Source organism: Ambystoma mexicanum, chromosome 2q (genome assembly GCF_040938575.1).
Source record: "Ambystoma mexicanum isolate Mex_15411 chromosome 2q, UKY_AmexF1_1, whole genome shotgun sequence".
In the NCBI taxonomy this organism is placed as follows: domain Eukaryota; kingdom Metazoa; phylum Chordata; class Amphibia; order Caudata; family Ambystomatidae; genus Ambystoma; species Ambystoma mexicanum.
In genome coordinates, this window is record NC_090924.1 from 1,264,358,476 (window position 1) to 1,264,646,833 (window position 288,358).

At 48.1% G+C, this 288,358-nt stretch overlaps 1 protein-coding gene across 3 annotated transcripts; it reads right to left on the minus strand.

Moving 5' to 3' along the window:
• Positions 1-36,016: 36,016 nt before the first annotated feature.
• CRADD (CASP2 and RIPK1 domain containing adaptor with death domain) lies at positions 36,017-158,366 on the minus strand. 3 transcript variants are annotated; one of them, XR_011303396.1, is made up of 3 exons: positions 158,039-158,366; positions 49,769-50,065; positions 36,017-37,858 (listed from the first exon to the last, which is right to left on the minus strand). XR_011303396.1 is itself a non-coding variant. In XM_069648651.1 (3 exons), exon 3 carries the CDS (start codon positions 37,854-37,856, stop codon positions 37,260-37,262), a length of 597 nt encoding a protein of 198 aa, XP_069504752.1. In that variant the 5' UTR covers positions 37,857-37,858; positions 49,769-50,065; positions 123,622-123,640; the 3' UTR covers positions 36,017-37,259. The 3 variants fall into 3 exon arrangements, 1 of the variants encoding a protein (XP_069504752.1); XR_011303397.1 differs by lacking the exon at positions 158,039-158,366 and adding an exon at positions 123,628-123,652; XM_069648651.1 differs by lacking the exon at positions 158,039-158,366 and adding an exon at positions 123,622-123,640.
• Between the last annotated feature and the right edge of the window lie 129,992 nt (positions 158,367-288,358).

Here is a 288,358-nt window from a genome sequence, read left to right on the forward strand (position 1 = left end):
GATCCTTTTTGTAACCTTGGCTTCCCTCAGTCGTGCTCACTACAGCCTTCCGTTCCAGATCTCAGCAACTGGTAACATTCAAGAGTCTTATTGTCTTTTCAAACAACTGTTCTTTTTGGACTTCCCTCAGCCGGGTTCATGCTTGCCGACAAAATGTTTATGGGGTATTACGGTTAGCTCTCATTCTCGGGGATACCTCCGCCAGGATCACACTTGCCAGTTTCACACAGTTCACTTCGTGATGCCTTGCGGGATTCACTTCCCGTAGCTTTCTAGCCCCCAGTCAGGCGTTTCACATTTATTGTTCATACAGCGTTTACGCGCACGCCTGTTTTACACTGTCACAACTTTGATAATGGGTTAAGGACTTTCGATTGTACAAGAGATTTTGGCTCGACCCTCGTATGACCACCATAACCCCGTATGTTAACCTTTTCTACGGCCTCCTGTTACTATGTTATTCACAGGAAAAGGGGAGCTGTCAGAGTCTTTCGAATGGATGCAGATGTGGTGCCGGACCACTCTGCAGCTGGTCTTTCCCTCGATTTAAAAAGTTCAGTAGTACACAAGTTCTTTATTCATAACAAGTTGCTGTTTGCCACAGTCCAGTTATCTATCGGTTCTCCCTCCGACTCACTGGCTGTGCTGGCTTCCTTGTTGTTTCTCGTCTCTGGAGTCAAGGACAGTACCACGGTAGCAATTATGTCTCCCCACCTAGGTTATCAGTGTGGGAGGTTCCTGTGCACCGTTGATATCTGTTAGACCACACGTCAGCTGTAGTTCCCGGTCTCATGATTCCTTTCACTGAGGCTTTGCGGGCTTGGGTCAATAAGGGCAAGAAAACTTCCCTCCTTGTTGTCCTTTCCGGTCCCTGCGCCTTTCTTCTCCGTTTGAACTGCCGTCCTGGAATAGCTGATTTCTTGTGCGTTTGTGTGCTATCCTGCTGAGCCTTTTGTCCCTGTGTGTGAAGGGAAAGGGTTGTCAGATGTGTGTAGTTTTTGTCAATTGTCTGACCCTGTCTGACCCATGTGTTGGGACATGTCAGGTAAACGGCTCTGGCATTAGTATGATGTCTTTTACAGCGTAAGAAAGCTTTCCTGTCGGAAAGAGGGGTAGAGCTTCTAAGTATCCTATGGGGTAGGATGGGGAAAAGGTGTTAGAAGGAAGGGGGTACTGCGTCTCACCCATCGGTGCCCCACTTCCACTCCCTGAAGAACCCCCATCCAGGTGATCCTCCCCCACTGGTCCACCCCCAGGAACTGGATCCAATAACGATGGCCGTGTCCTGGCCACCTAGATGACAGATCTCTGGGGACTAGCGGGTGAGACTTCAGGTTTATCACAGTTCCCCAGAGGCATGGTACTGTGGTCTAGCTGTGCAGGATGACTTGACGGAGCACCACATCGGAGCACTTCGGGTTCACGTGAGTGTAGTTTTGAGGGATAAAGCAAGAAGTGAAATAGGGGTTAAGGGAGTTGTTTCATTGATTTAAGGGGTTTGGTAAGGGTAGAACTGGAGTGCGTGCATAGAGTTAGCCAAGGTTACAGGGATTGAAAGAGTGAATGCTTTGAAGTAGTGCATGAACTCTCTTATGTTGTAAGTCTCTTGTATATATTTTTCATCGAGTTTTTTATTTTAGAGGTGTGAGGTGGTATCCTACCCAGCATGTCCAGAGTGAGATTTGTCTTGATACCCTATAGTTTGCTTGTCTAGTTGGCTTGAGCCCTCACCTAGCGGTGGGGTGGCATTTTATGGTAAATCGAACCATAGATACTTTCCTGAAATCGACCCTTGGCATTCTTCTGTATGACTGTGCTGGCAGAGCCCTCACCTCGATTTTCTTAGTTAGTCAAAGTAGCGAAGGGGAAACTTTCTGCAGTCAGGAAAAGACAGTTTTGTAGTAGAGAAGTCCGTACTAGTGATGAAGAGAGCGAGAGCAGCGGTGTTTTAGTGAAAAGCATTGCGCTCATTCTATGCTTGAGTGATGGAGATATATCTGAGAGATTGTCCGGCGTGTGTTTTTGAAAAGGTGCTGTTTTTATGTAAGAGTGAGGAGTATAATCTAAAGGAATAGCGAAGCAAGGTTATTGCGGTGTAAGTGGATACAGTGAGTGATTGCGGGGAACGATTAAGAAACTGGGAAGGGGTAAAAGTGGGTTTCCTTGGGTGGAAAAATTCTTTGTGCCGCAGGTTTGGCTTCTGTGCTATTTGTTGAGGAATTGTTTTGGGTAAATTGGGTTGGAGTATGCAGACTGTTGAATCATTTGTGTCAGGTACTTCCTGACTATCAGGTGAACATTTTAAAATACCATCGGTAATGGGTGCGGGAAACTAAGGGTAAAATGCTCCATTCTTGGCCTATCGAGGGGACTTAAGATACACAGATATTGGAGAACGTGCATACTTTTTTAACTACAAGGCACCAGGGTTCGAAACTAGAGAAACGGTTAAATATCTGGTCTTGGATCGCGCCGTTCTAAATAATAAAAACGCTTACCAATTACCAAAACCCACAAAAATACATCGACTACGTGAATCAACTAATGAAAGCCCATTGGAAAACATATCCATTATTTCGTGGAACACTAGGGGCTTCATTCACTTGACTAAAGAAAGTGACATAAATCTGGTGCAACATGACGTTATCATGCTACAGGAAATGTGGCTGTTAAACAAACCTTCTCTGGATGGCTTTGAACTTGATTTTTCCCCTGCATACAGAGGCACTAAAGGCCGTCCGATGTCTGGCCTGTTAACAGCTTTCCGTTCTAGTAGCGGATTCCATCTGATCTCATTGCTGCTTTCAACAAAATTCTTACAAGCCTCATTAGTACTATGGAATCATCATGCTTTAAACTCAGAAGTGGTAAAAAGGAAGATGCTTTTCATAAATATTTACTGGAACCCAAGTGCAATCACTGATAAAGATTTCCTGAATGACTTGGAAAACATCATGGAAACAACGTCCGAGAATCATGACATTGACCACGTCGTAATCGGCGGTGACTTAAACACAACCTGCGAAGGGGCCGGTGACCAAAAAGCGACTTACCTAAAACACGTGGATCCGTCAGGAAGGGCTCGATTATGGGAGTCACTCATGAAGATCAACGACCTGCACAATCTCCACCTGATGTTTGAAATGATAACTGAAAAGATTCCTACTTGGGAGAGAGAAAACCAAGCAGGAACGATAGATCACATCTACGTCTCACGCAATCTGCTCACGAAAATAAAATCTTTCAACGTAGTAAAAACAACTCGTAGTGATCATAATATGCTGCAGATGATCTGGATTTCAACTAAACCATCAACTGAGATGATCCCATACGAACTAGAGGCTGATTGTAGCGCAGTTAGACTCAAGATAACAGAAGCAGGAATCGCTCAACATACTAAACGATATCCTAACAATGGCACAGCCAGTAAAACAACAGACTATCGCCCACTCCTCACGGCCTTTAAGAAACTGGACGGAAAACCAACAATTTGTGCAAGATCTGAAACTCACACCTACGACCAGGAACTAGTCTTTAAAGCGCAAGTTAAAGAGGCAAGCAAAAAAAACAACATCAACCAACATAAGAGCAGAGGCTATCAAAGCAGAAAAAGAATACAAAGCCTGGGTGAGAAATCATAGAAAGAAAATGTACTAGACTGACTCTGAAAAAATGCTGATGGCCATCTCCGGGAGAAAAATAAGTACCTTTTGGACTTTAGTAAAATCGACCATGAGATCCTCTAACGAGGCATTACAGAACAGTGTGGGAGAAGCTAAGTGGATTAACCACTTTGAACAGCTGTATCAAGCAATAAACATCAACCCCGAACAAACGCAAGAAGAATCCTTAGAACCATGGATCATTCCGCACAACCCAGATCAAATATTAGCCAAAATAAGAAAACTAAATCACTCCAGAGCCCCGGGCCCAGGCCCAGACGGGGTGAACAATTTCGACTTGAGAAAACAAGCGGATGCTTGGTCGATATTCATTGGCAAAGTATTTGCAAAATGTCAGAGGACCAGATCAATCCCACTGTCATGGAAATGTGCATACATTGTCCCAATATTCAAGAAGGGAGCAAGGGATAACCCGAAACACTACTGCCCAATCGCATTACTTGACACAATAGGAAAGATTTATGCCTCCTTCACACTGGATCAATTTCAAATTTGGTCCAACAATAACAAAATCAACGACCCTTTGCAGTCTGGATCCGTCAAAGCTACAGGAACAAAAGCAAACATCCTTCTCCTGAGCATACTCAAGAACAAAGTCTTGGAAGGCAAACCAAGAGTCTTTATGGGGTTTATAGACCTCATACAGGCATCTGACCAAGTCAACTGGTCCAAAATATGGAAGAAACTCATCTCTTGGAAATGCCCATCGCAACTACTGGCTCAAATTATAGCACTATACTCTGATACAACAATCCAAGTATGTCTCAGCAGAGCGGGCCAACTAACGAAACCTATTAACACGGCTTGAGGCGTTAAGCAAGGCTGTCCCTTGGCCCCAGTGTTATACAACGCCTATATTGCTGATTTCAAGACCAGCGAACTTGAAATCTTAGCATTCCCCCCAACTTTTGGGGGTGAACCCCTACCGCGACTAATTTATGCAGACAACATTATCGTTATTGACCAGACTCAAATAGGCTTCCAGAGAAAATTGAACAATTTGGCCTCGTACATCAAAACGAACGACTTGGAAATAAACAACTCCAAAACCAAGATAATGAGCCTCATTACGAGTAGCGCAGTAAAAATGTAGTCATTACCAGCATGGCGGAACGAGCGGGTCCGTGCTCGTATGATGCCGCTAATAGCGGGTGATTATGAATTCGCGGCATGCCGCAAAAGGCCCTCCAACCCCCAGATAGCAGCATCACGGTATCCGCCGATACCGGCACCGCCTAGGAGGAACCCCTAAATACCGACCCGGTAATACCAACATGCTAATACCAGGCTCGTAAAACCAGACCTGGAAATAACGTCATTGCGTCGGAATGGGAAATTGGCTGGCGGCCATCTTTAAAAACACAATCCATTGCAATCCTCCAAAACCACCAGTCGATTCATGTTGTGCTGTGTTGAAAAACCCTGAGGATGTCCAAGGCCACCGGGAAGACGACACCCCGGCAGCGGAAACAGCATTTCTCTGACGCAGAGCTAAATATGCTGGCAGACACTCTCGCTGCCCATGCAGACACCATGAAAGCTAATGATATGAAGCGTGATGCCCAGATGAGGAAAAAGGAAATCTGGCAGGAGGTTGCCCGGACGGTATCAGCCGTGGGGACCACCCCACGTACTGTGCGTGACTGCCGCAAGCGGTGGGACGACCTCCGCTTGACGGTGAGAAACATCCTGTCAAGCAACAGGAGGGCGGCCATGGTGACAGGTGGGGGTCCCCACTCACCTGCAAAGCTGATGCCCTGGGAGGAGACTGCTAGCACATTCATCGATCCTGAGTCGATTGAGGGATTTGGAGAGATGGAGATGGGTGCGGCATCATCCCCAGAAGGAGGTGACTGACCCTGCACATCCCTGTAGGGAAAACCATGACGTAGCACAAGTGATGTGGAAGAGAGACTTGGCAAGGCAATGCATGTGCCTACACCCACATCAACATATCCAAGTCCAGATTGCGGCCCAAACCCTGCCACACAGAAATGCATGCTGAGTGCCAATCCCATAACCAACACACGGCCAACACACCAGGACCGTGCCCATGTAACACATCACACAAACCCCATATCAATGGCATGCCACCTGCCAGGCAGTGATTGCCAATATGCCCCCTCAGAGCATCAAGTGCCACAAACCTGTAAGACATGGATGCATGCATGTATGAATATCGAACAGCACAATTGTATGCCTCTGGCATGTGACACCATCACTGATGACCTGCATCTCTTCTACCCCCCAGGCACCGATGAGGAAGCTGACAGTCAGGAGAAGACTGCAAGGTCATCCACATCACACCATAGGAAAAAGGCCACCACCACCCCCCAGCCAGACAAGCAGGCCACACCCACAGGCAGTGTGCCTGACCGGGTGGAAAGACAGCCACCTACACCTGCTGCCAGTGTGCCGGACACTCATCAGGACCAGCAGCACACAACCACACCAGTTGGAGGGGGGTCCTTCCTGCGCCACCCACCACTGAGGATGTGCACTGGGGGTTTTTGGGGTTTGTTGGGTGGGTTTGGGAGTTCACTGGGGTTTGGGGGGGGAGTGCACACATTTATTCCTGTTTGTAAAAATACACCCGTTGTGTGCAAAACAATTAAATGGCTGGACATTGTTCATTTTGTGTATATCCATTTAATGTGTGACGGTGTTCAGTGGCCAACTCCCAACAATCCCAGTGTGCATGTCCACTGACACATGTCTGTCATGGTCCCTGTGGTCCAGAAGTATTTGTGATTCAGTGCTTGGCGTACTTCATGGCCATCCCGTGCATCACGTACTGGCAGGGGGGCTACTTCACCTCCGTCTCCATCCTCATCATCCTCACCCGGTGCATGCATGTCAATGTCAGGTGGCAGTAGTACATTTCTCCGGACGCACATGTTGTGCAGCATGACACAGGTCATGGTGATCTTTGGCACCTTCTCAGGACTATATAGGAGTGCCACACCAGACCTGCCTAGGAAGCGGAAACGTGCCTTCAACAGGCCAAAGGTCTCCTCAATGACAACATGGGTACGGGTGTGCACACGATTATACTCCTCTTCATGGCTGTTCTGCGGGTTCCGCACAGGGGTAAGTAGCCAAGGCCTCAAGGGATATCCTCCAACACCTGCAAGCAAATACAAATAGGCGTGTGTCACTCTGAGCTGCCACCTTCAGGAGGCACAGTCATGGCCACAGCTATTTGGTATGGACATGCACATGTCCCTGTACGTATGCAAGATTGTTTCCTAGATGCATACTATACTGCTATGAGGTGTGGTAGTCTGGATGGCGTTCAATAGATGAAGCAGGGTGTAATAATGCATGCTGAGGCGGATGTACTGTGGTTGTACAACAATGTTTAGCCTCCCATTTATGCTGTGTATTCTACACTGTGCATGGTCCCACTAGCCACATTGGCACAGTTGCAATCCTGTCCAGTCATGCATTGCTTGACATACCCATGGTGGCCTGGTCGTGCCTCTTACTTGTTGTCTTCAATATGCATGCATGGTAAAATGTGTGACAGTGATGTGTCATGTTCGGTTTGGGAGGTTCAGGTCAGGAGTGTTTAGTTCTGCATGCATTCTCCAATCACCGACAAATGCCACCCAGGTGGAGTATGCATACGCCCCCTTTCCCACCCAGGTGGAGTATGCATCTCCCCCCTCTTTCCCACACAGGTGGAGTATGCATCTCTACACATCAGTACCCCGAAGCACTGCCATGGGCCAGTTGGGCAACTCACCCAGCAGCCAGGCACGTGGTCCAGCATGTTGATCCATGTGACGGGGTAGCGTGGAGTTGCGCAGCACCATGGCATCATGTGTTGATCCGGGAAATCTGGCGCAGCAATGTGTGATGATCTTGCTGGAGTCACATGCCATTTGCACATTGATGAAGTGGTATTGCTTGCGATTGCGGTACACCGCCTCTATGGCATGGGGGACTACCAATTCCACATGGGTGCAGTCCAGGGCACCAACAAAATTGGGCATGCCTGCCAGTGCATGGAAGCCTACTTTGGTGTCGGCTATCTCCTGGGCAGTCTGTGGTGGGGATATGTGGGTGCTTGCGTGCTTCACGAGGGCATCCAGAACTTGGTTCAACATGCGTGACAATTGTGGTTGTGAAATGCCATGCAGCTGCCCCACTGTGTGTTGATAAGTGCCTGTAGCCAGGAAGTGGAGCACAGACACCCCCTTTAGTAGTGGGGGGTGGCAGTGCATATTTCTATGAGGCTGGCAATGTCGTTGTGTATCCTGTCCACTATGGTTGTGATGGTGTCCCGGTCCAACCAGTGCAGGGTGTGGATCTGCTCAGGGGTTAGGTAGAATGGCCTGGGTCTGATGCGAGGGAATGGTGGCTGCCTACGAGGCACTGCTGGCTGCGCTGGTGGTAATTGCTGGGCCTGTCTCACCCTCCTTCTCCTCCTGCGTCTCCTCTGTGCTGCCTGTTGTTGCTGCTGTAGTTGTTGTTGTAGTTGGTGTTGTTGATGTAGTTGTAGCAGTATGAGCATGTCCTCCAGCGCCATGGTTGCAACAGCTAGTGGTAGCATTTTGGTGTAGGAAGGGGTGTGGTGTGTGAGTGTACTCATTTTATACTGGCCCAGCCTCCATTGACTCCACCTGTGGTGATTGTGTGAACCTGTGGCAGTTGGCTTGATTGCTGATTGCTGTTTGTGGGTGGTCCGCGATGCCTGTATGGCCGGCATCGTGCAGCCCATGATTACTGGCTTCTGGATGCCGGTATTTGCATGTCTGCGTGGGTTGTGATGTCCTTCTATTACCGGCATGCCGGTATTTGCTCCCCGAAGGGGAGCGTGTATGCGCCCATGCAGCTATTAGAGGCACCGTTATTTAGGGTGCCGCTTATAGCGGGTTGTCGCGTCATAATACACCGGAGCGGTAAACGGTAATCCTTTACCGCCATCGTTTTTCCATTACCTCCAACCTCGTAATGGGGCCAATGTCTTTTGAACTTGTAAAAAAGAAAAACAAAAACTCAAAGTGGTACATCGAGGGGGAAAAGCTAGACACAGTCGCTAGTTTTAAATATTCAGGCGTGAGCCTTAGCTCAAACAGAAAGGACTTACCTATGCAAGAAGCCCTCCAAGGAAAACTGAAATCCCTGATCGTGCAGACTAAAGCTGTAAATAAGAAATACGGAAGATTTTCCTTTACACCGGTCCTGAACTTCTACAAGGCCAAGATTATACCAAGCTTAACATATGGTGTAGAATGCCAAATCTTCCTGAAACTTTATGGGACAAGTTAGAAGGAATGTTTTGGCGAAGGGTCTTGTCACTCCCAAAATCAACACCAATAGCATTGATTCGAAGGGAGCTAAGTCTTCAATCTATTTCATTGATAGTGACTTGCAAAAGAATCATGCTATACAGGAAGATAATTGACCCTGCAAGTCCTCACATATTTGGCCTAATTAACAAGGAAGTTCAGGAAAACAGCACAAAGATCATGTCAAGATGGGTCAAGGATATTCAAATGAGACTTGGTCAAATCAACTGCACAGAGGAGGACCTTCTATAAAACCAGACTAAAATTAAAAAAAAGCTACTACTTCAGAATTGGATACTAACACAAGATCAGGCTAACCGAAATAAACTGACAAGAATACACCTCTCATAATAAACAAAATCAACCAACCTCCAATCTACATGCAACAATTCCCTAACAAACACCTAAGGGAAAACTTAATGAGAATAAGATTGAACTTATTAATGACCAAAGAGGTAGTAGCTATAAGGAGCAAACAAAGCAAAACATTTTGCCGTTTCTGTCAAAGCAAAGAGTCAATCGAAAACTTACGGCACCTACTATTAAACTGTCGAGCCCTCGAACAGCAACGAAAGACTTACTTTAGCCATATTCTCTTTGATCTCCACTCTTATGACGAAAAGGAATGGTGGTCACGCCTCCTGACTGGCGAAAGAACTACGTGGGTGATCGATGTCACAAAGTTTTTTAAGAGTTTGAAATTATAGCTCCTAAGAACAGATTGAAAGGCAAGATGAAAGACTGCACAAGAGACAGGGGGGGAGGAGTTCCTTAAATTGCCCAGCAGAACCCGCATTTGAAAAAAGAAAGGAGAATTACGTGGGGTTTTGAGCACCTGAAATAACTAATCAGTCTGTGGAGTACTACACGCTTCAATCAGTCTGTGGAGTACTACACGCTTTCATCATTATCTCCATTCAACCCTCCGCCCCCTTCTTAGGACCTTGAGTTTCTTCTAAATGTTTTATCAGATTACAGAAATGAGAAACTGTCAACTCTTGTAAAAATTGATTTTCAATCGAAACAAGTAATAATAAAAATATATATATATATCTTAGAGCTATGGAGAATATATGAAAAGGGCAGGAAGGGCAATTGTGTAAATATTGTGGAAGAAGGGCAAAAAAGGAGGGTGCTGGAATTCCTTCTGCACAGCCCCCATATGGGTGCTATCAGAGGACAATAGATCTGGATAGTGGGTGAGTAGAAAAGCCAGCACACATGCTCTGCAAAGCACAAGCCCAAATAGGTGGTGGAGATGCAAATAACTACATAATGGATGGTGTGAGAAGCGAATGCGAAATGCGTACTTGACCATCTCCCGCACCAACGTCACAGTACAGGGAGCATGCACATGTTGGACTTACCTGCATGGAGATGCTGATGTACACATACAGTAGCAACTATAAACACCAACTTGACTACAGGTACCACAATGCAACATGCACTTACTCAAACAATGCTGACAAATGGCCACATTGGCTCACACAACAACAACCCTTCCAGTACCACAGCATTCACCCATGTGTGCCTAGCCCACAATGGTGACGCGCCCACCCTAGGTGCTCAGGAAGGGCCCACAGGGAACCCAGCATGCCACATGCATAGTGGAGATACACTGACACATGACATCCACCATGTCAGCTGCACATGTCCCCGACATACACCTTATGTAACATGCAGCAAGGGAACAGGGTGCGTGTGAAGCAGAAACAATGCATGATACCAGTGTCACAGCATGCACAGACATAGAACCGACACATGACTTGAAATGAAGGCCCATTTGCATGCACAAGTTGTCCATTGCCCTGATATTGTGTAAACCCACCTCTGCACCTTATACTGTGACTAATGCCTGTGCCTCCCCCATTCAGGTGACTCTGGATACCCACAGCTGCCTTGGCTAATGACCCCTGAGCGTGATCCGCAAACAGTGCAAGATAAGGCCTATAACCACGCTCACAGCAAGACCCGTATATGCATCGAGCGTACCTTTGGCCTCCTAAAGGCACGTTTCTGCTGCCTCGACAGCATCGGTGGAGCCCTGATGTATGCCCCAGAGTGAAATTCTGCTTGTGTGTGCTATGCTGAACGATATCTGCCTGAAGAGGAATGTTCTGCTAACCCCTGACGTGAACATGCCACCCTCAGACGATGAGGATGCAGTGCCTGTGGCAGAGGCACATGCACACATTGCCAGAGATGATGTGAGGGATGGGAGAGTAGCCCGCGAGGGACTGATAGACAATTTCTTCCTTCACATGGTACAAGCCATGAACGACTGTGTGGCAACACCTCAATCAATAAACACGACAATGGCACAATCAGGAATGTCCTCGCATTGATGTAGTTCAATGGCTTTAATGGATTGAAGTGCCACAATTATCCCCCTGCCCCCTCCCACCACCAACTCCCCATCGCACTATCCCCCTCCACCCTACCCCCACTAACTTCCCATCACACTATCCCCCTCCCACCACCAACTGCCCATCACACTATGCCCCCTCCCCCACCAACCCCATCACACTATCCCCCGCCCCCCTCCTACTACCAAATCCCCATCATACTATCCCCCTTCCCCCTCCCACCACCAAATCCCCATCACATTTCTCCCCCTCCCGCCACCAACTCCCCAGCATGGCCAATCATGGCAATCAGTGTCTCAGAGGCCGTCACAACTGTGGCCTCTTCCCCCCTAACAGCCCCCAGTGATTTAGGGTGCAGAAGGTGCTGTGACTGATGTCTCTTTGTGCCCTGCTGTGACCCCTCTGTTGGTGTGGTTGAAGTGAAAGGGATGGAGCCTGTGCCCAAATTTTGTTGGCGTTGCACCTCTGTGCTCTGCCGGATGGCCCCTTCCAGTGCAGAGATGCCTTCAATCATCTCCCTGACCCTCTGGGCATACAGTATCAGGGCGGCCGTGCTGGCAGTTGTCTTTGCCCTGTTATGCGTGATGGCCCGCACAATCCTGCGGATGGCACCTTGAATGCTGTCCCTAATGGCCTGCAGGTGTTCAGAGTACATGTGGCTTATTGCCTCCATTTCCTGCGTTGTGCGCTCCATGTCCTTAAGCCTCTGCAACAGCATGCTGCTTGTCGGTGTGCGCTGTGTGGGAGTGCGGGCTCTGCACTGGCCCTGGGCTGTACTCAGGGGAGCCATATGAGGGAGTGTCAACATCCGGATCAGGTGACTGTGCATGCTGGCAGCAGCCAGGGCTGCCTTGGGCCTGTGGATGCTTGCAGCGTGGAGGGCTATCCGGGGTGTGTGGCCCTTTGGCAAGTGGTGAAACCGGCTGGTATCCCCCTGAGACTCCTCAGTCACCCTGCCAGCAGGTGTGGCCTCAGTCACTGTGCCTCCAGCTGCAGGTGTGGGTGCAGTGGGCCTTGCACTGCTCCTGGTGCCCTGTGGTGTGGGCATTGGCTTGGCCTTGGTGTGTTGTGGTGTTACAAGGTAGGACATCCGCCTCAGTGTAGCCTGAGTGGTCCTTTGTGGGGTAGTGGTGGTGGCAGTCCTTGAGGGCCTGGAGGTGCCAAGCCCAGAAAGGCCTGCAACCTCGTCCTCCTCCTCTGAAGCCTCTGGTGAGGCAAGAGAGCCTGTAGGGGACAAAGGAAATGTTATCATGTATGGTTTCCCTACGTGTGTTGGCATGTAAGACACATTTGCTATGGTACAGAGTGGGACCCCACACAAATGGGCATGGTATGTCAGAGGGTATTGCATGTGGGCCCAGCATCATGGGGTTGCTTGTAGCGATGAGTGTGTGATACATGGCCAGTTGGTGTTTGGTCTGTGTGTGTGGAGGGCAGGGGGCCCATGCATGCTGGGACAGCTGACGTCTGGCATGCATGCTTGTGGTTCTTCATGGCCACATATCTCCTCCCGGGTGGCACTCACATGGTGGGGGTGGTGGCTTAGTCCATGGCACTGTCATGGCTCTATGGGGCACTACTGTGCAGCCAGCAAGGCTGCACTGTGGTGCACAGTGATTGGTAGACTGAGCACATGTCGGTGTGGGAGATGTGTACTTCCTGTGGCTTGTCTGCCATTATCAACATGGAGCAGGCCAACTAGGCCTGCAACATGCTGGTGTGACTGCTGCATTGTGTCATGGTTACTCACGCACCTCAATCCCGCTGGCACAGGGTGTGCCAGTAGGGGTGTAGTGTGCATAGCATTTGTTTGGGTCACTTGCCACCCCTTACTGCTGCTGCGACACTCAGGGTTGCCCTTGGTGCCCCGCCCCATGGCTGCTGTGGAGGCTGGCTGATGCGCCACGCCCTCACTCAACCCATTTGGCATGACCATCTTTTGGGTCTGCTGACATGTGTCCCTGTACACCCATCACTTTTTTTTGTTGTAGTTTGTCTCACAATGTGAGAGAGGGTATGCCCAGACGTGGGTCCCTTGCTCACTGCGCCATAGGGAACCAAGCTGCACCTCACTGAGGAGGCCCAACAAGGCCGAAACATGTCTGGGGTTGCTTGTGTTTCCGTGCAGAGGGGACCTGGCCTAGCCGTTCGGGATGGTCTGCTACCACTGGTGACAGTGTCTGACTGATTTGCATATATCTGGACCCCTATTGCAATGGCGCAGACAGGCTGAAAAATGGCAGTGTGGAAGGTTTCCCAGAGCAGTGCCAGTGGTTCAGATTCATTCAAAACCTTCCACCCATCACTTTTTTGGTTGCACTGGGGTATTTTATGCAGGGCTGTCATTTGTGCATGCACATGTGTTGGGGTGTGGTCACTTACCTCCTGTCTCCTGGTACCCACTTCTGCACTGCCGACTCCCTCTATCCCTTCGATGTCCAGCACCGTACTGCATTTCTCCTCCCAGGCGGTGAGGACCAGTGGCTCCATAATGCCTCCACAGTGCCTCCTCCATGCGCCAGGGACAGCAGTCTCCCACACCCTGACGCTCAGGTCATTCCACTGCTTGTGAAAATCCTCTCCATCCCGGGGTACTTGCCACTTTATAAATAATAAACAAATACAGAAAAATAAAAAAATACTGCTGTCACCTTCTGGTAGATGGCATTCCAGATGGCTGTCCTGTGCTGCCCAGTGGTCATCTGCTGCCAACTGCCATATAGTTCCGCACAGTGGACAATTACCTCATCTGTGAGGACCACCAGCTCCCCCTCACTAGATTTGGGTTTGTGCAGGCACTGTCCTGCCACCTTGCCTCTTTCCTCTCCTGGCACATTGATGATTTTTTACTGGACTGGATGGCTGCAGGAAGTGGAGATAATTAACGGATTATGTTTTTACAAATGGGCGCCGCAATGCTTCCCGTTCCGGTGATGACGCAATTTCTGCTGGTGCTAATAGCGTCGGGATGGCAGGCGGTAGTGCTATTAGCGCTGGTTTCTCAGCGGTAACCATTATTTTGGTGCAGTTTCTACCGGGTGCTAATAGCGTTGCCACCGAAGTGGGGGTGCATTAATACCAAGTTGTGATGCAGCGCTAATACGGCCGCATGACCCGGCAGTAACGCTATTTTCACTCTGCGGAACTTGTGCTGATTTACCACCCAACTTGTGATGAGGCCTTAACTGGATTCTGTTTTTACAAATGTCCACCACAATGCTTCCCGTTCCAGCGATGATGCAATTTCCGCTGGCGCTCTTAGCGCAGGGATGGCAGGCGGTAGCGATAGCGCTGGTTTCTCGCGGTAACCCTTAATTTGGCATAGTTTCCGCGCTGGGCACCAATAGCGCTACCGCCGGAGTCAGTGGCGCGTTCATGGCATTTTGTGATGCGCCGCTAATACCACTGCACGACCCGTCTTTTTGAGTAGACTTTAGAGATGCCAGGGGATGAGAGTAATTTCCCCTGGCCCTATTGTGAACTATATTAGAGATTACAGACCAATACCAGAAGATAATTGTACCAGACTGGTTGGAACTACAAGCCTGGGGAAGGAGGCATCCCCATGGCGTACCTTTGCAAGAGAACATTTGGGAACAACGTCTATATATCAGGAGAAGGGAGTCATTTTCCTGAAGAAAGAACTTTCTGTTGAATTATCTTTTTCTTTAGTTGTAGTATAATGGACAGAGCTAGGTTGTGACACAGGACAGTGGAGTTTGATTTTGACGGACATTCTGACAGATCCTTTAGTATTAGTTTGAGGCAGGGAAATCCTAACAGAGACAGGGAGGATTTCTTATTCTATAAATAAATGTTTATAGCAACCAATATGTCACCCTTGTGTTAGCTTCCTTCTTTGAAACCCTTACACCTCCATCATGGCGTTGATATAGAGGCTCGCCTCTGCGTAGCGGCTGTTCTCCTCTCTGTTCCTCCATTCACAGTTTGCTCTCTCTTTATGCACATCATTGTAACAACAAGAATGGTGTCAGTCTTCGTTGACTATGGTATTCAGGTGGTGTTCAGCATTACATGAAGCCAATAGAGACAAAGAAGGATCTGTGCTGAATATAGTCCTTACAGTAGAAGCCAAAGTCGTTTCAAAATACATAAAAGCAGACAAGGAGGTTTGGACTGGGAGTACCCAGCATGGAATGGGAGTTCTTGTCCCTAAAGAGGGGAGTCACTCTCAGCGAGGTCCTACTTGCCCAGACCCCTAGGGAGGGTCTTGCTTAGTGGGCTCACCTCCCTAGCCTCAAAGGGGGTGGCTCTCCTCTGGGGAGAAGGGATGCTGAATAGCTGTGTTTTCACCACAAAAACATCACACTGTTGTAGCCACAGGCCAATGATAGGGTGAAGCGATTCTTGGCTAACATTAAAGGACACTAAGTATGCCACATCACAAAAACAATTTACTAAGCGAGTACCGAAACACCCCTCCCAGCACTACGGGTGTCTTCCCATCTGAATTAATGTTCAATCGTGATGTTCGTACAAGAATACCTCCTGTAGTACGTGAACGAAGGGATGATGAGGTGACAAAAATGGTATAACAATCAAAAATGAAAGAATACGCAGATCGACGAAGAAGGGCGAAATAATCAGATATATACATTGGTGATTGCATCATCGTGCGTCAAACACCTTTGCACAAGTACATGCCTGCATTCAATCACAGCGACAAGCGTGAAGGGATAAATGGTTTCTGCTGAATGACAGGGACACTCTATCATAAGGAATTCATCCTTCTTCAAGAGACAAACATCTAATATTCCAGTCACTGATGAAGAGTCAGCATATCACGAGTCAGATGAAAGTGCTGTGGTGTCAGTATATTGAATTACCTCCACATCCCTCCTCCTTTTCACCGTACTCACCTATGAGGCTCTGCCTCCCATACAGGAACTTTTTGTTTTCCTTCTGTGGCGGTATAAACCGCCTATTTACCCATAATCCCCAGTTCTTTTTCTCCTGTGTCTGACAGGGACTGGTTCTTCCGAGAGCAGGGTGCTGGGGATTCTTCCTGGTGGTGTCTCCAGCAGGGCGGTGACGTAGTCCTGGTAAAATGTGGCTCCCGGGCTCCCTGGGATCTATGTGATCACTGCGCCACCCGTAATTCCACCGACGAAAATGTCGACGACCATTACAGCGCAGTGATCAGAAAGACCACTGTGGCGGCCCGCTTCCCCCTACCCCACCCTGGCCACTTACCTTAATGGTGGCACATACGGAAGTGTGTCACCGACTTCCCTCGATCCCTGCAGCATCAGTTGCCACCCAATTACGTGGGTCGGTGCCGGCCCTGCAGAGTCCTCCGTTTTTTTTGTTCTCTTTACCCTTTTGTGTCCCCCGCTATCATGTAATGGATGCGAGGGACACCCCTGCAACCCCCTGCCCCCATCACCCGACTAAGGGGAACGGGGACACACACTCCTGTTTCCATTAGTCGGAGTAATGGGGATCGGGATATTAGTACGGCGCAAAGGCGCTGTACTGACTATAAGCAACATTTTGGAGTTGCAGTATTTGTATGATTCCGCTCCCTGCAGGGCTTGGGGGTTCTGGTTGAGGTGGATGCATTCTTCGGCTATCCTGTGGGGCTTCTGGATCCAGTGGCACAGGGTTTTTCTTGCCTTTTGGCTCGTAGCCCCCTGCAGGGCTTGCAGCTCATGCTGTCGTTGGAGGCGGGTGTTACACCCGCCCTGCGGTCACGACGCGGTGGTTTGTAGCGTGGGTTCCCGAGCATGGGTTTCCGTCATGCCGGGTCCCTCCCTCCTGTGTGGGTGCCGTTGATGCTGCCTGGTTGGGGAGCAGGCCCCTACTTGTTTTTCTTGTGGCCGTCTGCAGTGGTTTGGTGTGAGGCGCACCTGGGCCCGTTTCCTCTTCTGGTGCCTGGCTATGGCGGGTGGCCGACCTGCATATATTTGCAGATAGGTTTTCTCTCTCTCTGGTTCCTGTTCACTTAGGTTGCTGTGAGACACATTTAATGCCAGCAGGCTGCAGGCTATGTGTGTTTTCCTGCTTGGACAGCCCGGATGGGGAAAAGGTCGGCGAAGATCAAGCATGTGTGTGCTTGGGGAGTCTGCCAGTCCTGACCATCGCCAACCAGAAAGAAACAAAAGAAGGCTTTGGAGTTGAAGTTTTCTTAATCTCAGAGGGAGATTATGTGGCAGGCCATTGAGGAGTATGAGGGGGCCAGGCGGAAATGCAGTACACAGTCCAGCCTTTTCTCTTCTGTTTCGTCTTCCTCTTCCCCCCTCCACTCCTCTGGGTCAGTCCATTCATCTGTGGAGTCGGATTCTAAAGAGGCGGCTGAGGGAAAGTCCCTGTCCAGAGATGAAGTGGATGCTGTCATTTCCCAGGTTTGGGACGCCATAGGTTTAAGGACCCTGTGGAGGGGGAGTGCTCTACTGACCCTAAGATCAAGCAATATAGGACCATGAGCGAATCTCCATACCCACCTCTATCCGCTGAAGGGGGCGGAGGACTTTCTTCCAGAGGTGGTGTCTGTGAACAATATTTTGGCCAGTTTGGTGGGGCGTTCGTCCATGGCTGCGGAGGAAGCAGCTCTTCAGGACCCAGTGGACTATAGGGCGAATGATGCACGAAAGAAAACTCATGTGGGGTCCCACACTGGCATTGTAAGCTAATATCTATGGCTCCTATACGGCAGAAATGGTTTGGGGGATGTTTCAAGCTTCTCCATAAGGCAATGCAGGATGGCGCAGATTGTGCCCCAGTGCTTGCGGACACGCAGCAGCAAGTTCATCACCTTTCAGTTGTTTTCTTCGATGGTGTCAGGGGTACCACCATTGCCATGGGGGCTTGCATTTCGGCCTGACATAATCTTCATTTGCGGGACTAGAAATGGGCCACCACACTTAAATTTCCTTTTGTGGGTGGCAAGCCTTTCGGAGACTCACTGGAAGACAAGATCCACCAGGTGTTCTGTGCAGAAAAACATGCGGACTGGTTGCGGCGTAGGCCTGCGCCCCATAGTCAACGGTCTTCAGGGGCTATACCTTGGAGCCGGGGCACTGGTGGCAGGTCAGGTTCTTTTCATCGTTCCCAGGGATTCAGTCCCCGCCCTGGGGGTTCGAAGACGACAGACACCCATCAGAAGCCGTGACAATTAGGCTGGTGGGGGGTCAGCTTCAGCAGTTTTTGCCTGTGTGGGAAAAGTGGTCCTCCGATGGTTTGGCCCTGCAGACTGTCTGGGACGGTTACCCAATCGACTTTCTGTCCCCTCCTCTTCCATCCTCTTTGACCATGACTACTCTGCCCAGGGACCCAGTCAGGAGGGCTGCTATGTCTTCAGCCGTTGCCGAGCTCCTGTTCAAGTGGGCCATTGTGCGCATGCGCGTGCCCAGGGCCCAGTGGGATCTCGGGTTCTCCTCACAGGTCTTCTTGGTTCCGAAGCCCCTGGGAATGTTCTGTCTGATTTTGGACTTGAAGGCCCTCAGTACGTTTATAAGGGGGGGTTGATTCCAGATGACGACGCTGCAGAAGATCATTCCCCTGATCCAGCAGGGGGACTGGTTCGTCTCCTACTATCATGTTCGCATAAACCCGGCCCATCTCCAGTTCCTCCGTTTCCCTGTGGGGGTGGGGGGTCCATCAGTTCAGAGTCCTACCCTTTGGATTGAAATATGCACCAAGGGTTTTTAAGGAGTTGGTCTCGCTGTTTGTGCCTCTTTTGCATCTGCTGGGGATACAGCTGTTCCCCTACCTGGATGACTGGCTGGTCAAGGCAGATCTCCGCTGTACTGTTCAAGCTCATCTTCTCTGAGTCTGTCAGTCGCTCCAGGAGTGGGACTTCCTGATCAACTGGGGGAAATCTCATCTGATCCCATCCCAAGACCCGGTTCATAGGGGCTCAGTTTTGCACCAGCGGTGGGAAGATCCTCCTCCCCCTGGACAGGGTGCTCTGTCTCCAGGCGATACTTTCCAAGGTCCTTCAATGTCCCTGGGCCTCGGCAAGGGATCTCCTGGTGGTGCAGGGACACATGGCCTTTTGTGTCTTTCAGGTCCTTTGGGCCCACCTCCATCTGCACCCCATGGTGGTACATCTCCTAAGGCACTGGCCCCCCTCCTCCCAGTCTCTCGTGTTCTGGGTCCCGATTTCATTGAGTCTGCGGGTGGCTCTGGGTTGGTGGTTGCACATGTCCTTCAATCGGAGGGGGGTAGAGTTGGATTGTCCCCCTCGTGTCATTCTTACCACTGAGGCATCGGGCGGGGGGCCTCCCTGGGGTCTTTGGTACAGTGAGACCTAGAGGGGCACCGTCGGTCCTCGAATTGGAGGGTATTGGTGGCCATTCACTTGGGTCTCCTGTGTTTTGCTCCCGTCCTGTGCGGGTGGGTGGTGTTGGTCTGGACCGACAATTACTCTGCCATGACCTATGTCAACCTCCAGGTTGGTTCTTGGTCAAAGGCTCTGAATTCTCTGAAGGGGTACATCGGGCATGGACAGAACGGTTCTTGCTGTCTCTCGAGGCGGTTCACATTCGGAGGGTGGAGAATGTGGTGGCAGATCGTCTCAGCAGTGTTATTCTCGATTCACAGGAGCTAGTGTTGTCCGCCTGGATGTTTGCAGGATTCATCATCGGTTTGGTACTCCAGTTTTGGATCCGTTTGTGTCCCCCTCCTCGGCCAAGCTTCCCCGTTTGCGCTCCCGGTTTCCATCAAAAATGGTGTGGGGGTGGACGCCTTGAATGTCAAGTGGCCTCAGGGTCTCCTGTATTCGTTCCCTCCTATCGCACTCATTCCCAGGGTGGTGCAGAAGATCTGCCAGAGCTCTTCTCTGGTGATCTTGGTGGTTCCCTTTTGGCATTGCAGGTGGTGGTTCCTGTTCTGAGGGTGGAGAATGTGGTGGCAGAACGTCTTAGCAGGGTTATTCTTGATTCACAGGAGCTTGTGTTGTCTGCCTGGCTGTTTGCGGGATTCGTCCCCGGTTTGGTACTCCGGTGTTGGATTTGTTTGCTTCCCCCTGCTCGGCCAAGGTTTAGTTCTAATCTTGCTCACTGTTTGTATCTGGGTGAGATTTGCTTTCTAAAATTGCGCTATTTGTGCCGCAAATCAATAACTTTCCAGTTCTTGTAGAACTTGTAAGGTCCTTTTCATAGTCCCTACTAGGAAGGCCTGCAGGACATAACGCAGCCTGGGTGGTGGGAGGGTCATCTTTACTGCTATGATTCTTCCTAACCAAGAAATTGCAATTTTTGTCCAACGTTTTAGATCTTCTTTCAGAATGTTGTACATATCTGTAAATATCTGTGCTTTTATGCTGGTATGGTTGATTGTGTGCTGTTGTTAGGCAAACCCCCAAATAACAAATTATTTAGTGAGTCTTGGCTCCCCTGAAAAATCATACTTCACTTTCAAAGTATTTGCAACCTACACCAGTACTGAAACATTTATTATATGCGATTTAGTGTAGTTTATTTTAAAGCCGGAACACCTTATAAAACAGCTCCAGAAGGGCTTCTAAGTTGGGTAGGGTGGAAATTGAATTATGCATAAAAAACAAAAGATCATTGGCATACAGTGCTATTTTATGATGGCACTGGGCGTTTTATATTCCGCGTATGATTTTGCTGGCATGGATCTTCTGAGCCAATGGTTCCATCGATAGCGCAAATAATAATTGGGAAAAGGGACAATCATGTGTCATAGGGATTGGGGCAGATAAGTGGCCGTAAAATGTTTTTCTTGGGGAGGGGTGGACATAATTAGCTAGCATATATTTTATAAAGTTGGCGCCAAAGCTGAAATGATGTAGTACTTTCCAGAGGTAAACCCAACTGATAAGATCAAATGCCCTCTAGGCGTTGATTGATAATAGCGCCAGGGAAGTGCCATTTTTTCCCACCCAATCAATAACATCAATTAGTCTACGTATATTATCTTAGGCCTGCCTGGAATAAACCCTCTTTGGTCTATACGGATGATGCCAGCGAGAACTATTGCTACATGATTTGCCAATAACTTGTACGAGATCCGGTATCATAATGAAGTACTACAATTGGTCTGTATGATTTGCACTTTGTTGCATGTTTTCCGGATTTTACCAGCAATGATGAAATTGATTCTCCTATTGAAGGAGTTGTTGATTCCGTTATTAAAAAGTTAATGCAAATAGCTACTAGGAGTGGTGTTAATATGGAAGAGAATTGTTTGTAAAAGAAGGCAGATATTTCTTCTGGACCTGGAACCAGAAGCCGATTAATTGGTAAGTTCTTGATTACCTAAGCAACTTCCTCCGAGGACATTGGGGCTTCTAGAGCCTCCTTATCATGAACCGATAACCTTGGGTGATTCGCTGTCTGAATGAAGGAATCTTATATATTCTCCTCCATTTGATCAGCTAGGAACAGATAAGAGTAGAACTGCAAAGTATCTCTAACTTTGTTGGCTCTGTGCTGTGTAGCTGAACTTCCCTATCCTGAATTTTATCCATTGTATTTCTTGTTCTTTGGGCTTTCAACTTGTAGGCTAACTGCCGCAAGGTCTTATTTAAGGTATTCAAATAATATTGTTTAGCTTTTAATAGATTATAAAAGATGTCAGACGCCTTCATCCAACACTTTAGTAGTCTGTAGCCGTCTATAAGGTTTCCGTGAGCGACTGAGTTTATATTTGGCTTTTAAAGAATGCACCCACTTCTCAATTTCTACTTTTGAACTGGCAATATTTACTTTCTTGCTGATGCAGAATGAATAAGTTCCCCCCTGATTGTAGGTTTAAAGTCCTCTCATCTCTGTTTCCATTGAAGTTTAAGCGTCAGTATTAACAAGAAAATATTGAGAGATTTTCTTGTAATTGAGTGTCGGTAGATCGGGTCTCTGAGCAGGGAATCATTGATTTACCACTGGGTAGATCTAAAAGTTTGATGGCCATTTAAATGCAATTGCATCATTATAGGAATATCATCTGAGGCTGTAGCGAGTTCAATTGAGGCGTTGGAGATTGATGATAACAGCGGGGGCGTAATCAGAAAGTAGTCAGGGCTTTAATCACTGTGGTGAACATGTAAATAATGTTTATAGTCTTTCGCAGGGGATTAACTTGTCTCAAAACATCCATCAGGTGCAAAGTCTGAGATAGCCTGTTGAAGAGAGGTGTAGGCATGTTTTCCAAGGATTAGTGGGGCGGGATCTATCCAGTTAAGCATTTGGTACCACATTGAGGTCCCCCTAGGAGTAGCTCCCAAACCTGAAGCTGGGTTATGCGTACTAAGATTTAGGCCTAGAAGTTCTCCTGCTGCCAGTTAAGACCATAAATTGAAAACATAGATACATCTGCCCCACCACAGCACTACATCGATTCCTAAAATCTCCCCTGGTTATCTTTAATTTTAGCTAGTTTCATAAAATATTTTATTGATTACGGTTGGCATCCTGGCTTTTATATCTGGGGATGAAGCAATGACATGATCTGAGTCTAGGCCAAAGTGCTTTGAGGAGATGAGTCTACTGAAGCAGCACTATATTTGCACGCTATTCTGCCAATTTAGTAAGGATGTTCTTCCTCTTCACAGGGAAGCTTAGGCCCTGAATGTTCAGGGTAACTATCTTAAGGTCTGTCATTTATACCTCGACTAAAATACGTCTAGATCTAAATGTAAAACGATTACCCATAGCACGTGCATTGGGCTGCAGTGTCAATGAGCAATCCCGACAACTATAGATTTCTCCTTCACCACAAAATCCCACAGATGATTGCAAGTATAGTACATCTACAGACTGGGCCAGTCTTGTACATTCCTTCACTTCTAGGTGCCAAAATGATATCCTTGAAATGCATTGAAAATTCACAAGCCCTGTGACGGGGTACAACACCCAATTGCTTCTAGATATGAAAACTCTACTAAACCAGCCCTCAACAATACATCATGAACATTCTAACTATCTTTAACCATCCATGTTAGGGTGCTGACCACTAATTCCTATCAACATCAGGAAATAGCCGTAGAGTATGTGCTTCTCTCACATCGGTCCATCGCTGGCCTACGGAGGTTCCGATGTCTCGCCCTCCACTTAGCCTGTGTGTATTTTCTTTCTCAAGGCTCTGATTACTGGATCTCCATTTGGGGAATGTTAAGCGTTTGAACAGCCGTTTGTAGTTTGGAGAAAGGGTGCCGACTCCTTCATATGAAAATATTATTTTGAATGGGTATAATAATGGATAGGTGACCGCTTTCTGCTGTAGCCAGCTCAGAAGCGGTTTAATCAATCGGGTCAGCAGGTCTGGTATGAGGCCTTTACGCTGCTGGAAGTTTGTGAACATGCTATGGGAACAATTGAGAGTGAAGTCCACCCCTGACGAGTCACCAGTGATCACTGTGAATAGGGCTGCAATGTATTCCTCTAGATCCTGATTTCTTGGGGGCCTCTCCGAAGCCTGATATTATTCCTCCATAATCTGATCTCACTGTCTTCCAGTTTATCTTCCATGTGGCGATAAGGATTGAGAACTCTCTGCTCCAGAGTGGTGTGATTATAAGTATGTTCACAGAATACAATTTCTAGATGCTCTAGCTGCCATTACGCCACCTGAACATTTTGGTTAAGCTGACGGAAGGAAACTTTCAACTCCTGCATAGTTGCAGCTATATCTTGTTTCAGTGTTTGCAACAGATAAGCTATATACTCCTTAGTTGCTGGTTGTGAGTCCTGGTACAATGGTGTGGTCATGGAGGATGTAGAGGGTGCTGCATCTGCTGGGAAAACCATTGCAGACTGCAGCACGTCTTTAATAAAAGACAGTGCCTTGCTTTCCTCTGATTTAGTTGGAATCATTGTAGAGTATTACTGTGCACAGGAAATATAATCACAGAGGCTGTTGGTGCAGGAGAGAGCAGCCGTTCCCAAGGGCAATGAGGGGCAATTTCGTGACAGGCATCTCCTCCGGTGGCTCTTCTAGGGGGTGGGGAAACTCCTCTGGTGACTCTGCTAGGGGGCGGGGATCCAAACACTTTGTGTATTTGTATAGAAATTGTAGGATCCTCCCCTCCTTCTAAATTCAGAGATGCCGGAACTGGTAGCTCTCCAGTGCACACCAACTGTAAGTAGCCTACTTCTGGAGCTGCCCTTCACCTCTTGGTACCTGGATGGTTTGTGCTCAATTCAACAGCATTTTAAGGCAAAGATACATCTTCTTTCCCCACAGTGCGCCGGAGAACCACAACACTAGCGGGTTCCTGCTAGGCCATGCACCTTTTTTGTATATTTAATCAGAATGATCAGTCTCAATTTTTCACTTGTGTACATCTTGCCACTTGCCCAGTTTGTACTGGACGTGTTACAGCACTTTGTACCTTCTTTAAATTTAATGGTATTATTAGATGATTTCCTGCGGTAATAAAGATTATCGTCATGATAATGATGGAAGAATCGTTTCCGCAAAGATTTCTCTCTTTCTAACTTATTTATATCAATCACTAATGTTTATGATGTTACCACAGATTTAAGCAAACAAAAGGTGTGCTGGCTGGAAGGTTAAGAGTGATCTTAACCTCTGGCATTGCTCTGGCCATCCCTCCAGACCATTGTTCTTCAACTTGCAAAGACATTAAAAAAAGACAAAAGACCATATGCAAATCAGGCTTGGCTCCACCCCAAAAGGGGCAGTCCAGCCTCTGCTGACTGGTCACATCCCTTCTGCATACCACCACATGCAACCCCAAACATGTTTCTGCCTCATTGGGGAGTCATCAGCCAATACTCCTTTTGTTTTGCTTTACCCACCACAGATTTGTCATTAGTATGGGATTCTGTATCCCAAATTATCCTTGCGTTGGGTGGCATTGGAGGTGATTTTAACATTGGTGATAGATACACTCCTTGATAGATTGCCATGGAAACAGATTTATTTTCTCTGAAGCCTTTCAAAAAGGAACCTCACACTGCATCAAAAGAAACTGTTTATTTCAGTTCAGCTTCTGCCTTTGTTGTGGCATGGAGCAAATAGAAGCACTGTGCATATTATTTTCCTAACATTTTAGTATTGTATAATGAATAAGATGCAAAACTAAGTTGCAATTGAGAATTAATCTTGTGCAACAAATTAGACTTTTTTTCCCCCATTGAAAGCAAACCACTATTGCATAATTTAATTTTTCAGAGTTCCTCTGCTGTGTGCATAATCATGCAGAGACAAATCATTTTTACACATAATTTAATTTACACTCACATTATAAAAAGAGAGTGTAAAATGATGAGTATGCAGACTAGTTTACATCCCTTCGACCTTGCAGTCAATGGGGTACATTACAATAAATAGTCAGTGGTAACGGAGTCTGCTAAAGGGTGGGTGATTGTCATTACAACAATCACAGGTGTTGTAGCTTCTCAGATCTTAAAGACTATAATTAAAATCTCCAGAAGTGCAAGCGCTGTTAAAAAACAAATGAAAGTTACATTTGTAATTGAAATAGAAATTCAGCAAAGCCTGTCCCTGTGATAATCCAGATAGGTATTTAACTTTATGTAGCGCTTCATGCATGGTTCGTCCAACATCTAGACACTGTGATTATGATACTTCAGTCAGTTTACATGTTGGCTGGATGTCACATACATTTTACTCTCTTGCAAAGGAGATAACTCATTTTTACTCTCTTGAAATCACATTTACCCTCAAAGTTTAAAAATGGGGAGTAAAATACTTCCAGCTCAAAATCTTATCTGGAGCACTGATCGCTATTAACAAATCTGTAAAAAAAAAAAACACCTTGAAATGCATTAGAATCTTAAGGCATCCTGTACTAATGGAGGAGTGCAATTCCCAAATGTATGCCTTTATCATTGCTCTTTCCAAATCAGTCAAGGTGTTCTCTGGTTTCATAATATTCCGGATATTGCGACATCAAAGTGCTTATTAATCAAAAAGGAGCTTCTTGGTGTGAGAACATTTACTGATTTAGTAGCAGGCTTTAATCCAGAGAGTACATTTATTAATCCGGTTACCAAACCCACATTAGAGTCAATAAGTGTGTTGGACCCATTTTCAGATAGACAATGAACTTATCTTGTAATACTTTCCTTTGGAAGAATATAACAATCAAAACAGGATGGCATGTAATCACCTGGGGCCCTTGGAACTCAGAAGGAATTCTTACTATAGGTGATATCTGGAGTTCACATGAACCTTTGCTCTTTACACAATTACAATCTCTCTTACAACATTCCCCTGATTAGCTGGGCCAGTATATTCTGCTCACAGCTGTGCACTCTAAATGGATCAAAAAGCCCAACTGCAATCTTCGTCAACCGTCTATTGCTACTGTCACACATATACTCGCATTAGAACACCTGACACTAAAGCGTACAGTATCCTTAAAGATTAGTTTAAATCCCAAGATTCATTATGCAATTATTTTGTTGATGATTTACACTTAGGTGTAAAGGTCTCATGGAAAAACACCTAGAATGCAAATATTGGCCCCACATCTGTAAGACTCTTTTAAAACAGGTTAAATGACGCCCTATGTTCGCCTTGAAAAAAGTGCTATTGCAACTCATGTTCTGCGACCTAAAACAAACGTTATTTGAATGGTCAGTAATTTCTAATTTCTGGGAAGATAATTGGAAAATAATTGCTGATATTCTCCCAATAAAAGGAACTGTATCATTCTTAAATCAGCAGATACTTCTCACTCCCTAAACCCAAACCACAAGACATTGATGGATGTATGTTTATTGTTCACTGCAATTAAAACTATTAGGTCCAATAGGAAATGTGTTGATGTTATTTCTGTCAATAATTAGTGGGCGTGAGAAATCTTTATCGAAAGAGGCATTGACATATTTAAAGCTAAAAAGCTTAATTGGCATATGCTTCTTCCAATATTTGGAATCCTGTTAGCACTTGCTTAGACTGACACTGGGCACTTCTTGACATTTCATTGTTAATTCAAGTTTTTGCCTTTATCCATTTTTATTGATGTATTTTTTAAAATGTGTACATTTATTAATAATGTGTTACAGTTTATATATAAACTTTACACATATTTATTAAAAAAAGAAACATAACTTTAACAAGCTTAACAGAAACAAACAAGCAGAATTAATGATCACATATTACTCTAAAGTAAATTTGGAATATTAGTGAATATGTTTTTAACAATGAATGAACTAATTCACTTCATAAGGTTACTCTACAGCTTAAACAAACATTAGTAATAATTAATAATAACGTAAATAAATAACAATCAGAACATAAAATGAATAAAGATTAAAACAGAATAAGAAAAGAAAATAGGACCAAAGATTGAAAACAAGAGAGAACAAATAAATAAAAGCGCAGGTAAAAAACAGAATGTCACTGTGAAGAAATACTATTATCCTAGATTGTAATGCCCAGCAAACTTTAAATCCTAAGCCATATACTATACATTGCCATATGTACTTTTAGACTATGTGAATTAACACTGCAATACCAAAACATAGATTCCGCAACAAATTCCAGATCCTGGACACGTTTATCATAGTGCAGGTGATATAATTCTGACAAAGAAGAGCAAGCAGTCAGTAGATGTTTTGCTGTTTCGATGAGCTCAACATTTTTGCACGCCCGGCAATATCTTTCGGTAGAGGACAGATGGCTACAACTTCCTTTATTTGCTAAAAGCAGAAGATGGTCTATTCTCAAGAGGAGGACGAAGCGTCTGAGTCTGCTGGAAGGACACAAGTTCATGTAATTCTGTGGGTTCTTAAATGAGTACAGCATATAAAGTACTAACTGATATTTTTTGAGTTTGCCCAGATGCTCATAATTTTCCAGCCAGCCCCAAAGGCCAAACTGTTTGGACAAAGATATTTTCGTTGAGTCACCGGATCACATTCATCTACGAGTCCAGCATATCTCTTTGTAAAAGCTTTCTATTTTCTTTTTTAAGAGGTAATTAGTGGACTCACAGGATTGTTGCTCAGCTTTCGCTACATCTCGGCTCTCCTTTCAACATGATTGATTTTAGAGAGACAAGTCCTAGTTCTAGTCTGATAATCGCTAATGGTATGCACTGAGGGAGACCTAGCATCCTCCTCCAAAATGTACCCTCCACCACTTGAAGCTATTTCAGGTCGATAGACAGCAGCGCCTCCAAGCCATAGACGGCAATAGGGGCAAGGCCCTGTGTATTTAGCTGACAAACTCCCCTTATAGTATATCCACAGTTCTTGACGGTGAATTGGTGGATCAGACCAGTTAGTTGTGCGGCTCTGAGTACACGTGATTGTATACAGGAGGTGTGATCACCTATGGCGTCAAACTCCACTCCCAGGTATTTATATATGGAAGTATATTTTATTTCATGATCTTGTATGATCAATCTGGAGCGTGCAAACTTTCTTGCTGAAAATACCATGAGTTGTGTTTTAGCTAGGTTGATAATGAGGTCATTTTTATCTGCGTATCCCCACAGTGCGTTGGCCGACCTTTGTAGCCCACTAAATGTATGGTCCAAATTGTGAGATCGTCGGCGTAAGCAAGTACAGGGCAGTGCTCGGCTCCGATAGTGGGGGGGCAGTTGTGCACTGCAGATACCACTGTAGAGATGTTATGGGTAAACAAGTTGTACAGTGAAGGAGCCGTCACACAGCCCTGCTTCACTCTCCTATTCTGGATGATTAAATCAGTCATATTGCCTTGGGAATCCAGCTAAAAGCTGGCAGTGGTGTTATGGTGTAGAAGCCTCAAATAGTAGAGGAGTTCTTCTGGGCGGACTAATAGTTCCAATTTCAGCCATAGCTTATCTCTAGGCACTAGATCGGAGGCTGCTCAAAAGTTGAACAGGGCATAGAGCGGCGGGTTGCCATTTTTCTTAGCCCTGGAGCTAAGTAGATCTAAAAATATCAGATTTTGAGTAGTTGTATAACCTTTTCTAAAGCCACATTGGAACTGATTCAATATGCTTGCTTTGTCCACCCACATCTCCAGTTTCTCTAGCAGTCCGTCAGTCCGTCTTCCCTAAAGCTGGAGCTCATGCTGCTCCGTTCCGAGCTGCTGCAGGAGCAGCACCCTCACCCCACCGGGCCAGGGTAAGCTTTTAGGCATTTCTACTGAGCCCAACTTATTTTTGCGAATGAATCGCAGCCCGTGATATTTTAATTGCATAATTCGCAATTAAGTCAGCGCAGCAACAGAACACTGCTTATTGCAAAAGAAGTGCAGTTTTTCCGCTTTTTTGCCAAAATAGAGTGCCATCCGCCATCAAGCACCACGAGGATAGCAAGCTTCCAACATGGCCGCTCCATGTACTGCAACCCTCCCCACTTGGTGCCACTGACCCCTGAAGCATCTGGATTGGCTGCTAGAACTACATCTAGCCAATCACATCTCGCCAGCAGGCGAGCGCCAGCCCACGTAAGAAGGCACAGGAAAAAAGGCTCCTGACTGAGCTGACCGAGCGTGCCACTCTGCGGGCTGCCCCAGGTCTTAGCTCGTCTGACTATTCATCTCTCCCTGGACTGCTGCTAAATACGGTGAGACACACCGCTACCCACTTCAATCGCATAGATTCACAACACCAAACCAGGAACCCCCCAGCTTTACCTGCAATGCACTTTACAAAAATGCTGCTCTAGCCTACACTCCTTGTCCTATCACAGTTTTGTTAGTTTAATGTAGGCTACAGCCAAATCCATGCCATATATCAGTGCATTGCCACTTCATGCATTGCCACTGCTGACACTACCTGCACATAGGTGCCCAGTCGCTGCTAGACCTATGTGATATTTGAAAACTGCTATATGTCTAGCCATTGTTGTCTATGCCTAGCCATCGCTTCCTCTACCTAGCCATTGTTGCCTATGCCTAGCCATTGCTGCCTCTACCTAGCCATTGCTGCCTCTACCTAGCCATTGCTGCCTCTACCTAGCCATTTCTGCCTATGCCTAGCCATCGCTGCCTCCTCCTAGCCATCGTTGCCTATGCCTAGCCATTGTTGCCTCTACCTAGCCATTGCTGCCTCTACCTAGCCATCGTTGCCTATGCCTAGCCATTGCTGCCTCTACCTAGCCTCTGTTGCCTACGCCTAGCCATCGTTGCACATGCCTAGCCACTGTGCCATTGTGCTGCCCACTCCTAGTCTCTGTGTTGCATATGCCTAGCCATTGTACTAGTTACTAGCCCACCTTTCCATGCCCGTTTAGATATAATTGCATTTAGGTTGCCTGTATATGCCCACTAGTTACTAGCCAATGCTTACCTACTCTGGCTCACTTTAGCAAACCTGCATTTAGGTTGCTTACCTACTCTTGCCCACTTCAGCCAGCCTGCATCTAGGTTTCCTGCTATCAAACAGTGCTTACCTATCTTCGCCTGCACTATCAAAGCTGCATTTAGGTTGCTAGCTTTCCAAGCCACCTACACTAACTAGCTCATTATGTATCTGCCACTCTTCTACACAGTTCTACTCAGAACTATCTTCTATTTGACCATCCTTCACAACTTGAACTTATCCCAGCAACAGAATCAACTACCTCACGGGAGTGTACCCCAGGAGCAAGCTAACATGGCCACTAAACCCTGCAGCCTTCAACAGCGAAACCTTAAATTACGCGCCAGACTCACAAGAATTTAGGACCCTCTATCTAAAGCCCAACCCACTTCCAACCACAATAAGCACACTTCACATATCACCAACACTCCACTATTCACACATAACATAGGGCAACATAGACTACAACTCAACAGTCGAATCTTTAGAGAATCCACCTCCCCCCAAAATGCCAACACAAAGTCCAGCCGCGCTTTGCCCTACCCACCCACCTGCAATAAAAGGCGCCCTAATAAACACCCGTTCTATGGTAGCCCATGCAACTGAAATAGCTGACATAATGAGAACTTAGATCTCCTGGCCATCACAGAATCCTGGCTTCACCCTGCAGCAGGACCGGCCTTTATGGTAGCCATCCCCGACAAATACACACTTATACGCATGGATCGCACCACATCTAGAGGTGGCGGCCTTGCTATAATTGTCAAAAACAATCTAGCCCTAAGACTCTCCTCACCCCATAATACCAACTCCTGTGAAGCCCTCACAGCTAAACTCACCATTGCCAACAATCAATCTATCACTATCCACCTGATATATCGACCACCAGGCCCCATAGGCTCTTTCGAGGAAGACCTCATGAACCTATTATCTAACAACTTAAAAAACTCTACTCAATGTCTCATCCTAGGCGACTTCAACCTTGGATTCAATGACTCGCGTGACCCCAACGCCCTACAAATCATCAGCACTCTCGTGGAATTAGGATTCACCCAAAAGATCACAGATCCTACCCACATCAAAGGCAGGACCCTCGATTGGATTGCCGAACATAACTGCCCAATCACTATTACTTCTATAATGCCTCAGCTATCGACCGACCACCACTTGTTATCCTTCACCCTAGAAGCCACCACACCCATGAACAATAGTATCCTAGCTCCTACCGCACCGACCAGAAATAAAAAAAACATCACCCCTGAAAATCTTATCCCCCTCATTCTCCCCACCTTAAACTCCGATCAGTCCGACCCAGCCTCTATGGAAGAAAAGTACAATGAAGTGATGCTTGCCTCTCTGGACGCTATCGCACCACTGAAAATTAGGAAGAGCAAACCCCGCCAACACCTAAATACCTGGTTCACACCCCTATTGAAAGATATCAGACAAAAGAAACGCCTCAGTGAAAAAATTTGGAGATCAGACCCTTCAGTCATCAACAAAAATAACCTGAAGAAACTAGCCACCCTCTAAAAAAAAAAAATCCTCCTTGCGAAACAAACCTCCTACAACACCCATATCACCCAAGCCAAATCCAACACTAAAGAATTGTTCGCCATTTTAAAGGAAGTAGAAGCCCCTATCCAAGCACCCGACTCCTGCCTCAAGGATAAGAACTGGTGCATAGGCATACAGAATGCCCTTGCCAACAAGATAACAATGCTTCAAGCAAAGATCAACAACAAAAAAGCATCTATAATTGGCCCAAATATTGTCAACACAGGCACCCACTCCAAGGTTACCACGAACTCATTACCAACTCTGAAATCTACCTCTTCTCCACCTACACAAGACATCCCTACCTTCTACTTTCACAAAGTATCCACTAAAGAAGTTGAGAAAGTCATCCTCACTCTCAAACCCTCCAACTGCCAGGGCGACCCATGTCCAGCCCAAATCATAAAAGACGCTGCCCGTGAACTCTCACCCTTCATTACCAAACTTATAAATGCTTCTTTCACATCAGGTACCATACCTAGCAACCTGAAACAATCCTGGGTCCTCCCTCTCCTCAAAAAGCAATCCTTAGACCCCTCCATCCCAACGAACTACCGCCCCATAACCACCGTGCCGTTCCTACTGAAAATCCTAGACAAAGTAGCTTACTTACAAATTCAGCATCACCTGGAACTAAACCATCTCCTAGGAGTTCGACAGTCCGGCTTCAGACCACAGCATGGGACTGAGACTGCACTCCTAAACCTCAAGGCCCAAATAGACACACTAAGAGATAAAGGTACGACCTCACTCCTACTACTCCTCGACCTTTCTGCCGCATTTGACCTGGTAGACCATGCAATACTTTGCAATCATCTGGTAACGACAGCCTGCTTCTCCCATGAAGCAGTTGCATGGATCCAGTCCTTCTTAGATAACAGGACAATGCGAGTCTTCTCTCCTCTAGCAGCTGCAGACCCCGCACCTATTTCATGCGGCGTACCTCAAGGCTCATGTGTATCCCCTACCCTCTACAATATATTCACAAAGCCCCTTTTCGATGATTTAGACGATCTAGGTATCACCTACACTAACTATGCAGATGATACACAGATCCTCATCCCGTTGACGGGAGATTATGACAAGGATTTGGCCTTTGTGAACAGAATCTACCTCATCATCCAGGCATGGATGGCCTCCCACGGTCTATGCCTGAATGATGACAAAACTGAACTCCTCATCTAGGCACCTCCGCTAACATCAAAAAACTAAGTCCCAACTATGACTCCTTCATAATTGACAACATGATCATTACGGTGGCCAAAGTAGTTAAAACCCTCGGCTTCTACATTGACTCCACGCTCACCTTTGGTAAACAAGTGAGTGCCATGGCCTCAGCCACCTCCTTCACCTGCAAGTTAATCAGAGCAGCCAAGCCCTTCCTCTCTTCCAATAACTGCGTCACACTAGCAAGAGCATTAATCCTATCGAGACTCGATTACTGCAACGCCCTCTACGTAGGTAGCAACAAATACATCACTGCCAAAATACAGACTCTTCAAAATAATGCCCTTAGGGCCGCCCTAAACTACCCTAAAAACGCCCATATATCAGACCTCAGGAGATCTACCAATTGGCTCTTCACAAAAGACAAAATCCTCCTTAAAACATCATCCCTTACACAGAAATGCCTTAACCAAGCAGCCCCACAATACCTTATAGACAGATTCACCAGACAAACAGCCTCTCGCCCATTAAGAAAAGCCAACTCCAACCTTTTACTAGTACCTAGATTCAAACTCACTAAATCTGGTGGGAGCAGCTTTGCTGTTAATGCAGCACAATATTGGAACTCCCTTCTCTCTGCCCCAAGGGAAGATCTCCCCTACCGGCAATTCAGATCCAATCTGATTCAACGGCTAAAAGAACATGATGCCTAACTTTACCCTAATGCCATCTGTGATCTCATGTATATTGAGTGTGATCTCATGTATATTTTGTATATTTGACTTGCTTTATTTATGTTACACCTGTATTCTTGTAAACGTACTGCATATATTTCTGTGATTCCCTGACATCACATGTCTACAGCATTGTAACCGTAGCTGTATCAATATGTCCAATCTTCAACCTGTAACCTAAGCTGAACAACCCTTTTGCTGCCTTCGCGCCCGAATACCCCTGGGTCTGGTGCGCTATATAAATAATAAAACAAACAAAAAAACAAACAAACAAACAGAAACGACGCAAACAATTTGCTTGTGCAGTCAAGCATTGAGAGTATTCTGTAATTACTAGGTTCCATCCTGTGTCCTCTCTTGAATATTGGAATTAGGAAAGAGGTTTGCCAGGAGGCCGGAATTTGGCCGGTCGACAATATTTTATCGTACTGGATTTTTAGTAAACGTGCCCAGAATTCCAGGTTGCTCCTTAGAACTACATTTGCCAGGCCATTCGGGCCTGACGCTCTAGAAGATTTCAAACATTTGATCTTGGTAATTAGTAGGTCCATTGAGACCATAAACGGGAGTTCCGAAGGGACGGTGATTGCAACGCTCTGCTCCTTCTCTCCAGATGGAGTATTTCGGGTTAGGAGAAAGTCTGTCCACTGTTGAGCACTGATTGGATTGATCATGGAAGTTTTCCCGGTGCCCCTGCATTCCCCCAGCAGGCCCTAGATGCTTCTGGTATTCTTGGAGCACATAACTTGGACCATTTTCTGCCAGCGTTCGATCTTCTCCGCTCTTCTCTTTGACTTACATATTGATTTATAAGAGACATGAGATGTATGGGTAGCTTTGGCTTTCAGAATCGCAGCCCTGAGTTCTCGCTTTGCATCTCTTATGCTTTTGTCGAAGGGTTTGCTCCGTTTGTCATGTTTGGCTATCATGTTGGTTGAAGATGAGGCATGGAAAGATGCAAATGTGGCGATCCTCCTTTCGATCTCATTAATAGACAGTGTGGTAAAGTATTTTTTTTAATGTTTATGCACAATCTGTTCCTTGTCTATAATTTGACCTGTGATCTTTCCGATTGTGTGTCTGTGTTACATGCCTATTTCATTCTGTGATTGGTTTGTAAATTTCTAGATTTACAGTCCAAGCCTATTTTTGTACGTCTCTATATTCTAGATCTATTCAAAATGTTAAAAATAATATGTTAATTGGAAGAAAGGTCATGCTGCAGAACGGTGTGATGTTTTCCAGGCATGTGCTGCCACAAAACAAAATGTTTTTCTCACCAATCTTTTTTATTTTATTTTATTTGTTTACACTTATGGGTTTCTCTGGGATTGTATGGGGCCAGTTGTTTGAGCTATACAAATAACCTTATCCTGAGCTTTGTTACTTTTTAAAGAATTATATACCGATCAGCATTTTCCCTATTTGTTTTTTTACAATCCTTACTTACTGCAATTGTGCCATCACTGAAAAGAAAATTGCAACCATTTAGCAAAATGAAGATGTAATGATTTGGAAAGCCCAGAAGAAGATTTTTGTTGCAAAAAAGAAAATCCCTGGCCAATAGCATTCACAGGAAAATGAAATTTTGTACATACGTTCTACTTTAAAAAACAAAATCAATTTGGTCATTTTTTGGCAATCATCAAAAGCTTATTATGAGACTGGAGTGTCATCAAAACTGACATCTTGTGGAAAAATGGGAGACATTATTCTGGGATATCATTGAACACAAAAGCATTTTGAAGGTTTGAAAGTGCACATACATAAACAATAGGTGTATCCTACCCTTTTGTTGGACTAAATCTAAGTTTAAATGGTAACTTTGGGAGCAAGTACTTGACTATTTCTTTGCGAGAGTGCTGCAAGTATTATCAAACCACTAGTGTATTTGTCCACTTTCTAGTGAGGATGATATGGTTGGAGGGAGAAAAAACAAACAATCATGTATTTGCCACTAATCGTTAGCAGGTTGGAGACGGTAAATCAACGATTCCTTTTGGAAAAATAATTTAGTCCAAATCATTTGTGCATTTTCTTACAAAATTGTATTGATATTTGCAATGTCTGTAACATAAATTCTGTGCATAACATAAATTCAAAAGCAGACACAATCATTCGACTTCATGATTCATTAGCTACAGGAAGATGAGTGGGGAAATCATAGACATTTTTGAAACATATTAAACAACATGACAAACTGAAACAAAATGTCAGCAAAAGTTCTTCTACATATGATAAAGAAAAACCTTCTAGAAAAGAGGGGAAACTAAAAAAGTTGTTGTCCCTATGTTTGAGGGAAGTGCTTTTCTTTTTTATCAAGTTAATTCACTTTGAGACAGTTCATTCTGTCTTGATCTAAATTCAGGGCTTCAGTGTTGCCCAATTTACGGGTCTTTGTATAGTAAAAGAATTATTTGCCAACGTGATGCTTGGCAAACTTCTCAAGCAGTTCACGTTTCGGCGATCTAACGTGATGCTGAAAGTGCACATATACAAATGTCAAAAAGGCTTGACAAGCAAGGGGTAAGGGTGAGCAGGTAGGTGGTTACAAATAATATTTTCATAGTGGATTAAATAATGAGCATTGTGAGGTTTCCTTACATTATTGAGACACCACATCCAACTAAATTTGGATTTCATTCACATAATATTGATTACTTGAATTAATGATATCATTTCTTGTCAAAAGTTTTGAAATTCTTAAACAAGAAAATATCCCCCACCCTCCCTCAATCTACCAAATGAAGCACCGCTCTTACAGGCTCACACTTCAATACTTATGGTCTCAAACAACCAACCCGTACAGGCTAATAAGCAGGCACTAGCATTTGGCTTTGTGTAGATTCTAGTTCCATCATGATTGCAAAGAACCAATTGGCTTAACTTCTAGTAGTGGTTCCTACCACTATCTATTTGGCAGAGTAAATATGCTGGTTTGTGAGCTAAGAAGGGATGTGCCCCAGACAAATTATGAATCAACATTCACTGACCTGGCCACATAAACATAATTTTGCTTTCAGTCCTAAAATGTCTTCTTATAGTCCCAATCCTCAAAGATCTGTTGGGATGTCTTGTTCAATCTTGCAATTAGAACAAGGATGGATATTCTTTCAAGTGTCCTATAATTACTTTCTGGGTTTTGGGACAGTAAGAAAATTCAATTGAAAACCAAAGCATATGAACAACTCTGCCATGGCAATCTTGCTTCCACTTTATGGAACATTTTGATATCTTCATTGAAGCATGTGTTGGATTATGGAAGGGTCCACCTCTGCTGCCAGTAGGCTTTTGCACAGTGCTTCAGTAGTAGCCTTTTTTCCAAGCCTTTGCCGCCACATGATGAAAGCAGCCACCATCTGTGAATGTGCACTGCTAGGGTAATTCACTTTACACCTGTAAATGTCAGCTTGGGACAAACCCAAATGGATTACGATCTGCTCCCACTCAACTCCAAGTCTGCTAGCAAGCTGGCTAATTTGTTTGTCAGTAGGGGATTTGGCTAAAACATGTGGTGGTATTATATTAGTCGGTGTGCCTGAGCGTTCTTCTTGCATTTCCAGACATTGGGCTTTTAAGTGGTCTCTAACCCAGGGAAACTCTTGTAAGGAATCCAGGAAAGCTGCAAATGCCATTGGCCCTCTCGTTGGTAGGATATCAAGTAGCTTCATGGTCTTCCTTTGGTTGGTGACTTCAGCTGAGATTTCTTGAAGATGGTTTTCTGTTAAAATCCCTTCCTGGTATAAATACTGAACTACCAATCCATCAACCAGTAAATCTGCACAGAGCTGCAGGCGATGTGTTCTCAGGAGCTGCCTGTGATGGGCCTTCATTTCTGTTAAGTGGGAGATGAGAAAAAAAACATTATACATTAAGTAGGATCAATATAGAAAATTTGAATATTTTAATTAAAACGGCACTACTGGCATCTAGAATTACATTTTCAGAAGCATCGACAGATCAATGAATTTATTTTCATAGCATTCACTGGTATTCATTCGATAGTTCAACATTTTCAAATCACAATGTAAACAGGATGGCCTTGCATCCACTGTGCACAACATAGGACCCACCCCTTTTCTCTTGACTATGATGTTATTGGTCAGAAAGTGTTAATAAGTTGTTTAAGTTAAAAGATTATCAATCTAAAGTGCCTTCTGCTTAAATCAGTACATAATGTCCACCTAAAAGAAAGATGGATAGATATCATCCCACAAGAACGAACTGAAAGTGTCTTCTTCATAGCACCTCTAAACCTTGCAAACTCTGTACCTCAATTCGGATATACTTTGCTAAGAAAAGGTTGCAGCAGCTGTACTAGGAGAATGTGCCATATAAAAGCTACCCAAAAATTGAAATCTCTACCTTTGGAGATGGGGCTACCAGTGAGGTTGGTCTATCATTTGGAATTACATCATATCTGTATGTTATTAAGCACCAGTGGCTTGACGCAGATCAGGGCAGGGGGGTTCCTGACTCTTAATACTAGTTAAAAAACAAAAAAACAGCCCATGTCTGGGCAGAAATTATGCGCACACAGTTGTAAAAACAATATATTCTGATGCAGCCTAAAAATTGAAAGGAGATCAATAAAGTCAGTAAAACAGAAGAACAAATTAGTTACTTACCCCTGGTAACGTTCTTTTGACTGGATGTTCCTCCCACACATTCCTCATCTTTGATATCTCCAATACCCAGTTTCAGAAAAAGAATTAGAATGTGCGTTGATGGAGTCAACTCAGTGTCCCTCGAGTGCCTCCGTCTCGAGGATGCCATTGAAGGCATATATAGCATGCGCAGCCCCTGTTGGCTTCACTTCTGTTTTTTCATGTCATTCTCAAGTAGAACTACCGGCATAAAAGCGGATTTGACCATACTAGACTGAAGGCGCATAAGCTACAATAACATGGGCAATTCTACTGAGGAGTAGACTGGGAGGGGTGATGAGGAATACGTGGAAAGAACATCAGTCGAAAGAACATTACCAGGGGGTAAGTAACTTGTTCTTTGAATGGATTGTGTCCTCCCAAGTATTCCTCATCTTTGATAGACTCCCAAAGCAGTATTAGATTTGGAGGAAGAAGTACAAATTCTGTCATCAATGCTTTCCATGAACGGAATGAAGGACTGCCTTCCCAAAGCCTCCATCCTGATTTAAGGTGGTATCAAGGCAGTAATGCTTAGTAAAAGTGTGAATTGTAGACCAAGTGGCTGCCTCACAAATGCTTTTAATAGAAAAACCTCTTTGCAAATCAGAAGTAGCCATGCCCCCAGTGGAATGGGCTCTCAAGCCTTCTGGGGGATCCTTGCCGGCCAGCCTGTAGCATTCGGAAACAGCTAGAATAATCCACCTAGACAAGGTCAATTTTGGTACAGCCTGTCCCAGCCTATGACACGTATATCCTATGAATAGTTGGTCATCCAGACAAAATGTTGACAACCTTGAAATGTAGAAACTCAAAGCCCTTCGTGGGTCGAGCCTGTGTAATCTCTCCTCCTCCTTGCCAGGATGAAGTGGAGGGTAGAAAGTGGGTAACACTATCTTTTGTCCTAAATGAAAGTCTGATATGCCCTTAGTTAGGAATGCAGGTTTGACCCTCAGGACAAAATACTGTAAATGGTGGTTTAGAGGATATAGTGCTTGCAACTCACTCTACGGGCTGATGTTAGTGCCACCAACAAGATGGTCTTGAACATTAGTAGCCTCAAAGGACATGAATAGAAAGTTTAAAATGGTGCACACAAAAGAAACTGACAAGATTAAGGTCTGAAACGGCATCCTGAAAAGGAGATGGAGGGAACACATTAGTGAGTGCCTTCAGAAATTGTACCACCAAAGGTATCTTAAAATATGAAGTTTCCTCCGACGAGTGCTTGAAGATGGAAAGCGCTGCCAAATAACCTTTAATGGTCCCAACCTGGAGACCTAGATTAGCTAAGTACAGCGGAAAGGATAACATCTCTGGTGTCCTGCATAGCAAAGGGTCCACAATATGGTCTCTGCACCAGCCGACTCAAATTTGTTCCAACGGGAGCGGTACAAAGACTCTGTTGCTAGCCTTCTGGCCGAAAGCAAAATTACGTCATCCGGGTCGCACCTTACTACATGGCCTACCTTGATTGGAGTCTTCTGTCCCGTGCTCCCCTCTACCTCCAGGTGCGTTTGGGGGGTATGGAAGGAACCATCATTGGTTTCTTGTGGGTGGAACCCAAAAGAGTCCGACTTTCCTACCTTCAGGATGACTTTCCCCTATCTATTTCTCTGGTTGCAAATTGTACCCGGACATTCGAGGTGTAGCATGGTCCTCGAACAATGTGTTCATATCTGTAGAAGGTGAGAAGTCTGGTTGTTCAAAATCAGAGTTGGTATATTCTCTGTCACTGAAGGGTATGTACTGAAGAACGTATTCTTTTTCACAATCACTTACCCCCTCCTCTGCCTACTCATAGGGCAAGGGCACATGTTTCAGCTGTGCTGCATGTATCCAGTGTTTCTTCCCCTCAACTCGTACAGCTGTCTGAGCAGCCAATAAAACCTGGTGTGGCACCTTTCAGCGAGGTTCAAGGCTGGATTTTCGTTGGAAGTCTTTGACTAGGACAACATCTCTGGGTCGGATGGCATGACCCAGGCCCACATACTTATCGGGCAATGCTTCACGAACCTGTTGGTGAATCAAACGCAGGTCTTGAGTCAACTGTTTGCAATAATCGACCAATAATGGGTACTCAATTTCTGATAACTTTTTTGGTCTTGGCGCATTCCACACATTGGCAGGCCTACCCATTACAATTTCATACGGCGAGAGGCCAGTTCTAGTCTGTACTGTTGTTCTCATAGACAAGAGAGATAGGGGAAGTGTATCAGGCCATGTTAAGCCACTATGTGCACACACCTTAGCCAATTTATTCTTCTAAATACCATTCTGTCTCTCAAATAACCCAGCCGATGAAATATATTTTTTATCTGCAATCCATTGCACACATGCTGTATTAGTGTGGCTATGAAATTGGGTCCATTGTCGGACCAAATTACACGGGGTACCCCAAAACAGGAACACATTTCTTTCAACATAACCTTTGCAGTCAAAATGGCAGTGGTATCTTTCAAGGGAAACGCTTCAACCCATTTGCTAAATGAACAGATCACTACCAAGACATATTTATAACTCTGACATCTTTCCATCTCGATGAAATCGAAATGTATACCTTCAAATGGCATTATGGTGGCCCAAAACTGCCCTTTGGCACTGGTGTTCCCTTTCTAATGTGTTGCAAACAAACAGATACAATTCTTTACCAATCGTTCAGCTACTTTGGGAATGTTATCATTTCTCCATACAGGGTCTAAATATTTACGAATGCCTTTGGCATTAATGTGTGCTGAGCCATAGCGACCTCAGCCTGTGCATAAACATTTGGTAACATCCATCTCTGTTTATCATGGTCAACCCAACATCCTTCCTCATCCAATCAGGCTGGTCCCGATCCCCATGGTTTTATTTCTTCCGTTGTTGCATCAGCTTGAATAGCTTTTACACCCCTAATCCCTTCTTCCATCATCCCACTCTAATGTGCCCATCTAGCAGGCCCAAGAAATACATTCCAGATCATAGGTCTGCGGTAATTCTCTGGTGGGCCGCACATTTCATTATAGCCAGCTGTTTGGGCAAAGCTAGTGACGATAACAGTTGTACTTTCAAGGGACCATGCTGTATTTTATTTCCATGGGATGCTAGGAAACATCTCTCAGCCCACAGTTTTCAAATGTTGTGAGCTACACCAAAGGCGTACTGACTATCCATGTAAATATTCACCTTGAGTCCTGCATCTCACAAGCTCGGGTTACGGCAATCATCTCTGCTGCCTTTGCGGAATTGTGGAGGATTCTTCTAGTCTCAACTAGTGTATCTAGCCTGGTGATGGCATTGGCAGCAGTAGACGTGCTGTCTGAAAATTTAAAACAAGGACAGTCACAATAGATCTCCATCTGGGGATGGCAGGGGAGTGTCAATTAAATACATTCTTCCTTTTGTTTCTTGTTCAGTGATAAAGAGACAATCATGATGGATCTTATTAACATTATCCTTGCCTAGAGAAGGTAGCAGTATGGCTGGATTTAGAGAATTTCATCTTTACATTTTTATGTGGGGTGCAAACAAAATTAACTTTAATCTAGTGAGACGAGCAGATGTGAGAGGTTGAGTTTGCGTTTTGTTTAGTAATATATCAACTGAGTGAAGCACCATCACGGTTAACGAGTGATCCAAAACCGCGCCTTCACTTTGTTTTACTGAAGCAGAGGCAGCAGCCACACCTTTGGGACATTTTGGCAAAGCGCATGCAACAGGGTCCAACATGGAGGAAAAATATCTGCATGGGTTACTCCCCCGCCCCCGTGTTCTGTGTTAATACTGCCAAAGCACAACCATCCCGTTCATGCACAAATTCTTTTAGCATCATTTTGCGTGCCCAAGACGGGAGCAGAGCATAAACCCATTTTAAGCATTGTAAAGGCTTCCTGGCACGTCTCATCACATGATATGAGTAAAACTTTGTCCTTCTTTGTCAACTGTAATAAGGGCTTGATAATTAAAGACAAATTTGGAATCCATTGCTTGCAATATGATGCCATTCCAATAAAAGCCATAAATTCTGTTTGATTGTTTGGTACCGCCATATCAGATTTGTATCCTTTCCGGTGCGAGGCGCCTACCCTTCTTCGACAGGAGGTAATCCAAGTAAGCAACCTCCTGTCGACAATATTGAAACTTCTTTAGGGATGCTTTATGACCATTGTCGGCTAAATGTTTTAACAATAGTATAGTACCCTTTTGACACAAATCCTCAGAGTCTGCGGCAATAAGTAAGTCATCAATGTACTGTATTAATGTGCATTAAGAGGGAGGTAATTCCAGTGTATCCAATTGCTCCTTAAGAGCTCTACTATAAATGCTAGGACTTTCCATGTAACCTTGAGGTATTCTGGTGAAGTTGAATAACCTGCCCCTGATAGCAAATGCAAACAAATATCTGCTATCTGGGTGTATGGGTATGCGGAAAAATGCATTCTTTAAATCAATGACAGAGCAATGAGTAGCCTGGTCCTTAAATCGATGTTAAAATAGTTGTGACAACAGGAACGGTAGGAAACTGGGACGAGAATGTTATTGATAGCGCTCAAGTCAATAACGAAACGGTAAGGTAAAACATTGTCACCTTTTTTTGTAAGCAGGCAAAATGGGGCTATTGCAAGGGCTACCAGAAATCAGCTCGATAAACCCTTTGTGTACCAGGTCAGAAATGATGTATTTACGTGCCGCTTCCCCTTCGCGAGACAAATTATACTGGGGTACTCAGCGCAATGTAACGTTTGGTTTTAGCACAATACGAACTAGTTCAACATTAAGTATACCTAAATCATTGTCATTTAGAGAACATAAACACATAGGCACAGATTGTAATTTGCAGGGTAGTGGGAATGCAAGGAACTCAGAACTTGAACGTTGTTGAAGAGAAATATTCAAATAAACTCCCTCAGGTGAACAATAAATAACTGTGTGTAGTTTTTTCAGCAAGTTGAGACCTAATACGTTTTCACCACAATTTGAAGTCAGCAAAAAAGGGACACTGGACGGTAAAAGGCCCCAGTGAAATGGGCACCGGTTTGGAGACTGGACTAATTACTGGTGTACCTGAGAACCCTAGGGATACATTTTGTTGCCCTGACAGGGGAATGTCTGGAACCGTGCTCCAGTGTCCACTAGAAATGGGTGTGACCTATCCCCAACCTTCATTGTTATGTAGGCCCTGTAATGCTCACTTGGTATCCACGGGGACGTCACTCAGCCTTTTCTGACCTCTTACGACCTAAAACCCTTCCCTGGAGTCTACTCGACTGGAGACTGGGCCTGAAACAAAGGATTGGTAGATTTAACTCCCTATTGTCTCTGTGTGCTTGAACCCCTTTTTCCCCGTGGTCCAACCCTTCCCTTTGATCCACAGCTCACCTTGTTTTCTTGGAAAGTGTGCTCTCCGTCCTGCTTTCAGCGCAGGGGCGTGTTGATTGATGCGGGCTCGTTGCTGCCTAGTTACTTCACTGGCAAGAGTCCGACAGGTAAGTATAATGAGTCTTTTGAACAGTTCTCTAACTTCGTTCCTTTCCTTCCTTAGATGATGGCCGGCATCCGGGGATGGCGACGTGCTGCTGAGATGAGTAGCGCTGAAGGTGAGTGAGAGCGCGATGCGCAATGCGACCCTTTCGTATTTGTATTGAACTGAGTTCTTTTTCTGTGTCTTTTAGGTGCTGCGACGTTTTCAGCGTGGACGCCGGTTATGAAGAAGAAATGCGGTGAGTAAGCGCGGTATACGGCGCCTCTATATGTTTCCACGCTAACCTGGAGTGTCTTTTCCCTCTTGCAGATGGATGAGAAGTTCTGGAGACAGAGTTCCCCAGAGCGGCTGGGATTCAGGTAAGCGTTTGAAGGTCGCACAGTCTTTAAAAATAAGCGAAGATTTGCTGAATGCTTACTAATGCCTTTTTTCTGTTCTTTTCCCTTTTCCTTAGGAAGCGGCGTCCTGGGATGGGAATGACACCGCCGAAGATGCCCGCAGAACAGAAGAAGCGATGAATGATGGGCAGAAGCGCCGCAAGGTAAGGCTGTTCTTAACAGTGTTCTTGTTCTTGCAGAAGCTGAGCGCAGAAGAAATATGCAGGCCTACTGGAGACCGATCCGAACACGGTGAGTTTCACGCTGCAGGTGCAGAAAACACAAAGCATTTTTCTCAGCCTGGGCGTGGTTTAATTAGTCTCTGGGTATCCCAGGTGTCTCTGGGCTGAACCACACCCAAACAACTAGACTGCACATGCAGTTCTGAGAACCAAAATATGTGGGGGCACCCATCTTGTCCCCATCAAAGCACTACAATTCCAATCCCCAATGTTATCCTACGGGAGTGAGTGAGTCTGGTGCCACAAGCGCCAAGTCTGACTCCAAGTGGGTCTTAGGAGGGATGGAGAGGCCCTTCAGGGCCATGTTTGTGATTGTGGCCTGGCTCCAGCCTGACATCTTGGAGGGGTGGGGACATGAGGGGCAGGAATCAAGACAGCCCCTTTCTGGTTTACAGGGATAGGAGTAGGTTCCAGCTCCTGCTTTGGGATGTCCTAATAGGTCATCAGATGTATAATCCTCAGAATAATATCTCCGGGAACGGTTAACACCCCTTGCATCTGCTGGGCATCTCTATTCTCCGTATTATTGCCAAACTACTGATTCTGGGAAAACTGGCCCTGCATACTATCGTTACGTCCTCTAGACTTTCTAGTCGACATTCAATTATCCCTCTGCCGGAGAAGTGGACAATGCGCTCTCCAATGGTCATCTTCTTTACAATAGGCACATTGGTTTTGGTTTACACTCCCAGAAGTTGGAACAAACTGGCCCCTGGATTGTGCATATCCTCCTCTCTGTCCCCTAACCACTTGCTGCAAAAGCACCCGAGTTTTTAGGTCCACCTTTTTTCTTATCCACGATTTGAGACTGAATATCAGTTAATGGTGCATGTACAAACTTAACAAATAACATTTTACCTGGTTCAGTACTCAAATGTTGTCCACTATCATCAGAGAATGTTTGCTTGAATCTACTAAAATAAACTGTTGCCCCTTCAGTTTTCCCTTGTACGCAGGCTGTTAATTTATCCCAATTTATCCACTTTTCTGGCACTAATGTTCGAAGTTTGGTAAGGATAAGATTTGGCAGTGCTATTATTATTTGTTACGCTCGCCTGGTATCCATGGGGGCACCACACGATACTGAATGTGCAGGGGCGCGTGGTTGGTACGGGCGTTCCGTGGACCTAGTTGCTTCACTGGTCCGTGTGCCCTTATGTCGGGTCCAGACCGGCTGTGACTACGACTCTGCTTGCTGTTTTCCAGGTGAGTTATAATGTCTTTTCTGTCTTTATTCTGTCTCTTTCTTTCCCTCCGTTTTCTCTGTCTTCTCGGTGTCTTGCTCCACTACGCTGTTCCCTAACAATGTCTCTTTGTTTTCACAGGGATGGTTGCGATCTCGGATTTGCCACGCCGATGGTGAAGACCACGTTGAGTTATTGATGCACGGAGCGCTGCACTGTTTATTGGTGTTAATTGCTAACCTGTGTTCTCTTTTCTTCTTTGTACAGGTTGCAGTGATGTTCCGGATGGATGAGCGATCGAATCGCTGCTTGCCCAGGTAAGTGCTTTGTTAATGCTGACCTTGTTCCTTCTCCCTTGCAGGTTGCGGTGAAACCCGGAGATGGGCGAGGTAAGAGAAGTGCAGGGTGCTGCCAGGAGTCGCTGCTTGCCCAGGTAAGAAATGTTATTAATGCTGTCCTTGTTTCTTTACCTTTGCAGCTTGCGGCGAACTCCGGAGATGGGCAATGTAAGCGAAGCGCAGGATGGATTCAAGGCCGGTTTCTTCACAGGTAAGTGTTCTTGCTCGCTAATGCTGTTCTTATTCTTCCAGGTTATTAATGGAATCCGGATCTAGGGCTTCAGGATCGGGCCGCTGGAGAAGCAGATGAGCAGGAGCTGGACACGGTGAGCGTTACGCTGCAGGAGTGCAGAATAACGCGAAGCATGTTCTGCTGTTTGGGTGTGGTTTAAATAGCCCAGGTAAAGTAGTTCCAGGCCAAGTAGTTCCAGGCCCAGCCACACCCAAAACACTAGACCGCATGGCTTGGTTCTAAAGAACTGAGCTGTGTAATAGGCCTCCATGTTGGATTAAGGTCCAAAACTGGTATTGCTTTATTCCTGATAATGAACCTGGCGCCAGAGGCGCCAGGACTGACTCCATGTCAGGCCCTTGGAGTCAGTGTGAAAGGCTTTAGCCCCACTGCTGCCAGGGGGCTGTTCTACCTGAGGGGGTCAGTGGCATGGATTGTGATATTATTAACAGTGGTGATTTTTCGCTAGATCCTCTGGTTCCGCAGGCAGTCACTAGTTCGGCCCATGTACCTCCCAGTATGTTGAGGTCATTTGTATCTCTTATTTCCTTCCATAACTCTGGGGTCGGGGGGAAGAAGAGAACAGAAAACAACAGGTCTATGTTCTGTAGAATTTGCTTATAAAATCCTGCATGGTTTTTCCTAATGTCGGGGATAGTCTGTTTGAGAGAATTAAGCTCCTGTCGAGAAAAAGGGGTATATGTAATAATAAACATAGGTTGAGAGAGAGGGAAGCGGCTGGAGTGTCAGGGAGAAGACATTCTCTGTGCATCTTAATTATTTCAGCAGGGCAACAAAGGTCTTGGCGAAGGCATTCATCTTGCAGCCATTCAGCCATTAGTTGGATAACTCACTGTTGTATGGCGGTTGGGGATTGTATAAAGGTTTGGTGTATTGTCATGTGAGGGAGGGGTCGGAGATCCATCGTATTGCGTCCTTTGCAATAATTCTGTCTTCCCCGGACTCCTCAGATATACAGATACAGGGAAAAATCCCAAAGTTTTTGTTTTCGGGGAAGCAATTCTCAAAAAGGAACGTTAATCAGGGAACAGAAATGGTGCGTCAAGCACGGAGAATTGAAAACCCCTCACTACTAAAACCCGGGGGAAAGTAGAGATTGACCGATTGTCTTCACATACAACTTAACAACACCATACACATATCACAAAAATGCACATTGCGATGAAACTCATTGAAACTAGAGGGCAATTAGAACAATCCAAGTGAGAAAAATATATATAAATCTTACTTTATTAATAAATATTAAAAGCAGTATATATTCATACAGTAGTGCATCACGAAAAACACAAAAGACAACTGTCTATACAATAGGACATACAATAGGGAGAGGAGATTTTATCAGTCCTCCTTTCGCATTTGAAAAATTCAACTATAGCGGTTATGCTTAAACGCTATTAGAGAAAGAGAGTGTCGACATGTTTCGGCCAGAAATCAGATTGGGTACGTTCTCAGGTATCCATTCAGGAATAAGTAAAATGGCCATCTTCAGGACAACAAATTTCTTTATGATGAGGCTGATGTGTAGTTTAGATGAGACATCATGGATTTAATTCCACTGGGTCGAGTGTGCTGGAGTAGATGCAAAAATTCATCCGTCTCAGAATTATTTTACATACGTTTGGCGGCACAAATCATAGAAACTATGGCAAGGTTCACCACGTCAGATGGTTTAATCACCAGCGTCCTTTCCACTATGTTTTAACACCGCGTCTTTTGATTGTACAAAGAAGCTGCATAGGTGGATCAAGAATGAACGCAACCAAAGTTGGAGGTATGTACCCCTCTCAAAAAGCTGCCGTGAATGGCTCTTATATTAATCACACTGGGAGACCGGGCGTATGGGCGTCCGAAAAAGTGTTAGGCAAGATGTTAGTAGGGGTCTGGATCACAGAGATGCTGAGATCAATTGTTTGCTTCGGGTGCTTAGTTAGCTAACTAAGTTTTCAATTCTCTGTGCTTGACGCATCATTTCTGTTCCCCGGACTCCTCTACTTGTGGAGAACAGGAAGCTTTTTGGACATGAGAGGGGGGAGGGACAGTCAAGGCCTCCCAGTTAGTCCTAACCAACCGATTCATTTTGTCTTTTTATTTAAGCAATTCTTCAAGATGGAGACAAACAGCTTTAGGGGTACATAGAGTATGAACGTCTAGGTTTAATTGTTGTAAACGTGGTGGGACTGTAGTGTCAGTGATATCTTTCCATAATTGGTCAAGTGTTTTCCCCATGTATTCTAACAGATAGTGTTGTTCAGGAAGGGTATAGTCGTTTATCTCATGTTTTACTAACTGGTCATCCCCCAGGATAAGCTCAGTCCCTTTACCTGCTATTTTTCTCTTCTGGTCACTGTTCAGTGTACTTACTACGAGTGAGGGTGCCAATCCCAGAGATCGCAGATGAGGCAAATCGTGTGTTCAGAGTGGGTGATCCAATAAGTGACCGGGTAGGAGTAGTGGTTAGGGAAGTTAATGAGAGGGCATGTGGCACAGATCACATTCCTAGTGTAGATGCAACAGTCTGTGGAGACGGGTGAAGAACATCAAATTGTGTTGTGGTTAACGGCTGGAGTAACATATCTAGATGGGAAGTTGGGCTGGGAAAATAACTACTGGGGCAGAAGGCGGAGGTTGTGGTGCAGGTGTTGAAATATAGGGAGGTGGAGGTGCACTTAATAATTTCTCCATAAATTCATCAAGGGCATGCAAGTCCTTGGATGGGTAAGTTTTATATATATCTAACTGAAAGGCTCTGTCCACTGCCCTAATGCCCTCTTCCTGTTTCTGTAGATCATGTGTCAGACATTTCTCTGCCCGAGTCATATGTCTCCCAGCCTGCTTCTGTTCCTTTTGATGCATTGGGTGGCCTCTTTGCACCAATCCCGAACTACATAGCGGCCGGTCTGGCTTTCTTTTGTAGTTGTACTGATCGTAAATGTTGAATTTTTGTTAGATCAAAACACCATGTGCTGGCCTTTGCATTGCAGGTGTATGTCTGGTCTGGCGGTGCCAAAGGCTGTTAAAGACAATTGCTCCAAATCCATATTTTACATACATCTCATAAGCGGGGGAACCATCAGGTGGGGCAGGCTGACCAAATTCTAACCCATGTTTCTTACAACAGCACAGTCCTGCCCAACAGATGGGCATCTTTTACTAAAATCAGGCATCTTTCGAAACTCTAGTCTTACCTGGCAAAATATTTGCAAATATTATTTTTCATTCAACCAACATGAAGCAAACTCACCTGATTGAAGTCAAAATATCCCCAATGAAACGATAACCAATGTCCGTGTCTGGTGGTCTCCAAAGAAGGGAAATGAAGTTGCGGGTTTAACGGTTCAGGACCCTCGTCTAGATGATCACTGGCTGAAGAGCCCGATATAGAACGTGAGTTACAGCTGGGAGAAACTTAGTCTCCTTTAGGCAGGGATCCCAGATACTCGACGGTCTGAACAGTCGGTCACTCCATCCTCGAAATCCGATGGATCATTCCAAAAAGGGCCCCTGTTCAGGCGCCAGTTTGAAAGGCCAAAAGGTATCACTACGAAGTAAAAATGAGACCATAAGATACAGAGGAAAACAAGTACAAGGTTTTCATTATCACTCGAGTGGACCCAGGTTCAACCACATTCCGTGTAAAGGGAAGTGGTGAAGTGAGCAGTTGGCTAGAGAGGCAGTCCCGCTTTCATACAAAAATCCAAAGCGTCACGGCTACAAATGATTCATTACAACCTTCATTTTATTAACACCAAAAAGCCCCTAAAAGCCCTGCATTGCAGGTTTCCTGTTGTTGACACGAAACGTCCCTAACAACCTAAAACGATTTGCTCTCTGCCTGCTTAGTCCATATTCTGCAAAAGATTAACCATCTCAAACAGCAAGGTGGTTTCCACATCCTGTCTTTGTTTGCCACTACCAGGAGACAATGTTCCAACCGCAGCGGCAGAATTAGCAAAAACATTTGTTTGCCAATTCTGCACACATGCCTCGAGCACAGTTTTGCTTAACCATCTTCCCAAAATGGGGTTACTACAACAAAATGGCATTTTTGCTTTACTAAGGCCTAAGCTGAATTAGCTTAAAACTAAGCAAGAATATAATATTTTCACACACAGCGCGAGTGAGGCATCCGTCACAGCAGTTATCTCCGGCCATGGTTGCCAAAAAGGTTCTCCCTTCAGAATGTTGTCCTCGCAAGCCCACCACAGGAGATCCTGTGCGATCCTGCTTGGAACCTGAAGTAGGTATGACATGTTGCCCGAGAACTCAGACCATTGTGTCCCGAGAGCCATTGAAGGGATCTCATTCTCAGGCAAGCCTCTGCCACCAGAAAAATGCAGATGACGTGAGGCCGAGCAACCTCAAAATGTCGAAGGCCAGGAAATGCTGGGCACTCTGAAATTTGGTGGACCATCTGCAGAATGTCTTGAGCCCTCACCTAGGGTGGAGAGGTATGTCCCAAGGATGTATTCAGTACCGCCCCATTGAACTGGAGCTTTTGAGATGGTATCATGTGGGATTTCTTGTAATTTAGGGAGAAGCCCAGTCTGTGGAGGGAATGGCAGGTGAAGCTGAGATGATCCAGGACTTGTTCGGGAGAATGTACCCTAATCAGCTAATTGTCCAGGTAAGGGTAGATGTGACCCCCCCCCGAGCCTCGCTGCCACAAACGCCATCAGTTTGGGCAATACCCGCAGGGAGGAGGTAATCCTGAACAGCAGAACTCGAAACTGATAAGGAGAACTGCCAACAGCGAACCTCAGGTACTTTCCAAGGCATAAAATAAGCAGTATCGCATCACAATTTGCGATATAATACTGCTGTTTTGCTGTGTATTTAAACAATCATGTCGCACCAACTGTGAGATGATTTCCACAGTTAATAAAAAAAGATTGTGCCTATAAAGCCTGCCTCTGTGCACAGCGTACACTACAGGCGAGGCAGAAGCACCCGGCTGGGCTAAAAACATTCAGGGTAATTCATAGAATTTCGCACAAAAGTGGCGCAGGCGGCTGGCGCACAGTGTCCCCGTGCGATACACTGCGCCAGCCGCGTGCGATAAAATCCATTTCATCGCACAGCGTATTAATGGATTTTAGCCTCCAAAACCAGCCGTGGCGCAGAGTGGCGCAGCGACCCTGCAGCAGCGCCACTTACACCCCCAAGAACGCCCTCGCGCAAGGAAAAGCCATCAAAATTCCCAATTCATCGCAAATGTCTGCGCTAACCCTGGACCAGTTCCCAGGGCTGCCAAACAGCAAACGCCAAGCGGGGAACGTGTATTTCAGTGGTTCGCGGGAAGTTTCACACGCGAATGTCCTGGGTACGTGTACATCAGGGGTGAGCGTGAAGTAATACACGCAAATCCATCAGGGCATGTGTATTCCAGGGGTGCGCTGGAAGTATCACACGCAAATTCAGCAGGGTATGTGTATTTCCGGGGTGCACGGGAAGTATCACATGCGATTCCATCAGGGCACGTGTATTTCAGGGGTGCGCGGGGAGTACTACACGTGAATTGGCCGTGTGGGTCCTCCCAGGTGTTCCCTCTACACCCTCCACGGCCCCTGCAGGCAGCCAACACCACAGGGGACTACCCTGCACCCCTGCTCATGTCCCGCAGGCAGCCCATCCACCATGGGCATGCCCCCCAGCCAACCCACATGTCACCTTGCACCACTGATCAACAACGCATGTCTCCCAGCACCCTCACCCCCCAGCACTGTGGGGCACCTGCCAGCAGGCCCCCACACATGTCTCCCAGCACCCCCCACCCCCCACAGTGCAGGGCACCCTCCACCAGGCCCCACTCATGTCCAACTCATGTCCCCCTGCACCTCCACCCCCCTGCATCCAGGGCCACCCTCCACCAGGCCCCACACATGCCCAACACATGTCCCCCTGCACCCCCACCCCCCAGCATCCAGGGGCACCCTCCACCAGGCCCCCACTCCTGTCTACCACCCGCCCACCCCCCAGCAGTGCGATTCGCCTGGGTATGTGTATATCAGAGGTGCGCGTGTAGTCTGACATGCAAATTCATCAGGGTACGTGTATTATGGGTCCGCGTGAACTTCCACACGCGATATCAGCAGGGTACGTGTATTACGGGGTTGGTTCGCAGGAAGTTCCACACGCGATTGCCCTGGGTACGTGTATTCGGGGTGGCTTGGGAAGTTCCACACGCGATTGCCCTGGGTACGTGTATTTCGGGGTGCGTGGGAAGTTCCACACGCGATTGCCCTGGGTACGTGTATTTCGAGGTGCGCGGGAAGTTCCACACGCGATTGCCCTGTGTACGTGTATTTCGGGGTGCGCGGGAAGTTCCACACGCGATTTCAGCAGGGTACGTGTATTCCAAGGTGCGCAGGAAATTCCACACGCGAATCCAGCAGCCTACGTGTATTCCGGGGGTGCCGTGGAGTCCTACACATGAATTGGCCGTGTGGGTCCTCCCAGCTGTTCACTCTACACCCTCCACGGCCCCTGCAGGCGGCCCACACCACAGGGGACTACCCTGCACATGTCCCGCAGGCAGCCCATCCACCATGGCCCTGCCCCCCAGCCAACCCACGTCACCTTGCATCACTGCCCACCAACGCAAGTCTCCCAGCACCCCTACCCCCCAGCACTGTGGGGCACCCTCCACCAGGCCCCCACTCATGTCCAACTCATGTCCCCCTGCACCCCCATCCTCCCAGCACTGTGGGGCACCCTCCACCAGGCCCCCACTCATGTCCAACTCATGTCCCCCTGCACCCCACCCCCCAGCACTGTGGGGCACCCTCCACCAGGCCCCCACTCATGTCCAACGCATGTCTCCCAGCACTCCCACCCCCCAGCACTGTAGGGCACCCTCCACCAGGCCCCCACTCCTGTCCCCCTGCACCCCCACCCCCCCTGCAACCAGGGGCACCCTCCACCAGGCCCCCACTCCTGTCTCCCAGCACCCACACCCCCCAGCACTGTAGGGCACCCTCCACCAGGCCCCCACTCCTGTCCCCCTGCACCCCCACATCCCCAGCACTGTAGGGCACCCTCCACCAGGCCCACACTCCTGTCTCCCTGCACCCCCACCCCCCTGCATCCAGGGGCACCCTCCACCAGGCCCCCACTCCTGTCCCCCTGCACCCCCACCCCCCCCAGCACTGTAGGGCACCCTCCACCAGGCCCCCACTCCTGTCCCCCTGCACCCCCACCCCCCCAGCACTGTAGGGCACCCTCCACCAGGCCCCCACTCCTGTCTCCCAGCACCGCCACCACCCAGCAGTCAGGGCACCTGCCAGCAGGCCCCGACACATGTCCCCCAGCCAACACGTCATCACAATCTAGATCCCTGGCCCTTATGGGCAGCCTCCACATGCAAAACACCCACCCAAGTATTGCATCCACCCACTTAGAAATGACAATCACATGATACAACCCCAATGGCAAGTATGTAAATGAACACATGTCCCTCACATACACACAATGGGTGTCAGTGAATGTCAAAACCCATATCATGACATGCATGAAACCAATGAGATGCTACTACACATTGAAGTATGATGAAAAAATATGTATTAAAAGCAACATAAATGGAATCAAAAATAAACAAACGAAAATGTGAATTAAAAACAAAAAGCAGCATGTCCGTAAAATAATGTAAAACCACAAATCATAATCTAAAGGAAAGGTGTCCAAAGTCACAGTTCACAAAAGTAAATCCAATGGAAAATTAAAACCAAAAACCATTGCTCCATGGGTAAAATCAAAATTTTAAAAAAAAATCCCAACAGTCAACTATATACAGATAAACAATCCAGGGTCCATGATCCCAACAGAAGAAATGAAACCTATCTAATAACACTACCTAATAAAAAAAACTATATACAAAAATGTGGTCCATTGTCCAAAAGGTCCAAAAAATATAAAAAAGCAAAGGAAACCTAACACTAACTACAGAACTATTTACAAGGGCAGCGGGCCAGTTCGACGGCTCACTTCGGGATGTTCCGGGCCAGGGCATCATCGAACTCCTGCTCAATGCCCCGGAGGCGGTCCTCCTCCATGGCCCCGAGGGTCCGCAGGGCCGACAACATGTTCACCTCTAACTCCCTGCGGATTGCCTCGAGGCACTCGGCCCGCCTCAGGGCCCTCCGCATGGAGTTCTCCGCCCTGACCATAGTGAGCCGTGCATCTTCCGCCCGCTGTCGCTCCGCATCTATGGCATGGCCCAACCGCTGCCACACGGAAGACACTTCCCGTCCTGGGTCCTCCTGCCCTCCGGCCGATGCCTGCCCCTCCGATGTCGAAGGCCCCGAGCCATCATGGCTCCCACCTCGTTGCTGCTGCTGCTGTGCCTGTGCAAGTGCCCTGGCTCCTGCTGCCTGCACATCCTCCACCGGCTGGGGTGCAGTTGTTGATGTGGCCACCCCTGCTGGACGTCCGACTCCCGACTGTGGCAGGGATGACTCCTCCACCAGCCTGGCCACACCGTCAGAGGCAGCTCCACAGGGCACGCAGGTGACAAATGGGTGGGAAGATGGCACGGAGGACGACTGGCGCTTAGGGTGTTCAGTTGAGGAAGGGGTCGGAGCAAGCTGCAGCAAACGGAGGAATCCGGCCTGGGTGACCTGTCCCAGTAGGCCGACGCGGTCAACGAGCCATTCGAGATGACGTGCAGTCTCCTCATGAAAAGACTGCAGGTCACCTTGCATGGCCCGTTGAGGCAACGCCACACCAGTCAGGACAGGCTCAACCCGTACCTGGATAGCCACGTCCGCAGGCAGAGAAAGGCCAGTTGTTGTGAGCTCATCCCCTGACTGAAAACGGGTCTTGACGTAGGCATCCCTGCTGGTGCAAGATGATGCAGTGACAGGATCAGGGACAGGATTTCACACAGGCACCTCCGCGGCGGCCTGTGCTGCCTCCTGTCCCTGGTCCTGCACTGCACCACTCGCACCAATGGAATCCCCACCTCCAGACCCCGTCTCTGTCGCTTGCATGGCCTCCTCCTCCACCAAACCCCCCACCAACCTGGATGACTCTGTGCTATCTTCCCCCGTTGGGCCCTGTGGGGTCCCAGCTGCCCCTTCTGCTGCCGAGGAGTCCAACTCCGACCTCCGCTTCTTGGACCTCCCCCCGGCAGCTGCGGCCTGGGACGCGGCACCAGACTCCTCACTCTCCGACGAGATCACAACCTGGGAGGGGAGCCGGGCCTTGTGTCTCTGGCTGGCGGTGCGATCCCTGCCGCTGTGCTCCACAGCACCTTCTCCGCCCTCTTCATCAGTTGACGCTGCAGACAGGGAGAAATAAAACACAGGCATCAGGGCACTGGACAATGGACACATACACACATGACTGTTGTACATGAATGGCATTGGCAAACCTCAGACATGGCATCACAATCGCCAACACACATGTCATTTCAACTCGCACACATGAGCCACACCACAGCCATATCGCAACAGCCAGCACCATCCATACACATAAAACAGCATGAGCAGGCAAAGGTGAGCCAGACATCACATGCAACACAGGGAGTGCACTACACATGCACACACCCCACTACACTTGCATGCATGTGTACACCTCTGCCAACTGTCGCAGTGTTCAGATTGGCATCCATGTCACATCTGCCAATCAGGCTTCCACATCCCGCTGTCACATGCATCCATGTTGCATCACTTTTGCACCCTTGTCAAATACGCACACATGCACATGTACACAGTGCTGATACATGCAGCTGAAAACAACATCCATGTGTGACATCACGAACATGCCCACTTACATACACATTCATCCAAACATGTGTGCCCACACAACTGCATTTGGCATGCAAGCCTACACACACAAGCACCATCCATGTCTCACACATGACAGCCCTTGCATGTGTTAGCCTCACGGCCCTGTACACCCCCCCATACTTGGCCCCATAAAAACACATGTGCAACCTGCACACTACTGGCACATCACCACACGCACAGCACACAATCATGAGGCATGTACACTTACCGCTCGACTCCCGACGGGTCTGCCTCTCAAGGACCTGGACGTGGAGCGCTGGGGATATGCGTTCCAGGACCCTCATCTGATCGTCCGGCAAGTGGCCCCGGCGCCCCTTGGCATCCGCTGCCTTCAAGATGTGCCGGGCCTTGTTGAGGGTCCTGGACCTGAAGTCCTCCCAGCACTTCTTGACATGCTGGAATAGTCGGACTGCCACCCCCTCCGCGTTGATGGCAGTCACGATGTCCGTCCAGATCCGAGTCCGTCCTTCCTTGTCGGCGCGCAAACTTCCAAAGAGGGCATCATACTGCCCCAGGACTTGCTCCACCAGGACACCAACTTCGGTGGCAGTGAAGCTGGTGCCCCTCTGCCTCTCTGGCGGGGGTTGTCAGTGGTGCCAGATGTTGCAGTGCCCGACATGACAACCCCAGAGGCAGGAGTGGGTGGGCAACAGGGTCCTGGGGCTGGTCTGTGGAGCGATGGAATCCCAGTCGGGAGTCTTCGGTTCCAGCAGGGGTGGTCACAGCAACAGCACCCCTGGCTGATGTGCAGGCAGCAAATGGCAGGGCATGTGGGCAGCAGGCAATCAGGCAGCAGCAGATGGCAGGTGGGAGCGTGCTCGGAGCTCTGGGGGGCAGTAATTCGGCCTTCTGGGCAGGAGCGTGGTCTTTCGTGTGCTTACGCGTGGCCAGCTTGATACGGAGTGATTTGGCACGTGAAAATCCAGCACGTCTGCGTGTAAATCGAGGAAAGGGCCTTAGCGCGTAAGCGCGTCAGCACACATACGCGAATTCTTTGGCCCAAAGGCCACCAGCGCGTATGCGCGTCTGTGACGTGCGTGCAAGGGCGTTTCCCTGTACACGGGTGCATGTTACACGTCCAATGACTGCACGTCAGAGTGTCAGCTTGTGTAATTGGAGGATGGGGCCTTAGCGCGTACACGCAGAAGTGACGCTGGACGTGTGGGCATGTTTAAAAGGTACGTGTAGAACGCCATTTCCTTGTACATGCTTTTCGTGGAGAGCGAGTGGGTGAAATCTGTACTTCTTGTCGGTTCACACGCGATTTACTTCACGGCGTTCCAAGTTCGTACTCCCTGTTACCTCTCTCAGCTTTTTCTCTTCTTGTCTTTTTCCTGGGCCTGTTTCCTCAAACAGCATTCACTTCTCCTGTTGTCCTGTCTCCTCAGACAGCGTACAATTCTTCTTTTGGCGGGGGTGTTGCCAACGCGCACATGCGCGTATTTTTCACGGCAGACAGTGAGTCGCGCACGTATTTGACATCTGTGCTTGCCCGTGTGTTGCCTACCCCTCCAGAGGTCAGTCTAGGCTGCGTGTGACACGCATACGTTCATTTTTGTGTTTCTGGGTGCCACAGCGTAGTGCAGGTTTGTTTTTCCACGCACGTGGTCTAGGAGGGGTTGCGTGCACATTATCTCCCTTTTTCGGGGTGCCTGTGCATTGCGTGACCCGTCATCGTCCCCCAGGGGTCACATACAGCCTTGCTAGAGCACTAGGGTTCAAATTCCATCTAGTACCCTACCCCTTTGACCCCCAATTGCCCAGGACAATAGTTTACTGCAACTCCCATACGCACAACAACATCAGTGCCATGGTTGGGAGGTGAGCACGTGCTAAGGGTGGCAAAGGTGGGCGAGCCACAAGAGATGGCCGTGGTGCATACGGTAGGGGACGTGGCCAGTACTTGCAGGGTGCCCCTAGCCCCCCATGTGTGGGTGACCAGTCAGGGACACCCATGCCCCCCCCCGGTTGAGGGTAGCGTGGCTGACACCATCCCTGCTCAGCCCTTGTTGGACCAGCCCATTGTGGCACCAGACCTTGCACAGGGTGACTCCATGGCTGACTTCCAGGTCAGCAGGTCTAGGCCATGTGTGCCGGTGCACGTTGGCGTCACTAGCCCACGTGGATCAGGGGCTATGTCATCTGCTGCCCCGAGTAGGCAGGGTGGGGAGGCTGCAGGGGCAGCTGCGGCTCCATCCACCCCAGCTCTGAGTCTCCCAGCCAGGACCGTGTCGGTCCTAGTCCATCCTGCTGACGTTCCCCCTGACTACATCACACTTCAGCTAATGCCTGCACCAAGTCCCATGGTGAGTGTTCATTTCCACACTCCTAGTCCACAGTCCACCGGGGCTCCTGCCCCTAGTGTCCAGAGCGGTATAGGACACTCAGTATCACCACCACCTTCCAAGCGGAAGAGTAAGAGTGCTCGTCCAGTACAGGCTGATGCCCCAGACACGGCTACACAGTCCGGCCCACCAAGGAAGCCCAGCTTCAATCAGGCCGAACTTGATGCACTTGTGGAGTATGTGTCCGCACATGAGTGAAATGGTGATTACTGCAGGATGCAAGACCACACCTGCACAACGTCAGGCACACTGGCAGACCATTGCGGACCTTATAAGTGCCCTTGGATTCGTGAGGCGCACAGCTGATTGCTACAAGCGCTGGAATGACCTTAAGCGCAGGGCAAAGAAAAAGCTGGCCTCAAGTCATGCCGCCACTCTAGTGACTGGAGGTGGGTCTCCGGCAGAGGATATAGAACTCACTCCACATGAGTATGTTGCTGGGACCTACATCACGGAGGAACAGATCCAAGGCGTGGGAGACCTGCCAGATTACGAGGCATTGTCCGGTGAGTGCACATGCATGTGTGTGTCATCCATGTGCATGGTGTGTGTGTGAGTGCTTCTGATTGAGTGCCAGGTGAGGGGGTGTGTGCCTGAGTGGTTTGGGTCACCCATGTGCTTCATCCAATACATTATGCGCACCAGGATTTGGGTGTTGCAGTATCCCTTCTGGCAATAGTAGACATTCAGCCCAACCTCACGCCAGTTGCCCTTGAAGTGTCATCTTGCCACAACATAGTTGCATATTATTCTGTGTTCATTCAGGCTGATTGTCTGCATTCCACCACTTTCACTAGGCATTTCCCAGTCCTATTGTCACGTGTGACATGGCTAGGGTATATGCCATCTGTGTGATGGCATGTGTCATGTATGTGTATTGGACATGCCAATCACAGGCCAATGTGTGATGGCACTGCTAGGCAGCATGCAGCAAATTTGTTGGTCTTCCATCTTGGTGTCATCAATGTGTGCCATTTGCCTCCCCTTCATACGCAGTGACAGTGCATGCATGGGAGGGTTATAGTCATGTGGGACATGTGTCAATTAAGTACTGTTTCTGTTGCTTCTCAGCCCTAATTGTGTGCCATGGTGCTAATGCCTGTTCCCATTTCTTTTCTTTCATGTCTTTGCAGGGGATGACGCACTTGATACTGCTGGGTTTGTGGAGATGGTTCAGACCCAGGAGGGGTCTCAGGCCCGACCGGGCACCAGTGAGGGACGTGGTGTGGTGGTGGGTGAGAACCCACACTTGCTGCAGACCGTCATCTCAAGGGCTATCTCTGGGTGCACCACCCCCAAGCTCTATTCAGGTGTCGATTTGGATGATGAGACCTATGTGCCGTCGCAGGTAAGTGTTTCTGGGAGGGATTCTGTACTGTCCAACCCACCTGAACCAGGGGTAGAACCCTCAATGGGGTTGTCAGTGTTGGTAGGTCCGCCTTTGGTGGTTACGGATGCAGGGTCACGCTCCGAAATACATCTGATCCTGTTCCTGGGCCAGCAGATCAGAGGGGGAATGCAGTCCGGTAGCCTCAGGCAGTGCCAGCACAGCAAGGCGCAGTTCGCCTTGCCCCAGACAGGTGTGGTGCCCGCCGACGCGGTGGCCGTACGCCACCTGGCAATACTGCATGGGAGCAATCCATATACGGTATGGCAAACCAACAGGCAGCATCAACTGAGATGATGCTCAGGCCATGGATAGGGTGGCCACTTCCATTGTCCCTCAAGAAAGGCTGATTGAACAACTACAGCAGGCAACAGACTCCATTAGCCAGTCACACAGGGAGGACATGTTGGCGTCCAACAGGGACAGGCGGGCGGCACTGGAGACTCTGCAGGAAGCCATTTCTATTGAGTCCCAGGGCCACAGGGAAGCCCTGAGGGTGGAACTCCGTCAGCTTAGGGCAACTCTGGTCGAGCTTGAGGCTTCAGCTAACACGAGGACAGAACAGCAGCTGGAGCGGCTCACACGTACGCTCTCAGCTGAGATGCAGGCAACTAGGGAGGAGGTCCGGGCATCCCGTGAGTTGTTGCATGGGGACCTCCGCACAATTATCCTCCAGAATCAGACCTTCCACACCCGCATGCTTCCTGCCATGGAGGACCAGACTAGGGCTTTGCATGGGCTGCCTCCCATAGTGCCACCACCTCCTGATGCAGCTGCAGAGGGTGAGGAGAGTGACAGCAGCGATTGCACCCTGTCCTCGGACCTCCTTGGTGGCCTCCCCCACCCCCCCGGGTGATTTTTTTGATTTTTTGGACAGTGTGTTGCCTTGTGTGGCTCCTGTGGGCATACGCTGTATTGTGGCTGGGCACATGCAGGCTTGTCCTGAATTTGGGTCAGATGCTTGGGTTTGTGTGACACACACCCCTCCTGCTTCCCGTTTCCATGGGCTTGCAAAGGGTGTGCCCAAGTGACATTGACTTACACAGTGACGTTGGACTCCCATTTGATGTGTGGGCAGTCTGTAGTCAATACTGTGTATACATTCCTAGTGCATATTGTTGTTGTATTGTACACTGCATGGTGTATTGATATGTGCCTCTGCATCCATCTCATCCTCCTAATTTGCAGGTCCATTTGTCATGTCTTCACAAGGCGGTCTACTTTGGAACTGGAGTCCATGTTGTAAGCAGTGCACCTACACTTTTGCGTGGCGCTAACACTGTACAGTTGGAAGTGTTCGAAGTGCTGGCATTATCAGGTAGTGAGGCTACCAATTTTTTAAGTACGTACTGTCATGTTTATGGTAGGTTGGAGGTTGTGTAGGTGATTAGTATTATTGGTAAGTATTTGGTAATGTGTGTTGTTGGTCCTGCATTACTGTGAGCATTTCATGTGTGGCCCGTTCCCTTAGGGACACTGTAGTTTGTGATACTTGGGTCATGTTGTGGGGATTAATTTGTTTGCTCTCACATAGCATGACATGCCATGGTGTGTTGTGTGGCCGTGCCGGGGAGGGGTTGGGTGACATGGCACTGTTCTCATGTTGTATTTTGCAAGTGGGTATTCATTTTTGCTGCATGGAAGTGTGTCTTTTGATGACACTGCATTGATGGTGTTTGTGTAGGTAGGGGTGCACACATTGTGACACTTCCAGATGAACAATCTCAGGCTGCTATGGTTCTGACAGTTGACTGTCCCTTAATTCATCATAATTGTCAGATTGAGTCATCATTGATTGTCAGATGGTATGTGCCAGGGCTGTGTGCACTCCACAGGGGTGTGCTTTTTATGTGAAGTAATTAGCCACCAGCTGCGTACGGGCTGCCTCACCCCGTGCCCTTTCCCCTCCCATGCACAGCAGGCGTGCATGTGGTTGGGGATGTGGGAGCACCACCATGTCCACAGCAAGGCCCCGGCGTGTTGCAACATTGTGCAGGACACATGCTGCCACTATGATCCTGCACACTACTGGGGGAGCGTATAACAGCTGCCCGCCAGAACGGTCAAGGGAGCGAAAGCGTGACTTGAGCACTCCGAATGTGCGCTCCACTATGCCCTGTGTTGCAATATGGGCTGTGTTGTATTTTACCTAAGGAGGCGTGATGGGGTTCCGAATTGGCGTCATCATGTGGGTGCTCAGAGGGTAGGCACTGTCCCCTGGGGAGGTGGTGATGGGGATCATTAGTGGGGTATTGACATTACTCTGTATCTATCATGCATGCGTGTGCTGTGGCATTTCTACTCACCAAGCAGCCATGCATCGCCATGCCGCCCAGCTTCCATGTCCCGGTTTAGGGTTGACATCCTGTAAATGAAGCTGTCGTGGGTGGACCCTGGATAGTTGGAATATACTGAGGTGATGATTCCCTTGGCATCACATACTACCTGGACGTTGATGGAATGCCAGTGCTTGCGGTTTCTATAGATGTGCTCAGATGCCCTGGGGGGACGTAGAGCCACATGGGTGCAATCAATGGCACCTAACACTTTGGGGAATTGTGCCACCCTGTAGAAATCCTGGCTGACAGCCTGCCTTTCTGCAGGTGTTCTCCGCAGGTATATGTGCCTGCGGACTGATGGGCGTGCAGTGATGATGGCCAACACCTCGTGTAGGCACCGTGACTGCGTGGCCTGTGACACCCCCCCCACTATGGCACTTGTCCGCTGAAATGATCCGGTAGCCAAGAAGTGCAGTACATTGAGGACCTTCTCCAGGGGGCTGAGTGCTTGGGAGCACAGGGTGGGTGATGTGAGGTCATCCTGCCACTCACTGACCAGGTCGAGTATTATGTGTGGTGGAAACCTGTACCTCCCATACACCTGGTCATCAGGCATACCAAATAGGCTGGTTCTGGGTGTGAAGATTCTGGCCCTGACTATCCTTCTCCTCCTCCTGCGGTATCCCATGGCCACTGCTACTAGGAACGGTATATTCATCCTGGCGTCTGAGCTTGTTTGTTGTTTGCGCACTCTTTTATGCTGCGCGGGATGTGCGCCTGCTTCATGCTGGCGTACGTGTTTCCGGATTGGACCTTTTTTTTTTTTTGCGCGTTGTAGGATACCGTGTAAATCTTCCCGCCCACCCCAGGAATACACGTAACACGCTCTCCCAGGCCCAGTCACAAATAAATATTCCCGCCCACCCCTGGAATACACGTACCCCACTCTCACAGGCCCAGTCGCGTGTGGAACTTCACGTGCACACCGAAATACATGTACCCTGCAAATTCACGTGTGAAACTTCCCGCACACCCCGAAATACACGTACCCAGGGCAATCGCGTGTGGAACTTCCCGCGAACCCCGTAATACACGTACCCTGCTGATATCACGTGTGGAGGTTCAAGCGGACCCATAATACACGTACCCTGTTGGAATCGCGTGTGAGACTACCTGCGCACCCCGGGAATACACATACCCAGGCAAATCGCACGGCTGGGGGGTGGGGGGTGGGAGACAGGAGTGGGGGCCTGGTGGAGGGTGCCCTACAGTGCTGGGGGGTGGGGGTGCAGGGGGACATGAGTTGGACATGAGTGGGGGCCTGGTGGAGGGTGCCCTGCACTGCTGGGTGGTGGGGGTGCTGGGAGACAGGAGTGGGGGCATGGTGGAGGGTGCCACTGGATGCAGGGGGGTGGGGGTGCAGGGGGACATTTGTGGTGGCCTGGTGGAGGGTGCCCTACAGTGCTGGGGGGTGGGGGTGCAGGGATACAGGAGTGGGGGCCTGGTGGAGGGTGCCCCTGGATGCAGGGGGTTGGGGGTGCAGGCAGACATGAGTGGGGGCCTGGTGGAGGGTGCCCTACAGTGCTGGGGGGTGGGGGTGCAGGGGGACATGAGTGGGGGCCTGGTGGAGGGTGCACTACAGTGCTGGGGGGTAGGGGTGCAGGGAGACAGGAGTGGGGGCCTGGTGGAGGGTGACCCTGGATGCAGGGGGGTGGGGGTGCAGGGAGACATGAGTGTGTGCCTGGTGGAGGGTGCCCTACAGTGCTGGGGGGGTGGGGGTGCGGGTGCAGGGGGACATGAGTGGGGGCCTGGTGGAGGGTGCCCTAAAGTGCTGGGGGGTGGGGGTGCAGAGATACAGGAGTGGGGGCCTGGTAGAGGGTGCCATACAGTGCTGGGGGGTGGGGGTGCAGGGAGACAGGACTGGGTGCCTGGTGGAGGGTGCCCTGTACTGCTGGGGGGTGGGGGTGCTGGGAGACAGGAGTGGGGGCATGGTGGAGGGTGCCCCTGGATGCAGGGGGTGGGGGTGCAGGGGGACATGAGTGGGGGCCTGGTGGAGGGTGCCCTACAGTGCTAGGGGTGGGGGTGCAGGGAGACAGGAGTGGGGGGCTGGTGGAGGGTGACCCTGGATGCAGGGGCGTGGGGGTGCAGGGAGACAGGAGTGGGGGCCTGGTGGAGGGTGCACTACAGTGCTGGGGGTAGGGGTGCAGGGAGACAGGAGTGGGGGCCTGGTGGAGGGTGGCCTAAAGTGCTGGGGGGTGGGGGTGCAGGGAGACATGAGTGGGGGCCTGGTGGAGGGTGCCCTACAGTGCTGGGGGGGTGGGGGTGCGGGTGCAGGGGGACATGAGTGGGGGCCTGGTGGAGGGTGCCCTACAGTGCTGGGGGGTGGGGGTGCAGAGATACAGGAGTGGGGGCCTGGTGGAGGGTGCCCTACAGTGCTGGGGGGTGGGGGTGCAGGGGGACATGAGTTGGACATGAGTGGGGGCCTGGTGGAAGGTGCTCTGCACTGCTGGGGGGTGGGGGTGCTGGGAGACAATAGTGGGGGCCTAGTGGAGGGTGCCCTACAGTGCTGGGGGGTGGGGGTGCTGGGAGACATGAGTTGGACATGAATGGGGGCCTGGTGGAGGGTGCCCCTGGATGCATGGGGTGGGGGTGCTGGGAGACATGAGTGGGGGCCTGGTGGAGGGTGCCCTACAGTGCTGGGGGGTGGGGGTGCAGGGGGACATGAGTGGGGGCCTGGTGGAGGGTGCCCTACAGTGCTGGGGGGTGGGGGTGCAAGGGGACATGAGGTGGACATGAGTGGGGGCCTGGTGGAGGGTGCCCTGCACTGCTGGGGGGTGGGGGTGCTGGGAGACAGGAGTGGGGGCATGGTGGAGGGTGCCCCTGGATGCAGGGGGGTGGGGGTGCAGGGGGACATTTGTGGTGGCCTGGTGGAGGGTGCCCTACAGTGCTCGGGGATGGGGGTGCAGGGATACAGGAGTGGGGGCCTGGTGGAGGGTGCCCCTGGATGCAGGGGGTTGGGGGTGCAGGCAAACATGAGTGTGGGCCTGGTGGAGGGTGCCCTGTACTGCTGGGGAGTGGGGGTGCTGTGAGACAGGAGTGGGGGCATGGTGGAGGGTGCCCCTGGATGCAGGGGGGTGGGGTGCAGGGGGACATGAGTGGGGGCCTGGTGGAGGGTGCCCTACAGTGCTGGGGGGTGGGGGTGCAGGGAGATAGGAGTGGGGGCCTGGTGGAGGGTGCCCTACAGTGCTGGGGGGTGGGGGTGCTGGGAGACAGGAGTGGGGGCATGGTGGAGGGTGCCCCTGGATGCAGGGGGGTGGGGGTGCAGGGAGACATGAGTGGGGGCCTGGTGGAGGGTGCCCTACAGTGCTGGAGGGTGGGGGTGCAGGGGGACAGGAGTGGGGGCTTGGTGGAGGGTGCCCTACAGTGCTGGGGGTGGGGGTGCAGGGAGACAGGAGTGGGGACCTGGTGGAGAGTGCCCTACAGTGCTGGGGGGTGGGGGTGCAGGGGGCCATGAGTGGGGGCCTGGTGGAGGGTGCCCTACAGTGCTGGGGGGTGGGGGTGCAGGGAGACAGGAGTGGGGGCTGGTGGAGGGTGACCCTGGATGCAGGGGGGTGGGGGTGCAGGGAGACAGGAGTGGGGGCCTGGTGGAGGGTGCCCTACAGTGCTGTCGGGTGGGGGTGCTGGGAGACAGGAGTGGGGGCATGGCGGAGGGTGCCCCTGGATGCAGGGGGGTTGGGGGTGCAGGGGGACATTTGTGGTGGCCTGGTGGAGGGTGCCCTACAGTGCTGGGGGGTGGGGGTGCAGGGATACAGGAGTGGGGGCCTGGTGGAGGGTGCCCCTGGATGCAGGGGGTTGGGGGTGCAGGCAGACATGAGTGCGGGCCTGGTGGAGGGTGCCCTGTACTGCTGGGGAGTGGGGGTGCTGGGAGACAGGAGTGGGGGCATGGTGGAGGGTGCCCCTGGATGCAGGGGGGTGGGGGTGCAGGGGGACATGAGTGGGGGCCTGGTGGAGGGTGCCCTACAGTGCTGGGGGGTGGGGGAGCAGGGGGACATGAGTGCGGGCCTGGTGGAGGGTGCCCTGTACTGCTGGGGAGTGGGGGTGCAGGGGGACATGAGTTGGACATGGTGGAGGGTGCCCCTGGATGCAGGGGGGTGGGGGTGCAGGGGGACATGAGTGGGGGCCTGGTGGAGGGTGCCCTACAGTGCTGGGGGGTGGGGGAGCAGGGGGACATGAGTGCGGGCCTGGTGGAGGGTGCCCTGTACTGCTGGGGAGTGGGGGTGCTGGGAGACAGGAGTGGGGGCATGGTGGAGGGTGCCCCTGGATGCAGGGGGGTGGGGGTGCAGGGGGACATGAGTGGGGGCCTGGTGGAGGGTGCCCTACAGTGCTGGGGGGTGGGGGAGCAGGGGGACATGAGTGGGGGCATGGTGGAGGGTGCCCCTGGATGTAGGGGGGTGGGGGTGCAGGGGGACATGAGTTGGACATGAGTGGGGGCCTGGTGGAGGGTGCCCTACAGTGCTGGGGGGTGGGGGTGCAGGGTGACAGGAGTGGGGGCCTGGTGGAGGGTGCCCCTGGATGCAGGGCGGTGGGGGTGCTGGGAGACATATGTGGGGGACTGGTGGAGGGTGCCCTACAGTGCTGGGGGGGTGCAGGGGGACATGAGTGGGGGCCTGGTGGAGGGTGCCCTATGGTGCTGGGGGGTGGGTGTGCAGGAGACAGGAGTGGGGGCCTGGTGGAGATTGCCCTATAGTGCTTGGTGGCGCGGGTGCAGGGAGACATGAGTTGGACATGAGTGAAGGCCTGGTGGAGGGTGCCCTCCACTGCTGGGGGGTGGGGGTGCTGGGAGACATGAGTGGGGGCCTGGTGGAGGGTGCACTACAGTGCTGGGGGGTGGGGGTGCAGGGGGACAGGAGTGGGGGCTTGGTGGAGGGTGCCCTACAGTGCTGGGGGTGGGGGTGCAGGGAGACAGGAGTGGGGGCCTGGTGGAGGGTGCCCTACAATGCTGGGGGGTGGGGTTGCAGGGAGACAGGAGTGGGGGCCTGGTGGAGGGTGCCCTACAGTGCTGGGGGGTGGGGGTGCAGGGAGACAGGAGTGGGGGCCTGGTGGAGGGTGCCCTACAGTGCTGGGGGGTGGGGGTGCAGGGGGACATGAGTTGGACATGAGTGGGGGCCTGGTGTAGGGTGCCCTACAGTGCTGGGGGGTGGGGGTGCTGGGAGACAGGAGTGGGGGCCTGGTGGAGGGTGCCCTACAGTGCTGGGGGGTGGGGGTGCAGGGGGACATGAGTGGGGGCCTGGTGGAGGGTGCCCTACGGTGCTGGGGGGTGGGGGTGCAGGAAGACAGGAGTGGGGGCCTGGTGGAGAGTGCTCTACAGTGCTGGGGCGTGGGGGTGCAGGGGGACATGAGTTGGACATGAGTGGGGGCCTGGTGGAGGGTGCCCTGCACTGCTGGGGGGTGGGGGTGCTGGGAGACAGGAGTGGGGGCATGGTGGAGGGTGCCCCTGGATGCAGGGGGTGGGGGTGCAGGGGGTAATGAGTGGGGGCCTGGTGGAGGGTGCCCTACAGTGCTGGGGGGTGGGGGTGCAGGGGGACAGGAGTGGGGGCCTGGTGGAGGGTGCCCTACAGTGCTGGGGGGTGGGGGTGCAGGGAGACAGGGGTGGAGGCCTGGTGGAGGGTGACCCTGGATGCAGGGGGGTGGGGGTGCAGGGAGACATGAGTGGGGGCCTGGTGGAGGGTGCCCTACAGTGCTGGGGGGGTGGGGGTGCGGGTGCAGGGGGACATGAGTGGGGGCCTGGTGGAGGGTGCCCTACAGTGCTGGGTGTTGGGGGTGCAGGGATACAGGAGTGGGGGCCTGGTGGAGGGTGCCCTACAGTGCTGGGGGGTGGGGGTGCAGGGGGACATGAGTTGGACATGGGTGGGGGCCTGGTGGAGGGTGTCCTGCACTGCTGGGGGGTGGGGGTGCTGGGAGACAGAGTGGGGAGATGGCGGAGGGTGCCCCTGGATGCAGGGGGACATTTGTGGTGGCCTGGTGGAGGGTGCCCTACAGTGCTGGGGGGTGGGGGTGCAGGGATACAGGAGTGGGGGCCTGGTGGAAGGTGCCCCTGGATGCAGGGGGTTGGGGGTGCAGGCAGACATGAGTGCGGGCCTGGGGGAGGGTGCCCTGTACTGCTGGGGAGTGGGGGTGCAGGGGGACATGAGTGGGGGCCTGGTGGAGGGTGCCCTACAGTGCTGGGGGGTGGGGGTGCAGGGAGACAGGAGTGGGGGCATGGTGGAGGGTGCCCCTGGATGCAGGGGGGTGGGGGTGCAGGGGGACATGAGTGGGGGCCTGGTGGAGGGTGCCCTACAGTGCTGGGGGGTGGGGGTGCAGGGGGACAGGAGTGGGGGCCTGGTGGAGGGTGCCCTACAGTGCTGGGGCGTGGGGGTTCAGGGAGATAGGAGTGGGGGCCTGGTGGAGGGTGCCCTACAGTGCTGAGGGGTGGGGGTGCAGGGGGACATGAGTGGGGGTGCCCTACAGTGCTGGGGGGTGGGGGTGCAGGGAGACAGGAGTGGGGCCCTGGTGGAGGGTGACCCTGGATGTAGGGGGGTGGGGGTGCAGGGAGACAGGAGCGGGGGCCTGGTGGAGGGTGCCCTACAGTGTTGGGGGGTGGGGGTGCAGGGGGACATGAGTTGGACATGAGTGGGGGCCTGGTGGAGGGTGCCCCTGGATGCAGGGGGGTGGGGGTGCTGGGAGACAGGAGTGGGGGCATGGTGGAGGGTGCCCCTGGATGCAGGGGGGTGGGGGTGCAGGGGGACATGAGTGGGGGCCTGGTGGAGGGTGCCCTACAGTGCTGGGGGGTGGGGGTGCAGGGTGACAGGAGTGGGGGCCTGGTGGAGGGTGCCCCTGTATGCAGGGCGGTGGGGGTGCAGGGAGACATATGTGGGGGACTGGTGGAGGGTGCCCTACTGTGCTGGGGGGGTGCAGGGGGACATGAGTGTGGGCCTGGTGGAGGGTGCCCTACGGTGCTGGGGGGTGGGGGTGCAGGGAGACAGGAGTGGGTGCCTGGTGGAGGGTGCCCCTGGATGCAGGGGGTGGGGGTGCAGGGAGACAGTAGTGGGGGCCTGGTGGAGATTGCCCTATAGTGCTTGGTGGCGGGGGTGCAGGGAGACATGAGTTGGACATGAGTGTGGGCCTGGTGGAGGGTGCCGTGCACTGCTGGGGGGTGGGGGTACAGGGGGACATGAGTGGGGGCCTGGTGGAGGGCGCCCTACAGTGCTGGGGGGTGGGGGTGCAGGGGGACAGGAGTGGGGGCCTGGTGGAGGGTGCCCTACAGTGCAGGGGGGTGGGGGTGCAGGGAGACAGGAGTGGGTGCCTGGTGGAGGATGCCCCTGGATGCAGGGGGGTGGGGGTGCAGGGAGACAGTAGTGGGGGCCTGGTGGAGGGTGCCCTACAGTGCTGGGGGGTGGGGGTGCAGGGGGACATAAGTTGGACATGAGTGGGGGCCTGCTGTAGGGTGCCCTACAGTGCTGGGAGACAGGAGTGGGGGTCTGGTGGAGGGTGCCCTGCACTGCTGGGGGGTGGGGGTGCTGGGAGACATGTGTGGGGGCCTGGTGGAGGGTGCCCCTGGATGCAGGGGGGTGGGGGTGCTGGGAGACATGTGTGGGGGCCTGGTGGAGGATGCCCTACAGTGCTGGGGGGTGGGGGTGCAGGCGGACATGAGTGGGGGCCTGGTGGAGGGTGCCCTACAGTGCTGGGGGGTGGGGGTGCTGGGAGACATGAGTTGGACATGAGTGGGGGCCTGGTGGAGGGTGCCCCTGGATGCAGGGGGGTGGGGGTGCTGGGAGACATGAGTGGGGGCCTGGCGGAGGGTGTCTTACAGTGCTGGGGGGTGGGGGTGCAGGGGGACAGGAGTGGGGGCCTGGTGGGGGGTGCCCTACATTGCTGGGGGGTGGGGGTGCAGGGGGACATGAGTGGGGGCCTGGTGGAGGGTGCCCTACGTTGCTGGTGGGTGGGGGTGCAGGAAGACAGGAGTGGGGGCCTGGTGGAGGGTGCCCTACAGTGCTGGGGCATGGGGGTGCAGGAGGACATGAGTTGGACATGAGTGGGGGCCTGGTGGAGGGTGCCCTGCAATGCTGGGGGGTGGGGGTGCTGGAAGACAGGAGTGGGGGCATGGTGGAGGGTGCCCCTGGATGCAGGGGGGTGGGGGTGCAGGGGGACATGAGTGGGGGCCTGGTGGAGGGTGCCCTACAGTGCTGGGGTGTGGCGGTGCAGGGGGACATGAGTTGGACATGAGTGGGGGCCTGGTGGAGGGTGCTCTACAGTGCTGGCGGGGTGGGGGTGCAGGGGGACAGGAGTGGGGTCCTGGTGGAGGATTCACTACAGTGCCGGGGGGTGGGGGTGCAGGGGGACATGAGTGGGGGCCTGGTGGAGGGTGCCCTACAGTGCTGGGGGGTGGGGGTGCAGGGGGACACGAGTTGGACATGAGTGGGGGCCTGGTGTAGGGTGCCCTACAGTGCTGGGGGGTGGGGGTGCTGGGAGACAGGAGTGGGGGCCTGGTGGAGGGTGCCCTGCACTGCTAGGGGGTGGGGTGCTGGGAGACATGTGTGGGGGCCTGGTGGAGGGTGCCCTACAGTGATGGGGGGTGGGGTGCAGGGGGACATGAGTGGGGGCCTGGTGGAGGGTGCCCTACAGTGCTGGGGGGTGGGGGTGCTGGAAGACATGAGTTGGACATGAGTGGGGGCTTGGTGGAGGGTGCCCCTGGATGCAGGGGGGTGGGGGTGCTGGGAGACATGAGTGGGGGCCTGGTGGAGGGTGCCCTACAGTGCTGGGGGTGCAGGGGGACAGGAGTGGGGGCCTGGTGGGGGGTGCCCTACAGTGCTGGGGGGTGGGGGTGCAGGGGGACATGTGTGGGGGCCTGGTGGAGGGTGCCCTACAGTGCGGGGGGTGGGGGTGCAGGGAGACAGGGGTGGAGGCCTGATGGAGGGTGCCCTAAAGTGCTGGGGGGTGGGGGTGCAGGGAGACAGGAGTGGGGGCCTGGTGGAGGGTGCCCTGCAGTGCTGGGGGGTGGGGGTGCAGGGGGACATGAGTGGGGGCCTGGTGTAGGGTGCCCTACAGTGCTGGGGGGTGGGGGTGCAGGGAGACAGGCGTGGGGGGCTGGTGGAGGGTGACCTTGGATGCAGGGGGGTGGGGTGCAGGGAGACAGGAGTGGGGGCCTGGTGGAGGGTGCCCTGCAGTGCTGGAGGGTGGGGGTGCAGGGGGACATGTGTGGGGGCCTGGTGGGGGGTGCCCTACAGTGCTGGGGGTGGGGGTGCAGGGGGACATGTGTGGGGGCCTGGTGGAGGCTGCCCTACAGTGCTGGGGGGTGGGGGTGCAGGGGGACATGAGTTGGACATGAGTGGGGGCCTGGTGGAGGGTGCCCTGCACTGCTGGGGGGTGGGGGTGCTGGGAGACAGAGTGGGGGCATGGCGGAGGGTGGCCCTGGATGCAGGGGGGGTGGGGGTGCAGGGGGACATTTGTGGTGGCCTGGTGGAGGGTGCCCTACAGTGCTGGGGGGTGGGGGTGCAGGGATACAGGAGTGGGGGCCTGGTGGAGGGTGCCCCTGGATGCAGGGGGTTGGGGGTGCAGGCAGACATGAGTGCGTGCCTGGTGGAGGGTGCCCTGTACTGCTGGGGAGTGGGGGTGCTGGGAAACAGGAGAGGGGGCATGGTGGAGGGTGCCCCTGGATGCAGGGGTTTGGGGGTGCAGGGGGACATATGTGGGGGGCTGGTGGAGGGTGACCTGTACTGCTTGGGAGTGGGGGTGCTGGGAGACAGGAGTGGGGGCATGGTGGAGGGTGCCCCTGGATGCAGGGGGTGGGGGTGCAGGGGGACATGAGTGGGGGCCTGGTGGAGGGTGCCCTACAGTGCTGGGGGTGGGGGTGCAGGGGGACATGAGTGGGGGCCTGGTGGAGGGTGCCCTACAGTGCTGGGGGGTGGGGGTGCAGGGAGACAGGAGTGAGGGCCTGGTGGAGGGTGCCCTACAGGGCTGGGGCGTGGGGGTGCAGGGAGACAGGAGTGGGGGCCTGGTGGAGGGTGCCCTACAGTGCTGGGGGGTGGGGGTGCAGGGGGACATGAGTGGGGGTGCCCTACAGTGCTGGGGGTGGGGGTGCAGGGAGACAGGAGTGGGGCCCTGGTGGAGGGTGACCCTGGATGCAGGGGGGTGGGGGTGCAGGGAGACAGGAGTGGGGGCCTGGTGGAGGGTGCCCTACAGTGTTGGGGGGGGGTGCAGGGGGACATGAGTTGGACATGAGTGGGGGCCTGGTGGAGGGTGCCCCTGGATGCAGGGGGTTGGGGGTGCTGGGAGACAGGAGTGGGGGCATGGTGGAGGGTGCCCCTGGATGCAGGGCGGTGAGGGTGTAGGGGGACATGAGTTGGACATGATTGGGGGCCTGGTGGAGGGTGCCCTACAGTGTTGGGGGGTGGGGGGTGACAGGAGTGGGGGCCTGGTGGAGGGTGTCCCTGGATGCAGGGCGGTGGGGGTGCAGGGAGACATATGTGGGGGACTGGTGGAGGGTGCCCTACAGTGCTGGCGGGGTGCAGGGGGACATGAGTGTTGGCCTGGTGGAGGGTGCCCTACGGTGCTGGGGGGTGGGGGTGCAGGGAGACAGGAGTGGGGGCCTGGTGGAGATTGCCCTATAGTGCCTGGTGGCGGGGGTGCAGGGAGACATGAGTTGGACATGAGTGTGGGCCTGGTGGAGGGTGCCGTGCACTGCTGGGGGGTGGGGGTGCTGGCAGACAGGAGTGGGGGCATGGTGGAGGGTGCCCCTGGATGCAGGGGGGTGGGGGTGCAGGGGGACATGAGTGGGGGCCTGGTGGAGGGCGCCCTACAGTGCTGGGGGGTGGGGGTGCAGGGGGACAGGAGTGGGGGCCTGGTGGAGGGTGCCCTACAGTGCAGGGGGGTGGGGGTGCAGGGAGACAGGAGTGGGGGCCTGGTGGAGGGTGCCCTACAGTGCTGGTGGTGGGGGTGCAGGGAGACAGGAGTGGGGGCCTGGTGGAGGGTGCCCCTGGATGCAGGGGGGTGGGGGTGCAGGGGGACAGGAGTGGGGGCCTGGTGGAGGGTGCCCTACAGTGCAGGGGGGTGGGGGTGCAGGGAGACAGGAGTGGGGGCCTGGTGGAGGGTGCCCTACAGTGCTGGGGGTGGGGGTGCAGGGGGACATGAGTTGGACATGAGTGGGGGCCGGGTGTAGGGTGCCCTACCGTGCTGGGGGGTGGGGGTGCTGGGAGACAGGAGTGGGGGCCTGGTGGAGGGTGCCCTGCACTGCTGGGGTGTGGGGGTGCTGGGAGACATGTGTGGGGGCCTGGTGGAGAGTGCCCCTGGATGCAGGGGGGTGGGGGTGCTGGGAGACATGTGTGGGGGCCTGGTGGAGGGTGCCCTACAGTGCTGGGGGGTGGGGGTGCAGGGGGACATGAGTGGGGGCCTGGTGGAGGGTGCCCTACAGTGCTGGGGGGTGGGGGTGCTGGGAGACATGAGTTGGACATGAGTGGGGCCTGGTGGAGGGTGCCCCTGGATGCAGGGGGGTGGGGGTGCTGGGAGACATGAGTGGGGGCCTGGCGGAGGGTGCCCTACAATGCTGGGGGGTGGGGGTGCTGGAAGACAGGAGTGGGGGCATGGTGGAGGGTGCCCCTGGATGCAGGGGGGAGGGGGTGCTGGAAGACAGGAGTGGGGTCATGGTGGAGGGTGCCCCTGGATGCAGGGGGGTGGGGGTGCAGGGGGACATGAGTGGGGGCCTGGTGGAGGGTGCCCTACAGTGCTGGGGTGTGGCGGTGCAGGGGGACATGAGTTGGACATGAGTGGGGGCCTGGTGGAGGGTGCTCTACAGTGCTGGCGGGGTGGGGGTGCAGGGGGACAGGAGTGGGGTCCTGGTGGAGGATTCACTACAGTGCTGGGGGGTGGGGGTGCAGGGGGACATGAGTGGGGGCCTGGTGGAGGGTGCCCTACAGTGCTGGGGGGTGGGGGTGCAGGGGGACACGAGTTGGACATGAGTGGGGGCCTGGTGTAGGGTGCCCTACAGTGCTGGGGGGTGGGGGTGCTGGGAGACAGGAGTGGGGGCCTGGTGGAGGGTGCCCTGCACTGCTAGGGGGTGGGGTGCTGGGAGACATGTGTGGGGGCCTGGTGGAGGGTGCCCCTGGATGCAGGGGGTTGGGGTGCTGGGAGACAGAGTGGGGGCCTGGTGGAGGGTGCCCTACAGTGATGGGGGGTGGGGTGCAGGGGGACATGAGTGGGGGCCTGGTGGAGGGTGCCCTACAGTGCTGGGGGGTGGGGGTGCTGGAAGACATGAGTTGGACATGAGTGGGGGCTTGGTGGAGGGTGCCCCTGGATGCAGGGGGGTGGGGGTGCTGGGAGACAGGCGTGGGGGGCTGGTGGAGGGTGACCCTGGATGCAGGGGGGTGGGGTTGCAGGGAGACAGGAGTGGGGGCCTGGTGGAGGGTGCCCTACAGTGTTGGGGGGGGGTGCAGGGGGACATGAGTTGGACATGAATGGGGCCTGGTGGAGGGTGCCCCTGGATGCAGGGGGTTGGGGGTGCTGGGAGACAGGAGTGGGGGCATGGTGGAGGGTGCCCCTGGATGCAGGGGGGTGGGGGTGCAGGGGGACACGAGTTGGACATGAGTGGGGGCCTGGTGGAGGGTGCCCTACAGTGTTGGGGGGTGGGGGTGGAGGGTGACAGGAGTGGGGGCCTGGTGGAGGGTGCCCCTGGATGCAGGGCGGTGGGGGTGCAGGGAGACATATGTGGGGGACTGGTGGAGGGTGCCCTACAGTGCTGGGGGGGGTGCAGGGGGACATGAGTGTTGGCCTGGTGGAGGGTGCCCTACGGTGCTGGGGGGTGGGGGTGCAGGGAGACAGGAGTGGGGGCCTGGTGGAGATTGCCCTATAGTGCCTGGTGGCGGGGGTGCAGGGAGACATGAGTTGGACATGAGTGTGGGCCTGGTGGAGGGTGCCGTGCACTGCTGGGGGGTGGGGGTGCTGGCAGACAGGAGTGGGGGCATGGTGGAGGGTGCCCCTGGATGCAGGGGGGTGGGGGTGCAGGGGGACATGAGTGGGGGCCTGGTGGAGGGCGCCCTACAGTGCTGGGGGGTGGGGGTGCAGGGGGACAGGAGTGGGGGCCTGGTGGAGGGTGCCCTACAGTGCAGGGGGGTGGGGGTGCAGGGAGACAGGAGTGGGGGCCTGGTGGAGGGTGCCCTACAGTGCTGGGGGTGGGGGTGCAGGGAGACAGGAGTGGGGGCCTGGTGGAGGGTGCCCCTGGATGCAGGGGGGTGGGGGTGCAGGGGGACAGGAGTGGGGGCCTGGTGGAGGGTGCCCTACAGTGCAGGGGGGTGGGGGTGCAGGGAGACAGGAGTGGGGGCCTGGTGGAGGGTGCCCTACAGTGCTGGGGGTGGGGGTGCAGGGGGACATGAGTTGGACATGAGTGGGGGCCGGGTGTAGGGTGCCCTACCGTGCTGGGGGTGGGGGTGCTGGGAGAGAGGAGTGGGGGCCTGGTGGAGGGTGCCCTGCACTGCTGGGGTGTGGGGGTGCTGGGAGACATGTGTGGGGGCCTGGTGGAGTGTGCCCCTGGATGCAGGGGGGTGGGGGTGCTGGGAGACATGTGTGGGGGCCTGGTGGAGGGTGCCCTACAGTGCTGGGGGGTGGGGGTGCAGGGGGACATGAGTGGGGGCCTGGTGGAGGGTGCCCTACAGTGCTGGGGGGTGGGGGTGCTGGGAGACATGAGTTGGACATGAGTGGGGCCTGGTGGAGGGTGCCCCTGGATGCAGGGGGGTGGGGGTGCTGGGAGACATGAGTGGGGGCCTGGCGGAGGGTGCCCTACAGTGCTGGGGGGTGGGGGTGCAGGGGGACAGGAGTGGGGGCCTGGTGGGGGGTGCCCTACAGTGCTGGGGGGTGGGGGTGCAGGGGGACATGAGTGGGGGCCTGGTGGAGGGTGCCCTACGGTGCTGGGGGGTGGGGGTGCAGGAAGACAGGAGTGGGGGCCTGGTGGAGGGTGCCCTACAGTGCTGGGGCGTGGGGGTGCAGGGGGACATGAGTTGGACATGAGTGGGGGCCTGGTGGAGGGTGCCCTGCAATGCTGGGGGGTGGGGGTGCTGGGAGACAGGAGTGGGGGCATGGTGGAGGGTGCCCCTGGATGCAAGGGGGTGGGAGTGCAGGGGGTCATGAGTGGGGGCCTAGTGGAGGGTGCCCTACAGTGCTGGGGTGTGGGGGTGCAGGGGGACATGAGTTGGACATGAGTGGGGGCCTGGTGGAGGGTGCCACTGGATGCAGGGGGGTGGGGGTGCTGGGAGACATGAGTGGGGGCCTGGTGGAGGGTGCCCTACAGTGCTGGCGGGGTGGGGGTGCAGGGGGACAGGAGTGGGGTCCTGGTGGAGGGTTCACTACAGTGCTGGGGGTGGGGGTGCAGGGGGACATGAGTGGGGGCCTGGTGGAGGGTGCCCTGCACTGCTGGGGGGTGGGGGTGCTGGGAGACATGAGTGGGGGCCTGGTGGAGGGTGCCCTACAGTGCTGGGAGTGCAGGGGGACAGGAGTGGGGGCCTGGTGGGGGGTGTCCTACAGTGCTGGGGGTGGGGGTGCAGGGGGACATGAGTGGGGGCCTGGTGGAGGGTGCCCTACAGTGCTGGGGGTGGGGGTGCAGGGAGACAGGAGTGATGGCCTGGTGGAGGGTGCCCCTGGATGCAGGGGGGTGGGGGTGCAGGGAGACAGGAGTGGGGGCCTGGTGGAGGGTGCCCTACAGTGCTGGGGGGTGGGGGTGCAGGGGGACATGAGTTGGACATGAGTGGGGGCCTGGTGGAGGGTGCCCTGCACTGCTGGGGGGTGGGGGTGCTGGGAGACATGAGTGGGGGCCTGGTGGAGGGTGCCCTACAGTGCTGGGGGGTGGGGTGAAGGGAGACAGGAGTGGGGGCCTGGTGGAGGGTGCCCTAAAGTGCTGGGGGGTGGGGGTGCAGGGAGACAGGAGTGGGGGCCTGGTGGAGGGTGCCCTACAGTGCTGGGGGGTGGGGGTGCAGGGGGACATGAGTGGGGGCCTGGTGGAGGGTGCCCTACAGTGCTGCGGGGTGGGGGTGCAGGGAGACAGGAGTGGGGGCCTGGTGGAGGGTGACCCTGGATGCAGGGGGTGGGGGTGCAGGGAGACAGGAGTGGGGGCCTGGTGGAAGGTGCCCTACAGTGCTGGGGGGTGGGGGTGCAGGGGGACATGAGTTGGACATGAGTGGGGGCCTGGTGGAGGGTGCCCTGCACTGCTGGGGGTGGGGGTGCTGGGAGACATGTGTGGGGGCCTGGTGGAGGGTGCCCCTAGATGCAGGGGGGTGGGGGTGCTGGGAGACAGGAGTGGGGGCCTGGTGGAGTGTGCCCTAGAGTGCTGGGGGGTGGGGGTGCAGGGGGACATGAGTGGGGGCCTGTTGGAGGGTGCCCTACAGTGCTGGGGGGTGGGGGTGCTGGGAGACATGAGTTGGACATGAGTGGGGGCCTGGTGGAGAGTGCCCCTGGATGCAGGGGGGTGGAGGTGCTGGGAGACATAAGTGGGGGCCTGGTGGAGGGTGCCCTACAGTGCTGGGGGTGGGGGTGCAGGGGGACAGGAGTGGGGGCCTGGTGGAGGGTGCCCTACAGTGCTGGGGGGTGGGGGTGCAGGGGGACATGAGTGGGAGCCTGGTAGAGGGTGCCCTACAGTGCTGGGGGGTGGGGGTGCAGGGAGACAGGAGTGGGGGCCTGGTGGAGGGTGCCCTACAGTGCTGGGGGGTGGGGGTGCTGGGAGACATGAGTTGGACATGAGTGGGGGCCTGGTGGAGAGTGCCCCTGGATGCAGGGGGGTGGGGGTGCTGGGAGACATGAGTGGGGGCCTGGTGGAGGGTGCCCTACAGTGCTGGGGGTGGGGGTGCAGGGGGACTGGAGTGGGGGCCTGGTGGAGGGTGCCCTACAGTGCTGGGGGGTGGGGGTGCACGGGGACATGAGTGGGAGCCTGGTGGAGGGTGCCCTACAGTGCTGGGGGGTGGGGGTGCAGGTAGACAGGAGTGGGGGCATGGTGGAGGGTGCCCCTGGATGCAGGGGGCTGGGGGTGCAGGGGGACATGAGTGGGGGACTGGTGGAGGGTGCCCTACAGTGCTGGGGGGTGGGGGTTCAGGGGGACAGGAGTGGGGGCCTGGTGGAGGGTGCCCAAGTGCTGGGGGGTGGGGGAGCTGGGAGACATGAGTGGGGGCCTGGTGGAGGGTGCCCCTGGATGCTGGGGGGTGGGGGTGCTTGGAGACATGCGTTGGTGGGCAGTAATGCAAGGTGACATGTGGGTTGGCTGGGGGGCATGGCCATGGTGGATGGGCTGCCTGCGGGACGTGCAGGGGTGCAGGGTAGGCCCCTGTGGTGTGGGCCGCCTGCAGGGGCCGTGGAGGGTGTAGAGGGAACAGCTGGGAGGACCCACATGGCCAATTCACGTGTGGGACTCCCCGGCATCCCCGAAATACACGTAGGCTGCTGGATTCGCGTGTGGAATTTCCCGCGCACACCGAAATACACGTACCCTGCAAATTTGCGTGTGAAACTTCACGCGCACCCCGGAATACACGTGCCCAGGCCAATCGCGTGTGGAACTTCCCGCGAACCCCGTAATACATGCACACGCTATTTTTCACACAGCGGGTGTCCGTGTTTGTCGGTACCACTTTGCACCTCATTTGTCCTAGAGGACCACTGTATGGATCATTCATCATAGCTGTATATGGGTGCTTTTTGTTAGCGCACCTTTTGGCGCACATTTATTTCAGGCGCAGGGACGCTACCGCCTGCTTTCTTGTGGGGTACTTGTTTGGCCCTGTGCGCTTCTTCTTTTTCAGCGCACATCCAATATTTTTCTCGCACACGGACTTCCATGAATCGATGTGCGCTGGTTTCTCTGCGATTTTCGCAGTTGCACTGCGATTTTCGCACTTTTACTGCAAATCGCAATTTTTGCACCTCTGCGCCAGAATTTTCGGCGCATATTAATTCCATGAATCGGCTTGTATCAATGTTATGAGCCCAGTCCGGATGCAGCGTCATCACGTCGTGAGAGGAGGATCTCAGCCCCCTCTCACACTCTTGCTTCGGACTTACAAGGGGTAAGGTGGAGGTAGTCACAGTGCTAGGGGTGGTTTGGGTGGGGAAGCCGGGTCCTTTTGAGGCAAATGTGTTTCGGTGCTGAGTGTAAGTGGCCGATGATAATATTTCTCCCGCCCGTTCGGTCAGGAGGAATATTATTCTCAGCCACTTGCTAACACCCGCCGTAATAACGCAGCCTGCTGCTCGTAGAAGGCCTTTCAAAAGGTCTTCTGCGATCAGCAAGCTGCATTATTACTGGAGTGCTGGTGTTAGCTAGTGGCTGAGAATAATATTTCTCCAGCCCGAAAGGGTGAGAGAAATATTATTGCCAGCTACTCTCTAACACCCAGCTCCCGCAGTAAGCAGCATCAGTCCCGGGTGAAGATGTGTGCCTCCTTGCCCACCCCCACTGCTGATGGTGGAAACAGTGGGGCAGGGTCGGACAGGGGCATAGAACTGTATCGAGCACCAACGAAAAAGTGCTCCACAGTGGCAAATCGGAATTAATTCCTTTTGTGACGTTGTTAGAATAACCCAAGGGGGAGGTGAGGCAAATGTAAATTTTAATTCAACAACAATGGTCAAAACTATTAACCATAAGGGCCAGTTTGAGGAGTTACTGGACTCCAGTAACTCATCAAACTGGCCTACAAAAAAAAGGGGTCCACTCATTTGACAAACAGAAAACGGGGCTCACGCAGCTTGTAAAAGGCCTTTTCGAAAGGTCTTGAAGGCTGCGTTATTACTGCGGGTGCTGGTGTTAGCAAGTGGCTGAGAAATATTATTGCCAGCCACTCTCTAACACCCACCACTCGCAGTAAGCAGCAACAGTCCCGGCTGAAGATGTGTGCTCCCCGGCCCACCACTGCTGAGGGTGGAAACAGTGCTGCACGGACTGGGGCATACAATTGTCTCGGGCACCAACGAAAAGTGCTCCAAAGTTGCAAATTAATGGGAATTCATTCCTTTTGTGACGCTGTTTGAATAACCCGAGGGGGGCGTTTCGGATAAAATGTGATGCAAACACAATAATCAGCAACACTGGTCACAACTATTAGCCACATCATTTAGTCCAATAACTCATCAAACTGGCCCACATTGGCAAAAAAGGTGGCCCACTTTGACCCAAAAAATGGGCCCGCACAAGCATTTCTGGTTAGGCCATGGGCCTATTGCCCTATAGGCCAGTCCAAGCAGCCTGCAGTGGTGCATGGAGGTTAGCTTCCGAATTTATCACGAGGCAGGCAGCCAGAGCCAGTAGGTCACTTTACAATGGCCATAACTTTAATGTAAGCACTGCAAATGTGCATAATAAAAGCCCCAGAACTAAACTTTTTGTGCTGTGCTTTGCGGACTGGAAACATGGGGGCAGTTGCTGGACCCCCCTGCCCCAAGAGGCTCGAGGCCTAAAGGCGAAAGGACTCAACGATGTGCCCGATTGCTGGGCTGGGTGTTAGCAAGTGGCTTCGCTGGCATTTGTTCGGGTGGGAAAAATATTATTTTCGCTCCATAGCGGGTACTGAGGGGCCCTGTCGATTCTCAAGGTACCCACCCACAGAGTGAGTGTGCATTGTTGTGGGTAGTTAATGAGTTGCTTTTTGCCTATTTTGGAATTTTGTAGGAATTGGTCGGCAGTGTAGAGGAAGATCAGGCAGAGAGGACCTTCCCACTGTGACTTGATAACAACGGGCATGAGAGGTAAGCAAAACCTAGCCCAACTTTTTATTCTAAAAATATCTTTTTAATTGTAGACTATTCAAAGGCCTACTGCAAAGCAAGATGTGTTATTGGTGCAGGTGGCTGCGCTGGGAATTCATTTTCTCCTGCCTGTTCGGGTGGGAGAAATATCAATACCAGCCACTTGCTTGCGCTCAGCCCCGCACTAAAAGCACTGCAGGTGCTGGCAGAAAGCCTTCTAAATATTGTTTCAATCACAATTTAAAGAATTTTAGAATGCTTTCTGCCAGCAGGCTGTGTTAAAATTGCAGGGCTGTGTGCATTGGGTGGACAAAATATTCACCCCAGAGCTCTTTGCTAGCACTGCACTGATGAGGTACAACTAATTCTGGTGAAATTCAATATTAGTACAATATTGATAATCAAATAAGTTAATTTGCTAATCAAAACAATTTTCATTAGCAAATTCTGCTAATCAATTTTTGAAAACAATGTATGCCTTGCTTTCTGTGGTTGAGATGAATTGGCACATGAGAATAAGCATCCTGAAGGTCCAATTACACCATCCAATCCTGGAGCTGGAGTCCTGAGGATCTGAGAAAGTGTGACCATCTTGAATGTGTCCTTCCTGATGAACTTGTTCAAGTATCTCAAGTCCAAGATGGGTCTCAGTCCTTCTTGGGGATTAGGAAATAGGGAGAATACCATCCTTTGTTCCTCTCCGTTAAAGGTACTGGCTCTATAGCACCTTTCTTGAGGGTCAAAGTTTCCTGCACAAGGAACGGATCTGGAACCCTCAAGGAATGGCTCCCCCGGTGGATGGTTCTGAGGTCTCTGAATGAAGGGGAGGCAGTAACCTTGGGCTATGGATTGTAGAGCCAAGCATCCAAAGTAATGTCTTGTCATTCTTTCAGATGCTGAGATAGTCTGCCTCCCACCAGGGTGTCATGAGTCAAGACCTCCGAGATGTTTTGAGGCGGCTGAAACAGTGGCTGTTCATAAAGATGCCACTGCTTGGGTGGGCTTTGCACCGCTCCCTCGTCCACCACGAGGGAATCTTATTTGGCCTCTTTGACCAGCCATTCCTCTCGCTCTTCCAACTGAGGAGTAGCAGCAAAAGGATCTACCCCTCCAAGATGTACCGCCATGGCTCTGCTAACCCTGTCAGCAGAATCCAGACCCGACTGAAGAGACTTGCACATGGCCCCTTTGCCATCTTTTACAATGCCCAAGAAACCATCTCTTTCCTCCCCTTCGGGACATGTTCAGCTGCCATGGAAATACAGTCTCATAGAGTGCAAGTGAAATTTGCAAGGGCACGTGTGGAGTTGGCTGATTTAAGAGCCATACTCCCAGCATAAAAGACTTTCCTTGACCAGGCATCTACCCTCTTATCATTCCGATCCGAAGGGATGGTCAGATAAGCAGCCTGCTAGGAGGTAGTGGTTACTGCCTGCACTACCAGGCTTTCTGGGGTAGGGTGTTTAGACAAGTAGATGGGGTCACTGTTTGACGGTTGGTATTTCTTTGTCAGGTTCTTATTTACTGCCGGACTGGACTCTGGCGCTTCCCAATTACTCTCTTCTGAAGAGCAACATGAAAGGGAAGGATAGGATACCTTTCAGGACCTTTGCCGGGATATCTTTGAGGTCATCCTGTTCGAATGGGAGGGCAGGTCTACTGCATCCCAGATAATCCACTACCTTGGTCATTAATTGCCTTTAAGAGGCATCTGCATGCTCATCTAATTCAGGCTTTCCAAATTCCAATTCCGGTGAAGTGGGTGCTCCACTGATTGTCTGTAAATTTTCATGCAGGTCTCACAACCTGGATTCTCCTGATATGAAACCATAAGGGACATTTGGTGTGCCATACTTCAAACCAATGGGCACATCATTATCATCAGACAGCTCATTGTCCTAAATAGAAGTAAGAGACAAAGAAATCCTTCCTTGTTAAAGGAGTAAAAGGTTTTCCGTATTTCAGGTAAAGGCGTCAATGGCTTGGAGTCAGATGCCCATGGAGCTGTCGATGTCTTTAAGACGTTTTCGACGTAGATGGCATTGATGGTGCCGCTGGCGTCGACGACCTTGACGTTTGACGTATGGCTTGAAGAATTCCTCCACGATTTTTCATCGTGACAAGACCTCGCCAGCTCTTGATGGGAATCTCACCTTCGTCCTGGGTTCGAGGGCGTGCAGGATTTGGCTTAAGCCCTTTCCTTATCGGCTTCAGAAAGTAAGGTAGGAGCATGGCCTACGTGCTTCAATGGTTTCCAGCTCTCGAATATTTTAAGCATTCCCTGCCTGAATGATGCCCATTCAGCCAGAGTGGAGGCCTTAGTACAGTGGTCTTCAAACTTTTTGGCTAGGACCCCCCTGAGCAAAATATGGGCAGGCCGGGCACCACCCCCCCCAAATATGCCAAATGAACAGTAAGTCCAAATGGCTAGGAACTATCACATGCCTTTGCTGCACCCTGCTCCCAGTATAGTACCTGGGTTCCCCCACCTGCTCCGATCACAGTCTCTGGACTCTCTTATCCCACTTGTAGCCCAGTCTCTGCGCTCTCCCCACCCCAGACCCAGAGTTTCCCCCCACCACCCTGCTCCTAGCACAGTGCCTGGGCGAGTGGCGGCTAGTGAATTTTTTTTAAGTAGAGGGGCTTAAATACCCCCCCAGATATGTCAGAGCTCGAGCGCCTGAACCAATCAAGGGTGGTTCGGGGCGATTTTCCCCTCTGGGAATTCTTTTAAAATAATGGGTTAAAATGCTGCATTGTAGAGCAAACCTTTTTTAAAAATTGGGTAAAAAGCCAAACAGTTTGCAATTGGCATTGGGGGCTCCAGGGGAGAGGCATGGCATTGTTTACTGGGCATCAGTGACAGCTGCTGTATTTCTCTATGATCCATTAATGTATTCAAAACTGAGAATGCCACTAACACGCAGTATGCTAAGAAACAATTCCCAAGATTGCTAGAACTTAAAGAGGCTCAATGGAATGTTTCAGTATGTCACAAGTGTGTAGTGTATGAAGACCATTTTACCCAAAGAGAACAGTATTAAATATACTTTGTAAACAGCCACAGGTATGGGACCCGTTGTGGGCTGCTGAATCCCAACACTGCAGGTTGCGTCAGTCTGACAGTATCTCAGGGACCCATGGTCCATTCAAAAGCCTCAGTCGGATGAGTTGGGAGAAACTACTGAACAGCATGTTACACACTTTGCAGTGTGTGCGTAATCCACCAAGTCATCTTGTCAGCTATCACACCACTCAGTGAATGCTGTACTATGAAACCGATGCATTGGAAAAGGCTCTGCATTCATGCAACGTTTCTCCAAAATTGACTTATAGCAGTAAAACCTTTGCCAGACGTGCGTCTTTCAGAGAAATCGACCACACTCTAAAGTTGGTATGTAGGTGAAAGAAAAACATGTCTCTGTCCTTCACTAAGGGCAGGCAAAGATCATGCCTGTGAGGTAAACAGGCGGTATTTCAGAAAACAGCACGTTTTACTGCTCCTTCGTGATTAGGCTCCGGTAACCCAGAGAAATAAGGCAATACCTCTAGCCAAACCACTGATAAAAGACCCGGGAGAATTAGTATATGCAGTAATTCCATTTATCCCAAATGGAGTCTAATATCGGCGGCCGAACAACAACCCTCAATTGTGTGCCGAGTTACTGTTACTACATGAGCTAACAGTAACCACCTTGGCGGACCAGGCCAGAGTCAAGGTGGGGACTACGTATGTGTGTTAAGAAGAGGCAGAGAAATTGGAAAGCAGAATAGTCCCATAGCGGATGCCTTTTCTTCAATGACGAGGAGTGGTGGGAGCCACTCCATGACCTGGACCCTTTTGCCTTTTTTCATCGATAATAGTCACCTCTCGCTTTGTCAGAAGAAAGTTTTTTCGACGGGGTAGTCAAAGGGGATTTCTGAAGGGAGTCTACCTACCGCCAATTTCCCTTTACGTTTCTTAAGAGCTTTTCCGGTCATCGACTGACACTTTGAACATGCCGAGGTCTTGTGCTCCACACCGAGACGCCACAAGCATACTCGATGCAAATCTGTCAGCGACATCTTGGCATCGCGTTCTTGCCACATTTTAAACCCGGTCTTTGGGGTTGTTGGTGCTGACGACAAAGACATTTTCTGATATTTCTCAAAGAAAGTTCTGAAGCGAGGCAGGTCTGAGAGAGAGCGTGACCCCAGGGCAGGCTATAGAGCAGAGACAGGGGCACATATGTGGTCTACCTGGTGAAGAAGACGCCTAAACCGTGAGAGGCAACTGAGTCTAGAAGCTGCAGGGCCTGGAGGACCCGCTTCCATTTAGACACCAGACCATCACCCTGGCCTGAAGGCAACACGGAGCGCTGATGCTTGCAAGAGATACCTTGACCCGGGGTCCATCGCCCACCTTCGCCATCTGCAGGACAGGTAGTGCCATGTATTCTCAAGACCCCTGGGCCCCATTCCCGATGAACATTCAAGGGGGCAGCTGCCACGGTAGCTTCCCGGGATTGCCACGTCCCGACCCCCGGCGCAATCCAACACCCGACCCCTGGGGCACCCCCAGCCCTTCCTGCCCTTCCCTGGGGTGAAGACGGCCTACGCCACCTGTGAGCACGTGGGCGGAGGCGGGGTGCCAGAGCAGGGCAGGCCCTGGCATCCATTCCAGGTCCCAGAGGCCTTGTTCCCGCCTGGCATCTCCGTGGAGCATCCGGTGGACAGACTGGGCGAGGCATGCCGGGAGTTCTAGGAGGAGCCGCAGGCCGAGGATGGGTGCCAGCAGGGATCTCCCGAGGGCCCCTACAGCCCCCCGATCCCACCTATGGGGGTCCCTACTACCCTCAGCCCTGGAACGGCTCCTTTTGGACGGCCATGGGGGGCACCAGCTCCACAGCCAATTGCAGCCCCGGCACGGCCAACCCGGTTGCACCCAGGCTTTACCCGAGCCCCCTGAACCAGAGCTCCAGCTGGGTGTCCAGCCTGGGCAGCAGCTCCAGCGAGGCGACCTCCGAGGGCGGCCTCTCCAGCGACAGCGGCGATGAGGTGAGCCTGCGGCCTGCATGTATCACCTGGTAAAATTCCACCCACCTGCTGCCCCGTATCGCTATCACCCCTTCTGCCCCAAATCAACTCTTCACCAGATATCTGTGCCTTCTCACCACGCCACCCAACAATAGCACCATTTCTTCTTCAGTCACCTAACCTATGAGACTTATATCATGACCCTGCCTTGTCCCACTCTACTCCTTACACTATCCCTCCATGTAACCTTCTTCTCTTATTCCCTCATCATTTACGGGCGCTGACTTTCATATCTCCAGCGTTTACTTCTGCAACATTATTATCACCCGTCCTCTCCCCCTTTATTTCACCCACCTCTCCACTTTATATCATCTCACCTCTCCACTTTATATCATCCTACCTCTCCCCCTTTATATCACCCCACATCTCCCCCTTTATATCACCCCACCTTTCCCACTTTATATCATCCCACCTCTCCACTTTATATAATTCCACCTCTCCCCCTTTATACCACCCCACCTCTCCACTTTATATCAACCCACCTCTCCCCCTTTATTTCACCCTACCTTTCCCACTTTATATCATCCCACCTCTCCCACTTTATACCATCCCACCTCTCCCACTTTATATCATCCCACCTCTCCCACTTTATATCATCCCACCTCTCCCACTTTATATCAACCCACCTCTCCCCCTTTATATCACCCCACCTCTCCACTTTATATCGCCCCACCTCTCCACTTTATATCATCCCACCTCCCCCCCTTTATATCATCCCACCTCTCCACTTTATATCACCCCACCTCTCCCACTTTATTTCACCCCACCTTTCCCACTTTATATCATCCCACCTCTCCACTTTATATCATTCCACCTCTCCCCCTTTATATCATCCCACCTCCCCCCCTTTATATCACCCCACCTCTCCACTTCATATCACCCCACCTCTCCCCCTTTATTTCACCCCACCTTTCCCACTTTATATCATCCCACCTCTCCACTTTATATCATTCCACCTCTCCCCCTTTATATCACCCCACCTCTCCACTTTATATCACCCCACATCTCCCGCTTTATATCATCCCACCTCTCACACACCTTATCATTCAAACCCTGCAGCCTTATATCACCCCACCTTTCCCCCTCTGTATCATCTCACTTCTCCCCCTTTATATCACCCCACCTCTCCCATTTTATTTCATCCCACCTTTCCCACTTTATTTCTCCCACGTTATATCACCCCGCCTCTTCTGCTTTATATCATCCCACCTCCCACACAGCGTATCATCCCAACCCTGCAGCCGTATATCATCCCACCTTTCCCACTTTATTTCACCCACTTTATATCACCCCGCTTCTTCTGCTTTATATCATCCCACCTCCCACACACTGTATCATCCCAACCCTGCAGCCTTATATCATCCCACCTTTCCCACTTTATTTCACCCACTTTATATCATCCCACCTCTGCTGTTTTATACCAACCCACTTTCCCACTCTGTATCATGCCACCTCTCCCCTTTATATCATTCCACATCTGCTGCCTTATTTCATCCCATGACCGCCCCCTATCTCCTCGCAAATCTTCTGCCTCGTAGTGCTGCTCCACCCGCCGCCACTCCTGCTCCCTTCCCGCGCCCCTTGCTCTCACCCAGTGCCCTCACCCTCTCTTTTACGGTTGCTCTCTTGCCCGCGGTGTTTCGACCGCTCCTTCACTGTCCCCTCTCCCCAAGATATGTTGCTGCTTCTCCCCCCGTTCCCCTTCTTCACTTCCTATATTAAATCTCCTCTCATGGTGTTTCTTAATGCGATAATCGTAATTGTTCTATTTATTTAAATGTTTCTTAATCCACTCTCCAGGCCATTGTTCTTTTATTTCCCTCTCAATTATAACATGTAAACCACTCAACACAGACAAGTGAGGATCTCATCCTATTGTATACGGTGCCGCTTCTTACCGGAGGTTTCCTGGCCTTAAATTTACCTCTGCGCATTATTTGGATTCGCCAATTCGTGTCCAACTTCTTACTCGGTTGTTCTTTGGATTGGTTTTTTTAGTTTAAAACCGTTTCCATGGCAGTGCGTGTAAACATTAAGCTCGACACCTTCTTTTCAATGTTTCCCCCTTGTAAACTGTTATCGCTGCTATGCACGTTCTAAGATGGTCAGGTAGCTCAGCAGGTTAATACACCTGTCGTCGAGGTCTGTCTGTGGAGCTCGAATTGGGTTGTGTAACTGTTGCTGTTTGTTTCAACAGCGCTACACATTTTTAAGCCCACGGCAACAAGCGCTGCATAAAAAAGCTACGTTTAAGTAGGTTGTTCCTTCATTTTTTCTCAGTCGTGTTTGCGGTGCATATCTCGGCATTTCGGCCATATTGTTTGTGGTTGTTGTGGCATTGGCCCTTTAAGGGCGCGCACGCGACGGGGTGACGTTCACTCCGTCGCGTGCCCAGTTAAATAAATGGGGCGTGTCCGGTGGCGACACAACCACCGGGGAGTCCACACGAGAAACATCTCTGTATCTGTGTCTCTGAGTCACGGAGGGTGGGGGGGCTCACGGACGGCGGAGTCCGGACACCACCAACAGTGGCGACGAGTGCCGGGATCACTCCCTGGGACAGGCAGAGATATTCGCTCGTAGCGTAGATGATCCTACGTGAGCGCTTCAGCGAATTCTGACCGCGGAGAGGGGAGAGACGCAGGCGGCCGGCGGGCATTTCGATGAATAGGCCTCGGATACTCACGGCTTCATAACGAAGCGCCGGTGAGCCATCCGGACACAATTTTTGGACAATCCAGCGGCGGACAGCCACTGGAAACAGCACGTGTCAATTTTAAAATGAATCATTGACATTTTCACTGTTTTTCACCGAGTTGATGGGTGAGACTCCATTGGAAGCCTGCTGAATACACTCGGGGTCTCCCACCCTGCTCAATTTTTGGACGCTTCATTTTCCTGCCTGCTGGCTGGAGCGGTACATCCACGAGGGGCACATCTGAAGAGAGGCAGAATTTAGACCGTGTCAGGAGGCTGCCTGCTGGTGGTGAGTTGCGGCCCCATTAATCATATCATCTGGGGTGCCTGTGCGCTATCCACCATGAGCCAAGCTGCTGCTGCTCCTGCTGCTCAGCCTCCGCCCGCCCTCCCGCTGAAACCACCTGGGTCCCTACAGCCAATGCCTGAGTTTGATATCTCGGGCGCACCATCAAGCCTGGGACAGAGGTGAAAGATGTGGATTGATAGACTCGAGATGTACTTCAGGGCCATGATGGAGACGAGCGACGACAGTAAGCTGGCCACTCTCCTGTACTCTGCTGGCCCGGCAGTGCATGAGATTTTTCTGTCCCTGCAACCAGCGGATGGGTCGTTTGCGGTGGCAAGGGATGCACTCCATAATCATTTTCTGCCAATGGCCAATGCAGATTATGAACGTTTTCTCACGGAGGAGGATGACGAGACTCTAGATGTGTTCTACGGGCGGCTGCGGAGACTGGCGGCGCCATATGCGTGGAACGGCCCTGAAGTCATGATTCGCAATCAACTCATTCAGGGGTGCGCCTCTGGGAAACTGCGGCGCCAGATATTGCGCGAGCCGGGCATCACCCTTCCCCGCATCTTAGAACTGGGAAGATGCCACGAAGTGTCTGAACTGCGGGCGACCAGAATGGAAGCAAGTGCCCGCCCAGACAAGGTGGAGGAAGTCTGCGCGGTCGGAAGAGGCCGTGGAGCGAGGCGCCCCATGAACACCCAGGGCCCGCACCCGCCAGGGACAACCTCCTTGTGCCCAAAATGCGGGTACAACCTCCCGCACCCGGCTGAATGCCCTGCGACTGGGGTGAAGTGTGGTAGGTGCGGAGGCGCGGAGCATTTTGCCAGGATGTGCCGATCTGCAGCTCCTAAGGTAGTGCCTAGGGGGCCTGTTCGAGCCGGTTTCTTCCGCCCCCAGAGGGCGTCCAACGTTGCTCAAGTGGACCAGGGTGACGAAGGGGCCCCTCAGGAGTTGGAGGAGGAGGAAGAGGATGATGAAAACATTTTCTTTGTGTCCAGTGTGAGCATGCTGAAATCCCGCTCCAAGAGGCAGCCCAGATGCAATGTGCTGGTCAATGGGGATATACCAATGCTAGTGGACACCGGTGCATCCGTGAATGTGATGGCCAGACAGCACTATGACACCATGCAGATCCTGCCCACGCTGACCGCGCCAATTTTCGCTTTCGGGGGCGACCAGCCCATTCCCTTGGACGGCGTGTTCGTGGCTGAAGTTCAATATGGCGACTCACATATACGGGCCAGGTTCTATGTCACGCCGGTGAGCAACAACACACTGCTGTGCTGCGGCTGAAGCTCTGGGCATTGTAACATTCGCCTATTCGGTGTACCTAGACGACATTCAGGTGCTCCTGGCCAAACACAGCTCCCTGTTCGAAGGCATTGGACAGTTGGTGGGTGAGCCGGTCCGGCTCCACATCGATGAGTCGATCCAACCAGTGGCGCTGAAGCACCGGCGAGTTCCTTTTCATCTCAGGGATCTGGTGGATCGAGAGCTGGACAATCTCGTAGGGCTGGACATTATTGAAAAGGTTGAAGGCCCCACCCCATGGGTGTCTCCCATTGTCATCGCACGCAAGCCCAAACAGCCTGACGCGGTGAGGATCTGCGTGGACATGCGACTCCCCAACAAGGCCATAAAGAGAGAACAGCACTTGACCCCTACCATCAATGACATTATAGCGGAACTGCAAGGGGCGAGGTTGTTTTCCAAACTGGATCTGAGAGCAGGCTATCATCAGGTGGTCCTGCACCCTGAGTCCCGCTACATCACAACGTTTACCACTCATCGAGGTCTTTACCGATATAAGAGGTTGAGCTGTAGGGGTCTTCCGCGGCAGAGGTGTTCCAGAACATCATAAGAGGAGCACTGGCTGATCTGGATGGAGTCCTTAACATCAGCAACGACATCCTGGTGTATGCCAGGTCAGAGACGGAGCATCTGGCACGCCTGGCCAAGACCTTTGAGTGCCTTCGCTCGCTGGGACTCACCCTACACAAGGACAAGTGCGAGTTCCTGAAAACAACGATCGAGTTTTTCGGATTCGTATTTAAGGCGGATGGGGTGTCGCCGGACCCCCGTAAAGTGAGGGACATAAAGGAGGCGCGTCCGCCAGAAAATATTGCGGAGGTGAGGAGCTTTTTGGGCATGGTCACTTACTGTGGCCGGTTCATCAGGAATCTGGCGTCCCGCTCAGATCCGCTGAGATCTCTGACGAAGAAAGATACCGTCTGGCAGTGGGGCCCCCTTGAGCAGGCGGCATTCGATGATATCAGGAGTGCTTTGGTGGCGGACGACACCATGGCGTTCTTCGATCCGAACCTGCAGACAGAGATTGTAGTGGATGCCAGCCCCTATGGCCTGGGGGCAGTGCTTACCCAAGTGGGGAGTGACCAGGAGATTCGACCCATAGCATACGCCAGCAAGGCGCTCTCCGACACCGAGCAAAGATACTCCCAGATTGAGAGAGAAGCCCTGGCGGTGCTGTGGGGTTGCAGACATTTTCGCCCCTACATCCTGGGGCGCCCCGTGACTGTGGTCACGGACCACAAACCGCTGTTGCCGATCATGGCGGGCTCATCATCCCATCCACCAGTGAGAATAGAGCGCTGGATGCTCGCCCTGCTCGAGTATGGAGTGTCGTTGACATATCGTCCAGGGGCTAACAACGCGGCGGACTACCTCTCTCGACACCCAAGAGGGGACTCGCAGGAGTCGACGTCGGCTGAAGAGGCCGACGAACATGTCCGCCTGGTTGTGGAAACGGCCACCCCAAACTCCAAGCAGGTGGAGGAGCTGGAGCTCGCGTCGAAGAGCGACGAGTGTTTTGCCATCCTGAGGGAAGCAATGCAGCGGGGTGCCTGGAAGACGGTGCTGGACGCGGTAGAACGCAGGACATGTGAAGCCAGAGTGGCTCTGGAGCAGTTATGGCGAGTGAGAGAAGAACTGACATTCTCTGAGTCGGGGCTGCTGCTAAGGGGTGAGAGGATCGTGGTGCCCCAGGCCAAAGTTGCACAGGTCATCGCCCTGGCGCACCAGGGCCACCAAGGGGCGCCCAAGACAAAAGCTTGCCTCCGCCAGAAGGTGTGGTTCCCAGAGCTCGAGCGGAAGGTGGAAGCGTTTATGGCATCGTGCGTATGGTGCCAGGCTGCGGCACCGGCCCAGCGGGAACCGTCCATTGAAATGATGCCAAGAGGGACTAGGCCATGGGAAGTAGTGCACGCAGACTCCGGGTCCACGTCGAGAGGCACTCACTTCCTAGTTGTGGTGGACGAGTGGTCTTGATACCCGGAGGCCGAGTTCATAGAGTCCGTCGCATTTGAGAACGTGGTGGTGGCGCTGGAGAAGATTTTCGCCACCCATGGCCTGCCTTCCGTGCTGTGCTCCGACAACGGGGCACCATTCCAAGGCGAGAGTTTCGCTGAGCTCATGAAGGAGTATGGCATTCATCACCGGCGGGTAACCCCACTTTGGCCCCGGGCCAACGGTGAAGCAGAGCGCATGATGCGCACCCTTAACAAAGTCTTCAGGATTGCCCACGGAAAAGGCGAGTGCTTGCAGAGGGCACTGTATGTCTTCCTGCGGGGATATTGGACCACACCCCACTCCTCAACGGGTGTAGCACCGGCAGAGGTTCACTTCCAAAGATGCCCGAGAGACGTTATACCAGAGGTGGGGGACAGGGACCCCGCCGTCATTGACAATGAACAGGTCGAGGAGGACAGACGAACAAGGACGCAGATGGAAAACATCTGGAGAGGCCTGAGACCCCCACACATCGTGTTGGGGGATGAGGTGCTGGTGAGGAATCGCCACCCACAAGGCAAGCTATCCCTCACGTATGAACCTGCCCCCCTGGATGTCATGGCGGTGAAGGGCTCTATGGTGACAGCCTCTGATGGGACGTCATCCGTGACCAGGAATGCCTCCTTCTTCAGGAGAATCGGCGACCCGAGAGTGGACAGCCCGGACAACCGAGAGGGTGACGATGCATTAGATGAAGGTGGGGGTGAAAGCCCCGCCGTGGACTCTCCTGCTCAGGGCAGACCAGGTCAAGAGACACTGGCCAGGGACGTTGGCAGGAGGTACCCCCTGAGAACAGGGCGTGGGAAACCTGCCCGTCTCACAGACTATGTAACGGACTGAGCTGGGGAGGCTGACCTGGGGACATGGTCAGGCCGTGACAGGCACCCTCGGGGGATACAGGGTGGCTGTTAATAAATGGGGGGTTTTGTTGTGTGCGTAGTTGCGTGCTTTACGAATGTGTGATAGTTAGTCCCTCCTGTTTCCAATTTGTTGTTATGGAAAAGGAGGAGTGTGGCGTTGGCCCTTTAAGGGTGCGCATGCGACGGGGTGACGTTCACTCCGTCGTGTGCCCAGTTAAATAAACGGGGCGTGTCCAGTGGCGACACAACCACCGGGGAGCCCACACGAGAAACATCTCTGTGTCCGTGTCTCTGTGTCACAGGGGGTGGGGGGCTCACGGACGGCGGAGTCCGGACACCGCCAACAGTTGTGTATTGCTAATCACACAATAGACTCCTCGTTCTTTGCAAGTGTACCATATTCGTGGGATGGGTGGCAGTTTTACCAATTTAAAAACAGTGGTCGAAGTGGTCGGGAGCGGTGCTCCTCTACTTTAAAAAAAAACGTGTACTGTTCCTGTACTTTTATTTTAAAAAGAAACTGTTCCGGATGGCTGCGTTTTAAAATAAAAGTGTAGGAAGCAGCTGAAATGTACACCTCCTCAATGCACTCAACATTCTCTTAAACAGCAGGTGTGTTTGGGGGTTTGGATTGCCCTGTGAGGGGACGCCCGGGCCGCGAGTCCTATAAAATCAATCGTGGAGTCTTTTCTAATTTGTTTATTTTGTATTTAATTTGTCTCCTGCAAGCAGCGCGCCCCGTTTGGACGCTTCACCACACTGCAGTCCTAATAATAATTTGTTTCTGCGTCATTTCTGGAATTTGTCAATTACATGCCCGCTAGGCGCAAGCACAACATTTAACAAGCATGGGCAATGGCAACAGTTGGGCTTTTGTGCAGGCATGGGAAAGGCATTTCCCGGGCACTGCCTCTACCTGAGCATTGATGGAAGCAGCTGCAAAATGGTGCGAATTATTAAACTACAGGTCCTACGCCCAACACAAACGACTCTTGGGTCACAGATAACGAAGACTTGGTAGGCTCCTCGAACTGGAGACCAGAAGATGGCTCGATTTCCGAGGTATTTGTGGAGGGGGCCTCGGCAATTTCAACTCTCGCCCTAGAATCAAGTGGTCTCCAAGAAGAAAATGTACAAATCAGGGCCGAGGCGACAGTTAAGGATTTGGTCACTGCCCCTTCAGACGCTACCTCCATGTCTTATCAAAAAAACGAACAGCCCATATCCTCTGCAGAAAGTCAGCCGTTAACAAAGGGGGCTGCTGCAGCAGTGTCTAAATGTCACGTCAAGGCAACCAAATCTCTGAACATCAAAGTAAATGGCACCTCAAAAATTGTGAGTGGCAAGACTAATACCAAAAAATACCGAAAGACTAGTTATAATAATCAGGGAGCCTCCAGATGCCTACCAGCGCCGCTGATTTCATCTTCACTAAAAGAATATTTTATTAAACAACATAAAGAAAACTGGCAGAAGATCCCAAATTGTCAGACGCAGAAATTTTGGACGCCATTCAAGACTCTCCACCGTCGAACAAAGCACGAAAAATGGACTCCACCTCCCAAAAGTTCTCTCCAAGACTCAAATGGCACGCCCACACCGGCCAAAATACTAATATAAGTACAGGGACAGAAATACTAACAACATTATGTGCAAGTACGCCTACAGAGGCAGCAAATTATCAGGTGCCTTTATGTACAAGTGACGTAGTCACTGAAAATCCCTCAGTTAACTTCATCGTTGACCCAGTATCCGAGCCACGGAGTGCCATAAATTTGGCTGTAACAGGACGAGGCCAGCTTAAAGCCACCATCCAAACCCAAACGGAAGACCCTATTGCTTGGACTCGAGCGCACATTCAAAGTAACAATGATAGAATGTGGGATGAAGTAGTTGAAAAATCATTAGACCTAGGGACACCAGTGGCAAAAAGATCATCGGACAGGCAATCTCACCAACAAACGGAAAAAGTCCCAATCACTGTGTACAGAAACAGACGGCAGAGTGACATCTCAGGTCTCTCAGAAAAAGACACCCCCTCAAAAAAAAGGTCGATTTGCTATCAGTTATGTCCACACTAACAAAAGCACTAAACCCTTTTGGGAAACTTTACGAATCCATTCACGAGGCACTAGTAGATAATACCGCCATGATATCATCAATGAGAGACAAACTAACCTTCCTTGAAGGTTATTTAACGGCTGTCAAAAGGAATTCAAACAATGTTCAAGTGAATCTGGAAGAAACAAATCACAAAACTGGAAGAGAATTTGATGATTGGTGGCAGGCTGCTCCTAACCACTAAAACAGTGCACTCCGAGGGCACACAGACCACAGAGGTGGATAAAAAGAGCAACCTAGCCCCAATTTTCTTACAAATTGCATCAAAGCCCTCAGCTTCTCCTGCATCTTTAAACCAATCCCTTGTGCCTACAGATAACTCAAAGCAGAAGAAGAAGCCTCCCGCTTGCAGCACCATATGCCCTACCCAAACTCGTCCATCTGAAGAGATGTCTAGAGACAAACAGTCGGCTCTTTTGGGCCCCCGGGACGGCTTACCGCCGAAAGGAAAGGGAAAAGATGAAGAAAAAAAAACAAAGAGCAGGGTTCCTCCAGTAATTACACAAGTTCAGTACGGTCCGCTACTTGTTCAAAAGGGCAGCAACGTCCCATCTGAAATCCTGGACCTAATGAACTTGTCATTACATTCGGACCTGGCTGAAGAATCCTCGCTATCTGATATAAGATCAGTAGTCGATCTCTCAAAAACACCAAACGCCACATTAGATCAAACGGTGGCTCTATCACAGATAGAAAAAAAACAAAAGGAGGAAGCTCCTCCCGGCTGTGAACTAAGGCTGGGCTTAGATTCGCCAAGTGCTCTCATGGATGATCTAAAGACGTTAACGAATATACACCACCGTTCACATAGCAGAGAGGACTGGGACAGTGTCCCTAGACAACAACGGAAAGAAAAGTTGGGCAGACCCCGAGTTCTATCATATAGGGAGGCCTTAAGATCCAAAAAGAGAGCCCAAAAAAGGGAGCCAAAGCTTGTAGGAACGACACTCTTCAAATTAGAACAAATATCAGGAAAAGACAGTTATATAGTCCTGAACAGAAGGGCAGTGTTAAAGATCTTGGGGAAAGTCGATAAGTTCCATCGCCTAACAACAGACGACCTTGCTTTGGTAGAACCATACCATAGGGAACACAGAGCTAAGGCTTACCTGCATATAAGATCAAAGGTGATAAGCAACGTCTTGAAAGAAGTGACTAAAGATTTCCTACGCCTAGGATTCAAAATGCAACAAGTGCGGACCACCGTCTCTACCACAGAAGAATCCGCAAGAGAAAAGAGGGGTGCATCAATGTCCAGAAAGGAATATTTAAGACCGAAGATCGTCGACCGAGATCGCAAAATCGATGACCATAGGAGGGGGAGTAGCAGAGACCGGACCGATCAATCAAACAATCATCCTTTGATCTGGTCTGATAGAAATCATACCACCACGGCCACCTCGGGAAACAAACTGGCCGAACGACATCCGGATGTCCATCGAGGTAGGATAGAGGCACCACCTTCCAAGACCGATACTAATGAAGCAGGTGGCACTAAACCATGGAAGTGGATTGCCGACACATTTGGCCGAAAACAGAAGAACTAGCAACAAACCCATGGTGTTGCCATTGTGAGCAAGCAGACGAATAAGCAGTTGACCCATCCTACTAAGATAACCTTGTTGATGGCTTCATGGAATACCAGGGGCCATTACCATCTCACTAAACAGAGCGACGTTAACTTAGGCTCATTTGATCTGCTGTGCTTACAAGAGACATGGATATTGGAAAAACTGGTGTTGGATGGTTTTACTATCGAAGTTTCACCTTCCTCGAAGTCCTCGCTGGGCAGACCATCGGCAGGTCTCTTGACTGCCACACGTGTAGGGTCAGGGATTTCCATGAAGGATAAAATTAAAGAAGAGTACGGCATGCTGACCACCTTAGCGACATGGCATTATCAAGACCAGGTCCAAGGGTCCTGGATTAGTGCTGATCTCGCAATTATCAACCTATATTGGAATCCCGACAGAACCACAATCAAACAATTCTGTAACTTAGTAGCAAATGAAATCGACAAAAACAGAGTGGACCACAATGTGCCGAACATTATTGTATGTGGTGATTTAAATGCAAAATGCGGGTCTTCTTCCTTCAAAGACAGTTCACCCGCAAATTTGGCAATAATTGACGATAGAGGCCGGGCTTGGCTTAATCTAATGAACTCACGAAAGCTACATAACGTGGCAACACTGCAGGACTGGGGCTCCCAAACTCCAACTTGGGAAAGGTCAAAGTCATCTGCCAAATTGGACTACATCTTTGTCACTGAAGGACTGATCGCGTTTCTTAATAATTACAAAGTCCACAAAACCAACGGAAGTGACCATAATTTACTGCAGATGTCATGGGGGGGAGCATTCCAAGAACAGCTCCATTACTCCCCTGACTTAGAATCTAACATCCAACAAAATCGACTGCGGTTAACGTCCGAAAATATACGAACTTTTAAAACAGACTACGCAGGAAGCATGGATCAGTACATAGAGACATGGCAGAGACAAGACCTGAATATTTTATTTATTTTATTTTATTTATTGCATTTATTACTCGCCCAAACCCTTGGGTACCACGGCGATGTTACAGACAGCTTGGTTAAAACATTTCTTGGACTTTGCCAATCGGGCGTAGTGCATGTGAATACAAAAATAATCATACACGAAGACATTAAATGCAGGGTTTCAGTACACTGATATTTCCTGAAGCATGGAAGGGGATTTTTTAGTCTTGGTTAAATAGCCACGTTTTCAGGGATTTCTTGAAACCTGAGAATGTTTGCTCATTTTTGATGGGGAGGGGAAGAGTGTTCCAATATGTGGGTGCGAGGTATTGGAAACTACTGCCTCCTGCCTTGGTTGTCCTGTAGCGGGGGATAGCTAGGAGTAATTGACTGTTAGATCTGAGGGGCCTCTTAGATACTTTTCTGGTGATGCCGTGGTTGAGGTAGATGGGGACACATGAGTGGATGTATTTGAATGTGACGCACAGAGCTTTGAATGTGACCCTGGCTTTGATGGGGAGCCAGTGATGGTTTCTTCTAATATTTGAGATATGATCTGACTTCCTTATTCCAAGGGCCGCCCGAAGGGCTTTATTTTGGATGAGCTGTAGTTTGTTTAGATTGGCTTTTGAGGTGCCCAGGTAGAGTACGTTGCAGTAGTCGAGCCTGGATAAGATTAAAGCTCTTGCCAGCGTGATACAATTGGTGGGTGTCAAGAATTGGCGACTGAGAGCAATAAGTTTTGCGGTGTAGGATGTAGAGGAAGAGAGGGCGTTGATGTGCTTGGTCATGGTTAGGTTGGCATCAAGGTAGACACCTAGTGTTTTCACTTGTTTGAGTACTGATATGTTTGTGCCATCAATGTTGATGGATGAGTAATCAGGATGTAATGCTTCTATTTTGGATTGGGAGCCCACAATGAGAATCTCAGTCTTCTCATCGTTGAGACAGAGGCTATTTAGTGCCATCCAATTTTGGATTATGGCATATATTTTGTTGATAGTGTCGGTGTCTTGAGTGTAGTCTCCCGATAAAGGGATGAGGATCTGGGTGTCATCTGCAAAGTTGGTGTAGATGACACCCATGTCGTCTAGCGCTGAGAAGAGGAGTTTGGTGTATGCATTGTATAATGTTGGTGAGAGACAGGAACCTTGGGGGACACCAATGGGTACTATGATGGGGTTGGCGGCTTGTTTACCTATGGCGACCCTGGAGGTGCGGTCAGCAAGAAAAGATTTGATCCAGGTAGTAGCTTCGGTGGAGAAGTTGAAGTCTTTCGCTAGTGTGGCGCACAGTTTATTATGGTCTACTAAATCAAACGCTGCGGAGAGATCGAGTAGGAGGAGGATGCAGAGTTTCCCTGAGTCTCTGATGGTATCCATCTGGATTTTTAAGTCAAGGAGCGCCGTTTCTGTGCTATGGTTGGGGAGGAAGCCTGATTGCCTCGTGCCAAGGAGGTGCTTTTGTTCGAGGTGAGTTTGGACTTGGTTGTATGCTAATTTATCCAGTATTTTGAGGAGAAATGGGACAGTTGTTATTGGCCTGTAATTAGTGGGCACAGTGGGGTCTAGGGTAGGTTTTTTCAGGAGAGGGGTGACCCAGGCTTCTTTAATGCTAGCTGGTACTAGGTTAGTATTGAAGGATGCGTTGACGAAGTTGGTGATAATGGGGGTGAGGGTGTGAGCGCAGGATTTGACTACTGATGCGGGGACAGAATCGCCTTTGCAATTGGAGGCTTTAAGTTTGGCGATGGTGTCAAACACTACATTTTGGGATACTGGTGTGAAATGGAATGGGGCGCTGGTGAATTCCTGATGTGGTCGATTTAGGTTAAGGAGGGCAGGTTTGTTGGCTAGTGATTGTTTTTTGGATGTGATTTTTATTTGGAGTAGTTCAATTTTGGCTGTTAGTGCGTCTTGTATAGTGGTGCACCATTCCTTGCTGGGGATGGTTGGGTTTATGGCTGGAGTGGGGTTTTCCAATTCTTTTAGAATGGCAAATAATTCCTTGGTATCTGAAGTAGCATTGCTGATCCTATTATTATACGCATTAGATTTGTGGGTAATAGTAGCTGTTTTATAGGTTTTGTTTATTTCTTGGTAGGCTTTTTCTGCCTCTGCAGTAGGATGCTTTCTGTAGGCATGTTCATACGCGCGTTTGGTTCTTCTGAGGGCGATAAGATCATCATTGAACCAGAAGCTAGATCGCTTGTCTGTGCGTTTTGCCTTGGTGGTGAGCGGTGCTATAGCATTAATGGTTGTAGTGAGGCAGTTGTGATATATGTCTGCTAGGAGACAGGGGTTGTCACTGGTGTTTGAGGTAGAAGCTAGGATTTTTGAAAGAGGAGGCGTGAAGTTTTCTGGCGTGAGTTTGCGGGCATTTCTAGTTTCATAGGTAATCATAGTTTTAGGTTTCTTTTGTGTGGGTTCGGAGGGATTGATTGTAAATACAATGTTATGGTGATCGGTCCAAATAAGAGGGGAGATGACCTCAATGGTTACGGGGGTATTAAGGGAGAGGATCCAATCAAGAGTCCTGCCTTTGATATGTGTGGGTGCATTAACTAGTTGGCTGAAACCCATGTCCTTCAGGGCGGAGTGCAGTGATTCTGCTTTGGCATCTTGGCTGTCATTGAAACCTAGGTTAAGGTCGCCCAGGATGATGTATTTCGAGCTAGGTTTTATTAGTGGAGCTAATAGCAACGGAATTTCAGTCTCTGGGTGGTTGTTGGGGTTAGGTGCTCTATAAATTACTATTAAATTAACAGTAGTTTTGGCATTTATGGGAAATTTTACGAGTAATGTTTCATACCCTTCAATACTTTCAATGGGACAAGATCTAAGCTGTAATTTAGTCTTGGCTGTAATAGCAACACCGCCTCCTTGTGAGTGGGTCCTATCTGTTCTGAATATGGTGTAGTCGGATGGGATTGCCAGAGTTAGTAGTGGACCTGATGCTTGATGGAGCCAGGACTCTGTGACTACTAGTATGTCGAGCTGTGATTCCATAATGAGGTCGTGAACTTCTATAGCATGCGCCCCTAAGGAGCGGGCATTGATAAGCGCTCCTTTAAAGGTGGATAGTAATTTATTGGGGGTGTCCGGAGCTGGTTTGGAAGTAGTGTTGGGTTTCTGGCTAGGAGTATGGTTTTGATGAAAGGGAGGTACTCTGGGCCTAATTTGTTTGGGAGGTGTGTGTTCAATATGTCTCTCTTTTGGTAACCCATAGAGTGAGCTTCTCCGGAAAAAATTCGAACCAGCCCAAAACCACCCACACGTATAACGCTAAGGTGGTAGCAAAGAGGAAAGAGCTAAGAAATTTAAAAAGATTGGCAGTAAAAACCAACACCGAAGAATCGTGGAAAGCCCATTATGTTGCCAACATGGCCTACAGATCCTGGATAAAGCAGCAGCGCGTGATTTTATACCAGAAAGACGCAGAAGCAATGCAAAACACCTTGATGACTAGGAACACAAGAGATTTCTGGTCACTTTTGAAGAGTACAAACGATCGAAATGTGCAATCGCTCTCTAATTCAGTCCCTGAAAAAGTCTGGTTGTCGCATTTCACTGAACTTTATCGCCAACCTCCTATGGCAGAATTCCATCATTCGCCAAAGATCAAGGAACCATGGCTTGATTTATCAAACGTGACTGACATCCTTAAAGTAATCACAAACTTAAAATCTTCAAGAGCCCCAGGGCCCGATGGTCTAACAAATCTAGACCTAAAGAAACATCTGAATGTTTGGGCTGAAGCCATTGGTGAGCTATTCAACTTTTGTGTAAATGAGAAGCAAATCCCCACTACTTGGACGGAAGCAGTCTTAGTCCCAATTTTCAAAAAGGGGCTAAGAGGCAACCCAGCAAACTATAGGCCCATCGTTCTACTTGACACCATAGAGAAAATGTTTGCGTCTCTTTTGCTACAGCACTTTAAAGAGTGGGCCCAAAAATCCCCAGCCATGGATAGGTTCCAAACAGGTCTTCAAAAAGGGGCCGGAACATCTATAAATCTCCTAATTTTAAACATTCTTAAAGCAAAAGTGAAGGGAGGGGAGCCCAAAGTTTATATGGCCATGGTGGACTTGTCTCAGGCCTTTGACACGGTGGATCGTCTGAAACTATGGTCAAAGTTAACAACTTGGAAGTGCCCTGGCCAGGTGCTAGAACCAATAAAAGCTCTCCACACAGCAACATCCCTCCGTGTCCCTTTAAATCGTCAAGGCATTCTTTCTGATCAAATCTATACGGATTGCGGTGTGAAACAGGGCTGTCCCTTAGCCCCAGCACTTTTCATAGCTTTTATTGGTGACTTCCAAGAGTCAGAGAAAAGTGTCCGTTCATTTGCTCCAAAATTCGAAATTGCAAAGTGTCCAGACTATGGTACGCCGACGATCTAGTTCTTATCGATCAGACGGCCGTAGGACTGCAGAGACAATTGAACAACCTAACCACATATATGGAACAAAACAACTTGCAAATCAATAAAAAGAAAACAGAAATTCTGATATTCTCGAAATCAATCAAAGAAACCCAAAGCAAGCCATCTTGGTTTTTGGAAAAGACTAAAATAGAAGTCGTAAAAGACTTTAAATACTTGGGTATTCAATTTGACAATTCTCCAAATGACAAATATCTTCAGGACTCACTATGGGAATAAGAAATCCGACAGCCCAAACCCGTGCTTTGGATCTTAAATTTGGAAAGTTTTCTTGGACACCGGCACTCCAATTTTATAAAGCGAAAGTTATTCCGGCAATGACTTATGGTATGGCAGCGAACTTAAACTTGCTCCCAGAGATTTGGGTCAAGTTAGAGGGTTTCTTTTGGAAATCAGTATTGGGCTTGCCCAAATCTGCCCCTATGCCTGCTATTCGACGGGACTTGGGTCTTCCGTCCTTAGCCTCGGTGGTGGCTAAAAGCGCAGTCCAATTATACAGAAAAATGTTGGACCCAAGCTCGCTACCAATTTTTCAGGTTGTGGCACTTGAAATCAAGAAAGGCTCTTGCAAACCATTAGCTGCATGGGTGGGAAAAGTGCAGAAAACACTAGAAGATATCGCCTGCTCAGAAGAAACTTTACTCACGAATCCTGGACGGGTTAAAAAGAAGCTAGAGCTCCAGGATTGGATAAATACAAATGAAAAAACATTACTTTATAAGTCTATACATCATCTACCTCCGGCTCTCAATCAGTTAAAGGTCCCACTGAAGTCCGTTGAAAAATTTCCAGAGAAAGAACTCAGGAAAGCTTTTATGCGTGCACGACTGAACATCCTCCATACAAGGGAAATGCTGGCTATTCGTGCTTGTTCAACGGGTTCAAATTGCCGACTGTGTGGAGTCACAGATCAGGTCGAAACTATTCACCATCTCCTTTTATCCTGACCAGCTCGAACAGCTGAAAGACACTCGTACTTAGCACCACTAACTTCAGACTTTTCTGTTTTAGAAGAAGAGACTGTTTGGTCCCGCCTGATGGCAGGCGAATTCCGCGAAATGGTCCCGGACGGTAGCTAACTTTTTACTGTGGCTTTAAAAAGAGCTAATTCCCAGCACTTCACCTAACTCTGAACTCTGGGGTGTAAGTCTCCAGCCTTTAGGTTCTAGCCCAGTGACTCTACCTTGACCAATAGTGGTGTCCTAAAGTACCAAACGGAAAAAACTGCGAAAATCTTTTTACGAAGTGTGGACCTACAATTTCTTCTTTTGTAAAAATCAATTTGGTTAAATACAAATAATTTAAAAATAAATAAATAAATAAATGGTGCGAATACCCGTGCATCAAATAGCAGTGCCATTTAAAGCTCCAATTACATCATTAACTTAACTTTCAGAAGACTGCTTTAAAAACATGAAACTTTGAGATCAAAAATTGAATTCAAAGCTTGATAACCCTATCTCAAAGAGATCCCAGGTCGGGAGGGTGTGTTTTGGGAAGAGAGGGGCAGGTGTGGGTGGGAATGGCCACAGGGATTCACATGGCCAGTCAATGGGTGGGTTAATAGCCACACAGCACCTTCAGCTTTGCATCCCTTCTCATATGCCATTTTTGCCCAGCTGTACTAAAATGCTAAAGCGCCAATTATCCCAAACTAATACAAGTCACAAATACACATTGTGGTTCTATGGGGAGGGTTTTGGCTGCTTAGACTGTAGTGTTATAGCTGCAAGCAACGTGCGAGAATCTCGGCCAAGTGGGTCTGGGCAGGGGCAGGAATATGCCTGGTTTAGCACCGCAGAATTTAAGATCTAGTAGCCGGACAGACCCCAGAGCAAGGGGAAAGGAAGAGCAGCCCACTCATGCAGCACCCTCTGGTTGCTGTAACCGAGCGACTACACAATTCCACACCCCGAATAGCATGCATCTTTATGTGGTTCTGGTGCAGCACACCACCACTGACATTTCACTTGTACCTTGTTGGTGAGGTCTGGTATGCCAGAGGTCTGGGGCTTACTACGAGCTCACCCGTTCAGCTCCTAAGTGCCCAACGACCCTGCTCACAGAACAAACGGAGGACAAGAAGTACATAGACTTGTCCAAAACATGAACTATCTACTGGCTCACTGGTCTCGCCTTTTCTCCCCCCACCCACACCTCATGCCCCACACACCACACATCAGATTTCACACATTCATCCTGAAACAAGTATTTCCCTGCCTTCTTATTCTACCCAACATTCACACACCCTCTTCCCCTTTCTCGGCGCCCTGCTCCTTCCTCCTCCCCCGTTTTTCCCCTGCCCGAATTTTCCTTTTCACAGGAGGATAGTTCACTTGGAAGCAACACACGCACGGGGTACCACGGGTTCGATCCCCGTTTCTGTGCTTAGAAACCTATGGGTATTACGCGCATTATAAATAACCTATCATAGCATACATACTCGGGTCTGTCTGCGCCAGGTGTCGGCATCGGCACCAGGAGGCCACTATAGTGAAACACAGGGAAGAAAGCAGAACACTGCACACCGTTCCAGGCCACTTGCAGAACCGCCTGCTCGCTGTGGCAACTAGACCATGTTCCGAAACACAGCAAACAAACCATACTTAGGTGCAGGGCACCGCGATGGGAACTTACCTGACATCCCAGCCTGCTCAGAAAAAATACCTGCCAAGCGTGGATCGTCAGGCAGGTGGTGAGGATGCAAGAAACACTAGAGGAGGTTGCCTACCAGCGTTGATAGCAATGACTTGATACCCGTCTGGGCAGTATCCTTTTAATGTGATTGTAACGCTCACCTGACTCCCACGGAGGCGCTTGCCTGGTTCGTGCTCCTGTGACCTCTTCTAAGGTGATGCGCAGGGTTCGGAAGACGGACTGGACCGGGCCCCCAAATCTGGCTTGTCTGGCTCGCAGAAGTATCCTTCTGTAGGCGAAAATAGGGGATTAACTGTCTACGGGGTAATGCAATCGGCCTCCCACTTTCCCCTCTCACCCTCCTCGAAACCCTTCTGTGATTCCCCGTAGCGTCTCACCTTAGGGTCTGGAAGGACAAGCTCTCCATCCTGCTTCTGATGCAGGGGCACGTTGGTATCCAGTTACTTCACTGGATTTTCGGATTGGTGAGAACCAAACTTGCTTGGCTTCCAGGTAAGTTTTTTTATAAGAGGTTCCCCTTGTGTCCATGCATTAATGTACCAATGCTAGTGTCTTTTTCCGCATAGGGGCCGGGGTACGGAATGCCGGGGAACAGGCACCGACCCGAGATGAGAGGTGAAATCCTTGTAGAAATCAGGTAAGTCTTTAATGAGCGTTTTTTGGTAATGTCTTTTCATTCACGCATTAACGCTGATGTCTTTTTTTCCCCTTAAGGGCCGGGTTCCGGAAATGCCAGGATGCGGCGCGGACCCGAAATGAAGAGGGAATGAATCAACAGATAAGTCTTAACATGGAGATTTAGCTTTCCTTATTCCCTTCTCTCTCTCACCTTTTGTTCTTATCTTTTTCTCCCTAGGCGCTGGGGCGTGACTGCGAATCCGGATGATCGCTGCTGAACATGGAAGCGCCCTGTAAAGGTGAGTGGATTGCGGCGCTGCAGCGATCGACGCGATGAGCTTTTAAATAAAAGTCTTCCTTTTCAGGATTGTCGGCGAGATGTCTCCGGGATGAGGATTTAGCAGGTAAGGACTTTTCCTTCTTCTGTTCTCTTCTTCTCTTCCTTTGCAGGTGATCCAGGATGCTGGCAGGCGTGGCAGAAGTCAGGATGCAGGAGCAGACACAGTGAGCGTCCAGCTGCTAGATGCAGAACAACGCGAAGCACGTGTGGCTGTTCGGGTGGGGTTTAAATAGCCTTGGAAGAAGTTCCAGGTATGTATCCTTCCTCCAATCAGGTATGTATCCTTCCCCGACCACGCCCGGATGGTAAATTAGTCCCACAGGTAAAGTAGTTCCTTTCAGGCCTCAAGGAGGCCGGGATCCTGCAGCATGGTCTGCATCAGGTAAGTGCACCCAAGCACTCCCATAATGAGCCTGGCGCCTATGGCGCCAGGACTGATGTCTTTTATGAGCCTGGCGCCATAGGCGCCAGGACACTGTCCAAAGGGCCCCTATATGGGGTTGCTGGGTCCTTCCTTGGGGACTGGATGTCCGCTTTCGGGGACGCAGGGCTTGAACCGGCTCCCCAGGAGCGGGCATCATGACAGTGATCTGGTCAGACTACATAGAATGATCTTATGCATTCTCGTAGTCAAGATGCCAGTGGTGTTTGGGGTGTCTGGTTCCAATATCCAGTGGTTTAGTCTTGGGAGGATAGCTCAGCGGCAACATGCTCTCCTTGGAAGCAAGACGGCATGGAGCAACACAGGTTCTATCCCCGGGTCCGCGTTTAGAAACCTCTGGATATTAAGCACGTTATAAATAACCTATCATTTCATATCTTTGGGGAGGCTACCCTTGAGTGTTTTGGGGTTGCGCAAGGGCCAAAGTCACTAGGAAGTACAATACACCTAGTGGAGTTTACACTGCATTTATTGCAACACTCCGGCGTGCCCAGCCCCCCATGAAACCCACACCATTTTATGCCGGAAACCCAGCCTTCACCGGGTGGTGATGGGGGGTGAAGTGCTGAGGCACATGCCCCTAACCAACACTCTCTTCCTGCCAAACTGACATTGTCCCCCAAACTGGTCGACTTGGCGATTCTCCCTGGTTTTCCTGTCATGTTCTTTGTTTGTTTGTTTATTTTACTTGTACAGCGCGCCTGACCCAGGGGTATCTGGGCGCTAGTGTATTGGTTGGAATATTTTGTGGTGTTTGGTTTCCTTGGTCAGTATTCATGTGTACATGTTTTATATCCCTGGGCCTTTGGTCTTCTGGATCAGATTATCTGATTTATTGGTGGGTCTATCTGGGTATGCCTCTGTTCCTTGGGTGGAATATTTGGTGGATTTTGGTTTCCATGGTCAGTATACATGTGTACATGCATTATATCCCTGGGTCTAAGGGCTTCTCGTGAGATTATCTGATTTATTGGTGGGTCTGTTTGGGTTTGTAGAGCGGATGTGTGTGTAGAGCGGATGTGTGTGTAGAGCGGATGAGTGTGTGGAGCGGATGAGTGTGTGGAGCGGATGAGTGTGTGGAGCAGATGAATGTGTGGAGCGGATGAATGTGTGGAGCGGACAATTGCGTAAGAGTGGAGGAGTGCGTAGAGCGCAGCAGTGCACTGAGCAGATGAATATGTAGAACGGATGACTGTATAGAGCGGAATAGAGTGGATGAGTGTATAGAGCGAAGGACTGTGCAGCGCAGATGACTGCATACAGCAGATGAGTGTGTAGAATGGTCGAGTGCATAGAGCGGATGACTGCGTGGAGCGGATGAGTGCGTGGAGCCGATGACAACATGGAGCGGATGAGTGTGTAGAACGAATGTGTGTGTAGAGCGGATGGGTGTGTAGAGCAGATGGGTGTGTAGAGCAGATGGGTGTGTAGAGCAGATGGGTGTGTAGAGCAGATGGGTGTGTAGAGCAGATGGGTGTGTAGAGCAGATGGGTGTGTAGAGCAGATGGGTGTGCAGAGCAGATGGGTGTGCAGAGCAGATGGGTGTGTAGAGCAGATGGGTGTGTAGAGCAGATGGATGTGTAGAGCAGATGGGTGTGTAGAGCAGATGGGCCTGTAGAGCAGATGGGCGTGTAGAGTCCAGGAGTGTGTAGAGCGGACGAATGCGTACAGCGTAGAGCGGAAGGGTGCTTAGAGCGGATGAATGCATAGAACGCACGAGTGTGTAGAACGGACGAGTGTGTAGAGCGGATGACTGTTATGAGCGGATGAGTGTGTTGAGCAGAGGAGTGCGTAAGAGTGGAGGAGTGCACAGAGCAGATGAATGTGTAGAACGGAGGAGTGCATAGAGCAGATGAGTTTATAGAGCAAATGAGTGTATAGAGCGAAGGACTGTGTAGAGCAGATGAGTGCGTGGAGCGGATAAGTGCGTGGAGCGGATGAGTACGTGGAGCGGAGGGGTGCGTAGAGCGGAGGGGTGCGTAGAGCGGATGGGTGTGTAGAGCGGATGATTGCGTATGAGCGGAGGAGTGCGTAGAGCGCAGGAGTGCACTGAGCAGATGAATATGTAGAACGGATGAGTGTATAGAGCAGATGAGTGTATAGAGCGGATGAGTGTATAGAGCGAAGGACTGTGCAGAGCAGATGAGTGCGTGGAATGGTCGAGTGCATAGAGCGGAAGAGTGCGTGGAGCGGATGATTGCGTAGAACGAATGAGTGCGTAGAACGAATGGGTGTGTAGAGCGGATGGGTGTGTAGAGCGGATGGGTGTGTAGAGCGGAGGAGTGCGTAGGGCGCAGGACTGCACAGAGCAGATGAATGTGTATAACAGAGGAGTGCATAGAGCAGATGAGTTTATAGAGCGGATGAGTGTATAGAGCGAAGGACTGTGTAGAGCAGAGGAGTGCGTGGAGCGGATGAGTGTGTGGAGCAGATGAGTGTGTGGAGCAGAGGGGTGCGTGGAGCGGAGGGGTGCGTGGAGCGGAGGGGTGCGTGCGTGGAGCGGAGGGGTGCGTGGAGCGGAGGGGTGCGTGGAGCGGAGGGGTGCATGGAGCGGATGGGTGCGTAGAGCGGATGGGTGCGCTGAGCGGATGGGTGCGCTGAGCGGATGGGTCAATAGAGCAGATAGGTGCATAGTGCGGAGGTGTGAGTAAAGCGGATGAGTGCGTCGAGCGGATGGGTGTGTAGAACGGATGAGTGTACGGAGCGGAAGGGTCCTTAGAGTGGACTACTGTGTAGAGCGGGTAACTGTGTAGAGCGGACGAGTGCATAGAGCGGGCGAGTGCATAAGAGCGGATGGGTACGCAGAGTGGATGGGTGCGCAGAGCGCACAAGTGCACCGAACGGACGAGTGCGCGGAGCGGACAAGTGCGCGGAGCAGACGACTGTACAAAACGGACGAGTGTTTAAGAACGGGGGAGTGTGTAGAGCGGATGTATGTGTAGAATGGACTAGTGCGTAGAGCGGACTAGTGTGTAGTGCAGACTAGTGTGTAAGAGCGGATGAGTGTGTAAGAGCGGACTAGTGCGAGTGTGTAAGAGCGGATGAGTGTGTAGAGCGGGCGAGTGTGTTGAGCAGGCGAAGGCATAGAGCGGGCAAGGGCATGGAAAGGGCAAGTGTGTGGAGCGGATGAGTGCGTGGAGCGGATGAGTGCCCCAAACGGACGAGTGCCAAGAGCGGACGAGTGCATAGAGCAGAGTGCGTAGAGCGGACGAGTGCGTAGAGCGGATGGAACGGGGGACGCATGTGGATGGAACGGGGGACGTATGTGGATGGAACGGGGGACATATGTGGATGGAATGAGGACGTATGTCAATGGAATGGGGAAGTACGTGGATAGAACGGGTGAACTATGTGGTAGGTACGGGTGAAATATGTGGATGGGATGCATAAAACAACTTTGAATTCATGGAAATGATCGGAGTACATGGAACAGATTTGAGTGCATGGAACGGACGGAGTGCGTGGAATGGACTAGAGAGCGTGGAACGGATTGGAGTGCATGGAGCAGACCGGAGTGCACGGAGCGGACTGAGTGCTTGGAGCGGACTGGAGTGCATGGAACTGATTAGAGTGCATGGAACTGACTGGAGGGCATAGAAGTGCACGACATACATGGAATGGTTTAAGTGCATTGAACGTTTGAAGAGCATGTAAACCATCATATCACATCACCATGCTTACTCTCTTCTTTACACCACCACTCAACTAGAACACAGAGATATTATGACACCATTCGGTATAGCTGTTCTCATACCAACATCTGCCTCATACTCCACATCACTCTAACTAAACACTGCTGGTGACACACCCTCCAGCCAGGCGTTCTCCTCACGCGTAACGCAGCCAGAACCGGTCTGGATAAAACCTGCCAGATCGAACACATACCCCTGATCTCTCAACCACCACACCTACAGCTATGAAGCAGCTATTACACGAATGCCACACCAGCTACACACATACCCGGTGTTCACACACCTTTGACTCTCTACTCTCTCTACTGACTTGAACTTTGGTTCCCGAGGGCGTTCAACCTACCAGCGCCTTGAGACCATACCAATGGTACATAAGGTGTTATATAAATGCAAAGTAACATAACATAACAAAGCGCAAGCTTACTCAGAAAACAGAACTGAAGCGTGCTATATATGCCTTCGATGACATCATCCTCAAGAAAGAGGCCCTCAAGGGACATCAAATCTGCTGCATCTCATCCAAATGTTTTTTCCAAAGCAGCTGAAGCTGGATATTGGAGATCTCAAAGATGAGGAATACGTGGGAGGACACAATCCATCCGAAAGAAACCACAGAAATGGAGAGCGTGGAAATACAATGGCAGGAATTAACTGGTTAAAGACTGAATACATGTGTACATTTGTTTACCAGGTCTGAGACTTAACCGACTCCAGCCGCAGCACAGTCTTCCCACGTGAGCATCTGGAAGCAAGGTGAGTGAGCAAATGGGTCCTCCTAATGCAGCTACCAATTGTAAACCTTTCCTACCTTGAGATGCATTTTTAGCAGAGTTTTCATTTTGTTGAGTGTAAAACGAACATAGGACAGTCTTGGGACATGCCAATTCCCTCAAAAGGCACTCCGGCACATTAGTCACGAAACATGCATGTTTTTACATAAATTAAATTCCTCTACTCAAAATGATAAATCTAAACAATTGCTGGTTGAACGTACCTTCGATATGAACAAAGTAATGCATAGTTGAATCCAAAATGGGTAAAATCTGCCAAGAACAGGAAAGTTCTCTTGATAGGTATGGGGAAGCAACAAAAAAAACGTCTGAGCCTTGAGTGAGGGGCATAAGAGATGCTAATGAAAAATTAAAACGTCAAGTTCAAAACTTACGGTCGAATGGTAAAGAGAATCCAATTGTCTCCATTCCGGTATCTAATCCACTCTATCCCTGGCAAAGAGACAAAGGCGTTGGAAATGGCAGAAGACATTATTCACTTCTTCAGCAATACTCCGACACCCCCAAACCCACCACGTCCGACCTAGTAGCCCATTCTACAACTCCCCTTTCCAACCCATCAAGTTTTGCTGCAGCTGCCAAGGCAACCGGCTTATTAACCAAATAGTGTGGGAGGGGAGGGGACAGGGTGAGAGAGAGAGAGTATGCGGTTGGGGATATACCACTGTGTCTACTCCTCTTGGGCCTTGCTGTACCGGGAACAGAGTGAACTAAAGCTGCAGATCCTCTCGTTAAAGCAGCTACAAGACAAGTTAGCCAGGACTACTGATCAAGGTACAGCCTGCAATTATTATAAGACGGTGGGACACTGAAAGTTTGAATGCCCAAAAAGAACTAAGCATACTTTTAAACCCCATTTCCGTAAGCAACCCTCATTTAGATGCCCCGACCTTTCCCAGCAAAATACTGCAATGGCTGGTCCGGCAGAAAATTCATACTAGGAAAGCCTTAGAAATAATAACCTTAGCACAAGCCTCTTGATCAAGAAAGACCCTATGAACAATGTGTGAAAGAGGAACAAACTGCGCCTTGATTTGTGGATACTGCAGTCAGCAGGTCACGTCTCTGGTCAGAGGCATCTCCTACTTCTCCTCTACCTCTGTCAAAGCTGTTGATGGCTTTAATCAACATATTTTGCACCCTGTAACAACCTATATTGTCTTGCAGGGTCCAATGGCGGACCACCATACATTTCCTGTTGTACCTGCTCCCTCTCCCATTTACCTTTTGTGGTGAGAGCTTTTGTACAAGGTAGACTGCAACAGTCATTGTACACCAGGTGGAGAGTTTTTAGAGGGTTTTTAGATGTTCTATGTGAGAGAAAAAAAGAAATGTACTTGCCCTTTGCGACTACAACGCTTGCCTCTAAAGATGTCAGATTCAGTATACAGCTTTTGTTGCCCCAGGTTCCTGTTTGCTTTTACCTCAGCAAGACAATGAAGCAGGTTGCATATGTAACATACTGACAGTCAGGTTATAACAACTGTTATTAACTCACTATTGCATTAAGAAATAATTGACACAACTACAAAGCCTTGTATACTCCCATTTCACCTGCACAGAAACCCAGCAAAGACGCATACCATTTCATGCAGAAACTGCGTGCTGTCAACTCAGTAATGTTGCCCTACCTATCAGTGGTCCTGAATCCTGCCACCATTCTTCCTTGCATTCTGCTTTCAAAAACCTGCTTTACTGTTGTAGCTGTGCTCTGCTTTCTTTTCCATACATATCCATCAACACTGACACTATTTGTCTGCCAATGAGATACTAGGCTACTGCAGGGATTGACTGTGTCTTCTAACTTGTTTGCTCAAATATCGAAAAAAGGAATTATATAACATTTTATTGTATTACCTGGAATAACTGTACTTGTGTGGATGACACTTTCCTGTCTTGAAGCCTGTAAACAGGACATTACAGTGATTTTAATCACCCTAGCCTTCGGCCATATAGCCTGCAAACAAAAGCTACAGTTACACCATTTGCAGCTTCAGGAACCAGTCCTTTGACAGATTGTTGCTGCAATTATAAAAACACCTAGACCCACTGTTAGCACTGAAAAAGCAATTCTGGGAATGCCCTAGTATTGTCGATAATTAATGTTCACGTATGCTGGTCTTGTGAAACCACTACAGAATATTAATGTCTAGATTCTCCTAAACCTTACTGCGGTCTCCCAAAGCAGAAAAGGCATTCACATCCATTAAACACACCATCTCCAGTGCAACAGCCTTAACAATGCCCAATTATAAGAAACACTTAACACTTTTTTTGCCATGAACATGATAGGTTTTCTGTAGCTTCATTAATGCCAAAACACATGAACAAATCGCACATTAGCATACTATAGTTACTGTTCTCAATCCTGCCTCTTTAAATAGGAGGTTCTGGGTGAGCACTTTGCCTTTTTATAATCTAACTTGATTGAGTTATACACACCTCAGAAAGCAACAACTTGCTTATGGTTAGTATAGGCTACAAAAAATCTAGGGAAGATAAATAAATGTAGCCAGTCCATAGTGAAGTCACTTATAATCATTTGAATGAGATTCATTTATTACACGGCCCGCGGTAGAGGCCGTGTAGTTTTGGTTAAGTTGCTAAACTCATAGGAAGAGCACATTCGGTGGCTTATAACTTCGCTCCCCCTGGAGGAATCCTCACCAAACTTTATTTGCAAAGTATATGGGCCGCTCTGAATTTTCACGGCAAGTTTGGTGAGGTTTCGTGCAGGGGGTGGTGAGATATAGGGGGAGACCCAAATAATTTATTTTCCTCCCATAGACTGAATGGGCAGAAACTTTGCGCACGCCTACAGCCCAAACGGCTGGACAGATTTGCACCAAATGTGCGGCAGGAGCTGGGGCTTGGTTCAGAAAGTGTGCTTTTGTGTTTTTGGTTGAAATCCAACCAGTACTTTTGTTGCAAATAACTGAAATGTATGTCTCAAAAAATGTGTGATCTCTGGCTCTGCTCCGCTGACCCATTTCCCTGTTCCCTTCGCGGATAAAAGTCTCATTGGCTTGCGGTACAGCGTGTTGTCGGCGAACTTTGGACGCGGACTGTGGGTGGCTGGAGAGAAGCGTGCTGTGCGTCAATGTCTTTGGGAAACGCCACCATGGTGTATCGTAGGATAGTCTTGTGGTGTGTGTGCCAAGGCCATAAGGCATTGTGTGCATGGGTGGGGCTCTTGTATGTAAAAGCGTGGCCACTGAAAGTAGTCATAACTGGCTCTGCTCCGGCGTCCCATTTCCCTGTTCGCTGCGCAGTGAAAAATTTGACTGCGCTGCAGTGTGCAGTGACGTGATGTGCATCATAACTTTTCGATAACGCCTGCATGTTGTATCCAAGGACAATGCAGCGGCGAAAGGGCCTAGAAAACATACTGTACGGCATTTGGTGGTGGGAAGAAGGGATTGAATGGGTGGGGGAGTGAGAAGTGCTTCCTCTGACATATCGGATTAGAAGAAGACAGTGGTGAGCCAGCGGTATCCATCGCTAGTACACCAATTCGCATTTACCTCAACCAGCAACAACCTTGTCTGGTGAGTGGAGGCAGCCTTTGTTATGGCATGAAAGGTCCAGCTGTGATTTTTTTCTGTGATGAGTGGTGGCAGGCTGAATTGCAGAAGGGGAGTGTATGCCACATGACATGAGCTTTTACACATAGCATGTATTATGGTGTGTTGTGTGTGCTAAATCCGTAGTTCCTTCGATGCATGGCTTCAGCCCTTACACAGGAAAGTATGTCCACTGGTTGAAAAGGTATGTGCACTGGTTGCAAGTAGGTGTCATACTGTTGCTTTGAGTGTGTGGTTTGGCAGCATTGCACACATTGTTGGTTGCATGGGTGTGGTCATTGTTACAACATCCTACAGTTGTCGGTGTATGTGTGTAGATGCTGCAGTGAGCAGTGTGTCCACTAGGTGCAGTGTTGGAATAATGTCCGTACAGAAGAGTGTACGGTTAAACTGGGTCTTATATGTGCATGGGTAGTCTGCATAGCGCAGATTAGCAAGTGTTGTCATGTACTATGCAGTATTGGTTGCATGCACGTACTACAGTGTTGGGAGCAGCACCAATGTTGTGAAGAATTTGTTGTTTGCTTGGCATTAATGTAATAGTTTGTGAATGAAAGTGGGTAGCGGTGCCAAACATTGTGGTTTGTTTGTGCATTATGTTAAGTGGAACTTGTGTGCTTGCATCCCTGCTTTATGGTGCAGTGGTTGGGTTGAAGTGCTGGTCCCTATGTTGTTTTTGTCAATTCTGGCATATGGCTACATGTTCGCCTGCATGGCTGTGTTATGTTGTGGTGGGTGTGGGTAAGGCCTAGACTGTTGAGGGCATGGCCAAAGGCCGTAGGCCATGCACCAAACTGTCTAGGCCTAGGTCTTCACCACAGCTACCACAGCTACCACAACAATAATGCAGGAATACAGTTGTAACTCTGCATGTCTTCAAAGGTGGGGACCTTTACACAATGGTTGTGGAGGACATTGTAGACTTGGAAGAACAGCAAAAGTGAGCTGCTATGCGTTCGTTAGCATATGGTGTAGGTTATTGCATGTGTTGCACATTAGGGAGTGACGTGTGACCATTTCCGTTTGCTAGGGTTTGCCCTTTACAAGACCCTTCAAATGTTGTGTTGCATGCATGGCTGGAGCTGTTACACCCACAACCTATGTCCACAGGTTGCAAGTAGGTTTGCCATTGTTCGTTTGTGTGTTTTGGCTGCATTGCATACATTGTTGGTTCCATGGGTGTGGCGATTGCTGCAGCATCTAACAGTTGTCGGTACATGGCTGAAGATGCTGCAGTGAGCAGTGCCGCAGCGTGTCCAGTGGATGCTGTGCTGGAATACTGTCCGTATAAGAGAGGGTACGGTTGAAGTGGATGCAATATGTGCTTGGGTAGTTTGCATTGAGCAGATTAGTAAGTGTTGTACTGCACTGTGCACTTATGCTTGTATGCAGTTCCTTCTTACAGTTGTCGCTGCATGGGTGGAGAGGCTGCAGTGAGCAGAGCAGCAGCGTGTCTACTGGGTGCAGTGTTGGAATAGTGCCCATATAGAAGAGGGTACGGTTGTACTGGTTCCTATATGTGCTTCGGTACTCTGCATTGTGCACATTACTAAGTATTGTCATGCACTATGCAGTACTGGTTCTATGCACTTACAAGAGTGACGGGAGCCGGACCAATGTTGTCAAGATTTTGATGTTTGGTTAGCAGGAATAGAATGCTTTGTGAATGGAAGTGGGTAGGTGTGCCAACCAGTGTGGTAGTGGGTTATGGTAACTCGAACATGTGTGGATGCATCGCTGTATTATGGGACAGCGGTTGGGTAGAAGTGCTGGTGCCTATGCTGCATTTGTGAATTATGGAACCTGGCTACATGTTATTCTGCATGCCTCTGTTATGTTGTGGTGGGTGTGGTCAAGGTCTAGACTGTTGGGTGCATGGCCAAAGTCTGTAGGACGTAGGGCATGCACTCAACAGCGTCGCCCTTCTCCACAGCTACCACAACACAATGCAGGCATGTAGTTGTAACTCTGTATGTCTTTGAAGTTGGTGACTTTTACACAATGGTTGGGGAGGACATTGTAGCCTTGGTAGAACAGCAGAAGTGAGCTGCTATGCTAGGGAGCCACATGTGACCATTTGCATTTGCTATCGTTAGTCCCTTGTACGACTCTTGAGTTAAGAAGTGCATTAAGATATTGCGGCATGAAAGGAAGTGCTCAACAGCACACATGTCAAATATGGCCAATGTACACAGGCACCTACATACCGTTCGGCACACCCAATGCAATATTATGCAGCCATGGATGCAAATATGTGGCCACAGTGAAAGCTGGCACCCTCAATGGCAGATGAGAAGTGAATTGTCCATGACATGAGTATTTAAACATAGGGTGTACTATGGTATGTTCTCTGTGGAGAGGGCCTAGCCACTTGGATGCATGGCTGCAGTGGAAAGGGATGAAGGACTGTCCCTGCTTTACTGGGGCACGGCCCTCAATGTAGCTGGGAAAGCGCATGTGCCATACGCTGCCCTTTTAAGCATGGTGGGCATGGAATTGGAACTGTGGGAATTAGCCAATCAGGTGTCGAGGGTGTGCCTCACTGGAAGGGCCGGTACTATTCCCCCCCCCCATCAATCTGTGCAGTGAGGGTGGCAGGCAGCGATAGAGGGACGAAGAGTCCTAATAGTGGGCGATACCTTTGTGCACGATCTGTACAGGTATGCCACGCAAAGAGGCATAGCTGCATATTTTGCATTGGAAGGAGTGGAAGCTCTCTGGGGCACTGTCTATGAGGGCACTTTCGGCAGTATGGTTAACCTTTGCAGATGTGTGGCCTTTGTCGGTACTGTTGTAATGCATTATGGAGCTCTACATTTGGGGTACATGTCACGTGAACATTTGTTCCGTCGCCTAAAGAAGTGGATGGAAGAAGTGATGTGGATTTTTCCTACTGCCAATGTGGTTTTCTCAAGCATACCACCAAGAGAAGCATGGGACCATGCCGGTGTAATTTGTCCCCAGCCAGAGGTCGGACGGTGTTTCATTAACAGAAGCATGTGTCAATGTATGTCCACTGCTGGGATGTTCTCCACCGACTATGATATCATTAATAAGCAAAATTTGCAATGGTTCCATGCAAATGGCATTTTTTTGACCAACATTGGCAATGTTGTTTTGTTTTACACTGTGCAACAAATGTTGAAGACAATCCTCTAACAATGTAAGGAGGCAAATGAAAGAGAAAGTCAGATAAAGAGCAAAACCAAAAAAATCTTTGTAAGCATGTACTAAAAACAATAGAAAATCCTTCCTTTTCCGATGGACTAAGATAAACCTAATCGTATAACCTGTTTCACACTTCTTCCCCTCTATTCCTCCCCCTTCCTAGTATGATACCTCAGCGGATTCCACGGTAGTTTCAGGATTAAAAGTGCCACATGCAGCCCTTTTCAGGATGGTAGTCATGGAAATGGGACTGTGCCGGCAAACGGGTTGCTCAATAAGGTTTGTGGTTGTGGTGTGTATGGAAAAACTGTGGTAAAAGGGCTGTTTTTACAGAGAAATGCGGAAGAGCATGGTGGAAGTGTGCAAGGTAAGGGGCAGGCATCCCGTTTGTATGCATGCACTGTATGTACTTGTTGGAAATTGCTAACATACTCTTAGTATTGCTTTTCTGTGATAATTTTTCATATGTTTATAGTAAGTGGGGTGCTGCGGACATTTTTTTATGACGCGTACAAGGTAAGTGGCAGGCATCCTGTCGAGACAAGGGAGGGGGAACAGGGCAGGTGTCACTGAGATTGCCCAAGTGTATGGGGAGGGGGACAAGAAAGTGCAGTACACATGGGAAGAAGAAACCATGACAATAAGTTAAAAAAACGGGCCGATGGTGGCAAGTGCAAGGATAAGTGCAGCCATAAGGTGGTGGTGGAACTGTTAGGGTTACAGAAAACAGTGCCCAAGTGCAGGGTTTGCCAGTAAGGCAGTGCAGGGGTGCGACTGGCGGGGGGAGGTTGTTCGGGCCCGAGATCAGAGGGTGGCCAAGTAACTAGTGCAGAATCATTTTCAGCTAGGAAGTCAGTAGGGGATAGATAAGAGGAGATAAAGCAGATGGAAAGAGAAAGGGTTTGAGATGGTTTTCCTCAAGCTTCAGGGAGGCAGGAAAGCTGTTGCAGAGGGAGCCCCCAGCCGAAGGAAGAGATTAACACCAACTGATTGGTTGCTGAAGCGAGTGATCCTGACGGAGTTGGAGGCAAATGAAGGAAGAGCTCGAGCACGGACCTATTTAGGAAGTGAGAGTTGCAGGTATTAAGGTCCCAGAAGGCCTTGTGCATAATGCAGAGGGTTTGACCTTATTCTTCGGAGCTACTGGGAGCAAATGCAGACAGTTCAGTCCTGCAGACATATGATCCCTGTACTTGTGGCCAAGCACAAGGGGCGCAGGTTTAGTTGAAGAGGGCAGAGAGTACAAGCAGCCAGAATTTACAACGAGGCTCTTGCAATAGTGTAGCCTACTGAGATCCACAGCTGTGTAGACAGTGAGCTTTATGGACGTTGCTGTAGGTTGGTAACATACATTCAGTGCTGCTTTTGGTGCCATATTTTTACGATTTATAAAGGACATGCTTTAGTGGGGAAACAAATTCATAGTATTGTCGGAAGGAAACAAGAGACTTCCTGATATGACAATGGGTGATAGGGGTAAATGGAAACGTTGCAAGCATATACAATTGCAGTGCCACTTGACGGTAGTGGATGGGAGAAAAAAACAATGGGCCTCATTACAAGTTTGTCGGTCCGGGAACCACAGTACCGGTAAGCTTGCCAGTACCGTAGTTCCCGGACTGGCAAACTACGAGTTGTGCTCGCGGGTGCGGCCGGGGTGGGCGTTCGCCTGTGCCCCCCATCGGAACACTGCCGCCTTTGGTGGAGAAATGAGCGGCTGCAGCCGCTTGAAGTGAGGGAGAGCCCTGATGGTGGACGCCAGCCCTGGCCGCGGCCACCCCTGCGAGCGGAGTGCGTGCGCGAACAGCAAGAGGCACTGCCCGGCGGCGTCTGCCGCCAATGGAGAAAAGAGAAGAGAACTAGCTGCATGCGGTGTTCGATGCGGTGGAGGATAGGCTCTGCGGTCCCCCGCCCAACAAAAAGAAATGAATACCCGCCCCCCCAGGAGCCGAGTGGGTGCGCAGATAACCCCCAAAATAGCTGGCGGCCCCCTTTCCCGGTCGCGGCCCTCTGTAGAGAGGGTGCTCAACGACCGGAGGGAGGGGCAGCCCTGTGGCAGTGCCGGCCGGCCGTGCCTCATACGAATGAGGGAAACGGCCACAAGAACGGGAGGTGAATGCCCCACAGGCGGCAGCACGTTCCCCCATGGTGCTGTCTCTGGATCTCCCACTGGGGTCCTGGGCTGGTAGCTGTGCATTAAAGCTCCGGAATCGGAGCCATCAACGTGGGTGGCATCCATTGCAGTGCTCCTTTGATTATCCCGGACCCGGCAGTGAATGGTCAAAGTGGCCGCTGTCGGGGTTGAGGCAGAGCAGAGGCTGCTAGAGTGTTGCCCGGGCCTCTGACTAGTGGTAGAAATGCGATGCTCCATGCCGGAGCAAAGAAGATGAAGGCGGCACGGAAGACCACAGGTCAAGTGGCGGTAGGCAAAAGTAAAGACTCCACATCAGTGAAATACAGAGTACCTCAAGCTGAGGCAATGCAACTAAAGTCAATGCTACGCATCTGTGCACCTGGGTACAGTTAACACTGTGCTCTTGTCATCTGAGCAATGATGTCAGACCCCAGGCCTACTTAACTGACAGGTATGCTCCATGTCAGAGCTCAAGAGGAAAATAGGGGTGCAGAGAGATTGGCAGTGATGACCGGGCAGATGTACTGACCACCAGCATCACGGGTAGCGGCAACAGAAGGCCAAGCCCATCTGGAATACCGCGTCAAACGGCAGTGAAACCGGTAGCTCCACGTTGAAGCAGTGAGAAGAGAAGCCCAACAAAATCCCTGGCTAAGACGGACAGTGAGGGGCTGGCCCACTCCCAACCAACAAGATGCAACATTGTATTCATGCTGACTCCCGACGCCCCAGCGTGTACCTGGGTGACACAGGCAGTGATAGCAACAGTGTGTCGAAAGTGCCATGTGGTGCCCGCCACTGCGGTAACGTGGGAAATCTCCTGGACGAAGGATGGAAGGCGGGGTGGGGCCGCCCTAGGCTGAGGTCAGAGGAAATACATCCTACCAGAAGAAGGAGAGGGTGCCCATACAGCAGCAGGAGGGTGAAAATCTTGTGAAGAGGAGCCTGCGTTGTGAGGCATATGCTATTGGGGGAACCCAACAAAGATAAGACAGCACCTCAACAGTCCAAGCTTCCCAAAGTCCCCGCAAAGGGCAGAAATTTGGCTGGCTATAAAAGATGCAGCCATTCCGATGGCCATTCCCACCCCGCAGTGCAAACATGCTCGTTCCCGCCGTACAATAGCCCCTGGAAGACCTGGACAAACGGCGGCCGTGGTGGGTCACACATGCCTTTGGCAAAGCATGCCACATGGTCCTGAGCCATTCAATCCAAAATCCTCTGGTGGCGGAGTTGAAAAGGGGAATGTTGTGCCGCACCAAAGACTGCCAGGTGCGCCTCAAGAATGGTACCGACTGCCATACTCTGTACTCTGTCCAACGTGGGACTGTCACCCCATGCCACCCAGTGGGTCCTGCTTCCGGTGGGCCGCACGTCCCACCAGTAACACCAGTCCAGTCCCACAAGGCCAACCTGCATAGAAACAGTCAGTCCGCAGCAGTGCCGTCTGGAAACAAAGACACAATGCCATGGTTGTCTCCGACAAGATCGTCCAAGGCACAGACAGCAAGTGGCCCAGACTGCCGGCCAGTTATGTCAGGGACAACATGCCATCAGAGAACCTGACCATGCAACGAGGAAAGTAATTTGCCTGCTCTGTGTGCACCCCATGACGCTGTTATCACCCTGCCTGTCCTGTGGGCGACATCAACACCGCGGCAAATCCGTCAACCTACCTGCATGCCACTGATTGCACCCTGGCTGCCTGTCACCAGCCTACGCCTGCCTGCCCTCCCGTTGAAGAACCAGGCCAATGTGGCTTTGTGGGGAGGTACCTGCCACCCCCCTTTCCCCGAGCTCAGCCAATAACTGGTGTCTGACCAAACCAACACCTAGAAGCAGTGCAACGGGCAGGGTGTGGGTTGCAGCTCATCGTGAGTGCTTGTGTGCCTTCCTGCACCCCTGGATGAAAAGAGACACTCATGACTGGGGGAACATCGTGTAGAGAGGGTGTGAGTGATGTCCTGTCACCCATGTCTGATCCACAGCGCATGGAGCAGCCTGGACGCCCTGCTATCTGCGTCTCGCCACCATGCCCTGGGCATCATGTCTGGTCGCCCCATACCGGGGAAGCGGTAGATCGAACAGCAGGGACGCCCGAAGAGCTGCGTTTGCTGCACTGCCCTCAACATCAATGGACTGAGCCGATGTGGCCCCTGGTGCCCGCCAGGTGCGGCTTTGCAAGCTGTGTACTGTACCATCAAGGGACCCGGGGGAGGTGGTCAGTGACTCCTGCACGGATTGCCCATTACATCAAGGGACTAGGCCGATGTGGCCCCTGGCATCATCCGCCAGGTGCAGCTTTGCCGGTTTTGAACTGTACAATCGATGGACCTGGTCCCGGGGGAGTGACTCCTGTACAGATGTTGATGGAGGACAAACTGGTGTCCTGCAGTCTGGACATTGCTTCAAGATGATTCAGTAGGCATGCGTGTTGATGCTGTGAACCAGCATAGTATGTACATGATTAAAGTGGTCTCAGTAAAGGACTGTCATGTGAGGCTGTGCTCCCGCAGTAGATAGGCGTGCTCTATATGGCACCAGTGGTTAACCGTTAGCGTCATGCAGTGGTGGCAATTCCGTACCCCAGGTTAATAAAGGGTTGTAGCGTATGGTCAGTTACCAACCATCCATTGACGGCGTGCCCCTGTGACCGTCACCTGGGGGTGAGAGGTCGGTAGGTGATATTGGTATAAGAATATGAGGCCATATGTCTATCAATAGCACATCCTGTGGGAAGTTGGTACCCCGAGTCAAAAGCAATGTTGTTCTGTAACTGGAGGGAGGAAAATCAGTTGCTGTGTAATATAGTTTGTTTTTTTTCTTATGAAAAAGGAGGAATGTGGTGTAGTGCACCCTTCTGTGTGAATTGCCCCTTTAAGGGGATGTGTCCCTCCCACCTCTGTATTGCCCTTTTAAGATGGGCCATGATGATAAAAGGAAGCCCTGCGGGCACATGCGTTGGAACGGCTGCAGACTCCACAACAGGAGCACCTGAGTCCGTGTCTCATTCCAGGTGGGAGGCCAGGCCTGCATGCCCTGATGCCGTGGGACCTTCGTGCCAGCGGCCTGCACGGTCAGTTGCATGGCTGGCTGTGCCCCCACCCCCAAGGGTGCTGATGCCACATAGTACCAAGCGGGGGGCCTGCCGGATGTCCAGGGCAGGCCCCAACCCCCTCAGGCACTGGGCCTGTAACGTTTTGAGGTGACTAGCATTTGGGGTGCCTTCCGGATGTCCATGGCAGGCAACCCCTAACAGTGTCTTCCGATTGTTTCTGTGTCTGCAGCCATTAGACCTAGAACAGATACTGTGTCTGCAGTTATTATCCACAGATGGGTCAGTAGACCCAAGAAAAGTACTGGATCTGCAGCTTAGCCCTCGGGAATCATTACTTTCAGAGTAGGCACTGGAACTGGAGACAGCAGCAGGTCTGCAATCATTAGCCGGCGCAGGTATTAAATATACAGTCACTTACACCAGACTACGGTCGGTGTAGTGGCTGCCCAGCAGTTACTGCGTCTGCGAGCATTCCAGATCCTGCACTGTACCGTAAATGATCTTCGGAGCCGCTACTGTATCTACAATACCAACAACAGGCTGCTCTGTGTAATTTCAAAACCGGATGTTTAGGAAGTCACGTACTTACAATGTTTAATTTCAACACGTGATAAGTACAAAACAACAAATTAAAGCTTCAACGTGCTTTTCCAGAGGTTGCAAAAGGGCTCCTTTTACAAATATAACAACAAAGGGGTGAGCCCGTCTAAGTTAATGGACGCTAAAAGAAATGCATATAAAATTCACTACAAGACATAGATCGCATACACTCGCCTGATGCTACCTGGAATCAGGAAGTGAGCGTTTTATAAACAGAGCCCTTATATTGCTTTCATTATCAATCACACAATTAAAGTCCCTATGAGAGCATATTGCATTGTGTGTTTGTTTAAATATTTGCCGACACTTTCTACAATGCCTTTATGGTGTTATGACGCAAATCACGTATTTCTGTTAAGTGGTCGTGACGTTTCCACGCAGAACGGCTACGTGCTTAGGAAGAGAATCACGGAGGAAGGAGCACTCCATGCTGTGTACAGGCAGTGGCGTCATGCTCATCCTGGCGTTCCAGCAACTGCAAGCTGGAGCGCTGGACCAACGGCAGATGCGCGCGATTATCCCTGGACCCATCTGACCCCAAAAAACCTCTCATCTGGCGTGCATCCACAATGCTTGGTCGGCAGACCAAGTCAAAAGGGCACAGACACGGGACTTCATGTCCCAGGATGAACTAGCGCTGCGGCTCTCTTCTAGGAGCAGGGAGCCCTTTCCCTGTACCTCAGCACGGTTAGCATTCGAAAGATGCACTCTGCCAATTCAAATTTGGAGGACCCCTTTTTTTAATTTTATTTTTTTGCTTTCTTTTTATTTAGCAGAAGTCCTCTGGGCAACTTTGTGTTGTAACTCCACACGCAGCACATATCCCAGGGGGCACACGTCCCCCAAATCTCCACAGACCTGGGGACAAACGGCTTCCAGCCTCCCCTTTGATTGTGAAATGGGCCCTTCGACCTAACTTCCTCAGGATTTCTGGGTCCTTTATAAAGATGCGAGGTAGGCCAAACAGATGAAGTTAACACAAAGTTTATTGCAGACAAACCCCAGACCCCAGCAGATAACGTGCTCAACTGACAACCGTAGAATGTGGAACCCTGGACGTAGAGAACAGGCCAGGGCTACGTCCAAGGTTCCAATGCATTACATTACAACACTTATTCCCCTGCAGGGAATACAATAATAACAGCAAATAACAGAAACCCCAAGTGACACGATGTAGCCATCCTCATTCACACACTATGCGCCCCGGACCCAGACATGCACACAACTACTGCAAGGACAGTTCAAAACTCTGAACCCCACCATCATGTAATCCTTGAACCACAGGGAGCGTTCTTCTAGCGGGGCGACACATGCCGCCCCCACCGACGCTACTGGAAGGCATCGCTTCCCCCGACCTCAGGCACAAACTGGACCACATCTCTCTCCGGCTCAACCTGCCCATCATTCAACCCATCTCTGGGCATCACTCCACCCCCATATGCACGGGTACAAAAGGAATGACCCATGTCATCCAAACTACTGGGACTCACCTCCAACTCTCTCCTTAGCACAACCACACGCCTCGTGTTCCACCTGGAACCATCGTCCAACTCCACATAACCTCCTCCCACCTTTCCTATTCGACAATGCCAACTGCACGGCACCCTTCACAAACCTATTAAGCATTTCCACCATCTGTTGGCAGCGGGGTTACACAATGCATTTCTGTGGTGGCGAATCCCTAAACTTTTCATGAACTCCTGCATACACCTAGAAACAAACTGCACACCATTGTCTGTTACAATACCAGCTGGTACATCTTCCCTATCGAATACTTTGCTAAGGAATGCCACAACCTTTTCTGCTGTTAACTGTATCTAACGCGGTTGCCTGCACCCATTGCAAGGTGTAATCCACCAGAACCAATAAGAATCTAAGACCATTTCCCAACATGTCCACCGCTACCTTTGACCACACCTCTCCTGGGCAATCCACCGGATACACTAGTTGCACCCTGGGTGGTTTGCTTTTATCGTTCACTGCACATGCAACGCAATCATTCACAATCTCCTCTACCTCACCATCCATGCCAGGCCACCAATACGACTCCCTCAGTCTCCTCTTGGTTAATGATCTGCCCAAATGCCCCCTGTGTGCCAGAATTATTAACCTGCACCTCAAATTCCGAGGCGGTACCAACCTTTGACCTCTGGCAAAACCCCATAGCCCTTCCGATAATTAATTCCACACATGCTCGTATCCTTTGTCCAAATCTTTATCGATGCCTCCCACTATTCCACACTTGAGACCCACCTTAATTTTTTCCAAAGTAATGTCTGCGGCACACTCTTTGTCCCACACCTCTTTGTCAACAGCTGGAAACACACTTGCTACCCTAGTACATTCATCCCAACTCACTTGCTCATCCTTCCCTTCACCAACTGAGCTGGGTAAACGTGACAATCAGCAACAGCATTCCTAGTGCCTGGAATGTATTCCATCCTAAAGTTGTATTCCTGAATGTCAACCATCATTTGACGATCCTGGGGGAAGCATTGGATAAACCCTTGGTGGTCAAAACATAGACAAGGGGTTTGTGGTCAGTTTGTATAATGTACGGGATGCCCCACAAAAACGTCGTGAAATGCCTGGAAGCCCACACCGCAGCAATGCCTCCTTTTCAATCACTGCATACCTCCTTTGGGCATCTCTTAACACTCTCAAGGCAAATGCTATGGGATGATAGCTACCTTTATCCCACTGTTCAAGCACTGCCCCATCTCCCATCTCACTGGCATCTACAGTCAGTACCATTTTATTCTTAGGCGAGAACGTCCCGAAAGGTGGGGTGTGGTCTATGTCATCCTTCAGCCTCTCAAACTCCTCTTGACAACTCTCTGTCCACACAAAACGAACACTCTTCTTCAATAAGGCTCTCATATTCACTGTCTTCTCGGAATAAGAAGCAATAAACCTGCCATAGTATTGTCATAGCAAGGAAGGACCTGAGTTGCTCCTTATTTACAGGGGCAGGCGCATCCCTCATGACTTTCACTAGCCCCTCCTTGGGACATATACCCATCTTGTCTAGAGTGTGTCCCAAATAGGTTACACTCGACACTGCCACATGACACTTGACCCACTTCACCATCAGACCACTCCTTGAAAATCTTCATTACTCTCAGCACCCTGTCATGCTCGCCACGATCCTTTCCCCACACCAAGATATCATCTTGAAAGTACTCTACACCAGATATTCTGCATCAACCTTTGAAAAACCGTTGACGCTGAGGCCAAGCCAAAAGCAATCCGGCAGAAACGGTATGCCCCAAATGGCGTGACAAATGATGTCAACGGTCGTGAGTCCTCGTGCAACTCTATCTGGTGGTATGCTGACGATAAATCAAGAGTGGAGACACGTGGCCTTTCCCACATTGGCCAACAACTCGTTTATATTGGGTAAAGGGTGCCGGTCCACTCATATGTTGGTATTCAATTCCCATAAGTCCACGCACAGCCTCATGCCCCCATACACTTTATGCGCCAATACCACGGGTGCCAACCACTCTGAACTCTCTATCTCTTCAATGATAACAGATGCCTGGAGCTTGGTAAGTTCATCCTTTAACCCCTCCCGGGCCAATTAGGGGACGCTTCTCACCTTGTGCACACGGTACCGCACCACTTTTGAGAATTATTCTGTGTGAGAACCCTTTAAGCTTACCCAACTCTTCTGAGAATATAGTGGGGAAAGCCTCTCTGAGATACTCATCCGTTATCGCCCCCTCAATCAATTTGACCTCTCCTGTCCCTACACTCAGTATGGGCACAGGCTTCCCCTGGCGTATATTAATTTCTAGGACAGCTTGCTCATCCCAACCCAACAATGCATCACCTTTATGTGCAACGTATAATTTCCCTTGGGTGGTACGCCCCTCAAATTCAATTCTTGCCCACTTATAACCCAACACTGTAATGGGCACGTGACCATATGCGTAGGGATTTATGTCGGATGGTAGCAGAATGGACCCCTTCTTATCATAACTTGCTTTGTACAATTCTGGGGAAATCATGGTGTAAGGGGACCCCGTGTTCACCATCACTTGCACTTGCACACCGTTAACTGACAACATGGCCCACGGCCCTTTCTTTTTCTGCGCTTTTGTCACATTCAACACAACCTCTTCATGGGACCCCTTGCACCATGCGTCGTGTGCCATACCTCCATATAACCCACAACAGTCTCAGAACCCCCATCGGTTCCAACAACTTGACTGTTTGTCTATTCTCAGTGATGGTCTTGCACACTCGGGCAAAATGCCCCCTTCCTTTACATTTCCTGCATTCCGCATCCGTTGCTGGGCATTCTCTAGCACCTGTGGCATGCCCTTTCTAACCGCATTTCCTGCATGCTTCTCTCTGACCAAACGTCCCTTTGTTTTTTTTTAATTTCTTTATTAATTTTATTCAAACCAAACAACAATACAAACCAAACTCGCAGTGCAATTTGCAACAATTTCAATAAACACATTTAGTCTTTGGTCACTGCTCTCCCATTCCCACCCCCTTTATGAGCCTGTTTGTCCTTCGCATTCAGTATCTGTTTCGTGTGGCAGAGTTTCGCTGCCCTCGGATTCCGTTGGATCCGATACTCCTCCGAACATTTCCGCTAGCAATGATTTCCATGCCATCAGGGAGCCCACTTCCTCCTCCCCACTCATGCTGCTAGTCTCCTGCCATACCATCGTTTCAGCCTTCGCCCATTTCTGTAATTCTTTCCACCACACCTCCACCCGTGGTTTGTGGCACTTCTTCCACCCCATGGCTATTCTTCGTTTGGCAAGCACATAGGCCAAATCTTTCAATTTACTGACATGTTAAGTTTCGGTGATCTGGGGAAACCACCCAACAAGCAGGTCCAGACTGTATGACGAGCGTGACCCCTTTCTCTTCTAGTTTTTGTGCTACGTCACCCCAGAAGCATTCAATTACCGGGCAGGCCCAAAACATGTGTATCATGTCGGCGTTTTCCTCATTGCACTTAGGACACGCCTGGCGCCCAACATTTTTAAACTTAGATATCCTCAAAGGGGTCATGTACGCCCTGTGCGTTATATATAACTGTATTTGTTTAAATCTGGCATTTCTTGACACTTTCTTGTGGTATCCCAAGACACATTGCCACATCCCATCCTCCATAGGGGCTCCCGCTTCCGCTTCCCATTCCAATCTTAAGTGTACTGGGTCTTTCCCGACCTTAGACATCACCATCTCATACAATCTAGAGATCCCATGCCCCCCCTCTGATGTGTCATATATTGCCCCAATAATAGCATCTGGTTCCTCTGTCAAGATTGTTTCGGGCCACGTTTTGCGAATCTTCTGCACCATTCTGTGATACGTTACATATTGACCCGTATGTAATCCTGCTGCTTCCCCAAGTTCTCCAAAATCCCTTATGGTCCCCTCCTGCAAAATGTCCCCTAACGTGACCAGCCCCACCGTTTCCCAGTAGGTCCTGATAATCACCCTCAGTTGCTTATCTCCCCCCTCGCCAATGCAACCAACGGTATCTGCGGGGAGCACGGGACAGGGTTTTCCATCAGTCGACAGGCTCTACGCCACATTTTCCACCCAAATATCATCATCCCAGGGCGCCCTTTCATTTCCGATTCGGGTAACCAGATCATTTCCCTTAAGTAAAACGGAGTACAGTTTTGCCCAAACATTTAAGCATCGCTCCTCGTCCCATCATTGCTAGGGGCAGCTTCTCCCAGAACCTCATACATTTCCTGATTTTCTCAATGGCTATCTCGGTGTTGCACTGATGTTCCTCTTCCGCCGTCTGGTACACGTCTATCCCAAGGTAACGGAAAGAACTCACCGACCATGGTACTTGTAGCACCGGCAACCTCTCCACAAGGGTTCCCACATAGCCACTTAGTGGGAATATGCTGGATTTCTGGGGGTTCACCGCTATGCTGGATAACCTGGCATACCTCTCCATCACTTCCAAAATGTATTGTAGATTTTCATCTGGGTATTTTAGATATAGTAACAAATCGTCTGCATACAAGGATATTGAATGTCGCTCCCCTCCCACCTCAATACCTACCGTATCATATTGTTGCCTGAGGTATATTGCTAGAGGCTCCAGGGCTAGAATGTAAAGCATCGGGGACCAGGGGCACCCCTGTCTAGTGCCTCTGCTAAGTTGCCATCTCTCGGATATTACTGATTCTGTTCAAACTCTGGCCAATGGTTCATTGTATAGCATCTTAGCCCATTTAATATAACCCAGCCCTATTCCATATCCCCCCAGTGCCGCCAACAGCCATGGTCACTTAACCGAGTCAAAGGCTTTAACTGCGTCCAAGGACACAATCGCCATTTCGCCTTCACTGCTACACCCCCATTCAACCACAGATGGAGTCTCCTGTGGTTGTGAGTTATGTTCCTACTCGGGACATAGCCCGTTTGATCTGGATGAATTAATTTACCAATCACTCTCCGCAATCTGTTCGCTAAGACAGCTGTTAGTATCTTACTGTCCTGGTTCAGCATCGATAAGGGCCTGTAGGAGCCACAACTATGCCCTGGTTTATTGGGCTTCGGGTGCGGTACTATAATTGCTTCTCTGAGCGACTCCGGCAACCGTCCTACCTCAAATGCTTCGTTAAGCATTACTAGCATAGAGGGGAGCACTTCCTCCCTATATACTTTATAGAATTCACTAGGGAACCCATCTGCCCCCGGAGTTTTGCTAGTGGGCAACTGCTTCACTACCTCCTCCAATTCCTCCAAAGTAATTGGTGCATCCAGCTCTTCCCTCTCTTCTTAACTTATCTTGGGCAGTCCTATATCTCCCAGTGTTTCGGCTATCTCTTCCGGGCTGCTCCCCTCACTATCCTCATATAGCGCCTCATAATAGTCCGCAAATTCCTTGTTGACCCCATCTTAAGTATCCACTTCCTCGCCATCCCCTCTTGTTATAGCCCTGATCGGAGGTCTAGGGGTTTCAGTCTTGTATAACCAAGCTAGGAGCCGTCCCGTTTTATCCCCCCTGCATGCTGTCTTTCTATGTACTTTGTGTAATTGAGATTGCAGAGCCTTTCCCAGAGTTCCGCGCACTGCTGCTGTAATTTAAGTACTAGCTCCATACCTACATCGCCTCTCCCCAGTGCTTTTTCCAATTCCTCCTCTGCTGTATGCAAGTCATCTATTACTCCACCTTGCAACCCCCTTGACTTGGATATGGCAACCCCTCGCATCACCACCTTAAAGGCCTCCCATAGTGTTCCTGCCGAGTCAACACTGCCAGTATTCACCTCAAAGTAGTTAATGATCTCATCTCTCATGTCCTCCCTAAAGACTGGATCCCTAAGCGCCTCTGCACGGAGGCGCCACGTTGGAATCCGCGCTCTCAGGGGGCAATGTTGCCAACCGAGGATCAAGGGCGAGTGATCCGAGAGGACCCTCGCTTTATATTCTATATGATTGCACTCTGTCATCACATCTGGAGTGGCGTAGACATAGTCGAGTCTTGTATGCAGCTGCTGCGGGGCCGAATAGTGTGAGTACTGTATCAGTGGGATGTTTTATTCTCCAAACGTCTACTAGGCCGAAATCCTCTAGCAGCATCCGCAATATTCTGGCCGCTGGGGTAGGCCTATCAACCTTATCATCCGACCTGTCTATCTTCGGATTTATTACACAATTGAAATCCCCACCCCAAATCACTGCACTGCCCACACATGCACCCATGGTGGTGCACAGGGTTCTGAAGTATGCCGCCGTGTTATGGTTAGGGGCATACGTGTTCACAATACATATTTCTTTGTTTTCTATCAACCCCTTCAATATGACCATCGTCCCGTCAGTCTGCACTACTTCCCCAATTAACTTAAAGGTGACATGCGGCACCACCCAAACAAGCACTCCTCTAGCATGGGCAGAATATGATGAGCCCACCACTATACCTTTCCATTTTCTCCCAATTTGCTCTATCTTCTCTCGTGTCAGATGCGTTTCCTGTAGCAGAGCAATATCTATCTTTTGCCGTCTCGAATACAGCATGACCCTATTTCTCTTCAAATAACTGTTAAGTCCTCTGACATTCTTAAGCTCCCCCATTGTTCGTTAATACTTCCCCTTCTTACATCAGGCCAGTCCTCCCTGCCCGCACAAAAACAGTCCCTTCTCAATAGTCCGCATAGGCTCATAAAACTAAAACTCCCCATAACTATATACACCCTCAACTCCCAGCTTCCCTCCCCTCCTCCCATCCGTCCCTCCCCTTCCAAAACCCTCCCCAACTGCTGCCCAGCTCCATTCCTGGATCTCAGGCACCCCCACATCTAGCCCTGCCTAGCACAAACTTCTACACAGGGCCCAGTAGGGTGAAGCCGCCCTAACGGCCTCTGAACTAATAATCTATCGGGGTGGATAGCTTCTATCTTGATGCTCCTATATCTAATTTATGCGCTGAATGCTGATGCTGCACCGTTACCAATTACATTTGCTCCCACTATATTCCAGTCCATGCCGAGCACCAGGCTCGAATGTTATTCAGCGTTAATCCTGTCCTACATTTCAAGTATATTCGGGATCACCCTCCCACTTACGCCCTCAGTGTCCATGTTACAAGTTCTTATTCGTCCTGCTCCCGCCGGTCCCGATCCACTTCCTGTTCCGGGCAACCCTGCAGGTCCAGCCATTTCACAGCGTCCTCCGGAGTATATATAAAAAAAAAAAAACGCTCTGTCTTTGTGAAACACTTTCAATCTTGCCGGATACAGAAGCATGTACTTAATGCCTGCTGCTCTCAACCTCCTTTTGACAGCCACGTAACAGTATCTTTGCCTCTGCACCAGCATCGTATAGTCCGGGTATGCTGTGATGTTGGTGGATGCTCTCTCTATCGTACCGCCCTTGCGAAAATATTCCAATATCTTCTCCCTGTCTCTATAGTTCAGGATCCTTGCGATGAACGGTCTCGGCGGGGCCCCAGGTCGAGGTTTTCTCATAAGGGCACGATGTGCCCGCTCCACCGTGAACCCCTGCGAAAGTTTGTCTGCTCCGATCCCCTGAAGGATCATGTTCTCCACGTAGTTTGAGGGGTCTTGGCCGTCCTCTCCCTCCGGCAGGCCGACCACTCGGATATTATTCCTTCTCGCCCTTCCGTCCGCTTCTTCCACTCGATTCTCCAGGTTAGCGACCTGCTGTTTTAGCACATGAACTTCCTTTGCGTTGTTCGTGCTGACTTCTTTTGTAATCTTCACCTCACTTTCCAGACCACTAGTTCTCTCCGCCAGCGCCCTGACATCTTGTCGTAGCAGGGTAAGTTCTGTTCTGTAAGGATATTTGGCGTGTTACAGCACAGAGTACAGCACTACTGCACAGGTAGCATTTTTATGCAGCACCACTACATGGGTGTGGTGCATTGCTATATGTGTTGCCAGAGTAACATGGACATATAGGTAAAGACAGGCTATTCAGTCAAAAACGATTTTTACATATAAGATGCAAATCCATTTTTACAGTTAAAAGCACACATCTGAACATTCAAAATGCACACTATTTTTCACCTGAAATGCCTATGTTGCAAGAGACACATATGAAAATAACTAACCTTATTAATAACTAACCTGACTAATAAAACTTCATTTAACATAATCCACTAATAAAAATGTGTCTCCACTGCAGAATTAGGCCTACTCTGAAAGTGAACTTTTAAACACATTCATTTTTTTCTCTGCTGCTCTGTCCACATAACTACAGGAAGCAAAGAGCTCGAAGGAACAGGAAATCACTTTGTTACAATTGCCACTGTAGAAGTGAGCTATTGTGTAGTGAGGGAGGAGATGACATGATTGATTCTGATTGGAGCAGCGTCATAGCAAGTATCATGCTAGAGGCTGTGATTAGAACTTTGCTGGAGAAGCTTGAGAAGAGGGGGGAGGCAGGCGACATCTGGCAGAGCTGGGAGAAGGATCTATTTTCTGGCTGGGGCATTCCTGCTGCAAAAGCTGAGAGTTCCAGGCAATAACCCCAGTTTGAGAACGGCAGACGCTTGTTCTCACTGGGGTTGATTTTCAAGGGAGCCAAACTTAGAAAGAGAATAGCCGGAGGAAACTCATGCTGAACAGATAAGGTAATTATAGAAGCGAGTGGGAGCTGTGCGAAAGTGTGCGAAACTGTTCAGTCAGTGTATTAAAGGGAGTCTCAGTCTCTTATCAGCATATTTAATGTTACCAATTGAATATATTCTCGCAGCTCTCTGTTCATTTTATCACAAATAATGTTGTAACATTTCATTTATTTCTGTAAAAAAAGTTAAATTGTGTTTAAAAGAAGTTTCTATAATACAAAAATATTTGAAAACAGGTAGCTAGTGTGTATTATTTCTCAATTTAATTTTGCATGGGGAAAGGTTTAAATGTGGGTAGATTTTTAAACAGTGCAATTGTCATTTTAAAGCAGATGTGTGCATGATTCTATTCAGTATGCACATTTGTGAGTGACTGTAGCATAGCCTGTTGGAGGTACATGAGTCAACGGGAAGAGAGACTCTGGATATAGTTCCCTACCGTATATAAGGTAGTGGAAATTACCACAAAAATACCACAATAGCCCATGGTGGCACACAACACTAACACTGAAACTGTGGTATCCCTAAAATGTAGGCCTGAGGTCTCTCTAGAGATCAAGAACAATTTAGATAAAAAACAAGGGATGTTGGATATTGGGGCCACGAATAAACCAACCACTATACCAACCAACCACGCAAACTACCGCTCATATCATCTAAATAGGTCTGAATTCTGAAATAATGCAATGTATTATTGTCATGTGTGACCCAATATGAATATAGAGAGTGATTATTGCTAAAGGTATTTTGGTGGTAAGAAAATACCGCAAAGCCCCAAATATCAACAAAATACCCAACAGTTCCCACTGCATCAATTTTGTTTTCTAGGGCTTTTCGTAGGTCCGCCATTGCCAAGCTCCATTTAGTGCTCAGTGCGGTTATAGCCTCTAGGATTTGCTGTTTATCCTCCTCTGGGGCTTCTTCAACAGGGGTCCCAGCCCCGCCTTGCGTCGATGTTGTAGTGGTCCTCTGCGTTTTCGCAAAGGCCTCCATTGTAGGTTGTTTGGTCTTAGCCCTCAATCCTTTTACCAACATAATGCCACCCTTTGCCCCTATCTGGCTCTGGCCCAGAGTGGTTGTTGCGACTTTCCAGTACTTCGATCGTCGGGATCTCCGCTTTCTGACTTCAAGTTGCTATGGCACTGAAGAGTGTCATTCAAGTGGGTTGCATCCTCCCACGTATCACTTCCATCCGTAGGTCCTGTCGGTCCAAGAATCCATAGCTACCTCCTGCAGTCCAGTTGCCTAGGTGCATGAAAGACCCCTTAGGTTGGGTGCCCCCACTGAGGTGTTACAGGCACTCTTATTTAGTGCAGTTGCAATGTCACCCAGTGCCGTTCAAAACATGCACTCAGATTACACTACTTTCGCATCCCATATCTTCCAAGCCGTATTCCATACAGTGTTAGGGTGTATCCACAACCAATGTCAGTGACAATCCACTGTACTGCTCCTCACGGATGTATTCATGTGACTGTCTATGGAGCCTGGTGCTGTTATGATCCACCTGCAGCAGCACTGTGGCTGTCGTGGTTTGTGGCGCCTTCCCCCTCGCCCATCCGAACTGCTCTACAAAGAAGAGTGTGTCTGACTGCAGCGGCTCCTGCACTGCCAAGCCCTGCAGTCTATTATGTCTACGGCGCCTTCCGACGCCCGCCCAGCTTGCAACGGTAGATGTCTCACCGTCCGCGTTGCAAGGGCTACCTATCCATAAGCACCTTCAGCTTGCTCGGCACCGCTGCCCTTTCCCTGTACAGCACTTATGTGCCGGCACAATGCATGTGGGATGCAGCCGAGTGCCGATCTGTACACAGAAAAAGGTTATGGACCCCGCCGGCGGTCCAGAAATGCTGCTTCCCTCGAGCGGGACGCGGCTGCTTTCGCTTGTGAGTGCGAGCCGTCACGGTTCGCCGAGCTTGTTGCAGCGAGCTTGCAACAGTAACAAGCCGCTCCTGCCTTCCAGTCCGGGAGCGGCAGATTGGTAACACGGCCTCCTCGGGGAACTCAAGATTTGTTGTCCAGGCAGTCGTCCGCAGTCCGTGTTAGTCCCATGGAGTCAATTTCACTTCTCGTCTTCGCCAGCCTTCTCTTTGTTTGCCGCCATCTTGGCAACAAAGTGTCCTCACGGCCGCACCAGTTAGAGGGCCTCATCACGACTTCGGCGGTAACCCTTAAATCTGGCGGTAGCGCTATTACCGCCGGATTTAAGGGTCCGCCGAATCAGGGCTTTGGCGGATTTCTCCCCAGCTCTGAGCGGGGGGGAAATCCGCCAAAAATGTGCGCTATTACTGTCAGCGGGAAATCCGCCGGCGGTATTAGCGCGAAGATTCCCCATTGAGCCCAATGGGGAATGGGGCATTCCCGAATGGGCTCAGTGGGGAATGGGGACTTACATTACCGCCGAACTCGTGATCCGGCGCTATTAGCACCGGGGAGTTCGGCGCTAGGGCTAATACCGCCAGCGCTAATAGCGTTACTGTTACCGCCCAAGTCGTGATGAGGCCCTTTAAGTCTGCAGATCTCGCTTCCCCCAAACCCGACAGGCTCCTACGTCAGGATTATCATAGCCTTCAACTTCCGACGCTTGATCTTCAAGTTTCCAGACGCTCGCTATAATTTCAAAAGGTAACTGCAGCAAAACGAAGTCGGATCATCCGGAGCTCATCAAGAAGCACGTCCTCTCCCATGGCTAGTTAGCCATGCCCCCCAAACGTCCCTTTGTTGTCTCTGAGTTACCTCTTGGACTACTCAATGGCCCTTGCTATCTCAATTATCTTAGGGGAGGATTTTTTTCAATCCAAAGCCTCTCCCTCACCCTGGAGTCACTGGTCTTCATCATTACTTGGTCATGATGTAGTCATCCAGCACACCTGTCAATTTGCAAGAGGAAATGAGTGTCTGCAATGCAGTTATGCCATCTATTCCTTCACCTACAGCCTGAGTCCAGGAAATGAAGTGATATCTCTCCAAGACTACGTTTGGTCTCTTTCCGAACCACACCTCCAGTTTTTTTTAGTGCTGTCTCGTATGTCCTTACTGCACCCTCACTTCCTTCCCCTTCGCCATCTGTCGTGGCTCGCACCTCTTCACCAGGAAGGTGCCTGAATAGTCTCAGACCCTCTGTTTCTAGGCAGTTCAGCAGTGCTGCTTCCTTGTCGTCGTCACTTTACCTGGTACCACCTGCTGCTCTCAAATATACTTTGAAGGTATCCACCCAAAGATCCCAAGGAATGGGAGGATCTCCAGGTTTAGGAAGGAAGGCTGGGGGCAGCCGGGTGTTATTTTGCTGCATTTTGGAAGTGCTCTTTTGCACCTTCGTCACACCTGCTCCTTGCAATGCACAGCTGCTGTCACTGTTCTTTTGCTAGTCCCTCCTGTTGAGAGACCGTTGGAGCCAAGGCTCGCTGTCCCTCCCCCTAGAATTGTCACCACAAATTGTTCTCTCCCCTTTTCAGGTCTAGGGTGCGCCCCAAACACTGCACACGCATGCGCTGGCACCTTGACTAGCTGAGTGGCTATTTTTCCCGAAAGCTTGGATCCCTTCTTTGATCTTCGCTCGGCCCGTTCACTCCGCCCGGCCAAGGATGGGGTTGGTAGGTGACAGCTACATTCACTCCTGGTCCGCTACGCAGGCACTCTGTTGCTTTGGGCCAGCCCCCTTTGGCTCCTCCCTGGGAAATCTTTTCTCCCCTGCCTCTGGGCAAAGCAAAGCTCGGTACGCGCAGGAACGCTGCCTTACCTTCTCTTCCTCCCTGCCACCTTCAGTGTCGGGCAGGGGAAGTGCCAAATCCAGCTGTAGCTGCACCGCTGCCTCACGTTGCCGGAACCAGTCACCGGCAACCCCCGCAACTCATGGAGGGGCAGCCGGGCTGACGTGCAGGCGGGGCCTTCACGCCGATGGGCCACTTCTCTCCCCGCCGACATGGGAAACCACAGAGCTTCTACGCTGCTGGACTTCTTCTCCCCCTTCGCAGACACGCGGACAGCACACGTGGCTTCACGCAGGGTTTGCACTAAATCCTCGTTGCCAATGTAAAGATGCGAGGTAGGCCAAACAGATGGAGTTAACACAAAGTTTATTGCAGACAAACCCCGGTCCCCAGCAGGTAACTCGCTCAACTGACAACCATAGAATGTGGAACCCTGGATGTAGAGAACAGGCCAGGGCTACGTCCAAGGTTCCAAGGTTCCAATGCATTCAAATGCATTACATTACAACATCCTTCTGGCTGCATCCTCTTCAGGATCTCCATGGGCTGCACTGTTCCCTGCACAAGTCAGTTGGTCTCATAGGCTTTGGGTGCTCTTCCGCCAACTCGTTGCCAAATTAACATTCTCCTGGTCATAAGGTAATTAATGGATTGATTTTTTTTCAAGGGCCTTCGGTTTAGTCACCCTAATTGTGCTAGCGTCATCCAGACGTGGACCCCTTGCTCACTGTGTTCAGAGAGGCACAGCTCCACCTCACTGATGATGGCCAACAAGCTGAAACACGTGTATGGGGTTGCTGTTGGTACTCTTGTTCAGAAGGCAATTGCCATAGCATTTCGGTGCTGGACTGCCCATATGGGCGGGACAAAGACTGATATGCAAATGGATATTTCACATCTCTGAAAGGTACAGTGAGCTAAAATGTGGCTGCGTACTCTAGAGAGGGTACCATCCCATAGAACAGGCCATTATTTCCTTGCTCGATCTCATAGAGGGGCTCCCATAACTCATTTATTTATTACCATTTCAGACCAGGTTGGTAGAAAAGGAATGCTTCTTTATTAAGTCTTCGTTACAGATATAGATCAAATGTAGGAGGGAGGTAACAAGCATCCTTTTTTAGTTTCTGTCTTTCTGTGTACCAACCAGCACTCCAGGAATCCTCGGCACACTCAATTCCACTTGCAACATTCAATTCCAATACATTTCATGCAGCATCTCGGCTCACTGGACACATACATACACAGATCACTACAGAATGTGCCTTCAAGAACGGCTAATGATGGGAATAGTAATAACATACATTCTGTAAACCCTGTAATTCTGTGGTATGCTCTGATTTAGGCTCTTTTGCTAATGTCTTGCACGTCGTTCTGTCACTTGGTTGTCTGGTAAAGGCACCCACGGATCTCCTGGCTCTCAGAATCGCTCCATCACTGCCTCTGCTCGCAGATTTAGTGGTAATTAATTCACCGGCTCTTCATTGCTGGATCAACTATTTCTTTCTCAAAGTTAAATGATATGTTTTACCCTTTACAAGATGAATGGAATCTAGATCCTGCCTGAGCGGTCTTTCAAAAGGAACAATCTTTCTTGACCCCAAATGAGTGGCAATAAGTCGATTTAGTTCTAAATTCAGATCCATGTAGAATATTGGGATACATATCAAGGCTAGGACACGTTTGTGAAATGGAACTAGGTGAACAGGTATGATTGTCGCTAAGTGATAACGAAACAAAAATTTCCATATCTTTGATTGTAAATGAACTCAAGGTAGACTCCAAATTGAGAAAGTGGGCAGGGACCCCATATTCAGTTTACATACAAATGCGTGTAAATCTGCATTCATGGAAACAATGCCATAGTTCTAACATGGTGCAAAGGATGAGCCTAAAGACAGTGCCTTGGACTTTTCTGTGGTTAGAGCCAAATTTGACAAGTTTGCAATTATTGGTTGTGACCCCAGTTTGCATGTCGATTCTGTCTCAATAATCTAATCCTCATTTTGTTTCTGAAATCTTTTAATCCCTGCCGTCTCCTTTTCCATGTACATCTATTCATTTTTCCATAATACGTCCAATGGCGTCCTTTCTGATGGCTCCGTTTGAGGATCCTTTCTCTAAAAAAAGCACCTTAGGATTCACCTGCTTTAGATTGGTCATTTTACCTACTAGCCGATTAGTCATCATCAGAGTTCTTTGGTGTAGCGTGATTTTTAGATGATGGATGAATAGTGATCAAAGCCTTTTGCAAATGGGAATACTGTTCATTTCATAATACTTTTGATCTCTAATACTTTTTTGTATTTCACTCTATTGAAAAACACTTCAGTTTAGGGGTTTAAATGTAGATACTTAAAAAAATATTTCCCTTGAGCAAATTAAGCATAACCATGGTCTTTCACATGTAAATTGATGTTTCATGTAACAAAATGTCCCATTCCTGGTCAACATCAGGTTCAGAGTTATCCTGTGTAGGGAAAATGCCAGTTTTCTTAGCTAGATGTTTGGAAAATTCTGTGCAGAAGCCCACCAAAGGACGGTGAACAAAGGAACCAAACCTGGTTTGGCGCGCAGAGTAAAACACAAGAAAGACCTTTACAAAAAGAAATGGCAATAAACCCATCCGGAACCAAATAAAAATAAAAGGGGTCCAGCGGGTTACAGTTTGAGGCTACCACCATAGCCTCTAACGTTACGGAGTCTATTGTCATAGCTCGCGGTAGAATAAAAATGGTAGATACCACTGCCACCAGCCAAATCTTAGAGAAAGGGGAACGAAATAATGTTCCTTGAGAAACGGACAAAAAGGGATAACTATTAACCCTTCCACTACTCTATTGGAAGATAGGTTGTATTGGGTCTGTAGATTTAAAAAGTCTAGTAAAGTCAATGGCAACTTTACATGTCCTGGGAGACAGTAGTCAGTCCCAGAAAAAGGAGTTTAAAGTGGGAAGTCTGAAAAAGAAAACCCTGTAACACTGCACTTAAGGTGCTGTGCGACAAACAGTAAAATGATGATGCCTATGGAGTGTGTGAGACTCCATAGTCCATGAGCAAAAATGTACAACACACAGCCAAAACACATGTAAGAGTGGGGAAAAAGGTTCACACGCCTACCAGGTGAAAAAATAAATCCTAGAAATACAGCAAAGCTGCTGAGGGACTCAATAGGTAAGGGAAATTAGCAATTCTGGAGAATTCTCCCTAACACCCGTCCCCCCCAGGCTAAGGGACAGGAGGATTTAATCCACTCCTGGAGGAATCTCTTTACTCTAGTCTGTTACAATCATCCTAGAGAGACGATCAGCATTCTGGTGGTGACATCCTGACCAGTGCTCAATGGTGAAATCAAACCCTTGCAGGCAGATTGACCATTTTAGTAGTTTTGGGTTTTCCCCTTTATTTACATTAACCATCTCAAGGGTTGGTGGCCTGTCTGAATCACAAAAGTAGATCCATACAAGTATGGCCTAAACGTCTTCAGAGACCACACAATAGCAAAGCATTCATGCTCAATGGTTGCCCACCGTGTTTCTGGTTCCTTCAGCTTCCTGCTGATGAAGCAAATGGGGTTTTCCCTACCTTTCTCATCCAGTTGACTAAGGTCTGCACCTATACCTGGATTGGAGGCATCTGTCTGCACAATGAAGGGTTGGTGATAATCGGGAGCTCTTAGGACTGGAGCTTGACAAAGGGCTTTCTTCATGTTTTCAAAGGCTTGAGTGCATTCCTCATTCCATCTAACCTTTTTAGGGAATGTTGGAGAGGAGACTACATTCAAAGCAGAAGCTATGGTCCCATAGTTCTCGATAAAATTCCTGTAGTACCCGGTGAGACAGAGGAAGGTTCTCACCTGGGTTTGAGTAGTAGGGGTGGCCCAGTTTTGTACCGCTTGTACTTTGCTAGGCAATGGCCTTATTTCACCTCCTCATACCTCATGACTAAGGTAGACCACTTTGCTCTGACCAATTTGACATTTGCTTGCCTTTATGGTCAGATGGGCCTGCTCAAGAGCCTGCAATACATATCCCGAATGGTCAACATGTTCTTTCCAAGTAGGGCTGAACACTGCTATGTCATCCAAGTATGCCATGCAGAGGTCCTCCATCCCAATCAGAACTTGATTGACCATCCTTTGGAATGTAGCAGGTGCATTCTTTAATCCAAAAGGCATAACCGTAAACTGGTAGAGGCCTGCTGGGGTTGAAAATGCAGTTTTCTCCTTGGCATGGTCTGTCGGGGCTATTTGCCAATAGCCTGACGTCAGATCAAATGTACTGAGGTACTTGGCTGCACCAAGTTTATCCACCAGTTCATCTGTCCTTGGTAAAGGATGGGCATCAGTCTTTGTGACTGCATTTAGAGCTCTATAGTCCACACAGAATCTCGACTTCTTGGATTCTGCCTTTGGTACTAGATCAACTGGACTAGGCCAATTGACTGGTAGATGGCTCTATAACCCCGAGATAAAGCATCTTGTTGACCTCTTCCTTTATGCGGGTTCTTACATGGTCTGCCGTTCTGTAACCTCTGCTTTTCACAGGTAAACAGTCACCAGTTAGAATGTCATGCTGGCCCCAAGGGGTCAAGACTGGTGAAAGTGAAAACAGGGAGCCAAACTGATTTAACAGAAACTTGCACTCCTCCTGTTGTTCAGATGTCAGATTAGAAGAGAGATTAACTCTCTCTAATGGGGACTTACATTACCGCCGAACTCGTGATCCGGCGCTATTAGCACCGGGGAGTTCGGCGCTAGGGCTAATACCGCCAGCGCTAATAGCGTTACTGTTACCGCCCAAGTCGTGATGAGGCCCTTTAAGTCTGCAGATCTCGCTTCCCCCAAACCCGACAGGCTCCTACGTCAGGATTATCATAGCCTTCAACTTCCGACGCTTGATCTTCAAGTTTCCAGACGCTCGCTATAATTTCAAAAGGTAACTGCAGCAAAACGAAGTCGGATCATCCGGAGCTCATCAAGAAGCGCGTCCTCTCCCATGGCTAGTTAGCCATGCCCCCCAAACGTCCCTTTGTTGTCTCTGAGTTACCTCTTGGACTACTCAATGGCCCTTGCTATCTCAATTATCTTAGGGGAGGATTTTTTTCATTCCAAAGCCTCTCCCTCACCCTGGAGTCACTGGTCTTCATCATTACTTGGTCATGATGTAGTCATCCAGCACACCTGTCAATTTGCAAGAGGAAATGAGTGTCTGCAATGCAGTTATGCCATCTATTCCTTCACCTACAGCCTGAGTCCAGGAAATGAAGTGATATCTCTCCAAGACTACGTTTGGTCTCTTTCCGAACCACACCTCCAGTTTTTTTTAGTGCTGTCTCGTATGTCCTTACTGCACCCTCACTTCCTTCCCCTTCGCCATCTGTCGTGGCTCGCACCTCTTCACCAGGAAGGTGCCTGAATAGTCTCAGACCCTCTGTTTCTAGGCAGTTCAGCAGTGCTGCTTCCTTGTCGTCGTCACTTTACCTGGTACCACCTGCTGCTCTCAAATATACTTTGAAGGTATCCACCCAAAGATCCCAAGGAATGGGAGGATCTCCAGGTTTAGGAAGGAAGGCTGGGGGCAGCCGGGTGTTATTTTGCTGCATTTTGGAAGTGCTCTTTTGCACCTTCGTCACACCTGCTCCTTGCAATGCACAGCTGCTGTCACTGTTCTTTTGCTAGTCCCTCCTGTTGAGAGACCGTTGGAGCCAAGGCTCGCTGTCCCTCCCCCTAGAATTGTCACCACAAATTGTTCTCTCCCCTTTTCAGGTCTAGGGTGTGCCCCAAACACTGCACACGCATGCGCTGGCACCTTGACTAGCTGAGTGGCTATTTTTCCCGAAAGCTTGGATCCCTTCTTTGATCTTCGCTCGGCCCGTTCACTCCGCCCGGCCAAGGATGGGGTTGGTAGGTGACAGCTACATTCACTCCTGGTCCGCTACGCAGGCACTCTGTTGCTTTGGGCCAGCCCCCTTTGGCTCCTCCCTGGGAAATCTTTTCTCCCCTGCCTCTGGGCAAAGCAAAGCTCGGTACGCGCAGGAACGCTGCCTTACCTTCTCTTCCTCCCTGCCACCTTCAGTGTCGGGCAGGGGAAGTGCCAAATCCAGCTGTAGCTGCACCGCTGCCTCACGTTGCCGGAACCAGTCACCGGCAACCCCCGCAACTCATGGAGGGGCAGCCGGGCTGACGTGCAGGCGGGGCCTTCACGCCGATGGGCCACTTCTCTCCCCGCCGACATGGGAAACCACAGAGCTTCTACGCTGCTGGACTTCTTCTCCCCCTTCGCAGACACGTGGACAGCACACGTGGCTTCACGCAGGGTTTGCACTAAATCCTCGTTGCCAATGTAAAGATGCGAGGTAGGCCAAACAGATGGAGTTAACACAAAGTTTATTGCAGACAAACCCCGGTCCCCAGCAGGTAACTCGCTCAACTGACAACCATAGAATGTGGAACCCTGGATGTAGAGAACAGGCCAGGGCTACGTCCAAGGTTCCAAGGTTCCAATGCATTCAAATGCATTACATTACAACATCCTTCTGGCTGCATCCTCTTCAGGATCTCCATGGGCTGCACTGTTCCCTGCACAAGTCAGTTGGTCTCATAGGCTTTGGGTGCTCTTCCGCCAACTCGTTGCCAAATTAACATTCTCCTGGTCATAAGGTAATTAATGGATTGATTTTTTTTCAAGGGCCTTCGGTTTAGTCACCCTAATTGTGCTAGCGTCATCCAGACGTGGACCCCTTGCTCACTGTGTTCAGAGAGGCACAGCTCCACCTCACTGATGATGGCCAACAAGCTGAAACACGTGTATGGGGTTGCTGTTGGTACTCTTGTTCAGAAGGCAATTGCCATAGCATTTCGGTGCTGGACTGCCCATATGGGCGGGACAAAGACTGATATGCAAATGGATATTTCACATCTCTGAAAGGTACAGTGAGCTAAAATGTGGCTGCGTACTCTAGAGAGGGTACCATCCCATAGAACAGGCCATTATTTCCTTGCTCGATCTCATAGAGGGGCTCCCATAACTCATTTATTTATTACCATTTCAGACCAGGTTGGTAGAAAAGGAATGCTTCTTTATTAAGTCTTCGTTACAGATATAGATCAAATGTAGGAGGGAGGTAACAAGCATCCTTTTTTAGTTTCTGTCTTTCTGTGTACCAACCAGCACTCCAGGAATCCTCGGCACACTCCATTCCACTTGCAACATTCAATTCCAATACATTTCATGCAGCATCTCGGCTCACTGGACACATACATACACAGATCACTACAGAATGTGCCTTCAAGAACGGCTAATGATGGGAATAGTAATAACATACATTCTGTAAACCCTGTAATTCTGTGGTATGCTCTGATTTAGGCTCTTTTGCTAATGTCTTGCACGTCGTTCTGTCACTTGGTTGTCTGGTAAAGGCACCCACGGATCTCCTGGCTCTCAGAATCGCTCCATCACTGCCTCTGCTCGCAGATTTAGTGGTAATTAATTCACCGGCTCTTCATTGCTGGATCAACTATTTCTTTCTCAAAGTTAAATGATATGTTTTACCCTTTACAAGATGAATGGAATCTAGATCCTGCCTGAGCGGTCTTTCAAAAGGAACAATCTTTCTTGACCCCAAATGAGTGGCAATAAGTCGATTTAGTTCTAAATTCAGATCCATGTAGAATATTGGGATACATATCAAGGCTAGGACACGTTTGTGAAATGGAACTAGGTGAACAGGTATGATTGTCGCTAAGTGATAACGAAACAAAAATTTCCATATCTTTGATTGTAAATGAACTCAAGGTAGACTCCAAATTGAGAAAGTGGGCAGGGACCCCATATTCAGTTTACATACAAATGCGTGTAAATCTGCATTCATGGAAACAATGCCATAGTTCTAACATGGTGCAGTGCCTTGGACTTTTCTGTGGTTAGAGCCAAATTTGACAAGTTTGCAATTATTGGTTGTGACCCCAGTTTGCATGTCGATTCTGTCTCAATAATCTAATCCTCATTTTGTTTCTGAAATCTTTTAATCCCTGCCGTCTCCTTTTCCATGTACATCTATTCATTTTTCCATAATACGTCCAATGGCGTCCTTTCTGATGGCTCCGTTTGAGGATCCTTTCTCTAAAAAAAGCACCTTAGGATTCACCTGCTTTAGATTGGTCATTTTACCTACTAGCCGATTAGTCATCATCAGAGTTCTTTGGTGTAGCGTGATTTTTAGATGATGGATGAATAGTGATCAAAGCCTTTTGCAAATGGGAATACTGTTCATTTCATAATACTTTTGATCTCTAATACTTTTTTGTATTTCACTCTATTGAAAAACACTTCAGTTTAGGGGTTTAAATGTAGATACTTAAAAAAATATTTCCCTTGAGCAAATTAAGCATAACCATGGTCTTTCACATGTAAATTGATGTTTCATGTAACAAAATGTCCCATTCCTGGTCAACATCAGGTTCAGAGTTATCCTGTGTAGGGAAAATGCCAGTTTTCTTAGCTAGATGTTTGGAAAATTCTGTGCAGAAGCCCACCAAAGGACGGTGAACAAAGGAACCAAACCTGGTTTGGCGCGCAGAGTAAAACACAAGAAAGACCTTTACAAAAAGAAATGGCAATAAACCCATCCGGAACCAAATAAAAATAAAAGGGGTCCAGCGGGTTACAGTTTGAGGCTACCACCATAGCCTCTAACGTTACGGAGTCTATTGTCATAGCTCGCGGTAGAATAAAAATGGTAGATACCACTGCCACCAGCCAAATCTTAGAGAAAGGGGAACGAAATAATGTTCCTTGAGAAACGGACAAAAATGGATAACTATTAACCCTTCCACTACTCTATTGGAAGATAGGTTGTATTGGGTCTGTAGATTTAAAAAGTCTAGTAAAGTCAATGGCAACTTTACATGTTCTGGGAGACAGTAGTCAGTCCCAGAAAAAGGAGTTTAAAGTGGGAAGTCTGAAAAAGAAAACCCTGTAACACTGCACTTAAGGTGCTGTGCGACACACAGTAAAATGATGATGCCTATGGAGTGTGTGAGACTCCATAGTCCATGAGCAAAAATGTACAACACACAGCCAAAACACATGTAAGAGTGGGAAAAAAGGTTCACACGCCTACCAGGTGAAAAAATAAATCCTAGAAATACAGCAAAGCTGCTGAGGGACTCAATAGGTAAGGGAAATTAGCAATTCTGGAGAATTCTCCCTAACACCCGTCCCCCCCAGGCTAAGGGACAGGAGGATTTAATCCACTCCTGGAGGAATCTCTTTACTCTAGTCTGTTACAATCATCCTAGAGAGACGATCAGCATTCTGGTGGTGACATCCTGACCAGTGCTCAATGGTGAAATCAAACCCTTGCAGGCAGATTGACCATTTTAGTAGTTTTGGGTTTTCCCCTTTATTTACATTAACCATCTCAAGGGTTGGTGGCCTGTCTGAATCACAAAAGTAGATCCATACAAGTATGGCCTAAACGTCTTCAGAGACCACACAATAGCAAAGCATTCATGCTCAATGGTTGCCCACCGTGTTTCTGGTTCCTTCAGCTTCCTGCTGATGAAGCAAATGGGGTTTTCCCTACCTTTCTCATCCAGTTGACTAAGGTCTGCACCTATACCTGGATTGGAGGCATCTGTCTGCACAATGAAGGGTTGGTGATAATCGGGAGCTCTTAGGACTGGAGCTTGACAAAGGGCTTTCTTCATGTTTTCAAAGGCTTGAGTGCATTCCTCATTCCATCTAACCTTTTTAGGGAATGTTGGAGAGGAGACTACATTCAAAGCAGAAGCTATGGTCCCATAGTTCTCGATAAAATTCCTGTAGTACCCGGTGAGACAGAGGAAGGTTCTCACCTGGGTTTGAGTAGTAGGGGTGGCCCAGTTTTGTACCGCTTGTACTTTGCTAGGCAATGGCCTTATTTCACCTCCTCATACCTCATTACTAAGGTAGACCACTTTGCTCTGACCAATTTGACATTTGCTTGCCTTTATGGTCAGATGGGCCTGCTCAAGAGCCTGCAATACATATCCCGAATGGTCAACATGTTCTTTCCAAGTAGGGCTGAACACTGCTATGTCATCCAAGTATGCCATGCAGAGGTCCTCCATCCCAATCAGAACTTGATTGACCATCCTTTGGAATGTAGCAGGTGCATTCTTTAATCCAAAAGGCATAACCGTAAACTGGTAGAGGCCTGCTGGGGTTGAAAATGCAGTTTTCTCCTTGGCATGGTCTGTCGGGGCTATTTGCCAATAGCCTGACGTCAGATCAAATGTACTGAGGTACTTGGCTGCACCAAGTTTATCCACCAGTTCATCTGTCCTTGGTAAAGGATGGGCATCAGTCTTTGTGACTGCATTTAGAGCTCTATAGTCCACACAGAATCTCGACTTCTTGGATTCTGCCTTTGGTACTAGATCAACTGGACTAGGCCATGGACTGGTAGATGGCTCTATAACCCCGAGATAAAGCATCTTGTTGACCTCTTCCTTTATGCGGGTTCTTACATGGTCTGCCGTTCTGTAACCTCTGCTTTTCACAGGTAAACAGTCACCAGTTAGAATGTCATGCTGGCCCCAAGGGGTCAAGACTGGTGAAAGTGAAAACAGGGAGCCAAACTGATTTAACAGAAACTTGCACTCCTCCTGTTGTTCAGATGTCAGATTAGAAGAGAGATTAACTCTCTCTAATGGGGACTTACATTACCGCCGAACTTGTGATCCGGCGCTATTAGCACCGGGGAGTTCGGCGCTAGGGCTAATACCGCCAGCGCTAATAGCGTTACTGTTACCGCCCAAGTCGTGATGAGGCCCTTTAAGTCTGCAGATCTCGCTTCCCCCAAACCCGACAGGCTCCTACGTCAGGATTATCATAGCCTTCAACTTCCGACGCTTGATCTTCAAGTTTCCAGACGCTCGCTATAATTTCAAAAGGTAACTGCAGCAAAACGAAGTCGGATCATCCGGAGCTCATCAAGAAGCGCGTCCTCTCCCATGGCTAGTTAGCCATGCCCCCCAAACGTCCCTTTGTTGTCTCTGAGTTACCTCTTGGACTACTCAATGGCCCTTGCTATCTCAATTATCTTAGGGGAGGATTTTTTTCATTCCAAAGCCTCTCCCTCACCCTGGAGTCACTGGTCTTCATCATTACTTGGTCATGATGTAGTCATCCAGCACACCTGTCAATTTGCAAGAGGAAATGAGTGTCTGCAATGCAGTTATGCCATCTATTCCTTCACCTACAGCCTGAGTCCAGGAAATGAAGTGATATCTCTCCAAGACTACGTTTGGTCTCTTTCCGAACCACACCTCCAGTTTTTTTTAGTGCTGTCTCGTATGTCCTTACTGCACCCTCACTTCCTTCCCCTTCGCCATCTGTCGTGGCTCGCACCTCTTCACCAGGAAGGTGCCTGAATAGTCTCAGACCCTCTGTTTCTAGGCAGTTCAGCAGTGCTGCTTCCTTGTCGTCGTCACTTTACCTGGTACCACCTGCTGCTCTCAAATATACTTTGAAGGTATCCACCCAAAGATCCCAAGGAATGGGAGGATCTCCAGGTTTAGGAAGGAAGGCTGGGGGCAGCCGGGTGTTATTTTGCTGCATTTTGGAAGTGCTCTTTTGCACCTTCGTCACACCTGCTCCTTGCAATGCACAGCTGCTGTCACTGTTCTTTTGCTAGTCCCTCCTGTTGAGAGACCGTTGGAGCCAAGGCTCGCTGTCCCTCCCCCTAGAATTGTCACCACAAATTGTTCTCTCCCCTTTTCAGGTCTAGGGTGCGCCCCAAACACTGCACACGCATGCGCTGGCACCTTGACTAGCTGAGTGGCTATTTTTCCCGAAAGCTTGGATCCCTTCTTTGATCTTCGCTCGGCCCGTTCACTCCGCCCGGCCAAGGATGGGGTTGGTAGGTGACAGCTACATTCACTCCTGGTCCGCTACGCAGGCACTCTGTTGCTTTGGGCCAGCCCCCTTTGGCTCCTCCCTGGGAAATCTTTTCTCCCCTGCCTCTGGGCAAAGCAAAGCTCGGTACGCGCAGGAACGCTGCCTTACCTTCTCTTCCTCCCTGCCACCTTCAGTGTCGGGCAGGGGAAGTGCCAAATCCAGCTGTAGCTGCACCGCTGCCTCACGTTGCCGGAACCAGTCACCGGCAACCCCCGCAACTCATGGAGGGGCAGCCGGGCTGACGTGCAGGCGGGGCCTTCACGCCGATGGGCCACTTCTCTCCCCGCCGACATGGGAAACCACAGAGCTTCTACGCTGCTGGACTTCTTCTCCCCCTTCGCAGACACGCGGACAGCACACGTGGCTTCACGCAGGGTTTGCACTAAATCCTCGTTGCCAATGTAAAGATGCGAGGTAGGCCAAACAGATGGAGTTAACACAAAGTTTATTGCAGACAAACCCCGGTCCCAGCAGGTAACTCGCTCAACTGACAACCATAGAATGTGGAACCCTGGATGTAGAGAACAGGCCAGGGCTACGTCCAAGGTTCCAAGGTTCCAATGCATTCAAATGCATTACATTACAACATCCTTCTGGCTGCATCCTCTTCAGGATCTCCATGGGCTGCACTGTTCCCTGCACAAGTCAGTTGGTCTCATAGGCTTTGGGTGCTCTTCCGCCAACTCGTTGCCAAATTAACATTCTCCTGGTCATAAGGTAATTAATGGATTGATTTTTTTTCAAGGGCCTTCGGTTTAGTCACCCTAATTGTGCTAGCGTCATCCAGACGTGGACCCCTTGCTCACTGTGTTCAGAGAGGCACAGCTCCACCTCACTGATGATGGCCAACAAGCTGAAACACGTGTATGGGGTTGCTGTTGGTACTCTTGTTCAGAAGGCAATTGCCATAGCATTTCGGTGCTGGACTGCCCATATGGGCGGGACAAAGACTGATATGCAAATGGATATTTCACATCTCTGAAAGGTACAGTGAGCTAAAATGTGGCTGCGTACTCTAGAGAGGGTACCATCCCATAGAACAGGCCATTATTTCCTTGCTCGATCTCATAGAGGGGCTCCCATAACTCATTTATTTATTACCATTTCAGACCAGGTTGGTAGAAAAGGAATGCTTCTTTATTAAGTCTTCGTTACAGATATAGATCAAATGTAGGAGGGAGGTAACAAGCATCCTTTTTTAGTTTCTGTCTTTCTGTGTACCAACCAGCACTCCAGGAATCCTCGGCACACTCCATTCCACTTGCAACATTCAATTCCAATACATTTCATGCAGCATCTCGGCTCACTGGACACATACATACACAGATCACTACAGAATGTGCCTTCAAGAACGGCTAATGATGGGAATAGTAATAACATACATTCTGTAAACCCTGTAATTCTGTGGTATGCTCTGATTTAGGCTCTTTTGCTAATGTCTTGCACGTCGTTCTGTCACTTGGTTGTCTGGTAAAGGCACCCACGGATCTCCTGGCTCTCAGAATCGCTCCATCACTGCCTCTGCTCGCAGATTTAGTGGTAATTAATTCACCGGCTCTTCATTGCTGGATCAACTATTTCTTTCTCAAAGTTAAATGATATGTTTTACCCTTTACAAGATGAATGGAATCTAGATCCTGCCTGAGCGGTCTTTCAAAAGGAACAATCTTTCTTGACCCCAAATGAGTGGCAATAAGTCGATTTAGTTCTAAATTCAGATCCATGTAGAATATTGGGATACATATCAAGGCTAGGACACGTTTGTGAAATGGAACTAGGTGAACAGGTATGATTGTCGCTAAGTGATAACGAAACAAAAATTTCCATATCTTTGATTGTAAATGAACTCAAGGTAGACTCCAAATTGAGAAAGTGGGCAGGGACCCCATATTCAGTTTACATACAAATGCGTGTAAATCTGCATTCATGGAAACAATGCCATAGTTCTAACATGGTGCAGTGCCTTGGACTTTTCTGTGGTTAGAGCCAAATTTGACAAGTTTGCAATTATTGGTTGTGACCCCAGTTTGCATGTCGATTCTGTCTCAATAATCTAATCCTCATTTTGTTTCTGAAATCTTTTAATCCCTGCCGTCTCCTTTTCCATGTACATCTATTCATTTTTCCATAATACGTCCAATGGCGTCCTTTCTGATGGCTCCGTTTGAGGATCCTTTCTCTAAAAAAAGCACCTTAGGATTCACCTGCTTTAGATTGGTCATTTTACCTACTAGCCGATTAGTCATCATCAGAGTTCTTTGGTGTAGCGTGATTTTTAGATGATGGATGAATAGTGATCAAAGCCTTTTGCAAATGGGAATACTGTTCATTTCATAATACTTTTGATCTCTAATACTTTTTTGTATTTCACTCTATTGAAAAACACTTCAGTTTAGGGGTTTAAATGTAGATACTTAAAAAAATATTTCCCTTGAGCAAATTAAGCATAACCATGGTCTTTCACATGTAAATTGATGTTTCATGTAACAAAATGTCCCATTCCTGGTCAACATCAGGTTCAGAGTTATCCTGTGTAGGGAAAATGCCAGTTTTCTTAGCTAGATGTTTGGAAAATTCTGTGCAGAAGCCCACCAAAGGACGGTGAACAAAGGAACCAAACCTGGTTTGGCGCGCAGAGTAAAACACAAGAAAGACCTTTACAAAAAGAAATGGCAATAAACCCATCCGGAACCAAATAAAAATAAAAGGGGTCCAGCGGGTTACAGTTTGAGGCTACCACCATAGCCTCTAACGTTACGGAGTCTATTGTCATAGCTCGCGGTAGAATAAAAATGGTAGATACCACTGCCACCAGCCAAATCTTAGAGAAAGGGGAACGAAATAATGTTCCTTGAGAAACGGACAAAAATGGATAACTATTAACCCTTCCACTACTCTATTGGAAGATAGGTTGTATTGGGTCTGTAGATTTAAAAAGTCTAGTAAAGTCAATGGCAACTTTACATGTTCTGGGAGACAGTAGTCAGTCCCAGAAAAAGGAGTTTAAAGTGGAAAGTCTGAAAAAGAAAACCCTGTAACACTGCACTTAAGGTGCTGTGCGACACACAGTAAAATGATGATGCCTATGGAGTGTGTGAGACTCCATAGTCCATGAGCAAAAATGTACAACACACAGCCAAAACACATGTAAGAGTGGGGAAAAAGGTTCACACGCCTACCAGGTGAAAAAATAAATCCTAGAAATACAGCAAAGCTGCTGAGGGACTCAATAGGTAAGGGAAATTAGCAATTCTGGAGAATTCTCCCTAACACCCGTCCCCCCCAGGCTAAGGGACAGGAGGATTTAATCCACTCCTGGAGGAATCTCTTTACTCTAGTCTGTTACAATCATCCTAGAGAGACGATCAGCATTCTGGTGGTGACATCCTGACCAGTGCTCAATGGTGAAATCAAACCCTTGCAGGCAGATTGACCATTTTAGTAGTTTTGGGTTTTCCCCTTTATTTACATTAACCATCTCAAGGGTTGGTGGCCTGTCTGAATCACAAAAGTAGATCCATACAAGTATGGCCTAAACGTCTTCAGAGACCACACAATAGCAAAGCATTCATGCTCAATGGTTGCCCACCGTGTTTCTGGTTCCTTCAGCTTCCTGCTGATGAAGCAAATGGGGTTTTCCCTACCTTTCTCATCCAGTTGACTAAGGTCTGCACCTATACCTGGATTGGAGGCATCTGTCTGCACAATGAAGGGTTGGTGATAATCGGGAGCTCTTAGGACTGGAGCTTGACAAAGGGCTTTCTTCATGTTTTCAAAGGCTTGAGTGCATTCCTCATTCCATCTAACCTTTTTAGGGAATGTTGGAGAGGAGACTACATTCAAAGCAGAAGCTATGGTCCCATAGTTCTCGATAAAATTCCTGTAGTACCCGGTGAGACAGAGGAAGGTTCTCACCTGGGTTTGAGTAGTAGGGGTGGCCCAGTTTTGTACCGCTTGTACTTTGCTAGGCAATGGCCTTATTTCACCTCCTCATACCTCATGACTAAGGTAGACCACTTTGCTCTGACCAATTTGACATTTGCTTGCCTTTATGGTCAGATGGGCCTGCTCAAGAGCCTGCAATACATATCCCGAATGGTCAACATGTTCTTTCCAAGTAGGGCTGAACACTGCTATGTCATCCAAGTATGCCATGCAGAGGTCCTCCATCCCAATCAGAACTTGATTGACCATCCTTTGGAATGTAGCAGGTGCATTCTTTAATCCAAAAGGCATAACCGTAAACTGGTAGAGGCCTGCTGGGGTTGAAAATGCAGTTTTCTCCTTGGCATGGTCTGTCGGGGCTATTTGCCAATAGCCTGACGTCAGATCAAATGTACTGAGGTACTTGGCTGCACCAAGTTTATCCACCAGTTCATCTGTCCTTGGTAAAGGATGGGCATCAGTCTTTGTGACTGCATTTAGAGCTCTATAGTCCACACAGAATCTCGACTTCTTGGATTCTGCCTTTGGTACTAGATCAACTGGACTAGGCCATGGACTGGTAGATGGCTCTATAACCCCGAGATAAAGCATCTTGTTGACCTCTTCCTTTATGCGGGTTCTTACATGGTCTGCCGTTCTGTAACCTCTGCTTTTCACAGGTAAACAGTCACCAGTTAGAATGTCATGCTGGCCCCAAGGGGTCAAGACTGGTGAAAGTGAAAACAGGGAGCCAAACTGATTTAACAGAAACTTGCACTCCTCCTGTTGTTCAGATGTCAGATTAGAAGAGAGATTAACTCCTTCTATTTTCTCATCCAAAGGTTGTCCCCTGAGGAGATAAGGTAGTGGTTCACTCTCCTCCTCCTCTTGAGCTGAAGATAGAAGCAGAGGTCCCACTTCTGGTCTCGAGAGATATGCCTTCATACTGTTGGTGTGAAAGACTATCTGGTGTGCCTAAGTCCACCAGATAGTTCTCCTCTCCAAGTTTTCCCACAACCTCGAAGGGTCCTATCCATTTGTCCTGCAAGGCCCTCTATCTTGTTGGCACCATAACTAGTACCAGCTGGTCTTGAGCAACCTCAGCCATGTTGGCCTTCTGGCCATGCCAATGTTTGACCAGAGCCTGACCTGCTTTCAAGTTATCACTAGCTCCTGCCATCATGTGTGAAATCCTCCTCCGGAGACCTATCACAGACAGTCACTCTGACTGGCTTGGGGAAGGAGCACTCTCCAACCCCTTAATCAGGGCCAAAGGACCTCTGACTGGATGGCCAAAAAGAAGTTCAAAGGGACTATATCCAACTCCCTCCTGAGGGACTTCTCTATAAGCAAAGAGAAGGCATGGCAGTAGAAGGTCCCACTTTCTTTTAATGGGTTCTTCCAAAGCACCTTTCATAATCTTTCTACCAGTCCATTGGTTTGTGGATGGTAGGCTGTAGAGAACGTGTAAGTGACAGCACAGTTTTTCCACATGGCTTGCATGTAGTGGGACATATAATTGGATCCCTTGTTGGATATCACTTTCTTAGGAAACCCTACTCTGGTAAAAATACCAAGTAGGGCCTTAGCCACAGCCTGAGCTGTAACAGTTCTCTTAGGTATCGCCTCAGGATATCTAGTAGCATGGTCTACTACGACCAGGATAAACCTGTTTCCTGAAGATGTGGGAGGGTCAAGGGGACTAACAATGCCGATGCCCACCCTCTCAAAAGGAACTCCCACCACTGGGAGAGGCACCAATAGTGCCACATTCTTGGCTCCACTCTTGCCAGAAGTTTGGCAAGTGTGACAGACCTACAGAATTTGCCAACTTCTGCACCCATCTTAGGCCAGTAGAAGTATAAAGAGAGCCTTTCCTTGGTCTTTTTGAAACTCAAGTGACTAGCCAAAGGTATCTCATGGGCCAACTGTAGGAACTGGAGTCTGTTTTCTAGGGGCACTACAAGTCTTTTGCAGTCCCCAGGGATAGACTCAGTCAGTGTTTTATTTTTTTTCTCACGGATTGACGAAAGTTGGAAGTTTTAGGGCTTTGTTTGGGTCATCGTAAATGTGCGATCGGGTAGGAGAATTTCATCCATGCGTCTGCTCTTGTGGGTCCCCATTTTCTTCTCGGGTGCAGCTTTCCAGATGGGCTTGTGTGGCTTCATGGTCCATGGAGTGTCTTCCGCGGTCGTGTCCAGGTGGGAGCTCTGACCAGTCTCCTTCTATGTCGGATACTTCTTCGCAGGTAAGTATTCAATTTTTGCTAATTCCTATGTCTCCTTCCATATATTCGCTGACAATGTATAATAAAGAAGTGTCACTGGAAGCGCTCAGCAACTGAACATCCATTCTTTCTGCGGGCAAGTTTGTATTGTTTGCTGCTTGTGGTTCAGTGGAAGGTTTGTCGTATGTTGATAAATATGTCAACAGGTCCAGGGTTCTCTTGTCTGCTATTTCCTGTTCTTTGGAACTACTCGGTTATTCAGTTGGCTTATGGCCATGTGGGTTGAGTCCTTTGTTTTTTTTTGGGCAGTAGGTTTAGTCTCTTTTATTGTCGCAGCTTTGCTCGATGTTAATGTTAAAGTTAGGTTTCTTAGGAATGCTTGTGAGCCTTTCCTGGATGGTTTGATGGTGTTTTTTATTTCCCCCTGTAGGTTATTGGTTTTCTTTCCATTAGTAGTCATGTTTTATTTTTGTCTGATCAAATATCGGGGAAAGCATCTGCGATAGATCTGGCTGACCGTGTTTTTTCTTGTTCAGTGTGTCCCTTGAGACGAGGTGCCAATTTGTCAGCATTAGTATCGGTGTGTTCAGTAGTCTTTGATGGAACAGATGAGGTGTGGGGCAGTGGAGTTTGTACTGCAGTTGAGGACATGGTGTTTGTGATCGTCGGGTTGTTTTCAGGATTTCCCTTTGTTGTTGCTGCGTGAGATGTGGTTTTTCTCAGAATGTGCTCTTGATTGTTTGGTTTTTCTTGTTGTTTTGTCAGGAGTAGGTTACTAAGCATAGTGGCGATTTGCGCCTTGTCCATTCGATCTTGCCTGGCAACATTAAATAAGCGATTCTGCCAATTGTTGCTGATTTCAGCCTCAGTGTCCATTCGGGTTTGGATCTTGTTAGCGAACGTCTCCATGTGTATTTGTTTGGTATGAATCATCGCGATTAGGGTGGCTTGATCGCGCATTGCTTCGTTGATGGATTCATAAAGTTTGATGAACGGAATTAAGGCCAGGGAGCAGTTATCATTGTGCTTTGTAGCTCAGCCATCGTTGTTCGCAGTCGGGTATTGCATTCTTCCTTCAGGGAATCACATAGGCATTTAGGTTTCGTCTGGGTTTGGGTTTCTTGTGCAGTATATATCTTTTTGTGTAGTTGGGTATAATCCCCGCTTTGCATGGATAATACAATGTTGTCTTGTGAGCAAGGGCTGGTCACTGTTTTTCCAGATTTGGTAGAAAAGCACCCTTCAAGGTCTCTTGAAATGGGCCTAATATAAGGGAGGCTTCCGAATACTTAGTTTCTCTTTTCTTGATGATTCATGATCAGCTCGATCTCAGTGATGTTGAGAGAGAGTCGGGCAGCGCGTTGTTTTTCCAGATTGGTCGAGGAAGCGCCGCAATTGGTACTGTTCAGTTGTTGTTTATTGTAGTTTTGTTTCTTTGGCTTGAAGTGCCCTTCTCTTTTGTGCCATCAGGGGTGTAGTCATCGGATCTTTTGTATTGTAGGCTGCTGCTGTTTTATTTTCAGCCTTTGCATGTTTGTGTTGATTCTCAGTTAGCTCTTCTTGGGTTTCCCTGTTGTGATGTTGGTGGAGCGAGGGGAGATCCCCAGTGGTTCGTCACTTTTGCTGTATTTTTGTTTTTTGTTGTCTGTTTTATTGTGTAGATTTAGGGACGAGATAGGAAACCATGCTTTGTGATCTCTCTGATGAGGCTCAACTGGTGAGTTATTGGGTGAATTAGTGGTTTCTGGCATTTTTTATCATTTGTTCTCTGTTGGAAATCATGGGGAAATTGCCATTCGAAGAAGGATTAGTCTGGGCTTCCTCGACATCTTGGGGGGCGTGTCTTCTGCAGCAAAATCGTTGTTATTGTTTGTTTTTGCATTTAAGTGGCACCCAATGGAGGCGCGTGTCAGCCGAAGTTCATCACCTTCTTCATTGACCATGTTGTTCTGCTGCCACTGTGGCGTGAGAGTGTCACTATATTCGCTTACCAGTGGAAAATTGATGGAACCTAGAGTTCCTTCTTGCATGTCAGTGGCAAAAGGGAGATTAGAGTTCAGCTGAAATGTCGTATCTGCGGAAGTTATGAATTCGCTCTTGGGGGTTGCTGGGAAAGAGTAATTTTGCACGTTGCCTGGTGCGGAGAGCAGATGGACAGCCATGGTATGGCGCAAGTGCAAAGCGGGCATAGATGGAGGGAATAGCGAAACAAATAGGTCAGGGGGCGGGATTTCAGAGAAATGTATGTTCCAGCGTAAGCAGAGGCTTGCCGGGCGGTCCGGGTAAAGTTCAGGGAGAGGGGGGGGGGGTGGGCCTCTTTCGGCGGGCGGGGGGAGGCTCGGCAACAGTAAATCTCTGCAGCACTTTCCGAGTGTGTTTAGGCTGGCCTCCTGGGAGTCTCCCCAAGTATGTTATAGCAACTCTTTCGACAAGTGGAAAGTGAGAAAAAAAGAGCCGAAAGAGTAAAATGAAATTGATAGGCTGTTGAAGGCACAGGACAGCACGACGCGAGCCGGAATTCAAAGGGGCATCCCCCGCAGTCTCCCACTCGTACAATAGTCTCAGTTGGGTTTGTTCCGCTATCCCGCTTACCCGCAGGTCAGGTGAGAGCGAGCTACGAGCTGGATCAAAGGGGCATCTCCCGCTCGTAAAATAGTTTCAGTTGGGTTTGTTCCGCTATCCCGCTTACCCGTAGTTCAGGTGAGGCGGTGGTCCAACGCCTGTGGAGGCTTTCACACGACTTCGCCTTTATCTCCAGGCGGTGTCTCCGCTGCTCCACTTGCCACTCCCTGCATGCATAAATGCTGGAATTCTGGAATGCTCGGTGTCCAACTATCACTGGCCCACAGAGCCCAAAGACCAAAAGACTCTGCTGCCATACTCCGCGGTCCGCTCTGTGGTTTTCTGGGGTTTAGTAGGCAGAGGCAAAGAAAGAGGACTGGACTGCTCACGGTGCTCCAACACAGTTCTGGAAATTTGCAGCGACTGATTTGCCAAAAGACTCTAATGCCAGACTCCAGACTTACAAAATAGGACGGACAGAAGTGTTGGCAAGGGGCGAATACCACATCTCACCATTGGGTGTCCCCATCCCACTCCCCGAGGACCCCTCATTCGGGAGAATTCCCCCGCCCCTGCACTGGTACACACCCAGGGACTGGTTCCAAAGACGATGGCCGTGCCCTGGCCACCTTAGTGACAAATGCCCGGGGACTAGCTAGTGAGACACCCTTTGGTTTCTCACAGGCATGTTTAATAAGTTTTATAGATAGTAGTAGTGATTGATGTTGTGTTTGGGTTGCATTAAGTAGCTTGTAGAAGATGCTGTTTCATTATTAAAGCTTTTAGCAGCAGCTGAAAAGGTAGCTGAGGGGTCCAGCAGTGAGGTAGGGTAAGACTCCTCTTGTAGTAACACGAAGGCTGTACTCCGCATCAGCAAGAGTTCTGCCATGTTGGGACAGACCAGTTAGAAACTGTAGCCTCTGGAAGTTAGAGAATTGGGCCGGCTCGTGGAGCGTTTGCTCTGTTCATTCATTTAATTAGAATGTATTTATCGTTCCCCCAGTGAGTATGCAGACTGCCAAGGTTATGGTAGAAAGGGAGACGTGCAGCACAGATGGCAGCTAATTGTGCCAGGATGAGCCACTCTCACACGAGCTGAGAACGGAATGTTGCTTTCTGCCAATTAGATTAGTGTTGCCGCTGCGAAGGACAAATCTCATGAGAATAGGGCCTGGTGTCAAGCATGGTCAAGGAGGGGAGCTAGATTTGGAGTTATGGTGCCCCCATTGAGAAGCAGCCGGTCCATTTGAGCTACAAGGTTCTGAACCCTTAGAACAGAGGCATATACTAAATCCATTCCCGAGAGCGGTGCCTCCTCTGCGTTTTTTTTTTAGAAAGCACCTGGTTGCCAAGGAAGTTAAGGTAGGAGACCTGCTGGGAACGTAACGTGTTCTATGACGGGAGTAACAAGAGGTGATACCAAAGAGTACAGCTGCAGGGCAGACAGGGCCATCAAGGGGATGCCAAGGTATCTATCTGGTCTCATGAGGAAGCCTTTGTATTACCAGGAGGAGTTGTCCTCGTTATGCACATTCGCTCAATGATTGGGTCGTGTCGGAGGTATGCACATGGCGAGTTGTCGAAAAGTTATCTTGGCCAATAGGGAGAGTCCACTGTTGCAACAATGTACCTGAATTTAGTGGACCAATCACATCAGTGTCTTCTGCTGATTATGCCATTAGGTCAATTTGTAAGGGGCTGTATTTAGATATGTTGGACCAATGGGGTAAAGAACTATAGGGGATGTTTATATTTGTGTATAGGTGTTAGCCAATGGGGAACGTGGTGTTATGTTGCATCTGATATTTTTTGCTTTGGGGTTTTCCGCTATGAAAGATGTTACTGAACATGGGCGTTTTAAGCTTGGGTTTAGTTCGCAGTGTTACTGGACTGACTGACACTCCTGGTCGTGTTTGCATGTAATACAATGTTTTCTTCTTGCAAATGACGCACTTTATTGATTACCCCTTGAAGTTGTTTTTATCCATTGGGTTTTGGGACTAAGATCACCATCTAATTATGAATGAACGAAGCTTGGAAGCTGAAGGGTTGCAAACTATGACCTTCTTGCCCCTGTTGTGCCAGGCCTCCAAAGAGGCATAGCTGGTCAATTTTCATCTTCCCAGAGGTTATGACTTTCTGCTTTATCGACCGTGGGGTTCAAAGTTGCTGGGGTGACAGCCACTTTGCGGCTGTCACTCTAAAATCTACTTTCAAATGTAACCCTCATCTGGGGCTTCCTCAATGGTCAACATGAAAAGGTTGGTCCCTATGTGATGGATGCGCCCAAACCTTTGTTAACACCCCAGTATGTTAGACATGCCATTTAGTGGCTCTTACCGCAGTCTGGCCGAATTTCACCCTAGTCAAATTCAGAATAGTTTTTGTAGTTCTTTAACTGCCTTATGTGACCCTGCACCTCGTCAGTGGCAAATATGAATAATTTGCCCTATTTCATTCCTGCCCTCACCTTACTCATGTTAGCCCATTCAGGCAACCATTTTATTTTTTGCACTGGCCTCAGGACCTCTATGACCAGGTCAGTACCCCTCTCTGCCTTGGGTAGGAGGCTTAACAGTGAGAAATCCAATGCCAGTCCTATTCCAAAGGAGGATGGTGGTAGTTGCCAGGGCCCCAATACCGAAGTGCCAATTTATATGTGAGCAGTAGTCATTTGCATCAACCCAAGCCTCTTAAACTGAATGCCAACCAGTTTTTTCTTTGTATTCTCCAGAACAGGCATTCACAGCATGACTAACCGGTCAAACCAGCAGAGAGAGAGAGAGAGAGAGAGAGAGAGAGAGAAAGCAACCCTCCAGCATCCCAACTACCCATTTTCCAGTGCAGGAATCCTGAAGCAAGCAGAGCAAGAGAAGCCCTCCAGCGTACCACGCTATCCCCGTGTCCCAGCACCGGAGACTGGGGGGGGAGAGAGAGGTTGCAGAGAGAAAACTGCAGAGTTTAGGTGGCTGATAGGCATGCTGCACACAACTCCCCAGTGTTAGTGTTGGCCACAGAGGGGCTGCAGCAGGCTCCCTAGACCACCAGGGACTAAAACCAGGGGTGCATACCCCCACTCACACTCTATACTCCCCTTGGGGGAAGCATGGCCAAGGCACCCTAACACAAACATGGACATTACATGACCCGGACCGCCATCCCTATTGCCGGGTGGCATTGTATGGGGAAAAGAGGTGGAGCTTAACATGCTATTTTCTATATGAAACACCTCCTGGGCAGTCTAAGGATCTCATGGTGGCAACAGTAAAGACAAGTGATCACAGTTCAAGGGTGTTCATTAAACTGTAAATGCAGGGTGGAAAAATGCCTAATCTAAACCTAAATCTAAGATGGGAGCAAGCTTCGACCATCAAATGAAAAATCATGTCAAAATAATAGGGCCTATACTAAAGAAAAACCTATTGCCAATTCCTTACAACTAATTACAGAAAGTGTGTGGGATAGGGTTTCAATAAAGGAAGAAGTGTTCCAAATAATAAGTCAGGATGTCATTGCCAGGGCTCTCCCTTCCCTACATTTTCAGCATGGGATAAGGTGGGACCTTGGCGCACAGCACACACAAGCTTTCTCAGCATGAACTGACAGTTCCGTTCAAGCTATCGGGTTCTTCGATGGTTAAGGCTCTTTTCAATAAAAAGTATCTTGCCTCCGCGGGCCTGATGTATTCAACAACAAACAAAAAGTTCCTTTCTCAATGGACTTTAGGTGAGGACTTTTCACCCCTCGATTTCCCTCAACTGGGCTCGGACTCACTTGACAAGGGGTACCATTCACTTTCCCTGGTCTTCAAATGCTTCTTACTTTCACAAGTCTTAATGTATTTTTAACCAGTTCTTTAGGCTTCGCCCCTGATTTTTTGGCTTCCCTGTGCCGGGTTCACTCTCGACAATTTTTAAACAAACATTTCACTATGGGACTTTAGACTTTTCCCCGTCTCGATAGCACCCCTCCGCCAGGTTCACTCTTGCCAACCTCTGCAACACTCTGTTCATATACTAGTTTTCACCATGCAGGATTAATTTCCCTTTCTTTCACAATCATCTGTCCGTCAAAGACTTTCGACGGTACAGAGGATTTTACAAGACCCCTGTATGACCACTTTGACCTCTCTTCGCCTTTTCCCAAGGCCTTCTGGTTACGGTAGTTTCTTATCGGGTAATCGCTCAGAGTTTCCTGCTTGAGCATCCACGTGGTGCCGGATGCCTCTGTTGTGGGTTTTCCCTCTTTCTCAATAGTTCCTTTAAATCTTTAAAAGCTCAAATTTAGCTGCTTGCTACTTTTCATTCAACACAGTTTGGTTTCTTATTGACTCTTCCCCTCGACTCACTGGCTGTGATTAACCGCTTGGCTTTCCTCTCCTTCAAGCCAAGGATGGTACCACGGAGGAGGGTCTTGTGTACCATTGACACCTGCTGCAATGTACGCTGGCCTTTCTTCGCGGTTTTATGTTTCCGTCTGCAGAGGTTTCATGGGCTTTGATAGCAAAGGGCAAGGCCACTTCTCTCCTTGTCACCCTCTCAGTATTCACTGTCTTTCGCCTCCTCTTGAACTGGCGTGCTAAGTTAGCCCTCGTGTTGTGCGGTCTGCTTTGCTTGACCGCTGCTCTCGTGCTACACCTTTTATCCCTGTGGGGAAGGGAAAGGGCTATCAGGTGTGTGTGATTCTGGTCAATTGCCTGACTTTGCCTGACCCTTGTATTGGGACATATCAGATAAACTGCTCTGGTGTTAGTCCGTTGTCTTTCGTGTTGTGCGAAAGTGTTCGTGCCGGAAAGGGGGGCAGTGTTTAGGAATATCCTACGTGTTAGGATGGGAAAAGGTGTGGGAAGAAGGGGGATACTGCGTCTCACCCGTCGGTGTCCCACTCCCCAAGGACCCCCCATCCAGGTGATCCTCCAGCACTAGTCCACCCACAGGAACTGGATCCAACAGCGATGACTGTGTCCTGGCTACCTGGATGACAGATCCTCAGGGACTAGTTAGCTAGGGAGACACCTTCAGGTTTCTCAACAGCAGGGAGACAGGTCTAGAATGGGCAGTACTATATAACCAACCAGTGCATAGTTGTCAAAGGAGACCCCAAGAAACAGGAAGTTGTGGGCCAGAGAAAGAGGAGGTGGCATGCCAAGAGAGCAGTACGAGGAAGTATAGAGGATGCAATTTTTGGAGTATGTGGGAAATTGGTCAGTGAGTGAAAGTAGTACTGCATTGTGAGAGTGAGTGACAAATGCATTTGGGAGAGGGTGTAAATGTGACCGAGTAGAAGGTGGGGTGGAATTGGAGTAGTAGGCTGGAGGAGGGAGTACTAGGCTGGAGGAGGGAGTAGTAGGCTGGAGGAGGGAGAGGTAGTGTAGATGAAGGAGGTACAACATTGAAGAGGGGAGTTAGTGGAGAAAAAGTTAGACATCGGAGGTAGATGCAGGGAGTACAAGAAGTGAAGGATGGTTAAATTGGGAATAGGAGAATAGTGAGAGGAGAACATCAAACAGAGCGGAAGAGAGAGGAGCATGTGGGCATGACAGGAAGAAGAGCAAATTGGGCATAATGTCTGGAAGACACAATCCACTATCCCCTTTTAGTTGGGTAACCACTAGATAGTGTAGTGTTAATCAGGACGTCCCAGAGTGAGGTTTGGTATTGGCCTTTAGATATTCCCTGCAAGTATGAGACAGACCCTAGACAGTAGAGATAAACCTTCTGTATATTCTAATCTGGGGAATAAGGATACATGGTTTAAGGTGAAATTGGTGCATGTAGAGGAGAGAGGGAGAGGGGGATGGCCGTAGAGCCCTACCTGAAATTAAAAGAAAAACCCTTGAACTGTCTCTGTGCATTGGATTGTGTTTTGAGCCACCTGCGACAACCTCACAATAAGCCAACTCATTTTTAGTTTTGGCTAGAAGGTGGTGCTTTAGCCGAAACTAATGCCTTGGAGTGCAGCTAGGGAGAGATGGCTCATGAGGAGGGACACAATTAACCAACCCATTGACTGCCTATGACCATGCTAATCCCTATGGACATTCCCACCGACTTCCTGACTCTCCCTGGCCAAAACACACCCTCCTGGTATCTGCGTTCAGCTGACTGTATCAAGCCCAAAAATCAAACTTTGCATTCAAAGTGGCTGCCAGCGTTTTTTTAAACTTCTAAAAGAGCTAATGCTTTAATTGGTGCTGTAAACATGATACTAGTGTAATAAAAATGTCTTAACCAGACCTGCCTTCAGCCACTCGATTCATAAGCACTAAGAGTGTCCTTCCCTGAAGGCCTGTTAAAAAGACGCATGGGCAAAACCAACAGTTTTGGCTTATGTATAGTTATTAGATAGGCATTTTCCAGGTACTGCTATCATATGCCCAGGTACATAGACCATTTTCAAGCTGCTATCATTAATGGCCAGTTAGTACCACAACAGCAATGCCTGGCATATACATTTGCCATGTCTACACAAAAGGCAAAACTGTTGGCATTGACTTAGTACACTTATCTTGTGCAGGTCCTCCCAGGCCTCCATCCCATTACTGCGCAGGCAATCACCCGCACACATTTCATTAAGTGCGTTTTTTCATTTTCAGGCCTTCATAGGCCATCCCGTACTGGCTCTCACAGGCCACATTATATTCTTCAACTGGACCCTAAAGGCAGTGTGAGAAGCCTGAGAGTAGTTTCCCAAGTAGATCTCGGGAATCCCTTGGGTGGCCAGGGAAGCACTGGCCCTCTCAGATCCCAACCCTTAGGGTAGACGAGCAAGGATCACCTGGGTCAGGAAGCTCAGGGTTGTGCTTGGGGGAAATACCCCAGGCGAGATGCAGTATTATAGAGAGGAGGAGGAGATCCCTGAGACCTTTGTAAGTTGTACTACCTTTGTCTCCCATCCTCCCAAAGAATCTTCCTTATTCAACTCCAACCACCCATCCATATCTGGTAAATCCTCTAGGATCCCAAATCCTGTTGAGCTCAACAACCACAACTCCCAGAATCCCTGTTTTACTGTTTTGTCACCCAAATACTCACAAATATTCTTCTCCACCACCCTCTGATTATTCCTGCCCGAACGCCAAGTCTACTTTGACAAAAACACTATCGTTCCCACAATCCCCCCTGTTCATTTCACAATGATAATCCTGATCATTCCCATTTGTTTCACAAACCCCACCAATCTCACCCGTCTGAGTCTATCAACCCCCCTGGTACAAGGCCATACCTTTCCCCCATCTTGCCACGTGGGCTACATGGAAACTCCACCCCACCCCCCTTTCCGACACAAACACTTTCTCGCAACACGAGAGCCGACGGACTAATATGAAAACTGTTTACCTGACATGTCCCAACCCAAGGGTCAGGCAAAGTCAGGCAATAGACCAGAATTACACAAACCTGACATCCCTTTTCTTTCCCCACAGGGCTAAAAGGTGGAGCACGACAGCACACTACGAGCAAGGCAAACTGCATGACAAGAGAGTTGTCACAGGGCGGCAGCTCAAGAGGAGGAGAAAGGCGGTGAGAACCGAAGGGGCGAAAAGCGACCTTGCCCTTTCTGACCCATACCCGCAACGCCTCTGTGGATGAAATAATAAGACCGCGATCAATAGCCAGTGTGTCTTGCAGCAGATGTCAACGGTACACAAAGCTCTCCTACACTGATAGCAGGACAGGGAGAGACACTTGCTACTGTGGTACAGCCATTGACTCCAGAGACAAGAAAATCCAAGCGGTTCATCACAGTCGGTGAGTCGAGGGGAGAACCGATAAGAAGCCGAACTGTATTGAACGAAAGTGGCAAATTACACATTTTTTCAGGAAGACAAGCTGCAGAGGGTCCGGACCCACGCGGGTGCTTAATTGAGAAACTTTGGTTGATTCCCCTTTTCGGTGAAACTACTGATACCAGAAGTCCTTAGGAGAGCCGGCAGGAACTGGTCAAAGTGGTCATACAGGGGTCTAGCAAAATCCCCTGTATAGTCAAAGTCTTTGACCAGCAAACCATTGGAAAACTGAGGAAAGCGAATCGCGCATATTGAGAAAGCAGAAGGAAGTAGAAGGAACTGAGAGGCTCGCAATCATGAACCTGATCGAGGGATGCCTGCCGAACGGGGAGAAGCACCCCAGTGAACATTATGTTGACAAAGAGTGAACCCAATAGAGGGATGTCCACAGTGGATGTTTAAAAAGACATTAAAACTTGGGAATGCAACAGGTGAAATTGTACAAGAGAAGGCCATAGTGAACCCGCCAGAGGAAAGCCAACATTCGAGAAGGGTCTGAGACCGTAAGAGGGGGATACAGGGGTGAAAAGTCATCACCCAACGTACATACAGAAAGGAACATTTGGTTTATTATTTTGAACATATCAGGTCCTCGGAGGCAAGAGATTTTTTGTAGAAAAGAGACTTAACCACTGATGGTCCTGATACTTGAGCAAGGAACTATAGTCTTGTGCTGGGAAAGCTCGAGTGTGTGCTGTGCTTCAGAGTCCTGCCTTGTCCCATGCTTAAAACATGGGGAAGGGTGACCCCACCGGCTACCACATCCTGACTTATGATTTGTGAACACGTCTTTCTTTCTTGTGAACACTATCCCACACTCTTTTTGCATATAGAATAAGGATTGGCAATAGGTTTTTCTTAGTATAGGCCCTTTTTATTTGACAAGACACCACTAGGACTGCCTTATTTTCTGATGGTCGTAGCTTGTTCCCATCTTAGATTAAGGTTTAGATTAGGCGTTTTTCTAACCTACCTATACAGTTTAATAAACACCCTTGAATTGTGATCACTTGTGTCTGTCTTTACTGTTGCCACCATGAGTTCCTTACAACAGCCATCTTGTTTTTTGCACTGGCCATCAACAGCCACCATCTCATTTTTGCACTGGCCCGTACACAGGCCACCATCTCATTTGTGCGCTGGTCTTTACAGGCCACCATCTAATGTGTGCGCCTTCCCTCACAGGCCAGCATCTCCTTCGTGCGCTGGCCTTCACAGGATGCCACCTCTTTTTTATGCTGGGCATCACAGCCCCCCATCTCATTTTTGCTCTGACCATTACAGGCAAGCATTTCATTTTCATGCTTGCCATCATAGGCCGCAATCTAATTGTTCTGCTTGTCCTCAGAGATCAGATCATTTTTGCAATTGCCCTCTTAGGCTGCCATGTAATTCTTCTACTGAACCTCCAGAAATGCCATATTCTGCTTGCCCATTCTGGTCACCATTTCCTTTCTTTCCCATGATTGAAAAAGCCACAATTAAATCATATTTACCCCTACAATGTGTGCTGGACTTTCACCAACCCATTTTCTGCTGGCTTCTTCCAACCACCATCTCCTCTCCTGCCCACTATGGACATTCTCACACAAGCACTTTACCACTCAAATCTGTGCTGGGCCATCTACCCTGATCAAGCTGCTGCACGTTATTCATAAAGCTCAAACCTAGTTGAGAATGATCCGTTTTTTGACCTTTTGTATGTTTGCTCTTAAAATTCAGATGGTCGCCTTGAGCCAAACCTCGTTCTGGGACAGTGGTTCTTCCTGCCCTTTTCTAACTTGCTGCCATTGTTTAACATTCCTGTGTCATAGAGGATACACGCAGCCTGTTTGGTCATTGATCACTCCCGCTGAACTAGCTGTCCAGGTATCCACCACATTCCACCTTCCACTTGCCCTACCCAGAAGGATAAGCTTCCCATGCTGGATTGTTTGAGTTGGGGGAAGTTTCAAGATATCAATGCAGTCATGTTTTGCATTGATGAGTACTGCACTAATACTGTGGCAAATATACCATCCATGGTGAGACCCTCCAAGTCCTAGATAAAATACAATTTACCTTCCGATTAATCAAAACATGGGTGAGATAGAACTAGCTTTTCCTGAAGCCTCCAAGACCGAAATTCTGTTGGGCTTCAGGAGAAATACTTTGCAATCTGCGACTACGCTTTATAGAAAACTAGATTTACTGGGGTACATTAGAGACTCAGAACCAGGCGAAATCACAGAGTGACATTTTATTCCAAGTTGTTCATGTCAAAACAGGCCATAACCAATCACCTTCAGGTACTGATGAACTCCTTAGCCAATATCACCAATACTCTCCATAGCCATCACATGGCACGGAAACTGCTCTCCTGAACACCTGTGAGAACTTGCTCTCAAACCTCAACTCCAACTATCCCTCTATTATCCTCCTTGATATGTCCTCTGCCTTTGACACGGTCAATCATGCCATCCCCCTTAACCGACTCTGTGATTCTGTGGGCATCACAGACTGGGCGCTGCCTTGCTGACCTCTTTCCTTTCAAATCGGCCCTCTCAGGTTCAAATGGGCCCTCTTCTCTCCTCTATCTCACTTTCTACCTGCAATGTCCCTCAGGGCTCTATCCTCTTGTCGTGACTTTTTAACATTTACTTTTCTCCTCTTGCCCACCTGATCGCCACCGTCTATCCTCACTTCCAGTGTTGTGCGGCTGACACAGCTCTCCTTTAAGCTGCCCTCCTCTACCTCTCCTTCCTCTCTCATTCCTGATTGTCTGACCGCTATTTAGGGATGGTATGCTGCTAATGGTCTGTCTTAATGGCAGTAATACTGAGATACTTCTCATTGGTACCCCCTGCTCCCCGCACCCTTCCTTCCCCTCTTGTGAGGAAAAAAAACTTGGGGGTGATCTTTGACTCCTTTCTCTCCTTCTCACCTCATATTGCTGACCTTTACAAGAAGGCTTACTCTCAGCTTCACCTCCTCAGAGGCATTCTCCCTTTCCCCACCTTCACCCACAAACTCAATGTCTCTAGAGCTTGGTTCTCTCCAGGCTGGACTACTGTAACAGCCTCTTCCACAATCTGCCTCTCTCCTCCCTTTGCCCTCTTCAACTTCTCCAAGCAGAGAGTGGGCAGGGGGTAGATCTTTCTTCTGCAGGTGCCTCCCTCTGGAATGGCCTCCCCGGCCCTCTCAGACTTGAGCTAGCTCTCCTTTAGTTCCAGAAGCTTCTCAAGACCTTCCTTTTCTCCTCCTCCTTCCCTCTCCTTGTCCTTGCTAATTGCCTGGCCCCTTCTGAGTCATGCAGGGGCTAGGCCCTCCCTCAACCAGTCTGCCTCAGCACCCTCCCCTACTAGCACTTGCTTTCGGGCACCCTTCCCTCCTCCCACTACTGAGTATTGTCCACCCCCCCTCGTCGCACTTCTTGACCCTCATACCATCCCCCAGTGCACTTGCCTCCAGACTTCACCTGGCACTTTTCCTCCAGGACCCCCCTAGAACTACCCAGCCCCTGTGGCCCCTTTCCACCTGCATCCCTCTACCCCTCCAGCCCCCCTGCACTTCCTGTTTGCTGCACTTGCACAATACAAATGTCACAAGGCCTAGTAGGACCATTTATTGTTGTTTTTATCCTCCTCTGTTCCCCGTCTCACCTTAGTCTTGTGGCACCTGGAAACACTTTCTGTTGTATAGGTGCCATACAAATGTTCAATAAATAAAATACAAAAAGAAATATTACTTCTATGTAATGCAATTTATATTGGCTCACTATTCAGGCTAGAGCTACGTTTAATGCTTTATCTCTTGTACATAAATTCATCTATGGCAAGACACCACTTTATTCAATCCCTGTTTAAATGTCTGTCTCCCTAACCAGCCCCCACGGTCCTCAAATGAACTGTTGATTGATGTTCCTCATTGTTATTGCTCTCTCACCAGGGGGCACTCCTTTTTGGTTCAGATGGAAAAAACGGCTCACATTTAATTGGACATTTTTTCATCTGCTTCTTCGCTCTTTTCAGTTTTTCTTCGGTCCATTCCTTAGGATCTTCTTTTTGATCACTGATGAATAGTGAGCTCGGACACCTTTTATAGGTCGTGAGTGCCTTGCAATTAAACAAACCAAATCAAATCATACCACAGAAAATCCTTTATTACCAAATATGCCATATAACACACCTCTTGCTTTTCAGCTGTGTAGACCTAATGCACCTCCAGTGCTATAAATACCTTTTTTTTTTAATGTCTTAATATTCGCAAAATGTTCCTACAGCAAGAACACACCCATCTTGGAAGCGCAGATATCACTGATGTATGTCATTGAAATAAAACTCATCTGTAGACCGGTCATATTTTCTAAAATACTTAAACACAACTAAAGTCAGAGGGTTACCATATTCTGTCCCAACCCACTTACATTTTAACACTTCACAGACAGAATACATTTATTCAAAAGTTAGTCCTGCACCTACAGTCCCTACAAATAATTAAATGTCCCTAAAAGGTTCTCACTATCCCTTGAGTACATTCACCCTAGTCAAGTAGGGTGTGTCACCTTTCTAGGTGAGGGGATAGAAGAGAAGCTTGCCCTATCCCACCTCACTACTTTCCTCGATAGCTAAAACTTCTAGCGCACCGTTTGGAAGTTAAAAAACCTCTGATTTCTTTTATATTGCTTCCATTCAGTGTGACTTATTATTTGTAGATTGAAATCAATCTTCAATCTCAACCATAAAAGTGGATATATGACTATTATATAGATCATAATATTTCCTTTTTAATAAAATACTACAATTACACCAAGCCCACCATTTGTTATGTGAGTCTTGGGATCAGGACATCACCCTAAACCTCTATATGTCAACCGGTTTCAGCGGGAATAAGCCACTTTCTGCTTTCTTCAGGACTATATGTGTGGCCAGAATGGTCACATTACACTCTAAAAAAGACAATTTTCTTATTTCTTGTCTTGAACTTCCATGTGTCTTGTCTGGAGGGGGCGTCTTGTATTTTCATAGGACGTCTTCATCTTTTTTTCCCAAAATCCCTGGAAGGGAATACATGTAGAAGGGGAACCATGAGAATGTATTCTTGTTTCTGATATCGTCTAATTATCTAATATGTGTCACTAATCTTACCTGTCTGGCTATCTCGTATGGATCCGTATGTTACCACATCAAGATCTTCACAGTTCCATTAATGTCTGGATGGTTGCGTCCTGGAAGTACATAGTCCAGGGTCATATAGCTCTAAATTAGTTGTGCATGCACTAGTGTGTTTCTGTGCGCTCTGAGTTTCACTTACCCCTAATGTCGGAATCTTATCTCAAGATATGGTGACTTCCGAGTCCCTTTGGGGTGGTCACATCTTGTTCTGGCCCCCAGTTGTTTGTTCAATGGTGTTCCCCTTCGTGGGTAAAGAGGAGATCTAAAAAGATTAAATGTATGTGGGGTTTTAGTTAAATTGCTCCTGTGCCCTCATATTTATGCATTTATTTTTGAGACACAGTCTCCAGGATTAGATGTTCATGCCCCAAGGTATCAGAAGCACCAAGTCTCACCCTCCCTCCCGTAAATACGGGTATGCATGTATAATAAAGCTTCTGCTGGACCGCCCGTTTTCGTAAGGTTCGGACAGTCCGCATATGTGGTGATACATTTATGCGTCTGTCCTTCTAAAGCCCTGAATCCAACATAATGTCTACAGACCCCAAATTGTAGGTAGTCAGTCTAGCCCTCCCGCGTGAGCACAGGTACAAAATAGCTCCTGTTGGGCCGGCCGGCTGTTGTACTGTCTCACCTTCTAACAGTAACAAATAGATTTATCTATTAACACATTTACTACATAAGTAATAGAAAGAGGACTACTTTGTGCCAAAAGCCCAGTCACGTGTCTGCATTTATAAATGACGTAGCTTCTCAAGAGGGGGAGGCTGACCACAAAGCAGTCCAGAGACCCTGCTGGGTATGAGGGGGAAGGAAACTAGGGGAGGACCGAACCCTTAACTACTCCCCTTCTGCCAGTTTATATGTTGGAAGTACATATTTGTCTCACACCATGCTTCCCAGGCACTTTTTATCTTTTGCAGAGCCTTTGAAGCAGATGAGCAGCATAGCTCTGAAACCACAACCAATGCCCTATGTCTACGACAGAGCCAGAGTGAGCGAGACACCCATGAGTGGAAGCAGCCCTCCAGGATGCAGTGAATCCAATGTCCCACAGTGTCAATGGGGAGAACCTGGGAAAGAGAGAGCGGTGTTGCATGATAGAAATGTGGACACGCCAATTAGCGGTTGCTCTACAAGAGACTTGTGTTCAAAAATAGTCCACTAGGGACATGGGACATGTGAGACAATACTTACTTGGGAGAACGACCACCAAGGAAACCCCGACACAGACTGGAACACTGAGCTTGTAGACCTTCCATGGTTGACCCGTGGAAGCGCTGTGTGGAGAAAGTGGGTGTGGCTTAGCGCCATTTTAAAACGTTCTCCTGCACATACACACCTGAGGAGATAAAAGAGGAAAGTAGATTGGCTAGGCAAAGCTGGCCAACGCAGGAAGAAGCGAAGTATAAAGGCGGAGACAGGACACAGGGAGGTGTGGGTGGTCTGAGTGAGGTCAGAGGCAGAGGAGAGGCTGGTGGACTAAGAAACGAGTAGGAAGGAGCCGCAGAGTGTGGAGTAGTTTATTGGAGAAAGGTGAAGTATTCGTTTAGTGAGTGCAACAGTGCAGCAGTGTATTTGCGTGACAGATGAATTGATGTTAGTGTAAGTAGTGTTTGTGAATTGAATGGCACTGGGTGAAAGAGTATTTGTGTATTGCAGAGGGAGGAGGAGAGTAGTGTGAGAAGAGTATTGGTAGTGGTGGGAGGGAAGTAGTGGTAACTGGCAGAAGAGTAGCAGTAGTAATGGGAGGAGAAGTAGTCATATATGAGGAGTCGTAGTCATGTCTGAGGTGTAGTAGTGTGGAGGGAGGAGTAGTAACAGGGTGAGCGTGGGAGTAGTAGGTGGGGGAGTGCGGGAGTAGTAGTTGGGGAGTGCTAGTAGTAGAGCGGAAGGAGAATAATTAACATCAAAGAGTGAAGGCGCGAGGAAGGCAGAATGAAACTTTAGAGGGACAGAAGGTTGGTGATTGGAGTCGCAAAGAGGAGGAAGCTAGGATAGGAGTGCAAGGTAACTATGGTTGTGACTATAATCGGGTAAATATTACCGAGCAATTGCAAGGCACAACCTGATTCCCTATTGGAACACTAAACTGTGGTGAGAGTAGGGACAGTTAGAATGTCCCTCAGGGCGATATATAGCCAGTTCTCAGGGATAAGATTATTAGTTGAAGCCAGCTATTAGATGAGAAATCCCACAGGAGATGAGAGAGAGAGAAAAACAGCCCTACCACTGTGCCCCAAACTCCTTTTCCAAGCCGGATGCTACCTTGAAGTGCATGCTCTTAATTTTATTGAAACGTTTGGAAAAATCCCTACTGAAAAGTGATGCAAAACATTTTCTTTAAAAATTAAAACCCTTCAAAGGTTTCTGATGTCACTGTGAATTAATATGGTAATCAGTGACACCTGATTTTAGCAAATATAATATATAGGTACACCATTTATCTGTAGCCCTGAACATATGATAAAGGAGGCAGTGAGGAAGACGGGATGGGCGATCATTAAGTTAAGTTACTAAAAAAGTGAACAAGTGAGAGATAGAGGCAAGTGTCATTAAGAGGAGCACCTGGATCCTAACCGTTCTCTCCCTCCCCTGAGACACACGACCCGGGAGATGAACCCAAGGAATCATGACTGCTCGCACTATTTCGGATCAACCCCTACTGCTCCCGTGATTGATAAGTATGTTGAAAGGTACCCACTCCAGCAGCCCTACATCCCAGGAGCAGCACAAACATTACCCAGGGTGAATGAGGAGGCTCTGGACGCCCTTAACAATACTTCCATTGACAGTCTCGACTAAAGCACCAAGAAGATGTGCTCGATGTCGTTAGACATCATCACATAGCAGCATTAGACAGGAAGCACACGTGCCATCTGCACATCTGGACACAACCACGCACTCGAATACACAAAGAACACATGCATGCAGTTATATAATTGGAGCACGGATACATACACATACTGTCACAGCTTTTATTATTTTGCCATTAGCCTGACCGCATCAATGCAGAAACTGCAAGAAGCAAGAGATCCTGTGCAAGCCTTGCAGATGTTTATGGTGAGAATATTAGCCTGCATCACATCTAGACAGAAGATTAGCATTGCGTCACATCCATATAGAATTGTGAAGACTAGCATTGCGTCACATCTAGACAGAACTGCGAAGATTAGCATTGCGTCACATCTAGAGAGAATTGTAAAGATTAGCTTGCGTCACATTCAGATAGAATTGCAAAGATTGGCAATGCGCCCCATCTACACAGGATTGTGAAGATTGGAATGTGTCCCTTCTAAATACTGATGCCACTAACCAACCCCACTAAACAATCTCACCCTTCTGAATACACCTCTGACACTCTACACAAACACAACCACACTGCCAAACAACTACAAACCGCAGGCACTTCACTACATCGCAACAACGAAACCTGAAACATACAGCCTCGTACAACAACACATGATGGCTACCAACCGAAAAGCATACCTAAGCTCAGCGAACGGTGCTAACCGAACTGAGGCTGCCCAACAACACATCACAGCTCTCTTGCTCTTTTCCCGCTCAACCTTACTAACCCACCCCACCCTCTTTCCTTTTTCAGATCCGCCAGAGCACCAGGGGACCACTACGGTGGTGATAGTGTGCGGTATAAATATCCTTTAACATTAATATATGCAACTAACCCCATGGAGCGGCAGGAGCAACTGAGGGACCTTACGGTGCCATAACTGACTAACCTATGGATACTTTGGAGTAGCACAATATGTAGGGCCCATGCCTTGGCTTAGGAAAATTACAGTAGGCCATAACCGTCTCAGTACAGGTTGAGCTGAATTCAGTGTGAACAAAAGAGCAACAGTGTGGAATAGGGCCTGCTGCCAAGGCCACTGAATTACGAGTGACATTCCATTCCCTGAACTGCTGTAACACCAGCACAGAAAGACACATAGTTGTTCTTATTACCTTGAAAAGGTACACTCCGAGCTGAGAACTGACTTGGGTCCCAGGCCTGGGGCGACAGCTCTAGCAAATCACATTTCAGGACCCTAGGGGCGGGTAGCAACCGGCAAAAAACAATAAAAAGACCCTCACACTGTAACATTTTAGAAGTAGCATTTTTCTGGGATGGTCCGGGCCTGACCTCTGACATGGAAGAGCCAATCACCTAACCAATATAGGGTCCGCTATAGGTGGACTACTACTCAATGCCCAATCACAGGCTGCGATAGTTTTCCGGGAGAAGGGCCCAGGTTGTGATGTCATGCTGTTGCCATAGCAATACCAAACTGGCCTGCGAGCCAGAGCTCTCTGAGAAGGGCCTGGATTCCTCCTTCTGTGTACTGATCCCTGTTGGTTTTTGGCTGTAATAAACAGTAGTTTTAACTTGCTGTCTGTCTGGGCCTGCGTTCCTTTTGGGAAAGGGAAGGAGTTGGGCCTGCCATGAGTTTTGAGTTTACGAACTCCTAGAAACCCTCGACCTGCCTGGGAGTTTTATCCTAACAGTCAGTACTCCGCCGCCCTACCTTGCTTCTCTGTGTATGGCAAGAAGTGTAGAAGTAAGGCCGGCCCTGGCCAATAGCCACCTTGCCATCTGATTCTTTGTTACTGCAAGGGCGCTAGCGGAAGAGCCATCCTTCAAGGAGAAATACCCCAAGATGGGGAAAAACCCAGTAGGTGATATGGAGGTCCAGGAGTAGAAAATAGATTAAGTGACACCATGGAACTCCGGGAATGCACATTCAGGGTGTCATGAATCCAAACATAGAGACAGGAAGTCGAAGGAAGAACCCAGGCAAGAACCAGAAAGCAGCCATGTAATTAAAATCAAGGGGAGCCGGAGAAGAGAAGGACGGAAGGGAACTGCCAGGAAGCAGAGCAGAAGCCCAGGAGGAGCGGGGAACGGGAAACATCGACAGTGCTACAGGCTATATTGTGATGTAGAAGAGGCTGAAGGGGGCAATTCAAGAAGGCTGCGAAACACTAGACTGCTGAGGCACGTACTTGTAAGCGTAATAGCCCATCGCATCCTGAACGTCCCTGGTCTGCAATCCTTCAGCGCTCCCACAGCAGCAGGGATCTGACACCAAGTGGAAAAGAAAACAGCCAGGAATGTTGGGAACATTTGTATGAAATCTATGACAGAACTGTTTGGGCAAGAGGTCGAGCAGCTGGGGTAATACAACTTGCTACAGTAATGATTATGCATGCAAACAATTTGATAAGCAATGATAATAAAAGTGAAGGTGTATTATAAACACTTAAACTAACACAGTGCAATCCTGTAACTGGTGTCTTACAAAGAGGGGATGTTAGGGAGTGAATGACCAGTTGATGTTAGGGAAGAGAGGATACATAAACCAGGGACTGGACAAGACACACAGGAGTGCACAGCCTTAGGAATTTGGATGTGAACAGATTTGAGGGTCCGATGGATCCAGTGGCACAGAGGTAATTGTGGATGAGCGATGCATCTGACAGTTAAGAGTTGTCTTTCTATGATTAGAGGTAGAGCTTCAGTGTTGATTTGGAATAGTAGATGGTAGTGGTGTTTTTGACATGAGGGCACGTTGGTTCTGGTGGTAAATGGCAAGTATCAAGAAGCCATAAAAGTGACAGGATGGCAGATTAAGTAGGGTGTTAGAGTGGAGGTTGCTGTCAGATCTGTTATGGGGAACAATGGCCCAATAACACTTGGAATTGTAAAAGTAAAGTGATCTTTTTCGGGAAGTCAATGTGTATGGGCAAAATAAGAAACTGTAGTCATAACGTGCAACAGAAATGTCAGGATCACTATGGGTGCTGTAACTATGTTCAAGGGGAAAACTAAACATTCAAAATGGCTTTGCTTCAGCCATGTGAGGTTCCAGGGTTCTCTTCCCCTGGAAGGTGATGACAACACAAAGCCGTTCTCAAATGTCTATACTAAGCAAAAGTATTTACATTATAGTCTCAAGATCTGCAATGTTTGGGACTTGCCTTACTCTGTGTTTCCTGTTCTCAGCTAGCATTAGCTTCACTGTGATGTCTCCACAACCCTTTCTGACATGCTGTGGCCTAAGTGTGGGGCCGAAATGAAAGACAGACACAAAGTTGTCATTTATAGTTAGACATTTTATTAAATAAAAATGGGTTGGGAGAATACCTCTCTGGCCCTATTGTACAGAGGATCTTCCATACCTCGAAACGAAAAACTCAGGATCTGCCTGTGTCAGGATGTCAGTAACTAAAAAGCTGTCCGGTGTCCAAAACATCATATCCTGGCCCTCACACTACAAACACAAAACAAAGGGGTGCAAGGAAATGTCTTTAACTTGATGTTGGCAAAGGTGTTCAAAACCAAAATGTTTAAGAATTACTTCAACAAAAATGTTCTCCAAGGTAAAGACCCTTAGCTCTAGAGGATGGTCTTCTTCCCCTGGATTCCTAGATAGGATTGCAAAAATAATGTCCCTTTAGTTAGCAGCTCCTCTGTGTCTTCACTGGACTCACAAAGTTCTTGTTTAAACAATAAGTTATTGTAACAGTGTTTCTGTAGTATTTCTTGTATCCTTGTAGATCACCTGGTATACTTCCCAGCCAGGGATCTCTATATATTTTCTACTGCCTGGTGTACTCGCCTGCCAGGACTTCTTCACAGTTCTTTGGCTATACCACAAAAGCATATACTGTGAGATGCTTCGTATATCTGTCTATGGCATCTACTTGGCCCTGTCTGCATTCAAACATTCTTTTTATTTGCTCAAGCATTTCTCCCATTCTAGCATCTTATGCATCTGTACTTGATTGGGTTTTGCCTTTGTACTTTGCCTTGTCTGCATTCAAACATTCTTCTTATTGGGTGTTGAATGTGTATTTTGCCATGACTGCATTCAAACAAACCTCATTTTTGTTTGCAACAGCAACTTCGTACCATTCAAACATTCGTTGGTGCACTTGTTGAAACACTCTAGGGTCCCAAGCTGCTTTGGGCAGACTCACTGGTTCCTTCCAGCGTCTCCGACTCTCTTTGGAGTGTGCAGACGTTCTTCCAGTATCCTGCATGGCTCCACGCTCACACGCTGGTTTTCTTTTCCGGCTCGGATTGAAGAACGCTGTTTAGTCGAGTGGCCCAACGCCCAGAACCTCCTGCGTGGCTCCCAGCTCTCCACGGCCCTTCTTACTCGCAAGTGGCGTTTCTCTCCGGTCTCGGCAGCCTTCTCATTTCCACCAGACCTGCCTGTGTGCCTCGCGCTCGTCAGCCTCAGTACAGGGATCAACATCTTCTCCTGCACTGCTCGATCCAATAGTGCGGTTGCCATCTTTAAATGTCCCACACACTGAACACTTGTAAAAACAACTAGCCTTTATGCTGTACTTCGAGCTCCTCTTACTTTGCACAAATTCTCTCATCCTCCTCCTCGTTTCAGTACCTGAGAGGGTATGGTAGTTGGAGTCCATGGAAGTCTTTGGGCTTTTAACTCTTAAATGGTTTTTCTCAGAGATTTCACATAAAGACACATCAGAAACAAAAGGTGATGTGTGTGAGTTGTGGGTGTTTGGATCAAAGGTGGGGGCTCGACCAGAATAGTTTAGAGAAGAGGTTTCTTGACTTTTTCTACAAGGGGGAACCGTTGGATGACAGTAAGGCATTAAGGTCTTTGGTGCCAGAGCGGCTTCCTCTTGGTAAAAAGGGAGAATTCTGTGTTTACTCCCTCATATTGCTGTCCCCAGGATCAGGTAGCGGCTACTGTCCCCTGGGCACATGGGAGGAGATTTTCACCGGGGAATCTGTGTGGACTCCATTGTATTCATTACACCTCTCTCATACTCTGCTCCATATCCCCCTGCCGCTCTGCTTCCCAGGCTTCTTTCTTACTGGCTTCTAACAAGTTTTCTGTCGCTCTGTGCTCTTCCTCCACCTCAATACTCTCTCACTTTCTCTTTCTCTAAACCCTTTACCCACTCTTCAATGGTACACTCGTCTACCAGTAGTCAAAAAACCTCCAAGGTGCTCTCCTTCGGTAACTACCTCAGCTCTATGTACTCCCAGTTGCATATCTTTTTTCCACCTTCAACACTGTTTTGAGCAATAATGTCCTTATCCTTACCTCCATCACTCTCTTGGACACTGCCCTCACCTTCTTCCTCCCTTTTGGCACTGCTTTCATTGTCCTCACCTTCTTTGCTTCTCTGAGCACCACCCTCCTCTGCACCACTATTACCTTCGAAGCCGGGAACCCATCTGGGCGCCTCCTTTGCTTCTTTCAGCACCCCCTCTTCTTCTTATTCGAGTCACCCTCTTTGACCACACTGCTCACCCTTCGGACACTTTCCCCAAGTACTTCTTACAGGCTCTTGCACTCCTGCTCCAGCCCACCACTCTCTCAAGCTCTTGGGCACCTGCTCCAGTGTTTCACTGGGCTCCTCGTCCAGCTCTTTTACTCATATTCTTCTGCTCCCACCCCTCTCTTGGGTGCCAATGTTTGATCTCTTGGATGCAGATGGCACCTGCTACGCCAACTACGCTGATGATACCCAGTGTCTGTTTCCGCTTTCTGGTGGTTATACAAAAGACACTGGAGTCATCAATGGTACTATTCACTGCTGGATGGCATTAAATGGATTAGCCCTGAATAACTCAGACTGAGATTATGATCCTGGGTACAGGCCCCAAACTGCTTCTCTTAGATCCAGCCTATGCATATGTCCAAATTGCAGACTGTCTCCTTCCCACCTTAAAAAAAGTAAAAACCCTAGGAGTTACTTTTGACCAAGTGCTCACTATGAAACACCATGTTGGCTCTGTGGTATCGAATGCCTCCTACTACTTCAAACTCCTGATGCAAATCAGGTCTTACCTAGACATATCAAGCTGTGCCACAGTGGCCAGTGCCATCATTGGTAGCAGACTGGACTACTGTCCTAGCAGTCTGTTGGGTGTGGGCAAAGGTGAACTTAACCATCTGCAAGTGATGCAGAATAATGCTCTAAGGGCGGTAATGGGACTATGCAAATCAGATAATGGGCCTCATTACGACCCTGGCGGAGGACCATGGTGCAATTTGCACCATGGTCCATGGCGCTAAGCTGCCAACTCCGCCAAGGTGGTTGGCGGACTTACCGCCCCATGCCGACCTTGGCGGGGCGGTGAGTCCCCAATCCCCATTTTACCCTTCCCCATTCCCATTCTTGCCCCATAGGGTATAATGGGAGTGGGGAAGGCGTTAATTACGCCACCGTAAATTACGGTGGCGTAATTAACAACAAGTCCCGTAGCGCCATGGATTTCTCCGCCTGCAAAAAGCAGGCGTAAAAATCATCCATGGCGCTACGGGAACTCGTAGTCTGGCGGAGAGGTACGCCATGCACTACGCCGGCGTAAAACCCTCTCCGCCAGGGTCCTAATGAGGGCCAATGTGTCATCTGCCCGGAGAGAACTACCTTGGCTGCCCATTGTCAAGAGAATCCAGTATCGCACCCTCTGCATAGCACACTCATGCCTCTTTGACCAGAGTCCATCCTACCTGGCAGATCAGCTGAAATGGCTCCCTGACAGATGCTGTCTGAGGACAAACAACTACTTTGGATATCTTAAGCCAAATTGGTACTGTTGCAGAATGTCTGTTTCCCATTTTCTACTCCGCATTTGTGGAATACCCTTCCACTTGATCTCTGGCGTTGCCCTGGCCTTTCTATCTTCAAAAGAAAGCTGAAAACTGTCCTTTTTGAATAATCCCTCGGATGCCTGATGCAAACTAGTCCCTTGATCTACACCCGCTATCTCTCACTATTTCCTGTTCTCTGTTGTGTGCCATGTTGCAGCGCTCCTATGCCTCAGGGCCCTCATCTCTAGCGCTTAAGAAATACATTAAATACATTAAATAAATAAATGTGGCCCAGCCCACTGGACCTCTCCTCCAGTTTTCTGGACCTTGAGCAAGCTCCTGCTCTCTTCTACAACCAGCTACAAATAAATTCCTGTCTCCTCTCCGGTCTCCAGTTCCTTTTTCCAAGAACCTCACTGATATATTGAGGCTGTGTGCTTTCATAGTGCTGTATTCCTGCCTTCCAGCCTCTCCCTGGGAACAGGGGATTCAGGTGTGTTAGCAGGGATGGGGTTGATCTTTGGGATGGCTTAAGACCCAGAAATGGGATTTGGGATTGGCTTGTGTTTCCCCTTGAGTGGTCCTCCCACTGCTTGTCACACACTGTTGTTACCTTCTAGGGTTGCCAGACATTTGGTCGAAAAAAATTGGTCGACCAGACAAATGGTTGAACCAATTTGATCGAAAACCAAATGGTCGAATTTTTTATTTTTTTTATTTTAACCCTTTTTTTTCATTTTTTTGGGGGGGTCCCCCCCCAACCCCCTTTTTTTCTCTAAAAACCCCTTTTATTACTAAACGAAAACCCGAAAAATAAATATATAAATAAAAAAAAAAATTCGACCATTTGGTTTTTGACCAAATTGCGTCGACCAAATTGCAGTCAACCAGTTTTTTTTCGACCAGTTGACTGGACACCACCTTCTAGCCCCTCCCTCATTTAAGGGAAGTCAAATGTGTCTTTGGGCAGCTGTTATAGGGATTGGCTGATGAGCCTCAATGCTCACGTCTGTTTTTTTTATGTGGGACTTGAGGATAGCTGGTACATCCTCTTGGGTGGTTGTTCTGTTGTCATTTCATTGACCTCACCTTCTTTACTTCTATGAGCAACACCCTCCTCTGCACTACTATTACCTTCAAGACATGCACCCATCTTGGCGCCTCCTTTGCTTCTCTGAGCACCTCCCTTCTTCTTATTAGGATTACCCTCTTTGACCACACTGCTCACCCTTTTGACACTTTCCCCAGTACTTTTACAGGCGCTTGGACTCCTGCTCCAGCCCAGCACTCCCTCAAGCTCTTGGGCACCTGCTCCAGTGGTTCATTGGTATCCTCGTCCAGCTCTTTTAGGGATTGGCTGATAAGCCTCAATGCTCACTTCTATTTTTTATGTGGGACTTGAGGATAGCTGGTACATCCTCTTGGGTGTTTGTTCTCCTGTTGTCATGCCCTGGAATGGACTACTTTACCTTATCTGTTCTTAGCTGTTTGAGAGTGGAGGCCTTGTATATTGGATGGCTGGTTAACTGTTGAGGTCTGCATCCTAATTCACATCACCCTATAGCATGTTGTACATATATAAGGGATTCTTGCACCCACAAGAGGGGAGCCAGGTGTACAAGTGCTTTTGGCTATGCAGGGCCGCCATTCCTCCCTTTCCTGTTAGGGGTAGTAGCTACAGAGTCCCATGTTTCAGTGGCAACGAAAATACTGTGCTTCGGGGAGAGTCTCTATCTCCCATATGGTCTAGGGTGTATGGCTCCACAGTTTGTTCAAGTCGCCAGAGGAAGTTACACAGGACCCTGTGGGGGTAGGGTATCCCTAACTTCACTGATCAAGGGTCCCATTAATCCGCTACTAAGGCAGTAGCCCTTCACAAAGGAAGGGGGGATCTATCAGTCCTCCTGTGATTGGCACATAATCCCATAGCTTAGGGAGGTACCTGGCCCTCTTGGTCCCCCCCCATCAAGCATCTCCAGAAATAGGCAGGGGACTTGTCCCTTTCTGCAGAGTAATCTAACAAGAGATAGTATTGAACAGGTAATGTGGGCCAGTATGCAAATACATGGATGGATTTGAAGAAAAGTTATAAGAATTTGGATAGGGACCAGTTTGTTGTAGGGAGCCAGCAACCATGTAGGCGGTGATGGATAGTGCAAGAAAAGCATGAGATTATAGAAGGTGCATGTGGCAAAGCTGAGGTTTTTTTGCAGTAAGAAGGAATAGAGGGGGATGCCAAGGGCAGTAGTCAAGTCGACTGAATACTAGAGTTAAAATGAGGGTTTTAACAGAGTGGTAGGTGAAGAGTGGACAGATATTTTTAATATCAGGCTGGACAATCATGGCAGTGGTAGACCTAGTAGCAGTAAAGTGAAGAAGATTGAGATTGCTCTAAAAAAGGACCTGAGGTTGCGTACCTTAGGTTATGGGCAAAGCAGGTCAGGGGGGAATGATATAGTGAGAAAAGGGAATGGGCTTCATTGAAGGCTGGGATGAAGGTGATTTTAGTATTTGAGGATTTAAGCATCATATACCCAAGTGCTATCCAGGGACAGCTTTTTGCAAAGAAATCAAAAATGCATGCAGAGAGATCAGGTGTGACTGAGAAAAAGATGATGACTTGGGTGCCTTCTGGAAATGTTGATATGAGAACTCAAAGTAGGAGATGAGATGACAGTTTGAGGAAGTGTAAAGGGTTAACCGAAGGGGCCAAGGACGGATCGTTGGGGGACACCAAGATGGAAGGTGATCCGATCAGACATGGCTGTGTTCTCAGCGATTGAGATGGTGCAATGGTAGAGGCATTAGGCAATGCAGTCAAGGGCAGTATCATGGATAAACATAGCAGCGAGGGTGCAAAGGAGGATAATAAAACAGAGTTTGCAATGGTGAGCAGAGGTCTGAAAATTAGAAACATGAGAGAGCCAGTTTAATAGAATGATGACTGCCACAACCAGACTGAAGTGGTCATGGACAGGGCTTGTGTTGCAGAGATCCTGATAAAGGCTATCCTTTCAAGAACTTTAGAATAGTAAGCAAATAAATAAGTCAGCATCAGGTTTGTTAGGGCAAGCTGAAGGCTTTTTTTTAGGGATAATAGGACAGTAGCTACCTTGAAGCAGGAAGGAAAGATCCCAAGAGAAACTGAGAAGTTAAAGAAGGCTGAGTAATAGAAACTGGTACAAGGTGCTAGGTCATGGAACTTTAACAGGTTGACAGGGGCTCAAAAGGGTTTGGTTGTCCTCGGACAGAGTACCAGTTCAGTGGGAGAATAACTATAGGTAGGAAGTGGTGGGGGATGAGAAGGGGGAAGGCAGATTAAGGGCAGAGAAGGGGAGTGGGGAGAGCATTCTAGAGTTTACAGATCGTGGGTGTGATGTATTTGGCAGTTTCATTAGCAGAGAGTATGATGAGGGCAAGGAGGAGTTTGCATATCTTCTGCAGCCTGAGGATAAAGAAAAGACCACCTCCATCCCTACAGGACTATTCCAGTTCACGGGCCTTCCCTTTCGGCTTCATGGTGCTACGGCAACCTTTCAGAGGTTAACGGATCAGTTACTCCAACCATACACCAGTTTCTGTGGGGCCTATCTTGACAACATTGTTATACACAGTCGTTCTTGTGAAGAATATATGCCCCATCTATACCAGATCACCAGGGCCCTAAGCAAACTGGACTAACCGCCAACCCAAAGAAATGCCACCTTGCCCAGTTGGCTCTTTGTCGGTAACGGAATAATCCTACCCCAGTTGGAGAAAGTTAAAGCTTTAGCCGAGAACCAAAAGAGATTTAAGGGCTTTCATAGGGTTAGTAGGCTATAATAGATGATTTATTACCAATTCTTTGCCCATTACTTAATGCCTAACTGACAAATTAAGAAACGCAGAACCCCAGAAGATCAAGTGGGAGAAGAACTATCAGGCTTACTTTCGATTCCCTCAAATCAATTTTGTGTAGCGAACACATCCTTAAAGTGCCAAATTTCAAAAAGAGTTTGTCCTCCAAACTTGATGCCTCAAAGCTAGGACTAGGGACAGTGCTGTCTCCAACCTATGATGGGATAGACACCCCGTGCAGTTTATCAGCTGCATGCGATTCCCTAGGGAAAGAAGCTATGCCACGATAGAACATGAGGCTTTGGCAATTAAATGGGCAGTGATTCTGCTATTACCTCACCAGGAGAAAATGAATTCACCCTAGTTACAGACGATACCCCTCTCCTGTGGCTCAGCTCAAGGAAAGACACCAATCCAAGCATCATGCAATGGTTCCTTGACTTAGCCCTTTTTTCAGTGTGGAGCATCGCAGAGGTAAAGATCAGGGAAATCTAGATTTCCTCTCCCGGGTTCCCTTTGGCAGAAGAGGTACCGGACATCTTAAGGGGAAGGGTATGTGACGAATCCCACAATTTCATCACTGCCTCCAAAAGGGGTAGTCCCTTTGCATGAGGCCAGGGTGGTGATAGTCCCCCTGAGGGTTGTACTCAGCGAGTGGATCTCATAGGAGTGGAAACCCCATTCGGGACCAGAGACGATCATATTAGCCGAATGCAGTATTCCCACCAAGTACATGACCCTGGTAGCCCTTTCCAGGCTTACCCCACCTTTCCTGCCTCTTCAAACCTACCCTCCTACCCTATGTACTTTGCTAAAGCATTACCAATAGATAGTACTGGGATGAGGAGGCATCTTAGCAAGTTACCACATCAACACTCACGTAGTACTGAGACAAGGAGGGAATGCAGAGCAATACCAGCTGCCATTGGAACCATTTCCATCAGTCTAGTGGTTCACAAATAGTGATTGGAGGAAAGAAGATTAAAAACCAACAAAGGGCTTGACAGGATGTCAAGCCGTCCTTGGAAAAACCGCGAGAGCCAGGAACAGCCGACATGCAGGCGGGTGCTGACCTGGGGATGCCGAACGGAAGGAGAGAGAGTCCAGGGCCGGTCCAGGACGTGAGGACTACGCGGCCCGCAAGTTGACCAACATTCAAGACGTCCCAAACATCAGTGGACCGCAAAAGTGCAAAGGCAAGTCATCCCCAAAAAGGGAGAAGCCTGCAGAGTCACCGGAGGGAGAAGGAAGCTCCTGAAAGTTACTGAAGTGCTGTGAATAAGCTCAGCTGCATCAAGGGAGCCAGCACTCGCGTAAGCCATACCACAAGGTATGCAGGGAACCAAAAAGGCTCTGAAACCTCAAGGAGGTGGTCGCAAAGCTGGAAAATGGGACCCCAACACAGTGGGAGGAGAGCAAGAACATACATGGACATGTACTAAGGCTTGGCAGGAGAGTAAGCCAAGCCCATAGAAGGGAAGACTAAAGTCGGAATTGCAGGTCTGGGACTAGCACCAAAGAAGAATGGAAAGATAGTGGGAAATCCACACAATGCTTGTCATGGTAGTGAACCAAGTCTGTTTGATCCATTACAGCCTGGAAAGTTCATCCAGGCAACCTTTCTTCATCGCAGTGATTGGTGAGAGGGAACCATGTCTGCCCACAAGGTTCAGGTACACATTACATCTGGGAAAGAACATCCAGGCAACGCTTCTTCATTGCAGTGCTTGGTGAGAGGGAACTAGGTCTGCAGTCAAGGGTCAAGGACCCCATTACAGCTTGGGGAGTATCCATGCTGTTCTTCTTCAGCACAGTAGCTGGTAAGAGGAAGCAAAAGCTGCCAACCAGTGCCTGGGACCACAGCGAACTAACTTGTAGGCCTGCGGAGGGCTGGAGAAAGTAAGATATTTCTCAAACAGCCAAGGAGTGGCTGAAATCACATTAGAAATCTTATCAAAACCAGAACTGAATTTTGCACAGGGGAAGGGAGTCATTCCTCTGGATCAAGAAGACATCTCCTTTGATTTAGTTAGCTTAGTGTGTAAGGGGCATAGTTAGCATTTTGACACTGACACTCTTAGAGTTAGGGCAAGATAGTGTTTTCTTTTCCTTTTTACCACTAGAATAAAGCTTTATGGCAAACACCATCACCCCACTGTGTCAGAGTCTTACTTCTGCACCCTTAGACCTGTTAAATATAAGAAACTGCAGTCCTACCCTGTGGGTGGTCTCAAGCACATCACAATTAGAAAAATCAAAATGCCACATGATTCAAAGTTTGCTGTCCCAGAGTCCGAAATGGTCTGTGGTCCACGCTCAGACTCATCCGCGGTGTCTCGCAAATGTATGCATTAAATTAAACGTTTTGGATGAGACTCTAGTGGAAACAACTAGCAAAGAGAGCTGCAGGTAAGGGCCATCTAGGGCAAGTGAATTCAAATGGTGGATGCAGCTCTTATAGCCGTGCCTAGCGTAGCAGTTGGCCAGTGTAACTGAGCTGGGAAAGTTGAAGTTTGCGAAGACCTGATCCAATCACAATGCGTATTAAATAAATAAATATTTCCCCTTTTGGATCTTTGTCCTCCCCTTCTTCTGCTAATCATCTCAGATACTCTGCTACCACTAAACCCTTACTTGTAGTCACATGGGTGCACCTCCTACGTACAGGGCTCAGCATATTACTAGTTTCTTTTTTAAAATATATTTTATTAACGTTTTGCATAACTTACAGACATTTCCTTACTTGAACAATAAATAAATGTTCCGTCTGTATCCTTTAGTTCCCACCCACCCAACTACCCCCACAACGCCTTCAGCCTATAACGTAATCCTGCATATATATATGCTGTACACTGCTTGTCCATACTAGGTGACCATGACCGTACTTATTCTTCCAATAAGGGTGAAAGGCTTGAATTCCCTGTTTGTTTCATGACATATGCGGAGGCCCATAGTTCTTGAAGCATTACTCTCCAGGAGTTCAAGTCTGTATTCTGCTCCCCATGTTCCGGTGGGCTGCTTCCTGCCGAACTGAAGCTTCAGCCAGCAACCATTTCTGTGACTTCCAATTCATCGCAATCCTGCGTTTTGCCAGGATGCACGCCAGGTCTTTCAGATTGCTGACATGTTTCGCCTTTTTTGGTCGTGGAAAGACGCAGAGCAGGCAGGCCATAGGAGAACGTATGTTTAATATTATGTCTGCTTTGGCTAACATTTGTGCTATGTGAGCCCAGTATTGTTGGATACTCCTGCAGGCCCAGAACATGTTCACCATGTTAGCGTTTATCATCCCACATTTTGGGCATCTTTGTTGTTTTTCTTTGCTAAAGCTAGCAATTCTCAGTGGGATTAGATACGCCCTACGCGTTGCATATAGCTGTATGAGCTGGAGTCTCGCGTTTGTAGATACTGTTTTTTGGTAAGCTATCGCTCTATCCCATCCCTGTTATTGGTATTTGCAGTTCATCTTCGCAGTGCTGGCGGGTCACTTCAAACTCACTTCCTCGTTGGGCCATAATTAGCTTGTATAGTCTTGATACTGCATGGCCTCCTTCTGATATACCATAGAGTGTTTCTATTGTTACGTTCTGCATTAGCTCCCCCGCCCCTTCTGGCCATTTCTGCCTCAGCCTTATGAGCAAAGCGGCATGTTACATGTGTTGCCCTTCATGAAATTCCGTTTCTGAAGTGAGTGTACTAAAGTCTATTGGCTTCCTGTCCTGCAGTAAGTCTCCTATTGTCGCCACCCCTCGAGGTTCCCAGTATCGTCTCAGCTTTATCCTGGTTTATGCATCTTTGCCTCCCAGCGCCGTCAGTGGAATTTGGGGCGAATAGGGTATTTTGTTTCTTAATAGCCGGAAAGCCCTATGTCATACCCTTTCCCTAATGTCAGCAGGAGCAGGGGCTCTGCAAAGTGTGTCATGTGTTTTCATGGCGCTTGTCTCAGAAAGAAGCGTTTACATGTGGGTTGCACTTTGGGGGGTATCTTGCATCTGCTCATCCGACAGCCATCCCGTGACAAACTGGAGTTGGCATACCACAAAATATGCCTCAAAGATGGGCACCTTAATACCTCCTTGATTATGTGGTTTTTGCAATTTTGTTAGTGCCAATCTACATCTGGAATTGTGCCACAGGAACCCCTGACATACAGCATCTAGCTTCCTAAAGAAGCCTCTTGGTATATCATATGGGACATTAGTGAAGTAGTGAAGGAGTCTTGGGAGGACTACCATCTTCAATAACGGCTCTCTGCCCATCAGTGAAAGAGGCAACCTGGAGTAGAAATCCATAGATTTCCCTATCTTGTTGATCGCCTTCTGTGTGTTTCCTATGTGTTCCATTTTTGGGTCATGGTAGATATCAACCCCAGGTATTTTAATGTTTCCACCTCGCACTTCACCGGAAGCACTAATAATGAGTTTACTGTTTTACCTCTATAATCCGCCAAGGTGAACAAGGATGACTTCGTTTTGCTAACTGTAATACCTGAAAGCTCTAGATAACGCTCATATACCTTCCGTATGTATTGTAGGTTAGTTTCCGGGTGTTGTAGGTATAGGAGCATATCATCTGCATATAGAGAGATCAAATTTTATCTGCCATATGTGTCTATGCCGGCTTCTTGGTATTCCCTACGGAGAATCACCGCCAAGGGGTCTAGAGCTAGTATAAACAGCATGGGCGACCATTGGCATCCCTGCCTCGTACCTTTCCCAAGCGTCCGATGTTCCGAAATTTGATTGCCTGTCTTCACTCTCACAACCGGCTTGCTATACAGCAGCCGTACCCATTTAATATATGCAGGTCCCATACCAAACCTCTTTAGTGTGGCTAGCAGCCATGGCCATCTAACCGAGTCAAATGCCTTGACCGCATCCAGTGAAGCTGTTGCATAGAGATTAGTGCTACTCTTAGTGTGGTCAATAATATGGTGCAACCTATGCAAATTCCATGTAACTTTCCTGTTTGGGATATAACCTGTCTGGTCTGGGTGTATGAGCTTGTCTATTATTGGTTTAAGCCTGTTGGGCATTAGGGACGTGAGAATTTTCCCGTCTTGATTGAGAAATGACAGCGGTCTATATGACCCGTAGTCCAAGTCTGGTTTGTTTGGTTTAAGTATTGGGATGAGAAGCGATTCTCTCAGTGATAATGGCAGGGCCTCTACGTTGAAGGCTTTGTTTAACATTGTCAGCAGTGGGGGCATGATATCTGCACAGTATTCCTTGTAGAATTTGCTAAGCAACCCATCTGTTCCCGGCGTCATCCGAGTTGGCAGCCCCTTGATAGTTCTTTCTAATACCTGTAAGGTTATGGGAGCCTCTAGCTGTTCGGCAGCTTCGAGATCTAAACTCAGGAGGTCCATCTGAGCCAGGGCCTCATCTATCTATGAGGATTGTATCTTCAATGTCTCAGTATATACATTTTTATAATAGTCTAATAAGCCTTTGTTTATAACCTCTTTTGTCATGCACACCTCTCCTTCCTTATTTTTAAGTGTCCTTATCATGTCACGTTTGGATTTACTTTTGTATAGCCAGGCTAGCAGTCGTCCTGGCTTGTCTCCCTCTGCATGTTGTTTTTCTACATATTCCATATAGTTTAGTGCACCAAGTCTGGCCCCATGTTTCAGGCATTCCTGCTTCAATCGATTGGCTTTGCGGGCTCGGTCTTCAGACGTACCCTCTGTACTGTCTATTTCTTCTAGTGTGGTTTCTGCCTCAGCTAGCTCTCTCTTTATTGTGGCCTATATGCCCCCGCCTTGTCTATTGCTATCCCCCTGATTACCACCTTAAAGGCTTCCCACACCGTTCCAGCAGATGACACAGTACCTGTGTTATGTGTGAAGTAGTCTTTAATGCCTGCTTTAAGATGTTCGTGGAACGTGTCGTCTTTCAGGGATTCACCTCTAGGTTTCCAAGTCAGAATACATGCTGTGGGGGGGAAAACAAGCCATCGATGGCGCATGGTCCGATAGTACTTGCGCTTTGCATTCGGCAGTCGTGAACTCACTGAAGGTTTCCTCCTCTGTGAAAACATAATCTAATCTAGTGAGTAGATCTTTCGAGGGGCGGGGGGTGTAATGCGAGTATCTGCGGGTTAAGGGTTCTCCATATTTCTATTAGGTTGAACGCTTGTAGCAAAGTGTTTAGGGCGTTTGCTACAGGGGCTTGGTGCATCAGTTTGTCATCTGACATGTCTAGTCTCGGGTTTAATGTACAATTGAAGTCTCCTCCCCATATTACTGTGCGATTTCTGTATGGGCCAAACTGGGGTTACAAAGATCGGAAATAGGCAGCAGCGTCGTGATTTGGGGCATAAGTGTTTATTATACTCATTGCTTTTTTTTCCAGAAAGCTGTGTTTTATAATCATTTTACCTTCTCTGTCTTTGACCGTCTTAAGAACCCAGAAGGGGACAGTCGGCGCTATCCATACTAGTATCCCTCTAGCATATGCCGAGTATAGTGAACCCAGTGTGGTACCCTTCCATCTCTTGGCTAGTTCCTTCTGTTTCTCATCAGTGAGGTGTGTCTCCTGCAGGAACGCTATATCTGTCCTCTGGCGGCTCAGATTTGTCTTAATCCCATTCCTCTTAATGCAACTGTTAAGCCCCCTGATATTCCAAGAGGCTATTCTAAGTTCTTCTGCCATGGATAATGTCTGCTGTGTGACCCAGTAATCCCAGCGTGACCAGCGTGCTTATTATATTTTATGGTGTAGGCTGACTCCCCAATATCCTTCCAACTTCCCTGCCCACCCGCTCCCTAACAGTTTCCCAGCTCGCTACCTTGTGCTCAGGCATACTCTCTTTTCTCCCCGTCCCGAGTTATCTTGTCCACTGGTGTCCGGAGTGCAGCGAATGGATACGTAACAGCTAGTATCCTATAACAAAAACAGTCCTAGGGTAAAGGGCACTCTTGTAGTGTGCGCCTGGTTTCTAGGAGTCTGTCTTGTTTTGTTCCTGCTATTTGATCTGAGAGTTTGCATCAATGGTTTCCTTCAGTTTGGTACTTCCTGTGGGAAATTAACCGTTAGCCTGTTCCTGTTCTTGCCAGGGTTATAGGGTGCCTCGCTCACGCCTCTACTGTGTCTGCTGCTTGTCCCTCTGACCTTGACGGGATGTTCTCCATGTCCACCCACTTATGTGCTCCCTGCGGGATATCAAAGAAACCGGCATGCCTTTTACGTATGATTTTCAGCCTCGCTGGGTATAGCAACATATGTTTGAGATTGGCCTCTTCGAGTCTTTTCTTCACTGAGGTGAAGTGCAACTGTTGTTTTTGTACCTGTAGGGTGTAGTCGGGGTACGCTATGATTGTCGCAAAAGCTCTCTATATCGTGCCACCTTTTCTGAAGTGTTTGAGGATCTTTTCCCTGTCTCTATAGTTCAGAATCTTGGCTATGATTGGCAAACTTATGTGGTGGGGCCCCTGGAGGAGGTTTTTTAGCCAAGGATCTATGTGCTCGTTCAACTGTAAAGCCCTGAGACAGGGCGCCTAGGCCAATCTCTTGCAATAACATGTTTTCAAGAAAATCCGTAGGTTTCACTCCTTCTTCACCTTCGGGAAGGCCCAGCTTCTGACCTTATTCCTTCTGGCCCGACCTTCTTCGTCTTCAACCCTCACTTTCAGGTTTCTCATTTGTTGCTGTAGTGTTGCTATATCCTTTGTGGACTCTTTCAGGCCCACCATGGTCTCTGCAATCTGTTTTTCCAGGGTGCCTGTCCGTTCGGCTAGTGACCTGACGTCCTGTCTCAGAAGGTTCACGTCAATGCCAATGGCATCCATTTTTCCTTCCAATGCAGTTTTCAGAGCCGCGACAGCCGCCAAAACTTGCTGATCTCCTTACATTTGTTCCAGCTCTGCTTGTCGTGTTGTGTCCATTGGCACAGTTGTTGTGTTTGTGCTGGCTAGTGCTGTAAAGGTGTCTAGCATGCGCTGTTTAGATTTGCTTTTAGAGGTTTTGGCCGCCATGCGCGCTTTCTTAGCTAATGCGCTATGTGTCGTTCTTCGGCTATGTTATTATTATCCAATATGCTTTGGGTCCATCGTAGTGTTGCTTAGAGTCCAATTTGCAAGGCCAGGTTTCACCGGTGTGGTGTGAGTCAGGGGCCCTGCCGCGAAGCGCTGTATGTGACTGCAGTGTGTTTATAGACAACTCCCCTGCGTTATAATAGCCCGGGGCAGGTACTTATCTATGTGCGCTGTGTTGCGCCTTCCCACTGGGTGTACCCTGCGGGTCAGGCACCAAGTGGTTATTCCTTCCTTGGCGCTCCGCGTCGCAGTTGCAGTTTGTTGTGGGGGTCAGCCTAGCATTATGGCACAGCACGTTTGCCCACTGTTACTCGCCTGCTGCTGGTACGTCGTTCTCTCCTGCAGTGCAGTCTCGCCACTGGTAAGTGCTGCTGACTCTGCTGTGGCTCGACCACACTTTTGCCCTGTTTTGCTTGCCCTCCAACTGGTTGCTCGTGATCGTGTGCTGACCATGCTGTGGGGGGGCAAAAACGGTACCAGTCCTCTGGCACAGGATCTCCACGGAGCGCAGGGACGCACAGATCTGCAGCCGCTGGCTCAGATTATGCGTGCTGCAGCTGTACCTCGATGACGGTGCCACTCAGCACACTCGCGTGCATGCCCTTAGCTGTATGTACCTCCTGTTCCCGGGCTGCCATACTCCTCTGCATCAGCAGCCACTCGGTTGTGCTTCAAGTCCTTTCGACTACGGTGTAGCCGTCCACTCTGTCTGGCGGCGCACCGTAGGAACCACTGTGTTTCTGTGTGCTCCCTGCATGTTTGCCTCCTCAGTTGGCTGTGGCAAACCGCACAGTCTGCTCCGCGACGCAGGGTCTCTGTGCTCAGGCGTTGCGACAGAGTCTGTGTTTGTTGCCGAGGGCACCCTCCACCATTTTGATTGTGTAGCCGCGCTCACGGATGAAAATGTTGGTGGGTTCGCTCTCCGTTGTGCAGTCACCAACCATGTGTAAACTTCACACACTCTCCCGTACTCCTTCTTCAGACCGTTTCTTCGGTGGGTCACAGGACTATCAGGATCTGCTACGCTGGCACGGATCATGTTGGATCAAGCAGGAGCTGCTCTCAAAGGGTCCTCACTGCATGGTACTTAGCCACGCCCCTCTCAGCTGCTTACTAGAGCTGTATTAGGGGCACACAATGGGGTAAGAGCCTGGGATTTAGGAATACAGAGCAAGAGGTGAAGGTAAGGGAATGGTGGTGCGGAGAGGAGGCGATGAGAATGCCAGAGAACAGTTGGGGAAGGTACAAGGAGTAGGAAAAGGAAGCAAGAAATAAGAGTGTCGGGAAGGTTGGAAAGAGAAAGGACTGGTGGCAAGGAGAAATATAAGCACAGAAGCTGTGATGGAGAGAGAAATGAGTGGAGGAGGTGGAGAAGAGAGAGAGAATGACAGGAAAGGGGGAGGAGCAGACAACAAGAGCAGGACCATAGGCCCAAAAGAGTGGGCAAAGGAGGGAAGCTATTCAAAGACCTGGACTTCTGGAAAAGTTCTGTTAGTGAGTCCAGAAGTCTAGGTATGAATTAAGCAGGGCTGAAAGAAAAGAACCCGATGTCAGACCCCAATGAAGAGGACCCAGGACACCAAGGGTGGACGTGACAAGTAACCTAAAAGTCCTGGAGGACCAAAGTGACATCCTGGCCTGTCTAGTGACAGCCAAGATAGACCAAGAAAAAGGCAAGAAAGAAGTGTTGGACACTAGAAATTGAGGATTCAGTGACTGCCTTTTTGCCACTAAGAAGGCATACCCGTCAGATATAGAGACACAAAACCTATTTACCATCTTATTACTGACGTATGAATATGGCTTGAAGAGAATGGCACAGTGCAATCTGCTTCTCTTTGCTGATTCCATGTGAAGAAAATGGGAGACAGGAGAGCCAGATGCAGGTTCCACGAGGAAATAAAACCCTCCGCAAGGTGATCAAATGGACATCTGGACTTCATGATATTAGACTTTTGAGTTGTATGCTTGAGGAAGGAATCCGTAATCGGTAGGCGAGAACAGCGGATGGAAGAGGCTCTGTGGTGGCAGCGAATTGGAAGGCTTCACAAAAGGCTCACCAAAACAAGGGCACAGAGGGAAATTGGAGGGCAGTAGGGCAGAAGAAGGAAAGGAGCAGAGAGCTAGGAAGGAAGGACAGAGGAACGTCTAACAGGGAAGGTTAGTACCTGTTTTGAGGTGCGAAGTCCACTCTTACTCCTGGTATAAAAGAATGAAAACATGGCATGCAAGACATCGGGCACCATTTTGGATGAAGAATAGACCAACAAAACAAGTCTGCACCGTAAAAGAGCGACGCTGTGGAAAAGGCGCCATTGTTTCCATAATGACCACTGAGTGATTCTGACAATACCTGCTTTGGGGAGATGGAAGGATTAAGGACGAGGAGGCCCCTAAGGTGACTCGGCGGACCTCAGATACTTATGTTCCATAACCCTAACCTTTGTGTGCAAGGAAAAAAATAAAGACATTGGCCCTCATTACGACCCTGGCGGAAATCGAAAAACGATGGCGGAAATGCAATACCGCCATCGAATAGCGCTCGGTGCGATTATGACCCGTCACCGTAAAGTACGATGCCATTAGCGACACCGTAGTGAACGCCAACGCTAACTGCACCAAGTACGCGCGCGCGCGTCATGCCAAACCGTAATTAGCACCATGGCGCAAGGGTACGCGAATTCCGACCCTAGCGGACATGTACTTAACGCCATCAAGAACGGCGGAAAGTACCATTCCGCCATGGTGAGAAGTACGGCATCGCGAATCAACCGTAAACGGCCCCACTGAGTGCCTGTACACCGCTCCCTGGCCACATAGTACAACTCCCCGTAGGTGCAACGAAGTCACAATGCAACCAGTGAAATGTACAAGTCACCCATGCATGCCAACGAACAAAAGAATCACAAGAGGGGCCAATGGGAGCTGCAGGGCACAGATGGCACGAATACAGAAGCTATACCAATGGACATGACCTCAGTCTCCCACCAAGAAACGCACGCAAACACAGGCACCTGTGACCAGCAATATTCCGATAATCACATCATTCCACCAATCCACCTGGCTGACCGGCATCTGTTACACAAAACCTAATCCCCCGCCCCTGAGCATGACATCATTCAAACAGTCATATTGGCAGCCCTCACCCCTGACCTCACTGGGCTTAGTAGGCAAACGCGCCCAGCACAGTACCACGCAACTATACTCCGAAGCTGGAACCCAATGCAGATCTCCTCACAATACATCGCTCCCCAAATAGGAATATGCCACATCACTTGCAAAGAAGAACGCTACACGGCCCATATCAGAATAGTAATTTAATGCACAACAAATTCACCAAGCCCATACAGCCATTAGGCCATGAACTCCAAAACACATTTCACCATTGTGGGCTGCATCCGCAATAAATGACCAGCTACTTCTTGTGTGACGCCCTGTTCCTTCATGGTACACAGGGGCTACATTCTCGTACGAAAAGGCAACATGGAAGCGCCTAGAACCGCAGGGCCGTCCCAATAGGGAGGCACTAGTCCAGCTGAAAGGCCGAAATGTTGCTCCGAGCCACTAGTACTGCGTAAGGGCATGTGGCCCATTGGCGATCGTCCCATAAGATCGTAATGCTGCTCCACTGATTAACACGAAGCAGCAGGTGTCGGGAGTAAAACCCATCTGCAGGAGTGGCATACAGATGGCAGTGGCAAAAGGGGAGGAGATACCTGTCAACCAAAAGAAAAGAAAAAGAATAGAATGGCCATCAGAACTACATTCGAACAACTCACTTCAATGATCACACTAGATCCACAGCCATATGCATGCTAGCCCACTCCAAAGGATCATCACCACCCCAAAACCACTTGCGACTCATAACTATCCATATCGAGGTGAAAACACCATCACAAACGAGTGTACCTGTGCATGCGTCTGTGAAAACAGAATCCATCAGATGGGATTGGTAACGTGCATGGACACAAGTGTCTGAAGGCGCGTCGAGACAGGGAGGGCTCAACAAGGCCAGATAGACGATGGTCCCACTATGGCAGCCCTGCATCACATAGCGCAGGGGAGGCAGACAGATTCCAAGAAGCCCTGTACATGGCAAACACTGTATCAAATCATCTGTCCATGCATCCATTCATCATTCCCTCATCCCGTAATGATAACGCCTGTTTCCATACTCACATAACATGTGAGAATTCCATTGAGTCTGTGCGTTATGCAGCCTGCAAAATCCACTGTGCCCCAGCCCGTAATTCCAGTGTTGTGAAGTAACATGTATTTGGGAACGTCCGGCCTCATCATCCACTTCGCTATTGCGCATCCCAAACTATTCATATCAATCATTGCATCCTCGCCATGGCCCCTGTCCCAAGGACACTGAACAATAGAACGTTATATTTGCAGTCAGACCTGTGGGCATCTCCTCGCCGCTAGCTGAAGACCGAAAGCGCCGCCCTTCGAATTCCTCATTTGCAACATCACGTCGAAAAGGCATCTGTGGCCGCTTGAAATCACAAATTAATCCATCTAGTGCGGCTGTGTGTGAAAATGGCAACTGCCTTCACTCACAAATGGGAGGCCCCGCCCGTCGTTGCACCTCGGTGCAGTGATGCATGAGGGTCCACCGTTACTCGAGTACTACGTTCCACTGACCCTTCACAAGTCTGTTCGCGACTGCAAAGAATGCATGTGAAACAATGGGACCATAGCCGAATGATCATATCAACCAATGTTACACGGCCATCGGGTACTAATACATGATTGTAATAGCAAGATGCCATTCCTCGAATTGCAGCGTTGTGTGCGGGACGTGCTCGCCCAAAGGGGAGAGCAGCTTGCACAGGTGGAATGAATCACCACAGGTGGAGGCCATACAGCCTGAAAACACATAAATTGCACACCCAGTCTCCTCCCACAACCACACCCACTCCGAAATGCTACCGGCAGGACTCGCGATGTTGGCCCTGGGGGACCTGATAGCACTGCAAGTACTCCAACTCCAAGAAGAAGACGAACACCAACTACAACCGGCCGCACGGAGGAGACGCAGGAGGAGGAGGAGGGCAAGGCAGGGCCAGCAAGGGCTGCCAGCACAGCCACTACCACCACGCAGGCAGCCCGCAATCCCACGCCTCCGAGCACATCCGTTCAACCTCACTGATGAGCAGATCCACACCCTCTACCGTTTGGACCGGGACACCATAGCCGCCATTGTGGACATGACACAGGCTGACCTTGTCAGCATGATAGATAGCCCAACCGCCATCCCACCCCTACTGAAGGTGGTGTCTGTACTCCACTTCCTGGCCACAGGCACCTACCAGCACACAGTCGGACAGTTGCATGGCATTTCTCAGCCACTGTTCTCACGGACACTATTGCAAGTGCTCGATGCCCTCCTGCAGCACGCAGACGACTACATCTCTCTACCACGCTCGGAGCAGGAAATTACCAACACAAAAGTGGGATTCCATGCACTTGCCGGCATACCGGGTTGCATTGGTGCCATCGACTGCACCCATGTGGAATTGGTCGTCCCACATGCCATGGAGGCCCAGTACCGCAACCGAAAACAATTTCATTCACTGAATGTACAAATGGTGTGTGACTCCAACAGGATCATTACACATTGTTGTGCCCGATTCCCTGGATCAACCCATGATTCTATGGTCTTGAGGAACTCAACAATACCACGCTACATGGAGCGACACGCAGGGAACAGATCCTGGCTACTCGGTGAGTCTCATTTCATGCATGATGATGTGGGGTATGTGATGCGGCAATGACCTGGCAGGAAGGGGGGGGTGCGTACGTAGCAATGGCATTCCACATAATTCGTTTATCGTCCACATACAGGTGATGCCGGATATCCACTGAAGAGATGGCTCCTCACACCAGTCCGGAACCCACGGGACCAGCATGAGGAGGACTACAACCATGCCCACTCACGTACCCGTGTAGTCATTGAACAGGCATTCGGCCTACTGAAGACCCGTTTCCGGTGCCTCAGCAGGTCTGGCGGGGCACTCCTGTACCGCCATGAGAAGGTTGCAAAGATGGTGATGGCATGTGTCATGCTCCACAACATGTGCGTACGTAGAAATGTGCCCATGCCCCCTGACGCAGAACTGCAAGCACCTGAAGATGGTCATGATGAGGGTGGGGATGTGGCAGCACCTCAAGGAGTCTGCGAGGCACAGGAGGGCCGTGAAATTCGTCAGCATCTCATAGATGCATGCTTCTAGCACTCACACCTGGTGGCTGATACATGGACACGGGACTCGTGGCACTGTGTGTGTCTGGTACATGCACAATATGGACTGTACGCCTATGATGGCCTAGTACACAAAGATCATTGTCCACACATCTCATTGGTTGATCGTGCATTGTTTATGGCATATGTGATATCATGTTGAACACCCTATCGACCCGCCACTCAAGTGAGCCCAACACACCCCCTCCACCCTCCTACCTCCCCCCCGAACACCAGTGTCCAAAGATGCTCATTGTCAGTGGGCAGTCGCTATTGCAAGCCCCCTCTGCGGGTATCAGGGGCACCCCTGCCTGTGGAGCGCAGGTTCCTCCCAGATCTACGTTGGGGGCTGCCCTGGACGGAACTTGCAACGGATGATGTCTCTGCCTGCTCACGTCCATGCATGTCCCTAAGGGTTTGTGAGAGCTCAGTGAGCACACGGCGCACTGCGGCAAGTTCGACACATACGTCTTTGGACGTCGCATGCAGTTCCGCCCTCAGGCTCTCGGTGCTTCTCTCCATTTGGACTCTCAGGCTCTCGGTGCTACTCTCCATTTGGACTCTCAGGCTCTCGGTGCTACTCTCCATTTGGACTCTCAGGCTCTCGGTGCTACTCTCCATTTGTGCCCTAAGTGTCTCAGTTGATGTTTCTATGTCTGCCTTAGTGCCCCCACATCCATCGGCATGGCCCTTGAGGAGCGTGGCCAGTTGCTGCTGTTGCACGATTAACTGGTCGAGGGACTGTTGCCTGTGCTGTGCCATGGCCATTTGCGGTGGTGTCACAGAGGGGCTGTTCGCCTCATGTTGCCCTGCCACAGGGCTTGTGGGGGATGGCCAGTCGTCGTCTTGTGGGTGCCCCTGCGTGGTATCCTCATGGTGTACGGGATGGAACAGACAGGGGGATTGGGACAGGTCATGGATGGATCTGACTTCGACATCCCCGTCTTCTGTGTCGGAGCATGCTGCCATTAATGGGGTGTCACCTATGGTGCTGCTGCCACCAGAGGCAGTACCTTCTGTGGCATCCATTGGGGGGACCTGTGGTGGTGCTGTTGTGGGCATGCTGGCTGCTGGGGTGCCTGTTGATGTTCCCTCCTGTGTGCTGCCACTTGATATGTGCTGCTGCCGTGTCTTGATGCGTGCAGCTGAGGTGGAGGGTCTTTGGCCGTCGGTCTTGGCCCTCTTTGCAGGTGTGCTGGTAGGGGTGTCCTGGAGCTCGTCGTTTGGATCGGACCCTGTGGTGGAGTAAAGGAGGGCGAGCGTTATTAATGGGTCTGTGGGAATTGGAATGGCAATGTATCACATGCATTGGGGTGGTACCTGAGGGTGATTTGGGTCGGGGCCTTGGAGGTGCTTTCATTTGTGTGTGGAGTGAGGGTGCAGTTGTTTGGCAGCCTGCAGTTAGGGTGTGCCTGCTGCACGTGTAGTGGGTGTTTTTGGGGTTTTTACTTATTTATGTATTTATTGTGAGTTTTAAAGTGCGCTATCAGGCCAATGTGTGGGGACGTTCTCCTGGCCATGTGTTGCTGTTGCGCTATGTGGACACATGTGAGTCACATGATTGGACATTGTGGATTTGGCATGGTTTTATTTGGGCCACCTACCTGATTCTCCGGATGTCTGCACTCCTTTCTCCATCCCTCCGACTCCCTCTATGCTCTCCATTCCAATGGTGGAGGCACAGATTTCTTCCCAGGGGGTCAACTTGATGGGTGATTCCGATCCTCCCCTGGTGGCTGTGGCAATGTTGCGGTTGGCAGAAAGTATGCTACGGACGCGTATCCGCAGGTCGTCCCACCGCTTCCTGCATTGCTGTGGGTTGCGGGGTGCGGTCCCCACCGCACTTACCCGCTGTGCCACCAGGGCCCATATGGCCTTCTTGTTCGCAAGTGCCGTCCTGGTCATTTGCGTGGAGAAGACGGCGGCGGCATTCTCCTGGAGGGTCTCTGTGAGTACGGTGAGTTCCTCACGGGAGAAGTGGACCTGCCGCTTGCGGTCACACGCTTTCTTCGCTACTTTTCCCATTTTTCTTGGTTTCACTAGGGTGGATGACGGGTTGGGATGTGTCTCAGGGTGGTGTTTTTAGTGGTTGTGTGTATTTTGTGGTTTTATAGGTGTACGGCGTGTTGTTTCCCGTTCCGGGCCCATGTTTTTACTTCCGTTTCCGTATATTTACGGTCACCGTACTTTCCGGTTGGCGCTCACTGCGGTGTCCGCTATGATGGGTGGCGGTATTGCACCTAGGGCGCCGTACGGCGGCGGTGTGGGCCGTTTTGGGGTCATTTCCGCCATCGCGGACTTTGCACTTCCGCCATGGCGTGGTGCTCGTGCCCGATGGGTCGGAATGGGCCGCACTTTGCTCCATCGTGCAATGGCGGAAACGCTATTTACGCTGTGGCGGTCCGGTCAGTCACTTTCCGCCAGGGTCGTAATGAGGGCCATTGTCATTTTGCACTTGTCTCAAGTCTTTAGTTGATCACGTGACTGTGCCAGGGCCACCAAAGACAACAGGACAACTTCAAGTGTCGAGAAGGGGCAGGGGCTCTATAGCAATCACCCCAATTACCAGCAGAGAGAAACTTGGGCCAATCATAACTCCCCGGCGCAAGAACGGAAGACTCAGCGATAGGGCAACGTTTACTGTCAATTATTATCTAACAAAATCACAGAGATCACACTAGAATAACATGACTTCTTGTCATGATGCCTACCCCCGGGGACCCAGACCAGGTCCTGCAACCCCGGAAGCAGGCATCAAGTTATTTTGAGCAAGCCCAAAAACCCCTGTTAGGGGCTGTTTGGGTGCGGTCCTGGCACCTATGGCGCCAGGCTCATATGGAGAGTCAGTCCTGGCGCAGTAGGCGCCAGGCTCATAGAGTAGAACTTACCTGATGCAGTCCATGCTGCAAGCTTACCTGATGCAGAACATGCTGCAAGAGCTCCAAGCCAAATGAGGCTTGGAAGGGACTATTTTACCTAGGGACTATTTTTTTACTCGGGTGGGGCTGGGGAGGAATACTTAGCTGGCACTACTTTGGAGGCTATTTAAACCACGCTCGAAGAGCAGCACACGCTTCGCGTTATTCTGCATCCAGCAGAGTAACGCTCACCGTGCCTGCAAGCCTGCATCCAGTCTTCTGCCACGCCCGCCTCGTGTTTGGAGCTCCTAGAAAAAGGGAGAAAGCAAGAGAAAAGGTTAGAACAAGAGCAATACCTTTGATCCTTACCTGAATTCCCGATCCATCGCGCCATCGAGCTGGAAGAAAGAAGTTATTTTATGCGCGTCGCCTCGCCTGCTGCAGCGCCGCGCTGACCTCACCGGCCTTCGCAGCATCTTCATATTCCACCGCATCCTCCTGCATGTTCCCGTCACATTCCGGCACCTAAGGAGTAAACAAGAACAGCAAGGTGAGCCAAGGGAATACACAGAGGAATATAAGTTACCCCCCATAGACTTACCTGATTTTAACACCGGGGGTACTATTCCTCTTCACGAGTCGGCGCAGCTTCTACTGCATCTTCGCCGCGCCCCGGCCCCTAAGGGGAAACAAAAGGACAGCAAGGTGAAACAAAGGGACTATCAAGGGGAACCCTCCTCACCACAATAGACTTACCTGATTTTACCGCCGGAGGTATTATTCCCAGAGACTTCATGTTTTCTCTCAGCGCCTGAATAAGGGAGAAAGCAACAGGTTACATATTGACATTATTTATCGAACTGTTTTGGAAATACAAATCCTTACCAGAATATTACCGGTTACCACGAGGAACTTTTCACTAGGGTCAAGCTGCAATTTGCAAGGAATCGGACAAGAGTGAAAGTCAGGCATTTGAACTCTTACGAACTACATACTTTTCGAAGTCAATATTGTTCTGGAACTCACCAATTCCTTCAAGCCAGTGAAGCAACTGGTTATCAACGCGCCCCTGCGCTCAATGCAGGATGGAGAGCTCATCTTTTCAAACCATCAGGTGAGACTATAAGAGGGGACATCAAAGGTGGTCTGTGGGGAGAACAGCGGGGGTGGGGGGATTTACACTCAACTCCATGGGTGGTTAATTCCCTTTCTCCATTTGCAGAAGAATATTCCTACGGGCCAAGCAAATGAAGCTAGGTGGGCCAGTCCAGTCTGTCATCTCGGCCCTATGCGTCACATTGGTGGAGACCGCAGCTGTCCAGTTCAGATTGACGCCTCTGTGGGAGCCAGGTGAGCGTAACAGAACGTGAAGCCTACCCACAACTTCCCACCCGGGCGTTATGGATACCTCAGAGACTGACCAATTGGCCCAATTACTAGGGGACTGAAGGCAGAAGTGCATTCCGCCTGTCAAGAAACCAATGCTCTTAGGAGAGAACTGATTTTATCAAAGGAGCGAACTGATGACCTTGCTAGGCAACTATTGCAAAGCCAGGCTGGACAAGCACCCCTACCTGGTTCCGGGGGAAATCCAGCTCCTGTGTCATTGAGTAACCCTGTGCAAATAAGCCTACCAGGTAATATTCCATGAGCTCCGCCCGAACGCTTTGCCGGGGATCCCAAAAGGTTCGCCGTGTTTATGAACCAATGCCGCTTGCACTTTTTATGCAGACCTGGAGCCTTCCCAAACGATCAAGCCAAGGTAGCCTTTGTATTGTCATATCTCAGCGGCAGTGCAGCTGATTGGTCAATTCCACTAGTTACTCAGGATGACCCAATTCTTCGGGATTTTCAGGGCTTTCAAATGAGCATGGAAAGACTATTTGCCCGGCACTCCCAAGGACAGGACCTGGATAACGAACTTCTGTCCCTACGACAGGGTAACCAGGACCTTCTATCCTACATCGCAACCTTTAATAGGTTGATAGTGGAAACTGGATGGCCTGAGGTAAAACGAATCACGTTATTTCATCGAGGGCTTCGAGGAAAACTCAAGGATGTCTTGGCTCAAGTCGTGAACCCACCTCAAGACTGCGCTGAATATATAGACTTAGTGGTCCAGTTAGATCACAGACTTCAGAACAGAAAGGTTGATCGAGCCAAGTTTGAGAATCGGGTGTTGGTCAAAACCCACGCTAACCCCAAAGGAGCAGATGCTTCAGAACCCATGCAAATCTGAGGGGTTAAAGGACCCTTAACCCAGAAGGAAAGAGAAAGGAGACGGCAAATGCAATTGTGTCTATATTGTGGAACCTCTGGGCATTTTCTACTGGATTCCCCTGTAAAACCACCCAAGAAGGTGGTAGGAGCTGCTGATAAAAGCCATATGGAGTCAGACTCGGGAAACGACCACGCCCGACAAGCGTAGAGGTCCGCTTGCTGAGCTTGAAGAAGGATACTCAGACCTCGCATTTCATCATACCAATGGTCCTCGTAGATCCAAGCCAGCATACATTGATAGCGGGGCCATAGGAAACTATGTGGACTACGAATTGGCTTCCAGGATGAATCTACCTCTCTGCCGAAAAACCACCTCAGATGTCATCACCACAGTCGATGGAACTGAAATTGCCTCTGGGCCTGTAACTCATTCCACCACAGAGATGACACTATTGGGTCAGGATGGGCATCGAGAGACTATTGTGTTTGATCTAATCAAAGCCCCACAGTTCCAAATAATACTGGGGATACCTTGGTTGCAAACACATAATCCTTGTATTGATTGGCGAGAGAAGAGAATAACCTTCCCGGATTGTGCACAAACCTGTTACCCAAAGAAAAATTAGAAAGCAGGCCTGGCCACAGTAACAACAGCAGTCATGCAACTACCTCCAGAATACCAAGAATTCCAGGATGTCTTCCAAAAAGAACAGGCAAACACCTTACCTTCTCACAGATCGTACGATTGTCAAATCAATCTCATGCCCGGTGCTCAACCCCCTTTCAGCAGGATCTATGCCCTTACGGAACCTGAGAAACTTCACTTATGACAATATTTAGACCAGTACCTTGGACTTGGATGGGCTTTATTCGCCCATTCAAGTCCCCCGCATCTTCAGCTTTGTTCTTCGTGCCCAAAAAGGAAGGTGACCTCAGAACGTGCATAGACTACCGCGCATTGAACCAGATAACTGTTAAGAACCGATACCCATTGCCTCGGATCCCTGAACTACTAGACCAAGTGAAGGACGCTTGTATATAAACTAAATTAGATCTCCGGGGGGCATACCATCTGGTACGTGTAAAAGAGGGCGACGAATGGAAGACTGATTTTCGCACTAAGTATGGGTTATTCGAATACCAGGTGATGCCTTTCGGGTTGTGCAATGCACCAGCAGCCTTCCAATACTTCATGAACAATGTCCTTCGTGAACTCATTGATGTTTGTGTTGTCGTATATATCGATGATATTCTAGTATACTCCTCTTCAGAATCTGACCATGTGAAGCACGTCCGAGCAGTCCTTGAGAAATTGCGCCAGCACAAACTATATGCAAAACTAGAAAAATGTGTTTTTCATGCCACAGAAGTTGAATTCCTTGGGTTTATCCTGACCCCAAAGGGAGTCCGAATGGACTCACGAAAGGTGGACGCAATCCTTAAGTGGCCATCACCAAGTTCAGTTAAAGGAGTACAAAGTATGCTCGGCTTTGCCAATTTCTACTGCAGATTCATCCCAGATTTTTCACATGTCGTACATCCCATCACAGCACTCTTGCGAAAAAATAAACGCTTTCTGTGGACTGAAGAAGCTGAAAAAGCCTTCCAAGAGCTGAAAGCGAAATTCACGTCAGCACCCGCGCCCTGAACTTCCATACATAGTGGAAACTGATGCATCCAGTCTAGCCATGGGAGCTGTCCTGTCTCAAAAGGATCCTGAAACTGGCCAGCTTCACCCAGTAGCATTTTGGTCCAGAGAGTTCTCGGCACCCGAGTTAAAGTATGCGGTTAACAAAAAGGAGTTATTAGGCATTAAATCCACCTTCAAGGATTGGAGGCACTATCTTCTCGGTGCCAGACATACCATTACTGTGATCACCGATCACTGGACTTACCGTATTTAAAAACAGCCAAGGCCCAATTGTCACATCAACTCCGATGGGCATTGTTCTTTGCCGATTTCGATTTCGTGATAACCTATCGACCAGGTTGTAAGTATGGTAAAGCAGACGCCTTATCCCGAATAGGGATGGGAGAGGCAGAAGTGAACCCAGAACCAGTACCTATAATTTCCGAACAAAGGATTCTTGGCATGACTACTCTACAGACACTAGAGGACATTCAGGTAAAGATCCAGCAACTCTTTGATTCTACAGCCGTGCAGGACTGGGTAAAGAAAGGCCCGGACTACTCTGTCACCAATGATCTGCCTTATTACCAAGGGCAGCTATTTCTGCCACACAAGAAACTACAAGAGCTAGTCATTTCCCGTTATCATGATACCCTAATGGAGGGGCACCCAGGTATTGCAGAAACTGAAGCTAAAATTAAAAGACAATTCTGGTGGCCCACCTGGCGAAGGATATTAAATCATTTGTGATGTCTTGTGGCATTTGCGCCCAAAACACAAGTCAAAAGAAAAAAACAGCTGGACTCTTACAACCTTTAGACATTCCACCCACACCATGGCACACCTTATCGTTAGACTTTATTACTGATTTACCTCCTTGTAATGGATTTAACACCATTCTAGTTATTGAGGATCTTTTTTCCAAGATGGCACACTTTATTCCTTTAAAAGGATTACCTTCAGCCTCAATCCTGGCCAAAGAGTTCCCCGAAAACATTGTTCGCATATATGGGTTTCCGTCCGTGTTGGTCTCTGACCGGGGCAGTCAATTCATTTCACATTTTTGGAAGAAATGTTGTCAATTGGTGCAAATCGACGTGAGATTATCGACCAGTCACCACCCCCAGACCGATGGTCAAACGGAGAGGACCAACCAGACTCTTGAATAATACCTGCGTTGTATGTTACATCAGACTGAGAGTAATTGGAAAGACATTCTTTGAATCTCCAAATATGCATACAATAATTCAGTACATTCTGGAACTGGACAAAGCCCCTTTTATACCCTATATGGGCACCATCTTCGAACCTCAGACCTTGACTCACCCCAACACTTAGAAATGCCTGCAGTGGACCATCTACACGCTATGATTACACAAGCCTTTAAGGAGGCAACTGCACATTTAAAACAAGCGAAGGAGAAATATAAGAAAGATGCTGATCGGCATAGAAGTGATACTCCACAGTACCAGATAGGGGATCAAGTATGATTGGCCACAAAACACATACCTCTCATGGGAACGCGGACCTTTAACCCTAGATATTTGGGACCTTACTCTACTAAGGCCATTATCAACCGGTTTCCGTCAAGTTGGATTTACCTGCTAATATGCAAATTCACCCCGTCTTTCATGTGTCACTTTTGAAGCCAGTGCAACCAGGGACAAGACTAACCAAGCAACCAGACCCCATCCTTATAGACTGGGAACCCGAATTTGAGGTTAAAAACATCCTGGACTCCAATATGGTGAAGTCAAAACTTTTTTATTTAATCGACTGGAAAGTTTACGGACCACAGGAAAGGTCTTGGGAACCTAGTGACCACGTACATGCACCTCGATTGGTGAAAAGATTCCACCGAAATCTCCCAGACAAACCAAAACCACGGGGAAGAACGACTTTAGGAGGGGCCTTGGGGAGGAGTGCTGTCATGATGCCTACCCCCGGGGACCCAGACCAGGTCTAGCAACCCCAGAAGCAGGCATCAAGTTATTTTGATCAAGCCCAAAAACCCCTGTTAGGGGCTGTTTGGGTGCGGTCCTGGCACCTACAGCGCCAGGCTCATATGGAGAGTCAGTCCTGGCGCCATAGGCCCCAGGTTCATAGAGTAGAACGTACCTGATGCAGACCATGCTGCAAGCTTACCTGATGCAGACCATGCTGCAAGAGCTCCAAGCCAAATGAGGCTTGGAAGGGACTATTTTACCTAGGGACTATTATTTTACTCGGGTGGGGCTGGGGAGGAATACTTAGCTGGGACTACTTTGGAGGCTATTTAAACCACGCCCGAAGAGCAGCACACGCTTCGCGTTGTTCTGCATCCAGCAGTGTAACGCTCACGTGCCTGCAAGCCTGCATCCAGTCTTCTGCCACGCCCGCCTCGAGTTTGGAGCTCCTAGAAAAAGGGAGAAAGCAAGAGAAAAGGTTAGAACAAGAGCAATACCTTTGATCCTTACCTGAATTCCCGATCCATCGCGCCATCGAGCTGGAAGAAAGAAGTTATTTTATGCGCGTCGCCTCGCCTGCTGCAGCGCCGCGCTGAACTCACCGGCCTTCGCAGCATCTTCACATTTCACCGCATCCTCCTGCATGTTCCCGCCGCATTCCGGCACCTAAGGAGTAGACAAGAACAGCAAGGTGAGCCAAGGGAATACACAGAGGAATATTAGTTACCCCCCCATAGACTTACCTGATTTTACCACCGGGGGTACTATTCCTCTTCACGGGTCGGCGCAGCTTCCACTGCATTTTCGCCGAACCCCGGCCCCTAAGGGGAAACAAGAGGACAGCAAGGTGAAACAAAGGGACTATCAAGGGGAACCCTCCTCACCACAATAGACTTACCTGATTTTACCGCCGGAGGTATTATTCCCCGAGACTTCATGTTTTCTCTCAGCGCCTGAATAAGGGAGAAAGCAACAGGTTACATATTGACATTATTTATCGAACTGTTTTGGAAATACAAATCCTTACCAGAATATTACCGGTTACCACGAGGAACTTTTCACTAGGGTCAAGCTGCAATTTGCAAGGAATCGGACAAGAGTGAAAGTCAGGCATTTGAACTCTTACGAACTACATACTTTTCGGAGTCAATATTGTTCTGGAACTCACCAATTCCTTCAAGCCAGTGAAGCAACTGGTTATCAACGCGCCCCTGCGCTCAATGCAGGATGGAGAGCTCATCTTTTCAAACCATCAGGTGAGACTATGAGAGGGGACATCAAAGGTGGTCTGTGGGGAGAACAGCAGAGGTGGGGGATTTACACTCAACTCCACGGGTGGTTAATTCCCTTTCTCCATTTGCAGAAGAATATTCCTACGGGCCAAGCAAACAAAGCTAGGTGGGCCAGTCCAGTCCGTCATCTCGGCCCCACGCGTCACATTGGTGGAGACCGCAGCTGTCCAGTTCAGATCGACGCCTCTGTAGGAGCCAGGTGAGCGTAACAGTTCTCCAGGGTTTTCGTCTCCTGAACTTGTGTCACCTGGTTTTATCCAGGCATGACATCACAAAACAAAGTTCCATCCCTGAAACCTATTGGGCATTCAGATTGCTCAGTTTAGAGGATCTATTTACACATTCTATGAGGGTTAGTTCTCCTACTGTGTAGCCATATTTGGTGGCTCCTCCTGGGACCACCTCTACATCTAACGAATACACTGTTGCAGGGTCTTAAGGAGTCTATTGGCTCCTGCAACATTTTGAGTAATTCCGCTATAAATCAGCTCAAAATGAATTACCGTTATTGCCAGTTGGTCAGGTTCCGTCTGATTACAAGTGGTGGTGGCGGTGTACATCCCCATTTATTTGGGCTCATTGGACCCAATGGGGCTTTTTTGGGGAATTACTGTGGTGGAATTACTGTTGTGGTAATGTCATGATTTACAAAGGTTACAAACGAGTTAAGGCAGGTGTGCCACAGATTAGACCACTTCACTCACTGTGCTTACGAAGTACACGGTTGCACATATGGCAAAGGCCAGTGTCAAAAGACAAAGTAAGACATTTACCGTAGACAATATATTGTCATTGATAAACAACGCTTGTGAGTTCCTCGGAAAGCAAGCACATGGCTTGTTCCGTGGCTCTAGCAAAAGCGATTAACAAGACATGATAGATGCCTCTTCCTAACCACAGATTAGCAGCCATTGGTCTTCAATGACTTAATGCCTTGAAAATACACGTGGTCTTGACACCATCATAGTAATAAGCTATAGATGTTCTTTGGGCAAAAAACACTTATTCACACACAATGCAAGTGTGGCTTTCAAAAGACAGAATCGGACACTAACTGTAAACCCACAGGCACTTGCCATTAGGGTCAGCAAAAGGTGAACAGTTTCCTCCTTAAGCCAACCACAAGTATCAGCTTCCTGTGTTAGATGGGCTCGTAGCAGAAAGCAGCCATAGACAGGAAGCAGGGTACCAGAATACATGTGTGGTTAAAGCGTCCAAAGCAATAGTCACATTTAAACCCCTTCAGAAAACGCATTCAATATAATGGCATTCGAAGTAGGCCAGGAAAAAATACAGCACCTTGCCTGTTCTTCGAGCGGAAGGCCATGCATTTCAATGGAAATAATCAAGAAGCAAGGACATCACCTTTCACTTGGGTTCTCACATAGGTAAATAATGTGTGCACTGCAAACCGAAGTATAAGAGCAGATTCAGACTCTAGACTTTCTCTCCAGATCGAGGAAGTGATGCACATAGTACATGTAGGCTAAGTCACGGGTGTTAATATAAAAGCACAACAGACTAAGGCTAGCGAGATTCCGCAGCAGGCAGACCATGAGATCATGGGGGGTTGGGAAGAGCAGTCGATTGCAGGTCGGAGCAGCAAGCCCAGGAAACCGTGAGTTTCAAGTGTGTTGGTTGAACCTCTCTTGCATATGTTAGACTGACGGCGTGTTTTATTATGTCTCTCCACTCCTGATCATACCGTAGTATAGCTTAGACAAACATAACATGAACTCCATGATTGCTCAAGCTGGTGTTTCAGAATGATGAATTGTACTTTTTCTTCCTTAAATGCAAATCATGCTTATAGCTTATGCAACAATGCTGGTTCTCTATCTGACAGTATGCTACTTTTTTACTGCGTTAATCATAGCTGGTGTAATGATGATCAAATCTGGTAGGGATCAGAAATGATATTAAATATATTGACTTGCTACCTTCCAGTGTAATTTTCAAATTTTTGAGTAATGCTTCAAAATGAGGTCTCTCTGAGTCAAAACGAACTACACAATATTCTCTGGCTGAATTTTGGTCAGTTATGACAAGAGGTGCAAACACTCAGGGAAACTGTCAAAGCGTTCGGCCGGAACCCATAAGGCGCCTCTCATCATAACTTAAGACTTTTGATTCTGTGCCCACACCACACAGCCCTACCTAGGGTCGAGGGGGGCGGCCAGGGAATCACACCCTAAGGGGCAATTAAGTTAGATGGCACCCCAATAAGATGCAACGTCTTAAAGATGACCAGAGCATTACTACTATTTAAATAAGCTCATGTCCCAGTCACTGGAGAAGGATAGGGCAGAACATTTGTTTTCTTTCTAAAAAGTTTTTTTTTAAATGTAGAGGTTAGAGTGCGTACAGGAAATGGCACACAATGAAATCAATATTCCCATCCATTGCAGAGTGGCTGTATATGATTGGCTGAGAGCTGCGCAATGTCATGCAGTGAACACAAATTTCACGGTGGCAGTTGCGCAACTTAGTGGACTACCAGCAGAATCACTCTTTACCTACTTAAAGACCCCAGGTAACAGGACAAATAATGTATATGCAACTCTCCTAGTGAGAGGAGACTTAGACACCATTCAGTATCTCCCATATCAGTATCCTGAATTAGCTCTTACACATACAAATCATGTCAACTGGTTTGGAGGTATTCTAGTTTACCCACAAACAGGTGCAAGGCATGGCCCACTAGCTACACCCAATCTGTCACTAGAATTCTTAGCTTGGTTTCATCCAAACCGTGGAGGTCCATTCTTGCAAGCTGATTACAAGTTGTTGGCCACCCACTTTGACACAGTGCGAAGCATCGCGCTGCAATACGCAGCTCAGCAGGGTCTAGCGCCTGCGCAGCAACCTCAACAACAGATGGATGCAGGTGGGGTGCAACTACAGACATTGATAATAATATTGGGATCCTGTCCATCCAAGAATGAAGACATTCCCAAGTGGTATTCTGAAAAATTAGGACAATTGCAAGCTGCTTATCCACAAGTAACTCCCCAGCAGGGACACCGGGCCCTAGCTATGTTTCTTCCATTTGGCTGCACACCGGCTCTAGCGAGCTGTGACAGCTGGATCTCAATCTATAGCTGGCTTTATTTACAGCTGATAGGCACGCCGTCCATCACATCACTAGCACTGATACTAGCTGACATCATGGGAACACAAGGCGTGGCCGCAGCCATGAATCTAGGCCTGTCTATAGCATCTAACAATTATCAAATGGTTGAGAGCATAATCCTACCCTTATTAAAAGGAGAGCCTGCAAGGTTAGAAGTCCATAGAAAATTGTCCCAATTAAATGAGCAAGAAATAAGGGAGCAATTTGGAGACATAGTGACACCCACCTATCAATCATTGGGCAGGGATCACTTGGGCAGAAGACCAGCAGACACACATAAAAAGGGTAACAAGGATCTTAAGCCAGATAAGGACACACACGATGAAGGGAGATCCTCGAAAGGACAGGGTTCATTCCAGGGTAAAAAGGGCAATAAGCCACAGAGCCGGCAATTGTCACCCATAGAGGAAGAAAAATATCCAGAGCATGGGTATAAAAATGAGAAATCTGCAGGAGATAGGCAGAGCCCGCAGTGGCAAGGTAACCACAGGTAGACGGTCCTGGGGTAAGACCGGAGGCCAGTCCCATTTTAGACCTACTGACTATGATTTTAGCGACAGGAAACACATGAAAAGTCCCCAGAAGTACGGCCCTGATGAGACATCTCCTTCCCAGCAGGCACGAACACCAGATCGTTCTAAGGCTGAGGGGAAGGAAGTGAAGGTCGAAAAGAAACACACAGCAGCACTACAGGTATCAGAGAATACAGAGTCCACGTACTCATCGCATCATTCCGAAGACTAAGCGACACGTGGATTGGATTGAAGTCCTATTAGACTCTGGGACTGACATTTCCATATTTGAATGCAGCCACAAGGCACTATTGGAGCACACAAGGGCACACAGGAATGCACAGATCACTACTCCCACTGGGCAGACATTGGCACATAATGCAGTGTATTTTGTGACAATTCAGCTAGAAGGCGAACACCCCAAAAAGATTGAAGCACTATTTTGGCCACAGCTACACATTCAATGTAAAGGGCTGTTAGAATTTAAAGACTGGCCATCTTTGTATGTAAGGCAAGCACCAAGGGGTGAAGAAGTGGTAATGCCTGCCTTTTCAAAAGAGGTGAGTGGGGAACTAATGCAAAAATATGCAAGAAAATGGTCAGCGCTGGCAGCAGTGCAGCTGTTTAAAAATCATGTAGGGCACGATAAAGAATGTCCAGCACATGTGATTCCAGTGCTGAAACCACCCCCACCACAAAGACATTAACCAGTTAAACCACAGGCAGTTGCCCACATGCAAACAACAGTAGACCAGCTAATGGACCAGGGAGTAATCACAAAGCAAGCTAGCCCACATGACAGTCCGGTACTCCCAGTTTTAAAACCTGATGGTACCTACCGTTTTATTGTAGATTTTTTAATTTTGAAAGCACATTGTAAGACAACAGAGGCTGTCCAGAACCAACACAGTTCTGGATTGCTAGCTAACTTACACAGATGCAAATATAAAACAAACTTTGATCTAGGCAATGGGTATTTCACACAACCTTTAAGTGTAGAAAGCCAGAAATACACTGCATTCACTTTTAAGGGAACTAATTTCCAGTTCACTAGAATAATGCAGGGGTATAAAAATTCACCTAGCACATTCTCAAGCAGAATACAGAGCTTACTTGCAGACATCCCTAATTGTTGGCAGTATGTAGATGATATTTATATCACCCACGAGAATCTCAGTGAACACTTGCAAGAAGTGGACAGAGTCATTCACACGTTGGCTGCAAAAGAATACCTGATTAATTTTAAAAAAATCAAGAATAACTCATCGTGAGGTTACCTTTCTGGGATTCACTCTTTCAGATGAGGGCAGGGGGTTATCAGCAGATTTTCTTGAAAAGTGTGCCAATATAAGACAGCCCACTATGCTTAGGCAATTACAGGCCATTCTAGGGCTGTTGAATTTTGGCAGATCGTATGTTTCTAATTTTGCTGAGCTAGTGAAACCATTGTATGCTTTGATAAAACCAAATTTCAAGACAGCTCACTGGCTGCCAGAACACACTCACATTCTGCACCAGGTATATTCATGAATGACTCACACTAGTCCTTTGCAGAACAGGAATACAGATAAAGACTTAGAGATAAACCTTGTGGTGGGAGACAATGCTTTCACATATACAGTGTGCAATCTAGGGGAGACTAAACCAATTGCATATAAGTCACATGTATATTCCACACCTGAGTTAAAATGTACACCTGAGGAGAAAAGTCTGGCTTCAGTTCAGGTGATTATTCAGAAAGAGAGACCGCTGGCAGCAAATAGAACCATACACATAAACACACCTCTAGCTCAACTAGAAGTTGCCACAAAAGCTAGCGTCCCAAATGCAAAAGCATTACACACTAGATGGATTCAATGGTCAGCATCTCAACATGCTCCAGATGTAAAGTACCATTATAAGGCAGAATTGCAAAGACTGAGTGGATTGAGTTTGACAATGGGCATAGAGACAGACATCTCACGGCCTGACATGCCATTGTTTGATTTTTTCCAGGTGATTTACTCAGATGGGTCAGCTATCCCAGCAGTGGGGACACGCTCTAAGTACGCTGCCGCATGCGCAGCAGTCGTAGGATGCTTCACACATGAAGAAGAGTTTATACATACTGATATTGCAACCAAGCACCTGGGAGACATGTCTGCCCAGACTGCTGAATTGCATGGGTTACTACTTGCATTGCGCCAAGCAGATTCGGGGAAGCCCACTCTAGTAGTCTCAGATTCAGATTACATTGTCAGGGTTTATAACACTGACTTGCATTGGTGGATACAAAATGACTTCAAAGACATTAGGCATAAAGCTAGGCAGCTCTGGAAGCAGGTTTGAGATCTTAAACAGACTTGCCCGTTACTATGGGTAATGCACACAAGAGCACATACCAAGGGGCACATTCATAGCACTGGCAATGCATTGGCAGATAAATAGGCCAAAGAACACACAGTGAGAAAAACAATAGCAGCCATAACTCGCTCAGCGACTGCAATGGATAAGGAAATAAAAGAGTCTTGTTTAGGTATTGTACCTATGCCAAAGGGTTTCCCCAGTAATTATATGTATGACATTGAAGATAATAGAGCAATAGTCACAATCCCTATGAAAAAATGGGATCCTATTCAAAGATTAATACCAAATAGAGCAGACAGGGAAAAGTTGATTGCAGCCACATACGCTGGACTTGCATCTACCCATTTTGGGGTGAGTGCAACGGCACAGCTGCTCCTTGATCGCTTCTGGTGGCCAGGGCTTCGGCAACAGGTGAAAATATATATTGCAAACTGTGACACATGTTTACAGGCAACTGTGGACCACAGCAAGAAACCTAAGGAGGTTCCTTTGAGAAAGACAGCCTCGCCCTTTGAGATTCAATACATGGACCATATAGGCCCGCTACCAGCAGTTAACAAATATAAGTACATTCTAGTAATAGGAGATTCTTGCACTAGGTTTACCTGGATGATTCCTCAAAAGAAAGCAGATTGCAAATCAGTCGTACAGGCATTTAGGACTGTAGTAGCCATGACAGCAACTCAAACGTTCCATGCTGAAAATGGGCCAGCTTTTTCGGGGCGAGCCCTGAAGAAGGCATTAGAGGCGTGGGGAACAGAGATGCATTTCTCGCATCCATTCTCGCTGAAATCGAACAGAATTGTGGAGAGGGCAAACCCGTCTGTAAAAATGGCCTTGACTAAAAGCATTCTGTCATTGGGGGAGGGGACTGGCTAGACCATGTGCCTTTAGTGATCAAGAGTGTGAATAATTTACCACGCCAGTCTCTATGCAACGGTAAGACCCCATTTTAACTCTTGTTTGGGAGAAAGATGTATATGCCTGACCTGCATGCTCTTCCCAGCCCCATACCCAGGAACGAGCAACTGCTGGCGACAATGCTGCTGAGGGAATCCCGCCAGGTGGAAGCTGCTGAGGCCAGTCCTGAGAACACTCTCAAAGCAGGAGATTGGGTCCTGGAAAAGATCCACGACAAGACTCCATTTGGCCCGTCCTACAGACGAGCAGTGCAAGTAATCAGAGTGAAAGGGTCCAGAACTGCCATCTTACCCGCAATACCACCTAAGAGAGGTACTAGGCAAGTTTCTGTGGACCACCTAAAACTTGTGCCAGATGGTTTCTGCAATGTTTCCATGAAACCTCCCTCTTCCGAGTGAGGAGCCCACGGACGATGAAGAAATGGAGATCTGGCTAATGATGATAAGTGTGCAAGATGGGGAAGAATACGCCACTCTTGATTACACGTCATCAATTCAGGAAAGTACTGCATGTCTGCCAATTTCGAAACAGAAAGCCTTCCAAGTTGATAAAGTGATGAAAGAATTCTTTTGGACAGACTTCCTAAAACAGTGTTATAAACTACTGGCAGTGTATTTCCGCCTACTGTGGTTCAGCTTCATTTTATTCTTCATCTCATTGACTTCTGGGCATTTTCTGAGCAAGGATTCCACTCCACCTGTAAGCAAAGAAGTTTTTCTAAAGCCTTTAAGTTCTTCACACATGTTAGAGAAAAGAGAGCTTCCAGAGCCAGGAACTCCTGTCTCAATACAAATGTTTCCTCTAACTATGGGTCACGTGTGGATGCCATCATTCAAGACCTATAATGGCCCAGCAACACAGCTACAAGTCCACACCTTTTCTGTGATTGATGAATCGAGAATGTTTACACCCAGTAATCCCGTGTCTAGAACATACAGAGAACTGTTAAGAACTAGGCTTCAGACATTTGCACAAAATGCACTATTTGATGTGTTTGATGATGTGGATGACCTCCATGAAATGGGGCCCCATGTGTGTTATGTGCGATATTACAATGCCTTTTTACTTGTCAAACGTGAACTGATTCTGTGGCCTAAATACACATTCTGGGAACACTGTGCAGTGCCTTTCCAAACTGATAGTCCTGAATTCAAAGCACAGTTCCCATATATTTCACTGAGACCATATCAAGCAGGGATTACATGTTTGAGAATCAGTACAAATTCCCTCCTGAGCCACATGATGCACAAAATATGTATGTTGCAGATTCAGTCATCTTTGACAGAGAATACTTTGCAAACATGACTGAACAAACATGGTGGGGAACAGTCCCTCTATGGTCTACTTGGGGTCAACAGATATGGCAAATTAAAGGGATTCATGCGTTGGATATGGCTTGTAAGTTCCCACATTTAATGTATTTCTTAAATTACACGCAGTTCCAAACCACTTGCAGTAATAGGAACCTGAGTTTCTACCCTGAATGGGAGAAAACAGAAGGTGAGTTCTGGAATGCGTTCTATAGAGAAGCAAAAGAACGCAATGGCACCAAGCATATTAATTATGCATCAGGGGGACCTGTGTTATGGGCGGTTCAAGCAAATGAATGCAATAAAAGAAAAGCAGGACTCAGTGTGGGCCCATACAGGGCTTGGAACTCCCATAACACCTCCCTGACACAAGCTATATCAATAGGTAAGCTGTGCCAAGGAATGCTTTCACATTATCACCTGAGTGAGGTGATACAATCTCTAGATAGCTTCATAAAGGAAGAGAATTGGACGACTATCATGCAGTTAGCTGCTGGTCTGAAACGCACCCAAAGTGGAGAACAGCTACCTGCACCATCTCTGACCCTACAGTACCTTGTGAGGTGGGAGAGCATCCATAACAGGAAAAACGTACACTTGGTCACAAGCAATAATGCAAATCCTGCAAACTGAAAGTGAGGCAGTACAGCGAGGATTTCATGTTTCAGATGCTAATGATCAAACGCTACAACAAGGGTTCTATGCGCTGAGAGATGTCATAACAGATGATGTGGGTTTGATTCAAAATGACTTATCTATCATTAGAAACGTCCAAGAGGCTTCAGTAAGTCTTTCCGTAGTAACTGATTTTTTGGACACTCTCAGCAGAGGAGTCCCAGATTAGAATGTGATTTCATGGCCTGAACAAATACAGGCACTTAACTTGACCAAGGTTGCAACACGCCAGGCAATGTCTGGCTCCACATTCTTATTGCTTAGTGTGTTAGCACAAATTGGATAGTGCACAGGGTACTAGATATTCCTATTCAAACAGCACCCTGTATCATATGTCAAGAATTACACTCTTGGGGTAATGTACATTGGGTGAATGATATGTGGATCAGAGAAGATTATGTGGTACCTTATTCACATGCATGTGTGTCATCAGCTAGGCTTGAGCTGACACTGTACTCATTACGTGATGGCAAAGGTTCTACTAGAATAATGTGTGAACATGCTGAGCCAGTGAATTCCTGTGACAGTAACTCGAGATGCACACTGCAAATTGTACCGATTGACTCATTCTACTGTAAAGCACATAGATTGCAAAATGGTTCATATTTGGTGCATTTCAACCAATCTTGCTGTCATGTCCCAATAGGAATACCAACTCTGATCACCGTAGGTACACAAGTTAAATGCAAATGCTGTGGGTTCATTCTGGATCCACCTAGCCCATTTCTAGTGAAATCATTAGTCTGGCATGGCGGCTATTTACAAAAACCTGAGTATCTGAAATTGAGTTTATACATAGCAAAGCTGTTAAAAATGCGGTTGGAGGTGAGAAATACCGAAGATACGTATCTGCATGCACACGCCTCTGTGGTCAAACAGATTGCATCTTTGCTCGGCTCCGAGCATACAAGACAGGAAGCCTTGCACGCTCTGATTGACAGCTCACAGTTTAATGGGACCAACACTGGCCTTTCTGCAATCACTAAAGTAGCATCAAGTCTCCTACATAAAGGGCTCATTGCCTTGGACACAGTCATTAGAACATTGACTTCGTCGAGTGCTCGGTACAGTTGGCTGGTGATAATACCTGGACCTTTTCTCATATTTTGCTGTAGAAACTGAAAATTATGACAAGTCACAGAATTACCGCCCTGGAAACAACCCGTCACTGGTACAGAACAGAGCTGTGCAGATGTATGGGATATGAGCAGTGTTCACTGTTTCAAAAGCATTTTATTTTTTCGTTGACCAGGAAGAAGTCTACCGTGTCAGCCATCGCTAAGGCAACGTGGCAATCACTGCGTCGCCTGCTAGACTGCTACTGTGGCGCAATAGAATCTCCAGGACATTGGCTGTGCGTAGAGACATTTGCGCAATTCAGAGGTACTTCTCACAATTATTCTATTGTGAGTTTGTTGAGAGTCCCTCTGACACCGCTCCTGATAATGGGGGCATGCCAGAGCAAGAGAAACTGCGCAGAGAACAAAGAAAGCGATTATTGCCCAATGCATCCAGCACTTGCACAGGCATTACCAAGGAAGCACCTGGTCCCTCTGCATCACAGCCGGACCCAAGTAAGCCACAGAATGATCGATGCATGCTCTCAAACCCAGACCACAAGGCAGCTGGGGAAGCAAACAATTCAAATGACGGATTCCTCTGGTTCCAAGAACACATGTCAGAAGGGAAAAATGCCTAAAACAGTGCGCAGTGATGACATGAGCATTCTGTTCTCATCTCTGCAATGCTTCTTAACCTACCTCAGAAAGAGACTTGCTTTTAATTCAGTGGTCAGAACACCTGACATTCTACACAGGTCATCTAAGCAAGCTGCTCAGTCAGACAGCACTGAACTGAAGAATTATCACATTCTACCTCAAGATGCAAACGTGAATGCAAAGCAAACATATGAACTGGATGACCTCCACATGCTGATCGCTGTGAGTGACAAAGACACTCACATACTGGTTTATTTCCAAGGACACCGATATAGACTATTAACTGTTTATGCATGTGACAATGTGCTCAAGATCACAAGCTCGACAGCTCATTGGGTCAAAAAACCAGGACGCAAGCTATGTTGGGTGCTTATTACTAATGGATTCTCAAAGGATCCTGCAGCGTATTCTGAAGCCATTGCCAGTAATGATTTAGCAATCAACCTAAATACCTCCTTGTGAACACAGGCATTATTAGCTATGTCTAGTAACAATATAATGGACTCATGCTGAATACCTCAATGTTGGATATATGTATTCATTCATGCTAATGTTAGCAAGTAGTGCTAACCCTTTCTAACTTTGATGCAGCTGTTGATTTTTATTGTTTGTGTATAGCACACATTACAGGCTCATAGGCACATTGCATATATATCAAGCAGCTTAGTTTAATTCTTGCATGCAACAGCTGTGTGTTAAAATATGATGTATACATGATATTTCCTTGTGCCACCAATATAGGCAATCTTTATGTAACTATAGCTCCCAGTAAGCGTATTCATGACTTCACAGAGCTACAGGTCTTTGATCTATGGCAAACTGCCTTGAGGGAGGTATGTCATGATTTACAAGGGTTACAAACGAGTTAAGGCAGGTGTGCCACAGATTAGACCACTTCACTCACTGTGCGTACGAAGTACATGGTTGCACATACGGCAAAGGCAAGTGTGAAAAGACAAAGTAAGACATTTAATGTAGACAATATATTGTCATTGATAAACAACGCTTGTGAGTTCCTCGGACAGCAAGCACCTGGCTTGTTCCGTGGCTCTAGTGAAAGCGGTTAACAAGACATGATAAATGCCTCTTCCTAACCACAGATTAGCAGCCGTTGGTCTTCAAAGACTTAATGCCTTGAAAATACACGTGGTCTTGACACCATCATAGTAATAAGCTATGGATGTTCTTTGGGCAAAAAAACACTCATTCACACACAATGCAAGTGTGGATTTCAAAAGACAGAATCAGACACTAACTGTAAAGCCGCAAGCACTTGCCGTTAGGGTCAGCTAAAGGTGAACAGTTTCCTCCTTAAGCCAACCACAATTATCAGCTTCCTGTGTTAGATGGGCTCGTAGCAGAAAGCAGCCATAGACAGGAAGCAGGGTACCAGAATACATGTGTGGTTAAAGCGTCCAAAGCAATAGTCACATTTAAACCCCTTCAGAAAACGCATTCAATATAATGGCATTCGAAGTAGGCCAGGAAAAAACACAGCACCTTGCCTGTTTGTCGAGCGGAAGGCCATGCATTTCAATGGAAATAATCAAGAAGCAAGGACATCACCTTTCACTTGGGTTCTCACATAGGTAAATAATGTGTGTACTGCAAACCGAAGTATAAGAGCAGATTCAGACTTAAGACTTTCTCCCCAGATTGAGGAAGTGACGCACATAGTACATGTAGGCTAAGTCACGGGTTTTAATATAAAAGCACAACAGACTAAGGCTAGTGAGATTCCGCAGCAGGCAGACAACGAGATCATGGGAGGTTGGGAAGAGCAGTCGATAGCAGGTCGGAGCAGCAAGCCCAGGAAACCGTGAGTTTCAAGTGTGTTGGTTGAACCTCTCTTGCATATGTTAGACCTACGGCGTGTTCTATTATGTCACTCCACTCCTGATCATACCGTAGTATAGCCTAGACAAACATAACATGAACTCCATGATTGCTCAAGCTGGTGTTTCAGAATGATGAATTGTACTTTATCTTCGTTAAATGCAAATCATGCTTATAGTTTATGCGTCAATGCTGGTTCTCTATCTGACAGTATGCAACTTTTTTACTGCGTTAATAATAGCTGGTGTAATGATGATCAAATCTGGTAGATATTAAATATATTGACTTGCTACCTTTCAGTGTAATTTTCAAATTTTTGAGTAATGCTTCAAAATGAGGTCTCTCTGAGTCAAAACAAACTACACAATATTCTCTGGCTGAATTTTGGTCAATTATGACAAGAGGTGCAAACACTCAGAGGAAGGAACTGTCAAAGCTCTAGGCCGGAACCCATGAGGCGCCTCTCATCATAACTTAAGACTTTTGATTCTGTGCCCACACCACACGGCCCTACCTAGGGTTGAGGGGGGCGTGCAGGGAATCACACCCTAAGGGGCAATTAAGTCAGTAATTCCGCCAATTCTGACAATTTTTGGGCATTGAGTAGGAAGATTTACCTCCAGCGTTTTGCTGTAGGTAAATCCTCCACTCAAAGCCAAAACTTGGTTATTGCCAATTTTACCACTTATCGTCCAACTCATAATGAGGCCCTTTATGTCTCTGGATTGGGCAGAATGTGCCCTCCCACTCCTGGGTCCCTGGACGGTTACCAGGCTGAGTGTACCTTTTCAAGGCGATGAGAATGAGCATGGAGGTGCTGTGTGTTTCCTAATGTTCTCTAATCACCTAACCCTTGGAGAGTGCATTCAGTTGGTTGTTCGTGAACAATACTTGCATCTTTCCAACTCTGATTTGATGGCAACAGCTTCTCTCCGTCTACCTTGATTGAAAGGGTACTGTCTTGCTCTGCTAGGTCACGGGTGCTGAGACCACAAAATGGAGCTCTCCTGCCTGTAATTATGAGGATTTTAGCCTGAACTTCTTGCAGGTGTCTTATCGTTCTAGTAACTGGAACTTTCCATCTGTACCCGTGCTTGGCGGGGTGCATCGTTTCTGCTTGCCTCTGGCTGCAGCAATCGTGTCTGCCCATCCATGTATTTGTAGTCTGTCTCCCCTTCCTTATTCACTTCAGTGAGCGTATAGCTTCCATAGTTTGCTTATGGATTTTCCCATGGTAGTGGCAGTCAAGCATGTGCAATCTAGGTATACGTATACTTTGGCGTATTGCGGTTCAGCTTTGGTGAAGAATATAGAAATATATAGAGAGATTTGCATGCATGTCTGTTTTCTGCCTACATGAGTCAAAAGCATGTTTATCGTGTCTCTATGCAACAAACGAATGCATGTCCATGCAACTTTGTGAATGGATGGCTATGTACTTCATGTCTAAGTGTGGCTACATCCTGATGATGTCACTGATCTCTCAATTTGCAGTGAGTCGACTTGTTTGATTGATGACATCTCCATCTCCTCCAAATCATCGATTGGGTATGGGCTGAATGGCTGTCTGATAGAGTAACGCTTCTCACATCTGCGATACATCGATGATGGTGGTGAAGGGCCTAAGAGTGAGGTGCATCTGTCGTGTCTCTGTCTTCGGTCTGAGAGTCGTGTGGGGGTCATGAGGGCCATACTTGGACCTCCGTCTTCACAAGGAGGCAGAATGTTAGCCAGGATAAAGGTATTGAATAAGTATCACAGGAACAGAATTGACACTATTTTCATAGATGTTACAGAAATAAGCAACGTTGAAGTGACCAATATCCAACTAAGTGGCCAGAGCAAGGTTAGAGGATAACGAAGTTTCAATAGGCCATTGTAATGGATGTTGGCCTGTTGATTGCTTACTGCAAAGCAGAAGTAAATACTATTATTTTGGCATTTGGCAGATGAAATATATGAATGTACAGTTTTGTTGCAGGGAATGGAGGTTTTCCACTCAATATTTTACAGGTTGATCAAATTTGACAGTTTCTAAGCACTAACTTGCGTTGGCTAATAAATCAGCAGTTGCTTTTTTAATGCACAATCTTACTTTAGTCAATGGGTGACAGTCTCCCACATCCTACATTCTCTGTCTACTGTTTTGTTTTAACTAATGAACAGGGAAAATATGTGGCTTAAAATACATTTTTTTAAACTTTTCAAAAATATTACCTAGGAGAATTTCCAAATTCCTCCCATACATGGAAGCAAGATAACTCAGCAAGTTAGTGTTCCCTTCAGACATCCGAGTGAAACCTGAGGCCAGAGATTCGAATCCTGGCAGGATCGACTCAGCACTTCGTTCTTTAGAGGATGGCAAGTTTAGACTTAAGGAGTTTGGTAATAATGCAGCTTATAATAACAGTGGTTAAAAGCGTTAACAATCAGTCTTTAAGTGCTGCATTAAAACACAATAGTATTATCAGCATTGCTAAAGGGTTGGTCAGCTGACCTCCCACCTTTCAAAGCTCGTGTCTAGATGTGCTCCTGATAGGATTAGCTTCTAATACCATAGCATAGTCAAAAGGGCTCCTGTAGGTTTTATATAGAAAACGCTATTTTAGAAATTAATGCATAAAGTGTCTAAAAAGCAAAATTATTCTAAGAAATGATAAAAGTTGCATTGCATTTGCTTTATTTCGTTTATTGCAAAGGTTGACAAATACCATTTTTATTACAATGTTCACCTTGTACGTGCATTACTGATTTGTAGACAGCTGATGGTTCATTGTTTAGAATGGGGTGTAAGCTGCATGCTAAATGTATAATTCTTGTCAAAAATCAATTGCCCCATTTTGTAAAATTTAGGAGTATGTTCAGAACATATCAGACCGATGAACAGCTATCCGCATGCATCATATCAGCCATGAAACTGCAGTCTTATTTCACTGTGAAGAACAAAATCCACATCTATGTTACGGTATTTATAAAGCAATATTTAATCATCTGATATGACGGATTCCTTATCGGACAACAAAGTTTAGGGTGGCATCTATAATTAGAAGACATGATATATGTTCACACATTGCAATGCCTCTATAGGTATGTCCTGTTAGACGTGGAGTACCTTTATTGCTTTCAATTGCAGAAGCAGTCTGCCATGCAGAATGAATGTCGGTGAAATCCTGTACATTCCACATCACCCACGAGTAACTGGACCCCAGAGGGCCTAGTTGCAGACATTCCCTCTAGCAGAGCTGGCATTCTATCTAACTATTTCTGCCCATCTCCCTCTCCCCTGGATGCTCGTATTCTATGCTGGGTCAGTATGTGCAAGGTGGAGTGGCTGGCCCATGTAGGAGTCCATGGAGCATGCGGAAAATGCTACGCCCTGACTAAATGACATGATTTTCACAGTGGTATATGTGCACATTTCAACATGTATTTATTAGTTTCTTGTTCTATCCTTATTCCAATGATATTAGAAAAGAAGAGAAAATGTGGTTCCTAGCAGGCCATAAAAGAAATGCAAAATAACTAATGTACATGATATAGTCAACAATATTTCAAAACGAATTCTAGGAACCCTAGACCAGAAGAAGGGCTTCCCATATTCACTGGACACCTCTGAAATACTTTGGGCCCCTGCGGTCAAAAAATTAATATTGGCAAAATATGCAAATACTTTAAAAGAGAAATGCAAATGTACGCGCACCCAAAGGTCCTGTGTGCATTTAGTTTACATCTACTCTGTCATTGGAAATAAAGGTACGGGTAGCAGTCAGCGCAGTGTCTGTTGTAGTTTGGCACCCCCTCTCACATGTTCTTCAATGCGGGGCGCTTCAGGACTCAAACTGCTGCTGATAAACACAGTGCCCTTTCCTGCAAAGCGAAATCATGAGCAAGAGTTAGTAAACCGCCATCACGGGTACAAAATGCTGTTTTTCATATAAACAGAGCCATTATATGGCAACATATTTCCATAATAGGGGAAACAGTTTATGTAAATAGCAAATCGAGTGGATGCAAACTTACTGTGAGCCAATCTTAGGACACTTCCCTCCTGTTTACATTCCTCCTCGTTACAGTAGGTTGGAGGTTAACTTCCCACCATGCATATTATATGGGTGTGCAGAACTAGATTGCCATTCTTCGAAAATATACTCAAAGAATAATGACAAACAAGCATACATACTTACATTCTGCTCTAGAACAGGTTGAAAGCAGATCCCTATGCAGACGTAAACATTAAATATCACGTGATCGCCCCTAAACCGTCAACTCCCTGCCAACCCACCAAAGGCACTTACTTCCAGGCCGAGTTTGCTAAAGAGAACTTGTGATGAGGCACGCAGAGGATTTCCAGGGAGTGTTATTCAAGCACAAGTGTGGGCCACACTCAGGGCTGGACTGGGAACTAAAAGAGGCCCCGGAAATAATTACTGGGGACCAAAAGAGGCCCTGGAAATAAAGTTCAAAGTGGCCCCAAATGACACATTTTCAGCAAGCCCAATGCTTTTCCTATGAGAAAATTTGGAAATACCACAGAAAAGAGGCCCAGGGTGCAGAGGCCCACCGGGAAATCTCCAGAGTTCCGTATAGGCCAGTCCACCCCTGGCCACACTCAAACCTGACTGAATACGAGCAGGTTGCACGTACACGTACACACATGCATTCGGATTCAGATGACCATGCACTATGACCTGGTGGCAACAGCAGGTCCCTGTCCATAGACCGGTGATATAGACCACCCGAGAACGGGTCTTCCCGACCCACCTGGGAGAGAGTTAGGTGCGGTCACTAAACGTACAGAATAAACAAGATGGCGACAGTATAGCGTTAGTGCCCGCAGTAGAATCAGGACTTACCACTGTAAAAATGGTAGGTCCCTATTCTTCCTTTGTCCCACCCCATTCTTCATTCCTTCTCTCGAGATGGAAAATGAACATCCCCACACCACTTCTTGCATCCACAACTCACTCAAAAAGAGGTGTCATGTGTCCAAGAGACATGGCCATCGGTCCCAGAATGTGAGTGCGCATGACCATTACTTCTCTTACACATTATGAAGGACTCGCCTCCTTTCAATACTTGAGGAGGAAGGTCTCCACGAAATGTGATGCGAACCACACAGTCACTGCATCCTTCAGCGAAACACCAGGGATTGTCTTTTAAACACTTAATGATGTATCAGGGTTGGTACTTACACACCTGTTCCTTTGGCGAACCACCTGTTAGGCAGAATCCTGTGCAGTTCCCTTGGGGACCACTGAAAGAAGATTAAGACTACAGGCGTAAGCAGTAAACCCAATCGGTAGCCGTCTGCACCACCCAGATTTACCTGGTAGCTGTGGCTGAGCAGTCAGACTTCTCTCAAGAAGAGTAGGGCAGTATACAGAGGATACATAATAGGGCCAAAAACACAGCAGAGCAAACAAACACTGACCAGAGCTTGGTATCAAAAGTATATAATTATTTATTTAACACACACTTAAGGAAATGCACTATAATTCAAAGCAAGTTCAAACACAATCAGAAAAGTATACACACCTCCCTTAAGAATTATTAGACAAGTGTAAGTCAAAACACCACTATTTGTAAAAACAGATGCGAGCGCGTAACTTAGATGGCACTCCAATAATTAAGTTAAAGGGAGGGAAAAAGGCAGGTCATGAAAATAAAACAGTTCCCAACACATTTCTAAGACCAAAACAAGTTAGTGAAGGCAGAGTCTACTGTAGAGCCAAAGTTCATAGGCCAGGCCCACTTTAAATGGAGCAAGGTGAAAATGTGCCCAAGATCACACAGTTTAGAAATGCATTCAAGTCTTTGTAAAAAAATGTTCAAAAGAGGTTGGGTTGATTCAGAAGGTACAGTTAGAAAGTCTGGGGGCCAACCCAGTTGGAAAGCCAAGGATTTAAGGATCACCTTTAGCAAACCGTAGAAAGGGAGGCCAGGTGGAACACAGTACCTTTAAAGTTGAGGAAGCTCCAGCGGTAGCAGTTGTTCTTGGCAGCGGGTGCAGTTCATGGTTTGGACCAGGGGAAGAGAAGATCTCGTCGAGGAGGAAACTTGGAATTGTTGCACTGCCAATAACCGAGACAAATTGAGCTTTGGTGAAGGGTCCGCCTTAGAAAAGTTTTTGTTGGAGAGACCAGCCGCGGAGTTCGTCGGTTAAAAGGTGCGTTCCTTTTATTCGCGGTCACAGTGGTGAAGCTTGGCTATCCGGACGTTGGGGTGCTTGGCACAGGCGATTCGACCAAGAGACGTCCTGGAAGGCGAAATGGCGAACTGGTTGATCCCACCAGCTCAGGGGAAGAAGACTCTTTCAGCAGAAGATCTTCTCTTGTCGTCGGGAAAGTGGTGAGGTAGTTGCAGCAGGGCTCCACCGGTGGTGTTGTCATTGCAGATGGCTCAGCTTCTCCCCTCTTCGGATTTCTTAGGTCCTGTGGTAACTTCTGAAGTTCCATTCCCAAAAGCCCTGCTTTTATGCAGAAAACCCCCCATTCAACAGCCTAGCTGTCACTCATACATGCTAAGTGGTGAGCAGCGCGGCTCACCACTGAGCCAATCAGAACAGAGTGTTACTTGAGTTGCAAAGGCAACGCAGTCTAGGGTGCCCATTCCCCCACCCATCTCTCTTTTCGATGAACCTCCTAACATGTGATGCGTTCCTTGCCAGTTGTTTGGTCCCTGACAGCGCTGTCACCTTTGTGCTCGAGATGATCATCACTCTCATCGGGTCTTGTTCGAATATGGGTTGATATTTCTTTATTTGCAGTTGTCGCAAAATTACACCCTCTCCTACTTCAAATCAATAGGTCAGCATACACCTTGTTCATTCATCTGTTGTGGATCACATTCCTTGATGCTCTCATCATTTTCTGGTACTTGAGGCCTCATCCCCAGAGCTTCAGTCATATTCAGCATCCCAGAACGAGTTCAGCTGTAATGGTCTCTGTGCTGCTGTGTGATGGTTTCTGTAATGTCTTAACAACTTTCAGATGGCCAGCTTTAAAGGACTACCCTTGATCTCAGCCCATTATTTGTTCTCTTAAGGGAGGACAAAAACACTTCCGCTGTTTCATTAGCTTGTGGCCATAATGGGGTGATTTTTCAGTGAGCAAATCAGGTACTCTCCGACCCGTCGGAACTCGTGGCTGTTTAATGGAGGTCAAAATCTACCACTTCCGGAGTACCACACTCTTTGAATACTTCGTCAACAGTGCTGCCAATCCTTGGGTATGCCATGGACAAGACCTCTTTTACAACTGGAAATTGTGAATATTCATCAAAGATGACAAGAAGGTAATTCCCTATATGGGGAGTTGCTAGGTCTGGAAAAGACCCGGGGCTAAGCTGATGTCAGAACTGTTGGGACTGGGGGCTAGCTAGTCTTTTGGCTGTAGCTCCTGAGATTCTATCCAGGGCTACAACCAAAATATCAGGGGCTATAGCCCCCATAGCCCCCCCCAGCAACGCCCCTGGTGGCTACCCCTGTAAAAATCAACAGCGAGCACGTGCCATGTTGGATGAGATCACTGGTGATATGATATGATAGGTTATTTATAACGCGCTTAATACCCAGAATTTTCTAAGCACGGACCCGGAATCGAACCTCTGTTGCACCGCGTCGCCTTGCTTCCAAGGCGAGCACGTTGCCCCTGTGCTATCCTCCCGAGACACAGAGGGTGGTGGCTCACTATTTGCTGTGTATTGATACGCTTCATATGATTGTATGGACCATTTAACCAGCTCACCCAAGTTCAGCAACCACACATGGCTCGGCAACCGTTATTTAGTAGCAACAATGCCACGGTGTCTTTCATGAGCGATGTCCACCAGTCTTTCATGCAGGCCCTTTGCTCTGAAAATAAATTCTGGTGCCCCTCAGCAGCAGTCACATGGGATGGCTAGTTCTATGTTAATGTCTCGTGGATACCCCAACTCCCGAAGGCTGCTGCCCCATGCCAACAGAGAAGCTTTGCAGGCACCACTATTGGTTTGTAGTGTCCATTGTTCAGCTACGCAGAGTGTCTCATCTTGCTCGGCCTCCTGGAGCAATTCATCTAACACAGCTGCAATCCATGGTGGGATTTGCAGTTGATGGGCTATGGCTTCCTGTATGAATATGGAGGGTTGAGTTCCATTTGGGTCGCAGGGAGAGGTATTCTGCTGGATACTTCTCACGGACCGGCATTTGTACAACCATGTAGCTATATTCTTACAATCTGATTCCCCACTGCTCTTTCCTCCGTGGCATCCTTTGTTCTGTAGTTGCCGAAAATCGACAGCCTGGCCTGCTGGTCAGTTACCAGTTAGAAGTATTTGCCAAACTGGTGGAAATGTTTGCAGATCCAGACCATGGCTATTCTCTCCTTTTCCTGTTGGAATTATACGGCCTCTGTTATTGAGAGCGCCCTGCTAGCAAAAGCAACTATCATTGTGTGAGGATCACTTCTAATCCCACAGGGCTAACATTTCCACCCATATTTTATTTATTTATTTTATTTTTTGGATTTATAGAGTGCGCTGCAGCCCAAAGGCATTGAGGCGCTATGAGGAACGTAAGAAGGTTTAATTCAGGGTTACAAGAATGCGGCCCAACAGGGCAATGCTTGGTACAATTTGTTTCGTTGCATAATACAGTTGATGACTTTTACTTAGATGAACAACCGAGATACATGCAGAGGATAAAAAACATGCTGAAACAAAGAGCCTAGTTTTAATGGCTTTCCGGAAGGCTGCATGGGAGTCAATTAACCTAATCTGGGATGGGAGAGTGTTCCAGAAGGTGGCGGCCATAGTTGGGAAGCTGGAGCCACCCGCCCGCATTCTGCGGGTACTATTTAATTCGTATGGCACTTCTCTACCAAATCTCACGTGCCTCTAACTTGCCACCATATTAAATAGAAGGAATAAATAGAAATTGCAGGGGGCCGCAGGGTTTGTACAAGTAAATGTATATAGATATGACAGAGAGCGTTTGCGGAAAGCATGTAACATGGGGATTGAGCCCCTTCATCTGTTCCACCGATAATACGGGTAAGACTTTGCTTTTTGGATCGCGATTTCAATATCTATGACTCCGGCGCTATGTCCAAGCCACAAGTGCATTATTAATCTTCTCATTCTCAATGGGCTATGGGACCATGTCCCAATTGAGATTATTAGTTCCTCAAAGAGTGATCTCTTTTTAACACTTTATGATCTCTTTGACTTACTAATTATTTAGCATATCTAATAATCTGCTCATTGATTCAATAAACAATCTCTCTCGCCTGGAGATTCAGGATTTCTTTGGCTTATTCATTACTCAGCATATCCTATATAATCAGCTAATGGAATAAACCATCACACATATTTAGGTTATGGGACCTAAGTGTGTAGAATCTGATATGAATATAATATAGACATACTTAATTTTTATTTCAGGAATATACTTTGTGTCTGATACTGACGGTTTGCTGAACCCTTAGTAGGGTATTATTTTGCCAAATTACGAATTCACATCAAAGCAGCTGTGCGGATTACAGATTACAACCCATGTGGGAATATGGATTAATGTGCATCTAGAGGTATGCCGCGTGCACATTATACTGTAGCGCATTAAGTCAGGAAAGCTCAACAAACAATTTGTTGTTTATTTATTATACAGCATTCTTATTGCTTTTTTTTCTTATAGCAATTTATTCACTGAAATACGACTTTGGGTAAGATTGCCTTTAACTATGGATATAGGTAGAGGAATACACTGGTACAGCCAACCAATGGTCAACAATCTAATCACACTGGTGGATTTGTTAAACATCTTCATGACTTTTTCCTTTTTCCATTTCACTATTGATTGGGTGACTATGGTGACAAGTTTCGTTTGGCACGGTCTTTACAATGGGGTACCTTTCTCCTTGTTTATTGTCAAATTCATCCTGGCATCCTGGAATTGGATTCTGGATGCTTTTCTGATGACGAAATAACTATATGGAGCTTGTTGACTTTCTACATTGATTTTTGCCCTTTTTGTCTTATTTTTCCCAATTTTATGCTTTGTAAACAATGTGCATCATCTGCTTGACTTCCCTCTCCGGCAATCCAAATGTGGTATGTCGCAACAAATGTTCTTATTGATTACGGTTCACAACTTTTTCATCTCAATGGTTCAAATTGCTTTTTCAACATTGTGGTTATGAATTCGTTCAACGCTCATGTGAATTGGATGATAATGTATGATTCTTTTGTTACTTTGTACTCGCATTGAATGTAACATGATGTATACCGCCTTGAAAACGACCTGTCGGTCGAAACACATGTCGGCTGTTCAACTTTGAGAATAAATATCCATATATTCCAAACTTTTGGGAAGCATTTGTATTGGAACAGTGTAATTTGGACGTTTAAGGGCTATATTTGAACTTGAGCACGATTCACCTTCCCACCATCACATTTCTAATATATGTAAATGGCCTGCAAGCATAGCATCAGGGCTAGTGGGATCACTAACATCACTTAACAATACAGGTAATTGGGCTGCAGGCATGGCATCTGGGCTAGTGGCAACACAGAGTAAATGTGGCACAGGCTGGCTAGCAGCAGTAGATATAGTAGGCCTTGAAGACAGAGGTAGTTTCACACATCTTGTGGCAGAATGTGTAGTGGGCTGGTGCATAGCCTGTGTTGCAGAATGTGCCAGCAATGTACGAGGCTGGGCGCATGTGCCCCTATGTGGAGGCGATTCAGCACGGAGTGTGCCGGCAACCGATGAATGCAGCGCCTTTCCTAATGTTGCGGGCTGCTTATCATCATGGGTGCCGGCGTGTCAGGTTTTGATCAAGGGACGCCGAGGGAGATGTAGTGAGCAAGTGCTCATCAATGAGCGGGTGCCAGGGGCATGAAACATATTGGATGGGCAGTTGGGAGAGTATATGGCAGTGGGAGGCTGCGTGCTCCTGACTCCTAGGCACGCGTTCCTGCGAGCCAGGGTTGGGGTGATAGATGTGCAGCGCCCAGCAACAAAGCGCAAACGGAGGCACTTGTTTCTAAGAGCAATTGGGCATGCCTTGGAAGTTGTGGGAAGGGGGAAGCCAACATGACCCTTACGTTGAGCGGGGCAGCGGGAGGCAGCAGGCGGCAGCTCCGAGCAGTTGAGCGCCGTAGGGAGGGTACAGGCATTTTCTCCTGGCCTTCCGTCCGCTGCTTCTCCTCCCGGCGCGCCTCCCCTCCATTTAAAGCAGGAGGGGAGGACTGTGTGGGACCCAATCCGGCCACTGGGGTTTTATTTTGTTTGTTGTTGCCACAGCGACCCCGGCAGCAGCCATCTTATGGGCTGCTGCTTCCACGTGGCCCGTAATGGAGACGGGTGGATTCTTCTGGAACTGCAGTGCGTCAGGAATGATTCCAATTATTCCAACAGCTGAATGGGGCATCAGCTGATTCTTCTCTCGCAGCAGAACTGCATAGAGGGAATCAGGTGTTTTTTCCTGGCCTTCCCTCAGCGGCTTTGCCTCCCGGCGCACCTCCCCTCCATTTAAAGCAGGAGGGGAGGGCCGTGCGAGGTGTGGGGCCCAATTGGCCAGGGGAGGTTGTATTTTGTCTGTTGTTGCCACGACGACCACAGTGGCGGCCATTTTACGGGCTGCTGCTTCCTCGTGGCCCCTAATGGAGATGGGTGAAATATTCTGGAACTGTTATGGACCCTGAAATAAAAGGTCCTTTGCATAGATCTCTGTTTTTACGGTTCTTTTTCCAAAAGAAACCTAATGAAAATTGACCAAGAGTGACGCCTTAAAATAACACCTGCTACAACTATAGTGTATATTCTCAATATTTGATGGTTGAAAGTACTCTACGCTTTAAAGATGTGCTCAAACCAACTCTTGCAAAAACTCGATTGATAAAATTTGTATATGCTTTAGCCTGACTTTGATGTAATATATTCAATTGTGAATATGTTGAAGATATAAACTTTGGAAGTGTATCAAATTCTGAAACCGATTTTTTGACAAATTCAATTGTCAGCTTTATTTGGGAAAGGTATGCAGTTTTCATAAAAGCAGAACAAATCAATAAAGTACCAAAAAACATTATATACATCAACTTAAAATCCTGACATCACATTAACATTATGAGTTCAAATTAAAATAATACATTCACAGCATTACAATTGATTGATCTTATTTTAAAAGCATTAATCACTGTGTGTGTGTGTGTGTGTGTCACACTGCCTGGAAGTTGTTCTCACTCCTCCACTTTCTGCAACAGTGTCCCACTGCGTGACATCAGCCTTCATGTGAGACTATTAATCTACACCTCTGGCAGGTTCGTCTGTCACCCTGTGACTCCACTCCAGCATCTTTGGACTTGGCAGCCTTCTTGCTGCTTGCCCATTGGGGCAGTGGCTGCAGAGCTGCTTCATGACGTCTATCTCAGCTGCTTGTGTGTCAACCCTCTCAGATATTGTGGCAAGTTCTAGAACTGCTGTTAAAGGGAGTTTTTCTTTTTTAACAGTTGTTTCCAGAAACTTTATGACGCACACCCTTCAATGACACTCAAGGGGTTCTGAAAAGGCACCACATTTTCAGTTAATCGCCAGCTTTCGCAGGCTGGTGAAAAATGTGTGAACTTTCATGTGGTTTGCATTGTTTGAATGTATACCTTGCATAGTCCTGGTTCTCCCTGGTCAGAAATCCTTTGTTTAATGCCACAATCATGGCCTAGTTTGTCTGCTTCTCTTCGTCTGTCGAGCATCATCATGCTCTTGACTTTTTCGGCCACTAGGTTTGTGAAAGTGGCAACAGTGTTCAGACATCTTGATCTCCTGAGCACATTCACAATATTCAAATTCTTCCACACATTCTGCCCACTGTTTGGCTTGGCGTAGGAAGGTGTCAGGATGAAAGCTTCTGGGCATTTCAGAATTAGCACTCTTTCGAATGTAGTGGAAGGGTTGCTGCCCACTTCTTTTTTCTGCATTGAGCCTGATATGTCCACTATTCGTTCTGTCTAATGTGGGTGGTGTGATGGATCGCAGGTATTCGTCCCATCTCCCCCAGGGGGAGAATCCCCCCGTGATGCTAAGGAGGTGAGGCTGCTCCGAAAGACCCTCCCTAGGGGTGGAGGCAAATGAGACCACACCGGGAGAGACTCCTCCTTTGGGGACAACGACTCTGTTCCTGTGAGAAACTCCCTGAAGGAACTACCATAGCCGCATATATGGGACTTTCTCCCATGGAGAATATTATGGAGGCTTTGTGTTTGGCTGAAGGCAATGCAGATAGAAATCCGTCTGAAGAAAATAATGAAAATATGCCTTTAACTTGAGATGTGTATATAACTGCAACGGGTCAGAGCAGACAGAGAGACCGCGAGATGCATGGGAAGCCCCCTGACCTCATCACGTCTTCTGGAGGAGGATTCAAGGTAGATCGCTGAACCTGTGACTTTCGAAGATGCAGAGCAGCAGATTGCACGATGCCGGAATCCTGGTGTACAGGACCACAAGGAAAGTGGTACGAATCATAAGCGAAGGAGAAAGTACTTCATGCAGAGTGGTTGGCAGGATGCCCGAAAAACAGTGCCAAGACTACCGAGATGGGAAGTCTGAACACCGTCCGAGCACCAGCATATGCAGAAGGTAGACATCCGATTCTCAGCCGAGAATGGGAGACCGAAGGACAGCGAAGAGAGCGAAAAGCAGTACCCAAAGGAGAGCCGAGCCCTGCAACCCTTCCCCACATCACGAGAGGTATAGGGATCCCAGAAAACAGCAGAAGGCTACCAGGGAATCATTTACGTGAAGCAACTTGTCCCAGTCTTAAGGACAAAAACATAACCAGAAAGCTGAATTGCTGGAACTGTGAAAATCAAAGGGAAAATGTAATAAGTAATCTGGTAAAGAAAGACCAGGAGTATATGGAAAAAGAAACGCGTCTTCCAATACCGACAACAACATATTGTGGAAGAAGCCAAATAAAAAGGGAAGTGAAAAACAAGTGTTAAGAGAAACATTAGAACAACCCCTTTGGGGAACCAAGAGAGACTGGGAACAGAAACCCTGGGAACAAGGGCAAGAACCCTATATGTGTCATGTTGAAGCGTGTGAGAAGGAGAGGCCTAAAACATAACAAAAAGGAAAGATAAGGTTCACAATTGAAAAGGATATAAGATCCCTAAGTCCCACAGAAAGTACAAGTGACAGAGAAAGCCTAAAAGGGAATAGAAAGAAAGATACTTTGCAAAAGCCTCAACAGAAAGATTGTGACGAACGTGTATGTGATACCAAAAAGAGGAGAAATGTTTTTAGGAAAAACTTCTTCCAAGGGAGAACCATAGAAAGGTCAACAACCAAAACATTTCTTGAAGAACAGCAATACCTAATAAGAAAGACTATTAGAATGGACTAGATTGCAAAATATATTGTTGGACAAGAAACCTGGATAAAGAGAAGACCAAGGGAAGAAGAAAAATTTGTTTGGCCTATATTTTCTTTAGTTATATTTAGTGGTAGGGTCAGAGAGGGTTAGCTTGGACGGAGGACAGAGTTACTTTGGACTTCCTGACATCTGACGAACACCATTAATTTCTTTAGATAGGTAGGGTGCTCCCTTTAGTCATCGGGAGGGATAGGCCTTATTATTTTAGTTTAATGAACATGTCCGACTCCTCCTTCTGACCCACCACATTTTCCTTTCAGTTTGTTGGCCGCTGTGTATCGCTTGTATGGATGTGAGTTGTTCTGTGAGTGGGTATGGCACCATGCATACAGTTTGTTAGGTGTGTGCTGGCTTGTGTAGGCTGTTTTAGTGGTGTTAGGGTGGCACAGCGAGTTGGGGGTGTACAATTGTCACCTTTTGGTGGCAGCATCAGCAGCTTGCATACATCCCTGGGTTCACTGGTGCCAGTCTCGGGTCCACTGCCTTCAGCAATGGCAGCTGTCAGCAAGACTGCTGACATACCGTTGAGGTTCATGGATGGTGGCTTGGAGGTTCTGTGCGGTTTTGCTTGGAGTTGGACGATGGTGGGCCTGCTTGTTTCCTCTCTCATCTCCAGTTGATGTGTCTTGTTGAGAAGGAAGAAACGCAGGGACATTAGAGGTTTTAGGAATGTAGTTTTCCCTGTAAAGGTACACTGTGAAAAGCAAACTTGTACCCTACTGCCATCTCACTCTCTTGTTCCAGAGGAAAGAGTATCCCACAAGCCGCCCCACTTCCATGTGCTTTCTAAGAGAGCCTCACCATCGCTAACTGAAAACTCTGAAGTCATGCTAGGCAGGCACACTTCTACTTCCTTCAGCCTTATACGGGGTGAGTCGTGGGGTGCAACATAAGGGACGAAAGATAAGATGGGGAGGAAAAGGTTGAATAATGGACAAAGACCGTAAACTGGAAGAGAGAAAGGGGAGAACCAGCTTAGGCAAGAAAAAAGAAAAAAAACAGTAAAAGCAAGAAACAATCCAGCGTTGTAGCAAACCTACACAGGGAGTAGGGTAGGTGGTAGATCCAGGGTCGATGCAAGGATTTCTGGCACCATAGGCGAAAAGTAATCTCCTCATCCCCTCACCACTTTACATGTCTTGTCCACCATGTTTACAAGCTGCAGTTTCTCCATCATGTTTTAGACCTTCATATAGCAAGGTAAAATTAAATCACTCTCTCTTACCCACACAATAAATAATATACAGGCTGGATTAGAAACTATGTCCAGATCAGATATATTGACAACACAAATAGGCAGAATCAAGAAAAATAAATGTATGATATCACTAGAATTGAAAATAGTGACTCTCAGGCATCCCCTATACACCCACTCCCCATCAACTAAACACACACGTGTGCCACTGTGAGGCAGTTTTTGGGACTATTGTGAGGCACTTTATTTGCATAAAGTAGACGTCTATTTAAAGGCTATTGCTTCCTTCCACCAACCCCACTGGCTCCCTGCGGGCATCCACAAATTTGAGGTGGAACAACCACTTGCTTTGCTCGCCAAATCTATGCATCTGCCCTGCCTTCACCTGTATCCATTAAGCCTCCACGAAAGAGAGTGGCAGAAACCTCTGCTCGAGTCACTGAACGTGAGAGGGTGTTAGTGACTGTGGCAGTCAGTAGTTCTGCTACTGCCAATGCTAGCTATGTTTGGTTGTAGCCCCCTCACATCCTCTTTCCAGACACCAGGGATGGCAGAAAAATACCCTTTGCTGGGCTGCATTCGCAGGCGAGTGGAGGGAACTTCTTTGGTAGCTCAGAGATGGTAAGGAGTACAGGAGTGAGCCATCGCATAGCAGGTCCAAAACACCATCTGGTGTTTCCGGAAATCCAGCTGATGAAAATATTTTGCCTAGCCTGATGACTGGCAATGGGCTGTCATTAGGGCCAGATACAGAAATGGGGCAGTGGCTCTGCCTCACGGCCAGGCTGCCATGAGATAGAGTGAAGATGTGGTGAAAGCTCTGCTTCCAACTGGTTTTCTAATTAGGGGCTTTAGTGTGCTGTGTAGCTGGGAGTTTTAACCAATTTTACTAGCCCATTGTTCATTAAAATGGCCCATTTCTCACAAACTGCCCAAACTTGCTGCATAAAGTTTTTTGTTGTGTTTCAAGACCGGGTGCCACAATGCTTCCTTAACTTGCTAACAGGTACAGTACTGGCATAAATGATGCAAATTATATTCACACACAGAAAAGACAATACAAAACGTGCAGCAGAAGTTGAAAACTCCCTGACATACAGGAACATGGGTATATGAGCAAGTTACCATCACACAAAGAACATGCACCACATAGGGATCAGTACTGAAAGCTTCTATCACACACTGGACAGATAGATCATGGCCAGCTACACTGCAAGTTACTGTCGCACACCAAACAGGTACAGCATGGGAAGCGGCAAATTCCCACACAGGCACCCATAAGTCACAGTCTAGGAAGCAGGACTGCAACATTTCCTAAAGTACAATATTTCCTCACAAATACAACACATAAGGTTACTATCTGCATTGGACCATCACAGGCTTCCCTCACAAACAGAACAGGTACAGGCAAATCATAGGCAGGACCAGCACAGGCTTTCCTTAAACAGGTACAACACAGACCAGGCTACTGCAAGCATTCCTCAAAATCCACCAGGAACTGTATAGGTAGGGCCAGTGGACGGTTTTCCCACACTGCGACAGCATGTGAAGGGCCACTACAAATACACAGGGCTAGTGCAACATTCTAGTAATGGCCGGAAAGAACGGAAAAGAAATACTGAATGCGCGTTTTGTGCACATTCGCCATAGTAGACAACTTTGGATCCCATAATACTGATCAGGGAGATTGTGGGGGGCCGGAGTTGCAGGGGTGTCCCCACCCCCAAGGACGGTATTATGGGCTGCGGGGGTTGCAGGGTTGTCCCCCACTTACATAACATGGAAAGCGGGCAACACATGTCAAAAGAACGCATTTGTCATTTTCGAAATGCAAAGATGTCAGCTTCGCTGTATTGAGACTTGTTCTTTTCAGCTGCGTTTTTTTCACGTAGATCCCAATATTCCATCTCAAACAGATACAGAATTTATATAAGAGCCAATTTCTCTCACAAACAGTTCAGCATTGTAAGTGGAAGTTGCCTCACAAAAAAGCCAATGCAAGCGCCCATCACAACTAAGTACAGTTATGGAGATGACAGGCCAGTGCATGTTTCCCTTAAAAGTGGGTACAAGTACATCATGGACAAGTCGATTACATGTTTCCCTAACAAATGGGAACACAGACAGTATGGTGAGGATCAGACAAGCTTCCCTCACAAACAGACACAGTATACTCACTGCAAGCTTCCCTCACAAACAGACACAGTATACTCACTGCAAGCTAGTACAATATGGGCAGGGTAAATTCAAGTCCTGTGCATGCCAGGGCCAGTGTATGTTTTCCTCAGAAATATGCACACGTGCAGCATTTGCAGGGCAACTTATTGCAAGGACCTGTGTACACTTTACTCAAATTGGTATACTTCCAGCACAAATAGGATCAGTGCAAGCTTCCCTCAGACACTGGTACAGGCAGAGCATGTGCAAGACTATTGTGAGGTTCCCTCCTAAACTAGAACAGGTGCAGCATGGTCAGAGCCAGGGCAAGCTCCCTCAAACAGACATCTTGCAGAGCATAGGCGGTGGCAGTGCAGGTTTCTCTTGCTAATACAGAATGAGCTCTAAATCCAGGGGAGAGATCCTCTTTTATATGGCTTTCTAAGTCAATAAGCAGCTTCTACCAGTGACTGTGTGTTGGCTGGGGAGTGGGGAAAGTACACGGGAGGGTGCACTATGCAAAGTTGCCTGCTTTCTGCACTCTGTCTCGTCAATGGGTAATTCCCAGACTTATCTGACTGTGGATGGAAGGGGGAGGTGAAGAAGATGGGGTGGTAACACACACACACACACACACACACACACACACACACACACACACACACACACACACACACACACACACACACACACACACACACACACACACACACACACACACACACACACACACACACACACACACACACACACACACACACACACACACACACACACACACACACTCTCTCTCTCTCTCTCTCTCTCTCTCTCTCTCTCTCTCTCTCTCTCTCTCTCTCTCTCTCTCTCTCTCTCTCTCTCTCTCTCTCTCTCTCTCTCTCTCTCTCTCTCTCTCTCTCTCTCTCTCTCTCTCTCTCTCGCCGTCCAAGGGGGTGGGAGGGGACAGCCAGAGACTGCATGTGTGGCCCTTTGGAATGCAAGTGTACTGCAGGCAAAGTGCCATTGGCTCCCTCTATGTTTAATAGCACCCCCAGGGGATTATTAGCTGCTGCGGCCCTGCTTTTAAGTGCCATCAATTTTGAGGGACAGACCTTTTTTCCATCAGCAATTGTTTGTGTGGCCATCCAAATTGTTCAATTTGTGTAATACTTTACACAGTAAGTTTAAAGTTTGACAAGCTTTTTTACATTAGAAGACCAGCATACAACTTTGAAAGGTGGGGTGCTATGCGTTTACTCTTAAAATGCACATATTCTCCGCCAGCATGCTTATTTTAAATTTATAACCTGCACTGGATATAAATATACTGGCAAAGACAGCAAGGCTTGACTAGTACAGTTCAGTAATGCTTTGTAAGTAAGCACAGAGAATTGCAAATTGGGCATCTTTATTAACTTTCCAAGAAATGCTAGATAATGCTTGCAGCTGTGAATGCGCCCAGATATAAAGAAATGCAACTTTCAAATAGTGTTTGATCCCAAAATAAAGTCTATTTATTCATGAGGTATTTTTAAAGTTGCATTAATAAATATGCATTACTTCCACTCGAGAGCAAACGCAGCATCACGCCTATTGTGGGGTCAGTACTTTGAGTCAGCCCTTCCAGCATTGCGTAAAACGTTATATCTATCAGGTTGTTCATACTAATGAAAATGTGTTTGAGTAAAAGTGCTGCAAGCACAGCGCACACTTCGACATATTCTGAGATTGTGTGGATAAGGTCCTTTTGCTCTTATTTGCTTAACTTGCACGAGGCCCTTACACCCTCCCCAATCTCCCTTCTGCTCCTACCTGTGAGGTGTACCTCGCCTGGCCCATGCTCTGGCGCCAGTAGTTCCAAGAGGGTTCTACCATGACTCTTGACTTTCCTGGTGTGCGTGCCCTACATCTGACCACATTGTTTTATCAATATTTCTTCCGGCTAGGCCACCGTGCTTTTATTTGACAGATTAGTACTCTGCTGTTCACAAACATGTGTCAATAGGCAATGGCCATGCTTCCACTGTCATGTTAGAGACTCCAAGAAACGTGAGCTCTGCGATTTGCAGCAGGGAACCCCCTATTTGTAGGAAGACATTATGTAGCTTCTGTAATTCAGATTGGTTTACATCCCTTGTAATTCATGAAAGCAAAGGGGACCAACTGTTCATTGGCACCCCCTGCTGGCCAGCACCATAGGCAGCCTCCTAGTTTGCCTAGTGCCTGCACTGGCCCTGTGAGAGCCTATAAGTGTCGTGGTTGAAAAAACCATCAGATGTCAGTAGAACTGAAGCCGAGAGAAAAAGGTGAGGGTAAAACGAAGATACTAGAAGAATTTCCATATGACAGTGTAAAGAAGTGAAGTGATAATCGTCAAAGGTCCTCACAGAAGGGGGCACTTGGAAGGAAGTTAAACAATTCCCCCATGGCACGAGGATGCTGGGGGAAAAGTCCAACAATGCTGCAACGGCATGACGATGCAGGGGATGATAATGAGCACCAAGAGCAAAGGCACAACAAGAACAACCAGGAGGGAACTGTCAGAGCCACAGGACCCCACTCCAAAGCAGAACCCACCTTGGGGCAGGCAAGCAGGAGAGAGGGCAACAATAACACCATACACAACAAAATCTAACAACACAAATTAAAAGACGCTGCCCAGGAGAGCAGGAACAGTGCAGAGACAGGGCCAGGTGAGAGCGTGGAGCAATGGAGTGCATGGACACCAGAGACAGACATGCTTCCCCGCTCTCCAATCCTGGGAAGCATAGCAAGTACAGTGCAGCTCTGGCCAGGGGATGACACTCTCGCTGCTCCCTGGAAGACCCATGGCCAAGAACCACACCAAAGGTGGGTGCCAGTGCTGCCTAACCCCTGGGATTGGGCTGGGGACTCCAAATTTTCAAAACGTTTTCCGGGTCTGCGGGAGACAGCGTTAGACCTCTGGTTTGAAAAATGTTTTATGGGGGAGTCAGACGGATATTATTGCGCGTGATTCTTCGACTGAATTCGAATCTGTGTCTTCCCGAGAACGCGAAAGAGCATTTAGCTCACTGAACTATTTCGCGAATAGAGTGTTTGGTGAGTTTTGTTTGACGTGGCCACCCTAGCCTTCACTGCCATGCAGTTATACTCTTTTAGGGTTTTATACTTTTGTTATGTTGGTTTATTATGATTAGTGCATTTTTCAAGTAATCTCTTTAAAAAAAGAGTATTCATGAAATTCAATCAGTTAACACATGTCTGTTAATATAGACACACTTTTCTACCCCGGGGTGAGGCAGTGGCAGAGTTTTTAATACTTTTTTTTAATACTAAAGGGAGGTGTTAGGTGTGTGCTGCGAACAGCCGAAATCTCTGTGGCAGCTCTGGAGGGTGCCGTCTTTATTCCACCTAGAGGCTAGGGAGATAGTGGTTGACTGTCAACACTCGTCACATGTCTGGACTTGCCCCTGCACCACCTCTTCCATCAACACTCTTCCATCAGGAGCACAGCATGGGTCACCTATATCCTTGAAGGATCAGGAGGGCTGTTAGAGCGTGCCCATGTTTAATGCCACTCGGCTTCACACCCATATCCCCTGAATTTAAGTCTTCTCCTTGGTGGGTTTCAGATGTATAGACTGAGATGCCTGTCCTCCAAGACTTAGTTTGCATGGGAATCTGTTAGTTAAGGTATGAACACATTTATGATATTCTCACAGCAAATCTCTACTGGCTTGTGGCACAAATATTTCAGAACCATTTTATGGCCTGCATCCTCAGAGATGTGAGCTTTCCATTTTACCCAGACAACTCACAGATGGTGCAAATTCATGGCCTTTAAATGGCTCATCAGTTTCTGCGTTTTTAACTTTTGTGAGCCAAGAACTTCTTCTCTAGTGCTGGCATCACAGCCTGAACACTCCTTGATGACCCAGTTCACTGGTGGAAAACCTGCACGTAGCTAGTCAAGTGGTGATCAAATAACTGTCTCTACGTCTTGGAAGATCCCTAATCTAGGCTATTCTGTGCATAGATGATTGACTTGTAAATTGGATATTTCAATGACTGCAATGGAGTCTTGCTGCGAAAACTGAAGATGCACTGAACCAGAAGAGGAGCAGTAAAGATTTATAATGTTTTATTTATTTATTGTGCATTTAGTTAGTTTAAACTTTAAGCGCATTTTAATACATAAAAGTGGATTTTGAACCAAATTAAAAGTAACAGTTGTTTTGAAAAAAAACATAAATAAGCATATTTCAAAATTCCTGGGAAAAATTGCTAGACATTTCATTATTAGAATCTGGCCTCAGTCGTTTTGCCTGAATACAGCAAATTTCTTTTCACCTTAAGCTTTTATTTGGTTATGAAAGGATATTTAAAACATCTGGTATGCTGCCTTCCAAGTACGATAGGCAGCGGCGACTAATATCATTGATTCTGCGTCGTTGATACTGGACCAAAATTGTTCAGTTTCCATAAAATCAATATTTAGCACTGCGTGTGAGTATCCCTTCAGGTAGTGAGACTTTGGTGCACAAATTGTCGTTGAGTCTCTATTTCATTTTCACATAGTCGACACTTCCGGTCCTCATATAACGTGCCTGACAATGCTCCTATATATTCTCTAGTGGGTAGTAGGTTTAGCCTAAGATACAATACGAAACGTTTTAAATCAGCAGAGCTATATTTCGTCAAGTAACTGCAAGGAGCCTTAGGTAGAAAGCTCTGGTGTGAGTATTCGCTGTATCTGGATGTCAAGTTTAACAAGTCAATGTTGTAGGACTTGTCCCATCCCTTCGCCTTTTCTTTAATCAACTTTTCGAAGTTTGTTTTTTCCAGTAGGGTGTCAATGTCAAGTGTAGGGTGTTAGGAGGGTAGCCATTTCCTGTGAGACCTGGCGTAGCTCTGCCAAGTAAGTATTTTTGTCACCTAAAAGCATATTCTCACAAACTTTCAGAAATTTCAGATGATCCTCCTTGGCTCGGTTTGGCAGCAAAACTATTCCATGTATATCAGGAATGAAAATGCCTGCTTGGTTATCAACAAATTCTCTACTATGAGGCAGTGAGACAGATGAGCACAAGATTCAATTTGAGTGATGTGGTCGAAACAACTTAGCAAGATGAGGAGGTCCTGAGCCACCATGCAGATAGCCTTGAACTTGGCCCTCTGAACCACGTTCACTCAGTGCAAGCATCTCAGTGCCAGGGTGTCATACGTGTTCAGAATTATGGATCTCTTCAACATATTTAAAGAAGGCAACTGCGAAACACTCCGAAGCATTCTTCTTTGTGGCTTCTGGTACTCCCTTTTGAGGAGCCTTTCTGTCCTGGGTATTAGAGAGGTGTCCCCATTCCATCCTCTCAGAAGGTCGCATTGTCTGATGTGTACAGCTCTTGTTGCACATGCTTCAGTGATTCCAACACTTGAGGGTTCCCCGCTGCTGTGTTCTGTGGCACATCATTTATGTATCATTATAACTGATTTTTAATAAGCTTATTCAGGGTCGGAGTGGGACAAGAAATGAGCACGGACAGCCCAAAAAAGTGTCCGACAACAAAGAAAAGTGACCGACATCCACACATTCCAGCAAATATGCTGTTTTGGATCTTGTCCTACTCTTTTGCCCATCCATGGAAGCCACTGTTGGTTCGATGGCTCGGACTGGGTGTCGTAGCCCTCCTTGCTTAGGAAACACAGTAGCTGCAAGTCATTGAGGTATCTCTGTCTTGGGTCCTTTTCTCTGTCAGAGTTTGGCAGCGCTCACGATTGCCCGTTACATTACATGCATGCATTGTTGCCTGTTACATGAGAAAGTGAGCACGTGAGGCAAGCAAAGGAGAGGAATCCGTTCAGCTGCGTGGGCACCTTCCGCAGTTTGCTGTAGATTGATCGCCTTCAAATAATACCTAAGATGGAAGTTGGCTTAAAAGAGACCTGTAGGTAACAGCTTCTAATGTTCAATAGACGAGACTTGCATTCCTACATGGCCGAGGAAGTGAATATTAATGTGCTGAGACGTTCAAACTATTATTCAAGCACTTAAGGTAAATTCTGTTTGTGGCGTGAAATGCCCCAGGAAATGAGCAGGCCAGTTTCCTCATTACTTTACTAGGCACAGTGCAGGCAGCGCAGCAGTGAAACGTTCCACCGCATTTTCTAAACGGGTAGAGCACAGGTGGCACTTGCTGAAGAGGTAGAGCAGAAGCACTACCAGCGCAGGCTCCCTTTACACCGAATGGATGCGGCACAAGAAGCATCAGTGCAAGCATCCCTTCCACAAAAGGTCTGGCACAGGCACCAACAGTGATAGAATAGATGCACAGCACTGCCAGGAGGAGAGCAAGCTTCCCCCCTGCATAACATCTATTGTGCAGGTAGCAGTGGGGTGGTGTTGCCACCCTGAGAAAAGTTGCAGGACATGTGGGAGCAGTGCAAGCTTCCCTCCCGCAAAGGAGGTATGCTGTGCAATACCGTCACTGCAATACAAGCTTCCTTCCCACCAAGCTGATCTTCCTGCCACAAAATGTGTACAACACCACCACAGTGGCAGTGCAAGATTCCTTTAGATAACCTCCCTAACCCACCTATTTCTACTCATATAAAAGCCTTGTCATCTACCATTTTGAAACCAAATCTAGTCTCTTCCAGCATGGCAGCATCCTTCTCATAAAGTCTTTGTCAAAGATGTAGGGCTGCAGGGGCCTCCTGGGAGAGAGTCTGTGAGTAGTTGCACAGGCCCCCTGTGCCTAGCTAGGATTTGCCTTTAGTAGTTACTAAGTTCAACACTTTAATAAGGTCAGTCTAACCCAGAGCGTGGCTGACTCTGTACAGACCCAACCGGCCTGCCAGGGGCAATCAATTGTGAAGAATCATTTCTCGTTTTTCCTACAGGCTTATCTTCCTCTGCTTGGCCCTGGATCATGGCCCCATTCCCTGCACACAGCAGGTTTGGTGCAGATTCTGCCCACATACGTCCCTGCCCAGCTTAGTTAAAGATCACAGGCATGACTCAGGCTTGTTATTTGAAAGAGGCAAAATGAAAGATTATTAGTTGCTATTTAATGGCTCTTGATTTTCAGGCGGTTCCACACATGTTTCGATTCACCTCTGTACAAAATCAGCAGCCAAAGTTATTTCCGCACAACTTAGCACTCGGTTCTCAGCCTCGGGTGCTTCGTCCCAGTCAGGCCAGAAGCATTTTTCATGAAGCTACACTGAGTTTGTAAACGGTAGCATCATAACTACATGTATGAATAGGATCTGCTTTACAAGGACATGCATATGTTGTGGCTTGACGGTAGCATTTCAGGTAGGAAAGATGACCCCCACTTTCTAATCGGACATATCTGCGCCCAATCAGAACTGTAGGGCAACACCGAGGGTAATTGAAATCCTTGTGTTTGGGCCATTTCTGTGCTTGCAGCTCACATACAGATCTGCCAGTGCATGTAAGCCCAGCCCCCATATGATTCCGGTACTGGGAACCCACACTCCGGTATTCCAATGCACAAGGGCCAATTGCAGTCCTGGCACTGGGTCCAATGTACATCACTGCGACCTTGTAGTACCCGTACTTGTCCAGTACTTGCATAAAAGCAGCAGCTCTACCAATGCATATTAGCAGCCCAGATACACCCATATGACTCCACTACTGGCACCCACAAGCCCCAGCACTTGTTCTATTCCAGGGGTTGGATCCCATAAACTGCTCTAGCAATGCACACCACCCCAGCTCTCAAGTACTGATTAGATTACACAGCAGCAGTGTTATGCTTTCAGTACACACACCCACACATGGCTCTGCCAGTAAACATCAGCACAGCCCTGCACAGTGCACACACACATAATACCATTGTTGAGACCTCCACCCTCTTCCACACACAACTCTGCTAATACACATCCTCCCAGTCCTGCACCACCCATAAATACAGCTTGAAAAATTCCCCCAAAACACATCACAGCCTGACGTGGTGATTTCACAGCTAGGCAAAGAGTAACACATGCCTGTTTGTATAGCACGTCTCTGAGCTCAGCTGAGCCTGCAGACAACGCAGCTTGCTTTCCGCCTTCTGCCAAATAAATGAACGACTGCTCGTTAGGTCCAGGGAGCTGGCGAGCTTCTCAAGCGCCTGACTTGCTACTCCCAGCTATATTGTCTCCAATGCACGCAGCCCGGGGAAAAATGTTACAATCTATAGTCTCCCCAGGCCTGGCATCCTCAATAGTTTTCTTTCTGCTGCAAGATGTGATCCGAGCTTGATTCTGCAAACAGATTGAATGCTGAGAGCCAGGCTGCCCATGGCCGAAAGCCTGATAGGACGATCCAAGCCTGAGCTCATTCACTTCCCCCAGGGGGGCGTTAACCTTTCATAAACTGCCATGTTTTACAGTGACGCAGGCAATATATTCTTAGATGTGGCCACATAATTCGACTCTGGTAAATCAGGTTCACATTTGTCAGGATTTGCCATGAGGTCAGCCTTTGTAAGATAGTCCTGCACACTCAGCAGCATTTCCACATGGATTTCCTGTGACACCTCCCTAATTATTCTGCCTTATAGATTGCAAAAATACTCTGAAGGCCAATGATACCCAAAGCTCAGCCACCTATATCTGTATAAACTAGGTAAGCAGGGATACGATTCTGTCTAACTCGGGTTGTGGATGAACCTTGCATAGGTCCACTTTTGAGGATACCTCACCCTATTTTCCTTAGGCGATCATAATACTGAAATATACACCAGACTGTCTCTCTTACACAACCATTTGACTCTACCTCATATTGAAGCATAGTCCATTTATCCAAGAAGATGACTTTTAGGATACACATAACACACATGGAGTTGGCACTTTTGGCTGGCTTAATGCTATCGTTTTCTAATCAATATTTGATTTCTTTTTCAGCTTGATAGAAGATGGAAAGGGAACTTCCTGCAGAATTAATTAATCGGCTTCAATGTTTCATTGCCATGTGGAATTATTCCCACATCAGTATACTGGGTCCCTTAAACGTGTTGGATTTAACTCAATTACAAGGTGTGATATAATACGCAAGAATTCAACAAACATAGACACATTACTTGAGCCATCATAAATCACAACACAGCTTTACCAGCAATGATGTGGAAAGCTCATGTTTTCTCCCATTGTCTTTATGGAAATTGAGTTGAGTATTTTCCCCTGCATGTAAATGTTGCTGTCCCCACTGATATACGGGGGTGTCGAAAAAATTTAATAGTAAGGCCATTCCTGCACTTAGCTACATGGCTCCATGTGTTATTATCCCCGCAAAAATATTGCCCTATTTTTGCGGCGATATTGACCCATGGACCCTGCGGGGGACACCCCAGCAACTGATGCATTATTTTAAAATGTGTGGGGGACACCCCGGATCCCCCGCTCCCACAAATTACCCCCCCCCCCAAATATATCGCCTATGGCAAGACAAACAGCCATATATACAGCAATATTTTTGGTGGGGATATTTTGTAGGGATACCAGCTACACATGTTGCTTTTCGTGACGACACCCAGAGTGCTGATTAGGAGGTCACTCGTGTATCTCTTGGATGATATACTGTTGGAAATACAAAGGCTGTCCTCCTCAATAGGCCAACCAACATGTTCCTTCAAAATGAGAAGTACATTGCTGAGGAAAGTGCTTGTGGACAATGGGGGCACTACCTGCATGGGATGTTAACTCAGAATGGCTTTGCCGTGGAGAAAACTGCTTGGGAACAAAGTGAAGCCTGCCAGACTGCATAGTTGTGGGACCCCGCACGGCAGGCAATGCAAGAATCAGGACTTGTTTTGATCGAAGATAGGCAGCATTCCATAGGTCTCCTACGTGGTTGCTGTCGAAACTTGCGAGCGGCAGTTCCTTGAGGCAAAAGGAAACAGCAAACACGTGAATCCTCGTTGGCGGACTCTCATATTGAAACCATGGGACCATGTCACAGTAAATGTGGTGAGTAGAATCAGCTGGAGGTTTAGGAGGCAAGCACCGGGTCATCCAATTTCATAGCTTTCATTTTAAAAAAACCCAGCTAGAAGTTATGAAGTCATTATCATTTCAGTGGTTAGAGACACTGAAGGATAAAAGGAGCTTGGAGTTTTGGGAAAATGTGGCAGTCAGGAGTTGGAGGTGTATTGAGGAAGGGTGTGTGTGGTGGTGTAGAGAGGAGGCTAGAGGCAGTACAAGATGACAGAGAAGGATGAGGAGGAAGGTGAGCGGATCTATATAGAGGAGAAGGAGGAGACAACCACAACTGGGATAGAGGAGGTGAAGAGCAAGGTGTGCATGTCGAGGCATAGGAGGTTGAGAGGAGCTATAAGGAAGAAAAATAGGATTGAGTTGCCATAGGAGGAGGTGGCAAAGCTTAAAAGAAGAGAAGGGAGGTGAAGGAACGAGAGAGAAGTCATTAGGGGGATGGGGCAAGAACATCAGTGAAAAGACAGGTGGAGGAGAGTGGAGGGAAACATAAGGAGGTGTTGGGGAGAATAGCTGAGGAGTAGGCAGACATTAAAAACATCCAGGTGGTTGTGGCAAGAAGGTTGAGGAGGAGGGGAAGAGAACCCACAGAAGTAGCAAGGAGACTGGAGGGAAAGTGTAGAACCATGAAGCTAAGGGAGAGGGTGGAGAGCTTCATAGCATGGTGGGGTTTCGATGACAAAAGAGGCCCAGGAGGAGAAGAATGCGGAGATTAGAGACACAATGGAAGAGGTAGCTTAGGAGCAGTAGGTGCCCAAGTTATCGGCCAGGAATGTAGCCAAGGGAAATCAGACCCAATTGCTGGGTTACACTGTGTCGGGGTCTGCAAACAGCACCAGCCAGCAGGTTTGAGCCTGATAAACCCAGGGGCCATTGCAATATTCTCCAAGGCTGGTGGCATTAATTGCTGAGGAAGAGAAGAGTGACATCCTGACAAGTTCAAAGAAAGTAAAATAATCTAACTTCAAGAGTCGAGAAAGAAGTGCTGGAACACTTGATCCACAAAGGTCTGAGAGATGTTTTCGGATTGCCAGTTGGCAAGCGCTTAGGGAGAGGGGGAAAGTCTGATAGACTACTGCTACACAGAAAGCTTGGTTAGTTCATGTTCCTTGAGCATCCCACAACATTGCTTCAATTTTATCTAAATCCTTAGTATCAGCTAAAATTACGTCTTTTTAAGATTTATTTTAACACCTGCTCTTTAGTCTTTGGTGTGCTTATATGCATAGTTCTAAAAGTCACAGTCTTAGGCACTTCTCATTGCTGAAAAAGTAAAACTCCCAGTGTTCCTCCAACAGTTCTATTAACTTGCTTTTGTAAAGCACTAATTCCACCATTACTAGCATCCTGGTGTTGAATAAATGAGAGGCAGACAAAGCCAAACAGTAGAGGCAGTTCCTAAGTAGAGAAGAGCCAGGTCTTTAAAGACTTATGCAAAAGTAGCAGATCTGGAATACACCCCAAATTCCACAGACGACAAAGATATCCCACCTAGATGAGACAGGCCGAATTCAAACTGAGCAAGTAAATGATCTCTAGTAGAGCACAGTGCTCAGGTAGGAAAGTATCTATGTGGATTTGAGCACAAGAATGCCTGATGATTACCAGAGAGTTTTATGGATAAGACATAGAACCCCATTACCGCCAAATTTGTTTACCATGACATCTGTTAGGTCCCCTGGATTAATGAATGCTGGGATACTGGTGGCAATCTCAAGTTTTGGAATTCCCAGGACTCCATGGGGATTTGGTTGAATTCACAGTGAGCCGTAATTCCACCATGGTAAAGCCAACAGTTTTTTTAGGTAAAGTGGAGGGTTTTCTTCCAGCTTTTTGCTGGAGGTAAAGCCGGCCACATCATGATTATGCATTGGCTACCCATAGCCAACATCAATAACTTCCAGAGAGAAATCCATGAGATCCTTGAACCACACATAGCGTGGACATAGGCGCTGCTTTGTCACCACTATTAAAACTGTCTGTCCGAAACTTCTGTGTCTGTGGTTAACTACAGCAAAAAGGTGCAGTGACACATAGCATGTTGCATCCTGTTGTTGTGATGCTTCATGCAGCATGTCCTGGTAGCTCGGCTACAGCTAAGAGTGGAATGGCACTGGGGGAATCTCCAACAGAGCAGATAAGGCAATGGCAGTAATGCAGCATTTCATGAGATTGAGGACTGGATGGATAGATTGTACACATATACAACTGGTTCCATCCATGGAGCAGGCGCCTTTAAATAGAAACACTCAGTCAAGGATCAATAGACCCAAAGGTCCCTGCTCCTCGGGCTCCATCCTTTATGCTGTCGGACTGAGCAGCAGTTTTGTGCCTGCGACCATGGCCAGAGTCCAGGATGTGAAATGTGTGATCACTTTATGGGTTAGGATTTGCAGATCCTGGCCTGAACATGGGATGTTCCTAAGCCTGCCAAGGTTCTGGGTCATCTTCTGTTCAGGAGCTGACATGATGGTTTGGATCACGACCCTCAAGTGGTGTGTGGCAGGCCATGCACTCAGGGTATATCCCATCAAACATGTGATCTCCAGGGGGGAAATCAAGTGCAATAGTATATGGTGATGCATATTGAACCACACAGATGTAATGGAACAACAATGAGATGATTATTCAGCACTTCCGCAGGGATGACCAGTGCTTACATCTGGTGGATATACTGTCAGTGAAACCGGCAGTGCTCAAAATGGTGGATCGCATTTGCATGCTGCACATGACGGTGACTGTCCCTTTGTAGGGTGCATTCTTTTGGCTCAGGGATGATCCTCATAGGGTAGAAGGCATGAGTCTTTTAGGAATTCAGTACAGAAACAGGCCCGATCTCTCTTTAAATATTCAACATTTCTGGATATCACACTTGGAGCCGGGCACAGCGCAGAGCATGTGGTCGACTTTCATAAGAATAACTCATTGTGTGCACTATATGAGTCTTTGAATCAAACATACTCATTATGGAGCCTGAAGATACTGCATGGCGACGTTTGTGCTCTTAGCATTTTAAAGCTGCCATTTTAACATCGATCTGTACAATACTATTCAGGCACTGACCCACTGTTCCGGGTGTCAGTGTACACTACCACAGGATTTCTCCCTCTGTATTGCGCACAGAAGTTATTTAGGACCCACCCTCTGCCCAGTCGTGAGATGGTCAACACCCTTGGGTGTTTAGATACATGCAAATGGCTAGGGCACAACAATTTGACAATTACAGAAGTACACAGGCCAGTGCCCCAATACATTATCTACCAATGTGTTCTGGGGTTTGGACAAATGGGGAGCCCTAGCCATATTACTGGTAATCAGAACACTACCTATACATCATGTACCCCTGGCCTCCGCTAAGGCATAGATAGATCATACAGGGGAGCTTTGGACCTCTCTTGCCGCTTGCTGTGTTTCATTGAAATGAACTACTTGCATTCATGTTAAAAATCTTTCTTTCTTCTTCTTTCCTTTCTCCCCTCTCCCATTGCATTGTCACCTCATAGGATGGGGCCTGAAAGGCACTGGAGAAACTAAAGGCAACTAGACACTATCAGTTTAGGGTGATTACATTGAATGCATTTGGACGAAGGCGAATTCTCGAATTTCTTTTTTTGACAGGTGGATTTTGCAGCATATATATATAGACCCCCGTAGCCACCCTCCCTTAAACCCCCTACAATAATTATTCCCCTAAACCCACCACCCTCATATATATGCAGCAATATTCATCCAAACAATTGCAACCAATTCTACCTCGATTAAATTTGCAGCGCAGTAATCTACCCGTCCCCACACTTATCATCTGCACAATGGAAGCCACCTTCACCCAACCTTTTCCCACCTTATGGCCTTCAAGGAGTGGTGCAATAGCGTAATTCTTAGAGAATTTCCATTCTGCCATTGAACAGTCTCTCTATCCACAGCCTTTCACCCTGATAGGCTATTGTTGGGTTTGCAGTGCTTAACTATCTCTAGTATTAATGCATTCATTCACTTGAAAAAAGAAAATAGCAGTGGGATCAGACTTGCAACTTGATTTCAGGACATTTTCCGGCCAGGGTACGTGTCAGGCATAGCTCTATCTAATGCCTTTTAGCTTTGTAAATATGGTTCTGGGATAATCCTTGAAAGAGGTATAATCCAGACAGTCTCAACGGATGTTGAGAACCTCCTTGCAGAAAAAATCCCCTTTGCCACTTCAGTTTCTCCCTCCACTCTGTGATCTTTAACTTTATTGCTTATACTTTTGTCCAAGTCAAAAGCAGTCTTACCTGCACATTTTACAAATATGCCAATCAAGGGGTGTTGCACATGCGTTGTACGGTCTTACCTGCATAGTTTGGTGGTGCACTCTAATCCTTGCAGACAGTAGGCTCCAGGGGGCTTGCTACCAACCATCCGCCAGAACGGTGTCATGCGTGAAAACCGGCGGAGCGACTGCAGTTCAATGTCGTCGAGCAGCGACGTTAACACGGAGGCTTCTTCTTGAGACAGCGCATCCAGCAACATTTGGTTATCAAGGACGGGATGTGAAAATACCTGCGGATTCCAGAAAAAGTGAAAATTGCTACTTTTCTTTTGAAAGAACACATACATCTGAAGATAAACCAGCATTGGGTGTGCGCTACCATCCATCTTCCTGCCAGCTTCATCTTGCGGAAACCTACCATATTATTCTGACATAAATGGTACAAGTTTTTGGCATCTTACGCTCTAGGGTGAGGGACCACTGCGATGGGAGACACTATCTGTTAATGTTGGAGCCAATGAACAATCTGCCTGAAAAAGCCTGACTGCGGCTGCTTCCACGGATCAGACTCGATCAGAAATATTTTGGGCGTTCAGTACATGATGCAGTGCTACGCATGGAAACCATAGCTAAATATGTGTTAAAGTGCTTAATAGTGCATCATACATTGAATTTGTTCTGATCAACGGCGTAGGTCTATTTGACCTAAAACATTTGACCTAATCGAATTTCATCGAATTTATTTGAGCTTTTTTCGGTCTAAAATGGAGGGAGGGGGAGACCCCCACATCCCCCCCACCTCCCCTCAACCAAATCTATACCCTTACCCACCCCCATATATATATTTAATGAAATTTGACAAAATACAGGTAAAAAAATGCGATCAAATGTTTTAGGTCAAATGTTTTAAGGTCAATTATGCTAATACCCGATCAACGCCACGCATGCATTCATACATGCACAGCAGTGATTGGTAATGGAGGCTGGAATGCATAAACACAGCAGCTGCCATTCCAGAAGAGACCTACATACTATAATTTCTTTTTGCACAACATTAGTAAGAATCTGCTGGGATCGCTGCCTCTACACCTGCTTTAACACTGTAATGAGGATGGAGAAGCAGGTCGATTTCCTGCATGGGGCGAGAAAATGCACACATCAGATTTCCTGCACTGCATTCAGTTCCATGCAGGGGCACTTTAGAATTCTTCTAACATTGAGGAAGGACTATCATGATCTTTCAAAATCCTCAGTAGCACAATTAGTATCAGAATTTAGGAATTCGGTTTTCCTTTTGGAGTAAGCCATTGATTATTAGAATCAATCCCCTATAACTTATTTTTCCATCAGAGTCCCTTCTACAGCAGATTTTGTTTGTATATGCTTTCAAAAAAGTTAATTTGTGTCCCGGACAAACACATTACTGATGTTTCTGCACGTAAAAGATATGACTGCCAGTTAAATAATATAGCAGCCTTTGGGCCTGATCTACAAAGCAAATGAGAAGATGTCCGGTAACATTGCAAGTGTGCACCTTTTATTGTGTACCTGATCTACAAAGCAAATGAGAAGATGTCCGGTAACATTGCACGTGTGCACCTTTTATTGTGTACCTGATCCACAAAGCCTTCAATTGCAGGCAATTTACATGTGACTGGAGCATCTTTGAGATGCACGTGCGCAAATGTGATGAAGAGCATGGAGCATGCTGGGGGGTGTGGCGAGCAAGCCACCACCCGCAGCTGCTCAGACTACCCCTCTTGTGCTTGGTTTTGCTCAGCTTTCTCTGGAGCAGTGTGCAGGAGAGCAGTGGAAAGCTTCATCAGGATGTGGAGTTTTCTGCTTTTGTTCCTACGAAGTTTTTCTTTTTATATATATAGGCCATTTATTATGTGCCTATACACGTGTGTGTCTCAAGGCGTAACAAGGGGAGGTGGCGAGGATGGAACAATCCTACTTGCCCTTGTACATTCAGCCAACGTGCAAGTGCAGGTTATTTATAACACGCTTGGTTATCAAGCGCGAATCCAGGACTCACACATGTGTTGCTCAGCGTGGCCTTGCTTCCTAGACCTGCGCCTTGCCACAGAGCTATCCTCCCTGCCAAAGTCATTTGAGGTGCCCTAATCCCGAATCCCAAACCTGACCTGAATGCTTCAAGCCGCGCGATAACTGGTAAGGTAAGCTTAGGTATTTACAGTAAGTGCACAATAGGTAAGCACACCTTTATCTTTAAAGAGCCCCAACAAATTCAGACTTAACTTATTTATTTTAATGTTTGTTACGCGCCACATGCCCAAAGCCTACCTTTGTGGTTTTGTCGTGCAAAGAGGTGCCCGGAAGTGGCAGCATTGTTGTCACTAGCATTGGCTGGTACTGTCATCACCATTGCTCCTCCAGAATCGATTTGAACTAGAGTTTGGACATTGCGGGGGAGGGGTGGGGAAGCGTAGGGGAAGTGTGTATTTTGAACTATTGAACTACTGGGTCTCGGTAGCGGCTCTCCTTCCAGGTTGGTCCGGCCTAGGGGGTGCAATTTAAAGCTTGAGGCACCATCACGTGACTTCTGGGGGCGCTGGCACACAGCACTGCAGCTGTCCAAGGCATGATGCGAAACGGCGGGCAGCACTTCGAGGGGAGCCCGGAAACATTTGGAGCCAACACAAAGCAGTAATCTTCAACATTTATTTTAATTGCATAGTGATGATTATTATTGGGCCTGCACTATTGGGCTTGCAGTTTGCAGCCTGTCGTGTATACGGTTTAGCACAGGAGTGTGTTTTGTCGTGCTAGCTTCACCTTGCTCTATTTTGGAGACGGGACCATGGTGGGGAAATGGAAAGACCTTAAGGATCCCTCCACCATCTCCTGTAAACAAAAAGAAGGAGCCCCCACGAATAAAGAAACCCTGTTGACTGAAGGGAGGCCAGCAGAGCCTGGCGTCCTCCAGGTCGAGGATCCTGAGGATTGGGGGGGGGGGGAGGCACCAGCACCCACCGATATGGGGAAGCCTGATTGATCACAATGGTGAAGGAAGTGAAGTGAGGGAAAGGAGCTGCAGTGATGAACCAAAGGGACACAGCACAAGCTATTGGGCTTGTGCGCAAACCAGCGGACGCCTGTTGGGCTTTTGGCACTATATAAAGAAATAATAAATAAATACAAAATAAGTGGACAGTAGTTGATCTCCTCAGGTTGGCGTTTGACAAAGTAACAGTGAGGTTTGATTAGCTGCAGTGAACGAAGTGGTCGGGAGCGGTGCTCCTCTACTTAAAAAAAAGAAACGTACTGTTCCTATACTTTAATTTGAAAAATAAACCATTCAGGAATTTGCATACATTGCATAGGGTCAGTATAGGTGGCACAAACATGATGCCAAGCCCCCTGTTGCAGGGTGGCAGCAGCATACCGATGCTGGGGGGGGTGGCACAATACACAGCATACGGGCGGTCAGGTGGGTGGGGGGCATTTCAAAAAGCATACGAGCGACCAAGGGGGCGGGGGGCACATCACACAGCATACAGGCGACCAAGGGGGTGGGGGGCACATCACACAGCATACAGGCGACCAAGGCGGTGGAGGGGGGGTCACATCACAGAGCATACGGGTGACCAAGGTGGTGGGGGGCACAGCATACAGGCGACCAAGTGGGTGGGGGGGCACATCACACAGCATACGGGTGACCAAGGGAGCGGGGGGGGCACATTCCATATCATACAGGTGACCAAGGGGGTAGGGGGCATATTCCAAAGCATAAGGGCGACCAAGGGGAGAGAGGGCACATCACAGAGCATACGAGTGACCAAAGGGGAGGGGGGGCACATTACCAAGCCTCATCATAGTCCATTTTACTTGTACATTTTTACAACTTAACGTGAAAATTCTGCAAGCACAGCTGTACGTGCAGTTAATGGGTAGGTGGAAGGGGTGGCTTTAATCTATAGCATGCCCATTAAGAGCTGTGAATGATGAGTGATTAGAAAGGGGAGGTGGGATGGGCGTGGCCTAGAGCACCGAAGTTGCGGACGCTCCTTTGATGGCCTCTGCGGTGAGCCCGCTATAACTCATGCTTCTGCAGGATTTGGCTCCCCTTCCTGGGGTGTAATGGTCATTTAAGTGTGGGAGGGTCTGGATCAGATGCTGGTATGGGGGCGAGGGGAAGGAGCCCTGGGAAGACCTAGAGCGAGCGAGTCAAAGCCTGCGGGCCCGCCGCTGCGTCATCCCAAGATGGTGGACGGGACGGCCGGGACTTCCAGCACCTGCACTTGGAGCTCCGACAGCAGGGCTTGATGGGGTAGCCTTGCCTGCTGTGCCTCACCTGGACTGCACAGTCACCCTGGTCCCGACACCAAAGCCAGCCCGAGGGAGGATCTCGCCGAAGCCTACCTGCTGCCACTGCGGCCCTTCCCCCTCCCCCATCCCCATATGCCAAGATGCAGCGTTGCGGTTCCTGGGCCTGGGGTGCCGCTGCGGCGACCCGCATCGCCAGCTAGATTGTGCACCTCTGGGGGTCCCTGGGGAATTCAGGACCTGCCGGCCTCTTCTTTTCACTCAGGCGAGCAGGGGGGGCTCGGAGCCCTTGAGGGGCTGGGGCAGCCCGGGCTCCGTTTGGAGCGTGCCACCAGCCACCTACAGCGCAGCACCACCCCGAGCCCCCACCGGCCTATGCGGCTCTGTCTCGGGCCGGGGAACCGCAGCGTGAAAAGTGCCCTCTGGAGTCGCGGCTGCATTGAGAGCGGCGTTGCTACACAGACAGCTGGAATCACTGCCTGAACCGGGCGGCTGGTCTACCCCCAAGGCCCTCATCCATTCCTGGAGCGCCCTGGCCCACACGGCAGCTCCCTCCCCTATCCAGCAAAACGAAACTCAGTAAGACCTTGGCCCACGCTGACTCCGCTCCTCTTCATCCCCGAAAGCCATTGAATTCTCTTTCCCACCTACTGGCTTGATGGAGGTCCCCGCAGCCACGCAAACAGTAGGACCAGTCATATAAAGGACATTTTGTTTCCCTCCTGCGTCCAACAGCTACTCTCCCCCAAAGCTCACCTCTGTTTCCTGGGGCGCCCCGGCCCACGCAGCGCCCCCCTCTCTTTGTGCCTTGGTGGCTCGGAGAGCCTCGCCTGCAGCAGCTGCATTGAGTGGGGGGGGTCCTTCCCCTTCCCCACGCCTCCTCAGTCCATGGCTTTGGGATCCTGATGCTGAAGCCCACCTTACATCATGAGCATATATTAAGGCTTATCACCCCCAGCAATGTAAAGCTCTGCAGAAGGTCCTGGCCCACGCTGTCTCCGCTTTCCTGCACCCTGAAGATCATTGAACTCTCCCTCCCACTATCCTGGCTCCACCATGGCTAAGCAGTCTAAAACTACCAAAAACCCAGACATTGCCACAATGTTACTGACAGCTGACAGACAGAAGCTCGATCTGCCTAAATTCATGCCTCAAAAGACCCCGACCGCGCTTCAATTTTCCTACAAAGGCTCGCTGTGGAGAATCAGCCACTTTGAAGATGCTGAGAGGATCCTGGACCCTGACTCGCCTGGGGATGCTGCTAAGCCGGCCACTGGGGACGCGGAGGGCGAATCCCCGCCTCCTTACCAAAACCCAGACGAATTTCCTGGTCAAGAGAACTTGGAGGAGACGATAACCATGGGCGTAGGACATGGAAGGGGCAGGGGGACAAATCCCCCCCCCCAATTTTAAGTTGGGGGATACAATGGCATTTATCCCCACCAGTTTCCCCCATGTGTGTGTGTCTCTGGAGTGCAGCATGTGCGTCTCTGGTCTAGTGCAGCATGTTCAGAGTGAGGCGTACAAACTTACTTTGCACGCCACGCAGAGGTTCAGCTGCTTCAGCAACAGTGCCGGGTATTGAACAACAAAAACTCGTGGTGCGTACCTCCTCCCCCTTGATTGAAGATTCTTGTAAAAACAACAAGAACTTGTGCGGCAGCGTCCCTCCTCCCCTTCCTTGCAGGTATGATTCTTGTAACAACAACAAGAACTTGTGCGTATCCCCTCTGCCTCCCCCTCGCGCCTGCGTATTGGAGCGTCACGTGTGCCCAGGCCGGGCCGGGAACATACATGTCACGTGCCAGCCCTGAGTGCGCAGTGCACAGCTGCGCAGCAGCCTCCTCCACCCCCTCACCTTCCAGAAGCCAAGCAGCGCGACGCATGCTGAGAGTGTGGACTCGTCTCGACTTCGACTGTCCAACTGCTCCTGCTGCGACGACGCTGTCACCATGCCGACTCGACCCCTGCAGAGACTCTCGACGAGCGGGAAATCTACAAGGTAAGTCAAAGTAGTGGCCGGGTGGGTGGCCCCCCTGAGTCCAGGCCGTGGCGCTGGCGGGGCGCAGTGCCACACATCGGGTAAGAATGGAGCCGGGGGGGAGGTGGGCGGTGTGAGTGACCTAGTAGTACCTGCCCCGGCATATGCCTTTTACATTACTACCATTCTCAGGGACACCCTTGAAGACCCGCCCTTGGACATTTCATATGCTGAACCGGGAAACCTTGCACTTTAACAACCCAGGTTTCACAGGAAGGAGGCCTTTGCTTAGCTGCCCGTCAGCACCCCAATGCCTGGCAACCCATTTTGCTCACCTTCATTGAAATTGTCTGATCCGCATTCTTACTGTGAACAGCAAACAGTCACTGCTTTGATAGATAAGTGTTTAAAAAGTTAGACATTCTCTAAAACGTGCACTCTCCGTCCAGCCTTATAAAGTTGTCAATCAAAATAAATAAATATGTATTTATTTTGAGAAAGAGCATACATGATTGGTAATCGTTTATTATATGATGCCGCTTAAACACAACCAGAGGGTAGTAGCAACATGCTACACCTGAAGGCTGTGTGCTTTGTAAATGTGACATGAACATACTATGATACAGTTGTATTCCTTTCTCCCAGTTTTATAAGACACAATGGCAAGGGTAATACGGTGCTTATTAACTGTTTGTGCTGCGTCAGTGTGTCTTGCATATAAAAACATCTCAGATACGCAGCATTTTATGCTTTCTTGCTTAATAACTAAAAGGTTTTTGTAAATAAAATATTTACCAGCATATGTCCATACCGTAGATCACTCTGCACCTCATGGGAACTATGCCACACATTGTCTGATCTTTTCAGATATATCTTTTTCCCTTCTCAGGAGATTATATACTCTGTGCATGCCGACAAGTTTCTGAACTGAATGTGAGAATGCCTCTTCATCAAGTATTCCTACGTAGGCAGCTTATTTGTTTCTAGGGAGAGAGGAAGGGAGGCATGTGGTAATATTGGAGGGAAGGTCCTGGTCCCCGAGTGCATTTTAATTTTGTGAAAATTCGAGTTCTTTAACTAAAAGACAATAAATAAATGGACCCTGTCCCCCCCAGATTGTATACATCTCCTACGCCCCCGATGATAACCCATGGCGGTTGCATTGGAAATAGGGGAAGGCTGGACTCTCAGATGCTGTGGAGCGAGTGATGAGCTGGCGTGCCTCTGGGCCACCTCTGACCTCACTGGGTAAAGCCCAGCACCCCTCCCTTCTTCCTCGCAATCGACCCGCCTCTCTGAGGGGACTCTGCCATTCCCAAATCTAACAGTTGTTAACATTGATAGCGGGCTCCCCACAGCCCATGCCTTGTTCCAGGCTACACACCATCTATGAGTCCTTGGAATGAAACACAATTCTGGTTGCTTGCCCCGGCCTTGTTCGCTGAGGGCTCGGTTTTGGCCCAGTTGGCCAAGGGGGGTGCCGTACCCAAAACTTCGGCCCCCGCACTGTTTAAAGTTCCGGCCTCCCGTTGGTGGCCCGGATTAAATTCCCAAAGACAGGGTGCCATGCACCTGTGGACCCCCCGAGGGGATGGCTTATCCACTTCCATCTCGACCCCCCCATCCAGAACCTGTGATAGCTGAGAACTCCACCCCGACCATCAGACCTTGAGAGTTGTCTCCCTCAATGTTAATGGGCTGAACTCTCCCCCCAAACGGAAATCTATGCTGCAGAGATTGCAAGATGAAAACTCTGCAGTGGTTCTACTACAGGAGACTCATTTATTGCCATCAGACTTTGGGTGGTTACTATCCAGATCCTTCCCACTGCAATTTCTATTCTCTGACGAAAGGGGGGACAACGGTTTTCTTTGCTAAGGGACTAAACCCTCAGATTCTGGGAATTAAACTATGTCCCGAAGGACGATATGTGGCAGTTAAGTGCCTCCTGCTGGTTCAGTTATATACTTTCCTCTCTGTGTATGCTCCCAACGATGGGCAATCTGCCTTCCACGACTCATTGTGTCCTACTCTCTCCCCCTTTATCAAGGGACAGACTGTGATCGGAGGTGACTTCAACAGGGTTTCAGACCCCACAAAGGACAGGTTGCACCACCCCTCCCCCAAGGACTTCAACACAGCGCTGGCTCTTCTGCGCCTCTTTAGAACTCTAGATGTAGTAGACTCATGGAGGGTACTCCACCCCACTGAGAAGGATTCTTCCTTCTACTCCTTTGTACATAGGACCTTTTCAAGGATTGGTCTCTTCCTGCTACAGCAATTCGGAACTTTTTTAGGGAAAGCCCAAACGCAGACACCTCCCCAGCAAACACCTTGGACGCCATGAAGGCCATGCTTCGGGGGGAACTTATTGCACAAGGAGTGGCATACAATAGAAGTAAGCATCAGTACCGCCTAACCCTTGAGGCAGACCTACAGGAGGCCGAAAAAATATGTAAATTAAAAGGGTGGACGCCAGAGACCCAAAGGGCTGTCCGCACCGCCCGACAAAAAACTAGAAGCCCACTACGCCGAACACAAAGCACATCTCATGGCTAAAGCCAGGCAGTTTTACTACGCTAAGAACAACAAAGCAAATAAACTGCTGGTGGCTAAATTAGCCAAGGCTAAGAGGAACAACACAATTCTAGGTCTGCGAGATCAACGGGCCGTAATTCATTATGCCGAGCAAGAAAAGCAGCAGCTAGCAGCAGCCCACCTGACTCAGGTAATGACCGCACTCCCACGAGACCAAAGGGAGCAAATGGAATACTTTTAGGAGGCAAGGATCCCCCAGCTGAAGCCCTCGGTCCGAGACAACCTGGATGCCTTAATTACAGGTGAGGAGGTGAAAGACGCCATAAAATCTCTTAAACCCCGGGCTCCTGGCCCTGATGGATTCTCCAACAGATTTTACAAGAGTTTTCAGCCCCAGCTGACTGCCCCTTTGGTGGCTCTCTTTAATTCCTTCAGAGAGTCAGGTGTCGTGACCCCCTCCATGCAGGAGTCAATCACCATTCTCCTACCTAAATCGGGGAGAGACCCAAAGGACCCAGCCTCTTATAGGCCAATTGCCCTATTAACACAAAATAGCCCTCTATGCAGATGACGTCCTGCTCACCATCGCGGAAGATGATTCCTCATTAAGACATGCCCTCACAGAGATAGATAACTATGCAAGGTTCTCCGTCAATTTTGATAAATCAGTAGCCATGGGAATTGGCCTGACCCTGGGTGGACGTGAGTCCCTGTCCCCAGTATGTCCTGTCCAATGGGAGAAGGTGATTCCTATCTGGGAGTCCAGAGTCCGGGTCTCTGCACACCCGAGGGAAATCTATTGGGTAAACGTCCCCCGTCTTTTCAAAGAGCTGGAAGCAGACCTAAAGAGGTGGGCACTACTGGAAATCTTGCTAATGGGGCGTATCACTGCCTGAAAAATGAACCTTCTTCCCAGATTTCTGTATGCTTGCATCTCCCTACCCGTCAAAATTCCGCCATCTGGACTCCGGGGCATTCAAAGGAATATACTCCAATTTATTTGGAGGTGCAGAAGAGCCAGGATTCCCCTAAAGACGATGTTAGGTAACCCTCGGCTGGGAGGTTTGGAAGTACCTGACCTACAGAGCTATTAGGTGGGGGCACAGCTAGAGCATACACACGGTTGGCTCATGTCCTCGGGCCACCCTAGATGGGTTGAACTAGAGCAATCCCGCCTACCCCTCCCCCTACGCTTTCATCCATATATTCTGCCCCCACTACGGCGACATTGGAACACCTTACTGGCATCCACAAAACATACTCTCTATGTCTGGGATGGGGCCCTAAAGCGCAAGGGGATTCTGAGGGGTCTTGGGCCGTTTTCCCCAGTCTTCCATAACCCAGCATTGTCACCCGGTGCCTGCCCCTGAAACTTCAGGAACCGGATTGCAGGGGGCCTTGAGACTCTGGACCAACTCTTTGTGGGGGGCCTCCCCCGCACTATTGAACAATGTAAAGAACCTTTTCGGCTGGAGGAAACGGACAGGTTCTCCTACGCCCAACTCTGCCACTGGTGCTCGCATCCACAAACCCTACAGGCAGCAACTCGCACCCCTTCGCCCCTTGAACTGACCCTAAAAGACCCGCCGGCCCGGGGTAGGATTTCCACCTTGTACAGACGCTTCCTACGGGACTTTCTGACCTCCAAAACATTATTTATGGTGCAGTGGGAGGCGGATTTAGGGCACCCCATAGAGGACCAATCCTGGATGGATATTTGGACCCAGACACACACATCGTCCTCTTGCATCACCAACAGGGAGTGCGCCTACAAGCTCCTGCTGCGCTGGTACTGCCCCCCCCCCTCAGCTGAATCATATGAATCGGATGCTAGACCCCGCCTGCTGGAGACTCTGCGGTCAACCAGGGTCCTTCTCCCACATGTGGTGGGCATTCCCGAAAGTACAACTATTCTGGAAACAATGCTTAGCCACCATCGAAAGCATTACCCAGGTCACTAGTCCACTAGAACCTGAGCCTATTCTCGTAGGAACCCCGGTAACGGGGAGCTACCCGAGATCTGGGAAAAGGTGTAAATTATTGACCCAATGTCTTCTGGCAGTGAGAATCATGATTGCCCGCTCTAGGAAGTCGGTCGAGTGTCCCATCATGATCTTGTGGTGGGGGAAGAACTGGGACATCTTGGTGGTGGAGAAGGTGACGGGCCAGGGCCGGACTGTTACACCATTTCCAAAACCTCTGGGCTCCATTCCTGGACTTCGACAGAGAGTTCCCAGCCCTGACTTATAAACCCCAGGGAACTAGAAGGGTCTTGGACTCCAAGGGGTCCCCCCGGGGGCAGAAAGAGCTGAGAGGGAGGCGGAGGAGGCGATCTGCAGAGATTTCAGCTTGGGGAGGGCAGTCTGGTGAGGCGGAGGGGAGATGGAGGCGATTTCTGAATGTTGAAAAATGTGCATTGCCGAATGTTATTCTGTTGTCACCCTACTTTGGTTTAAAATAAACATGGTTATAAAAAAGAAAGGGGAGGGGGGCGTGGCTTGGACTGCAATAGTTTATCGACTGCTCTGTTCCCGTCCGTTACTGCCTTATTATGGCTCAACTTTGCTTCTTTTGGGATATTTCTACCTAAATACCAGCATGTTACCAGTTATACCAGCTTTGCTTGTATTTGTATTTATTTGCATTTATTTTGTTTGTAGTGCGTGCCTTGCCCCTGGGCATCTGGGTACATGTTTAGCGGAAAGTTACGAGTTGCAGCGATATATACATTATATATTTTACAAGTTACATTGTACAGTTTCAATATATACATTTTACACATATTACAAGACGTTAAGAACATTGCATAGAGAAGTGTATACAGTATAGACCGTATACAGTGTAAACAGTCTATAGCAGTGTATAGACAGATCGCAAGTGAGAGGATTAACAGCTGTATAAATTAAAGTGAAGTGGCTGGGGTATCCCGTTCATGTAGCCACTGTTTGGTTTTATGTTTGAAGGAATGGAGTTGTGGAGCATTTCTGAGAGTATTGGGTAAGGAGTTCCAGAGCTTAGCCGCAAGGACTGGGAAGCTCGAGCCTCCTGCAGTCTGTAGCTTGAAGCTAGGAATAGCCAGTATGTGGGCCTGAACCGATCTCAGGGGTCTGGTTGCTCTATGTTATGTAAAGCGTGTGGATAAGTAGTCAGGGGCTGCATTGTTCTGGGCCTTGTGAGTTAGAACGAGTGCTTTGAGGGATATGTGATGGGTGATGGGAAGCCAATGCAGGTTGCATCTAGTGTTGGAGATGTGGGAGCGCCTGGGTACATTGAGGGCTGCCCTTATGGCATTGTCCTGAGTGACCTGGAGTTTATCGAGGTTTCTTTGACTTGTCCCTAAGTAGAGGGCGTTGCAATAGTCGATTTTAGACATGATGAGGGTTCTGGCGAGGATCAAGCAGTTGCCCGTTGTCAAAAAGGGACGGCATGCTGTGAGTTTGCAAGTATAAGATGACGCTGAGACTACTGCATTGGTTTGTCTATTGAGGGACAGGGTAGAGTCTAGGTAGATTCCAAGTGTTTAGTGACGTTAGAGACTTTGATGTCGTTCCCGTCGATAATGAAGGATTTGTTGTTTGGGGTCAAGTTTGGTGAGTTTGGAGTGAGAGTCTGGAATGAGTAACTCCGTTTATTCGTCATTGAGGCAGAGCCCATGATGTGCCATCCATGCCTGGATGACAGTGTAGACTGCATTGAGGGCTTTGGCATAGGTTACATAGTCGCCAGTGATAGGGATGAGTATCTGGGTGTCGTCCGCATAGTTAGTGTAGGAGACACCCAGATAGTCAAGTATATCAAAGAGCGGTTTAGTAAACACGTTGTAAAGTTTGGGAGATACACAAGATCCTTGTGGGACTCCACACGGGACGTGTGCTGGGTCAGCTGCGGCTAAGGAAGAGAAGACCCTCATGGTTCTGTTTGCCAAGAAGGAGCTGATCCAGGATGTGGCTGCGTTGGAGAAGTGAGCAGCAATCTTAAGGTGGTGGCAGAGGATTTGATGATCGACAAATCAAAGGCTGCTGAGATATCAAGGAGGAGCAGGAGTGCCTGTTTGCCCTTGTCTTTCAGGTCCTCGATTTGGGTTTTCAAATCAATCAAGGCTGTCTCTGTGCCGTGTCTAGGACGGAAACCGGATTGTCTAAGCCCTAATAGATTGTTGGTTTCAAGGTAGTCCTGTATTTGGAGATAGGGCGCTCGGTCCGGAATTTTGAGAAGGTATGGCACAGTGGTGATGGGCCTGTAGTTGGAGGGGTTACTGGGGTCAAGGCTAGGCTTTTTGATTAATGGGATGACCCACGCATCCTTGAGATTGTTAGGTACAGTGCCCGATTTGAAGGATGCATTAATGAATGAGGTGATGAATGTTGTCCTGTGCAGCTAAATTAAAGCTTTTTCCTGAGGTGTTGAATTAATTCTCTGCACTCGATTCTCTATCACAGGGATGCGTCTGCTGGCTGCCGTTTCGCGTGAGAGTGGGGAGAGTTGCGGTCAGGGCCTTATTTTATCCCGCTGATTTGACAGGATTTGAGTCTTTAGTGGAACGTTGCTTCCATCTAGTGGACAAACAAGAACAAGCAGGCAACTTTATATTCCTATGTATTTCGCGTGTGAGCTGGATGTTGGTGCTTCTTTTTTGGACAAGTATCTCTGCTACTTTGATATTTTGATCTTTGAGTTTGTGGCTGTGATTTTGAGAGTCAAAGGCTCTGTTTGTTTTTAGGACTAGGTGTGCTCTTTATCTTAACCTGACCTGGGCGAACTATACCTATTGTGGCTTCAAGCAAAGGGCCGCAAAGAAACCCTCAAACTTCTAAGGATGCTATCGCTCCCACTTCCTCAGCTAGGCATAAGAGGCCAAAGAGTGACTCCCCCCCACCCCTTCGTCCCCAAGACGGAAACATGGATGTCTTGCTACAGGAGATTAGAGCTCTTAAGCGTTTTATTGAAATTACCAAGCAGAAACAAACAACTTGATGATAGCTGCGGTGTTTTTGACAGTAGAATGGCTGAAATGGAAACAAGGGTGTCTCATTTGGAAGACACTGTGCCCACCAGAGTCCTATACCTTGAAAATGCAGTAAAGGAGTTACAGAAGCACAAGGAATTGACAAATAAAGGAAGACGCAACATCCTTCGCGTGTCAGGCCTCTCAGAAGGATGCGAGGGAGGTGACGCCATATCCTTCCTGCAAAATATTTTAGCTGCATTGCTTCACATTCCACCTGAGACTATTATAAATATCCAACGTGCACACCGTATTGGTCCTCTAAGGAGTTCACAGCCATCATTATCAAGACCACGCACTCTCATCTTCCTCTTGCTTGAATACAAACAGCTGCAATACAGTTTGACAAAAGGAAAGGAAAAAAATACTTTGTTCTGGCAAGGCATCCGCATCTACATCTCCCAAGATGTGGCTAAAATGACAACACAGCGCAGAAAATAAGGTTTATCTCTTCGCCCGCGTTAAAACAACTGAATGCCAGATATGGCCGGTTTCATCCTTGTTCATTTAAAGTGACTCTTAATGGGGAAACTTCGGTTTTTGATGATCCTGCTGACCTTAACTCATTTATGAGATCCGTAAAAAACTGAGAGCATCATCTCTGGCTAGGTCCTCAAACACAGGATCATTACTACGTTCTGTACAGTTGCTAACCTTTTCTCATGGTATTGCTTTATAGATTGCTCTACTCCTTATTGGGCGGGCATGCTCTCGGGTAGCCCATCAGCCTAACAGGATCTTGCATCGATCCTGCCTGGTGTCACCTAACTTCTTATCTGCTTTTTTTGTTACTTATGTATAAACTTGACTGTTTCCTTCCAAAGCAGCGTTTTCTCTCTCTTCCCTTGCTTTTTTTCCTGCCTACCTATATTGTCAAGTATTTACACCTTTCCCTCTCCTTATGTGTCCTTCCCTCATGGGTCAGCCTTTTTTGCTTTGCCTTACTTACCAGATACATGTCATATTATTGTCTATATAATTGGTGATTTTACCCATGCTACTTGGAACACTGTATGCCAGTCACTGCATTTCTGTACCTGTAGATATTTTTCGCTAAACCTCTATAATGGTGTTTACATGTATATCCTGCAACATCAAGGGGATGAACAATCCTATCAAGAGACATACGATTCTTACTCACCTTAAGAAACGCACTCCATCTGTAGCTTGCATTCAAGAAACCCATCAATCAATGAATTCATCCATGAAGCTCAAATCTTATTGGGTGAGGGAGGTAATTGCAAGTCTAGCTATTGGTAAATGAAATGGGGTTGCTATACTAATTAATACAAATCTACAATATAAAATCTTACGTCAAGCTGTTGATGATGATGGGAGATGGGTTTGGGAGAAATTGCAGATTGTACATGATGTTGTTACTATCTTTAATATATATATGGCCTGACCAAACCTGACCCAGAGTTCTGGGCGACTATTAAGATAACTATTTTAAAATCTGACCGTACCAACCTTATTTTATGTGGGTATTTTAATAATACTGTAAAATACTCACTGTTCATAAGACTCCCTTGATTAAATGTGCTTCTCAATGTCAATGGGAAAACGATTGTGACATGGTTTTGGATGATAATACAGATTTCTACATCTTCTAATATCACACAAAGTGCGTACTTCTTCCTCCACAGAGCCTTTATAACCCTGATGAAGCTAAATTAAAACAATCAAGGCTCTGATGCATTCTGCTGGTCCTGCAACAACAGTCTTGGATCCTTCAAACATATGTTCTTTGACTGTCCCCTTATACAAAAAGGTGGCATCATTTGTGGTCTGTCCTCAAATCTGTCATGAATGTAAACCCTGATTTAACCTTTGCCAATATTTTGTTGGGAAGCCCGGCTCTACGTATGCAACTAGAGAATGAGACTTGTGTATTGTATGATTTGTGCATTGCCATGGCTAGAAAGCTCGTCGCTGCTATTTGAAAACAATTTCAGAATCTTTCGCGTTGTCGGGTGGTGGAACAATGTTTGTCAGAAGCAAAAACTTGAACAATGTATGGCTGTGCACCTCAACAGGGCATCTACATTTGAGGCCAAATGGGCTTATCACAAAAATTATTTCGCATTTTAAAATATGTCTACTCATGGTTCATGGTTCATTCTCCCCCTGTTCAATGTTTCAATTACTCCGTGTAACCTCACTAGCATCATACGGTTTCTGCACCTTTTGGCTACGGATATAACAGTACTCGTTGCTCTCCCCTCCCCAGTATCGTCCCCTGTTCCGTGTCATGTTTGTTTCATTGTCTTTTGTCTTCCCCTGGTCTGCCCCTCATAGACTATTATATCAGCTATAGTTCTGAGGCATTATTGCAATCAAATGTTGTATTTCTGACTGTGTCAAGTGTTACTAGTGATTCATATATTACCTGTGCTATGTTACTGCTTTACTTGGTTGCATTGGATCAATACCGTTCAAGAACTACTGTTATCTCTTTTATATTGTTGTTCATAAAAATCATTCAAAAAAAAAAAAAAAGAAAGGGCAGGGTGCGGCGTAAAGCTGCATGCGGTGTGGGACAATTAATAACGGTAATGGAAGGGGTCGCCCCAAATACATTTTGCATTTTCTTTTCACTGTGTTTCTTTCAGCCTTTACACAGTGGTGTGGTGGAATGGAGGAATGGTGGGACCCAGGTATGAGGTTTGTATTGCGTGTGGGAGGGGGCGTGGCAATGGGGTTTGTGAAGGAGTGGGGGCAGGCCTGCAGGGAACACGTGTTCCCTTCCTTGCCGTTGGGCATCAACTCCCTTGGAGCACGCATTAATGAACCTGCAGCGTCATATAACAATTCGGGTCACATTTCTTCTGGCTGTTGGGAGAGGGGAAGTATTACAAGGGTCGTTTAAGTTCCAGGACCAGTGATATGGATGAAAACTAACAAGGCATATTTAGGCCCAGTAGGATTAGAGGTGGAAGGGGGTATTAACACCCTTCGGCTTTGGGGACACAGCAGTGAACTTTCTCCTAACCGATGTACCACTAGTTGTGGTTACGACCAGTCTGTTCATGCTATCTGAAGTTACAGTGGAGTCTACAGGCTGCTTGCCTAATTAATAAAGTAACACACAGACTCAACACCAGAAGGGTGGCTGGAGCCCTGAACCCTCGCACCTTGCTAATGGCTAGTAAGGTTTGCATGGCTCGAGACCAGGTCAACGAGTAAATCCAGAAAGTGTGTGCTGATGACTCTCAGACATTCCTGCCTGTCTGGCCAGCTTTTGCTGGAAGGGCTGCTCTGGGTGCCCGAAGGAGCCATTTCCCTGTATTTCATAGTATTTGAGCTATTTCTATGCATCTGTCCACCCTAAGTGTGACCTTACAAATGAGCAGTGGCTCCAGAATTTGGCATGGAATCTGGTGGGGATTCGGTTAGAGGTTTGGTCCTGGATGAGCGATGCAGGTGTGAGGTGCCGTGATCGAGGCTCTGGTGAGGTTGGGAAGGGGAGTATGGATTGACAGCAGAAGCAGGCGTCTCCTGCTGCCCCCCTTAAGCAAGCAGGATTAGTAGGCATAAGAAGGTCCGCCCCTCCAAATCAGCCGGGGGTTGCCCTGATGGATGACAACAGAGGTTTGGGAGGGGTTAGAGCGTGGAGAAGGAGGTGAAGGTGAAACTCTTTTAGTATCAGTTGCAGCTGATCCTATTACAGAGGATAATGTGGGGTTGGTGGGGGCTGCCCTCACTATCGTGAGCTTGAATATTGTCAGGTAGTCTGTCGCTTAGGTGATGAGGACTGGCAGGATTAGAAAGGTTAAGTGTGGTTGGGCGTTCCGTGTAGTCTGTCATCTAGGTGATGAGGACTGTCAGGATTAGAAAGGTTAAGTGTGGTTGGGTGTTCCGTGTAGTCTGTCATCTAGGTGATGAGGACTGACAGGATTAGAAAGGTTAAGTGTGGTTGGGCGTTCTGTGTAGTCTGTCATCTAGGTGATGAGGACTGACAGGATTAGAAAGGTTAAGTGTGGTTGGGCGTTCCGTGTAGTCTGTCATCTAGGTGATGAGGACTGGCAGGATTAGAAAGGTTGTTCTTCTATTAATGATTTAATGAGTTTAAGAGGGTGAGGATGCACATTTCATGCACTGCTACAGAGGGATAAGAAGGACGTCCCGTTCAAGGACTGAGAAGAACTGGCAACAGGAGCTAAATCAAAGGACAAGTCCTTCAGGTCTCTGGTACCATGGTGAGGTGAAAGACTAGTCTCCTCAGTTAAGGAATATCTCAGCATAACAATTGTGCATGGGATATTTTTCTCCTCAACGTGGCTCTACCTATTAGTAGCACGCTAGGCCTTGCAACTGGGGCAAGAAGGGAAGGATAGGACAACTATGGCACACCCTAGTGAGGAAAAATGTTTTAAATATTAAAAGTCAACTTGGATACTAGGTGTTTAGACAAAATGCTTATCAAGTATGAGGTGCAGAGGAGAGAGGGGCAACCATGACACCTTGGTTGCACAATACAATGAAGAGAATTTAAGTTCCCAAACCGGGAACTTACGTCCCCTGCACACTATCTAATATCTGGAATACCAGACCAACAAGTGGATATATTTAACAATTGATTTTTCTTAATAAGTTCAAGAAAGTCTGTAAATGGTAATGCATAAAAAGCGGTAATTTGTTCAAAACAATGACTTTGAATCAGGTAAGGTTACAAGAAACATTCTTGATTGTTTATTCTTGATGTTGAAGCTGTGGAAGGCCCAACGCGTTTCGAGTGCTACAACACTCTTCATCAGGGGCAATAACAAGGGTTTCTAGGAAAAAATATATATATAATATGTACATTAGGAATATATTTACACTAACAACATTTGTTCAACAACATTTCCAAATAACTCATTTTAGATCAGGATATGTATCACAATAACCCATGGCATGCAAGGATTACCTATGTAACAGGACGTATGACATTTTTGAATATACTGAGTATATACTAACTTTCAAGGGGACAACCTATCTTCCATTAATACCTGTAGAAACTAATGGACAATTCACTAGGTAAATAGTATCTTCACTGCTATGATCGAATGAGGAAATATATAGAAAAAATATATAGAGAATAACTTCTGAAAGTCAATACATTGAAGTTTAAATAAGATAGAGTGAGTAACTGTGGAATTATTTAAAGAGTCTAACCTTGTGTTTTTTTATAAAAATGAGAGAGGTACTTCAAGAGAACGGAGGTGGTCTGGGGCGGGAAAACCAGGCCTTCGTCTTAAACAAGACAGCGGGTCTTAGATGGTAAGTCCTTATCTGTAGAGATGAACATCAAAAACGTCTATTTAGACCATTGTGTGTGACATAGTTGCAATAGAATAAGTTAAGCCAGTAATGAGTCACTTACAGCAGTAACGCGGTTGACCAATATCAACGAAAGCTGAGGGGAAGTGGTAGGCAATGACCGCAAAAAGTATGGAAGTTGTTCAGGGCTGGAGCGCTGAGAAAAAGTAAGTAGGGTCTCAGTAATGGACACAAGAAGTGAGCAGGGTGTTCGAAAGCTTTGTTTGTAAAAGAACGGGGTGAGCCAGTATTAGAAGCTTAAAATTCTTACCTAGTGTAAACCAGTGTGGCACACATGGAGACCAGCTGCCGAAGGGTTGCTCGACTCCATGGGAAGTGCCGCCACTGTTTATAAAATAGTTAGTAGTGTGACGTAATCACGTGCTTGCGTGTAATGCGTCATACTGTGCGCTGAGCTCTAGGCTTAGATAGATGAAAGTTAGCCTCAATTAAATCTAATTAGTCTCCTCTGGAAGGATGCTTTACAGGGGCAAGTACGGCTGTAAGAGCATAATCAGTTGAGTGAGAAGAAAAAAAGAAAAAACAGACCGCGGCGTGTTTACAATGTGACGTCATTACGCAAAGACGTGCATGATGCAACATGTAAACAAACCTAGTGACGGGGTGAAGGAAATGATATCATGTGTTCTTAAAGTTAATGACAATGCCCAAAATGTGCATAATCCTTGATGGTTGAAATTAATATAGTTCGTGCGAGAGTCTGGACTCTAGATGGCTAAGCTTATAAAAATCATATGGATCAACATCCACGCATTTAAAGTGTCATGAATAAAATACAATTAGAAAACTGGAGTTGTAGTTGTAATTATAGTAAAAAATAGTTGATACTAATGGTTAGGTACATTCTCATAATGCTACCAACCAATGCCATCCTGCCCACCCTTTTGGTTCACAGTCTAGTAAGGGGAATATCAATTGTACAGATTGTATAATACCGGGATGGAGTGAACAAAATGTCTGGATATGAATAAACTTTGAAAACATTTTAACATTTCTATTTAGCTGTCCAAGTTGGTTGGTTCACAATCTTATAATGTGGTTATGAAAATTCTAACCAACAATCATAGCAAGTGTTTTAAAGAGACATTGTTGGAGATGCATGGAAAGAGAAAATTTGTTTAAATGAATGGACCTAAATAGTACTCTTCATTTAGACCAAGTGGGGTCATTGCATCTAGTCTATGAATCCAGTACAATTCTTTTTGTGCCAAGAGTTTGGGTAGGTCACCTCCTCGTTGGAGGGGGTGTAATACCTCTAGTATGGCAAATCTCATATATTATGCTTATTGTCTCTAAAATGACGGAATACAGGTGACTTCACATTTTTTGTGCGAATCTGAGACTTATGTTCAGTCCATCTTTCTTTTGCTTTTCTACTAGTTTTCCCAACATAGTATTTCCCACAGGGGCATCTAATGGTGTAGATGACATTTTTGGAGTCACAGGTAGCGAAGTTTTTTAGGAAAATCTTTTTACCATTGTTCGGATGTCTGATGTAATTACCTTTGATGATGTTCGAGCTGTGTTGACAATTAAGGCAAGGAAAAGTGCCATTACTTGATGGCTTCAGAGTCCTTTGGGTAGATTTTTTAGGTCTTTCAGCTTTGATTAGCATATCTCTGAAATTCCGTCCTCTTTTGTACGCTAGCATTGGGGGGACTGGAAAGAGACGGTTGAGGTTAGGATCCGATTTTATAAGATCCCAATTCTTCGTGATGATTTTTTTGACTTGAAAGCTCTGGGCAGAGTACTTCAATGTGTAAATGAGGTTTGACTGAGTTTGTTTCGGTTGTTTGTTAAGTAATAAGTTACGGGGGTGTGCTTCTGTCCTGGAAATAGCTTGAGCTACTACTTCTTCCGGGAAACCTCTTTCTAAAAATCTTGATCGTATTGTATCAAATTCTGTCTGAAGTTTTTCAATGTTGGAGGTTATCCGTTTAGCCCGCAATAGTTGGCTATATGGTAGGTTTTCTTTTAAATGTCTCGGATGAAAACTGTTGAAATGAAGGGAACTGTTAACATCAGTTGGTTTTCTGTACATTAGTGTTGTTAATTCCATGTTTTTCCATTCTACTGTTACGTCCAGAAAGTTCACCTGTGGTGTGCCAATTTCCATAGTGAATTTGATTCGTGGGTTACATTGGTTAATATATTTCCAAAAATCTGTCAGTTCCTGCTGTGTACCGTTCCAAATGCCAAATACATCGTCAATATATCTTAACCAGCAATGTATTCTGTGTTTCCAATGAGGTTGATCCAAAACAAAGGTTTTCTCAAAGTAGAACATGAAGATATTTGCGTAGGACGGAGCCACAGCCGAACCCATAGAGGTACCTGAAATCTGTAAATAGTACTTATCATTAAATCTGAAATAATTGTTATAGAGTATCAGATTGATAAGTTCAATAGCAAAGGTTTTTTGAATCTGAATTTCATCATGTTGTAGAGGTTAACTTTCATCTATCTAAGCCTAGAGCTTAGCGCACAGTATGACGCATTACACGCAAGCACCTGATTACGTCACACTACTAACTATTTTATAAACAGTGGTGGCACTTCCCATGGAGTCGAGCAACCCTTCGGCAGCTGGTCTCCATGTGTGCCACACTGGTTTACACTAGGTAAGAATTTTAAGCTTCTAATACTGGCTCACCCCGTTCTTTTACAAACAAAGCTTTCGAACACCCTGCTCACTTCTTGTGTCCATTACTGAGACCCTACTTACTTTTTCTCAGCGCTCCAGCCCTGAACAACTTCCATACTTTTTGCGGTCATTGCCTACCACTTCCCCTCAGCTTTCGTTGATATTGGTCAACCGCGTTACTGCTGTAAGTGACTCATTACTGGCTTAACTTATTCTATTGCAACTGTGTCACACACAATGGTCTAAATAGACGTTTTTGATGTTCATCTCTACAGATAAGGACTTACCATCTAAGACCCGCTGTCTTGTTTAAGACGAAGGCCTGGTTTTCCCGCCCCAGACCACCTCCGTTCTCTTGAAGTACCGCTCTCATTTTTATAAAAAAACACAAGGTTAGACTCTTTAAATAATTCCACAGTTACTCACTCTATCTTATTTAAACTTCAATGTATTGACTTTCAGAAGTTATTCTCTATATATTTTTTCTATATATTTCCTCATTCGATCATAGCAGTGAAGATACTATTTACCTAGTGAATTGTCCATTAGTTTCTACAGGTATTAATGGAAGATAGGTTGTCCCCTTGAGGGTTAGTATATACTCAGTATATTCAAAAATGTCATACGTCCTGTTACATAGGTAATCCTTGCATGCCATGGGTTATTGTGATACATATCCTGATCTAAAATGAGTTATTTGGAAATGTTGTTGAACAAATGTTGTTAGTGTAAATATATTCCTAATGTACATATTATATATATATTTTTTCCTAGAAACCCTTGTTATTGCCCCTGATGAAGAGTGTTGTAGCACTCGAAACGCGTTGGGCCTTCCACAGCTTCAACATCAAGAATAAACAATCAAGAATGTTTCTTGTAACCTTACCTGATTCAAAGTCATTGTTTTGAACAAATTACCGCTTTTTATGCATTACCATTTACAGACTTTCTTGAACTTATTAAGAAAAATCAATTGTTAAATATATCCACTTGTTGGTCTGGTATTCCAGATATTAGATAGTGTGCAGGGGACGTAAGTTCCCGGCTTGCAACTGGGGCAACCATACACACACACATCGTCTTCCCACAGCCATTAGTTCACTGGCTACCTCACGGCACTTGACAGGTCCTCGTGCGATTACAGCAATGAGCACCCACGTTCTTACCCTCCTTGATACTGGCCTTCCGGGCCCCACAGACCTGATCAAAAGCTGCACATAGGGACACTGCATCCTGCACCCTGCAACCCACGAAGGGTTCAAATATACCTATCTCCCCTTCCCTTCTAATAGGCTTCCTCAGCATAGCAGTATCTGTGGATTATCCCAGTGACTTTTCCTTGGGGCACCTTCCGGCACAGCAAAAGACTAACAAATGAATCTGAACCAACCTCATATTGGTAAGCTCATGCCTCCATGTTCACCATAGTCTATCCTTGTGCCCTCATCCCATGGGGGTCCCATACAACATATCTAACGTCCTGTCTTCCTCTCTCCCTCTTCCCTCAATCCTCTCTCTCCGAATGCATTGTCTTATACGACGGTTTACTATTCCATCAACATTGTCGTGATTAACATGTAACCTGCTTACACAATTGACTCACCACTACTCCGACAACTGTTTAAATGACAATGGGGCGCATTACGAGTTCGGCAGTAACCGTGCAGTACTATACTACTGGAAGGTTGCTGCCGGACCCGTAAATACTTACCGGCACCGGCTATGCCGGAAACACCAGGGTATTACAACCCCGGCATTCTGGAAAGTCGGGCTCCGGTAAATTGTATGTCCCCATTCCCATGGGGTCCCAGAGGACTCCATGGGAATGGGGACCACGGAATGACTGGCGCAGTTATTAACGGTGCTAGTGCTTCCGTGATGGTCTGCCTACCGTGGCCGCCGTGGCCGGCAGGCTCTGCCCTGTCGGGCACAGGGGCTCCGGCAAGTAGACTCGTAGTATGCTGGTCGGGAAGCAACGGTGCCATTAAACTTACCAGCATACTCGGTATGAGCCCCAATGTATGTATTACACTTTAATTGCCAACCATTCACAGTGCAATGTAATATGAATTCAAACCTAACCACAATTGGGCATACACACTATCGGGTGATACCCTCAATGTTTACTGTGACCATTATCAATATTCAGCTTTAAAAATGACCCCTGAGGTTCAAAACATTTGTCGGCTACACAAATAAACGCTTGTTGTACTCCTAAAATCAAGGTTTACTACTCATTATTAGAGAGAACATACTGTCATCCACATTACTGTACCTGGCGTGAATGTGAAGGGTCTCAAACCTCAATTCCAGGGTTATTTTTCATGGCTATATAGCAAGTCCAATGGAGAGTCCGTCAACCAGGAGAAAGAATCCCTATAGTTTGAGGAAGCCTTTGGAGAAGGTCCATCTCAGATCCTTCCTATTACCTCACTAGAGGATGGCATGGGCCTAGTAAGGCAAAGTTTGATTACCACGTCAGGTACTGATGAGGCCCGACTAGCCTGAAACACGTGTCTGGGGTTGCTGTTGGCACTCTTGTTCAAAGGAGGTTTGCCAGGCGTTTCGGTGCTGGACTGCCCTTGTGGGCGGGACAAAAACTGATAAGTAAATGGTTATTCCTCCTTTGTGAAAAGTACAGTGAGCAAAAAGCGATGGCTGCAGACTCTCAAATTGGGTAAAAACCACAGAACAGGTTATCATGCCAGGTTCTTTCTAGAAAGGGGCACCTGCTAACCTTTTTGTATTTTTGCAAGGAACCTGGGGTTGGTCACCCTAAGTTACCTGTGGGAAACCAGACATGGGTCCCTTGCTCACTGTGCTCAGAGAGGCACAGCTCCACTTTACTGATGAGGCCTGACTAGGCCAAAACATGTGTTTGGGGTTGCTGTTGGTACTCTTGTTCAAAGGAGGTACAGATACAGGTACATGTGCTGGTTAACTGTTTGAATGAAAAACGTTATATGGAACAAAGGGAAACAGTTAACCAGCACATTCATTAAATGAAATTGTTTTTTGTTATTTTCATGCATTTGTTAAAAGCAATGAATTTTATGTATTTGTTAAATGTGCTCACTTTTGTGAAATAAAAATTAGTGAGAAAAAGTCTTGGAAAAAGACGTTTTTAGTTTGGCTCTACATTGCTCTAGGCTTCTCATAGCTACATCGGGCTGCTTTAAGTAAGAATAATTAGGATATCACGTACTAGATACCATGTGAATTGCAACTATAGCTTTCTAAATTTAGTTTTTACAGCTTTTGAAACTCTGTTGTGTGAATGTTTGAGACCCCCTCATTAGCTGTACCACTTTTGGGGCGATCCCCTGTTATGTGCATGTTGTTTAGGCAACCTTGTTGCTGAGGGAGTGGCAAAATAACAAAACTTGGATGGATTTAATCCAGGCTAATCCTTTTTTTGTTTTATTTATCTCTCTATCTTGACTACCTCTTGACGCCAATTCTGACTTTGGGTCTTGTGTGTGGCTAGCTGACTGTGGCATATCACAGATTAATACTTTCTATTTTTTTCTTCACTCATATTATGGCTGAAAGTCAAAAATTCAGTTTCACTGAGGAACAGATCTCAGAAATACTAAGTGGTCCATCTATTTTTGACCCCGCAGGAACCAACCCTAATTTAGCTCATTCCTCTGATAGTGATGAATTACTAAAACTAAAAAAGATACATTTTAGGACTGAATTACATGGTCATTTTTTGCGTGAATATTTAAAATCAAATACGATTCCTTCTGGCCTAATTGTAAGAAACGAGCCCTGTCTCTTTTTGTCTGACAAACAATATACGACTACCTTTAGTCAAATTGCCATTAAATGCAGTCGCGATTTTATGGTTCTAACAATTACCACAGCACAAAGAATCGGTCTGGAAACTCAAAAAGAAGAAGCTAAATTCTTATCTAGTACAATTATCTCTGATGCAAAAGACCAATTAGACTCGGTTAATAAATTATTTGCAGAATTCAGAGCCACTACGATTGGCAAAAAAACTAAGAAACTTGCGAAGGATATCCGCAAATTCAAAATAGAAAATGTTTTTCCTTACACCAAAGAAGCCTCTGCAGAAGCGGCTAGCAAACAATCAGCATCGAAACGAGGACCAGGGAACAAAAATAGAGGTGTTTCCTTTTCAATTTCTAGTAGCAGTGGGTCTGACAATCAGTCAGCACATAACGCACAACAACCTTTTGGTTATTTTCAACCAAATAACCCTTTTTTAGGCAGAGGAGGATTTGGCATACCACAATGGGGCCCTCTGTGGTTCCAACCATATGTACCAATGCGGAGACCCTGGGGCAGGCGTCGTCGTGCTCGTTGAATCAGGTAGAACCACAAATACCCATCTTCAATTTAGCAAACTTGTGCCTCACTCCATCACAAATTTCTGTTTTATCTAGAGGCCTGTCATTTGTCCCCACCAGAGGAATTGATTGGTTCTCTACGGAAAGGCAAGTTCGGAGATTTTTACGAACCATAAGGCTTAAATCTTTCTTTCAAGACGTTCAGGAGAGAGCACAGGAGCAGGACTCTGGGCTCCGTTGTCCATCCACATTTACTCCTCAGAACAATCAAATGTCTAAAGAGATTTTAACCTTTGAGAAAAGCGTACTTAAGGATCTACACAATTTAAAGACCAGAAATACTAGATTACATATAAAGCACAATCTGACTGCAGAAGAGAACAAAGCGCTTTCAGAACTGGCATCTAATGAGGCCATTGAGATTAAACCCGCTGATAACGGCGGGGGGATAGTCGTGATGACTAATACCCATTACCTGGAGATGGTAAACAATTTATTGACGGATTCAGCAAGCTACAAAAAACTGAAAAAGGACCCCACGAAAGATATTAAAGCGGAAATCAACCAAGTAGTGAAATATGCATTTGATCGCAACTGGGTCACGGAGAACGAACATGATTTCTTAACAACCAGCCAGGGTCGCATTCCGACCCTATACGCGGTACCTAAGGTGCACAAAAACATAACGAATCCAGCTGGTCGTCCCATAGTCTCAGGTTGCGGTACTATACTCGAACCACTTTGTAAATTTATAGATACGTTTCTAAAACCTCTGAGTTTGAAAACAAGGACCTATCTGCGAGACACCATGAATACTATTCAAATTTTTGAACATCTAGAATTTGATCCCAATAAACACATCCTAGTTACAATGGATATAACCTCTCTATACACCAGTATTCCTCAGCCACAAGCTCTAGAATGCATGCTGCAACTTTTGTCAGAATCAAACACACAACAGAGGGTGCCAATCAATTTCATCATGGAATTGATGGAATTGGCATTATGCAAAAACTACTTTGAGTTTAATGGGAATTTCTTCTTACAAACAAGAGGCACCGCGGTGGGTGCCGCCTTTGCACCGAGTTTGGCAATTCTTTTCATGGCCAATTTTGAAAATTAACATATTCTTTGTGAATCCAACCCCTTCCAAAAATCGGTTTCAAATTGGAAGCGCTACATAGACGACATTATTTTCATCTGGGAAGGACCAGAAAATGAACTCCTAGAGTTCTTTTCTTGGCTGAACCAGATTGATACCAATATTCAATTCATACTTGAATACTTCAAGAATCAAGTCATTTTCCTGGATCTTATCATCAAGCATCAAGATGGAGAGCTTAAATGTTGCCTTCACAGAAAATCCAGTGCAAGGAACACACTGCTACATTACACGAGTGACCATCCTCGGCATCTTAAGGACAATCTCCCATACGGGCAGTACTTACATATTAGAAGAAACTGCACTGATATTAATGACTTTAATCAACAAGCGGATGAGTTAGATACTAGATTCCAAGAGAGAGGTTATCCAAAATCACTCATTAAAAGGTCTTGCAAACGGGCACGCTTCACGGACTGTGCTCTTTTACTCACCACAAAAACCCAACAATCAGAGAATGACAACATGACGTGTGTTCTCATACATGGCATTAAAGCCTTTCAAATTAAGAAAATGATCCTAAAACATTGGGACATCATCAGATTGGATCTACCTGAGGAGCCTCTACCTCGTTTTGCCTTCAAAGGGGCTCCCAAAATTCGAGACAAACTGATTCATTCAAGCTTCTGCAAAAATGCACCAAAAACTGGTTTATGGGATTTGCGTTCAGCCAAAGGTCACTACCCATGTGGTTCCTGCAGTGCCTGTACGTTTACCAGAAAAATGAAAGATTTCAAAATAAATGAACGAGTATGGACTCTGTCCGACCTTACCAATTGTAAAACCAAAAACGTGGTTTACTGTATTGAATGTCCGTGTGGACTAATATACGTCGGACAAACCAGCAGAGCAGCAAATGTTAGAATTGCGGAACATCGCTCACGCATAAGATGCAAAATTGTAACGGCACCTCTAGTCAATCACTATTTGACTTTGAAACACTCACCTAACAACATACTGTGGTGGGTCTTGGAAACAGTTAAAAATGCCACTAACACACACTAAAGTTTGTTGGACAGAGAGGCACGGTGGATCTTTCGATTGGGCACCCATACCCATGGATTAAATGAGGAATTCATTCCACCTCTTTAACTCTGCTACATTCTTTAATCACACTCCCTCTGTGGATGAGCCAGTATTTAGACCTTGCATTGTTACTTTTAGTTTCTTGGCAGTCATTTTTTTTAGGCACCCACTTATATGCCCTTTTTATGTCTCAAAAATGAAGTGGCCATTTACTAGGTTGTGTACACCAGTTGATGCTTTCCCTGCCTGCGGTTTTTACACCACAGGTTTTGGTTTTTTGGTTTAGCCAGCTCTGGCGGGCAGCCCCATTCATGCGACTTTAAAGCTTTAGGCTTCGGACACTTCCCCTTCTACAGGATGTGTTTCTGATAGCCCCTCTGGGATAGGATTCACTTTTCGAACCTACCCAGTAGGAGGAGTGCCAGCCCTATACCAATGCGTTGCAACTGGATGGGGATTTTCGCGGGGAGCGCGGCCCTGTTTCGCGCGACTGGGAGGTCCGGGTTTCGGGTGATCTCCCTCTCACGCAGCCCCGTTTAGCGCTACTGAAAAGTCCAGATTTCGAACACTCCCCCTCCCACAGGGTGTGTATCTGCTGGCCCCTCTGGGATTGGATTTGCTTCGCGAACCAATCAAGAGGGAGGTGTGTCAGCCCCACACCTATGCGCTACAGCCGAGTGAGGATTCCCACTAGGAACGCAGCTTACAGACCCTACGTCATCGCGTCGGCCGTAATACATCAGGGAATGCCTGCAATTCACCCTCCACTGTCAGACCTTTGCTGGCACCGGCACTGACTACATCAGTTTGAGCATCGCTCCGTCGACTCCCAGGAGACTAGTAAGTACACTTGCCCCTGCAGATTAGTTCTTTGCTCTTATGGCGCATTTTAATTAGCCTCGCCATCATTCGAGCCCACGCATTTACACTTGCCTTATACTTGCCACCCATGATTCTTGATTTCAAACAGTTTTGCAGTGCAGCTTTACCCACTTTTAAAATCTGTGCACGACATTTTAGAAAAGGGTCTGTGAATTTTAAACGTGGTTTAGATGCACACTCTTCAGTGCATTCTCTCCATTTTGAAACGGATTACAACAGGATTCTTCCTGTCTCTCTTTCTTTCTTTTTTCTGTTTTTGCTGGCAGGTATTCATTACTGCATTATCCATCGGATACCTCTGTTATTTCCACTAACAACTTGTGGCATCCACCTTTTCTTTTGAAGACGGTTATGATTAATGGACTTGATTTATTCAAGACTTTTTCTGTGTTTGAAGATGAGTACACCACACTCCTTTATACACAGGTATTTCTTTTTTTCCTTTCTCTATGTTGCCACTACAATTTTTTGTAGACCTTGCAAACTTTAGATTCACTAGTGTATATTTTTATACATTTTTTTTTACTTCAGTGATTTTCTCCAGTTACTGCTGTCCACGCTCTATTCCGAGGTCTAATTGACGTCCTGATCCCCTGCCTTTGAAGGATTCCCCCCACATTTATTTTGGGTAAGGTTCCCCTTCTAGGCAGCTTTAATGAGTAGTCCTTACCAAATAAAAATGCTTTGCCTAAAATAATAATGGCTATGAACACTTGGCAACCTAGGATTTGCATTTGAGAAGTATGCAGCAAGTCACAGTGTGTTTTTATGTACATATTTCATTATGTGATGGATTGTTTTGTCTGCTTCCCTGCAGGGAATTTCACTACTTACTCTGCCCCGAGGAAGGCGGTTCTTTAACATCAGTGGCCTTATAGGTGGCCCGCCGAAACGTAAAAGTGGTCTCTCTTTTTGTTGGAACTTACTTTTGTCTCCAATAACATATTTTTTTCTCTTTTTTTCTCTTTGAGGCCCTTCTTTTTCAAACCTGAATAATGTGAAAGGTTTACGTTGGCAGACCTGTATAAATGTATTTACATTTTGTTTAATTAACTGAACTAAATAGTTCTCTTTCTTTTTTCTGTTTGTTTCATATAATGTATTTGGTTTTCATTCAGACAGTTAACCAGCACAATCATTAAATGAAATTGTTTTTTGTTATTTTCATGCGTTTGTTAAAAGCAATGAATTTTATGTATTTGTTAAATGTACTCACTTTTGTGAAATAAAAATTAGTGAGAAAAACTCTTGAAAAAAGACGTTTTTAGTGTGGCTCTACATTGCTCTATGCTTCTCATAGCTACCTCGGGCTGCTTTAAGTAAGAATAATTAGGATATCACATACTGGATACCATGTGAATTGTAACTATAGCTTTCTAAATTTAGTTTTTACAGCTTTTGAAACTCTGTTGTGTGAATGTTTGAGACCCCCTCATTAGCTTTACCACTTTTGGGGCGATTCCCTGTTATGTGTATGCAGTTAAGAAAAGGGGCAGGAACCGATGAACACATGTTTTGGCTGTTGCTTCTCAGAGCAAAATATGTTGCTCTCTACAAATGCATGCGCTTCCTAGGTTTTGTCCACCTGAAAGCTGCATTTGACTCTAAATGACCCTCGCTTTGGAGGGACGTCTTTTGATGTCCAGGCTCCCCGCGTGTGGAATCTTCTTCCTGATCCCATACGCCTAGCTGTCAATTTGTTTATCTTTAAGAAGTTAAAAAAAAACATCTTTTTAACATTGATCGGGACTAAGTCTGGATTCTGTTCTCTGCCCTTACCACTGACGATCCTCTGCTCCGTCTTCCTGTATATGTCATGTTACATTTTATGCGTGCGCTCTGAGGCCCACAGGCGTGTGGCGCATTATAAAAATTAAACAAAAAAAAATAAAAAATAGGAATGTTCTGTGGACGACCGTGAGGAGAAAAGATGACTATGGCCCATCACATACATCCTGGAAGGATAGCCAGAAATGCTTGTCGGGGAGAGGTCACATGGAACTTCCCTATCGGGAAGGGGGTAAGGCTGGGATGTATCCTGCTCTCAACTCCATTTAAATTGTTTATCAACTATCCTAATGGCTGGTTGCTACGGGTTGATGCCGACCCACCAAGGATGGGAAATGTAAAGGCCCCCATCCTCCTTTTCGCAGACTATGCCGCTTTACCGTCTCACCAGATAATGGGTTGATTAAATTCCACTAACACACAAGATAATAGCAGGGGAAGCCCCACTAGAAGTTGTGCAAACATATGACTATATCAGAATTTTCTTGGCGAATTCCAGTACATAGAAGCTCCAAACTGAGAAGAGTGAGCTGGCGTTAAAGTGGGTGGGTGTTGGTTTTCTATGCTATAACTGGATGATGGGGGGAGCTCTCTTTTTCAAAGCCCTTTATGCAAGCAATCTCTGGGGCATGCAAACGTAATGAAGTTGCAGCTAGCGGAGAACTCATGCTGTAAATCACTACTGTGGCTACCTATCTCTTCTTCAAACATTATAATGCTGGAGAAATTAGGCCAGAAGAAAATCAGCATGAAGCACCCACTAAGACCAGCTCTCCCGTGGGCTAAAGTGTGGGCACCAGAGGATAATACGGTTCATGAAATCCATCTTCACGAATGGATGCCCGCAAATGCTGTCATCCCTGCGATACCTGGTCCCTATAAAGGACCTTTAGGCACCATGTATTTCAGTTATTTATGGCACTGACCTGATTCCATTTCACTGCTTGATCTTAAAGAAATTTAAAATAACTCACTGCGAGATGATAGCTGGATTTCAACGTGAATCTGCTTGGGCAGCTGCTAGGCCAGATCTTAATTTTGAATCAAAGTGTTCTGAGGGCCAGGAGTCATGTCTTGAAGAAATGATGGTCCTGGAAATGCACACTTTGTGCCTCAGTTTCAGCTAGTTGTTTTCCCGCTGAGAACTCTAATGGGGAATTGACGTAGGCTGGACTTACAAGAGGCTCTTTTTTGGCGTACTCAGCCCAGTGGTGATGCGTACTACTGCTTTTTTTTATTTTGAAAGCTTGGAGACAACAAAGTTGTTTCACTAAAGGCTCTGGTGCCCGGACTGTGAGGTTTGATGAAGTGACTTTGTGCCTTCCAAGTGAACTCGAACCCTAAGATTTGGACTTGTTTCGATTACGTTGGATTAATAATTTTGGTGAATGTTGGCTTTAGGAAATGTGTTTTTATATCTGTTTGTAATGGTGATTGATAATTAAAATATAAAACCTGAGATGAGTGGGCATTACAAGTCAGGTAATGGCCCCAGGGCCCAAACCCGCCCACCAAGGGATTTATAGCTAATGGCACACAGGAATGCTTAAAGGTGGGATACAGCGCGGTTGCCGTTTCTCACCTTAAAAACAAAAACTCTACAAAATAATAAATACATAAACTAAACACAAATGAAGGCAGTTCATCAATTAAAAGCGCTATCAAAATTCACTCACTCACCAACACCTTAGCATGTACATGTTTACTGCGGCCTTAAAAAATGCATTCTCCTGAGTAAATGCCCATTTTAGCAGCTCTGGAAACATACCTTGCAAGAGACATTTGAGATATCGTACAATGCTTAGAAATTATGCAATCCATTAGAAATGTATTACATACAAAGTCACTGTGAAATTGTTAGGAGGAAATGCTGAGGCTTGGCGTTAACAGGCAGCATTACCCGAATCTCTTAATATATGCAGCAAGAATCTGCAACTTTTATATTATTTTACCATCCACATACTTGATAATAATGTATTACTTTTCATAAAGATGCAAAACAGTAACCAGTATTGCAATTTCGTCTGTCAATTTTTAAAAAATGTTTTATTGTTACGGCTGAAGAATTTCAACCGTTCAATACAATCTTAAAATTCAACTTAAATCATAACATGTAAATTCAGCACATAAAACCAACCATTATACAATATGATGCAATACAATTTCGTGTTATTTCAATACAAGACAAGTACTGCTTCAGGTAGACAATAGAAACCCCAATTCTCCTCATTAATCCTAACCTATAACTCTAATTCATACTATATACCAGCTATTCATCCACCATTAAAATATTAATTGCTAACAAAAATCGAATAGTCGCTAAAATTAAAGAGATGTGCTGCCCGCTACAAATCAATGCCTATACTTTGTCTTCTGTTAAAAGTCTATAATTCTCAAAATACCAAGAGAAAAATAAAACCTTTTTATCTAATAATTTTGAACAAACCACCACCAAATGCCTTAGATTTTGCAGTTTCTCCTGGTTGGCAGAGAAGCGACAACCTCTCTGCTTTATAGGCCATTTCAGTCTTGTAGCTATAACTTCATTTGTTGCCCATAAATTTAAAAAACAACTTAAAAACCAGGAGCGATATTTACGACATGGACATTTCTACACATACGTCGGCAAGGAATTCATTGATTTTGTATGTTGGGAGAAACTCCCGGGTATGCCAGATGGATACTGGAAGTTTGTGGACTTGGAGGACCCAACACCCTCCAGAAGGATAAACAAAGTACTCAGTCAACGGCAAGTTCAAACTGCGGTTTATTACAAACAAAACCAACAGGAATCAGCACAGGAACAGAAAATATTCATGCACATCTCGCTCTTCCTCGGCTCACAGGCCGGTTTTACTCTCAAATGGCATCAGCACTTCTTCACAACCTGGGCCCTTCTCCAGAAAACCTATCAGGCCAGGTGATTGGGTACTGAGCATTCTATAACCTATACAATACACTGTAGATGTTATTCTACTGGCCCTCGCATGTCAAGTGGCTGGATGTTCCATCCCCAAATTACTAACTATAACATTGTTGCAGTGTTGTGGACTTACCATTGGTTATTGCCCATTGCTACCCACCCCTAAGATACTAAACCGTGATTGGCTAGAGATGACGTCCCCAAGCCTGGGACCCGAAATTTTTTTCAGCTATCTGTTTACCTTTTCAACGTGATGAGAAAGATTATGTGTCTAGATTGTAACTTGTGTGCACCTCCTTTGCCGTATGAGAATGCTCTCCTGTCCGGCGCAATGCTTGTTGCATACTGGTTGCAGTCTGTGTCTGGCTGTGTGGGGCGGCTCTCCTTTCCCACCGTTGATCACTGTCCATTGTTTGCTTCAGCTGCGTCATGTGTTCAGAGACCACAAATTTGAGCACTGTAGCTCTGAATTATGAGGATTTATTTGTATTTTTCTGCAGCTGGTCCTTTTGTCATCTGGGGATTGGAATGTCATCCGTATATCTTGACCTTGGCTGCGGGTCCTGTCTCACGTCTTGCTCTCTGTCCAGCCTGAATCAGCTCAGCTCGTCTCTTGCTCAGAGGCCTGAGGCCTGCTGTCATTTTCCTAAACTTTATAATGCGGTTTCTACAGTGTCCATGCTATACTACATTTTCCATAGGTTAGTCACACTTGGCTCTGTCAGGTTCCATAGGTGCTGCTACAGCTCCATAGGGTTATTCATGTTTAAGCATCTGCAAGCTGTGCTCAGGATCTCTTGTGCCTTGTGGTTTCTGCATTGCTGCATTTGGCATTTGGCTAATGGCAAAAATAAAAAAAAGCAATGACAGTATGTATGTGCATCTGTCCCCTAACTATAGAACTGTACGCTCGTGTTCTTCATGTCTAACGCATCTATGTCGTGGTGTCTCTCTCAATGACAGCAACATGGCTATTTGGTGCTCTAGTCCAGACTGTCCATATAGGTATCTCTGACCATGGCCTGCGGCTCTTCATCCACAAGTGGATAGATCTGTACCGTTCCTGGTCTGTATGACTGGCTGAGGGGATACCTCTCAATGTATTTATCAATCATGGGTTCGTTAGGAATTTGTCCGAAATAGAATGGATTATTGCAGTGTTTCCTGGCTTTTCGTCTTGTCATGAATTTAGTGTGGGGGCTGGGGGTGTCAGGATGCCAACTCCCTCTTCATGTTGCATACTGAAAGTGTTTAAAAGATTTAGATTGATTGCACCAATCCCTTCTCATCATCCAATCGCAGCACCACCGTTTCTGTTTGGCTTGGTCCACAACAATGTATCTTAAGAGATGTAAGCTACCCTCAATGTTTCAAAACAATATGCCTTCCATTTTTGCAAGGATCGATCAAATTGCTTTTCCAATAATTTACCGATAATAGGGACAATAGATTTGGCTTGACCTATAACACACCTCCTAAGAAGCGCCAGAGCTCTCCACGTAACCATTATTTCCAATGACAATAGTCCCAATTCATATCAGATT

What these genes read in the sequence shown, in the direction of transcription:
- CRADD (XM_069648651.1), bottom strand. Translation starts at nt 37,856, where the DNA reads ATGAAGGCCCATCACAGGCAGCTCCTGAGAACACATCGCCTGCAGCTC.